Source organism: Palaemon carinicauda, chromosome 22, assembly GCF_036898095.1.
Source record: "Palaemon carinicauda isolate YSFRI2023 chromosome 22, ASM3689809v2, whole genome shotgun sequence".
Classification (NCBI taxonomy): Eukaryota; Metazoa; Arthropoda; class Malacostraca; order Decapoda; family Palaemonidae; genus Palaemon; species Palaemon carinicauda.
In genome coordinates, this window is record NC_090746.1 from 115254063 (window position 1) to 115531562 (window position 277500).

Here is a 277500-nt window from a genome sequence, read left to right on the forward strand (position 1 = left end):
TGCTTTTCCAACTAGGGTTGTAGCTTGGATAGTAATAATAATAATAATAATAATAATAATGTTGAGGTTTTGCTCAAATGCCAAGATACAATGTATTCTATTTCTTTGCATATGTTCTATATTTATAAGATAAAGTGTTGAAGTTAAATAAAAAAACGTTCCTTGCTTCTCCATCCATTTCTTGCAGCTAGTTTAAAAGCTAACGATCTTTCAAATAGGATGTTGAGGTTGGGGGTTTGTATATCTTTTAGGCTAAATTTCTCAGTGTTTCACCATTTGTTTTCTTAACATATTGCTAATGATGATATTGGTATGGAGGCAGTGGGTTCAAGAATATCAGTGAATGCTTTGTCTGTGCAAGAGCCAGTGTCTTGTCTTCGAGCTTCTATGATATACTCCTGATTATTCATTTCCAAAATATATATTATCCATGTTAGTGATCTTTATAATTATGACACCAGTTTACTAAAGTTTAATATAAAAATATCTGTACGTTTTTCTTTTCAGGATCCTCGGCTTGCTGGGGGTTATGAGAATGTACCAACAATAGATATCCACATGAATCAGTTGGAATTTGAACAAGAATGGTTGTGGATCTTACGTCATTATGTGAAACCATTAGCTGAAAAAGTCTATCTAGGATATGATAGTGCTGTAAGTGTTCATTTTATTTTTTCTTCATCTCGATTTCCTCTATTTCTGTCACACCAGTTCGATTGTCCCAGTAATCTATAGATAAGTTATAATTGTGTATGTTTCACATAGTATGAAAGCTAATCTGAAGTAACTTGAACTCCAGTTTTCCAAAGAAATATTTATTATTCATTTTACCACTTCTGTGTCTTTATAAACATACACATAATGCCCTCCTATTTATCACTGAATTTAAATTTTCTTTGATAAAATGTTCTGTGATTTTTAGTTTTCGTTAAAAATGTGTTGGAAGAGTGTAGATATTTCCATATGCATTGGAATATTTTTGCACCAATTAGATTCATTAGTTATTCACCGTACACACATTTTGAAAGGAAGTAGGCTTTTAGAATCAAAGAGTAATCTTAATGTCAAATGTGTGCACTAATTTTATACCGTATTATTGATTATAAGATTATATTTATCTTTGTTGTTCATACGCAAATACAAACCCTCATCATTTATATGGGCTTACTCCTAAGTCATTTAGCTATGACCAAAATTTAAGAAGTTGTGGGATCCTGGTAGCATTTTATGGTTACCAGTTGGGAAGGAGTTGCTGAGTCGCGGACAGCCCCACTTATCTCCTGGTCGTTCTAGTTGATGGACGTGTTTATGACAGCTTCTGCTATGTGCTTTATGCTTGGGCTTTGTGCTTTTCTTTTCACTTTGTGCTTTTCTTTTCACTTTGTGCTTTTCTTTTCACTTTGTGTTTGTGAATGATTATGAATGCTGCTTAACCCTTTCGCCCCCAAAGGACGTACCGGTACGTTCTTGCAAAACACTTGTTATTTACATGTTTTTGCATGTGTTTGATAACTTTATGAGAAACTTCAGGTATTTTCCAAAAGAATGAGACCAACCTGACCCCTCTATGCCAAAAATGAAGGCTGTAAAATGTGCTAGAAATTTAACCTTACCTTGGGGGTAAAAGGGTTAAAGTAATATGAGACTCTGTTATGGCCTTGATGGTCATCCATGTGGTACCTTCATGAGCTGGGTCGAGGTTAATTCCCATCCTGTATGCCAGGGTTATTATGATAAGTGATGTACCTTTTCCACTACTTGTGATTTTTGCAGTTAATGGCTGCCTCACTTTCAAAATAGTGTCCTTAATATAATCTCATTATTATTATTATTATTATTAAATTATTATTATTATTACTATCCAAGCTACAACCCTAGTTGGAAAAGCAAGATGCTATAAGCCCAGGGGCTCCAACAGGGAAAAATAGCCCAGTGAGGAAAGGAAATAAATAAATGAAGAGAACAAATTAACAATAAATTGTTCTAAAAAAAAGTAGCAACGTCAAAACAGACATGTCACATATAAACTATAAACAACATAAAAAACAAATATGTCATAGATAAACTATAAAAAGACTCATGTCCGCCTGGTCAACAAAAAAGCATTTGCTCCAACTTTGAACTTTTGAAGTTCTACTGATTCATCTACCCGATTAGGAAGATCATTCCACAACTTGGTAACAGTTGGAATAAAACTTATAGAGTACTCCTTTACAGGTGTTTTGCCTTGTTTTTCCATAAAACTCTTCAGATGTGTTCACCACACAGTCATGTCACAAAGAAAATCAAAATTTGAGTCTTAACATTTCAAAAATAGTTTGGGATCTGTTGAAGTTTTATGTTATTATTGATAGGCTTCTGCACTTCCTTCTTTTGTATACACTTTCCTATTACATTTTTCATGCACTTTGACACTTTTCAGTTCATCTTTCCATTTAATACTGTACTCTGTCAATGAAGCCATTTTCCAAATAACAGTGAGGTCTAATAGCAGCTTAGCAATCCTCTTTCATACTCTGTGGAAACAAAAGAAAACACTACAATTGATGCAGGAATTTGATTAATGCTTTAATAAGTTGTTTAAAATAACTTTATATCAGATAGTGCTTAACTAGAGGCAAAATGTAGAAATTGTAAAATTTTTCCACACCTCTAGCATAACATCTGAGCAACGTACAAAAAAAAAAATGTATAGAACATATTTTGTAAAAAGCTTTTGTAGAATATATGTTATATCAATTTTTTTCTCTCTTAAAGTAAGTACCGGTACTATAGTAAACAAGATATTTACAAAAAAACTTTTTGTCTGACATTTTTCCAAGATGACGGCCAAAACCGGGCAGATAGAAGGGTGCAAAATTCATATATCGTAAACTGCACTACAGTTCAGTACAGTATTATGGTGATGAAACAATTTGCAGCTTTCCATAAACCTTTTCCTTTATCAGCGTGTTTTTGTCTCATTTGACTTGCCTAGTACTGTATAGTAGTGATCCAAAATTAATAAAAACAATGAAATTAGAGTAAATTAGATATGAGTTAGTAAGAGCGAGAGAGGCAATGTCGTGGGGTTTTGGGAAAGTACTATGGACTACAATCAAACACACTTCTACTTATATTGTACTTGATTGTACTATCTACACACATACATACTGTACACTCGCATACATTCAGGGTGTTACTTAGATATTACTGTACTTTAATCCCTAACTTTATCACTAATTTTCACATAGCAGATAATGAGTCCAACCTCTCGATATGAAAGAATCTGCTTACAAAATTTTCACTCTGCGAAACGAGATGTGAAGAATTTTATGACTCACATCACGAAAAATGTTTCGGACAACGAAAGGAGGTACGGTACATGACCCCGACTGTGTCCGAGACTGATTTTAAATTTGCGCGCTGCTACCCATATCTATAGGTTACAATTTCACTACAGATCTATGATACTGTTCATGGAAAAATATAATCTTTACTGTATTTCACTTTCTAATTTTTTTTTCCATTGAGGCTGACTTATCAAGATTCAAAATATTCATGTATAGTGGTACCTCAGAGAACAAACTTAATTTGTTCCAAAACTGTGTTCAAACACTGAATTCCTTTTCCCTATATAAATGAATGGAAGTAGCATTAATTTGGCTCCCCACTCAAGTATGCTGCTATTATTGCCAATTTTTTACATAAAGTTTACATTATTGAAATATAGTACAAATCATAAAAGTATACCAAAAACCAGATATGCAGTTATAATCATTAGAGTAAATGAAAAAACGTGGAATGAATGAATGTTGAACTTCACTCGACCTGTAGTAAGGAGAAGGGATGGCTTGAGTGGTCAGTGTTGAAGAGAGGAAAAGGAGAAGAAGGTTTTAATGTTGCTTGGAGATTGATTCCCCCTCCATAAAAATATTATGTAACTGCCCACCTCATTTTCTTTCTTTTCTTTGACTATTTTTCTAGCACTAACTGTGATTCACTTGAGGACATTTTTACTTGAAAACTGATCAAGAGAGGATTGTATTTTTCCATTTTAAGATGTTTCTGATATGACTCAATGCATTACCTTTGAAAAAATGCCTACTCTGTATGATTCAGCCCAATTGGGCATCATTTCCTTTTTCATTGAATTAGGGACAGGATCTCTTTGCTCTTACTCCTCTGAAATAATGAAATTAATGAAGTAATGAAATTAATGAAAAAGTTGATAGAACAATATTCTGCAGAACTAAACTGGGTTAGTGTTAGTTATAAACTGAGTTAGTCGCCTTTGTCCTGGAAGCGTTGTCCGTCCTGAATAAGTTCCTCTACCTATACTTGTTCCTCAAGTTGTTTTATCACCCAATTGTTTGAGTTCTGGAGCGTTCAATCTCTGAGGTAGTATTGTATAGTGCTCACATTATTTATTCATGAAAAAGCTTGATGGGACTGGTCATGCTTTTAATTCTTGGAGTAGATACAGTACTACAAGCATTTGAAGCTATTTTAGGATATCCTATGAGGACATAGCAAGGTGAAAATTAGGTTATCTATTCTGGGATTCCCAATTTATACAATAAAGTTGTATAATCTGTATAAGGGTATTCCTTAAAATACATTGTATGAAAAGCTGTTGTAGTATAAATGTATGCTTATTTTTAATTGAATAAACTGTTTAAATAATTTGAATTTATAGGCTCGAGCATTAATGAACTTCATCGTGCGGTACAAGCCCACTGAGCAACCATTACTGAGACCACATCATGATTCTTCAACTTACACCATCAATGTGGGGTTGAATCGCCCTACCATTGACTATAAGGTAAGCTTTAGTGAAATATAGCTATAATAATTTTATTCATTACAATGTCAATAATTCATAATGTTTTGTAGGTACTGTATTAAAAAAGTTAGACATTGTCATTTACTCTTTTCTTCAGGGCGGTGGTGCTCACTTCATCAGGTACAACTGCTCCGTTGTAAATACTCGAGTAGGATGGGCATTGATGCATCCTGGTAGACTGACTCATTACCATGAAGGGCTTCCAACTACAGAAGGGACACGATACATAATGGTTTCATTTATTGATCCTTAATATATTCACATATTAATGTCCTCCTCTTTCTATATCAAGTTTTAGAAAATACATGAAAGAATATTTACAATTTGTTAATGGTGCTCACAAATTACAAACCTCTTATTTCTACTTTTCTGCACATACCTGTTTGTTTAAGTAAGGACAAAGTGCTGAATAGCTGCCTGTGAGTGTAATTTTTCATAGAGATATCTACCTCTTGTCTTCAATTCATATATTTTAATCCATTTTTAATATTTGTTGTGGACTGGATTATAATCTTTTAAGGTGTTTTCAATGTTTGTGTAGTATATTTTACTTGTTATTTTTATACATAGTGTTGAGGATTTTCGTTAGTGTACAGTATTCGTTTTGCCTTTCTTTTCGTGTGTTTTCTACTTTTTGAAAATATACAGTATCAAATGCAAGGCTGGCACCAGTTCTTTCAAAGTCATGATTTATAGATTTGCTGGTAAAATCAGTGCCAATGCTAATTTAAAGAGTTCTCAGTAATCTTACAAGCAAGGCTTTCTCCTAGTTTTTCATAAGGGGTATTTTTTTCTATGTATCTGCAATCCAAAACTTTTCACATCTCATGCCAGTGAGATTGTAACTTGAGTTTAATGAGTCATGTTACCCAAACACTTCATTTTCTTTTTATTTATTACTTAGGTTTTATCACGCCTATTCTTCATTTGCGCATCTTCTAATGTTCCTCATGAATCTCTTAAGCATCGTACAAAATTTTGTGTATTCAAGCATATTAGGTCTGCCAGGAGTGGTGTACAGTACTTCTTTAATTCGAAGGAAATTGTTCCCTATGCTGTAAGGAAATCTACTGTACTGATATTGTTTCATACTGAAAAAAATTGACACTTTCTTAGTAAACTTTACACTGTTTTGCATAGTAACATAAACTGGTTAAAACTCCAACCCAAATGAAGTTGAATGCACATGTCTTTTAAGTTTATATCCTATTGCTTTGACATTTAACTTTCAGAAAAGAATTTATAGCTTGACCTTACTCTTACATTCCTGAATGCATTGAATCCAGGTGTTTCCTTTGGAATCCCTTGTGTAGCATCCACCGTAATCTTTTCTTACTATAATAAAGTTTAATCATTTTCTGTGTGGAACTCCCGAGATTTTTCCTAGGCATTTATTTGTCTAATTAAGGTTCCGATAGCAAGCCTCTTACTTAAGCTTCACTCTTCTTTAAACTTTAACTATGACTCATTCATTTTTGCTTGTGTTACCTATGGCTCTTATCTCCTGCTTACACTTTTCGTCCACTTTATCAGCAGCCTTCTGTGGTAATTTTTTCCTAATTGGTTCACCATTCCATATACATTCTCCTAACTTCTAGCCAGTCTTTATCAATGGCACTCAATTTTGAATTCGTATATCCTCATTTACCCTTACTAGTTTGGGAGTATGTTTGATGGCTGATCCTATTAGTGAAGTTCAGTACCTGTAAGTTACAGTTTTTATTTTATTTTAGTCTTAGCATTCCATCCGGTTTTTAATTTTTTTTATTCTTGAAATATCCTGAAACCTTTCCCTTTTATCAACATTCAGGATATTCATGATACTTCAAACTCAATTTTAGAGAGATTGAGGAGTTCAAATAGCCCATTTCATTAGCCTTTATGTGTAAAATGTACAGTAGTTTAGTAGTTCATATGAACACACAAAATTGAGGATACTGTAGTTCAGATGTTTCGTGGATATAAGTCTCCCTGTTATACACTGCAATGTCTTTTTTTTAAAACCCAGTGGTGTTGTACACATTATGGGTCTACAGACTAAGCACTTTTAGCTATTCAGCACTGAAAAAGATTTTCTTGACTCAGCTTATGAGTATAAATAAGAATTAGAGGTTTGTGCTTATAGAAAAATACTCTAAAACTTGTCATCTTTCATGAAAGACTAGTCTGCATGTTAAGTGTTATGAATAACATTCATGTTAAAGAGCTTTGCTCTGGTTTTTATCATTGTTCCAGCAATAAGAACTTTATAATGTTACTTGTAATTTTAGAATATATTATGATAGTACATAAACCCGTTTTATTCCCACTGTACACTAATTTTAATAAACTGTAATGTAAACATTTATAAAATTTAGTATTTTGCTATAAACAGTAGTGCACAAATATTAATTATTTAGAAAGCATGTAAAATCTCCAGCTGAAGAAAACTGGTTAACTTTTGATGACGATAACAACAATTTTTAAGTCAGAAACATGACTAATATGCTGTGCAATACAGAACCACATAAAAAGCAGAATTTTAATAATAGAATTCGGTTTTTTTATACACACCTGATGTTCATGTTACTTCTCCAGAAGTCAGGTTTAATCGACACTTACCAGTAAAATTTAAAATTTTTACCATTTTCTTTTCTTCAATAATTACATAATCTTAACAAGGGAATGAAACCCTCGAGTAGTAAGGGGTGAAAATCCCTGTTAATCTAGTCTATAGTTTTGAAGTTGATGTTACCCCTCTTGATACTGTGAATGGGTCTTCATAAGCAAACCCTGCTTCTTTAAGGTAATGTTTGGTGAGCACTGACTTATTGCGCCATTGAGCTGTTGCTAAACATTTTCCAAAGAAAGATTTCCACAAAAGTTAAAGGAGGTGGTTGTACTCCAAATATCATGTAATGTCACTTTCAAGCATTTTATGAACTTTGGATCTAATTCCTTGTGTGCCTCTGTGACCAAACTTTTAACAAGGAATGGCAGTATTTTTGGTTAGCAGGCAATTAGGGACCCTCAGTCCAGAAAACAAATTAGGAACACTACCTCTACTCCTTCTGTTTTGTCCAAATAATATTGTACTGCTCTTATTAGTCAAAGAACACTATTCTCTACTAGGAAAAATTGAAACAGACTTAAATTTAAAATAATTTTTAGCTCTGAATGAAGGTAAAAGGTCATTTTATATTCCCCGAAGCCTACCTTGACTGTGAACACTTGCAATTCACTTGTGTATTTAGCTGACACTAAAGCCAACAGAAAAGGCGTTTTGGTTGAAATATCCGCGAGAGAGAACTTTTCAATTGGTTCGAATTTCGCTCTTTTAAATACTGTAAAACCACATCCAAATTCCAGAAATTGATCTTATTACTGGAGGATTTTCAATACTGAAGGATCTGAACACATCTGCTATAATACCTTTAATGGACAGATCTAATCCCAGATGCTTGAGGGCAGAATTAAGCATGGATATACGTCCCTTAATGTCTAAGATAGAAAGTTTCTTGTCGTAAAAAAGAAAACAAAGAAACATAAGATTATCCAAGCTAGTTTTAGTCATGGACAGATTTCTAACTGCATTAAACAAAATAAACTTTCCATTGCCTGTGATATAAGTTATTTGTAAAGTGTCTTTTCGTTTCCAAGAATATGGTGAATAGTCTCCATGCAGTAGATATAGTATGGATGGGTTTGGATGTACTACCTTTAATATTGGCTGTTTGAATAGATCAGCTATGTTCAACAACCTTCTGGGATGATCTGACAACAGGGGCCACAGATATGTGAAACATTCTCTCTGTGGGCAGTAAAGGGCTATGAATGCCATCCTGCTGTTCACAGAGCTTCTGAACTTGTGTAGCACCTGCTGAATCATGGCAAATATGGGAATACATAAAGATCCAGATTTGAGTAGTCTTGTAACAGAGCATCTACCTTCCAAGTTAAGGGATTCAACATGGATGAACAATAAACTTCTATCTTTGCTCACTGATGTGGCAAACGTGTCTACATTTGGGTGACCTTATCACTTCTGAATCTCTCAACAAATTAAGGGATTCAGAAACCATTCGTTTGGTAAAAACTGATTCTTCCTGCTCAACTGGTTTTCCAGTATATTTGGTTTTCCAGTATATTTGGTTTTTCCAAAATGAACTGCAGAAGTAAAGTGATTCCTCTCAGGCTCATCCACGATGACTGTCCGTCTGCTATCCGACACAGGGAATACAATCTTGGTTCCTAATATAGGCTAGTGCCATTGTATTGTTTGAAAACACCGTCACTGTCTACCTTACGACTAGTGGTTCCTGATCTTGAAGATTCTAGAAAATCAGCCCCTGGGTAGGTTTTTCCTTTATACAGTGAAGGGTGGCACTCTCTCCCTCAGTGTATCTGGATTCCTCTTCCCTTCGTCTCTCCTCCAGGTTGGGTAGCTAGAGGGCAGGGAATGCCTGTTAACTTCACAGCTGGGCTTCAAGCACTAAAGACTCCCTCTACCCTCCACCTTGTTGAAGGTTCCTAAATACACTCACGGCAGTTAAGGGGTGGGGGATCTGATCCTCTTAGGCTTCTTGTGATAAAAGATTGTTTTACATCTCAAGTCCTGAATAGGGGGTGAGGTGAGTAGCTGGTATAGGGCCAATGACCCTAGGAGAGTGGTGGAGGTAGATCGGGCCCCATGTAAAATAATAACCTGATGTGACAGTTTTATCAGTTTTGAGTTTTCACATTACAGGTGGATGACTCAAAAGATAAATGTAGACAGATGAGGTGCAAGGTACGTGAGGCAAAGAGGGCAGCTGACCTGAGGTGGGGTCAGGGACTGGGTCAGTCATATGAAGAGAATAAGAAGAATTTTTGGAAAGAAGTGAAGAGAGTAAGGAAGGCCGGCGCAAGAATTGAAGAGACAGTGAAAGATGGAAATGGAAGGTTGTTAAAAGGAGAGGAGGCAAGGAAAAGGTGGGCGGAATATTTTGAAAGTTTGCTGAATGTTGAGGATGATAGGGAGGCAGATATAATTGCTGTTCCAGGTGTGGAGGTGCCAGTGATGGGAGATGAGAATGAGAGAGAGATTACAATAGAGGAAGTTAGGAGAGCATTAGATGAAACGAGAGTAGGAAAAGCATCTGGTATGGATGGTGGGAAAGCTGAGATGTTGAAGGAAGGGGTTGTGACTGTACTTGAATGGTTGGTGAGATTGTTTAATGTGTGTTTTGTGTTGTCAATGGTACCAGTAGATTGGGTCTGTGCATGTATTGTACCACTATATAAGGGTAAGGGAGATGTTCATGAGTGTTGCAATTCAAGAGGTATTAGTTTGTTGAGTGTAGTTGGAAAAGTGTATGGTAGAGTACTGATTAATAGGATTAAGGATAAAACAGAGAATGCAATCTTGGAAGTACAGGGTGGTTTTAGAAGAGGTAGGGGTTGTATGAATCAGATTTTTACATTTAGGCAGATATGCGAGAAATATTTAGCAAAAGGTAAGGAGGTGTATGTTGCGTTTATGGATCTGGAGAAAGCATATGATAGAGTTGATAGGGAAGCAATGTGGAATGTGATGAGGTTATATGGAGTTGGTGGAAGGTTGTTGCAAGCAGTGAAAAGTTTCTACAAAGGTAGTAAAGCATGTGTTAGAATAGGAAATGAAGTGAGCGATTGGTTTCCGGTGAGAGTGGGGCTGAGACAGGGATGTGTGATGTTGCCGTGGTTGTTTAACTTGTATGTTGATGGAGTGGTGAGAGAGGTGAATGCTCGAGTGCTTGGACGAGGATTAAAACTGGTAGGCGAGAATGATCATGAATGGGAGGTAAATCAGTCGTTGTTTGCGGATGATACTGTACTGGTAGCAGACACAGAAGAGAAGCTTGACCGATTAGTGACATAATTTGGAAGGGTGTGTGAGAGAAGGAAGTTGAGAGTTAATGTGGGTAAGAGTAAGGTTATGAGATGTACGAGAAGGGAAGGTGGTGCAAGGTTGAATGTCATGTTGAATGGAGAGTTACTTGAGGAGGTGGATCAGTTTAAGTACTTGGGGTCTGTTGTTGCAGCAAATGGTGGAGTGGAAGCAGATGTACGTCAGAGAGTCAATGAAGGTTGCAAAGTGTTGGGGGCAGTTAAGGGAGTAGTAAAAAATAGAGGGTTGGGCATGAATGTAAAGAGAGTTCTATATGAGAAAGTGATTGTACCAACTGTGATGTATGGATCGGAGTTGTGGGGAATGAAAGTGATGGAGAGACAGAAATTGAATGTGTTTGAGATGAAGTGTCTGAGGAGTATGGCTGGTGTATCTCGAGTAGATAGGGTTAGGAACGAAGTGGTGAGGGTGAGAACGGGTGTAAGAAATGAGTTAGCGGCTAGAGTGGATATGAATGTGTTGAGGTGGTTTGGCCATGTTGAGAGAATGGAAAATGGCTGTCTGCTAAAGAAGGTGATGAATGCAAGAGTTGATGGGAGAAGTACAAGAGGAAGGCCAAGGTTTGGGTGGATGGATGGTGTGAAGAAAGCTCTGGGTGATAGGAGGATAGATGTGAGAGAGGCAAGAGAGCGTGCTAGAAATAGGAATGAATGGCGAGAGATTGTGATGCAGTTCCGGTAGGCCCTGCTGCTTCCTCCGGTGCCTTAGATGACCGCGGAGGTAGCAGCAGTAGGGGACTCAGCAGTATGAAGCTTCATCTGTGGTGGAAATGTGGGAGGTTGGGCTGTGGCACCCTAGCAGTATCAGCTGAACTCGGCTGAGTCCCTGGTTAGGCTGGAGGAACGTAGAGAGTAGAGGTCCCCTTTTTTGTTTTGTTTCTTGTTGATGTCGGCTACCCCCCAAAATTGGGGGAGGTGCCTTTGGTATATGTATGTATGTAAGCTACAGGCCTAGTTGGAAAAGCAGATTGCTATATGCCCAAGGACTCCAACAGGAAAAATAACCCAGTGAGGAAATGAAATAAAGAAACTACATGAGAAATAATGAATAATTAATGTAAAGTATTTTAAGGTCAGTAACAATATCAAAATGGATGTCATATACAAACTATGAATAGAAACATACAATATGTCAGCCTGTTCAACATAAAAACATTCGCTGCAAGTTTGAACTTCTGAAGTTCCACCAATTCAACTGCCTGATTACGAAGATCATTCCAACATCTGGTCAAAACTGGAATAAAACTCCTAAATACTGTGTCGCAATGAGCTTTATGATGGATGGAGAAGGTATGACTCCATTGGTGTCACATTCAATGTCGTTGTCATAGCAATTGTAGTGCCACTTGGCCAGGGCCTGGAACCCTGAAAATTGGCACGTTTACTAGCAGTGGGTTCAAGCTGCCAAAAACCAGGACTCACAGGCAGCAAGCTTGAGAAATCACGCCCCTTTTCACTTCTTTATGTGGAGGAAATGACTAGCCCAGATTTTTGGAGCACTAGCCTAGCAAGGAACTCGTAGACCTTATCCACCTCCCAAGTTCGAGACTTGGAAGTAAGGGGTGTTGGTGACAGGAATGTGATGGACCAGGTCCTCAAAAAACTGAAGATCATTGATCAGAATATGATCACGATCTGGAAGAGGAAGCTGGTTTGTGTAAGATTTTTATAAAACACCACTGAAATTTTTTTTTATAGGTAGTAGCTTGGTCAGGGCACCAGCCACCCATTGAGATACTACTGCGAGAGACTTATTGGGTCCTTTGACTGGCCAGAAAGTACTACATTGGTTCCCTCTCTCTGGTTATGGCTCATTTTCCTTTACCTACACATACACCAAATAGTCTGGCCTATTATTTCCACAATCTCCTTTGAACTCATACACCTGGCAACACTGAGATTACCAAATAATTCTTCACCAAAGGGGTTAACTACTGTACTGTAATTGTTCAGTGGCTACTTTACTCTGGGTAAGGGAAGAAAAGACTCTTTAGCTATGGTAAGCAGCTCTTCTAGGAGAAGGAAACTTCAAAATCAAACCATTGTTCTCTAGTCTTAGGTAGTGCCATAGCCTCTGCACCATGGTCTTCCACTGTCTTGAGGTAGCATTCTCTTGCTTGAGCACACTATTTTATTTCTCTTCCTCTTGTTATTTTTAAGTTTTTGTAGTTTACATATGAAAGATTCATTTTAATGGTGTTCCTGTTCTTGAAATATTTTATTTTAATTGTTCATTACTTCACTTGTAGTTTATTTATTTCCTTATTTACTTTCCTCACTGGGCTAATTTTCCCTGTTGGAGCCCTTGGGCTTATAGCATCCTGCTTTTCCAACTAGGGTTGTAGTTTAGCTAGAAATAATAATAGTATTAATAATAAAAATAATAATATCGGTTTAGCACACTTGCATTGGTCTCAGCTTGATATGGGCACCTACTAGGTGAAGTCTGGTTGGTGGTTGAGATCCTCTACCGGGTTCCTCAGCAGATAAGGTATGATGGACATCTTGTCACCTCTAAGGATTCCTGCTCTTGGGTAAGTGCGCTGACTTATTAGTTCTTTCCATTCACACGATGTAAGTATGGATTATTCTTTCACATTATGTTTATAGGGAACGACCCCTGTGGTTTTAGAGTTACCCATGTATGTTCTGACATTACTCCTTAGGGACTACATAGTTCCTAACTGTGAATAAAGGGTTTTGAGAAAGGAAAAATCTATCTTTAGGGAGATAAGGTGTGGTGTCCAAGACTCATGAAGGTAGGTGGACTTACTCTTATCAGAAAAAGATAACTTACTGGGGTGAACATAACCACTTTAATTGCTGTGATAGAATCCAGGGAGTCTGAAACCAATATTTTTCCTTTTGTGCATCGTTTTCATTTTTTGAAACCCAATACACTGACCCAAGAACAGGAAAAACAGTATTTCTTTGATATATCCTGTTGTACAATATTGGGCTCTGTTGTAGCCTATACAGGAAAGTCCTTGGTTACCACAAAGTACCTCTCCATTTTTGCATCTAAATAAATTTCATTTTGTGTTTTTCTCATCTTTACAGAGGTCAAAAAATTAAGTTTTATAACTTCCTTTGAAGTCTGTTTTAAGTTTTAGGATGCAGTTTCTAGTTTTTATTTTATTGTCAAAGTTCAGTTAGATGCTCGAGTTTTCTACTTCCTCATTGAAATTATTGTTTTTTTTAATTCATTCTGTACTCAAGGTTTGTTCAATATCCCCTGTGATTTTATCTGCTTTCTATTTTAAGTGGTTTTTTTTTCATAATTCTTCAGCTTTTGTATGTCATTTAAATGTATCATATACAGTAATCTGTGAATTGTTTGCACAACACTATTGACATTGAACTTTTAGTTGCCCTTCCAGTCTTACTTCAACTCTTTTCCATTATACACATGGTAAACAACCTAGGGGTTCTTGTAACCATCTTGACTCATGCTTGGTAAACATTTCCAGTACCCAGTTTCTTAACAAAAAGTAGTAGTATGCTAAAATTCTTAGATATGGTTGCAAACATATGTAGGATATTGTATTTCTGGGAAGGTATTCATACTATGGACACATTCATGCTTAAAGGAAACAGACATTCTCTTGATTTAGAACTTTTGTAACATCCATTATGATAAAGTTTTTGGGATGCTTTTATATTTCTCATGGATACTGTAGGGTATTCATTATTCATATCTCACTAGTTTATTTTTATTATTACAGGTTGTTTGATATTTATATGATATATTTATTTACTTTTCATATACTGTACATCTATTCCACTCCTCCCTCTCGCCATCATCCCATTATCATTATCATGGTAGCTTTTTGAAAATCCTGATTCAATTCAACTACAACACATGCTTATAATGGATAAATTTTGTTTACTAAACAGTTTTTTATTATAATGTTTATTTTATATATCTTACTATTTATATTTCTATGCATCCAATGCAGTAATCTATTTTCTTATCATAAGCTTACACACAAAGATAGTAGTAAGAATGTTGGTTGATTATTTCCAATAATAATTTTTATAGACAAATATAATGTATTTTTGCGGTTTTACTTTTGTCTTCATCCACACATGCAATACATCAGAATATCTTCATAATAAGGAGTGACAGCATGGATGCACTCTGTTCCCTTGTCATGCCCACAAAATGTGCAATAAATTGGAGGACAATGACAAAGTTAGGGTCAAAAGAAGGGGTTAGGTGACCTTGTCAATATGTAGGTATGATTCACAAAATCACTACAGACTAGAGAACTCATATGTCAGGTGAAATGTCATAGAAAAGAATGTGAGAATAGTAAATAGTACAAGCCGGATCTTATGTACTATCTAACACTTGTTTTAGAATTGATGTAATCCATAAATATATGTACTTAACACCACAAGAAGAATATGATTGCTGCATATGGATACATATTAAACAGTGAAATTGTTAATTTTTACTTTTTTCATTATTTTGTTTCAAGTTCTTTGTCATCTTTGGTATGTTAGTATTAAGATTTTTTGCCTCCTACTAACTTTCCAAGGGCCGGTTTACCTTCATGTTCACTGAGGTTTTTCATACTAACCCCAATTATTTCCCATTTTAAGGACCTTTATTGACATTTATATTAGAAAAGCACAACCATAAAAAAAGAATTAACTTGTTATTTTGCAAGGGGTAATTAATTTTCATTTATCAATTTCCCTTTTTCATACTTTTCTTTAATCAGGTCACAGTACATTAGTGTTTTGATTTTTCTGAATATTAGAGTACACACCTTAGCATTTCCTAAGACTACGCATTTTATTTCACTTATTGAAGCATACTTTGCCTCCTTTTCATACTTCATTTTTATTATTTAAGGTATTCTCCAAGTTTGCAGTTATAGTCTCTTAATTATCATTATTTATCATTACTTTTATCTGCTTGTGGATTTATTTGCAATAGTTATGTGCAGTACATCTTTATCAGATCATCTCTACTTTTATTTTCAAAAGCAGCATGCATTACTCCTAGCACTATTCTATTTCTTCCATTATTCAATTCAATTCTCATTGCATTATGGCTCTCATATTCTCACTTTAAATATGATCTGCTAACTTTACTCCAATGGAAATTCACCCTTCAATATTTTTGCTATTTATGGTTCTATTTATCACACTATACTAGCATTTACATTTTCTACAAGTTCTTTGCCTCATATAATGCAAATTTGGAATTTATTTTCCTTATAGTTATACAATGAATGTTGCATTGTTTATGTATTTCAATTATTTTTAATGCTCATTCTCCTCTTTTCCTCTTATTTTCTCTAATTTTTTAAACTAGTTCTGTGGGATTTATAAATGCATTTTTTTCCTTACTCTACATGCTTCTTTCTTGAGAAGACATTTTACTGCTCCTGAGCATAGCCTGTTAAATTATCTCATTTTTATTTTCCCTCCTCAATCCTCTTCCATTTTTTCATAACCTTATCCATTTCCCGCCCTAAAAATAAATAATTTCAAGATAGCATTTTCTAATAATTCATTATCTTTCCATATCACTGTTTTGTCTTGTTTTCAACAGCACTCGCGCCTACTTTCCTCATGCAGGCATGAGTAAAGTACCCATGCCAATCAAAAGAAAATTTTTTAAATCTCTTACCATGTTCTAAATATCATTACGAAGCTATTGATGTTTCAGTCCTCTGTAGCACACTTCTCTTTCAAACTCTACTCTGTTTTACTCCACCTGTTACAGTTTATCATTATCCCTGGCTTTACTCTGAATGTAGCTGCCTTTCACCCTTTCTTTGAAGCACTTACTTTCCATGATGTTTCTGTTTTGCATTGGCTCTTTTTCATTAGATAACCATTTTTTGCATCCTGAGATGTCTTACAGTTTTTATTTACTCTTCCAGATGATTAGATCTTAGGGTAGTTTCTCTTCTGGAATGCTCATGCTTTGTCATTATTTTCATATCAACAGAGCCATTGTGATTGGAGAAATCTATAGTACAGTAATTGAAGTGAGAATATAATTGAATTGCAGTGTATAAGTGGTGGTGTTAATAGGTAAGATAAAGGAAGATATCAAAAGAATTACAAAAAAGAAAATAAAATGCAAAAGAAGCATTTGGTAATTCCAGGACACTTCAGTGGATATTTAGAGTTAAAAATGGTACAAGAAAGAAAATTTAAATGAGATGTGTGGCTTTGCTTAGCAATGAGAAATGCTAAGAAGTATATATGTAGGAAAGTGAAAACAAAGCATTCCAAATTTGGTGGTTGCAAATAGCAAAAATAAGTTTTATACTAAAAATTATGATAGATGGTATCTTTGACTATAATCTAATGGCGTTCAAAATTAATTTTTATATAAGTAAGGTTAGATTTTAGAAGGAGAAATTTAGAAGAGATAAAATACCATGAAACACAATTAGTCACTTCATACAAATAGCATTGGAAAATTAAATATAAAAAATAACTAATAGAGATTTTAAATGAAAGAAAAGTATATTAGATGAATAACTGACAAGAAAATGTAAATAGCAGATAGGGATAAAAGAAAATAAAATGGCTGAAAAATTAAGGCAATATGAAATAGGAAGAAAAATAATAGATAATGTACAAATTCACAAGGAGATAAAAATGTGATCATTACAGTAGATAGTACCCAGAAGTAAGAAACACAAGCACAAAGCATAAAAGACTAAATATTGATATATTAGATTAAAAGAGGATAAATTTGGATAGAGAGACTTACAATGACAAAATTTGATGAGAAAGGAAAATGTTATTTAGGGGAGTTTGTGTCGTCACTGCTTCTCAAACTGTTTACTACAGGTATTACTTGAAGGTTATTGTAGCATTCTGTCATTCTGTTGACCACTACCTGCATTCACTTTTTTCCTTTGCCATACCACCATTCCTGCTTCCTTTCTTCCATCTTACTGTCCAACCTCTTAACTTGTAATTCATATTGCATCTGTAAAGTTTAAATCCACTTGCAGCAGGGTTGTGAATGGCCTCCAAGGCTCTGGTCCTGGGCCTTAAAACTTAAATCTAAATCAAAGGGAAATAGAGAAAAATATAGATTTTTTGAAAAATATAGGGATGGCCTAGCTGAAAAAAAAATGGAAAGTGTTTGAAAAGGTTTTAAGAAAAATGATTATATAAAATACATGAAAACAATATGAAGTAAGGAAGAAAGAGAAATAAGAGAGGATTGCTATAAGATCCCAACGCAAAGGATATACAATATATGGTAATAGATCTTATGGAAACTAATGGAATATTGATGCAGCAATTTGAACATAATGCCCGAACAGAATAAAATTCGGCTGGAAGCCCAAACTACAATAATAAGAAGGGTTTACAAAAACTTGAGAAGGAGAAAAACAGCTGAGCATGTTGGTATAAAACCAGAATAATTCAAAGCTTTTAGCAACAAAGTATGCAAGGATAATTTATTGGTAAATGAAGAAGATATAGATATACAAGCTTGGCTTTCAAAAATAAAAAAAAGGGGCAAAGATCATCTTTACTTGTGTAATACTAAAGAAGAAAGTTAAAAAGCAAAGTTAAAGAAGGCATTCAACTCTGTGAGGAGAGTGGAACTGAAGGAAATATTGTAGAAAATTAGTACTCTATACTGTGTAGTTTAAATTAATTGAGAACAAAACTAAGCATAATACAATCTTTCAAAGTAAGGATCTAGAAGTAGGCTATATGGAATAATAAGTGAAATCAAGCAACGATAGATAAATTCCACAGAATTATGCGAGGTAATAGATAACATTAAAGAAAAGATCTTGGAGAGGGATGAAATTGACTATTGCATTATTATTTTCCCCCAAATGACAAATTTGTATATGAAAAGGACACAGGAAACCCACCCAAAGAAATAAATAGATGCAATTTCAGATTTTGAGGTGATAGGTGACAGAAAAATATAAATTTAAGAGTTGCATTCTCATATAATGCATCAAGCAAGACAGGAAGAGATAAAATTAATAAAACAAAAATACCATGAAATGTACATTATCTATATATAATGAAAATAGAATGTTCACAAAACAAAAGATGAAAATGACAAGGAGTCAAGAAAAAAAAGTGGAAACAGTCTGTTGAGTAATAGCAGAATATTGCAACAAAGATGTAATTAAAAAGAAAAATCCAATGTGAAGAGGTAGCACTACAGGTCATACTTGAAGATACAGTAATGAGTCGCAAATTGAACATAAATTAATAGGCTTATAAAAACTGTAGCAAGTTATCAAGCAAAAACCTAAGATACTCTTGATATGGTACAGTCTTGATATGCTATGGCATATAGGCTGCTGCAATATGTGGAAAAAAATGACATGACTAATAAAAGCAATATCTATTGTTATTATTATTATTATTAGTATTAGTAGTAGTAGTAGTAGTAGTAGTAGTAGTAGTATTAGTAGTAGTAGTAGCAGTAGTAGTAGTAGTAGTATAAATACCCAGTTCATGGGAAGTATAGAAAAAAAGGAGTTAGATTGATTGAAAGAAAGCATTAATCTCACACCTTTTTTCTATACTTCACATGATTTAGATATTCATACCGTAATGTTAAATATTGCTCTTATTGGTCATCCCTCTCTCTCTCTCTCTCTCTCTCTCTCTCTCTCTCTCTCTCTCTCTCTCTCTCAACTTGGTTTAATCTCTAAAACCGTCTTCCATTTCCGGTCTTGATTTTTCTGTCCAAACCCTTTAATGCATATGAATCATCTTTCTCTCTTTGTACGGTGTTAATGAGAAAAAAAAATATGAAGACCTATAATGAGAGAAAGTAAATAATTTGCCTAAGGATTAACATAATGGAAAAACTGAAAGGTTTTGCTATTGAAGTATTTATTTGCCTAACATAGTAAGTAAATAACTTGCTATAATTAATAGGTAAATGCAGTAGTTTTACGGTAACAAGCAGTTGGACAGTTAACTGAGTTGAGTGACAGTAGGTGGCGTTCAGGCTCGGCTATTCGACAGTACGACAGGGTTGCCATTCGTACGATAATTATCGTACATGTACATTATTTTAGGTCCAGTACGATGTACGATACATACCTTAGGTATATACAAATGTGTGTGTGTTTGATTAAGCAATTATACTAAAATACCTTGAAATAAGTTATAAATGTTACTCCTTAATAATCATGTTGAAGTGTGTACGATAATTTTGGTTAAAAAACGATAATTTTAAGGTTCATGTACGATAGTCCAGATGAAATAATCTGGTAACCCTGCAGTACGACTTCGTCTTAAGGCAGACGCTTACTACGCACAATGAATGTTGTATTTCTTCCAAATGAATCGACCTGCATTTGATTTGTCCGTCAAACACTTCTTGAAAAGCCTCAGTAGATAAGTATGCTTTTCATTTTCGATGTGTGGATTAGGTTAGACCGTTTTATATCCATGATATCTCTCATTGGGTCTTTTCGGTTTGAGTGCCTATCGAATTTTAATGTGTTTTTTATTCCTATGTATGTATTTTGATGTGGAAAACCCAAAAATGATAACCATTTTGTGGAGAAATTATTTATTGATGGATGTGATAGGTAGTGGCTGTAAGGGGGGGGGGGGGGTCGCAGGTGCTAGGCCTAGGTAGGGGTACAGGGCCCTAGGTTAGGTGGTTGTATTAGGTTCGGTAGTGTCCCGAAAATCACTGTGGCCTTAAGGGGGGGGGGGGTTGAGGCCCCCCCCCCGGTAGGCCTAGGTAGGGATACAGGGCCCCTATGCTAGGTTAGGTGGGTTTTCTTCGGTTCAGTAGTGCCCTGAAAATCAAGAAAGCGCACAGAGAAATCGCAGCATTTCAGTAAGATATTCATTGATATAAGCCAATTTAAGTGTTAATAAATAATTTTTCCACAAAATGGTTATCATTTTAGGGTTTTCCACATCAAAATACATACTTTGGAATAAAAAAAACATTTAAATTCGATAGGCACTCAAACCGAAAAGATCCCTCTCATTGTTTAAGAAGCATACGAGAGAGAGGAGGAGTTTTATGATTAACGTAAAATACGCCGTGATCATGGTTAAAAAGTGTCATTGACAGCTAAAGCATAATTTTGTATCTGCGATATACTATTTTTTTCCTTGTATTGTAATGTAGACAATTACATTAATTCGCAAGTTTATCCGGTTTTATTTTAGATTATCCCTTTTGTTTCATAACGATTTTAAACATCGTAGTTCAATTGATCACTAGTAGTACACGAGTTTTCTAAAATAAAACCAAGTCTATTAGGCTTGCATCATTACATTAGGCTAGATTCTTGGATAACAGATTTTTGGTATTTTTGTTTTGTTTTGAGAATTGTGCATGGGTTCCAGGCCATTGTGCAGTACCCTCGTTTATGGAGAAGATAGACTTTGAGACAATTGTAAGTACCTAGTAAAAGCTTGAAAAATTCATTTGTAAAGGCCCAGGTGGTGTTAGGATTATTTATTATTTTTGTGGTGTTTCTGCCCAAGATTCATAGATCCAGACTAAACATTATGACTTGAACAAGTTTCCCAACTCTTACTTTCTTTGAATTATGAACTTATTAGTGTAAATATTAAACTAGACTGTGGACCTTATTTTACTTTTAGCCTAACCTATCCAGGAGAAAGTATAGTCTATGCAGCAAGTCAATCTTGATAGCCTACCCATTGGTTAGTTTACTTTGATTTTGCAATATTGGGCTAATGTTATACAATGGTTGAGGGTTTCTTTTTGTACCATAGGTGGGCACTCCCTCACCTTAATATTTTATAACATAGGCTATGCTTTAGCCCGTGTCTTACATAAGGTAAGGCGATCTACACACACACACGGCTATGCTTAGGTCTGCAAAGTAGACCTAGACTAGTAGTATATTTCATACAGTCAAAGATTTCACTTAGTTCTTAAGGGCTGAATTCTTGTTTAGAATGCAAAGTTAGCCTTGGATTTGTATTTAAAAAGTTCAGTCTACATGCCTACCTATATTTCCTAATTTTATATGGTGTAATAGCATAGAGTATATTACACATTAATTCACTTTTTTTTTTTTTTTTTTTTTTGTTATTCCTCTCCATATAGATGATCAACGCCATATACTTCAGCCCCTGTACAACAGTAAATTTAGTGTCTGACATCAGACTTCATGTGATTTCTTAGTCTAGGTATATATTTAGATTTTTAACACTACCTTGCTTTGAATTAGGTTGTGGCTAGTAAGAGATATTACTTTAATATTCATGCTTATCACCTTTTCAATTCATTCCGACCCCTAGATTCTCTGACCTTCAGTGACTCCGGCCCCCTACCCTACTTTGAAAAAACAGGTTTAGAAAGTAATACATATTTACCAACAAATTAATTTTCTTAAAAAAAATAAGATTGGTGACAGTAGCAATGATTATCATTGCTACTGTCACCAATCCTACTTTTTAATCCGTGTCATAATTGACATAAATTACAGTTTACAGATTACCGCCTTTGGTAGGCATGTGATAATTTTTCTTTCAATTCTCCCAGATCATAATCAGTTGAAGAGGTAAATGTAGTTCGTTGGGACAGGATAAGCTAAGTATAGTAGTCTTGTGGGGGGTTGCAGCCTGCAGGGGCGTGTAGCCCACCCGGTATCCAAGTTGAAAAGGACAAGGCTCCTAGATTAGGTTAGATGGTGTTCTATTTTCTGTCTCCATTGGAAACTGACTTTTTTGGTCTGTCCCAACTTACTACAAAGGCTCCAAACATTTAACTGGTGTCACATAGAGAAGAAAAGTTTAGTTGTACCAATATGTGTTGATACACCAGTAAGTTTTCCCCGGCCAAAACCCCCAAACACAGTGGGTGGCCCCCATAACCGTAGGATATACTGTATTAGGGTATATCATATTGACTATTTATCTGCAATGAAAACAAAGGTCATATTTTTAAGTAAATGTGAATTATTGTTTTTCCTGTTTTATAATACAGTACCAGTATTTCGTCTTGTATGGGAAGAAGTAGGAAGGGAGAGGGCCTATAGGAACATGAGTAATCCTATTGGTCAAAAGAAAGTGGGGGAAATAAATGCGCAAAAGGTTTAAAGTAGTTAATACGCAACAAAGTTATATTATTATTATTGTTATTATTACTTACTAAGCTACAACCCTAGTTGGAAAAGCAGTATGCTATAAGCCCAGGGGCTCCAACAGGGAAAATAGCTCAGTGCGGAAAGGAAAAAAGGAAAATAAAATATTCTAAGAAGATTAACAACAATAGATATCTCCTATATAAACTATATAAACTTTAACAAAACAAGAGGAAGAGAAATAAGATGGGAGTGTGTGCTCGAGTGTACCCTCAAGCAAGAGAACTCTAACCCAAGACAGTGAAAGGCCATGGTACAGAGGCTATGGCACTACCCAAGACTAGAGAACAGTGGTTTGATTTTGGAGTGTCCTTCTAGAAGAGCTGCTTACCATAGCTAAAGAGTCTCTTCTACCCTTACCAAGAGGAAAGTGGCACTGAACAATTACAGTGCAGTAACCCCTTGGGTGATGAAGAATTGTTTGGTAATCTGTGTTGTCAGGTGTATGAGGATAGAGGAGAATATGTAAAGAATATGCCAGACTATTCAGTGTGTATGTAGGCAAAGGGAAAATGAACCGTAACCAGAGAGGAGGATCCAATGTAGTACTGTCTGGCCAGTCAAAAGACCCCATAACTCTCTAGCGGTAGTATCTCAACGGGTGGCTGGTGCCCTGGCCAACCTACTACATACACATGTATGTACCGGAGTAAATGAGCAGAAAGATTAATATGGTTAGCACATGCCAAGGTATGTACACATGAACAAACAGGAGTGAATGACTAGGCCTATTTTGGTTTTAACATTTTTTTTTTTATAACTCCTTATTTTTATATTTTTACCACCCTAAATTCTGTTCCCAATTGGGTAGACCCCATTATCATTGCATATATTTTGGTATATCACACTATTTATCTGGAATGAAAGTAATTTTTTGAGGAAATGTTAGGTTTTCTTAAGGAAAATGGTTTTTATTAGAAAATGTTGTCATCATCCTTAACTATAATAAAACCAAAACATCTAACCTTACCTTACTTGACCTAACCTACCCTACCCTAACCAAGCTGTGGCAGAAGGTCACAAGAACAAACCCCACACCTCTAAATCACTCTCTGACAAATATCTCTGCAACACAAACTTTCCCCTTACATTATCACAAACCAGACTCTTGGACAGAAGGGGTGGTAAAACTAAACATAAGCTTAATACCGGTACTATTTTTCTTATACTGTAACTAGATAATCATTCAGAAGATAAAAGACAACCACTCATAATACTATTATACTTGAAAATGAAGAAATCGATAAAGGCAACATTCAATTAAACCAAATAAACACTATAAAAAAATTAAAATTAAACCACAACCAAAATATGCTTATGTGTATAGATATATCTATGAACAAACACCATCCACACAAAGCCCAACTGTCTTTAACCCACGAAGGACAACCCATCTATATAATGGATGCATTAATTGCCATCAACCTGCGAGCGTCTATATTGTGGATGCATTTTTTTCTTCCTTTCTCCCTCATACGTATGACTTTAACTCCGCCTTCTATTGACGTCACAGGCTACTTTAACTAATCGGTGATCGTTTACAAAGCAAAGTTCCCAGAAATCTTATACGTTGAGGGTTTAGGAGTGTGCTAAGCATGCGCCGTTGGCGAAGGGGGTAGGTGCCTAATGGCTTATCGATCGAGATCTTGTTATCTGTTGGTGGGATAAAAGATATTGATTATCTTTATGATTCAGAAACAAGTGCTGATGATTTGGACAGCCATAGTGAGAATGATAATGATGATTATATTACTAATAGTGATGTTTATGACGACGATCCTGACATTGAACCTGTTGCTTCATCCTCTAGCAGAAGCCCCACTAAAACAAAAGACATCACTTACAGGAACAATAAAGGTTAATTCTAGATTTAGTTCTAAATGCTTATATTATCTAACAGCAAAATACTGATAGGCCATCCAAGAGATAATTATGAACGCTGTAATATTTTTGTAAATCCACATTACCAAATGGTGAAAAAGTGTCACTTGATATGTTGATATATTTTTTTTTTTACCACGCTATTACCGGATAGAATATTCCGTTTTTTTTAGGACTTTTTCAAAATCACATTATTTACAAAATTAGCACTGTTATAACAAATAGGAATAATAAGTTTTGTAATAATCCAGCTTCAAAGTGACTTTGAATTTTTTGCAATTGTGATTTCTAAAGACATTTTTTTATATCCAAAGTAATTAACAATGTATTAAACAATAAATGCCCTATTAAAAAAGCTTATCTTTATGCAGTTTCAATGATGCCAGATACTTATATATTAGAGTGAAAAATAATATATTTACAGTTTTTTTTTTTTTTTCCTTTTTTCTATAAATATCAATAAACCGTCGTCGTCCTTTGGCAGCGCCGCCCGTAGTCCTTCGTGGGTTAAAGGAACTGCCACAGCTCTGTGGCAACACCACACTATGGCAATCTGCCACAAGAACCTCAATTGGTCGGTGTTGTGGTTATCATCGCCACCAGCAGCAGCATTAGTAAACTGAACACAATCACAGGCCAGGTTATTAAGTCGCAAGAATTCTCCAAGAGTAGTCTATTTCCAAATTATTAAACGTACAGGGTCACCATTGTTATACAGTATCTATGTAAATATGTGGGAGGCAATAAAGAGTCGAAGGCCAAAAAAAAAAAAAAGAAAAAAAACACTCCGAAGGAGTAATCACTGCTAGCAAGTAAAAAGGAAAAAACCTTAGGACCTCTCCTAGCTAACTAAACTGTCTCACTATAATCAAAGATATATAATAAACTGATTCTATCATTCACAACCATGCAAAGCAAAGATAAACAAAATTGTACTTGCTGTTTAAATAAATAATCACTTCTTAGCTGGTTATAAAGAAAGATAAATTCAGCATTCACAACCACAAGTGCCTTCTGAACAAAAGGCAAATTTTTAAAAGTAAACAAAATGTTGAGCCTCCTCATACCTAATAGAAATTATATGAATTACCCTGGATGCTACAAACTACCCTTGTATTCTAACCTGACGATAATTAATTGTTGAGGCCTGACCAGACTGGTCAACACCAACCTTAACATGACCCACAGGACCGTAAATTATAGAATATTTCTTTGCCATTTAAATGAGAACAATAATTCTCCTGTGAATCTTCAAATCAAAATATGAATGAGAGTGAATAAAAAAAAGATTAATGGGTGGTTTGTAGAATGGTGGACACTCTGGCTATTTAGTTATAGTACAGTACGGTATAGTATAGGTAACGGGCCGGGCTGTCACATGGCCCCCCTCTGAGAAGGACACACTAGACCAGTGGTTCTTAACCTGTGTTCGATCGAACCCCAGGGGTTCGGTGAGTCAGTCTCAGGGGTTCGGCGGAGGTAACACAACACAAATGTTATGAGTGGCACTTGCCAAGGTTAAGCCGCAAATTTCTGAAATTGTCTCTGAAAGGCATCAGCGAAAGTCAGATTGAATTGCAATAAGTATTCATTATCTTTTTGCTCTTGTGTGAAGTTCCTATAGTGATTCTGTGTGCATATTGTGCACTAGTACAATATATACCTGTCTTGAATTTGAAATATATGCTGATATATTTAGATGTAACTTTCTTTTTCTTTTCCTCTTTATTCTGTTTACCTATATTATATAAATACCTGTATTTCCAACTATGAAGGGTTCGATACTTTTTATTTTCCTCTTTATTCTGTTTACCTATTTTATATATATATTTCCAACTATGAAGGGTTTGATGAGTGTACATGTGACACTTGCGGGGTTCAGTACCTCCAACAAGGTTAAGAACCACTGCACTAGACGATGCTATTTTAGGAAAGCCCATATCTTTGCTCTAATAAACTATGGTTGAACTTCAATGTTCCTATGCTTTAATTGGCCTGTATCCACCAATCTACAAACACACTAAATTACAGTATACAGATTAATGTAAAGTAAAATATATGGGAGAATTTCAAATTGCTTCGTAGTGTGGTAGATGAGTTTGATTCTTTGGTGCATGGCAGAACATTTTCTCAGTACAGTATTGTTTGTTCTCGGTCAAGTACAATATTGAAGAGATTATCGCAGTGCTGAAATTCGGGTGTTATTGGTCCAGCTGGAGACCTGTATTCGGAACGCTCTTCGGTACCTCAGTCCTTAAAAACTGGTGTGGTTCCGCTTCTCCAGCTCCTTTGGTCGGGTGTCTGAGAGTTGCAACCGAGAGTTGGGGAGGGAGATCGATTATTGACCTTAGATCTCCCTTGCTAAACACCAGTCATGTCTCAAAGATCATACGAGACAGAGGGTGGGTCGCCCAGTAGCCCACCCCAGTCCCAGGCCGCGGAGACGCCTGGCAGCTTTACATCCCCGTCAAAAGGGATTAGGTTGGGGAATCTTGGGAAGGGCCGGGTGGAGACAATCGTCTCGCGACCTACCCGTAAGGGCCCCCAGGTGGGCTTAGGCGCTCCTGGCCAGATTCCGGAATCGCCCACCCCTATACGATTATTGGGGGTGGAGAAAAAGAGGACCACATGGCAGATGGCAGTCGCCCAGTGAGATCTGTAGGATTGTCCTGCAATGATCTCAAGATAGAGATGGTGTATAGGGGGGCGGGATCTCTTTCCGGCTTGGTGTGCACTTTGTGTGGCTCCTCTTTGCTCTCAGCGGCGCAATGCATGGGCCACATGCGTGTGCACTACCAGAATCCCGCCTTCTCCTTTATATGTGGCTTGTGCGGAAGGGATTTTAGGACAGCAGCAGCGGTCTCTGGGTATTATCCCTCCTGTCTGAGGGCGACCGAGGAGAGGGGAGGTGGTCCCCCGGGACCGGCAGTGGCTCCGGAGGATGGCGTTCCATCAGGCGCTGTGATGGCAGAGGACGACGACGACGAAGAGGATGGGAGGCACGACGCAACAACAACCTGTGCTGTCCAAGTAGAGGCCGCACCAGCGCGCACTCACATTTGTGATGTGTGCGGCCAGGGATTTAAGACCTTCGCAGGAATGAGACTGCACATGTGCCGCGCTCACCCTGTCGAGTACAACATCAGCAAGACGAACATGAAGCATGCCGGCTACAGCGACGAGGAGTTACGTGCTGTCGCCAGGGCCGAAAACATTCCGACGGCCAATGGAGCGATCGTAATGCCTGCAGTAAACAACATGATCCTGGAGTCCCCTGCCAGAAACTTTATAACTAAAGAACGGATGAGAAAGATGCGCCAGACCCCAAGATATCGTGGGATACTCCTGAAAAGTAGGGTGGAGCCTATGGAAGAAGAGGAACTGCAAAAAACAGTGCAGTCTCTGAGCAGAACAACGCTGGAAGCTGCATTATGCACTCTGATTGACCAGAGCATATCGTCTGATTCCTCGATGGTCGCTGCCACTGCCGCACCCCACGTGGGTGCGACGGTGGCGGCGACTGTCGAGGGTCAATTGACTCCTCGACGTCCGCTGGCCCTGTCGCACCTTTGTGGAGAGCGACAGGGTTGGCGGCCGCCGTGGGGTCAACAAGCAATAACAACCAGATAATGCAGGGGCTCCAAAGAGAAGAATTACCATGTTTGATGGATGAGGATATGTCCCCTCGGCGTCGCTTTGTTCCTGTCTTTGTCTCGACTCCGAAGGCCTCGACTGACGAGACTTTAACATCGGAGCCCGACTCTGCTACGTCCTCGCCGATGGTTTCCATGGACGGTGACGTGGCCGAGCCGAGCAACGATGACGATGGCCCAGGTGATCCTGGTGACCCCAGTAGCAGTGATTCCTCTGACACCAGATGAGGAGCTGGCTACTCCCCTACAGACCAAAATGTGTAAAGTTATAGAGCCAATCTCCAGAAGGGAGATAATTAATGCAATCAAGAGTGCTGCTAAAACAGCGCCTGGACCAATCTACCCGGATCTAAATATGGGAGCCCTCAAGAGACTTGGTAAAGACGTGCTCGTGCGACTCTACAACCTATGGCTATACCTAGGTTTGGTACCCGAGTGGACGAAGAGTAGCAGAACACCAATGCTGCCTAAGAAACAGCCATTGAATGACGTGAAGAACTGGCGTCCTCTCACCATCGGCTCCCACATCCTGAGACTGTACTGTAAGGTACTCGCTGATCGAGTAGCTAAGCTGGCCAACATCTGCAGCTCACAAAAGGCCTTCAGGCCGTTTGAGGGATGTGGTGAGAACTTGGCTCTTTTGGAAGGCATCATCAGAGATGCCAGAAGAAGGAGACAATGTCTATGCATCACGTTTGTGGATGTCGCTAAGGCCTTCGACACGGTATTCCATTGTTCCGTTGTCAGGGCCTTAAATCGAAAGAGCAGTTCTCGACACTTCATTAAGATTGTCGAGAATCTCTACAACAACACCTCCACCCAAATAGAGATTAAGGGAATCAGGTCGGATCCGATCATGAGGCGTCGAGGGGTTAAGCAGGGTTGTCCTCTATCCCCTGTCCTGTTCAACATCATTATGGACGAATTCGTTGCTGGTGTCGGGGCTGACTTCGGGTATGCACTTCCGTGCGGAACTAGGGTGTCGGTCCTGGCGTTTGCGGACGACATCGTGGTTGTCTCTGGCTCGAGACCTGGAATGAGGGCTCTCCTAGATGAGATGGGTACCTTCTTAAGGAGTAGAAGTTTGCAAGTCCAAACAACAAAGTGCTCTTCCTTCATCCTGGAGAGGCCGGGCGGCAGGCAAGGTGGCATGAGAGTGGAGACGAATTTGGAGAATGGGTTCACTTACACCAACCCAGTAACCCATGAAGATGAGCCGATTCAACTAAAAAGTCCAGGGAGCTTCATAAAATATCTTGGAGTTGAAATAGGCCCTTCTGGCCTTAAAGACCCTGGAAGGCAAATCCCCGAAGAACTGGGATTCATCAATCAACAGCTACAGAAAATCGGCCAGGCAAGGCTCAAGCCTATGCAGAGGCTCTACTTGGTAGCCAAGCACCTTATACCAAAGCTTCTGTATAGGTACGAGAAGGGACCCTGCTCCCTAAATGTAGTAAGAGCAATTGATAAGAGGATCGCAAAAGCTGTAAGGGAGTGGCTACATATGCCACACTCAATTCCATCGAGTCTCTTGCGGCTTCCAACTAGGGATGGAGGGCTTGACATTCCTAGTCTTGAGGAAAAGATCACCCTCGGTAAAATGCGACTCTTTAACTCTCTCTCCAACTCTGATGATCCAGCTGTCAGGGCTGTTATAGCCCATGACCTCTGGGGCAAGGAGGCGAGGAGCCTTGCACGAAAATGGGGGATAAAGTTTTTGACGGAAGAGCCCTCCGTAATCTTGCTCAAATTCTCTCAGAAACACCGAGAGACCTGGAGCGCGAGCTGGCATGGCAAAGGTGCTGAGGCCTTCTTTAGCGATCCAGGAGCTAATAATCTCCTAAGCCACAAGACAGAGGCCCGGGGACGTCTCCCTCTAGATCTGCTTCGACTCAGAGCACAAACAGCCACATGCAGAGTGAGTCGAGCTATAGGTAGGATCCCAAATGAACAGCTGGAGAGTCTAACATGTCGACATTGTACGGAAGGCGCCGAGGACATATGCCATCTGCTCCAGCGGTGTCCTGCGCTGCGTCACCATCGTGTTAGACGCCACAGTGAGATCCTCGAAAAGCTGGCCGCTTGGCTAACTGCTGGAGGATATACCATCGAGGTGGAGCCCGTTATTAGATCAGGGCACACCTTCATAAAACCGGACCTAGTGGTGCAGAGGGACGGAAGCACCTACAACATGGACATGTGCATACTATGGGAGAGTAGTGGGAGTTCCCTTGAAGGAGCAGAGGAGGCCAAGAAGACCAAGTACAGAGCCTACGATGCCGATATCCGAAGGTACCTGGAGTCTTCAACGAGATTCCAGAGTCCTGAAGTTCTGACGTATCGTGGGATCGCTGTCGGAGCGCGAGGAGCGGTCAGACCATCGACCAAGCGCTTCCTAAAAGGCTTCGTGATAGGCGGCCGAGCGATGCATGCTCTCCAAGACATTGCTATCAAACGCTCGGTCGCAATGTTGAATTATATCAATAGAGATGGGTAGGTGCCAAAGAAACTCTGTACCATTCTGCTGGGTGCGGCTGCCTGATGCCACTATGTCCACATAGTCTATATGGGCTATCCTCTTCATCATAGCGCAATCCATCAAGTGCGCCCAATTTGCCTTAATTTGTGTCCGGGGTTGGGGCGGTCATATGTGGGTTTTTATTTTTTCTTTTTGTTTTTAATTTTAAGGTTTGTCCTTTGTTTTTAACTACAGTATATGCGAAAATCAAATTTGTGTCAATAGACAACTTAACTATTAACATATAATGCTAGCATTATCGTAATTGTGAATTACTAACCTCTTTTTTTCTTTTCTATTTTTTTTTTAACAACGCTTATTTCTTTAGTAAATAAATTAAGGCAGGTGTCTAACAAGCCCATATCTTTGCTCTAATGAACTATGGTTGAACTTCAATGTTCCTATGCTTTAATTGGCCTGTATCCACCAATCTACAAACACACTAAATTACAGTACAGTATACAGATTAACGTAAAGTAAAATATATGGGAGAATTTCAAATTGCTTAGTAGTGTGGTAGATGAGTTTGATTCTTTGGTGCATGGCAGAACATTTTCTCAGTACAGTATAGTATTGTTTGTTCTCGGTCAAGTACAATATTTAGTAACCACAGTATACTATATATTGCTGTACCTCTTTTTAATGAGATGATTGGGCTTTAATTTCAGGACTTGGCTACTGAGCTAAAAGAAGGGATAATGTCACTGTTCTGCTAATAATTGGCAACCAATATCAATGATAAAAAATATTGCTGACATCCAGCATTTATAACAAATAGTTAGTTCTTCCATCAACATGACTATGGAGACCAAAGACAAGTAAGTTATTGATTGTTCAATTACATTGTAAATATAAAAAGAAAATAGTTTTAACTTCTATATAATCATATTAAGGTAAAAAGCTGTAGGAATTCTTGATACACATGTAAGCTAACTCAAAACGTAGTGAAAACAGTTGAAAGAAAAGAATTTTCAGTTGTTGGTCTCAACATTGCAAAGGATATTGGTAATATTTCAGTTTAAACCAGGGGACAAAATTGAATGTGTTCCTATACAGATGAAAACCCTCCTCCTTAAGAAGTGTATGTTTTTAGCGAAGCTGGAGACTCTGGTGTTAAAATTTATTACGAAATGTCAGTAATTACGTACTGGTAGGTAACGGGGGAGGCACTGGTCTTGTGCCACCTCACTGAGTAGCTACTTTAACTTCAGCTGCCGAGTAGTACTACTGTATTAAAGCCCTGTCCACGCGATTGAGCATGCCCGACGGGCAAACAGTAATACCAGGCCACAATAGTTAGTGAAAATGAGGGTTGATGACGTCAGAAGTGGGAAAACTAAAGGCAGGGATCAAGCATCACTGTATGATGCCAGATCCCTGTCTGTGGTTTTCCCGCTTCTGACGTCATTAACTATCATTCTTACTAACTATTGTGGTCTGGTATTACTGTTTGCCCGTCGGGCATATTCGATCGTGTGGACAGGGTTCAAGAGCTCCTCTAGGGATGAATGTTGACACAAATCTAGGCAAAGTATTCCCATCCTTATCAAGAATGGAGAGATTGAAATGAGTAGCAAGACCATTTCTAAAACAAGATGAACTGCCAGCATATCATTAGCGGAAACTCCTTGGACATCTCTTCTCCCTGGAGGCTCTGGTCCCCAACAATTGTCTCCGCACTTGAACTCTCCAGTGGCAGATGAAGACATTCTGGTCTCAGCACAAGACCCTCCGGGTCTTCTAGTGCTAATAGGGTTGGAGCAGAGAGACCTGCATTGGTGGGTATCAGATACCAACCTACTGATAGGAATAGACCTCTCTCCTTCCCTGGATTTGATGACCTTCATGGATACAGTACATCAGAAGAAGGGTGGGGACGGCTCGTCTGTTGCAACATACCATCTCTGGACTATGGTCTGAAGCAGAGCAACACTTCCACATAAACCTCTTACAGATGAGAGCAGACTTTCTAGCTCTTAACATTTCCAACAGCTCCTTTCAGGACACAGTAGTGTTGATGAGCGAAAACAGCACTGTGGTGTCTTATACTGTATAAACAAGCAAGGAGGTACTTTTTCTCAGCCTCTCTGCCATCTGGCTGTGGAGATAATCAGATGGACAGAAGACAACTCGGTGACCTTCTCTGCCCGTTTCATTCGGAGCAAGAGAAACAACTTGGCAGACAAACTAAACAGGAAGACTTGGATAGTTGGCACTGAGTCCTGATTTTGTGGGGTTTACCAACGCTAGATCTTTTTACGTGTCTCGACCACAAACTACCGGCGTAATGCTCCCCAGTAGCAGATCCCCAAGTGTTCCTACAAGCTGCTTTTTAACACCCTGGGTACAAACTAGACGTTGGTTCTCCTCTTTCTTCCTAGTAAGGAGGCTTTTGAACAAAGTTAGGTTATCTCAAAACCTATCGATGACCTTAATAGCTCCGATGTGGCAGCATGCAGAATGGTTTCCAGACCTTCACCACCTGCTCTTAAAGGCACCCAGGGAACTCCCTCCACTTTCTGAGCTACTCGAACAACCATATGTTCAGATTTTCCACAGCCGAGTAGCTTCGCTTGGAGTTTATCGAGCAGCTTGACAATGCAGGTGGTTTTTCGCAACCAGTTACGGGGAGAATAGCTAGATAACTGCAAGAGTCGTCTATTGCTGTCTACCAACCGAAGTGGACTCTCTTCTGTGGTTGGTGTCGTGGAAGAGGCATCCCTCCGCTCAGTGTCACTGCAGTATTCCAACAATAGTGGAATTCTTGTTATATCGCAGTGTCGGTGGTGAAAGGCTTTTGCTCAGCCTTAAGCCTCGTTTTTAAACGGGAGTTAACATTTCCTCCTCGACAGAATTATCTCTCCTCATACGTAGTTGTTCCGTAACCGAAATACAAACCACGCTATTTACATAGGGGGGATTTACTTTCGGCGTAGCTGAAAGGACGAGCCATTAGAATTTATCGAGGGTGTATTACCCCCGCGCTAGTTAGCAGGGGGGTAGGGGAGTGGTAACTAGCTACCCCTCCCCCCTCACACACCGGTGAACTGCTTCACTTCACTTTTGGCTCGGACAATGAACAGACGTCTCTGTCCCGTCCTCGCATGGCAGCCATTAATGCTTTGTCTTACTAATTACTTACTTTTTTTATACTTAATATATATGTAAACATTCTTATGTTTATGTATATATTTGAGTATAGAAATACAGTAAGTTTCCTTTTCAGTGTTTGTGCTGTGTGTGTGTGTAGAAAGTCCACTCATTGTACGACAACTTCTCCGTGTGGTCTCAGGCCACTACGGTGACTTTTCATGGGTCGCGATCTCTCCCTTGGTCCTTCGGTCTCCCTTTGGCGGGCGCCGTGGGGAATAGTCATCGCTGGACTTTACTTACTAATATGTTTCTCCACTGTTCCTCCTTCCCGACAGGGAACTTGGTCTATCAGCGCGGGGAACTTGGGAGTTTTGTTTGACTACGGTCTCTCTCTCTCTCCTTGAGTTCGTTCACCCTTTTATTACTACTACGTATTACTGTAGCTTCCTTCCCGTTGCGGGTTGAGTTGCTTCTCTGTTTATTTTGTCTCAATTTTTTTTTATTTAAATCTAATTGTATTTGTTAACTGTTCAGCCTCTGTGTAGAACGCTTCCCTTCGGGGTTCATTTGTTCTTACTATTAGTAACATTCTTAGTTGAATTACATATTTATAATTGTTATAATTCTGTTTTGTTACAGTTCTCCACCTTCCCCCCCCCTTCCCGTGAGTGTCAGTGGGGGAGGAGGGCACATTCCTGTGTGTAATTCTTATGTTCTTTTCCCGCAGGGGTTCCTCTTCGGATTTCCCCCCGGGGCAATTAATGTTAACTAATTGTTTTATTTTCACAGTTAACTATCTAGTTTTTCGTTTGCCTAATTTGCATACGAAGCAGAGCTGTCCTGTTGGGGCCTGGGGAGTCTGCCGTTGCCGCCTCCTCTACGACTTCGTCATGGGCGTGTCCCTTCTCCTAGAAGTTCTCCCGTGACAACTGTCAGCTCCTTAGTTCATATAGAACGCTCAGGAGGTTCGCCTCCTTGGGTGGGTACTTCCCTTCCGAGGGAGGTTCCCTTCCCAGGTATGAGTTTTTCCCCTTCAGGGGGGGTGTGTTCTTCTCTTACCTTAATTTTTTTCTGGTCCTCGGGTGGTTATGCTCTTGGTGCTGAGCTACCGCTTTTGTAACCATGCTTAAGGGGCTGAGCGGTTGCAAGGCCGGACCATGGAGTTCGTGCGATTATGCTCTTGGTGCTGAGCGGTCGCACTTGCAGCTATGCTCAAGGGGCTGAGCAACTGCAGGAGCTCCTCTTTATGGTCAGCTTGCTGATCCAACACCCCTAAGGGGCGCCTTCATCAGTTCTTCCTGTCTCTTCTACGAAGTGTTCATCTCTCACGTTCGCGAGAGAGGGTACTCATAGAGACTCCTCTTCGGAGGACTCCCCTGCTGTTGTTGCTGAAGGGTCAGTTCTCCCCTCCGAACATCTTCAAGGGGGCAGCTGAGTCCAACGGTCTCTCCTGCGAGTGTGTCTCCCCTCGGGGGAGTTCACTAACAGAGACTCCTCTTCGGGGAACTGATGATGGTGCTCCTGTCCGTGGTCGTCTTCAGCCGCAGAGGATCCTCCTCAACGAGAACAGACAGTTGCAGCTGCTTCTCTAGACCTGTCAGCAGTTCATTTGCGATCTTCGATACCTTCCAGATCTTCTTGTCTTCCTTCTCCGTTACTGGATGCAGTAGCGCTGTGGGCGCCTCCACCCCGTTTTCCAAACGGGCACCGGTCCCTTCGGGGCTAAGGGCTTATCTCACATGTGAGTAAGCCCTTTGGTGCCAGGTTTTTTTACCTGTGCAACCTCGTTCTACTGCGCGCTCGCGCGCTGTAGTTCACAAATGTTCCTGATGTGCGCAATGCGCGCCAACGTTCGCCCTCGCGCCCACGATCTCCGGATCTTGGCGCAAGTCTCCTGCTGTGGACCAGACTTCTGCTGAATCAACTCCTGATCGCCAACTCTTCTGAGACCTTCTGTGCGGCTACGCGCCATGCGCGCCTACGGTCTCCTGAACGCCCACGATCGCCAGCTCGCCGGCGCTCGTCTGATCACCCTTTCCTGATGTGCGCATTGCGCGCCAACGTTCGCCCACAATCTCAGGGAGGTTTTTCTTCACTGAACTCGACGTGCACCTGCTCGCCAGCGCGCATCTGCGCCCCCTCTTCCTGATATGCGCATACGCGCCATCGTTCGCCCATGCACCCATGAACTTCGGATCTGGGCGCAGGCAAGGAGTTATTCCTTCGCCTCCTCGCCAACGTTCTCTCATACGTCTGGCCGCGCATTTCTCCTGGCCACGCAACTACGCTCCTACGATCTCCTGGTTCCTGCCTCGTCGCGGAGTTCAAGAAGTTCCTACGCTAGCGCACAGGCGCTCACAGATTCTTCTGGACTCGCAGCGCCTCCACTTCACCGCGCCGCCCAGGAGATACATAAGTTAGCGCACAGGCGCTCACAGGCATCCCTGGGCTCTCCTTACGCGCCAGCGATCTCCTATGCGCCCGCGCGATTCGTCGCCTGCGCGCAAGCGTTTTCAACGCCAACGCTTCAATCGTCGTAGGTTTCCTACGCGCCCACACGTTAACTCTCCTGTACGCGAGGGGTTTGCTACGCGCCATCGCTTGCCCACGCGCCATCGCTTGCCAACGCGCCTTCACCCGCCTACGAGCCATCGTGCCTTCACCTGCCTACGAGCCATCGCGCGCCATCGGTCTCCCGGCTGCCTGCGCTCGCCTTTACGTCCGCGCAGCCACGCGAACCTGTGTTCGCCCGCGCGCGGACTAGCTACGCGCCATCCCTCGCCGAACGCGCCATCGGTCTCTCGACCTCCCGCGCTCGCCCTCACCTGCGCGCCCGCGCGCACTTTCACCCGCACGCCCACGTTTGCCCGCGCGCCCAAGTTTGCCATCGCGCGAGCGCCAGGGTGATTTCGACCACTATTCCCGTCGGATTATCGCAACCTGGCGAGTCTTCTGGGGTGCGTACTTCCAGTTCACGATCTTCTCCTCATAAACGCAGAGCATGGCACATACAAGAGCAGGAAGGATCTTCAGAGAGGTCTGGGCAACATTCTTCTCCTTCCTTTCAGGCAGGCCCCATCATCTCTACTCCTCAGGATCGTTCGATTCCCTTTCCCCTATCGGGAGTCGCTGACACTGCGTCTGTCAGCCGTCAGCAGAGGAGGTACTTCGAGATCATGGGGGAACCTGGTTTTAGCCCTTCCTCTCCACCATTCTGTGGAAGGCTCTCCCCAGGGAGTTCTTCTCTCGAGAAGTTCTCCGCCCGGCAGGTGACATTCTCGTCTTCGGAGATCTTGAGCCAGAAGAAAGCCGCAAAGTGTGGCTGGCTGTCTGGCTTGGATCACCAAGTTTCGAACTTGTGGGCAAACTCGATGTTGAAGCATTGAGATGCAGTGACCGAGAGGTTCCTCTCGGAGTCCCAACCATGGATGTCGGCAAGCTCAGACACTCTTCCACTCTTGGAAAGACCTTGTTTTGAGCCCAAGGACAGGGAACGGACAGCTGAGAGGTGGAGAAAGCGAATCACGGTTCGCTCCTCCATAGGCGCTTGCATCCAGACCCTACAAACCTCCAGCGTCTCAACAACAGCAGCCTCGTCAGCCTAGGACATCGGAACCATCCCCGGCAGCTAAGACAAGGTGTCTAAACAGCAGCCCCCTCCTGTCAGAAGCAAGAAGGGCGGGAAGTCCTTCTGGGGAGGTAATAATCCTGAGGGAGCGGCCGAGGCCGCAAACGCTAAGATTGGCAACCCCCCTGCAGGGTCCCTGTTGGGGGGATGCCCAAGGTTGCGCGCTCAGGTGGCAGCAGCTCGGGGCCGATTCCTGCACGATCTCAGTGATCAGCCAAGGATATCGCGTCCCATTCTTTACATCTCTACCTCCGCTGACAGCAAATCCAGTGTCGCCGAGCCCCTATGCCATGGGATCGGCAAAGGGGCTAGCCCTTCGGGCAGGAATCGAGACCATGCTCTAGAGGAGGCTCTCCAAAAGGGCATCGACGGCTCCCCCCACGGCTTCTTCAGTCAACTCTTTCTTGTAAGAAAGCGTCCGAAGTCTGGAGACCTGTCTCGATCTCTCAGCCCTGATCAAGTTTGTCGAACAAACTTCGTTCAGCGTGGAACAGCAGAGCCAATCAGGCTTGTAGTGTGACCACAACTCTTCATGTGCACACTGGAGCTGAAGGACGGGTACTTCCAGATCCCAATCCATCCGTTTTCCAGGAAGTACTTGAAATTCAGCCTAGACAACAGATATACCAGTTCAAGGTACGGTGTTTCGATCTCCCCGCAGCACCGCAGGTGTCCTCCAGAATGTTCACCCTGTTATCTTCATGGCCACACAGTAGCGGCATCCGTCTCCTTCGCTTTCTGGATGACTGGCTATTCCAGGCAGTCTCGGAATCGACCCTTCCTCAACACCAAGACAAGCTTCCGGGACTTTTCCAAGGTCTAGGGATCGTGGTAATTCTCGGGAAGTCTTCTCTGCTCCCATCTCAACAACTGGGATATCTAGGCATGATATTAGACTCCAATCTCCAAGCCTTCCCATCAGATGGCAGGATAGCAAGGCTGAGGAGAATCGCAGAACCTTTCCTCAGACGAGGAGAGCTTCCAGCCCAATCTTGGTTATGCCTCCTAGGTCACCTTTCCTCCTTGGCCAGGCTAGTTCCAACGGACGCCTCAGGATGAGATCCCTGCATTGGCGGCCCAAGTCCCGGTGGAATCAACACAAGAATTCCCCGGACATCTTGGTCCCTTTGGGACCTGCGGAACGAATGGACCTGCAGTGGTAGTTGACCTACGGAAACCTTTGCAAGGGAATGGATCTTCTCGTCCTTCCCCCGCATTTGATGCTGTTCTCGGACTCTTCAAAACAAGGGGGGTGTCCACGTTCTGAATCAGGCCTATGGTCAGAACCAGAAAGGTACCTCCACATCAATCTGCTAGGAATGAAGGCCGTAGTCTGGCCCCTCAAGACTTCCAACAGACCCTGATGAGTCACTCTGTGGACGACAACTCCACGGTAGTGCCTTTTGTTTCAGCAAGCAGGGAGGTACCTTTTCATATCAACTTTCTCATCTTACAGTGGAGATACTGAGATGAACCGAAGTCCACTCATACCCTATCGGCTCGTTTCATTCCGGACAAGGAATGTGCTCTCCGTCAGTCTGAGCAGGACTTCACAGATAGAGAGTACCGAGTGGTCTTCGGCCCCCCTTGGTAGCCAACAGGTCCTGACCTTGTGGACCTGTTTGCGACAGCCTTGAATTTCAAGCTGCTGCTGTACTACTCCCAGTCCCAGACCCCAAGGCACTCTGGAAAGATGCCTTTCTACACGGTGGGACAACATCGACGTCTACATCTTCCCACCGTTCTGTCTGTTGAGAAGGGGGCTCAACAAGACCAGACTATCGGTCAACCTGTCGATGACTCTGATAGCTCCGCTGCGGCATCATACAGAGTGGTTCCCGGAACTTCTGCATCTCCTGATGGAACTTCTGAGAGAGCTTCCCCCACGACACGAGCTACTCAAACAACCACACTGCGACATCTACCACAAGCCGTAGCATCGCTTCGGCTTCACGCCTGGAGACCATCCAGCATCCCCTCAGAGAGAGAGGCGTTCCGCAACAAGTTGCGGAGTGGATGTCTCGACACCTGCGAAAGTCATCCGCAGGGGTCTACCAGGCGAAGTGGAGAATCTTCTGTGGTTGGTGTTGTGGGAGAGGTACCTCTCCCCTTGATGCCACTATTCCAGCAATAGCGGAGTCATTGTCTATCAGCGGGAGGAGATGCTCCTTTCGCTCTTGGCAGTGGAAGCCTATCGCTCAGCCTTTAGCCTGGCCTTCAGGCTGAAAGGAATAGACATTTCCTCCTCGCTGGATCTTTCTTCGCTCATACGTAACTACGAACTTACCTGCCCCAGTCGGAAGTGAGACCTTCTCCTGGAACATAGTTCGGGCTCTTAGGGCTCTTAAGAGATCTCCTTACGAACTATTATGCCAGGCTTCTGATCGTCACCGGTCTTGGAAGACGGTGCTCTTGCTCGCTCTGGCCTCGGCCAAGCGTGTCAGCGAACGTCATGGTCTCTCGTACGGCGTCGCCCACTCAAGAGGATAGGTGGAGGTAACGTTCAGGTTCGTCCCTGAGTTGGTTACTAGACTCAAAATCTGGGAGTCCCGGACCTTCGGTCGACTCCTTCAGGATTTCGAGTCTCTGTTCTGTAACAGATGACCCAGACCTTCTCCCACTAGGCCCAGTAAGGAGTCGGAAGGGTTATCTTAAAGAACAGCTGCAGTTCGTCCTCGCGTGCAAGCCCTGTTTGGGAGCACAGGGAGGACGGAGAGGAGGGTCATCAAGAATGCCTTTTCAGCCTGGACTCAAAGGGTCATCCATCACGCCCTGAATCCAGATCCTCCTCCGTCACGTCGCCTTAGGGCACATGATGTCAGAGACATCGCAACGTCCCTGGCCTTCAAGAGAAACTACTGTGACGCAGGTGCTACAAGCTGGTGTCTGAAAGCTCCTAACGACCTTCACAGCCCACTACCTGCAGGACGTGACCTACTGGAGCCTCGATACGTCTATCGGCCCTGTGGTGGCTACACAACAGCTGGTCTAACCTCAGGCTCCTTATTGGACAGGTAGCAGAAGGTTTAGGGCATTGTTATCCGGTTTTAGACTGCATGAATGAAAGAAGTATGTCTGGCCCTTACTTCTTTCTTCATCCTCCCCTCTCTTGGGGAAAGCAGCATCCTGGGTTCTCTGCATAGATGACCTCAAACCTCTGCAGGTAAACTATGCTTCCTTGTGTTCCTAGTATTGAGTTAATACTGTCGCATCCCCCATACCCTGACGAGGTGATATTGGGAACGTCCTAGCCTAGAATTCAAGCTAAAGGACTTCAGGTCGACTTCCTAGGACAAGTCACACAAGCTTATGTAGGCCGTACGTTTCTTGTGTAGCAAGAACTTGTGAGGTGCAGGGACTCTTTTTCTCGAGTGCTGCTCACTCGGATTCTGAGTCCCCGGGTAAGCCAAAACCAGTAAGGCTGGGGACTTTCTACCCTTCCTAAGGGTAAGTTACCCTATGTAAATAGCTTGGTTTGTATTTCGGTTATGGAACAAATGACAAATTCGGAGATAATTTGTATTTTTCCTTACCATACAAACCTTAGCTATTTACACATATTTGCCCGCTAACCCTCTCCCCCAAGGCAAGTCCTACCTCTAAATGAAGTGAAGCAGTTCATCGGTGTGTGAGGGGGGAGGGGTAGCTAGCTACCACTCCCCTACCCCCCTGCTAACTAGCGTGGGGGTAATACACCCTCGATAAATTCTAATGGCTCGTCCTTTCAGCTACGCCGAAAGTAAACCCCCCTTATGTAAATAGCTAAGGTTTGTATGGTTAGGAAAAATACAAATTATCTCCGAATTTGTCATTTTAGAGTTATCTTGCCCTCAGTCGGAAATCAGATTGCCACTGTGAAATGTAAAAGTACTCCAAACCCTGAAAGGAGCACCTCATGAACCTCTTAGTCAAACTTCAGAATGCTACCCGACTCTAAAGACACTTTTCTTCTAAGCCCTGGCCTCTGCAAAGAGAATCAGCGAGCTACACGGTCTGTCTTTGGCATCGTCCATTAAAGGGGATAGTGTCAAGTGACACTTGACTTCATCCCTGAGTTTATTGCCAAGACACAGAATCTGGCTGTTGTGGGTCTTAAATTCCAGTCCTACTGGATTGAGAGTCAATGTACTGTAGCAAATGATGCAGATCAACTGTTATTATGCCCTGTAAGGGTGCTAAGGAAATACCTGAAATGACTACTTGAGCTTGACCATAGATCAAAAGACTTTTCCAGTACAAGTAACGTCAAGAGGAGGGTTACAAGGAATTCAATATCTAACTGCATCAGGAAAGTCATTGAACGAGCCCTTCGAGTGGAATCGCCGCCTCCTGCCCGGAGACCTGGCGCTCGTGATGTTAGGGGAGTTAGTATGTCCTTAGCGTTAAAAATAACTTCAATGATACGCAGGTCTTGCAGGCGGGTGTGTGAAATGTGAGTCTACTTTCACCACCCATTACCTGCGAGACGTATCCCTCAGGAGCCTCGACACATTCTCCGTAAGTCCTGTGGTGTATGCATAAAATGTGATAACACCTCAGCTCCCTAGTAGGACAAGTAGCAGTTGGTGGGGAAAAGATTTTACCTGGCTGTAAGTCTAGTATGATCGACAAAGGAATGGCCTTCCGCCTTTCATTCTCCTCTCTTTGGGCTTGAGTAAACCGAGGAACTCGACAAGATGACCTCTGACTGTAGGTGGGTATCATCGTTCCATGTGTATTCTAATATAAGCATATATAGTTTCATGTCCCTGTTTTCCCAGCAAGTTGGGAGTGGGGTAATGTCCAGGTAAGAAAGGCATTGCCAAGTGAAGTTGTACCTTGACGGGCCACATTGCTTAATTGTCATGCCTTCGCAAAATTGTTGACGGGCCACATTGCTTAATTGTCATGCCTTCGCAAAATTGCTCAGGCCGTTATCTCTCATTGGGAGTTGGTGAGGGGATAGGGTGCACTCTTCCACAGCTCGTACAAACCATAAGAGTCACACCCAGGGTCAGGGACCAGCCAGTTGGTCTTGGACTTCCACCCACCTACTATGAGATTCAGGGCCTCTGTAACACGGTTTTTTTGCAATAACTTTTTTTCTATGAATTTCATAAATATAACGCTTATTCAGAATGCACATTATATCTACACATAAATTTTGACTATATTTTGCATTACTTAGGTTGAATAAATTTGATACTTTATTGAGTAAAAGTGACGATTTTTGAAGACGGGCCAACTTACTCAGAGAAAAGGTTTCAAACGCACTCGTTACGTAACTTATGACGGCATTTCTTCTCTTTCTTGATCAATGATTGGTTATACGAAACGAAGGCTATACCTCTGCCAACAATAACACAAAAGTGTAAATAAAAGCAAAGCAGTACACCTTTATGAACTCTGAAACCTCTCCAGTGAGAATTGTCATAATGAACAAACGAACAAAATATGTTAATAAATACAAAAACACTTCGATTATTTGTCTAACTCCCAAAATATGTTTCCTAAGAAATTACAGTCTACTTTATAGCTCACAATCAGACTGACAAGGTGTAGGGAATAGTTGGTAATTTTCAAAAACGTAGTAGACAAGCTTGATTTGATAACTGCTATATCCAATGTCAAGCAATTTTTATTTATTGTCTATCTGCCGATCTATTTACTGTAAAAAAAAAAAAAAAAAAAAATAGCCGGTACTGTATTTTGCTTTAAACTTTCACCAATAATTATCATCAGAATGATGACTTCATGAGGCTCCACCCACTTTAGCCTCGTTATAATTCTGGATAACACTGAAGGCTATCATGGGCATTGTTGGATCAGAAAATCAAAATTCTGGCTATAAAAACTTATTTCTCGAGTAGTTGTAAGAAGTGCTAAATGATCCTCAACAATCCCAGCAGTTGGCCTAAACGTTTAATTCATGTATACTACTGTTGCGGCATTACTGCTACAGTAGTATTACTACGCTAGCACAGACACCCCACCCACATTTATGTATCGTTCCGCCATTCATAAAGTCTGTGTCATTTTTTTTTTCACTGTGCAATAAGCCATGGCCTCCTCAGAATTTAAGTTTTATATTAGATGATAGGCTATTTCATTAAGCTGACAAATTTATGGCAACTGGGTATGTTATTGCCGATGTTGAAGTAAAGATAAAGTTTGGTATCATTCCTTCATTGCATTATCATCTTTACTACTATTTGTTTTGCTACATGTAGTAATTATTTTAAAGGATAAATGAATTATGTTCACTTTACTCCTATAAATTCCTGTAAGATGTACAAATAAAACTCCTAAAACTATTCATGATTTATTTACAAAATGCAGTCATGCCCAAAACATAGCCAACACGGTCGTACGGCCTAAGAAGAAGAAAAAAAAATTATATCGGATGATCCGTTGGTCTGATGGAGAGTTTAGCACAAAATTCTCATTTTAACAAAAATAGTTATATCAAGACTGTTTACATACAATCTCTCTCTCTCTCTCTCTCTCTCTCTCTCTCTCTCTCTCTCTCTCTCTCTCTCTCTCTCTCTCTCTCTCTCTCTCTCGGTGGCATAGTGAATAGTTAATGGAAATGTTCAAAAGCATGAGTGACATTACAAGTATTATAATCATATTACGCTAAATACAAATCAGACCATAAACATTGGATTTAAACTAGAAACTGAATAATTACCTATTCAGGCTATTGTAAATATGGCCATGGGATTTCTCTTGACTGTATAAAGTTGCAAGTTGTAAGATAAATGCAGTTTTGCAACCACAGGGGCAATTCCAATTCCTGCTAGCCATTCTTGACTGTTATGGGTTCCAGAGCCGATGGAAGAAGGTGAATGGGTGTCCGGTGGATGGGCGGGGCAAAATTTTGTCAAAAGGTGTTTACATTGCTTACGTAATGAATGTTTTTGACTCTTGGCTTGTTATCACTGGCCATGGCATCGGCTAGATCATTTTTACTCTATAAAAATTAAAACTATCGGGTTTAGGTTATTGAAAATGCTGACAAAATTTGTATGTGGTTGTAAAATATACATATTTTGGGCCTAGGAAACAAGCTTGTTGCATATGCAGATGATGCTACTCTCTTTGCATCAATTCCATCCCCTGAATGTAGATCTAGGGTTGGTGAATCCCTTAATAGAGATTTAGCTAGAATTAGTGCATGGTGCAAATTATGGGGTATGAAGTTGAATCCTAACAAAACTCAAAGTATGATTGTAAGTAGGTCAAGGACGGTGGCTCCTCAACATCCGGATCTCAGTATTGATAATGTTTCTTTAAATATGTATGACTCTTTCAAAATTTTAGGTGTGATTCTCGACAGTAAATTTACTTTTGAGAAACATATAAGGTCTCTGTCTTCTTCAATTGCACAAAAAATAGGCTTATTGAGAAAGTCTTTCAAGATTTTCGGTGATCAATCTATTCTGAAGAAGTGTTTTAATTCTTTCATTCTACCTTGTTTTGAGTATTGTTCTCCTGTTTGGTCTTCAGCTGCTGATTCTCATCTTAATTTGTTGGACAGAAACTTACGGTCTATTAAATTTCTTATTCCTGATCTAGATATTAATCTCTGGCACCGTCGTTCAATTAGTTCATTATGTATGTTGCATAAGATTTTTCATAACTCTGACCATCCTTTACATTCAGATCTCCCTGGACAATTCTATCCTGTTCGTAATACTAGGCAGGCAGTTAATTCTAATAGCCAGGCCTTCTCCATCACGAGACTCAATACTACGCAGTACTCTAGAAGTTTTATTCCAGCTGTTACCAAGTTGTGGAATGATCTTCCTAATCGGGTGGTTGAATCAGTAGAACTTCAAAAGTTCAAAGTTGGAGCAAATGCTTTTTTGTTGACCAGGCGGACATGAGTCTTTTTATAGTTTATTTATGACATATTTGTTTTTGATGCTGTTGATAGTTTATATATGACATGTCTGTTTTGACGTTACTGTTTTTTAGAATGATTTATTGTTAAATTATTCTCTTCATTTATTTATTTCCTTATTTCCTTTCCTCACTGGGCTATTTTTCCCTGTTGGAGCCCCTGGGCTTATAGCATCTTGCTTTTCCAACTAGGGTTGTAGCTTGGATAGTAATAATAATAATAATAAATAATATGTCAACTTTCAGCTACATCCGATGCCTTGATAAGGAGCAAAGTCCAAAAAACCGTGTTACAGAGGCCCTGAATCTCATAGTAAGCGTCTCCTTAGTAAAGAGCTGAAAGGTTTGTATTTAGTACTGGAACAGATGACAAATTTGGGAATATTTTCCATTTTCCTAACCATACAAACCTGAAGTTCTTTACATTTACTGGCCTGTTGTCACCTATTCCCTGGAAATCCTGCCTGCAATTGCAAAGTGGCTTGTGTTGGCTACTGCTTGTGTGAGCGTAGTAGTAGGTCTACCCCCTCCCCCCCAACCAGCGGAGGGGAGTAACACCTTGCTAAAAGTTTTACAGCTAGTTTCAGCTGTCTCCAAAGTGCATCCCCATAGTAAAGGGTTTCAGTTTTGTATGGTTAGGAAAAATACAAATTATTTCTAAATATATCATTTTAGATGCAAACTATATTCTTCAGCAACTGTATCAGTTCTTTAGCAGGTGCAGATGTGAATTTTTATTTTATTTATGTAAATGACGTTTATTCCAATGAGACCATGTCATCCTTTGAGCTCAACTCTATGTGAGCACTGAGCAGTCTCATTGAGATCAGTGCCGCTCATTGAGATCAGTGCTTTTGTAATTAAAGCATCATTTTACTCTTTCCTGAATGTTGGAAATCACAACCGGCATCTTCAGAGTTTTCATGAACAATCCTCCCCCATTTAATGTTTCAGAAATTCTATTAGCATAGATATAGTGGCATGTCCATCAATGATCACCTATCATAATTCAATTCTAATGCCCCTTGTTACAGAAGGCATGTGTAACACAGAAAGCAGCAGCATAGCAAATGGGAAATTAAGGCAAAATAAGTATATTCAAGAGAGAGTGGGTGAGAGTGAATGTTTGGCTTATAAACTTGAGTAGAGGAGAGAGACAGAGTTGCAGCAAGAGCCAATTAAATTCACAGATTGCATATTGAGATTTGCTATGTACAAAATATACAAAATAAATGATACAGAATTTTCATGATATTGCAATCTTTTTTTTTTAATTTGCTAGATAGAAATAGCTATGTTATCCACTATGAAGTCCATGAGCCAATCCTATTTTCTTGATATGTTTTTAATACCCCAAAAGGTATTTATTCATGCACAGATACAAACTTCCGAGTGTTTATGGGTCGCTCTTAGTCTCATTTCTCTACGACCAGACAATCAAAGAAAAGGGGATTTGATTGCATCACATTACGGTTGATTTTGGTTAGGATTTCTACCCTCCTAATGGTGAGTCTCCATAATAAAGAGCACAGGGGTTCATATTAGGTGTTAGAACAAATGACAAATTTGAAAGTAATTTGTATTTTTTCCAACTGCAAAAAATTTAGCTCTTTACTCATACTTGACCCGCCATCACATATCCCCCAGAAATTTCTGCCTGCAATTAAAAAGAAAACTTCATATCACAGGTTGTGTGTGTGTGTGTGGGGGGGGGGGCTGTCTACTGCCCCACAACTATCGGCAGGTGGTTATACCTCAATAAAAGTTTTATGGCTAGTTGTAGCTTTCACTGAAATATTTATCCATAGTAAAGAGCTGAAGGTTTGTATAGTTAGGAAAGATACAAATTCCTTTTCAGATATGTCATTTCAATATTTAGCCGCCTTATGTATAATGCTAAATTTAACTACCAAATCACTACAGTACTGAACTTCTATAATTTATTCTGTGACTTACAAATTGGCTCATTCGGGTGAGAAAAAGAAGTGGGCCATCAGTGTCGTTTAATGGATCCTTTTTGGGCAGACCTCTGCAATTAATAGTGGATTTCTTCATACCCTTGTCAAAAGAATCTCCTCTTAGTCTTGGCAGGGAAAGGCTATTGCTTCGCTAATTATATTCTCAAGACCTTCCTTATAAAAAAACTGATCATCTTTTCATCTCTAAAGCCCTCGGTGATGGAAAAGTTGCTTACTTATCGACACTTTTTGCTAATATGAAATTTTAGGACATCCAGAGCTTTATGGGCTGGTCTGGTCATAGGGTGTTTATAAGGGACTACCTGAATTCATTTTAAGTGGTTCAACATGTGTGCATGGTACATGGCTTGTTCATGGCACATATTATTATTATTATTACTAGTCAACCTACAACCCTTGTTGGAAAAGCAAGATGCTACAAGCCCAAGGGCTCCAATAGGGAAAAATAGCCCAGTGAGGAAAGGAAATAAGGAAATAAATGATGAGAATAAATTAACAATAAATCATTCTAAAAAACAGTAACAACGTCAAAACATAATGTCCTATATGAACTATTAACAACGTCAAAAACAGATATGTCATATATAAACTATAAAAATACTTGTGTGAGCCTGGTCAACATGAAAACATTTGCTCCAACTATGAACTTTTGAAGTTCTACTGATTCAACTACCCGATTATTATTATCATTATTATTACTATCCAAGCTACAACCCTAGTTGGAAAAGCAAGATGCTACAAGCCCAGGGGCTCCAACAGGGAAAAATAGCTCAGTGAGGAAAGGAAATAAGGAAATAAATAAATGAAGAGAACAAATTAAATAATTATCATTCTAAAATAAGAAACTACGTCAAATAATAAACTATCAACAACATCAAAAACAAATATGTCATAAATAAACTATAAAAAGACTATGTCTGCCTGGTCAACAAAAAAGCATTTGCTTCAACTTTGAACTTTTGAAGTTCTACTGATTCAACCACCCGATTAGGAAGATCATTCCACAACTTGGTCACAGCTGGAATAAAACTTCTAGAGTACTGTGTAGTATTGAGCCTCGTGATGGAGAAGGCCTGGCTATTAGAATTAACTGCCTGCCTAGTATTACGAACAGGATAGAATTGTCCAGGGAGATCTGAATCTAAAGGATGGTTAGTTATGAAAAATCTTATGCAACATTCATAATGAACTAATTGAATGATGGTGCCAAAGATTAATATCTAGATCAGGAATAAGAAATTTGATAGACCGTAAGTTTCTGTCCAACAAATTAAGATGAGAATCAGCAGCTAAACACCAGACAGGAGAACAATACTCAAAACAAGGTAGAATGAAAGAATTAAAACACTTCTTCAGAATAGATTGATCACTGAAAATCTTGTAAGACTTTCTCAATAAGCCAATTTTTTTAGAGGAAATCAGACAGAAAAGGGGACCCATCAGCCAGGTCCCTCAGCAGAAGTACCAGGACAGGCTTCTTGCTCTTTTTCTGGGGATTTCTCTTAGGAAGTGAGGGTATGACTTTTTAGTTATTCCTACATGAATCCTAACTTATGCTCTTTAATAGGAGCATGTTTTCAACAAAGACACTGGTGATTAAAATTCATAACAAAGTGGTATTAGTTACAGCAAGGTGGTATATAATCCCCACTTACTCTACAGGCTACTGAGCATCCACTTTTTCAGATGACAGATAATACCGACATACTTCAGGGTCCTCATATGGCTGTTTTAATCTTTTGCTTTTTAATTTAGATGAATGTGTTGGAAGATTATCTGGTACAAGGGATGTGTTAAGTAGAAGAAAGGATTTGGAGTTATTTCCCGAGAACTGTAGCTATGTGACAGTTTTCTGTGAATACCTGCCAATAACCACATTCTTCTTCTTGTTAGACGTAATTTCTGTTTGCTCTTTATTCCTGAGGATGTTTCCATTCCTTAGAAATTGATGTTCTCCATGAGAGGGAGGAGGTTTTTCTACTGCTGATTGCAAAGGGTAAGGATGCATCCCATTCATGAAAAGGTACCAAGAACGTATTACCTGGTTGTGATGTCTCAAAGCGTACTGTGGTCTTTCCCTGTGGGAGTGTCATTGTCAGCCTGTACGACCCTGTAGAAGGTGAACTTAAATTTCCTCCTCCTCTTCAGCCTTAACTTTGTTGAATAGTCTTTTTTGCTACTTGTAGAAGAGAAAGTGCGTATAAGACATCACTGAAGAAGTCCAGGAAGACCGATTGATAGGAGTTGCCTTAGCATGACTTCTACCATTTCTCTCTCCATGGGAAAGACACTATGGTATCATGAACCTCCCTCTAGAGTGAGTGCCAAGAGTTGTCCCATAGTGGAAAGAAACAGTGACACACAACATTACGGAGGTATCTGGGTACTCGGTATGCGCGTACTTGCACCTTTTACCTGTGCTTGGTCTCTTATCGGGAGAAGTAAGTGCTGAGAGTAGTCCCATAGCAGGAAGAAACATTGAGAGAATGCCCTGATTCTAGAGCTCTGTTTGGCTCGTACCTTGGGGGGTTGCTTGGCAAAAAATCCTATAGAAGGAAAAGTCAACACAAACAACTTCTCAGTATTGTGCTGAAAGCAGTGACCTTGACCAAACCTGCAAACACTGTAACTTCTCTTTCAAAGAAAACTTCATCAAAGAAGGATCTATCAGCTGTAGTTGTGAGTCTCAAGTCAATCTCTACCTACCTTTGCAAGGGTGTACATACCAGGAGCAGCAGCACATACCAGTAAAGTACCCAGCACAGAGTTGTCTTTAGTACGTACCTCAGTTGTTCATCCACCTTCTACTGCTCAATCTTGTACAAGATTAAGCACGCTCACCTCATTTAGGATGAAGGGCTCTGCTCTCATTCTTTTCTTTCTTCAGAAAGTTACAGATCTCTCCTAGGTAAACATCAGCTGAGCAGCAGGATCGTTGGGCAGTTTATGATCTACGATCAGCACGAGCTAGATGACTTTGGTAGACCATCTCTTCACAGACATTGTTGTCTTCCTTCCCTAGCATACCAATTGCATTGAGAATGCTTGCCAGAAGACCATTATTCATATGCATTAGCTTCAGGCGTTCAGTGTCAATAATATCCATGCGCTCAGGTTTCACACGCCAGGTCTCTAGGAGAACCACCACCGAGTGATCGGTCACAGTGAGATCAGTCATGTTATTGCTCTTCACGTGCTTGGGTCGACTCGATTGGATGCTATGTGAAAGGACATCTCATGATCGAACACCTTGCAATCTGATACCGCGCTGTCGGACATCACACTTCAGATACCACATGATACAATCCCTCTCGCCTACTCGTCAAGTCTCGTAGCATTCCAATTACACCACTTACTACCTGCTGCTTCTCAACCTTCTACACCTTGGGATTAAGAATTTTCTACATTTAGACACTGAGACCGGTCTATGCAACTAGTTTTCCACATCCTGAGACCAGTCATGGACATGAGATCTTCTCACCAGTTCTTGCATTGAGATGAAGCAGGTGACTTCACAAGACCTCTGAATGCTCTTATGATCATTAAGAGACTATTTATCAGCAAGACTTCTCACCAGCAATAGGACTACAAGCTGCTTAGTGCCAATCTTACATTCTCCCATCAGAGCTAAAGTATTTAGTGCTTCTTCCTCAAACTTTCAAGCTGCCATCTTTTCATCTACAGGGTATCACTCCTGTTCTGTTTTCGGTCTAATTCATGAATACACTTAAACGGATTTTCCTGAGCTACGCATTGGCCTGTCTTGTGTGACAAGAGAAACCCTAGGACATTATTGATCCAATTTCCAATTCCTGATCAGTGAAAACAGAGAATCAAAGATAAGTCTCCCACTTTTGGGGCATCATGTTATACCCCCAAGGAAATATAACATCCGTTATTTCTGTCATCTTGTTTCCTTTTAAACTATCCCAATGCTGTTGTCTATTATTATTAAACAAATTCTTAATTCTCGGTAAAATTACAGTGGATGGGATACCCTCCTGGTAGGAGCTCGGCTGCAGCATTCTTTTTTAGTAAATCTGCCTTCTCATTCCCAGACACATTTACGTGTGCTGGAATCTAACAAAATCGAATTGTTATACCTCTTGGTCCAATAATAAAAAGCCTCTCTAAAATCTTTAAAACGGAAGGGTTACTGGAATTAAAAACTTCTAAAAGCTTTTAGTACACTTCGTGCATCACTGAAAATGCTAAAGTCCTGTTCACACGATCGTGCATGCCCGACGGGCAAACAGTGATACCAGACCACAATAGTTAGTGAGAATGTGGGTTAACTATGTCAGAAGCATTAAAACCACAGACAGGGATCTGGCACCATACAGTGTTTCCAGATCCCTGCCTTTACTTTTCCCACTTCTGATGTCATCAACCCTCATTTTCACTAACTATTGTGGCCTGGTAACACTGTTTGCCCGTCTGGTAGGCTCGATCATGTGGACAGGGCTTTAAATTGCTCTCTAATTTTAAAACTTTTTTTTTTTTTTTCTTTTCTTTTTTTCAATAGCCGTTAGTATGCCATATAATTTGGCAGTAAATATAGATGTTAGAGGAAGTACACCTCTACAATTGATAGCATTACTATATACTCAAATCCAATACCTGCATCAGATTTAGTCATCAGTATACATGAATGTTGATTCCCTATGTTCTGCAAGATGTTCCATAAAAAGAGATTTGGCTTTTAAGTAAGTCATATTCTTTATAATACCAATAAAATATTTACAGATAGATATCTCTGGTAATATTCATGGGCGAGTTGATGATATCTTAAATGGAAGCACCTTAATTCTAGCTATATGAAGAATGTGTACCAATTGTTTTACCAAAAAATCATAAGGTTGAGGAGATTTTGGGTGTAACTCAAAATATCTACACCTTACAAGGTTTGCAGTCTGATATGCTAAAGAATTAGGAAGTCTGTGTAACATAAACCAATGCCAAACGATAGAAAACTCAGCGTCAACAAGGATTCTTGGGATAGGTGAGGTTCTAAAGGCTCTTGTTGCCAATTTGATACCAGTATGGGTTGCTGAGGAGTATATTTCACACCCATGGCTAATTTTTTTTAAAAATTGAAGCCGTGTATAACTTTAAAAGTTATGGATGTATGGAACAAAACTTTTCAAAGATTCAGAGCCTCGACATTTTACTTTTAAGGCTTTCAAGTGAGGAATTCATGTCGGCCTACAATCAAATGTTAATCCTAAAAATCTAGCTTCACTTACACATGGGATCCATTGACCTTTGATGTACATATCTAGGTCTGGATGTACTCCTCGAATACGACAAATGGACGACAGTAGTTTTGCTTGTCGAAAACTTAAATCCATTCATATCAGCCCACTGAATAATTTTGTCAATTGAGAGTTGTAGTTTTCTCTCAACCAATGCCATTCTAGCTCCAGCAAATGATATGGAGAGAATATCTTTGGGAATGACAGAGGATATTCCATTAATGACTAATGCATGTAGGTTTGCACTTGCACACTGTCCTAGAGTACCCATCCACCTTAACATTTCCTCTCTGACAGTGTTTCACCTACTCTTAGAAAAATCTGTAATACAAATGCTTGAATGAACAATGTTAGCTCTCCTCTCAGTCCCAAATTATGAATGGCTCTCTAAGTATGCCATATCTCCATGATGTATCATGCTTTTTGAAGATAAAAAAAGAAAATTGTTACATGGTGCTGTTTGGAAGTAAAAAAAAAAAATTGTTACAAGGTGCTGTTTGGAAGTAAAAAAAAAAAAATTGTTACAAGGTGCTGTTTGGAAGCAAAAGGTTTCACAATTAGAGGACTGGAGTCATATCAATGCACCAGTCGTTGGGTGTATTTTTCTAAACCCATACCAGGAAGGTGATAAAATCCCTTTCTTCTCCAGATACCACACCAGTTTTGCATTTACCATCTCCATAATCTTGAATAAACAAAATGTCAATGCAATTAAGTAGCAAGTGTGGAATTAAATTCTCTTTCAGTATAAAGAGCATTGTAAGATTTCTTTTTTTGTTGTAAAATTTAGCATTTTCCGTTCTTCAATGCTTCTGTACTCGTGACCAGGAGCTGCTTCACACTTGTATGATACATTGGAGAAATGATCGGCAAAGGCATTGCCAACCTTAGTTGTTCCAGTCACATACTGACCATTCACCTTCAACTCTGGTCGTGGGTTGGGGGTAAATGTGCCTGATATCATTTTTAATTTCCTCCCTACAGAAGACGATGGTATTTTGCTGTTGACTGGGGAAACAAAAGATATCCAAAAGTGGCACCTAATTTCTTTCATGGCACAATGGAACCGTTCTACATTTTTTGTTTTACCAAATTCTTCTTTGTACAGTGTCAATGCAGTCGAGTCTGATTTTTTTGTGGCTCTGTGCAGGACAGTTAGTTCTGAAGACCATTTGTGGCTTCTGCTGAAGGTCGAACTTTAATCCTTTCATTTTCAATAATGATATGGAAAAGTTCACCAGCATCCTGGAAAGTAAGGATTATCATTGGTGTTCATGGGACTTTGTGTACTTTCCATACATTTATTTGACACATGGCCATTTATCTCCTCTGTGAATTCACACAGGTCTTTGTTAAAAACTAACACCCTTCCATGGTTGTAATTTATGTGGGGTTTGACATCTAATGTAATATCATCATTACTTGCATCTTTTTCAATCCAGTCAATAGTTCTAAAAATATCAAATCCTCTTGTACCTTATTGCAAAGAGTAGCCACTATATTAACCCTTTTACCCCCAAAGGACGTACTGGTACGTTTCACAAAAGCCATCCCTTTACCCCCATGGACGTACCAGTACATCCTTGCAAAAAAATGCTATCAAAATCTTTTCATATTTTTGACAATTTTTTGAGAAAATTCAGGCATTTTCCAAGAGAATGAGACCAACCTGACCTCTCTATGACAAAAATTAAGGCTGTTAGAGCCATTTAAAAAAAATATACTGCAAAATGTGCTGGGAAAAAAATAACCCTCTGGGGGTTAAGGGTTGGAAATTTCCAAATAGCCTGGGGGTAAAAGGGTTAAGTTACTAATTTTAATAATATTACATATTGCATTAAATGCTTAGTCATGATTATTGTAAGATATTCAGGAATCCCATTTTTCATCTTCAAGTTTATTTCTTATTTATTTTATACATCCATAAAGGTAGTAGGTTGGCCAGGACACCAGCCACATGTTGAAATACTACCGCTAGAGTTATTTGGGCCTTTGACTGGCCAGATAGTACTACATTGGATCTCTCTGGTTATGGGTCATTTTTCCTTTGCCTATACATTCACCGAATAGTCTGGCCTATTCTTTCCACATTCTCCTCTGTCCTCGTACACCTGAAAGCATTGCCAAACTGAAGGGAATCCCGCTAGTTCTGGCAGAATCAAAATTTGATTTGTGGGTTTTAAACCATGGCTGTGGCTATCGGGAAATCTGGCGGGATTTCAAAATAATTCGTTTATATTGCAGTAATTTTCTTACGACTGTTTAGGGACTTATTATAATTCATGCAATTTTAGAATTTAAATGGTTCCAAGATAATTTTTTATAAAACATATAGAGGAATACTAGAAGTGGACTCAGAACCTAGGAGGGTAAAATAAATGGGCTCTATTATTAGGTTGTAACCTTTTTACCTGCATGTTATACATGTCAGAAATATTCTCTCTCTCTCTCGTTAGTGTTAAACGTGAATACTGACTAGTGAGCGTCTCTCTCTCTCTCTCTTTCTCTCTCTCTCTCGCGTTAGTGTTAAACGTAAATACTGACTAGTGAGCGAAACCAATTAAACAATGACCCTTGACCGAGAAGTTATATTAAAAGAAGTAAACAACTTTGGTTACCCTTATGAAAGATACCTATGTTTACACTTTGGTAAGTATATTGACCTTAACAACTTGGGAGAATTGCTTAGTGCATTTCTTAACCCTCTTACCCCCAAAGGACGTACTGGTACGTTTCACAAAAGCCATCCCTTTACCCCCATGGACGTACTGGTACGTCCTTGCAAAAAAATGCTATAAAAATTTTTTTCTTTTATATTTTTTATATTTTTTTGAGAAAATTCAGGCATTTTCCAAGAGAATGAGACCAACATGACCTCTCTATGACAAAAATTAAGGCTATTAGAGCAATTTGAAAAAAAATATACTGCAAAATGTGCTGGGAATAAAATAACCCCCTGGGGGTTAAGGGTTGGAAATTTCCAAATAACCTGGGGGTAAAAGGGTTAAGGTGTGAGGTACCCCTTGATCAATTTAAAAAGTTTGTTTTTAGCATAGGTTGCTAATGGAACGGTCTCTATACTATCTAAATTCATGTGTGAATTGTTTTCCCCCCACAGAAATGGGTCCAAATTACCCTCATTCATGCAGGAAAAGCTGGGAAAGTTTTTTTTGTTGAAGGATTGGTTAAAGCCAGTGGAAAAAAGCAAGAGAAGTGCATATTGCATATAAGGATACGAAAGAATCTCTGGGTATATATGCCCAATTGTGAAATCAAAAAGGTAAGTAAAGCAAATTATTATTAAAATGAAAGTTCCATGCATTTTCATGACATTTGAAAAATCTATTGGTTTCTAGGCTGAAAATGCAGGTTTTGAAGGCTTGTCTGGGTGGGTTTTAATTCCATATTTGGCAACTCTTGCTTGACAACACTGAGAATACCAAACAATTCTACACTCAAGGGGTTAACTGCTGCTCTGTAATTTAGTCCAAAATCAAACCATCGTTCTCTTAGTGTTAGGTAGTGTCATAGCCTCTGTACCCTGGTATTCCACTGTCTTGGGGTAGAGTTCTCATGCTTGAGGGTATACTCGGGTATGCTATTCTCTTGTATTCATCTTCCTCTTGTTTTGTTCAAGTTTTTATAGTTTATATATGAAATACTTATTCTAATATTGTTACTGTTTTTAGAATACATGTATTTTATTTTAGGAATTATTTTCCTTTCCTCAAAGGGCTATTTCTGGGCTCGACCTGTGCCGCTCCGTGAAATGCTCCTTTAGCATCATTTCTAAGGTATATAACTGCTATATATTACCAGAGAAAAAAGTTGCATAGGAATGCCAGGGATGAACCCAGCTCGCTCACCTATATTAGGTGTCGGTATATAGTAACTGGGGAGTGAAAACCACTACCAGAGGTCTCGTGCCATTTATATATCTCCTCTTCAAATATCCCCGTTACTACGAGGTGCCGTTCTACATCCACTACTGATTGCTACTACCGCTACCTCCACCCACGCCAACATCTTCACTCCTTTCATAGCATCTCTGCTGTTTACCCGCACGTTATTTTGCTCTGCGTTTTCGGTTTTTTAAGTGCTTTTCTGTATTTTCTCCCCTGTTGGAGCCCTTTGGCTTATAACCTCCTGCTTTTCCAACTAGGGTTGTAGCTTAGCTTGTAATAATGATAATAGCAATAATAAAAATAATAATAATGATGATTATGATAGTACTCAAATAATTTATATTGATTATCGTAATTTGTCTGCATTGGAATTTGGGTAACAGGAAGAATTCCGTTTCCTTGTGTTACCCAAATTACTCAATTTTGGAACAGCAGTAGAATGGTCCTTTTTAGTTCCTGGGTCATCACCCTCTTAATGAGAGAAAGCCTTGATGAAGTCATTGCGCTTCAGCACGGCATTTCATTCCCGTGCTGAATCTTGGTGACGGGCAAGAGGGCTCTCGAACTTCGGGAAATTGCTCCCCCAGTTCGAATCTAAATTTCTCTCTTTCATCTATTTCTTCTGCTTAATATTACTTCGACCTTCTCTTAATTTTATCAACTTTCTTTCATCAACTTTCTTTCATCTTGCTGTCCTATCTCTATGATTATTATTTTTCTTAGTTATATATATATGTAGATGTATGCATAAATATATATATTTATTTATTGTATTTGTTCATGTATTTATTTATCTATTTTTTTTTCTATTTTATTTAAATGGCGTGGATATTTCCACATTCGTTATTACTGCCTGCTTAGATGAATGGGAGAAGGGATCACGGTTGGGAGGTACAGTATTCGCATTCAAAGCTATATATGAGAGTATTGGATGATCTCAGCCATCCCAAAGATGGTTTGGACCTTTTTGGCGGAACTACTCTCAAGGGTTGGGTCATCGGAATCCAGGGGGATCCAATCCTTGAGGTGGGACTCTTGGCTTTTGGCCGGAAGCCCATCATTACAGATATGGGGAGGATGATTCCATATTACTTTGGTCTCAGTCCTAACAGGCGGGTTTAGCTTACACCTGTGCCTCTATATCTGTTTTGATGCTATCCTTCGGGTAGGGTATGGAGTGGACCATCGGGGAAGTATACTCTCATTGTGCCGATAGTGGAGAATGCAAATTTCCTTTCCAACGTATGATACTTTCTTATAATTCTCAAGCAGGTACCCCAACAAAACAACAACAAAAAACCTGAAAATCCCACCCCTAAATATGGACCCTTCAAATACTGACTCCCCATCCCCTGGATTTGCTGACTCTCCCCCGGCACTGTTGACGACTTCTGCTACTGTAATTAAGGAAAACTCTGTTGACGACCTTCGAACTAAAAAGGACCACTCTACTGATGTTAAAAAATCTAGCAATTTGGGTAACACAGGGAAACTACGATTCCTTCATGTTTCCCAAATCCCATTAGAGACAAATTATGATGATATATATAGAGCATTTGAGTGCTATGGATTGATAAAGGAAATAAGGATGAGATTTGGAGATGAAAAATGGGACTCTTGGATATCTTTTGAAAGTCACGATGAGGCGTTTAATGCCATAAGTAATATTAGTAGTATCAAAATTGACGAATTGAACATCATGGGAGCTCTTTGTGATAAGGTCCCAAAGGAATTGGATGTGTACAAACCTGCTGATTGGTTTGAAAAAGATAGAAATGTACCCATGCCTTCACAGAGAAAACCCAAACCACCAATGTGGCTCTTAGCTGAATCTAAAGGGATAATAGGGAATTATTTTAAGATATGTAAGTTTATCCAAAAAAAAGTAGGAACCATAGCACCTGGAGATATATCTCGTTTTGGGAAGAACAGTTATCTCATCCATGCCAAATCTTCGACTCAGTCTGCAATACTGTCTAGCTTACAGACAGGCAGTGATGAAATTACATTGGAAATGAAACCTCATCTAAATTTTAGTTATGGAAGGGGAGTGGTCTTTAATAAGGACCTATACGAATTTACAGAGGAGGAGATACTTTCTATGTGTCCATTAGATGTATGGAAAGTGCATAAGGTTCCTGGAACTTCAATGATTATACTCACTTTCCAGGATGCTGATGTACCTTTCCATATTTTTATTGAAAATGAAAGGATTAAAGTTCGGCCTTTCAAACAAAAGCCCCTGCAATGTTTTACTTGTTTTAAATTTGGACACCCATCCAAAGTTTGCAAAAATGGAAAAATGTGTGGTATTTGCTCCAAAACTTATCATGGAGAATGTACACTTGAGGCCAGGTGTTCAAATTGCAATTTGAATCATAAATCAACTGATAGGAGATGCGAACTGTATAAGTTGGAGGAAGCTGCCCTAAACAAATCAAGTTTAGAACACACAAGTGTGGGACATGCAAAAAGACTCTTGAATAAATCAACCAGCTATGCAAAGGTCTTAAAATCAAAGGTAAATTTACCACAGGAGACAGCAACCCCACCTAGCACCGCCAGTAATCCTAAGAAAAGAAATACAACCTCTGATAATAAAGTACTGCATGACAAGGTAATCATATCGCCTTCTGAGGCTTTGCCACAGCGTATTAAAAATGGGTCTTTGCCCATTTCTGTACAGCCTTCGTCCCCCATTACCAACAATAGTACTAACCTCTCCCAGGCCATGTCCTTGCCTGATTTGATGGAGATGCCACCTGACACCAAGTTACCAGGTGCACCTGTATTGGGGAAGGTGCAAAAACCTGGTAGCTCAAAACCTACTAATCGGAAAAGAGAGAGACCTCCATCTCTCTCGCCCCCTTCCATAAGAAATATCAAAATTACGACGTCAAATAAGTATGATGATTTGTCTGTTGATATTTCTGATCTGGAAGTCAATTTAAATAAATCGGAAATTCAAGTGGAGGTCCACCAACCTCCTCAACAATCAGATCAAAAAGACAAAAAGAAAATCATAAATTCTAAACCCAATCTATCAAGACCCTCTTTAATAAAACCACCAAAAAATAGTGTTAGATCAAAAACTGCTAATGGGAAGACTCCATCCAAGGGGTCTACCAAATTATAAACCATAGTTTTTTCCTCCATTTTGCAATGGAATTGTCAGGGTTTAAGGGCCAAATATGAAGAACTTAAGCTCCTTATTCATGAGCATTCCTCCATAATTATTTTTCTACACGAGAGCAAACTTGATCATAATACCCCTTGCCCTCGCGAATACATTAGTTATAGGACACCATATGATCACCAAGTGGGGAGCCATGGCGGAAGTCTCATATACGTTCGTCGAGATGTTCCCCAAGTTTCTCTGTCTATTCGTACACCTCTGCAGGCAGTGGTTGTACAGATCGACATAGGGCGAAAATATACAATTTGTTCTCTGTACTTGCCTCCAAATGATAACATTTTGTATGACAACTTAGTGGAGGTGATTCAACAACTCCCTCAACCTTTCCTTTTACTTGGAGATTTAAATGGTAGACACCCTTTGTGGGGTGATGTTTTAGCAAACACGAGGGGAAATATCATATCATCAATTGTGGAAAATGAAGATGTGGGACTCCTTAATACAGGAGAGCCCACACACTTTCATGTCCAGACAGGTACCTTGTCATGTATTGACCTATCAATCGTAAGCTCTAATTGCCTTCTCGACTTCAATTGGAGAACATTAGATGATTGGCATACTAGTGATCACGCACCAATCATTATAAACACCAACAATGGTCCACCTTTACAGGGATCGCCACGATGGAATCTTGACAAGGCGGACTGGGATAAATTTCGTGAACTAAGCGAAATTGAGGGGGATGCAGGACAAGTTGAAAATATCGATGATGCCATAGACTTACTGAATGGAACTCTCCATACAGCACGAGTCAATTCAATTCCAAAAACAACAGGGTTATTCAAACGACGACCAGTCCCGTGGTGGTCTTCAGAACTAACTGCCCTGCACAGAGCCACAAGAAGATCTTTAACACGATTGCGTAGACGCAGAACTGATGAGAATTTAATTATGTACAAGAAATGTAGAGCACAGTTCCGTCGTGCCATGAAAGAAGCAAGGCGCCAGTCATGGATGTCTTTTGTTTCCTCCATTAACAGTAGAACACCACCATCTTCTGTGTGGAGGAAAGTAAAAAAGATAGCTGGCAAATTCACCCCCAACCCACCAACAGTGTTGAGGGTGAATGGCCAGTATGTAACTGAAGCAAATGATGTTAGCAATGCCCTGGCTAATCATTTTTCAAATGTATCCAGCAAGTGTGAAGGAGCTCCTGGTCACCAGTATAGGAGCACTGAAGAAAAGAAAATTTTAAATTTTGCAACAAGAAGGGAAGAGTTTTATAATTCTTTCACGGAAAGAGAATTTGATTCCGCACTTGCTCATTGCAATGATACAGCCCCTGGACCCGATGGAATTCCATATGCAATGATTAAACATGTACATTTTAATACAAAGCTATTTATTTTAAGTATTATTAATAGAATATGGCATGATCATAGTTACCCTAGTGTTTGGGAACTAGCCATTATTTTAGCCTTTTTAAAACCCGGTAAAGACAAGTTTTTAGCAGCAAACTATCACCCTATTGCATTGACATCTTGTTTATGTAAAGTCATGGAGAAGATGGTCAATGCAAGGCTGATGTGGTACCTTGAAAAGAAAGGTATTTTATCACCGATTCAATGTGGATTCCGAAAAATGCACTCAACGACTGATGTGTTGATACGACTAGAGTCTTCGATTTGTGAAGCCTTTGCTTCCAAACAGCACCATGTTACAGTATTTTTTGACCTTGAAAAGGCATATGATACCACATGGAGATATGGTATACTTAAAACCATTCATGAATTGGGATTGAGAGGAGAGCTGCCACTATTTATTCAGGCATTTCTTTCACGTAGAGTTTATCAAGTGAGAGTTGGGGAAACTCTATCCGAGAGTAAGTACCAGGAAGAAGGAGTTCCTCAGGGTAGTGTGCTGAGTGTAACCCTTTTTGCACTAGCAATTAATGGGATATCCTCAGGCATTCCCCAGGATGTTCTCTCAACATTATTTGTGGATGATCTCTCAATATCATTTGCTGGCACCAGAATGGCAATGGTTGAGAGAAAAATCCAACTCTCTATTGATAAAATTATCCAGTGGGCTGACATGAATGGATTTAAGTTCTCGACAAGTAAAACTACCGTTGTCCATTTTTGTCGTATCCAGGGAGTACATCCAGACCTGGATATATACATTAAAAGTCAACGGATACCATGTGCAAGAGAAGCTAAATTTTTAGGTTTGATATTTGATTGTAGGCTGACATGGGTTTCTCACTTAAAAGCATTAAAAGCTAAATGTGTTGAAGCTCTGAATATCCTAAAAGTATTGTCCCATACATCATGGGGGGCAGAACGCAAGACTATTTTAAAATTATACAAGGCCTTAATTTTTTCCAAAATTAGTTATGGTTGTGAGGTATATTCTTCAGCCACCCCAAGCCGGTTAAAAATATTAGACTCGATACATCATGCAGGTATTAGATTGTCTACTGGAGCTTTTAAAACCTCGCCTATCCCAAGTCTCCTTGTTGATGCTGGAGAGTTACCTCTAGACTTTTACCGAATGTCTTCCATTCTTCGGTATTGGTTTAGATTGCAAAGACTCCCTAACTCTCTAGCATTTCAGACTGCAAGCCTTGTAAGACACGCATCATACTTTGAGTTGCACCCAAAATCTCCTCAACCTTATGGCTTTCGGGTGAAACGATTATTAAATAGTCTGGATATAACTAGAAATAAGGTACTTCCATTCAAGGTATCATCAACGCCTCCATGGAAGTTACCGGAGATATCTTTTTGTAAATATTTTATTGGAGATAAGGAGAATATGTCAGACCTAGAAGCCAGGTCTCTTTTTAATGAACATGTTAAAGAACATAGAGGATCAACTTTTATCTATACTGATGGCTCCAAATCAGATGCTGGCGTTGGATTTGGAGTACATAGTAATGGTTTTAATTGTAGAAGTGCACTTCCTCGGACCGCTTCCATATTTACTGCCGAACTGTATGGCATATTAACCGCTATTGAGAAAATAGCGTTGGAGAAGGAGGGTAATTTTACAATTTTTAGTGATGCAAGGAGTGTCCTTCAAGCTATGGAAGTTTTTAATTCTAATAACCCTCTAGTTTTAAAGATTTTAGAATGGCTTATCATTATTGGACGGAGAGGTATAACAGTTCAATTTTGTTGGGTTCCAGCACATGTAGGTGTGTCCGGGAATGAGAAGGCAGATTCACTGGCTAAGGAGGCTGCATCCGAGTTGCTGCCAAGAAGGTATCCCATTCCCTGTGATGATTTCTTACCTGACATCAAGAAATTGGTTTGCAATAAATGGCAACAGGAATGGGATAGTCAAGATGGCAATAAAATGCGAGAGATAACAAATGACATATCTCCTTGGAGGTATGATATGATGCCCCGAAAATGGGAGACGTCTCTTTGTCGTCTCCGTATTGGTCACTCGGTTGACACACGAGTTTCTGCTGAAGGGCCAACACCAACCGTATTGTGACGACTGTTTAGTACCTCTAACAGTAAGGCATTTGTTGACCGAATGCCCCAATTATAACAACTTGCAGAATAGATATTTTTTTGAGGCTCGAGGTGAGGGTGGCAGGTTCATCCTCGCCAAGATTCTTGGAAATGATGTGTCCTACCATGCAAGTGGCATTTTTAGATTTATTTCAGAAGCAGGTCTTCTGAAAAATATTTAACTTTTATGACATTCAACTTTTATGATTTTAATTGAATACTCTTTTATTTTTTATTTAATTTATTTTTTATTTTTGTATACATAAGTTAAATGTTACCGGCATCAATGACCTCAGATGTCAGGATGCCTGAAAACTTTAAATCAATCAATCAATCCTGGGTCGTCAACTGAATTATCCCTGATTAAATTAGCAGAGGTCATTAATAGTAACCGGTGGGAGTCTGCATATCCAGGGGATGGGGCTGTCAGTTTTTGAAAGGTCTGTAGTCATTTTTATTTTTCGGTTTGTTGTTTAGATGGTTTACCTGCTTGAGAATATTAAGAAAGTATCATACGTTGGAAAGAAAATTTGCACAGTGAGAGTATAATTCCCAGATGGTCCACTCCATACCCTACCAATTGGATAGCACCAAAACATAATGTATAGAGGCACAGGTGTAAGCTAAAACCACCTATTAGAACAGAGACAAAGCAAATATTGAATCATCATCTCGATATCTGTAATGATGGGCTTCTAGGCAGAAGCTGAGAGTTCTACTTCAAGGATTGGATCCCCATGAATTCTAATGACCCAACCCCTTAGAATAGCTCCACCAAAAAAGGTCCAAACCATCTTCAGGATGGCTGAAATCATCCAATACTCTCACATATAGCTTTCATTGCAAATTAGGAGGTCAAAGTAATATCAAGAAGCAGAAATTGGTGAAAGGAAGAAATTTAGAATTGATCTGGAGGAACAATTAACTCAAGTTCAAGAGCCCTCTTGCCCATCTCATTGCTTCAACATGGAAACAATATTTCCTTTTGAAGGACGATGACTTAATCAAAGCATTCTCTCATTAAGAGGGATAGGGAACTGTAGAATGGTCATTGATCTCTTTACTTTGAAGAAGTCGTTCCTCGGATGTATAGTCGAATCCGATCCCATTCCTCTTTCCTACAGGAAGTTTTCTCCGCTACTTCTTCGAGTAAGTAGTGTACCAGTTCAAAGCTTTGTGCTTCGGTCTAACTACCTCTTCCCAAGTGTTCATGCTAATCTTTTCTCGAGCACTTTCTTCTGTGTTTTTCTAAATTATGATCGTGACAATTGCCATAATCTTACTTCAACATCAAGTCAGAATTTCTTTCTCTATTTGTCACGCTCTACAGATTGTGGTATTTCGGAGAGAGTTCTGTTGGACTTCCAAGCAGAGGAGGATTCTCCTCTGGAAAATTACTTCAAGATTGAGTCCGACTTCCTCCCTTTTTCCACCCTCTTAATGAGAGAATGCCTTGATGAAGTCACTGAGCTTCAGCACGGCATTTTATTCCCGTGCTGAAACTTTGTGACGGGCAAGAGGGCTCTCGAACTTGGGGAAATTGCTCCCCCAGTTCGAATCTAAATTTCTCTCTTTCTTATCTTTTTCTTCCTCTTTATATTGCTTCAACCTTCTCCTAATATTATAAACTTTCTTTCATGATGCTGTCCCAACCCTATGAGTAAAATTTTCCATATGTATATGTGTATATTTTTACATATATATATATATGTATGTTTATTATCTTTTTTTTTTTCTCTTTATGGCATGGATGTTTCTACATCTATTATTGCCACTTGGGCGGATGTTTCTGCATCCGGTATTGCTGCCTACTTTTGATGAATGTGAAAGGTATCGCGGTTGGGAGGTCTTTGTGCTCAAAGCTATATGTGAGTGTATAGGATGATCTCAGCCATCCCGAAGATGGTTTGGACCTTTTTGGCGGAACTATTCCAAGTGTTGGGTCTTCGGAATCCAGGGGGATCCAATGCTTGGGGTAGGACTCTCGGCTTCTGGCCGGAAGCCCGTCATTACAGATATGGGGAGGATGATTCCATAGTTTCTTGGTCTCAGTCCTAACAGGCGGGTTCAGCTTACACCTGTGCCTCTATATCTGTTTTGATGCTATCCTTCGGGTAGGGTATGGAGTGGACCATCTGGGAAGTATACTCTCACTGTGCCGGTAGTGGAGAGTGTAAATCTCCTTCCCAACATGTGATGCCTTAATGTTCTCAAGCAGGTAATTCAAACTTCAAAAAATCACTCTTCTCTTCTTTTTTATGATGGAATCTTGTGAAAATGACCCCACCTCCCCTGGATATGCTGACTCGCCCCCGGCACTGTTGACGACCTCTGGCAATTCATTTAAAGAAAACTCCGTTGACGACGTAGGAACTAAAAAGGACTATTCTTTAAACACTCGGAAAAAGGGTAATTTGGGCAACACAGGAAAACTGAAAGTCCTGCACGTTACCCAAATCCCTTTAGAAGCTAATTATGATGTGCTACATAAAATATTTGAGTGTTACGGATCAATAAAAGAAATTAGAATGAAACTTCAAGATGATAATTGGGAATCTTGGTTATCATTTAATTGTCACGAAGAAGCATTTAATGCAAGCTGTAACATTGTTGATATTAAAGTAGGTAATATGAATGTTAAGGGTGCTCTGTGTGATGGGGCACCTAAAGATCTGGATGTCTACAGACCAGCAGACTGGGCTGATAAAGATATAGAGGCAGATATACCATCCCAAAGAAAGCCAAAACCACCAATGTGGCTTCTTGCTCAATCTGTAGGAGGTACGGAAAATTATTTCAAGATATGCAAATTTCTTCAGAGGAAGGTAGGTACGATCGCACCTGGAGATATATCTCGATTTGGGAAGAAAAGTTTCTTGATAAAGGCCAAGTCATACACACAATCTGTTATACTGTCTAATTTGAAGACAGTAAATGATGATATAAAATTGGACATCAAACCCCATCTAAACTTTAGCTATGGAAGGGGAGTGGTTTTTAATAGGGATCTGTATGAATTTACTGAAGAGGAGATATTGGCCATGTGTCCCCTATCAGTGTGGAAAGTACATAAAGTACCTGGAACATCAATGATTGTTCTTACTTTCCAGGATGCTGATGTACCTTTCCACATAGACATAGAAAACGAAAGGATCAGAGTTCAACCTTTTAAGCAGAAGCCACTGCAATGTTATAATTGCTTTAAATTTGGACATCCTTCCAAAGTTTGCAATAATGAAAAAATTTGTAATACTTGCTCCAAAATTTACCATGGGGATTGTACACTTGAGGCAAGGTGCTTAAACTGCAACTCTAATCATAAATCTAATGATAGGAGCTGCCAGTTTTATAAGTTAGAAGAGGCTGCCCTCAATAAATCAATTATTGAACATGTAAGCGTGGGGCATGCCAAGAGATTATTAAATAAATCTAATACTTATGCAAAAACATTAAAAACAGGAGAAAAAGTTCCTCGGGAATCATCTCACCCACCTACTACTGTAGGTAGTTCTCGAAAAAGGAATTCACAATCTATTGATAAAGTGCTGCATAAGACAAGAACATCTCCTCCTAAAGATTTATCATTGAGTATCAACAAAAAGACATTGCCCTCCACTATAAAACCTTTGTCCCCCATTACAAAGGATAGTACTAACCTCTCCCAGGCCATATCCTTGCCTGATTTAATGGAGATTCCACCTGACACCAAGTTATCAGGTGTACCTGTAGTGGGGAAGGTACAAAAACCTGGTAACTTGCAACCTATTAATCGTAAAAGAGAGAGACCTCCATCTCTCTCACCCCCTTCCATAAGAAATACTAGAATTATGACATCAAATAAATATGATGTTTTGTCTGTTGATGTTGGCGATCAACCAGAAGACAATTTAAATAAATCAGAAATTCAAGTTGAGGTCCACCATCCCCCTCAACAAATATATAAAAAAGATACAAAGAAAAACTCCAATGTAAAACCCAACATAACAAGACCATCTCTGAAGAAACCTACAAGTAATAATGTTAGATTAAAAACTGCTAATGGGAAGACCTCACCCAAGACGTCTTCCAAAAATAATCCATAGTTTTCTCCTCCATTTTGCAATGGAACTGTCAGGGTTTGAGGGCGAAATATGAAGAACTTAAGCTCCTAATTAATGAGCATTCCCCCATAATAGTATGTCTACAGGAAAGTATGCTTGATTCTAACACTCCTAGTCCTCGAGAGTATGTTAGCTATAGAACACCATATAATCAACAAGCAGGGAGCCATGGCAGAAGTCTCGTGTACATTCGTCGAGATGTTCCCCAAATACCCATGTCTATACGTACAACCCTGCAGGCAGTTGTTGTACAAATTGATATAGGGAGAAAATATACAATATGCTCTCTGTACTTACCTCCAAATGATGATATTTTATATGATGATTTAGCAGAAGTTATTCAACAACTCCCTCAACCTTTTCTCTTACTGGGAGATATGAATGGTAGACATCCTTTATGGGGTGATGTTTTGGCCAACACAAGGGGCAATATTATCTCATCAATTGTGGAGAATGAGGATGTGGGGCTCCTTAATACAGGAGAGCCCACGCACTTCCATGTTCAGACAGGTACTTTGTCATGCATTGACCTTTCAATTGCAAGCTCTAACTGCCTTCTTGATTTTGATTGGAGGACATTAGATGATTGGCATACTAGTGATCATGCACCAATCATTATAAACACCAACAAGGGTCCACCTTTGCAAAGATCGCCACGTTGGAATCTAGACAAGGCAGACTGGGTTAAATTTTCTGAGCTAAGTGAAATCGAAGGGAGAGCAGAACAGTTTGAAAGTATTGATGATGCTATAGATCTGCTGAATGGAACTCTTCATACAGCAGGAGTCAATTCAATTCCCAAAACAACAGGGTTATTCAAACGACGACCAGTCCCGTGGTGGTCTTCAGAACTAACTGCACTCCACAGAGCCACAAGAAGATCTCTAACACGATTGCGTAGACTCCGAACTGATGAGAATTTAATCATGTACAAGAAATGTAGAGCACAGTTCCGTCGTGCCATGAAAGAAGCAAGGCGCCAGTCATGGATGTCTTTTGTTTCCTCCATTAACAGTAGAACACCACCATCTTCTGTGTGGAGGAAAGTAAAAAAGATAGCTGGCAAATTCACCCCCAACCCACCACCAGTGTTGAAGGTGAATGGCCAGTATGTAACTGAAGCAAATGAAGTTAGCAATGCCTTGGCTAATCATTTTTCAAATGTATCCAGCAAGTATGAAGGAGCCCCTGGTCACCAGTATAGGAGCACTGAAGAAAATAGAATTTTAAATTTTGCAACAAGAAGGGAAGAGTCGTATAATTCTCCTTTCACTGAAAGAGAATTTGATTCCGCACTTGCTCATTGCAACGATACAGCCCCTGGACCCGATGGAATTCCATATGCAATGATTAAACATGTACATTTTGATACAAAGCTATTTATTTTAAGCATTATTAATAGAATATGGCATGATCATAGTTACCCAATTGTTTGGGAACTAGCCATTATTTTAGCCTTTTTAAAACCCGGTAAAGACAAGTTTTCAGCAGCAAACTATCGTCCTATTGCATTGACATCTTGTTTATGTAAAATCATGGAGAAGATGGTCAATGTAAGGCTGATATGGTACCTTGAAAATAAAGGTATTTTATCACCGATTCAATGTGGATTCCGAAAAATGCACTCAACGACTGATGTGTTGATACGACTTGAGTCTTCTATTTGTGAAGCCTTTGCTTCCAAACAGCACCATGTTACAGTATTTTTTGACCTTGAAAAGGCATATGATACCACATGGAGATATGGTATTCTTAAAACCATTCATGAATTGGGATTGAGAGGAGAGCTGCCACTATTTATTCAGGCATTTCTTTCACGTAGAGTTTTTCAAGTGAGAGTGGGGGAAACTATCAGAGAGTAAGTGCCAGGAAGAAGGAGTTCCTCAGGGTAGTGTGCTGAGTGTAACCCTTTTTGCACTAGCAATTAATGGGATATCCTCAGCCATTCCCCAGGATGTTCTCTCAACATTATTTGTGGATGATCTCTCAATATCATTTGCTGGCACTAGAATGGCAATGGTTGAGAGAAAAATCCAACTCTCTATTGATAAAATTATCCAGTGGGCTGACATGAATGGATTCAAGTTCTCGACAAGTAAAACTACCATTGTCCATTTTTGTCGTATCCGGGGAGTACATCCAGACCCGGATATATACATTAAAGGTCAACGGATACCATGTGTATCGGAAACCAAATTTTTAGGTTTGATATTTGACTGTAGACTTACCTGGGTTTCTCACCTAAAAGCGCTAAAAGCTAAATGTGTTGAAGCTCTGAATATCTTAAAAGTATTGTCCCATACATCATGGGGGGCAGACCGCAATACTATTTTAAAATTATACAAGGCCTTAATTTTTTCCAAAATTAGTTATGGTTGTGAGGTATATTCTTCAGCCACCCCAAGCCGGTTAAAAATATTAGATTCGATACATCATGCAGGTATTAGATTGTCTACTGGAGCTTTTAAAACCTCGCCTATCCCAAGTCTCCTTGTTGATGCTGGAGAGTTACCTCTAGACCTTTACCGAATGTCTTCCATTCTTCGGTATTGGTTTAGATTGCAAAGACTCCCTAACTCTCTAGCCTTTCAGACTGCAAGCCTTGTAAGACAAGCATCATACTTTGAGTTGCACCCAAAATCTCCTCAACCTTATGGCTTTCGGGTGAAACGATTATTAAATAGTCTGGATATAATTAGAAATAAGATACTTCCATTCAAGGTATCAACAACGCCTCCATGGAAGTTACCAGAGATATCTTTTTGTAAATATTTTATTGGAGATAAGAAGAATATGTCAGACATAGAAGCCAGGTCTCTTTTTAATGAACATGTTAAAGAACATAGAGGATCAACTTTTATCTATACTGATGGCTCCAAATCTGATGCTGGCGTTGGATTTGGAGTACATAGTAATGGTTTTAATTGTAGAAGTGCACTTCCTCGGACCGCTTCCATATTTACTGCCGAACTGTATGGCATATTAACTGCTATTGAGAAAATAGCGTTGGAGAAGGAGGGTAATTTTACAATTTTTAGTGATGCAAGGAGTGTCCTTCAAGCTATGGAAGTTTTTAATTCTAATAACCCTCTAGTTTTAAAGATTTTAGAATGGCTTTTCCTTATTGGACGGAGAGGTATAACAGTTCAATTTTGTTGGGTTCCAGCACATGTAGGTGTGTCCGAGAATGAGAAGGCAGATTCACTGGCTAAGGAGGCTGCATCCGAGTTGCTGCCAAGAAGATATCCCATTCCCTGTAATGATTTCTTACCTGACATCAAGAAATTGGTTTGGAATAAATGGCAACAGCAATGGGATAGTCAAGATGGCAATAAAATGAGGGAAGTAACAAATGACATATCTCCTTGGAGGTATAATATGATGCCCCGAAAATGGGAGACGTCTCTTTGTCGTCTCCGTATTGGTCACACTCGGTTGACACATGAGTTTCTGCTGAAGGGCCAACAGCAACCGTATTGTGACAACTGTGTAGTACCTCTAACAGTAAGGCATTTGTTGACCGAATGCCCCAATTATAACATCTTGCGGAATAGATATTTGTTTGAGGCTCGAGGTGAGGGTGGCAGGTTCATCCTTGCCAAGATTCTTGGAAATGATGTGTCCTACCATGCAAGTGGCATTTTTAGATTTCTTTCAGAAGCAGGTCTTCTGAAAAATATTTAACTTTTATGACATTCAATTTTTATGATTTTAATTGAATACTCTTTAATTTTTTATTTTATTTCATTTTTTACTTTTGTATATATAAATTAAATGTTACCGGCGTCAATGACCTTAGATGTCAGGATGCCTGAAAACTTTAAATCATTCATTCATTCATTCCCTTTTTCCACGACCTACAGATAATGCTATGTCTGAGAAAGTTTCATCAGAATCCCATGCAGAAGGTGGAGCATCTGGGAATACTGATGGCATGACAGCAGCAAGACTCTTCCTTTTGTACAATTCGTATCTGTTCCTGTACAAACAGTCTTCTCGGCCAACAATGACAAAATCTTCAGACTACTTTCATTAACAGAGAATCTGGTTCCTTGGGGATGGCTTCTCAATGATCGTTCCAGTAGTTCCTGAAGCGTTATTAGCCAGCAACTAGCATTTTCTTTGTGTTTGTATGTAGCTGAGGAAAGATGGATAACCCACCTGAGAACTGTATCCTACCCGTCCTGAGTATATGATCCACAGAAGAAATGCACCTGCTTTTCAACTTACTGGAAATGAATGTAGTGTTACCCTTAAGTTTTTCAAATTAGTTTGGTACTAGTATTGATGAATGACAACACTTCTGTGCGTGAATTTATATCAATAAAGGGTGCCATGTTTCACAGATCCCTAAAAAGTCGGCAACATGGTAGAGCAGTTTGCAAGGTTCATCCAGGCAAGAGGACTGTACAAGTAGGTACACTCAGTCAACAGGGACACAGTGTAGGGGGTAAATGTGATCCCTGCATCATTGTGTGGTGGAAAGGCTTCATACTTTCACCATCTCTCAACCTGCTCACTATTGAGTTGAATAAGAAACTCTAAATATTCTGCTCTCCAGTTCCAAACCATTGGCAGGGCTCGAGGACACCGTCCAACATCCATGAAAATTCTAGAAACATGCACCTTTCTGCTCATTTTCCCATTTCACCTATTTCTGGGCAGTCGGTTAACTACATTGAGGATAAGCATGACTGGTTACTCCTAAGTGGTCACATGCTGTTCAGCCCTTGATCAAAATTTTAATCAGCAAATAGGCCTAGACTCTAAGCGAGAATTGACAAGTCCCATAAGAGTAGAGTACAGTCTTGCCGTTCTATGGAGCCTTAGAACTTCCCTCCTCCCTATCTCTGTAGGGGATGGATTATATATCAATCTTACTCTGGATATGAAATTGATGGCTGGGAATAAGTGGCCAAATAATGGTTTTTCCTGTGTTGTTATTGGTTCTCGGTAATGACATGTCATTAGTTACTAGATAAATTTCAGCATTGCATTTGTTGTGATAGGTTCAAGATAGTTTGAATCCATGGATCTCTTATTAACACTGAGACAGTGATTTGCACGTTGAAACCCTGGCCCAAGAGGATAGTAGACAATATTTCTTTGATATTTTGTCGTACTGGATTCCTTGTTCTAGACTTATACATGAAAGTCCTTGGAGATCACACAGTACCTCCCCAAAAATAGGATTTTCTTGTCAAAAACCTTGGGTTATTGTATATCTAGGTTTGGGGGATTAACTTGATCCCAAAGCCACATGAATGTGGAATTGTGCTATGTGACTACTGGTTAAGAATATTAAAGGATACAATTGTATTTTTTATACCTACCCAGTGGTCATATAGAACCCACCCACCTCTAAAGTGACACCGAAAACAGAAATTGAGGTACGTGTGGAATACTGTTATATACCATTTTATTGGTTGGTATGCAGGAGGCCAAAATCATCTTTAGGTGGTAGTTTTGAATTTCCACTAGCCAATTCTTAGATATAGTTATGCAACTACTAGGTAGATAAAATAAATGTATATTATTTTTAAAATGTTGCCTTACCTATATTATGAATTATATAACCTAGCCAAGGCATAGGTTGGAACAGTTAAGCTATATCATAGCCCAAGTATTTAAATAAGATTTGTTCCAACACGGAGTACTTACCTCAAACTACTTTCTTAGGAGTATCTGGGATCTCCTCCCAACCGACTAGTTTTGTGTAGTTTACCCTATACCTGTTTTCTATGAGGGGTAACCTCAGCCGGAGTGATACGCGCCGAGGCTAACCCCGGGTCAGAGAGCATGCTTGCTCAGGTCTCGACCTCCGGTAAGTTCTCTGGTCGCGTCGCGATATCATCTCGCCGCTCTCCTTAATCCCAGTGTGACTCTTTGTGTCTCACGTGGTTCCTTTGTGCTTTTCCCTTTACTTTCCCTGTGCATTCTTGTGTCTTGTAGTGCTTCCCACTGCGTCATGGAGCATCCCCGCCGTTGTCTTGGGCCTATGGCCGGTAAATTGTGTGGACTGTTCCTGTCGAAACCTGAAGTAGACCCGCACTCCTTGTGTTCGTCTTGTAGGGGCAGTGTGTGTTCCCCTACCGCCACGTGTCCGGAGTGCGTGTCCTGGAATGAGGTGCAGTGGGTGCGTTACGGCACCAAAAAGAAGGCGACGAAGAAGTTGCCTAAGAAGCCGAGCATCTCTTCTCCCCTTGCTTCGGCGGGCGTGTTGTCAGACCGAGCTTCCATGCCACCCTCCCCTACCCAGAGTAGGGGACGAGGCAAGTCCGTTGCGGGGAAGAGGACCATGGCCCTTCTCCAGGAGTCTGATCTACAAGATAGTGGGGTTGTGGCATCTTTCCAGGCAAGTGTGGGGCCTGAGGGAGGGTCGGGAGTGTGTGGGGGGGATGGAGTTCTGGTGTAAGCAGGGCACGTCTCCTCTGATGACCCTATGTAGGGGAAAAATGTCCCTAATTCTTCTCCAGCCTCTTGGGCTTGTTTTTCAGGAACTTCTGCAGCCGAAGGTACCACTGAGAAGGAACACTCGCCGACATCAGACCCCCTCGCGTGGGTACCCCCGAAGATGCCCTTCAGGTCCCCGCTGAGAATGGAAGAGGGTTTCGGTTCCTGGTCCCCCACTGAAGAGCGTCCGCGCTCCCCTCCAGCGTCATCTGCTACGTTTCCGGACGTCGTGTTACAGGCCCCGTCGTCTGTCGAGCGTCAAATAAACCCTCCTACGTCTTTGCGTGAGTCGGGCCCGCCTAAACGGGTCTACAAGTTGTTGGGTTCGTCAGTCGAGGCATTTTCCTGCTCCTCGGAGGATGAAGCCCGGAGGAAACACAAGACGTCGAGAGAAGTCCCACAGGAGGCACTCCCGTTTGCGCTCCAGCTCTCGCCACGGGAGGAGGCGTTCCGGATCCCCCAGAAGAAAATGGAGAAGTAGTGGCTCCCCAGATGAGGAGTGGGTTGTTATCCCTCGCAGCAGACTGCTGGAGTTGGCAGCACTTCCAGGCTCTTCAAGTTGGCGCCCTAGAGCCAATTCTTTGGAGAGATACTCGTCTGGTGGCAGATTCGACCGACGGAGGGAGTCATCATTCCAGGTCCCAGCAGACAAGCATAAGTCCGCGAAGGTTCCGGCTCCATCCGCCCAGCGGAGAGTCGCCCCTTCGGTCTGGCAGCTGCGTCCAGACCTCCAAGGCATCCCTGAGCCGTCAGGATCGTGAAGGACGCCTCCCCTCGCTGAGCAGACCCGCAGACACGTGGACCTCCGTGAGGAAGGATAGACCGAGGACGGAGGCCTCCGTCTTGACGGCTATGCCCGTTCTTCAGCCAGAACCCCAGGAGATGGAGAGGACTAAGGCCTTGACTTCTCCACGTACGAAGACCTCCGACGGAGGAGCCCCGTCTCAAGCAGCAGTTCGTCCTGCGGAGGAGCTGGACGATCAGGGGGAGGGTTCAGCAGCGAAGGTGTCAGTCTATCGAAGGGTGATAGGGTTCATTCGGAGACACCACAGGCTGGACAAGCCCGAGCCCCCCTCAGAAGAATTCTAGCGGTCCAGTCTCAACAGACTAGTGGATGCCCCCGTCCAGCAGAGACCCTCCCTGGCACTACCGTTAGCCAGGGATGTGAAGCTAGGTAGAGCCCACGTGGACAAGATTGTGGCCAACCACGCCGAGGCTCCCAAGAACCAGAGTTCCTCCAAACTACTACAGGGCCTGAAGTCCCAGAGCAAGTTTTACCTCCCGGAGGGCCACCGTGCAGGCGCCTGTACTCTGGAACCTGCACTCGCTGTTTTAAGACAGGGAGCTGCGGAAGAGAGGGCCTCGACAGCACCAATCTGTTTTCCTCCTTCGGAAGCCACCATGATGGAGGAGGTAGCGAAGGACCTCATGAACGTCTCCTCCTGGCTGGATTGGTGGGCTTCTACCCTAGTGGGCGTCCAGGCATCGTACGACCTCACGGTCCCAGAAAATCAGTCCTTACTCAAGGAGCTGATTAGCTTGGGAGGTAAGGCCCTGAAATTTCTGTCGTACCAGTCACTAGCGCAGGCCGCCAACTGGGTCCTACGGAGGAGGGACACGGTCCTCAACAAGATCACCAGACAGCTCCCTGAGAAGCCTAACCCTGTGGGACGACTCTTATTTTCCCCCTGAAGGCAGCTGAGGAGTTAATTGAAAGGGCCAGGAAACTCAAGGACCAGGGCGATCCCAGACCCCTTCCAGTGAGGCCCGCACACAGAATCACTACCTCCGATGTTCCTCTACCGCCTCGGGCTTCTCCTAGCCAGCCCAGGAGAGACACCCCTACTACGGCCTGGTCACAGTCCTCTCAGCCCTCCCATAGGGGAGCAGCCTCAGCTCAATCCTCCTATAGGCCTTTATATGCAGCGTCCAGAAGAGGGCTTTCTAGGTGGGGGGATGCCTCAAACACACTTGGCAAGCATGGAAAGACCATGGAGCAGACCCGTGGACCGTGGCAGTCCTGAAGGAAGGGTACAGGTTACCCTTCCTAGCGGAATCCCCACCTCTGATACCAGATCAGCAGGCAGGGTGGCTAGCCCCCAAGGACCCCTTGAAAAAGACAGCCCTGCAGGAAGAAGTCTCAGCGATGCTGGCAAAAGGAGCGATGGAACCAATCAAGGACCCTGGTGTCGGGTTCTACAGCAGGCTGTTCCTGGTGGAGAAAGCGACAGGGGGCTGGAGACCGGTCATAGACCTCTCAGCCCTCAACAAATTCGTGTGCAAGACCGACTTCAAGATGGACACTCCGAAGTCGGTCTTAGCGTCCTTGAGGGAAGGGGACTTCATGATGTCAGTAGATCTCAAGGACGCCTACTTCCAAATTCCAGTTCATCCCTCCAGCAGGAAGTACCTACGAGTGAAATGGGGTACCCAGACGTTACAGTTCAAGACCCTCTGCTTCGGGCTGTCCACAGCCCCTCAGGTCTTCACGACGGTCTCGGCCTGGGCACACGAACAGGGCATTCGCCTGATTCGGTACCTAGACGACTGGTTGTTACTTTCAGCCTCAGAGGAAGTACTGAGGGAGCAAGGCACAAAGCTTCTGCGGTTCTGCAACGTCCTGGGTATCATCATCAACGTGAAGAAGTCCCAGTTGATACCCTCCACCAGGATGAACTACCTCGGAATGGTTCTAGACTCCGCGGAGAGATTAGACAACTTGGACCAAATCCTCCGTCCCTTCCTGTCGGACCAGCCCAGGAGAGCGAAGGACTGGCAGAGGCTGATAGGACACCTTGTGTCTTTAGAGAAACTGGTCCCCCAAGGCAGGCTGAAGCTCAGGGAGGTCCAGTGGAATCTGAAGGAGAGCTGGAACCAGAGGGACTCCCTCCACAAGGTGATCCCGGTGTTCCCGGAGATGAAGGAGGTCCTAGAGTGGTGGTGCGGCAGGTCGAACACCCTCAAGGGAATGCCCTTCGCAGCCGACCCTCCGGAGATGCTCCTGTTCACGGACGCATCAAAGGTCAGCAAGAGGGAGTTGGACGGACGAGGAGAAAGCCCAGCACTTAAACGTGCTAGAGATGAGGGCAGTACGAAGGGCATGCCTGGAGTTCGTCCATCTACTCTGGGGGAACACCGTGGCGCTGATGTGCGACAACGCCACGGTGGTGGCCTACATAAAGAAACAAGGACGACTAATAAGGAGTAGTTGTGAGTCCTTACGTTGGAACTTCTGGAATGAGCCGAAGTAGAACGGATCAGAATCTCAGCAAAGTTCATTCCGGGAAAAAGGAACGTCCTGGCCGATAGCCTCAGCAGGATGGGATAAGTAGTGGGTTCCGAATGGTTCCTGCACTCAGAAGTAGCCAAAACCATCATTCTAAAATGGGGATCACTGGTGATGGACCTCTTCGCAACGAGGTTGAACGCACAGCTCCCCGTGTTTTGTTCTCCTGTGCCAGACCCAAGAGCGGCGTTCGTGGATGCCTTCCAACATCCCTGGGACAACCTCGACATTTACGCCTTCCCTCCCCTTAGGGATGCTCAGACAGGTCCTCAACAGAGTAAGGAGCCCGAACAACCTGTGGATGACTTTGGTAGCGCCCTGGTGGCCGGAGAGAGAATGGTTCGTGGATCTAAAAGAACTGGCACAACTTCCACCTTGGCCCCTTCTGGACAGGCCAGACCTTCTTCGGCAACCACATTTCCAAAGGCTTCACGAGAACCCTCGGTCCCTCCGCCTTCACGCGTGGAGGTTATTGAGCGTCTCTTGAGGAAAGAAGGCTATTCGTCGGGGACGGCAGCGAGGATGTCACGCTACCTGAGGCGATCATCGGCTGCAGTCTACCAAGCAAAATGGGCCACTTTTACTAAGTGGTGTGCCTCAAAGACCATCAAGCCCCTGAGGGCCTCCATCCCGGAGATAGCGGACTTCTTAGTTTATCTCAAGGATGTGGTCAACATGTCCATCCCGTCCATCAAGGGAGTACGAGCTGCTCTGGGTCAAGTCGTCCTCCTGAAGGGCATCGACCTGGGAACCTCCAGACATCTCTCGATGCTCATTAAGAGCTTCGAGCAATCGTGGCCCCCGCAAGCCGTTCGGGTGCCACGGTGGGATGTGGCCAGGGTCCTGAAGATGTTGTCAGAACCTCCCTTCGAACCCCTAAAAGAACATCGTGGACAAGGATCTCACCCTCAAGACGGTTTTCCTATTGGCATTTGCTTCGGCTAAACGAGTAGGGGGGAGATACATGGACTGTCCTACGAAGTCTCTCACTCGAAGGGTTGGCGGGAGCTCACCTTCAGGTTCGTGCCATCCTTCGTTGCGAAGACCCAGAATCCGGCTGTGTGAGATCCCAGGTTTGAGGGATTCTCAATTCCAGCAATTCCTCGCTCGGATAACTCGAGGGACTTGCGACTGTGACCTGTCAGGGCCGTAAGGAAATACTTAGAGGACAGCCAGACTTCAGCCCAAGATCAAAAGTCCGTTTGTGTCCACGGGCCTAGTGAAGAAGCCAGTCTCGAAGAACACTATCTCCTTCTGGCTGAGGCAGGTGATTATCAGGGCCTACAATAAGGCATATATCCCCCTGCTGGGAAAGCCCAGACCCCACGACATTAGGGGTCTGAGTACCACGTTAGCTTTCGAGAAGAATATGGCAGTGGGCCAGATCCTGAGAGCAGGCACCTGGGCTAACCAGTCTACCTTCACTGCTCATTACTTGAAGGACTATTCAAGAAAATCCCTGGACGGGTTCTCAATAGGTACCGTCATTTCTGCGCTCCAAACGGTTTAAAGGTGTAACCACGGGTAATAAGTACAAGAGAGACAGGTTCATTCCTTAAACCCCCTTGTTCTTCCTCCCCATATTTCCGCTTGAAATGGTCTCAGATAGGACTTTGAGACGGGATACAAGGACCCCTACTATGGAAGGACATGGCTCCTAGGATTTCTTGCAGAAGTGAGTTACTTAGTGTCCAAGAGGAGCTTTTTATGTAGTTTCCTCTATTCTCGTGTTTCCTAGGGGTCATCAAAACCTAGCCTCCTATCTAGGCCTTTGGATATATCTAATCACGGTCTCAGAAGGTTAAGGCCACTCCCACCTCCTGAGCAAGCATGCTCTAACCCGGAGTAAGCCTCAGGGCGTGTATCACTCCTCCTGAGGTTACCCCTCATAGAAAACGGGTATAGGGGTAAACAACACAAACCTGGTCAGTTGGGAGGAGGTCCCAGATACTCCTTAAGAAGTACTGATAAGTAAAATACAAATTACTTTAAATTTGTGATATTACTGATTTATTTAAATAAGATATTTACAAGTTATAAAGATCCCTATAGTTATTACATACACACCATGAGTTTCACCTGGTCATAGGCCATATTATTGATTTTATATTTACACATGTATAGACAATTATTGGGTTGTACTGAATAAATCTTGTATTTGAGATATGTTTTAATAATGTCATACAGTATACAGTTTGTTGGAAACAGAACCAAATATATTTCATATGAGTCTTAATGGCAATTAATAAATGCTTCATGAAGTTTTTATTCATTGTCATATCGTGTAAAGAAACCTATGTATAATTTTATTATGCGCCATGCTATACTGTATATTTCATATATTCTGTTAATTTATTTTACATATACTTGTCCCCTAGCAGCAGAAGTGAAGGTGAAAGTACATACATACATTTTCTAGATGGAGATGTCAGTCTGACAACAAGGAACATCTTTCCCCAGACACTATTCATAATGAAGAGAGCAAGCAGCGTATGCTTCGTCAAGGATACCACTTCATTCTCGTGGACAGGCAGAATATGCATCTTCGAATCCAATCCCCATTCTACAGGAGGTTCTTGCCACTGAAACTTGGATAGTAGTTAGCTAGTTGGTAGATGCTTCCACTTCGAAAGTGTTCACACTAGTGTCCTCATGAGCATTCTTGAACGATGTTCGTGTCTACTGAAGGATCTCGACAATTCCTGCATTTTACCCTTCCGGAGTACCATGACCTACGGATAATGGCAAGATTGAGAAAAACATCAACAAAACTACCAAGGATGGAGTGTCTGGGAATAGAGGGTACGAAAGCATCTTTGGATGATCATAGAAATAATTTCATATTTATCCTCTCAACATTTTTGAGGTACAATTCTCTCAACATTTTTGAGGTACAATTACTTAATTCAGTTTTCATAGGTAAATAATGAAATTTGATTTTGATTGATTTTTGCTTTGTGTTTGCTAATTAACAATTTAAATTATATTTATACAAAATTACTGTACCAAAAACATTTGTGTAACTATTTTCAAGAAAATTACTTGAATAATAAACCATAATTTTATGCTATCCTTGTTTTTTAAATTCTTACGACCTTCATTTCCATGGTGTTGCAATCTGTAAAAGTATTCATCAAATGATTTTAAGGGGCATCAGGCATAAATAAGTGATTTCAATGGATAAAACATTAAATATTCAAAGACAACAAGTACCATCATTGTGCATACCTTGAATAGACTTCAAGGTTATCGTAGATAACACCAGTTTTCTAAACTTAACCATATAAATGTGCGTGTGCTTCTCTTTTGTTTTTAAATAACTGTGACAAGCATTTTCATTGTTAGTGAATTTCATGGTTTTAATATAAAATAATTTGTAGTTCTATTAAATCAGAAGATTCTCCATTTCCAAGCCTACTTACATAGAATTTAATTTTATCAAGCATAAAACCTTCAAGTTTGATTAGGTTCTTTCTGATAGCCATCTTAATTTTTTTTACTCGAGTAATGATGTCATGAAATGATTTGCTCCACCACAGTATTTTCTAACCTTACTACAGGTAAAAAGGCCTACTGTTCATATGCAACTGCAGTGTGTAAATACTTACTCTTGCATTGCAGCCTTTCTTACAGGTCCACTTCGTCAGTTCCCAAAAGTTAGGTGCAATAGCAGTTAATATTGATAATCGTTTTTTCTCCATCCAGGCCCGTTCATGTCTGGATTGAGATGCCCAGTTGCACACTTTACTTGTTCTCCGAGGGTTGCTAGTTTTGAAAAAATAATTTTAGGACTTCTGCTTCATACACACTAGCAGCTGCTCTTCCTCTTGTTATACACAAGGACATAAAATCTTCCCAACCTCTGTAGGTAAAGATTACAAATCAATGTTGGAGTCTGCTAAGAATAGTGAAGGTCTCTAAAACATCAATACATTCCAAGTCTGCCATGTAAATTTCTTCTTCTCTTTCCCATAGAAGGCAGACATGTCCTGCAGTGGTAAAAGATTAGGCTTGAACTTCCGTGGATTATTATCTGAAACAAACAAATGGAATTAGTATTGATCCCATACATGTAAATACAAACTGCAGGACCCCAAAAGTAAATTTATTTCCAAATAGATGAAAAAGGAAAATACTGAAGAGTTCATATTTGACCACATAAAGACACCCCCATTTTAGCACGTCAAGATCCAGGAAAACAGTTTTCAGTCTAAGCATATTTTATATCTAAGCATACTGTATATTGTTAAGAATAGTTCAGCTATACATTGCACAAGCAGAAACATTGTATATTTTCCCGAATAAGACACCATTAATCGCTAGCTTTTCTAGTACTTAAAAATCCAAATTAAATTAAAGCCCATTTTATATCAAGCTTTTGATATAAACACGCAACTGATGTATGGATCGGAGTTGTGGGGAATGAAAGTAACGGAGACACAAATTGAAAGTGTTAAAGATAAAGTGTCTGAGGAGTATAGCTGGTTTATCTCGAGTAGATAAGGTTAGGAACGAAGTAGTGAGGGTGAGAATGGAAAAGGGCTGTCTGCTAAAGAAGGTGATGAATGCAAGAGTTGATGGGAGAAGTACAAGAGGAAGGCCAAGGTTTTGGTGGATGGATGGAGTGAAGATAGCTCTGGGTGATAGGATAGATGTGAGAGAGCGTGCTAGAAATAAGAATGAATGGAGAGCGACTGTGACAGTTCCGATAGGCCCTGCTGCTTCCTCCGGTTGCTTTGGATGACCGCAGAGGTAGCAGCAGAAGGGGATTCAGCGTTATGAAGCCTCATCTGTGGTGGATAATGGGAGAGGGTAGGCTGTGGCACCCTAGCAGTAACAGCCGAACTCGGTCGAGTCCCTTGTCAGGCTGGGAGGAACGTAGGGAGGAAAGGTCCCCCTTTTTTTTCATGGATTGATGTCAGCTACTCCCCAAAATTGGGGGAAGTGCTTATGTACATACCATAAAGTACTGTTTTTGTTTTTTCAACTTAAATATGTACTTATTGATATAAATCTAATTTTAAATAAATAATCATATCCCAAAATGAAAGGGAAATATTTCGAATATAAGATTTCCATGAGTATTCAGAAAATATGCTCTACAGAAAATCTCGCTGATCTGATTTCGTGAGTGTTGATTGTGAATAGCAGGGGGGATAACTGTAGTCCCTAGGGCAGGGGGACAGGTCACATAAGGAAACAGTTGCCTCTCGTCCGCTGGGATGTCTAATGTTAGCACATGTTTGGTTAGCAACTAATAGTTATACTTCATCCACCAAGGGTTCACTTCTGCTTGTTTTGCCAATCCTCAATAATACCATTAGAGTGGTGCAGAAATCCAAAAAAACCTTTATGGGGTGTGACAGTTGCAGTCAACTGAAGGGATCAAAGAGACTATCACATCAGTGATTACTAATTCTCAGTGCTGATCGGGAAGATTTCGGGACCTGAGTGCCAACTGAATTACCTTCTATACAGTATCATCGAGCCACTCCACTTACCCATACCGATTGGGTGAAAAGGGTTAGTTAGACTTGTTGCAACTTCCTTCGCTGCAAGATAGGTTTTGAGCTCCCTATGAGGTTACTAGATCTGGATGTATAGAGAGGTATTCCACCCAATCAAGTTCCATCCGCCATTCTTAGATCTTATTCTTAAATTTAGTGCGTTTCCTGTTATCAAACATGCAAGTAACAGAATGTTGGTGCGTAACAAGATCAAAGTGCTTTCTAAGGAAATGACTCCACCTTTGTACAGCTTCCATGATAACCATGGCCTCCTTTTCTACGATGTGATAATCCTAGACATTAAGGCCTCGGGCCTGCCACTGGTCAAGTACTGCCGAGTGATACTTCTAAGGCATCACAGACCTGCAAAGGCAAATTTTCATCCACACGATGTAGTGTTGCTCCTTCAAGTTCCTGTTCGAGTAGTTTGAAAGGCTATGAAGCTTCATCTTTAATTTCTTTACTCTTGCCAGTGGTTGAATTTTAGCAGAAAAATTATGTATCCATTTAGCATACGCAAACATACCCATAGCCAATTATGTCGATGATATGCACAGTTTTAATAGTTTCAGTAGCATCAAGAGTTTGGTTCCTCTTGTTGCCCTCAAAAAAGCACTGCACATTCTGATCATGTTCTTGAGTGTGTCCAGCAAAAGTGATTTTGTTCAACCATGGGAAAACACCTTGAAGTTTTCTTCTTTCGCCAACTTATACATAGTTCGTTGAAAGGCTGATGCTCTATTAGTAACTCTAAAATATTCTATAGAACTGGTACAGGTGTCCGTTGGCTTCAAAAGCTGTATACTTCTTTTCTGATTCCTTTAGTGGGACTTGTTGGCAAGTGCTTATAAGTAAAAAATGCACTGTTGAGAGTTCATTAACCATGGTACAATCCTTGTTAATACATCCAGTTCTGTATACAGATTTATAATTTGTGAATAATCCACACATACACCCTTTTCTTATGCTGATTAAAGAGTTCCTTAACCACCCCAACTTGAGCTCTCCATGGTGATATGCTATCCTCAGCAACACCCTTGGACAAGAGACAACCAGTTTCCATTTTAATGAACTCTGTCATCTTCACAGTAGTCTTGATTTGGTGACAATAGGCTTATAATTAGGTGACAAATGCTGGAAGATAGCTCATCCAGTAAAGCAGTTTCTAACGAATAGTAGGAGTTAGCTTCAGAAAGTTGAGCGCTGATTTCAGTCCACCATATTCAATAGTCACTTTCTGATGCTGTTCTAGTGCTACATCTTCGTCTATATAACTGTCATCACTGCACGAATCAACAAAGGATGTCAACTTTTGTCCACTGTTGTCGAGGTAGCTGCCTGATAGAGGCTTTGAGGAAAGGTGGTACCTGTGTTAACTGCAAGAACAGATGACAGGGATCAAATACTGTAGCTGTTGTAAATGTACCTCCATATGTCTATTGTTTAGACAGGCACCCTTTTGTTGAAGAGTGCTCTTCTTTCTACATTCATTGCAAATGGAATCCTGAGCTGGACAGTGCACACAAATATGATAGGTACCTCACAAAAAAGCACTCTCTCTGTAGATGAAGTAGACGCTAATACTTTATTTTGCCAGTTACCTCACAGCTTTCAGACTTTTGTCCACTTCACATAGTCACCTGCAATAAGAGCATGATCAGAGGTAATCACAGTGGCAGTATTATTACTTGCTAAGCTACAATCCTAGTTGGAAAAGGGGCATGCTTTAAGCCCAATGGCTCCAACAGGTGAAATAACTCGGTGAGGAAAGGAGATACAATACAAGAGAAGTTTAAAAATAACATTAAATCTTATATATATATAAACTATAAAACTTCAAAATAACAAGAGGAAGGCAAGATAGAATATTGTTGTTGAGCTTACCCTCGAGTAAGGGAACTCTACCACAGGACAGTGGAAGACCATGGCACTACCCAGGACTAGAAAACAATGGTTTGATTTTGGAATGCCCCTCTCCTAGAAGAGCCGCATACCACAGCTCAAGTTTCTCTTCTACCCTTATCAAGAGAAAAGTAGTTGCTGAACAATTACATTGTAGTTAACCCTTGAGCAAAGAATTTTTTTGTAATCCCAAACACTGATCCAAATTTTCCCCTACCTTTTATTGGCAAGTAACAAGTGCAAAAGGAATAAAAATGCGAATACAAATGAGAAAGGAATTACTTGGTATGTTGCTCTGACCGTCCCTCCATCAGGTAAGTAAAGTATGAAAAGATCACCAGACCAACAGTCCAGCGTGAGGTATGAAAGAGCAAAAGGACGAATTATAATAATGTGACATCCAATGAACATACAGTATTAAACATGGGATCAGGCTAGCTTTCAAGCCCTATTTCAGAAAATACTACATGGAGTGAAATCCATCAAATCTTGGATCCTTGGACAGACAGGCCAAATTTTTCAAGACCCTCTCTGATTCAAGACTTTTGTACATCAATGACTATGTCTACTTGCTCACACCTCGGGCCATATTACTGTATTCCTCTTGTACTCTTTGAAATGGTGTCTTTAGCATAAACATTAAATGTCTCAAATACATGCGAGGTAAGGCATTGATAAGTGCTGATCCATAAAAGATGATTGCATCTGCCTTTGATTCTTTGACAGGGATGTTAACTTGCAATTCAATAATTTCTACCAGCTGTGATTACTGACTATATGAGCCTTGCCACTGTCGCAGATGTATGATACGACAAACTCATGCTTGAAGAATTCTAGTCACACTGCCTATTCTGGCAGAGATGAACAGTCTGGAGGATAACTTTTGTAAAGAAAAGAAACAGTATTTTTCTTGATTAGATGATAGAAATGATATGAACTGATCTTTGCCTGGCCATTGATATGTAGCTACCATTTCAGCTAGTTGGGTCTGCAATGTCCTAACTGCTAACTACCTCCTTGCATTCACTGGAAGTGCACCCTGTCTGGTTTCCATGGGAAAATAGAAATCTGCATGGGAGACTTGAAACATGGTTGATAATATTTCTGAAACATTCACAAATCTCAGTCAGCATTCAACAATTTGTGATTTTGACCTAAAGAGGGTGGAACGGTTCATTGTCCTCAAGTACGACAGATTAAGCACAGCTGTTAGTGTGGATGAAGCAAGACTGATCTCTGCCTGCAATTCATTGCCACCAACATCTATTATGTATAGCTACTGACCTTTAATATCCCTGTTGCTAGAAAACAAGTACTGAACATTGCATGATTGGATAGAGATAAAGGAAATATTGTCATGTGAACATTAGCTGTTCTTTTAATTTTCTGTAAGGGAGAAGGGATGAAATAGTTACTAAATGGAATATAGAATTAAGATCTAAGGCCATAAGGTGAGAGCTTTAGAAAAAAAGAAAATTTAGAATGAAAACTAAGTTTTATAGAATTGTATTTTTCCTAGCTATACAAACCAGAGTCATTTATATAGGTTTACTACTAATCCTGTTTTCTATAACCAACCTATCAAAATTTGGCTGATTGTGTCATGCTAGTGCTGGGTAAACGCAGTGTATGTGCAATGAGCAAGCGGGATGTTGCTCACAGCATATCCTCAACATTCACTTGGTCAAAGACTTGTGATATGGTTGAGGCTGGATCTTTGGTAAATGACTTGGGTTTGCATAGCTAGGAAAAATGACAAATTCGTTAGGTAATTTGTATTTTTCCTAACCATACAAACCTTAGCTATTTACATTGGGTTTACCTTTTAGCGCAGCTGAAATGACGAGCCAATAGTTTTAAGGAGGGTTAATTACCCCCGCGCTAGTTAGCGGGGGGTAGGGGAAGGGTAGCTTGCTACCCCTCCCTTACCCCCGCGCTAGTTAGCGGGGGGTAGGGGAAGGGGAGCTTGCTACCCCTCCCCCCCACACACTGGTGACTTGCTTCACTTCACTTAGAGGTAGGACTTGACTTGGGGGTCAGGGATGGCGGGCACATATGTGTAAATAGTTAAGGTTTGTATGGTTAGGAAAAATACAAATTATCTTCGAATTTGTCATTTGTTCCGTAACCGAAATACAAACCACGCTATTTACATTGGGTGACTTACCCCTTAGGAAGGGTGGAAAGTCCCCAGCCTTACTGACTTCGGCTTGCCCGGGGGTTCAATCCCTCAGTGAGCAGCACTAGAGAAAAGGAGCCCCTGTACCTCACAAGTTCCTAGCATCGCTAGGAACGAGTGGCCTACATAAGCAGTGTGTGGAGGAGTGTGTGACACGTCCTATGAAGTTGACCTTGAGACCTTCAGATAGGAATTCTAGGATAGGACGTTCCCAATACCACCTCGTCAGGGTATGGGAGATGCAACAGTATTAAGCTTAATACTAGGAGCACAAAGAAGCATGGGTTACCTGCAGAGGTCGAGGTCAGCTATGCGAGGACCAGGATGCTGCTTCCCCAAGAGAGGGGAGAATGAAGAAAGAAGTAAGGGTCAGACATACTCTTTCATTCACGCAGACTAAGACCGGGTAACAACGCCCTCAACCTACTGCTACTTATCCAAAAAGGAGCCTGAGGTTAGACCAGCTGTTGTGCAGCCACCACAAGGCCGATAGAAAACGTATCGAGGCTCCTGTGGGTCACGTCTTGCAGGTAGTGGGCTGTGAAGGTCGTCTGACACTTCCAGACCCCCGCTTGAAGTACCTGCGTCACAGAGAAGTTTCTCTTGAAGGCCAGGGATGTAGCAATACCCCTGACATCGTGTGCCCGAGGGCGACGTGACGGAGGAGGGTCCGGATTCAAGGCATGGTGGATAACCCTTCGAATCCAAGCTGAGATGGTGTTCCTTAGTCCTGCCTGTGCTCACAAACAAAGCTCACACTTGAGGACGGACTGCAGCTGTTCTCTTCAAGTAGTGCCTCAGACACCTCACTGGACATAGTAGCAGCTGGTCTGGGTCGCTTGTTACAGAACGGAGACTCGCGATCCTGAAAGAGTCGAACCGAGGATCCGGCACTCCAGGATTCTGAGTCTTGGCAACAAACTCAGGGACGAACCTGAACGTTACCTCCCCCCATCCCCTTGAATGGGCGATGTCGTACGAGAGACCATGAAGTTCACTAACCCGCTTGGCAGAAGCCAAAGAGAGTAGGAAAGCCATCTTCCAAGACAGGTGGCGATCGGAGGCCTGGCGTAATGGTTCGAAGAGAGGTCTCTTAAGAGATCTGAGGACTCGAACCACGTTCCAAGGAGGAGGTCTCACTTCCGACTGGGGACAGGTAAGCTCATACCTACGTATGAGTAAAGAGAGTTCTAGCGATGAAGAAATATCCATGCCCTTCAGCCTGAAGGCCAAGCTTAAGGCTGAGCGATAGCCTTTCACTGCCGAGACAGAAAGGCGGCGCATTTCTTCCCGCAGATAAACGAGGAAGTCCGCTATTGCTGGAATAGTGGCATCGAGTGGAGAGATACCCCTCCCACGACACCAACCACAAAAGACTACCCACTTTGCTTGGTAGACTCCCTCAGAGGACCTTCGCAGGTGCCGAGACATTCACTCCGCAACTTGTTGCGAAAAGCCTCTTTCCGCGAGGAGACGCTGGATAGTCGAAGCTAGGCCACGGCCTTGTGAGGGACGCCGGAGGGGGGGTTGTCTGAGAAGCTCTTGTCGTGGAGGAAGTTCCCTCGGGAGCTCCGTAAGGAGCTGCAGAAGGTCCGGGAACCATTCCGTGTGATGCCATAGCGGAGCTACCAGAGTCATCGAACAGTTGACCGATAGTCTGGTCCTGTTGAGCACCCTTCTCATCAGACAGAACGGTGGGAAGGCGTACACGTCGATGTTGTCCCACCGTTGCTGGAAAGCATCTTGCCAGAGTGCCTTGGGGTCCGGGACTGGGGAGCAGTACAGGGGCAGCTTGAAGTTCAACGCTGTCGCGAACAAGTCCACAGTCGGGGAACCCCACAAAGTCAGGACTTTGTTGGCTATCTGAGGATCCAAAGACCATTCGGTACTCACTATCTGTGAGGCCCTGCTCAGACTGTCGGCGAGCACATTCTTCTTGCCAGGAATGAAGCGAGCTGATAGTATTATCGAGTGGATTTCGGTCCACCTCAGTCTCTGTACTGCAAGATGGGATAGCTGCTGTGAAAAAGTGCCTCCCTGCTTGTTGATATAAGCTACTACCATGGTGTTGTCGCTCATCACCACCACGGAGTGACCCGCCAGGGACCGTTGGAACTGCTGAAGAGCCAGAAAGACAGCCTTCAATTCTAGCAGGTTGATGTGTAGGCACTTTTCTGATTCTGACCAAAGGCCTGAGGCCCTCTGGTTAAGAACGTGTGCCCCCACCCTTCTTTTGACGCGTCCGAAAACAGAGTCAATTCCATGAGGAGGACGAGAAGACTCACTCCCTTCCGCAGGTTCTCGTCGACCAGCCACCACCGCAAGTCCGTCCGTTCCAAAGACCCCATCGGGATCAGAATGTCCGGAGAATCGGATCCTTGATTCCACCGGGACTTGAGCCGCCACTGTAGGGATCTCATCCTGAGGCGGCTGTTTGGAACCAAACGGGCCAGGGAGGATAGGTGACCTAAGAGACGCAACCACGATTGGGCGAGGAGCTCTTCTTGCCTGAGGAAGGCTTCCGCCACCCTCCTCAGCCTTGCTATCCGGTCGTCTGATGGAAAGGCTTTGTGGAGATTGGTGTCTATTAGCTTGCCTAGATAAACCAGTCGTTGGGACGGCTGCAGAGAGGACTTCTCGAGGTTTACCACGATCCCTAGATCCTGGCAAAGATCCAGAAGCCTGTCTCGGTGCCGAAGAAGGGTCGACTCCGAGTCTGCCAGGATCAGCCAATCGTCCAGATAACGAAGGAGACGAATGCCGTTCCTGTGCGCCCAAGATGAAATCAGGGTGAACACACTGGTGAACACCTGAGGAGCTGTGGAGAGACCGAAACACAGCACCTTGAACTGGTAGATCTTGTTGTCTAGGCAGAATCTCAGGTACTTCCTGGAAGACAGCTGGATTGGGATCTGGAAGTACGCGTCCTTTAGATCCAGTGTGCACATGAAGTCTTGTGGTCTCACCGCAAGTCTGACCGTGTCTGCTGTCTCCATGCTGAACCGGGTTTGCTTGACAAACCCGTTCAGAGCTGAGAGGTCGATGACAGGTCTCCAGCCTCCAGACGCCTTCTTTACAAGAAAGAGTCGACTGAAGAAGCCTGGGGAGCCGTCGACGACCTCCTGGAGAGCACCCTTCTCGAGCATGGTCTCAACTTCGGCCCGAAGGGCCAGCCCCTTTGCCGACCCCGTGGCATAGGAACTCAACGACACTGGATTCGCTGTTAGGGGAGGTTGAGATGTTGTGAACGGGACGTGATAGCCTTGGCCGATCACTGAGACCGTCCAAGCATTGGCCCCGTGTTGCTGCCACCTGCGGACGCAACGCTGAAGGCATCCCCCCACAGGTGGACACGCAGGGGAACCGCCACCCCTAGGAGTCTTGCCTCCCCTGGAGGACTTACCGCCCCTCTTGACCTTGGCTGGAAAGGGCTGGGGCTTAGACACCAGCTTCTTAACTGCCGGTGCCTGCTTCGGAGCCTTACGAGGCTGCTGCTGCTGTTGCGGCGGAGCTGGAGGCTTATAGGGCCGAGCTGTAAGGGCCCTATGGAGGAGGGAGTCCGTGCTGGATTTCCTCCACCTCTCAGCCATTCGCTCCTTGTCCTGAGGCTCAAACAGGTTCTCCCCCAGAAGGGAAGCATGTCTGAGCCTGCACACATCCATGGCGGGGACCTTCGGATGGAATCTCTCGGTCACAGCATCGCGCCGCTTCAACACCGAGTTGGCCCACAGGGTGGTAACCTGGTGCGCCAAAAACTCGATGGAGCGGGAGCCCGAGAGTAAGAAGGTCTCCAGTGCCTTCCTATTGGTCTCCTTGGACAAGTCCTCAGAGCGCAATAGGATGCCCAGAGTTCCTAGCCAAAAGTCCAGCCACGAAGTGACCTGCATGGCACACTTCGCGACTTTTTCATGGTTAAGGATCTCTGCCACCGAGAACGACACCTGCTGGGCAGAGAGCTTCTCAAGGGGAACTCCCTTCGCCAGCTCCTCCACGGAGTGATGGAGATGAAGAGCGAGGCTGGACTCGCCCAAGATCTCGAAATACCTCCTCTGCTTAAGACGAGGAGGAGGGATGAGCTTGTTCCCGGCAGAGGAATGACTGGAGGAGGCAAGAATCGCGAGCTGAGCGTTGGCCCTAGCTCTGGCACTCTTCAGACCCCGAGACCAGGGCAGAGCCGCACTGGACTCAGGGGCCTTCCGAACGTCAAACACTTCGTCCAAGATAGTGTTGCCTTCATGGGGGGCCATCACAGGGTCCATAAGCCCGTTAAGTTGCCTTATCAGGCTCAGGACCTGCCAGAAGGCATGTTCGGATTCCTGCGGATCTCCTCCTTGCGGGCAGGCAGCCAAGTCTCCTGTCCCCGGAATCTCTTCCTGGGGGGAAGTGTGGACGTTCCCCCGGGGCGCCGCGGGTTCCTGGCGAATCCTCGAAGATGATTTTGCGACGGTCTTTGAGTCCTTGGATTCCCTCCTGGGAGGGATACAGGATCCCAACAAAGAGGTTCGAGGAGCCCCTTCCTCACGAGACGACTCTCCTCCATGAAGCAAAGTCTCCCCCCTTGGTGCCGAGGGGAAGACTACCGCTTCACTGGACTCACCCGAGGATGGAAAAGCTTCGTCCACGGGAGAAGGAGAAAAGTTCGAGCAGAAGAAGGGGGCTTCGCGACAGACCTCTTGGGAACCAACTTCGCCCTGGGGGAAGTCACCACGAAGTCCACTCCTCTCTTTCTCTTCAGCGTAGGAGAGGCAGCCGTTGGTTTGTTGCCCTGATCGGTGAGTGCTGGTTTCATTACCCTCACTAACGCCCGCATCAGAGGACCAAACCAAGTCTGTTGCTCCACGGACACAGAGTCCGAAATCCTCGCTGGAGGGAAAGGGATCGGGCGATCCTTTGGAGTGGACACCACAGTACTTGCCTGAAAAGAAGGGGGGGAAGAATGATGCACTAACCTCTCCGCAGTGTCTTCCCTGTCGTGCACTATAGTCCTGCGTTTGGATGGTGGCGATCCCGAGCCTGTCTAGGAACACGCGTTCCTGCTGCTACCACTGGCTGCGAAATTCGCCGCGAACGATGGTCGCGAGGGTGTACAGGTGAACGAGCGCGTGACCAAGTCGGCGAACGAATGCGTTGGCGCGATGGCGAGGGAACGCGTTGCCGCGTGGGCGAGGAAGGTCGCAGGCGACGTAAATCAGCAGGCGATCGGTGGTGAGCTGGAGAACGCCGACGCGCAGGTGAGCGATGGCGCGTTGTCGCATGGTGACACGTTGGCGAGCGATAGCACGCAGGAAGCGCAGGTGAATGATCGCCGTAGGAGAGCGCTGACGAACAGGCGATACTAGGATCGCCTGTGAACGCTGGCGAGCAAGGGGGCGACGCGTGAGATCCTGTGAAGGAACAGGTGGCGTGGCATGTTCACGAACAGGAAGATCGTAGGCGCGTGGGCGAACATGTGCTTTAGAAACACGCGCTGGAGAACGCGGACGATGTTGAGTAGACAAGATGAGGATCGCGAGAGAGCTCAGGAGACTGATGGCGCGCAGGGTGTCCAACAGTAACTGCAGGATGGTCAGAGACCACAGGAGAGCGCTGGCGAGCAGGAGGGCGATGATCCTCAAAAGAGCGCTGACGAGCAGGAGAGCGCCTGTGCGCTAACACTGCAGAAGGGCGAGCAAAAGAATACTGGCGCGCTAAGCGCTCTTCAGGAACCATAGGATGTAGGATGTCCTCAGGAGAGCGCTGACGAGGAGGGCGAACATCAGGAGAGCGCCGGCGAACAGGTGAGCGCTGACGAGCAGGACAGCATTGACGAGCAGGACAGCATTGACGAGCAGGAGCGCGCTGACGAGTAGGAGAGCGCTGACGAGCAGGAGAGCGCCTGTGCGCTAACACTGCACGTGAAAGGGAAGAATCCCTTTGCCCCGAAGGGACCGTTGCCCGTCGGGTGACGAGTTCCCCAGAAGGTGAAGTTCTGGCAGGAGTTGGAGAATGGTCTGCAAAGAGGTCCAAAGGAGCAGGAGCTGTAGGCTGAGTACGACGGGAGAGTCCCCTTCGGAGGAAGAAGATCCAAAAAGGCGCCTCTTAACCCCCTTATAAGGGGAAGGGAGGCCCTTGCGACGCAGCGGACGGTGAGCCTTACGGCGAAGGCGGCCACGGGGAAGATCATCAGGACCATCAGTCCTCCGAAGGGGAGTCTCAGTCAAGGCACTTCCCTTAAGAGGGAAGCTGAACAGCAGAGGAGCCCGTAGGACTCGCTTCCCCCTTCGAAGGATGTACGGAAGGGGGAGGAGAGCCTTCAGCACCATCATCCTCAACTGCACCTGCAGAGGATTGCCCCACCCCGTCGGAGGCCTCTGCCACCACGATGTCGACGATAGACAGAGGGTCTACCTCTGCTACCGCCGGCGACTGCTTAGCGGCGGCCCCCAACGAGACAAGGTCAATCAAGGCGACCCTGGAGGGCAAGCCCTTAAGCCCCAGGGAAGCGCAAATCTGTAAGAGATCATCATTAGACAATGAATTATCAATAACCTCCCCCGGAGGAGGAGGGGGAACCGCCCCGCTTTGGGAGGCGACGCCCTCTCCCCCCACCCAAGGTCGGGAAACAGAACTAGGGCCTGCGCTACCACTCGGCCGACTCTCCTTAGGAGCCGGACGAGGGGGAGCTTCGGAGGAGGTTTGAGCGGCGAAAGAAGAGTCCCGAGAACCCTCCTCCTTCAAGACAACCCCCGAAGGAGAACGGTCTCTCTTGGACTTCTTCTTACGCCGGCGGCCAAACCTCTCCCACTGGGAGGCAGACCACTCCCTACACTCACTACACATGTTTTCCTGGTCACACCGTCGGCCCCGACACTGAGGGCAAAGGGTGTGAGGATCCGTATCCAAGGCCAACATAAAGGTCCCACAAGGGCGGCCGGCAACACCAGGGCACGTACGCATAGTAAAGATAATAATAATCGGTAGTCAACTTCAAATACACACACAAGCTGTAGTAAAGAAAAAGCAGAAAAAAGATTAAAGGCTGTCAAAGAGGACGATGGACAGACACGTCTGTTCATCGCCGAGCCAAAAGTGAAGTGAAGCAAGTCACCGGTGAGTGTGTGTGTGTGTGTGTGTGTGTGTGTGTGTGTGTGTGTGTGTGTGTGTGTGTGTGTGGGGAGGGGGGGGGGTAGCAAGCTACCCTTCCCCTACCCCCCGCTAACTAGCGCGGGGGGGTAATTAACCCTCGTTAAAACTATTGGCTCGTCATTTCAGCTGCGCTAAAAAGTAAACCCAATGTAAATAGCGTGGTTTGTATTTCGGTTACGGAACAAACAAATTTTTAGTTATTCATATGTGGATAGGAACCGAGACTTTTATAGTCTCTCTTCTTTAGGAGGTAAGAAGTCACTGAAGTTAAGAGGTAAACTTTTCCTCTCTGGATGATATAATTACTTTAAGCAATAGCAAGAAATTAACGTGAATCACAGAAAAGAGTTTAGCCGGCTCGAAAAGAGGCAAGGCCAAACTAACAATAGTAAGCAATAGAGGGTAAAGTAGCTGCAAGAGTGACCCAGACACGTTGTCATCCTCGGGCATGTCGCCAGACTTTTGGTACAAATCCTTGTCTACACACCTTATGACTTCACTGGCATCACTTTGATTCCAAAAGGTTGTCAATTTTCTCCTTTTGTGGTGGTAGTTTTGGCATCTTCAATACCTGAAAGGAAAAATAATTCTAGTTTTCACTTAATTACTGCAACATCTGGCCATACAGCCTGAAGATAAATGTGTCTGCATAGCAACACTATTCACCAGTTGCATCAAAATCTTATTAACATTTATAGATACCACTTTGATATACAGTATGTCAAAATATAAAAGTATATGATATTAACATTTGAACTTTGGCCGATAACATGGTACCCACCTGGTGACTGACAAAAGTTTAAAGGGCTGCAAGACGACAAATACCTCAAGCTTAACCAGACGCATCCTCTCTCGATCAATACTCGATCAATACACATCACCAACTGACACTGCACATGTCGATCTTGCAGAAAAAGCTGAAACAAATGGCGGTATCTTAAAAAAATATGGTTCTGTGAATGCGCCAGGTCAGATGTGTGAAAACCTTGAAAACTCATAGGGAAAAATAAAGCTTTTATATATTGTACTGTACAAAATAATGCTTTAATATAAAATCATTAACACTACCACTAAAATTATCAAAAGGTTAGAGAAAGATAAAAGTTGCCAAGAATGTAACCACGCTAATTTTCATTATTGATAAGGAATTTTTCCTAAAATAGGCCCTACCAATATACTGTACTTGAAAAGACAATAGATTTAATAAGTTTTGTGGTGCTTCACTCTCAGACTGAACAGCTTCGCAGATACAGAAAATTAATTTTTGAAAAACAACCATATAAATGAGGAATCGCACCATTTGAACAATTCGGGGCCGTACTGTAGGTCAATAAACACAGCAGCGTACGAATGCCCACCTGTGGCAAAACTCATATGAGCGTTGCTCTGTCTGTTGGGTAGGAAGGATTTACCCACTGCACAATGACCAATGTTTGATGTCAAAGTCTGCCATTTTAGCTTCACTTTAATTTGAATAATTGCTGTAAGAGCAGTCGAGAGGAAACATCCTAAATACCATATAGAAATTACCAAACACAAATTATTATTATTATTATTACTTGCTAAGCTACAAACCTAGTTGGAAAAGCAGGATGCTATAAGCCCAGGGGCTCCAACAGGGAAAATAGTTCAGTGAGGAAATTGAACAACGAAAAATCAAATATTTTAAGAAGAGCAACAACATTAAAATAAATATTACTTTGTAAACTATAAAAACTTTAACAAAACAAGAGGAAGAGAAATAAGATATAAGATAGAACAGTGTGCCTGAGTGTACCCTCAAGCAAGAGAACTAACCCAAGACAGTGGAAAACCATGGTACAGAGGCTATGGCACTACCCAAGATTAGAGAACAATGGTTTGATTTTGGAGTGTCCTTCTAGAAGAGCTGCTTACCACAGCTAAAGTCTCTCTTCTACCCTTACAAAGAGGAAATTGGCCACTGAACAATTACAGTGCTAAGAAGAATTGTTTGGTAATCTCAGTGTTGTCAGGTGTACGAGGACAGAGGAGAATACAGGTATGTAAAGAATACAGTAGTGTATAGGCAAAAGGAAAATGAACTGTAACCAGAGAGAAGGATCCAATGTAGTACTATCTGGCCAGTCAAAAGACCCCATAACTCTCTAGTGGTAGTATCTCACCGGGTGGCTGGTGCTTTGGAAAACATTTAGAAGGCTCTTCTAGCATGAGGTTACTGAGAGAGACCCTAAAAATTTAGTAAAAATTTGCACTAGGTGTCACTGCTGTGAAAAACAAAAACATTCTTTTTCTCAAGAAAACAAAGAAAACTACAGAAAGTGAAGCAGTGGCCTTGAAGGTTACATTTCAAAACTGTTTGCTTACTAGAATGTCCTCTTTTTAGAAAATTTGAGGTTATTTTTCTAGTACAGTATTATGGTAAAGTCTTTTTAGAAAATTTGGTTATTTTTCTAGTACAGTATTATGGTAAAGTCAAAATCAACAAAATTATCACCATCACACTATCATGCAAAATGGCATTTTTATTTTGAAAACTCTGGATTTGTAACAGTTATGCCATTTCTTTCGTCACTGCTCCTGAAACGCCAAAAGAAGGCATAAACTCCAACTATCAAGTAGTTCCACAGATATCACTAAAGCAAAGTGACATCAGTGAGAGGCATGCACTACAATCATTCGTCTTCCAAATTTCAATTTTCTCATTCAATTCTACTTCAGAATGCATGAGCTTGGTAAACTGAAAAAATGCATTGTTTGGATTTCCCTTAATACCCATGCTTGAAATTACAGTAAGGAACCCATGCTTGAAATTACAGTCAGGAACCCATGCTTGAAATTACAGTCAGGAACCCATACACCCTCTACAGTCAGCCCTCAACATTCACAGGGGGTTAGGTAACAGACAAGAGCAAAAAGCAAGAATCTTCAAATACTTGCAACCCTATGATATATAATTATTATTATTATTATTATTACTATCCAAGCTACAACCCTAATTGGAAAAGCAAGATGCTATAAGCCCAGGGGCTCCAACAGGGAAAAATAGCCCAGTGAGGAAAGGAAATAAGGAAATAAATAACTGAAGAGAACAAATTAACAATAAATCATTCTAAAAAAAGTAATGTCAAAAGAGATATATCATATATAAACTATTAACAACGTCAACAACAAATATGTCATATATAAACTATAAAAAGACTCATGTCCGCCTGGTCAACAAAAAAGCATTTGCTCCAACTTTGAACTTTTGAAGTTCTACTGATTCAACAACCCGATTAGGAAGATCATTCCAAAACTTGGTAACAGCTGGAATAAAACTTCTAGAGTACTGCGTAGTATTGAGTCTTATGATGGAGAAGGCCTGGCTATTAGAATTAACTGCCTGCCTAGTATTACGAACAGGATAGAATTGTCCAGGGAGATCTGAATGTAAAGGATGGTCAGAGTTATGAAAAATCTTATGCAACATGCATAATGAACTAATTGATCGACGGTGCCAGAGATTAATATCTAGATCAGGAATAAGAAATTTAATAGACCGTAAGTTTCTGTCCAACAAATTAAGATGAGAATCAGCAGCTGAAGACCAGACAGGAGAACAATACTCAAAACAAGGTAAAATAAAAGAATTAAAACATTTCTTCAGAATAGATTGATCACCGAATATCTTAAAAGACTTTCTCAATAAGCCAATTTTTTGTGCAATTGAAGAAGACACAGACCTTATATGTTTCTCAAAAGTAAATTTGCTGTCAAGAATCACGCCTAAAATTTTGAAAGAGTCATACAAATTTAAAGAAACATTATCAATACTGAGATCCGGATGTTGAGGAGCCACCGTCCTTGACCTACTTACAATCATACTTTGAGTTTTGTTAGGATTCAACTTCATACCCCATAATTTGCACCATGCACTAATTTTAGCTAAATCTCTATTAAGGGATTCACCAACCCCAGATCTACATTCAGGGGATGGAATTGATGCAAAGAGAGTAGCATCATCTGCATATGCAACAAGCTTATTTTCTAGGCCAAACCACATGTCATGTGTATATAGTATGAAAAGTAATGGGCCAAGAACACTACTCTGTGGAACACCAGATATCACATTCCTATACTCACTATGGTGCCCATCAACAACAACTCTTTGAGATCTACTACTTAAAAAATCAATAATAATGCTAAGAAACGACCCACCCACTCCCAACTGTTTCAGTTTGAAAACAAGGGCCTCATGATTAACGTCATAACATACCTACAGTGCTTGCCGCATATTGCCTACGCACGGTCGACAAACAATATGCAAGCCACTGTACTACCCAATACAAAAGTCCTAATTTGTAACATATTTCCTAAGTGTAAGAAGGCATAAAATCCCCCACTAGCAAGTAGTTCCATACACCACTAAAGCAAGGTAACAACAGTTAGAGCCATGCACTACATTAATCATTCGTCTTTCAAATTTCTCATTCAATTCTAATTCAGAAAGCATGAGCTTGGCAAATTGAAAAATGTTTACTGTATGTACAGTAATTTTCTTAGGCAAACTTCAATTTCATGTAGATGGCACAGACCCAAACATCAACTACAGTCAGCCCTCGACATTCATGAGGGTTACGTAACATGCACAAAAAGCGAGAATCCACTTATACCTGCTGCTCTAAGGTAGGTCTATTCTTAACTTAACTAGCTGCCCATACCTTACGGACAGTTGACTGAAACACTAAGGAAGCCAGTGTACTGCCTAATGTTTTACAGTATTGTACGTGTACTATGTACAGCGTAAGACTATGGTACACAACAGGAATCATTGCCACACTATGCATGTAATAAAACACTGTTGTTCCTATCTAACAACACTCGCACTATAGTGAACATTAATGTAATATGTACAGTACCACCACTACAGTACAGCTTAAATGAGGCATATAGGATCATAGGGACTAGCGCCACCACGCCGGAAACAGAGTTACAAGGTCCACTGGATAGAACAAAGCTGATATCTAGTTACGGCATTGGCAATGTTGATTTCCAGGTCCATAGCTCAGTGGGGAAGAAATCGCCCGGAACGACGTTTTTCGCCGTACACCTTCTCGGCCTGGGAGGCATCGCTGTTGGATCTTGGGGCTGTGCGGAGGCTTAGGAGGATCCATGGTAGTTGATGGATCCAGTGTTCGTCTGTACACCTGGCCATTAATACCGCCTTTAAGGAATGATGGCTTCTTTCGACCATGCCGCTTGCTGCTGGTTAGTAGGCGGTTATGCTGTGTAGATTAGTTCCGCTTAGGCAGGCGAGGGATGCCCATAGGTCAGAGATGAAGGTGGGTCTCCTGTCGGTCGTCTTGTCGTCAGGCACCAAAACGACTGACCCAGCTAGAGAGGAGAGCTTGGGCGCACGGGTCCGTAGATGATTCGGGCAGGTGTCGCCCCAAACTATATTGTTGAGCAATCGATGACTGTCAGTAGGTATCGGGCGCCTCCTGAAGGCAGTAGGGGACCTACCACGTCAACGTGACATGGCCGAATCGTCGTCTGGGTTGCGGGAAGGGGCCGACTTCAGACTGTGTTGACCAACTTTACTAATTTGGCACGCCGTGCATGTCCGTTCCCATTCGCGTGCGTCTTTCCTGATGCCTGGCCATACAAATTTTTCCGTCGTCAGTTTGGTGGTCATCCTTTTTGATGAGTGGGAGAGGCCGCAGATGACGTCTAATACCGCCAATTGCCCGTTGAAATACTACCACTAGAGTGTTATGGGATCCTTTGACTAGCCAGACAGTACTACATTGGATCCTTCTTTATGGTTACGGTTCACTTTCCCTTTGCCTACATATACTGTACACCGAATAGTCTGGCCTATTCTTTAGATTCTCCTCTGTCCTCATACACCTGACAACACTGGGATTATCAAACAATACTTCTTTGCCTAAGGGGTTAACTACTGCACTGTAATTGTTCAGTGGCTACTTTCTGTTGATAAGGGTAGAAGAGACTCTTTAGCTATGGTCAGCAGCTCTTCTAAAAGGAGGGCACTCCAGAATCAAACTATTGCGCTCTAGTCTTGGGTAGTGACATAACCTCTGTACCCTGGTCTTCCACTGTCTTGGGTTCGAGATCTCTTGCTGGAGGGTACACTCAGGCACACTATTCTATCTTTTTTCTCTTCCTCTGGTTTTGATAAAGTTTTTATAGTTTATTTAAGAAATATTTATTTCAATCTTTCTGTTCGTAAGATATTTTAGTTTTCCTTACTGTATTTCCTTTCTTCACTGGGCTATTTTCCCTGTTGAAGCCCCTGGGCTTATAGCATTCAGCTTTTCCAACTAGGGTTGTAGCCTAGCAAGTAATAATAATAATAAAAGGTTGCGGACGGCCTATGCTCGTGTCGCACTATAGTTTGGAGCCGTTAGGGCTCATTTCCCACATCTGAGAGGCTCTTGCATCTGGCGTTGCGGGGTCTGTTGACTGCTCGCAAGCGATGTCGTAGTTCACCCCGACATGGATGGAGTCGATGTTTATCCGTGACAGGGCATCAGCCACCGGGTCCTTGTTCCCTAGCACAAAGGTGCTGGTGCAGCCGAATTCAGATATGGCTGCCAGGTGACGTTGCTGATGGGCTGACCAAGCGCCCCAGGCTTGGTAAAGGCGTGGATCATTGGTTGGTGGCCCGTCTGGATGGTAAACTTAGGCCCTCCCCCCCCCCAGCAGCTACTTTAAATGCCTGACGGCATGAGTTTACTGTTGAACGTGCTGTACCGGGTCTTGGGTGTCTTCAATTTCTTGCTGAAGGCGGCTAGAGGTTGTGGTTCGTTGTTCACTATCTGCTCCAGGATGGCACCACAGGCTGTGTTGCTGGCGTCCATGGTCAACCAGAGAGGGGCCTTAGGGTTCTGGTAGGACAAGGTCGTGGCTCCGCAGACGGTGACCTTTGTTCACTTGAAGGCCTTTTGTTGAGGATGACCCCATTGCAGTTTCTTTGGCCTCCCATTCAGGACGCCAAGTGGGGAGTCATGATGCCCGCGATGTTGGGGAGGAACCTCCTAGAACAATTTGCCATGCCGATGAACTCCTGTTGACCTCTTACGGTGGTTGGCGTCGGAAACTTGCTGACCGCGTTTACCTTCGATGTCAAAAGGAGCACCCCCTCCTTTGACAATTTGTGTCCCAGGATTTCTACCTTTTTGGCCCCGAAAGTTCATTTGTCAAAATGCACTAAGAGGCTGTTTCCTTGTCTTTTCAACACTGTTCTTACGTGCTAAAATTGTTCGTCCTGGGACTTGGAGAACACCAGGATGTCGTCGACGTATACAGTGCAGAAAGGTAGGTCCCCCAGGATGTTGTCCATTAGGCGCTGGAAGGTTGCCCCGGAATTTGAAACCGAACGTTGAGTATGCGAAAACGTATGATCTGAACAGGGTTATTATGGCTGTCTTGGGAACGTCGTCGGTATGTACCGGAACCTGGAAGTTTGATTTCAGGAGGTCCATTTTGGTAAAAATAGTAGCCCCGTGGAGGGTCCCGGTGAGGTCCTGCATGTTGGGAAGGGGGCAGTGGTCAGGTGTTGTAACCAGATTCAGACGTCTAATCATCGCAAGGTCTCCAGCTGCCATCTGGTTTCTTGACCGTGTATAGTGGCGAGGCCCATGGGTTGGATGCCTTTTTCCATACTCCCATTCGCTCCATCTCGAGGAAAGCGCGTTTGGCATCCTATAGTTTTTGTGGTGGCACTTCTGAATTTGGAGAGAGTTGGTGGGTCAGTCGTAGTTATGTGGCGATATATCCCGTGCTTTGTGGGAATTCCTTCCAACTGTCGTAGTTCAGGCTTGAAGACTTCGTGGAACTCCTGCAATAGGCGATTGTACTTGCTGTATGTGACTGACCATACGCAGGGAATACTGGGCCTGTAGGAGTCTTTGGGACTGGTAGGTCTCTTGGTCGAAAAGTTGTTTGCGATGCATGTCTACTAGCACCCCGTGGTGGGCGAGAAAATCAGCGCCCAGGAGTGGTGTCTTGATGTCTGCAGTCACGAAAGGCCAGTTGAACTCTTGGCCCCTGAATGATAACTTCAGCGTTCTCGTCTCGTAATGGGATAGGGCTCCCAATCACGGCAACCAGTGTGGTCCCGTTGTCTGATGGGTGGCCGTTGTCGTGCTTCGTATGCGGGAACATAGAGACTGAAGCACCGGTATCCACTTGGAACCTTCTCCCCGGGTTTGCGTTGTGGATGTAGAAACCCACGTGGTCGGAGTTCAAAGCTTCCGTGGCTGCTTGTAGACGTCGTTGCCTAATTAGTTTTTTGGAAAAGAGCACGAACAGGTGAATCTTACTGCTTATTTCCCCCCACGTGCAGTGGTAGTAGCACCATCTTGATTGGTTAGGGGTTTGTCATTTTTTCTTCTTCTGTGCTGTTTATGCTGGTGTCGACACGATGGGGGGCGAGGTCGTTTTTGGGGAGGTCTCCTGTCATAAACCGCATGGATCCCTGCCTCCTCTGGTTCTGAGGGACACTTCCTCCTCTGTCGCGGCGTTGATCGAGGCGGTGGTGGCATATCTAAAGGCACGGGCTGCCAGGTGGACCTTGTCGGCCTTTTCTACCAAAAAGGCATGTCCAGGTCTTTGGCACCTTCAAACTGGGCGCAGACATTCTTAAGGAGTCTACGCAGAAATATTTCTTGGGTCAAGCTGACTTCTTTAGGCTGCCCGCTGCTGTCCAACTTGTCCAGCTGTAGCAGGCCAGGAGCTCGTCCCAGACCTCCGATGGGAGATTGGCGCCAAGGGGGCTTGACATCAGGTCAAGGGCACACTGGGCCCTCATGGTCGCGGGGAGGTCGTAGACTTTTGAAAGTTTCTTTTACAGCTCAGTATAACCTAGGGCTCCTGTTGTCTCCCTCAACCAGGACTATATTTTCTTGAACGTGTCTACCAAGAGCATTGCCATCACCATGTCAGCCATCCTTGCCTCGTCTGTCACGTTTTTTGTTAGCCAGAAGTGTCTCGGGCCTCTGGAACCATACTGTGGCCGTGTCGGGTGTGAAAGAAGGCAGTTGTAACTTGTGGCCCGTAACCACCTGCGTGATTTGAGTTGCAATTGCGCCGTGCCCCTCGGCTGTGAGGGGCGTAGAACTAACGACGTCTGAGTCTGCCATTCTCCTCACGCTCCAAAACTCACTCTTGAGCCATATTTAGTCCATTCTCCTCACGCTCCAAAACTCAATCTTGAGCAGTATTTAGTCCGTTAACGGAGCGAGGTTTTCCAAGCAGTCGAGTTATCGTTAATGCCGTGGCAAACTGCAAGAAAGAACGCTAGAACACAAGTTATTTTGCGCAGTAATAAGTCCGTTAGTGGCGGTTTTTGGTGGGTGGAGTCGCGAGCCCAAACAATCTTTCGAGGTTGCTGTGTCAAGTCCATTAAGGGGAACTATGGGTCACCAGTTATGAGGGACGAATGACAGATTGTAGCCGACTGATGCTTTATTCTCATAACAGGTGATTGACAAAGGTCTGCAAACGGATAAGTAGCAAGACCCCCTTAGGCAGATGACTGACAGCCACAGACAGGTAAAATATGCTGGCCATTTGTTTTTCTTTACATCAAAATTTACAAATAGCAAGGCCCAGCATCAAAATACAATCATGAATGATACAAAAGAGACAATTCTGCACACGATATAGATTATCAGGAAAATATGTATAGGTGAAAAAAGGGAATTCGTACAGTAAAAAATGCTGTAGGACATTGTCCTTACATAACGTAATAGTGTACTACTATAAATTGTTTATATTCAAATCAACTTTTTTAAACTGCTGTTTCCCAGTCATTATCATATACAGTAAAAAGTATTTGTAATGTAAGGACACCGATCCCTTCGTCGTCCAGAAAATCGACAAACTACTTATTTATTTAAATTCTCTCTTCGCCACACTGTGGTGTCCTATGTATATATATTCCGCTCTACCAGAGCTACATTTTGATATATGTATCGTTTCATAACATGTTTTTGTTAACCCATAATTCATATATTTGTAAGTGTAAGAAAACACATATTTTGGCGGGCACTTCAATCTGACTTGGCGCCAACGTCATCCTACGTTTCCGTCCGCACCTTGTAATGTATTTCCGTGCGCATTCAAATAAAGTATCAGTTGATCTTGGTGACGCTTGTCTCACTGTCCTTACAACTGGTGACCCCGGAGTCGAGAGTAGCATCAGCGGTTTTGGCTTTGACATTAACAGACTTATTACGGCCGTGCTACCTTCTACATACTCCGTTACCTTAGGCACGAACCTGCCTTTGTTTCTCCCACACTTCGGTGAACGTAAGGCAGTAGGATGAGCTTAACCGACATATCAACTTCTCACCTCTTCGCCGACTCGTCGTCTGGCCACGATGCAGGAAGCAACACGCCCATCGCACCCAACGGCCTCGCCTCCACGCCCAAAGTCAAACTGCCACCCTTTTCTCAACACAACACCGCTTCCTGGTTCCTGAGAGCGGACGTACTCTTCCGCGTCGCTAGACTCAGCGACTCCTGCGCCAAGGCTGACATCGTTCTCACCTCCATACCTGAAGAAGTATTCGACAAGATTTCCCCATGGCTCGACGCCCAGGCCGGCCAAGTTTCATACGACGACCTGAGAACGAAACTCATCGGTATCTACTTCCTCTCCGTCTCAGCAAGGGCACAGAAAGTACTGGACCTCGCCGGCAAGCCCATGGGTGACACCTCTCCTGTCGAGGCGTGGGACGAGCTAACCGGCCTGCTCATGCTCCCCGAAACAGACAGCAATGGCCGACGACGTGAGATTAGCTTATCTCGCGAGATCTTTCTTCGACGCCTACCACAGGACGTACGGGCCCAATTGACAGACGCCGACACGCTCCCGATGAACGAACTCCTGTCGAAGGCTCAGAAGCTCCACGAGGCCTCCAAAGCATCTCGCCTCGGAGCATCATCGTCAACACCGCCTCCGTTCTCCTCCTTCAGCAGCTGCTCTTCCGTAGACTCCTTGGCAATGGCCCTCGAGGACGACGAGATCAACATTCTATCAAGAAAGAAACCACCGCAACCGACGCGACCAAACCCTAGGCCTAACCCAGCATGGTGCTTATACCACCAATAGTTCGGCAGTGACGCCAAGAAATGTAGAGCACCATGCAGTTTCCCTAGAAGATGACGCCAGAAGCATCCACCTGCCACCATCGCGGCCGCAGATAACCATAACAAGATTGGTTTCTGTATCCTCGATACCATTTCCAACCGTAGACTCATGGTGGACACTGGCGCAATGCAGTCAACGTTCCCTCCTTTGAAGTCCGACCTAGACCGTGGTCCCGACAAAAACGCTCCCTCACTCATCGCCGCCAACGGTTCTCCCATACGGTGCTATGGAATCAAGACCCTCAAGATATCTATCATGGGCCGTTCGTATTCTTGGCCCTTCGCTATCGCCGACGTCAATCGCCCCCTCCTCGGTGCGGATTTCCTCGCCCACCATGGACTCCTCGTCGATGTCGCTAACAGACGTCTCATCGACACGGGAACCTGCCAGTCTCGCGCCCTAGAACACGGCCCTGCAACAATGTCCGTATCCGCCGTAACAACGCACCCCTACGCCGACCTCCTACGAGAGTTTCCCGAGGTTTTCAAGCCCGAGCTCCGACACTCGCCAGGTTCCCCGTCCAAGCATGGTATCTACCACCACATCACAACGACAGGACCTCCCACTCACGCCAAATTCCGCCGCCTCCCGCCTCAGAAACTGAAGGATGCCAAACGCGCCTTCGAGGACATGAACGCATGGGTATCTGTAAGAAAGCATCGAGCCCCTGGGCATCAACCCTGCACATGGTTAAAAAGACGGACGGGTCCTGGAGACCTTGCGGCGACTACAGGCGCCTCAGCCTCATCACAATGCCCGATCATTACCCACTGCCCAACATGCAGGACCTAACGAACGCGTTGCACGGCGCAAAGTTTTTTACCAAGATGGACCTTCTCAAGTCTTACTTCCAGGTCCCCGTATTCCTGGAAGATATCCCGAAAACTGCCATTGTAACGCCGTTCGGATCCTACACCTTCGCATACTCAACCTTCGGTCTACGCAACGCCGGGGCAACCTTCCAACGACTAATGGATACCTTTCTGCGTCTGCTACGTCGACGACATCCTGATATTCTCGAAAACCAAGGAGGAACACCGGGGACACGTCCGCACCGTCTTAAAGCGCCTACAGGAGAACGGCCTAGTCGTTCGCTTCGACAAATGTACGTTCGGTGCGGAGGGAGTGGATTTCCTTGGTCACCGTGTATCCTCGCGCGGGGTAAAACCCATGACAACCAAAGTCGACGCCATCAGGAAGTTCCCAATGCCTACGACCATCCGCCAACTTCAGGAGTTCTTGGGAATGGTCAATTACTACAGGCGCTTCATCCCCAACATCGCACAAACCCTGTCACCCCTCGACGACGTCCTGAAAGGAAAAGCAAAAAAACTCGAGTGGGGCTTGCCCCAGCAACAGGCATTCGCTCGGACGAACGATGCCCTTGCGAATGCCACCACCCTGGCTCATTTCAACGACAACGCGCCCCTGCGACTAACGACCGACGCCAGCAACGTCGCCTGCGGGGCTGTGCTTGAGCAACTCGTCGATGGTTCTCCTCGACCGCTGGCATTCTTCAGCAAGAAATTGAAACCCGCCGAAACAAGATACAGCACCTTCGATAGGGAACTCCTCGCCGTCTACCTCGCCGTCCGCCACTTCAGGCAGATCTTGGAGGGTACCCCCTTCACGATTGCAACGGATCATCAACCCCTCGTCCACGCCTTCACGAAATCAACGGACGCATGGTCATCCCGACAACAACGTCATCTCGCATCAATCGCCGAATTCGGGTGCACCATACGTTACGTCCCAGGAAAGAAAAACCCAGTCGCGGACGCCCTTTCAAGGATTGAAATTGACGCGATCCACCTGGGAATCGACTACGCCAATCTCGCAACCGAACAACGCACCGACCGAGAAGCACAGGTTCACCTGACGGAGCCATCCGCGCTCAAGGTAAGTGCGGTTCCCCTCGGACCAGCAGGAGTAACTATTCTTTGCGACACCAGCACGGGCCGCCCTCGTCCCTGGGTACCAGCCTCCTGCAGAAGGAAAATATTCGATATCATCCATGGACTTTCGCACCCCTCAGGATGCACCACCGCTCGCCTTCTGTCTGAAAAGTTTGTCTGGCCAGGGATAAAAATGGACGCCCGGGAATGGGCGAGGTCATGCATCAACTGCCAGTCAAGCAAGGTCAGCCGTCACACCGAATCGGGGGTGGGCGATTTTCCCCAGCCAAAAGACGTTTCGGACATATACACATCGACGTCGTGGGACCATTGCCCCCTTCTGGATCTGCTCGCTACCTACTTACGATCATTGATCGCTCCACGAGGTGGTTGGAGGCATCGCCGATGACCGAAGCTACGACTCAAGCATGTGCCGAAGCCCTCCTGTCAAGCTGGGTGAGCAGGTTTGGCGTTCCTGACGACATCACGACTGACAGAGGCCCCGCTTTCCTCTCAGAAATATGGCTTGCTTTGGCGAACCTGATGGGGACGATGCTCCACAGCACCACGGCATACAACCCCGCGGCAAAAGGCATGGTCGAAAGAACGCACCGCGCCCTCAAGGCGTCCCTGATGGCGAGCTGCACCGACGGGGAATGGAAATCACGACTTCCTTGGGTACTCCTCGGCCTTCGCACCGCCCCTCGCGCAGACGGCGAACCTTCGCCCGCCGAAAAAGTTTACGGGGAAGCGCTCGCAGTTCCTGGCTAATTCTTTCCCTCATCAACCAACGACACGCAGCTGGATCACCTAAGGGACATCGCCAGGAAGTTCAGGCCGTGTCTCAAAACTTACCAGGACAGAACCAAGCACTTAAAAGCCAAAAAGCCTGGATGACTGCAAGTACGTTTTCGTCCGTGTCGACGCTCATCGACAACCACTGACTAGACCTTATCGAGGTCCCTACCGGGTAATTAAAAAGACAACGAAAGCCTTCCTTCTCGACGTCCATGGCCAAGAGGACTGGGTCTCAATGGACCGCGTGAAACCAGCGTTTCTCGAAGGAAGCGACACCGCCTCCGCTGGACCTGGCAGACCCAGAGTTCCGCCACAAAACAAGCCGCCCAACGAAGGAAAAATCATCAAACGACGTCAAGAGGAAGAGATCCTTACACCGACCGCCAGCACGCCCCTCCGTTCAAAAACAAGAGGAACCCTCCAATGCCCGAAGAGATACGAAGATTGATCATCAGCCCTCTACGCCGCCCGATGTCTTAGGGGGGGGAGTACTTGTAAGGACACCGATCCCTTCGTCGTCCAGAAAATCGACAAACTACTTATTTATTTAAATTCTCTCTTCGCCACACTGTGGTGTCCTATGTATATATATTCCGCTCTACCAGAGCTACATTTTGATATATGTATCGTTTCATAACATGTTTTTGTTAACCCATAATTCATATATTTGTAAGTGTAAGAAAACACACATATTTTGGCGGGCACTTCAATCTGACTTGGCGCCAACGTCATCCTACGTTTCCATCCACACCTTGTAATGTATTTCCGTGCGCATTCAAATAAAGTATCAGTTGATCTTGGTGAAGCTTGTCTCACTGTCCTTACAGTAAGAAAAATAACATTTACCATAACCAACACCAAGTAATAGTTTGGAAACACCCTCAAAACACTAGCGCTTTTATTTGTCAGGACTTTGATGCATACAAAATGGAATTTTTTTTTTATCCAATTTTCTATAGTCATTTTGTAGCGTTGTTCATCTTCCAATGAATATTTCCTTAATTGAGCTAATGATTTATTGGATTTTGCTCCGACATGCTCACTTCTCTAACAATAAAACAATCTTGTTGCTTCTATGTTCTGCCAAGCGGAACATGCTTAGCCCCGTGTCTAGTATTTTGGAGGTAATTATCATTTATACAAACTTAAAGGAGTGAATACACTGAAAGGAACGAGTTGTAGCTTTGCGCTACAGCCTCTATTCAAACACATGACTTTTGCCTCCATTTTCCATTACTAGACTAAAATTAATCTACCATACCCTTTTATTTTAGGAAAGCCGCCAAAAAGTTAAAAAAAACGAAAAAAGTATTAGGCTCTATTCTGGTCATACATGTAACTCAAGATAAAAGAACCCAACCTACCCGTTTTAGTAAAATTATAAAACTAAATTTTGAAAGAAAAACTTTTTCCTACAGCAACTAATGTGCTTTCAACAAATTTTACCTTTATTTCCATGACAAAATACCGTTCTCCCGTTATTCTCCTCCTTTCCCAATGGATACAGGATGGAACCTGGGGCTTTGGGTGGCCAAAAACATCAAAGATTTCAAAACTTTCAGCATCTGTAAATGGCCACAGAACCTAACCTAATACTTCCCAGGTAACAGACCTAACCAGGGGGCAAGCCCCGGAACCCCGTTCCCAGGTAAACCTACCCTGGTCACAGACCAAGCTGGAGGACAAGCCCCAAAACCCCTTCCCAGGACAGACCTAACCAGGGGCCAATGCCCCAAGACCATCATTCTCAGGTCACACTAAAGTAAATAATTCCTTACCTAATAATGGCCGCTTAGGTAATTTTTGTCTGCAATCTTCGCAGTTGTGTTACAATGAAAGTGTATTTTTGGGCTCAGGCCATGTCGTCCTGAAGGAAGGTTCCTTTAGTAGCTTCCTATATGACTACTGATGACATGGCTCTCACCCAAAAATAGATTTTTCGCTTCGCTCAAAATCCGTTTTTCCTTGAAATATGGCTCAGAATCACACAGAGGACACACTGTGGGATGATGAAATTTTAAAAAGGTGTTCACTACATGTGAACAATAGGTCACCATGAAACAACTAACTATAATGGCAGCCATTACATTTCGTTACATTAGGTTCCGTAACACAACCAATACCTATTGGAAGTACGAAGGACCGAGGAGGAGGCCTAAGAAAACTGCACGTCACAAAACTGCCTACATCAGAAGCATATACACATGTCCAAATAAAGTAAACTATCATATGGTAGGGGAAGATAGGAGGAGGAGCTACACACAGAGGAACGAACATGATTAATTTCATTGATAGAAAGTGGGAAGAGGGCTAATGTGCTGGAAGTATGGGCCTATAACTTATTGCACAACAATGTATGTACAAACATAGGAAACAGGACCCATAGTGAGGTCATGTAACACTCCTCCAGGGTTTTTCTACCTAAGGCTACACGAGGTCAGGTGAGCCACTGCGGCTCAATCAGGTAGATCAGACACAAAGAAAACTGTTGTGGGAAAACTGTTGTGGATTAAAAGGCCAAGTCAAAATATTAATTCTGCTTCCACTTTGTTATTGTCTCTTCGGATATATTTTATCATCCTTAATCTATAACCTGAAAATTTAAGCATATAAATACTAACAGTCCACTACATTGCCTTATTTACTACTACGTAGTCTAGCAGTAAAGATCTCTAAAATCAAGTTTCGTCTCCAATAACAACTGTACAATAATGAAATAACCATGCCGAGCAATTACGCTATTCATGGCTGTTATAATACGAAAAAGTACAGCTTAAAAGGGCCTACTAGCTAATGCCACTTTAAGGACGGGACTGACATTCATACCACTTAATAAGGTGACTTAGGACATCTCTAAACTGCATAGGAATTTTGCCTCTGGCCTTCGGCATTATGACGCCAGGCCAATTTATCTTTAAAAAAAGTATTTCAAATTCTATATCCATCGCTTCTTAATATTAAGACCTGGGTTTAATACCCTATATAGACCTCAAATAAGTTTTTTTTTACAAGTAATTTTTTCATTATGGTATAAAAATTTACCCCATATTTCATGAAAAAAAAAACTAAAAAATTGTAAAAGAGGACTCTTTAGTATCACAATGTCTAAGTTATATACCAAATTTCAATGATATATTTTTAAAACTATGGGAGAAGAGAATTTGAAGGTCAAAAAGTAAAGTTTTGAGATACGGGCATTCAAAGTTTTTCTTTGTATTTTTACAAAGAAAATTATATATCATGATTATGAATTTCATGTTACTTTTAGGATATTAATAAACCATAACAAAATTATTCATAAATTAATCAAAAATGACAATTCCTTTGCTCTATATGTTGCTTTAGGCAAGACTGTCCTTCCATCTCGCCTTCACTAACTCCGCTCATTGTCGCCGATATTACCCACTTCTGTACTCTTATTAAAGTGAATTTTCTTATGTTAGCAATATGTTGAAATTATCTTTTCCTCTGAAATTATGAAATTCTTGCCGCAAAAGAAAAAAACTTGAAAATTAGTGAATGTAAGGTCAAACTCAAATTTACTCTGAGGGTTGTGGTAGGACTGAAGGGTGAAGGGTGTAATTTACCGTGTAATACATCGTATTGCAACTGAATCTATACAGATACCATTGCTCAATTCGTTTAACATTAAAATTTAATAATTATCAAAATTTACGATACGACATGCAGCATTTTCTTGTAGGGAACAATGTTTTTGGTTTACCGGGTTACTTTTACCAATTATCCTGTAACTATGAAAGTAAAATGTTATTTTCATTAGTAAAATAAATTTTTGAATATACTTACCCGATAATCATGTAATTGTCAACTCTGTTGCCCGACAGAATTCTACGGAAGGGATACGCCAGCGATCGCTATACAAGAGGGGGGTGTACTCACAAGCGCCACCTGTGGCCAGGTACTGCAGTACTTCTTGTTGACACCACTTCAATTTTTCCTCGGTCCACTGGTTCTATGGGGAGGAAGGGTGGGTCAATTAAATCATGATTATCGGGTAAGTATATTCAAAAATTTATTTTACTAATGAAAATAACATTTTTCAATATTAAACTTACCCGATAATCATGTAGCTGATTCACACCCAGGGAGGTGGGTGAAAACCAGTGTACATGTATATCAAGAAGCTAAGTATCCCGTATTTCATATTATCAGTTATTCAAAATAACAATGAAATTACAAGTACCTGGTAAGGAAGTCGACTTGAGCCATTACTCTGCCTTAAATAAGTTCGTCTTCCTTACTGAGCGCAGCGTTCCTCTTAGGAGGCTGAACAACTCTAAGGTGCTGAAGTATCAAGGGCTGCAACCCATACTAAAGGACCTCATCACAACCTTTAACCTCGGCGCTTCTCAAGAAAGAATTGACCACCCGCCAAATCAACAAGGATGTGGAAGGCTTCTTAGCCGACCGTACAACCCATAAAAAGTATTCAAGAGAAAGGTTAAAAGGTTATGGGATTATGGGAATGTAGTGGCTGAGCCCTCGCCTACTACTGCATTCGTTGCTACGAATGGTCCCAGGGTGTAGCAGTACTCGTAAAGAGACTGGACATCTTTGAGATAGAATGATGCGAACACTGACTTGCTTCTCCAATAGGTTGCATCCATAACACTCTGCAGAGAATGGCTCTGTTTGAAGGTCACTGAAGTAGCCACAGCTCCCACTTCATGTGTCCTTACCTTCAGCAAAGCAAGGTCTTCTTCCTTCAGATGAGAATGTGCTTCCCTAATCAGAAGCCTGAATAGTAAGAAACTGAGTTCTAAGAACTTGGAAAAGAAGGTTTCTTGATAGCACACCATAAGGCTTCTGATTGTCCTCGTAAAGGTTAAGACCTTTTTAGATAGTACCTAAGAGCTCTAACTGGGCAAAGAACTCTCTCCAGTTCATTCCCCACCAAGTTGGACAGGCTTGGGATCTCGAACGACTTAGGCCAAGGACGTGAAGGAAGCTCGTTTAGTAAAAACCGAGCTGCAAGGAACATGTAGCCGTTTCAGATGTGAAAACAATGATCCTGCTGAAGGCGTGGATCTCACTTACTCTTTTAGCTGTTGTCAAGCACACGAGGAAAAGAGTTTTTAATGTGAGGTCCTAAAAAGAGGCTGATTGGAGAGGTTCAAATCTTGATGACATAAGGAACCTTAGGACCACGTCTAGATTCCAGCCTGGAGTGGACAACCGACGTTCCTTTGAGGTCTCAAAAGACCTAGGGAGGTCCTGTAGATCTTTGTTGGTGGAAAGATCCAAGCCTCTGTGGCGGAAAACCGCTGCCAACATACTTCTGTAACCCTTGATCGTAGGAGCTGAAAGGGATCTTACTTTCCTAGATATAACAGGAAGTCAGCAATCTGGGTTACAGTGGTACTGGTTGAGGAAACTGCATTGGTCTTGTACCAGCTACGGAAGACTTCCCCTTGAGACTGATAGATTCTGAGAGTGGATGTTCTCCTTGCTTTGGCAATCGCTCTGGCTGCCTCCTTCGAAAAGCCCCTAGCTCTTGAGAGTCTTTCGAAAGTCTGAAGGCAGTCAGACGAAGAGCGTGGAGGTTTGGGTGTACCTTCTTTACGTGAGGTAGACGTAGAAGGTTCACTCCTAGAGGAAGAGTCCTGGGAATGTCGACCTCTAAGAACCATTCTCTCGCGGGCCAGAGCGGAGCCAACCAACGTCAGCCGTGTCCCTTTGCGAGAGGAGAACTTCTGAAGTACCCTGTTGACAATCTTGAACGGCGGGAATGCATACAGGTCGAGATGGAACCAATCCAGCAGAAAAGCATCCACGTGAACTGCTGCTGGGTCTGGAATCGGAGAACAATACAACAGGAGTCTCTAGGTTATCGAGGTAGCGAACAGATCTATGGTTGGCTGACCCCACAGGGCCCAAAGTCTGCTGCAAACATTCTTGTGAAGGGTCCACTCTGTGGGGATGACCTGACCCTTCCGGCTGAGGTGATCTGCCATGACATTCATACCGCCCTGAATGAACCTCGTTACCAGCGTGAGCTTTCGATCTTTAGACCAGATGAGGAGGTCCCTTGCGATCTAGAACAACTTCACGAAAGAGTCCCTCCCTGCTTGAAGATGTAAGCCAGGTCTGTGGTGTTGTCAGAGTCCACCTCCACCACTTTGTTAAGCTGGAGGGACTTGAAGTTTATCAAGGCCAGAAGAACCGCCAACAACTCCTTGCAATTGATGTGAAGTGTCCTTTGCTCCTGATTCCATGTTCCCGAGCATTCCTGTCCGTCCAAAGTTGCACCCCAGCCCGTGTCTGATGTGTCCGAGAGGAGACGGCGGTCGGGTTTCTGAACAGCCAAAGGTAGACTTCCTTGAGAAGAAAGCTGTTCTTACACCACGCGAGAGAAGACCTCCTCTCTTCGGAAACAGGAACTGAGACCGTCTCTAGCGTCATGTCCTTTATCCAGTGAGCAGCTAGATGATACTGAAGGGGGGGAGGTGGAGTCTCCCTAACACGATGAACAGGGCCAGCGATGAAAGTGTCCCTGTTAGACTCATCCACTACCTGACTGAGCATCGGTTCCTTCTCAGCATGCTCTGGATGCATTCTAGGGCTTGGAAGATCCTTGGGGCCGACGGAAAAGCCCGAAAAGCTCGACTCTGAAGATCCATACCCAGGGAGACAATGGTCTGGGATGGGATGAGCTGAGACTTTTCAAAATTGACCAGGAGGCCCAGTTCCTTGGTCAGATCCATAGTCCATCTGAGAATCTCCAGACAGCGACGACTTGTGGGAGCTCTTAAAGCCAGTCGTCTGACGGAGCCGGACACAAGATCATGGTACTGCTGCACAGTCTGTGAACTGTCAACCATGGGGAAGCGAGGAAGTACAGTGACAACCCGAAGCTGTCTAGACTGTCTGGGTCGTACAGACAACTCCTTATCGGGTTGCTGAGGTTGCCGCACTGCGTCACAACAAGTCACTTCTGCTGGTTGTTGAACGTCTTCCCAGTGACACACTGACTCCGTAAACAAAAAATCCTTTAACAAGGACTAAGCTTGGACTGCATGTCTTGCAACACAGCTCAAGGTCTATGGGAGCAGGTGTGGTAACAGACGGGGTTAGTGACTGAAGTGGAACCATTACCTTCCCTGGAAGCATGTTATGCTTAAATAAAAGTCCATAGGAGGCTACGCAGCTAAAGGCTCCTCTCCAAATGACAGAGTCCTCAAGGGAATATCAGAAGGAGGGAGAAAAGCACTTTCTCATCTACAGGGACCATATCCGAGAAAAGCTAAGTTCTCTCAGTGAGGGTTTCAATGGTGCAAAAGCAGCAGACTAGAAGGCAACGTTATGAAACTGCTTGACAGTCTAGTGAGTTGTCAACAACCAAAGATGTGTGACTGAGAAGCATGCGGTAAGGTATGAAGAGCATGTTGTATGCAGAGCATGCTGTATGTAGAGCATGTTGTATGCAGAGCATGCTGAATGCAGAGCATGCTGTATGCAGAGCATGCTGAATGCAGAGCATGCTGAATGCAGAGCATGTTGTATGCAGAGCATGTTGTATGCAGAGCATGTTGTATGCAGAGCATGCTGTATGCAGAGCATGTTGTATGCAGAGCATGCTGAATGCAGAGCATGCTGTATGCAGAGCATGTTGTATGCAGAGCATGTTGTATGCAGAGCATGCTGTATGTAGAGCATGCTGTAAGGTAAGCAGAGCGTGTTGCATGGCGTGTAACATTTCTCAGCTGTTTTGTTGATGAATTTGATAGCCGGCATGATAATCGTAGAATTAAGCTACACTAAATGTACTATAATCTACTTCACCTCAGGAAAGGGAAACTCGCCCTGTTGGCAACACTGCATTACTTCATGCATGCTTGCATGGGGTTTTAATATCAACATAATATTTACCTTACATTCATAACTCATGATTCAATTTTGTTTTGAAGATATTTTTGCCATATTTTGCGATATTGTTAAAAATATATTGCAAGGAATACATACATATTTTTATATAAGTAATACAAATAACCTCCATTATCATAATGTTTGTGTAGGCATACATGTATATGATTACAAATGCAAGTTATGAAAGTAATGAGGTGTTATTATTGTCATTTGTTATTTCCAAGTTGAATGGGAAGAGGCTCAAGTTGAGGAGAAAGTGGCAGATGCATGCGTTGAGGTGGCTGACTCATAGCATGAGGTTGCTGCCTCAAGAGTTGCGCTTGCTGTAAGGGTTGCGGATGCGCAGTAGCAGGTTCCTGAGGAACGAGTTAAGGTTCCTGAGGTGTGAGCTGCGAGAGTTGAGGTAGCGGCTGCGCAGAACGCAGTTCTTGTCTCGCGAGTTGAGGTTCCTGAGGTGCTAGCCTAAGAGATTGTTGCCTCGCTGGTGGAACCGCAAGCGGAAGCGGAGGAAGTAAGGCATAAGATTCCTGCTCCCATTGCTGAGGTTGCCTTAAGGAAGGCGGAGGTTGCTGCACACCGCTGGTAACTGGCAACTCGGTACGCGGTAAGGTATCCTGAGGAACCTCAACATCGTACGCCTGGCAGACTGGACTGCGGTGAGGCGGAGCGATCGCAGGAGTAGGTGTAACCTTCTCAGCCTGACACTCACGCATTAAGACCGCAAGCTGTGACTGCATGGACTGCAGCAAAGTCATCTTGGGGTCGGCAGACGCTAAGGTCTGCTGAGGCAAAGCCTTAACCCTCTTAGGAGGTGTGCAGTCACCTGATGACTGCAGAGAGTCAGAGCTAACCCAATGACTGCATCCGGGTTGTTGAACTCTAGAGGTCTGGACTTTACGTTTAAGAGGTCTTGAGACCTGAGTCCAGCGTTATCTCCCCGAAATTTCTTCTGCAGACGAGTAAAATAAGGGCTCAATCGTCTGCGGGTGGGAGTGACGGTCTCTGTAAGACACGCCCGCAACCACCGAGGATACTTCTGTGCGCCGATCAAGGCCTGCCGAACCCTTTTGCCCTTCGACATTGCTTCTCCCCTGGGCTTGGGAGCTTGCAAGAGGTCCCGGACTGGGAGGACGACTGGCACGCAAGAAGTACCCTCACGCACAACACTGACACACTTTGCGCTAATCACTTATCACTTTTGAATTTCTGTTTGCACTTATTTCACTGAACTCGAAACTTTAAGTGGTTTGTACCTGAAACACGCAATTCTATCCTTCTTTAAAAGTTAGTAATTGCGAAAACAGAATTACAATGTAACAGAAAAATCTAATGAAAGATAAATAATTCAGTGGCTGGAAAGAGACTAAACACTAGATCAAATAAACTACGTTTAAAATCTCTCACCGCATAAAGCTTGAGAACAAGAATAAACTCTAGAAACGTTTACCTTCTTCCCCTAAAGAGACTAGGGAGAAGAGCAAAAACGATAACAACGTTACTCGCTTGAACGAAACGTTTATCCAGCTCTCTCTCCCTCCGTCTCTATCTCTCTCTCTCTCTCTCTCTCTAGACTTAGAACCTGAGAGAAGAGCCCAATCATATATACTCGTTAAAACATATTACTGTATTGTTAAAGGAAAAAAACTGAAAGATTTCCCAAATAAAAAGTTCCTTTATTAGAATTAAAACCATTAAGCTAAGAAAGAATGAACAAAACGTTATAAACGGTTTACTCTTACTGCAACGTGACACCGTGAAAATTCTCTCTCTATCGTAACGATAGAGCGCAAGTTGAACGTTCTGAACGTCAACAACTGCAGAGACAAAACAAAACGTTAGTTCAACTTTGAAACAGTACGAGACTATCAAAGAAATTCTTTCAAAAACATTAAAATAGCATAATATGTTAACAGGTAAAACCGAAATGACGGGCTCAATGTTAATTAACTTCGGTACAAGAAAAGACCGCCTACTATTAGGAAAGGTCGAATATAAACAAATATAAAAATTAATTTTAATAATTTTATAATAAAAGGAAGTTAATCGAAGAGGCCTATAAAAGGCGGAGAGATATAAAATAAATCTATAACTTTTGTTAAGCAAAATTAAGAAAGAGAGTCTATACTCTCTTAGACACCAACACTTCCGTCTAAGGGAAGGGTCGGCCATTTAAAGGTGAAAGAGAGTTCATACTCTCTTCGTCACCATAATTAATCAAATTAATTCCAAAAGCTAGCTAAGCTAATAATAGAACTTCCTGAATAGCGAAAGCTGAAATCTTAGAGCAATACTTCACCAAAAACCGTGAACAAGACTCCAAAATTATAAGCGTATCCATGAACGTCTTGCCGGAAGCACGACAGAGGAAAAATTGAAGTGGTGTCAACAAGAAGTACTGCAGTACCTGGCCACAGGTGGCGCTTGTGAGTACACCCCCCTCTTGTATAGCGATCGCTGGCGTATCCCTTCCGTAGAATTCTGTCGGGCAACAGAGTTGACAGCTACATGATTATCGGGTAAGTTTAATATTGAAAAAGCGATTTTGTATACGCATTCTTCATTGCCATATGAAGCTCAAATTTTTTTATAGGATTGTTTTTCTTCCTATACTCCAACTGTATATATTGGCATTACAGACGGACCCTTTCATCATAGGATTCGTTTCTCTCGTTTTCAAAGGATGAAATTTTGCGAGATGCTTGGATACAAGCATGTCAACAATCAGACAAAACCAATTCTGAGCATGCAGTGTTTTGTTCAGTGCATTTCTGGAATGAAAATACAGCCAACGACAACAAATCACGTCTGTTTGGAACAGAGACCCAAAATACTGATTTTGAAGCAGGAAGCAGTTCCATCTCTGCCCAAACGTAATTATTTGCATTTACATATGATTGAAAACTAATTTGGGCAGGAAAAAAATATCTAGTTTCTATAAGGACAAACAACAAGCACAGCATACAACAATGAGCTAATAAAACCATAGCTAAATCAGTAGGAAGTATGCTAAAGAGCAGCATGATTAAAGACCACTTTAGTATATTTGGTATGAGAAACAAATTTATAGCAGAACACAGGACTATTTTAGGTAATAGTATAGAACACCACGCTCTCCATTTACTCCAATATAATGTAATCCTGCAGTTCTCACCCTCTTGCACAGTAATTAGGTGGTTATCTAAATTCTGGGAAAGCAATAATTTGCAAGATATGTTGAAGAGGGGAGAAGGGGTTATAAAAAGAAAATAGCTTGGTTTCCTCAATAAACGTCATGGAACTGACGTCAACAGTGTCAACCAAACAGATCGTGATGCCAGCGTACATTAACAGAAGTTCATGATGCCAGCGTACATTTGATATACTGTATATTCAAAATGTACTTAATCAAGAATTGTTATTACTCAAAAGTGTTACAATTTGTAAATTGCATATTTTAAGGACACTTTTGAGTAATTAATCCATTTTTAATTAAGTATATTTTGAATATACAGTAAATCAAATCTACGCTGGCATCACGAATTCTGTTTGGTTGACGATGTTGACATGTCAGTTCCAAGTCGATTAGTGAGGATACCGAGCTATTTTCTTTTTATAACCCCTTCCCCCCTCTTCAACATATCTTGCTAATTATTGCTTTCCCAGAATTTAAATAACCCCCTAATTACTGTGCAAGAAGGTGAGAACTGCAGGATTACATTATATTGGAGTAAATGGAGAGCGTGGTGTTCTATACTATTACACTATTTTAAAGAAAAAATTATAACTACAGTAAATTATGTGCTTTCGACGAATTTGACCTTTAGTTCCACTGCAAATAGGCCGTTCTACCGTTATGGCAGCCTCACTTCCTAACGTATAGGTGGGAACCTGGGATTTAAAAGTGCGAACAAGACAAAACACGATTATTCAACAATTTCGAGGTATGTCAAAGGGAACAGAACCTAACAAACTCACCTAACCTAGTAGCTCCCAGGTAACAAAAGCTAGTTGGGGGGGGGGGAAGCCCCTTACAGTAGGCTACCTACCTGATCGAAATAATTGTCAAAGAAAAAGTTTTATAAAACAGCAGTCGTTAATTAGCCAGGCATTTTCTCTGTTTTTCTATAGCAATTACCTTTTTATATATGAACTACTAAGAGGGAAGTGGCTTTCCTAGCAGATGACAAGAGGCACAACAGCCTAAAGGAATTTCAGTATCTATAACAACATACGGAGTTCAAAATAATTCACATGGAAAGATTTATTCAATTAAATTTCAATACCCTTTCTAATGCTGCAGTATTCTATAACGGGAGCCTTACTAGCTCGGTGGGACACAAAAATCGGTGGGACAAAAAAAAAAAAAAAAAAAAAAAAAAAAAAAAAAAAAAAAAAAAAAAAAAAAAAAAAATTGGGAAAGACGGGAACATCTAACCTTACCTACGAGGCACATCCTTAGCTATCACGGGGAATGAGCCTCCTGCAATACTGCCATAAGGTAAGGTATTCTCAACTTATATCCCAACAAACTACAATCACCGCTAATACACTATATTTCTTTGGCAATGCACTAGGTATGATTGCAATTTCAAACAAATTCGGTTAGATTTCTTGGTTCCTAGGTTACATTGCCCTGTTATACACTACAATAATACCGATTCTTTTTATCACTAAAGAGAAGAAAACCTACTTTGTATAATAAACCCTTTTTTTTGTAGAAAAGCATTTTCCGTCCGTAACTATAATAAAACCAAAAATGTATCTTTACATTTGATATTCGTTTAGTTGAATTTGCAATTTTACCACATGCCGATCTTAAATTAAGTAACCGGTCAATAAAAAGTTCTTTGGCAATAAAAGTACCAGGGTCCTTCCCAATACAGATAAAGGATTTTGATATTAAGTAACCAGTCAATACTAGAGCTATCAAAAATTTGATTTAACGTGTCACAACCTTTAGAAAAAAATATACCTATCACTCATTACCTAGACTGTATTTGCCTTTCACGTCGGTGTATTGCCCAATAACCATCACCTCATAAAGCATACTGTGTATTTTTTTAACAAGCTGAAGGAAAAAATATTCAAGGACCCATAACGATGACAGTAGTAATTACCATCAACGCCTTTCTTCTTCACAGTATTGCCAGAAGGGTTAGTCTAAAAATCCCCAAAACTCATGATAAAAAAATCTTCAACCCAAAAATCGCCATTTCCACAAACATATTTTCTTCTGATCATGTAGGCTTTAATAATATATAAATTACTCACTATACTTCATATGAGTGCAAGTAAACTAACTGCAACAATATAAATGTTTACTCATCTTTGTTTCTTCATCATAGAGATTTATACAGAATATCCCTATCCGACATCCAAAAATCCCCAAATCTAGGAATAAATTCCCTAATTTCCCTTATGTGGTAACACTGCTATCATGTTTGTACAACGTGGTGACATCTATGTACAAGTTTCATCATTTTTTCATGTCCCTGTTAAAAGAAACTAAGAAAAGTATTATGAAAAAGATAAGAGGAAACTATTGAAGAATAGAAGGGATGAAAAAAAAATAAGATTCATAGAAGTAAATGGCCCACAACCTTATACAAGAGAAACAGATATGGATAAAACAATCTTTTTATAGTTTATTTATGACATATTTGTTTTTGATGTTGTTGATAGTTTATTATATGACATGTCTGTTTTGACATTGTTTCTTATTTTAGAATGATTTCTTTTTAATTTGTTCTCTTCATTTATTTATTTCCTTATTTCCTTTCCTCACTGGGCTATTTTTCCCTGTTGGAGCCCCTGGGCTTATAGCATCTTGCTTTTCCAACTAGGGTTATCAAAACTAATGATAGCAAGGTATTATTTCAGGTAAAACAGGAAGATAAATATTTTCATTAATAATGTTGTTTGAGGTACAGATAAAAAAAAAAGCTTAATTACAGAAGGAAGTATGAGCTTGGAAGCTTTGCACCTATACATTGCAAACTTATTTCGCAGAGTGGGCAGATAGGAACCAGGATAAGCTATGGAAATATTGCCTACCTTTGTTATATATATATATATATATATATATATATATATCAGCTTATAGCAGACGATTTTCTTAGGCCTATGCTTGCTTAATTTGCTTTGCCAGTTAATATACGGTCCAGTGGGCATTGTTTTATGTAAATGTTACACACCTTAATAATTATAACAACAACAACGTCCACTTATAGTTAGAAATGCAAAGAGAAAACGCCCGAAAAAAAACCTAAAAAATAATCGTTTGTTTTATTGTAATGGCTAAGCAAATTCTGTATTAACTATGAGAGAGAGAGAGAGAGAGAGAGAGAGAGAGAGAGAGAGAGAGAGCCTGTAAGTCCAAGAGAACTCTAACTCAAAGATAAAAACTTGCATAAAACATTCCAAAGAGTAAATACATTGAAATAATTTGTAATTCAATGCTGAGCTGAAAAAATAATCTCACTCGAATTTGCGGAGTTTTAGGTCTTATTAAGGTCATGATGAAATTAAGTAGACAGAAGTGTTAGGGCAGTAGTCACATTTAGTGAGAGAGAGAGAGAGAGAGAGAGAGAGAGAGAGAGAGAGAGAGAGAGAGAGAGAGAGAGAGAGAGAGAGAGAGAGAGAGAGATTCACTCAAAGCTGCAGAGTTTTAGGTCATATTAAGGTCATGATGAAATTAAGTAGACAGGAGTGTTAGAACAATAGTCACATGGAGAGAGAGAGAGAGAGAGAGAGAGAGAGAGAGAGAGAGAGAGAGAGGAGAGAGGAGTAGAGAGAGAGAGAGAGAGAGAGAGAGAGAATTCACTCAAAGCTGCAGAGTTTTAGGTCATATTAAGGTCATGATGAAATTAAGTAGACAGGAGTGTTAGAACAATAGTCACATGTAGAGAGAGAGAGAGAGAGGAGAGAGAGAGAGAGAGAGAGGAGAGAGAGAGAGGAGAGAGAGAGAGAGAGGAGAGAGAGAGAGACCCACCCATCGCTCAACATTTCAACTGAACCTAGAACTTTCTTACGTTTTGCAACTTGACTTTGTTAATGCAAACTATACTTATAATACCGTACTGGACCTTTTATTTTTAATTACCAAAGCCTTCGTGATCGATACTGTTTCATTTGCTAGGCACGGGCTCTTGCGGAAGAGGGTTTGTCACTCTAGCTCTTCCTCATTCCAACAGATGTCACTTTTACGTGTTAAAAAAGTAATGTTAGCTCAAGATTCCTTGCTTATCTCTTAGCCAATCGGGAGGAGACCGTAGAGTCTAGGAGAGAGAGAAAACATTCTCCTATATGTTGTTGGGTATGTCTAGTGTTCTATGAAGTTGCTAATTTTTCACCAACCTGTTTCTTAGGATTGTTGAGTGTTTTTGTTTTATTTAAATGTATTAGAAGTGTGGTGAATTTAGTGAATGTTGAAATGGCCTAACTACTAAATCCTACAATTTAGTGAGATTCAAATCCTGACCCAGTGGGAAGGAATTGTAAGTATATCATTTATATATTCAAAGCAAAGCATCGTAGTTGTCAGTAGTGTTATTGAACGAAAGTGGCATCATATTTTAATTAGTTATCCTAAATTATACCCTAGATCTGCATATGAATTGTGAAAGCCGAGAATTATCTGCTTAATGCTAAACCCGTTTTTTTCAATTTATTATTTTCATATTGTACGTCGGTTCCTGCTTCAGCTAGGGAAGTATTGGCTATATTACTCCATTATTATACATAAGGTGTTGTTTCATCGCGATATATTTTATTATTATTATTGATACATCCAGTATCCTGGGTTTTTTCCATGTGGATAAAGATATGTCGCTTACACGTTGTAATGAAAAAAAAATCCTAATCTCGTGCCCCAATTTTTGTCCTGCACTGGAATTCCATAATTTCGAAACCATAGAACGTAAGAAAATAACGCGAAATTCATAATTCAATTAAACTTCTCTTTAGCTACACATTTTACGGTGTTATTATTAGAAAACTGTAACCATTGTAAACCACCCTTAGTTTATGGTGGCATAATAGCTTGTTCTTACAATAATCCCCTTACCAGTGTCTGTCGGCATTTAGAAGCTACCTGTAAGCCCTGGAAGCCCTAAGTACTTGACTTTGGAGCCTTATATATGTGTAATTCAAAATATAATCATAATTATCAGCAATTTTATCGACAGAAATCAAACAAAACTAGGTACCACATAACAGAGCTGATTTCAGCTGCTTCATTATCACTATTATTGCTAAGATACAACCCTAGTTGGAAAAGCAAGATGCTATAAGCCCAGGGGCTCCAATAAGGAAAATAGCCCAGTGAGGAAAGGAAGCAAGGAACAAAAATGAAATATTTCATGAATTATTCCTATATAAACTATAAAACTTTAACAAAACAAGAGGAAGAGAAATAAGATAGTGTACGCCCTTTTCTTTGATGCCCTAAGCACGTGCTTATTTTTCTTAATCAATCCATTGTAAACTAACCATAACTCTGTTTATGGTGGCAGAATAGGTAATTCTTACAATAATCCCCCTGCAAGTAACTGTCGAGTATTAGAAGCCAACTGTAACTATTGTAAACTAGCCCCAGTTTAAGGTGGCAGAATAGCTGGTTCTTAAAATAATCCATTTGCGTGTTTAATAAAGCGATCCGTGAAGTGCCAGTTTTATAACTCATTTACTTGAAATCTTAAAACTTGTCACTGTAGTGCCTTAAGATAATTACAGGTAGTCCTACATAATGGTAGCTAGATCTTGATGATAGCAATAACGGAGGTAGGCTTCTAATGACTTTTATCACCCAAACTTTTCGATTTTCAACAAACATTATCGAGATTTTACTAACTGTCGTAATGCTCTCTTAAATCATAGTCAGGAGAAAAATATCTTCGAGTTCACCGAACTGATCTAAAAGTAGAAATGTGCGGCATCTAATCACAGGATAAATACCTCTAAAAATTGATAATCCTATAAGTTCACCTGGGGTAATTTGCCAGCTCTTTCTACTTGGTTAATCTATCTGGATTAATATGCCAATTAGTTGTTTTTGATTCTACCATGTCATTTGTATGATTTATTTTTTATTCAAGAATATAATTCTTTGTTCCAAGGGTGATTTTGCTCATAGGTATGTGATCCGTGCAATCTGAATACAATACTTTATTTTAAATCTTTCATCTAATATCGCTGATATATCATTTTAAGGTGGTAGGCCATATTTCTCTTAAATAATTATCAGATAAAGGATAAGATGTCTGAATAAAGGATTAATACATCCTACAATTATGTGGTTCACGTATGGCTAGAAATATGTATATATATGCCATGAAATGGCAAATATTTCATGGTATGGATGGTGTGAGAGCTGAGATGTTGAAGGAAGGGGGTGTGACTGTACATGAATTGTTGATGAGATTGTTTAATGTGTTTTGTGTTGTCAATGGTAACAGAAGATTGGGTTTGTGCGTGTATTGTACCACTATATAAGGGTAAAGGGAGATTTGCATGAGTGTTGTAATTCAAGGGGTATTAGTTTGTTGAGTGTAGTTGGAGAGGTGTATGGTAGAGTACTGATTAATAGGATTAAGGATAAAACAAGAGAATGCAATCTTAGGAGTACAGGGTGGTTTTAGAAGAGGTAGGGGTTGTATGAATAGGATTTTTAGTTAGGCAGATATGCGAGAAATATTTAGCTAAAGGTAAGGTGGTGTACAGTATGTTGCATTTATGGATCTGGAGAAAGCGTATGAGTTGATAGGGAAGCAATGTGGAATGTGATGAGGTTATATGGAGTTGGTGGAAGGTTGTTGCAAGCAGTGAAAAGTTTCTACAACGGTAGTAAAGCATGTGTTAGGATAGGAAATGAAGTGAGCGATTGGTTTCTGGTGAGGGGCTGAGACAGGGATGTCTGATGTCGCTGTGGTTGTTTAACTTGTATGTAGGAGTGGTGAGAGAGGTGAATGCTAGAGTGCTGGGACAAGGATTGAAACTGGTAGACGAGAAGGATCATGAATGGGAGGCAAATCAGTTGTTTGAGGATGATACTGTACTGGTTGCGGACGTAGAAGAGAAGCTTGCCCGATTAGTGACAGAATTTGGAAGGGTATGTGAAAGAAGGAAGTTGAGAGTTAATGTGGGTAAGAGTAAGGTTATGAGCTGTACGAGAAGGGAAGGTGGTGTGAGGTTGAATGTCATGTTGAATGGAGTTACTCGAGGTGGTGGATCAGTTTTAAGTACTTGGGTTTGTTGTTGCAGAAAATGGTGGAGTGGAAGCAGATGTACGTCAGAGTGAATGAAGGATGCAAAGTGGGGGGGGGGGGGGCAGTTAAGGGAGTAGTAAACAATAGAGGGTTGGGCATGAATGTAAAGAGTTATGTATGAGAAAGTGATTGTACCAACTGTGATGTATGGATCGGAGTTGTGGGGAATGAAAGTGACGGAAAGACAGAAATTGAGTGTTTGAGATTAAGTGTCTGAGCATGGCGGGTGTATCTTGAGTAGATAGGGTAAAGAACAAAGTAGTGAGGGTGAGAAAAGGTGTAAGAAATGAGTTAGAAGCTAGAGTGGATATGAATGTGTTGTGGTGGTTTGGCCATGTTGAGAGAATGGAAAATGGCTGTCTACTAAAGAAGGTGATGAATGCAAGAGTTGATGGGAGAAGTAAAAGAGGAAGGCCAAGGTTTCCGTGGATGGATGGAGTGAAGGAAGCTCTGGGTGATAGGAGGATAGATGTGAGAGGGGCAAGAGAGCGTGCTAGAAATAGGAATGAATGGCTAGTGATTGTGACTCTGTTCCGGTAGGCCCTGCTGCTTCCTCCGGTTCCTTGGTTGACCGCGGAGGTGGTAGCAGTAGGGGATTTAGCATTATGAAGCTTCGTGTGGTGGATAACGGGGGAGGGTGGGCTGTGGCACCCTAACAGTACCAGCCGAACTCGGTTGAGTCCCTTGTTAGGCTGGGAGGAACATAGAGAGTAGAGGTCCCCTTTTTTGTTTCATTTGTTTGATGTCGGCTACCCCCCAAAATTGGGGGAAATGCCTTGGTATATGCATGTATGAAATGAATTACTTTTCTTGGACAGAGGTCATGTAATTTTGATACCACAACCAATCAAGAATATTACCTCTTATGCCAGTAGAATCATACTCATGTTAAATGGCTTACAGGCCAAGAAAAATTAACCCATGGATTGACGCCCACTTCATTTTTAAAGAAGGAATATTTTTAAAAACTATGGCAAAACTTTAGGTCAAGTTAATTTTTAGTTCTGATATAAGGTACAGTTGGCTCCAAGAATTCCGGTACACAATACCACAGACTACCTACGGTACTGTGTATCGAAATTCTTGGAGGCAACTGTACAATAAAATAATCTTTATTACCAAAGCATTCTTTAAAAATATTGCTTACAGTTCCCCATTAGAATTTTTCATGGCAAAGGAAACAATTAAATCTTACCTAGCAGTATTTTATGGCAAAGCAAACAGAAATGAATCTTACCTGGTGATATCTTGGGCTGGGCGCTAGGGTTGAGGTCGTGGGCTGGGCGCTAGGGTTGAGGTCGTGGGCTGGGCGCTAGGGTTGAGGTCGTGGGCTGGGCGCTAGGGTTGAGGTCGTGGGCTGGGCGCTAGGGTTGAGGTCGTGGGCTGGGCGCTAGGGTTGAGGTCGTGGGCTGGGCGCTAGGGTTGAGGTCGTGGGCTGGGCGCTAGGGTTGAGGTCGTGGGCTGGGCGCTAGGGTTGAGGTCGTGGGCTGGGCGCTAGGGTTGAGGTCGTGGGCTGGGCGCTAGGGTTGAGGTCGTGGGCTGGGCGCTAGGGTTGAGGTCGTGGGCTGGGCGCTAGGGTTGAGGTCGTGGGCTGGGCGCTAGGGTTGAGGTCGTGGGCTGGGCGCTAGGGTTGCACATGCTACATTAAAGTTTACTTGTGGCCTACAGGATCAGCACCATTTGAACTTCTCGGCGTGACCAGCCATTGGACTTGGAACACACACTCCAATTAGACCAATTTACACTCTGATAAGAGCTCTTGCATCTGCGAATGCAGTCATTAAATGTGCTCAATTCTCACGAGAACAAGCACTCGCATTAGCTCCTGCTACCTGTGCTCTTACCTTACAGGTTCTTCCAGTATGAACATAGTTTCCCCTCCCTGGAAGTTCGACTTTCTCCTTATGGAAGAGTGAGAGGCAGTGAGCATCTTCCCATTGTACAACCCAAACAGTAGTAGTCACCATATCTCCATTACATGACCAAAAGTATCCCTTCTAAGATTATGATACTGGTTAAAATGTAATTCTAGGTTGAGTGATGGTGCTTGCCCCTTTTTCCTCTCTACTCTCTCGAGGTATAGCTGTAGGAATCCTATATAGCTGGACATGGATACAGGCAAGCTTCTCCTTCAGCCAGCAGCTTATCTATTTTACTAAATAGTTTTTCTACTACTCTCTCGTGGTTTAGCTGTAGGAATCCTATATAGCTGGACAGATACAGGCAAGCATCACCTTCAGCCAGCAGCTTATTTATTTTACTAAATAGTTTTTCTATCTTCATTACGAGGGGGAGGAAGGATATGTACAATTAAACGCACAATTTGTTTATCACTTAGGTCACGAACTGATTAGTCCAAAGATAGGAAGTTTGTTCTGCAACAGCCTTGTTTTCCTGCGCGTAAACCTGACAGTACATTTGATCCTGTTCACAAGGGGTCGTGGATGTGATTATCCACATATCAGGTCCGAGATGAACAGTCCCAGGATGTTAAACCAGCTAGTTAGGCAAATAGACTTCTGCTCACAAGGCCGAATCTCGTAATTAAAGGACAAAGATTTTTATTACTGTAGTGTAGGAACAAATCACATTGTAAGATTTATTTTTACTTACTATATAAACAAACCTGAGTCCTTTGACTTAACTTCTTGCCGTCACCTCCTCCAAAAGTTCCTGAAAGTCACATGCAATCAAATGTCTGTTCAGTGCACCAGCAAAAAGGTGATAAGCCTACTTCCTCGGTGCCGGCTGGTAACTACCAATGTCAATTAACGCCTAGTTAAATGGTAGTTCTAGCTTCGCTAATAGTCTCCTAATTAAAGACCTCAGATTTGTATGATTATGAAAAACTCAAACTATTTTAAACATTTTATATTTTATTTGAAGTATTTTAACCATCCTCCAAGCAAGGTGGATGATTCACCTGTTGGATACACACAAATCACTTTGAAATGCCTATACACTGGACAGCATACTCCTGTTGCACCTCTATGCACAGGAAGTTACTAGGTAGACAGAAATACTGTCTCACACTTCTGTATAACTTAATTCAGCCGATCACATCTGTGTCTGCTCCAAACAGATATAACTAATTAGGTGACTAATTATCTTACCCTCATTGATTGTGACCAACCGACAATTGGACCAAAAAGTCTCATCAAGATTGAGTTAATAAAATTAAGGAAATCTCGATAAAGAATGAAACTAAAGCACAATACCTGCAGACTTTTTGGAACGAACGGTCTTCAAAATCTTTAGCCCTGACGGCTTTAACTGTTTAACAGGTAACTGCTTGTCAATTAGAAAATTGACAGTTGGTCACGTGGTCCTCTATCCCTCCCCCACTAATGGTGGGGAGGGGGGGGGGGCATCCCTCCACCAACCAGTTATTGAGCCATTCTTTATTCATCTGTTGTCACAGAAGCACGTTTGTGCTTTCGCTCCAACATTCTGATATAATTGATTTCTTTTTGGTTTTGTTAACGACTACACCTTGGATTTGTCGTCTTCAAGTGATTTTGGATCCTTTGATGGTGTTAGTGATTTATGATTATGCCATCTGACTCTGAGACTCGACGCTCCTGCACTAATTGTTCGACTAGGATAAGTAGAAAGTTTGCCTTTGATACTCATTCTCTTTGTCAGTCATGTAGGGGTATTAAGTGTGACATTAATGTAACTTGTAGTGTAAGGGTTGGTCTAAAGAAGACCGTAAGTTATATGTTAAGCATATGGATTCTTTAGCCAAGAAACGTAGTAGTTATAAGTCGAGTAAGACCACGAAGAGTGGCCTACCGGAGGACGAGGTTAGGTCTTCTCCTTCCCAGGAGATTAGTTCAGCCTTAGGAGAGGGGGTAGATCCTCCGAAGGACAATGTCCCTGTAGGAGGGGTTAGTAGTTTTAGCTCCTCGATAGATGTTGCCTGGTCCGTTTCTCCTGCTACAACGGTTACCGCCGAGTGTTCTAATGCTTTTATAAGTTGTCTTGAGAAAGTGCAAGCTATTTGGGAGGCAAAGTTCTCAAAGGTGAGGACATTTCCTCTTTAGTGAATTGCTTTAATTCTTTAAATGTCCCTGTATTGCCTTCCAGCTCTGCACCTGCCCTTGGTATGCCAGTCGCTGAGGCGAGCGGACACCGTGAGGTGATCCCCTCCCCAAAGCAGGGCAGGTCGCAGGTCCAGTTCGCCATCACCCCTGATGGGTGTATGAGCAACTTGGACGAAGAAACTCCATCGCTACTTCGTTCTCCCCATCGTCAGCGAGGGAGCACCCCGACACCGTTGCAAGCTCCTTTATCTTCAGACCCAGAGAGGTCAAGATTTCGTTCTCCTAATTGTTGACGAGGGAGCTCCCCTGCGCCTTCGCAGGACCATGAACCTTCAGACCCAGTGAAGTCTCCTCCGCGTTCCAGTCGCAGGAAAGATTCTCCTAGAAGCTCGTCTCGCAGTAGGAGGCATACCTCTCATCAGTCCAACTCAAGCATGTCTCCCGAGGGTAGATCCACATCGAGACCCTATCATAGTCTTATCTCATCACTCTTCAAGCCGCACACCCGGACTCTCATCCCTCAGATCCCTGAGGGACTCCTCTGACCGAAGGTCCAGAAGCCAGTCTTCAAGGAGAAGCAACCGGAGTTGGTCCCATCATTCCCCAGACCACCTTTCTCCTTATTCCAGGTCTCATTGGAAGGACCAGAGACCTAGCAGTTCATCTGTTAGATCCCACCATAGATCTCCTTCTAAACATTCTCGTCGTTCCTTATCCAGTAGTACTGGGAGACGTCTCTCCCCAAGCCATTCCCCTTCCAGGAGTAGACGTCTTTCGTCTACCAGAAGCCCCAGATCTTTGCAACGTTCTCAGCCAAGGACCCGGCATGATCACAGGTCTCCTTCTACAGGTTCCTCACCCAATGATGGAGATGCAGAATTCTCCAGGAGACTTTGGGCAGCAGCGGAGAAATTTAGAATTCTTCAGGATGACGAGATGGATGACACAGCTCTTGAAACTTTGATCCCTAATTCCTTCAGGGAATTGATTAGTCTTTCAGAGAATGCCTTCCCAGAGAGTGTTCGGCAAGTGAAGGAGGTTCCTGCTTCCTCTAAGCCCCCCCTGAATCGTTTTGTTCAGGGTCTGGAGAAGCAGAAGTTTGACAGAAATAACCAAATGGACCCCATCAGAACCCTTAGAATTAGCTCGCCAGGGAGTCTGGAAACGAGCAAAGGAAAGATGTCAGGCCGGACGCATTCCATACCCCACCATCGCTCTAGGCAAGACCAAGAGTTACCTGCAGCTGGAAGAAGATTCTTACGGTCCAGCTCCCACCACTCTCAACCCCTCCTTTGAGGACGTGTTACCCTCACGAGTGAAGGGTGAACGTGCCTTGGTTGGTATCACTGTAGAAGAGTGCAAGAGACTGGAAGCCTCCATTAGAAGAATACAGGAGGTTGGGAACATGCTGGCCTGGCTGTGGTATGTTTTGACAGCTTTTCTGAAGGAACCTTCTTTCCTCACAACGCATCGACCTCTCTACCTACAGATAGTCAGGTCTATTGGGCGCTGCCTTGAGGACCAGCTGAAAGAGGCTACTTTCCACGAGGCTTACCTGACTGGTAAAAGAAGGGCCCATTATCTCAGCAGAGCCCCTGCTTCTCTCTCCATACGTCATAAAGATCTACTAAGGGAATCGCAGATGTTTGGACATCACCTTTTTGAACCTGCTATTCTGGAGGATGTTCTCTCTCGAGCCCAACTGTCTTCCAAGATGTGGAAGGAAGATATGTTAAATGACTTATTAAAGAAATCACTTTCATTTAAGCCGCAACAGAAACAGCCCTACCCTCAGAGGGATTCGGGCAAACGCCCTATTCCTTAGCAAGGAGGTCGAGGAAATGATAATAGATATGGGAAGAAGCAGAAGTCCAAAGTTGCTGCTTCATCAAACTTCCAAGCCAGGAAGCAGGACAAGAAGAAGGACTTTAGGTCCTCACAGAACCCTGTCCCAAAGGGTTTTCAGAAATAGGGGCCAGTTCCTTCACACGAACACGTACAAGTGGTTTGCTGCTTACAACATCATTGGCAGGCTTGGGAGGCCCTGAATTCGGACCCTTGGGTGACCATCGTACTAAGGGAGGGGTACAGGATACCTCTCAAGTCTCAACCACCCTTGACCAGTCATTCGCCACCATCCATCAGTTACTCCGGCAGGTCCGTAAAGCAACAAGCGCTCAGGGAGGAGATGCTTCAGCTGAAGTACAAAGGGGCCATAGAGCTAGCCCCGCCCAACTCCTGGAGTTTTCACAGCCACATGTTTGTGGTGACGAAAGCTTCAGGAGGGTGGAGACCCATCATCGATCTCTCTATCCTCAACTCCTTCGTAGAGATTACGAAGTTCAAGATGGAGACTCCGAAGACGGTTCTTCTAGCTATAAGGGAAGAGGACTGGTTCTTTACCATCGACCTCCAGGATGCTTATCTCCAAGTCCCAATTCATCAGGACTCTCGCCATCTTCTGCGCTTCTGCTGGGGAGAGGAGACTTGGCAGTTCAAGTGTCTGCTTCGGACTGGCAACGGCTCCTCAGGTCTTCACCAGGATTATGGCCCCAGTTGCAGCCAAATTCCACCGGATGGGTATTCGGATGTGCCGCTATCTGGACGACTGGCTCTTCCTATCTCCTTCCCTTCAGGAAGCTCTTCGTGTGAAGGAATTGGTCCTGGATCTTTGCAGGACTCTTGGAATAAAGATATACTAAAAGAAGTCTGCTCTCACACCATCTCAACAGAAGACTTATTTGGGAATGAAGATTGTATCTCCTCTCTTAAGGGTCTTCCCGTCTCAAGAGAGGAAAGACAACCTCAGGAGAATTATAGAGGAGTTCTTGTTACTTCCAACCCCAAGAGTTTCTCTATGGATGAGCCTTCTAGGCCACCTTGCTTCTCTCACGTTACTAGTTCCCAACGGAAGACGCCGTATGAGGGATCTTCAATTTACATTGAGACAACATTGGGACTGGCAGGACAACACCAAACAAATTCAGTGGACAGCACGCAGTCAGGAGGATCTTCTTTGGTGGTCCCAGGAGATACACTTGAATGCAGGACTGTCTCTCAAAGTCCTCGAACCTACGCTTGTTCTGCATACAGACGCTTCAGACATGGGATGGGGAGCTTTTCTAGAGCAGGAGAGTATTGCTCGTTTATGGACTCCTTCCCAGATTTCCAGGTCCATAAACTGGAGAGAACTCAAGGCAATCAGGGAGGCTCTTCTCCACTTCACTCCTCTGTGTACATCCGAAGTAGTCGCAGTGTATGCAGACAACTCCACCGCGATCTCCTATTTGAAGAAGGAAGGAGGAACAAAGTCTCGACCTTCTCGCTCAGATCCTCCAGTGGGCAGAGGATCACAACGTTATTCTCAGACCTCAATTCATTCCGGGAAAGAAGAATGTCATTGCGGATGCTCTGAGCAGGGGGGGACCAGGTGCTAGGTTCCGAATGGACCCTTTGTCAGGAGGTAGTAGATCGCCTTGTTCACCTTTGGCCAGCAAACATAGACCTGTTTGCAAATGCGTTAAATTTCAGTCTTCCAGCATATTTCAGCCCTCAGACAGATCCTCAATCTGCAGGGGTCAACGCTATGCTTCAAGACTGGAGGGACCTACAGACTTATGCCTTTCCACCATTAGGGATGATAGACCAGGTCTTACACAAATTTCAGTCATCGCAGAGGTGCACAATAACCCTGGTAGCCCCGTTCTGGCCTCAGAAAGAATGGTTTGCAAGACTCCTAGAACTTTCCATAGACATTCCAAGGAGGTTGCCTGTCAGGTACGACCTCTTAGCCAACCTCACTTCCACAGGTTCCACCTTCGACTGTCCTCGTTACTTCTAACCGCCTGGAGACTGTCAAGCGTTTCGCTAGAGCGAGGGGAGTATCTTCAGCAGTGGCTGAACAGCTCACCAAGGCACGAAGACACTCTACCAATTTGAACTACCAGCGTAAGTGGGTAGTTTATAGAGGTTGGTGTAAGAGGAACCGCCACACTTCTTCTAGACCTACAGTTCCAAAGATTGCGGATTTCCTTCTTTATCTACGGAAGGAGAGAAAGCTTTCAGTGTCGGCCGTTAAAGCTTATAAGTCGGCACTAGCCTCTGTGTTTAGGCTGTCTTTTGGTGAGGTTTTTGAGGACCCTATTCTCTCTGACCTGATCAGATTTGAGATTGAGGTTCCCAAGATTTCCATTAGTCCTCCCATGTGGGACTTGAATGTGGTTCTCAAGCTTCTAGCTGGGGCTCCCTTTGAACCTCTCAGGTTAGCTTCTCTACAAGACTTGACTACCAAGACTCTTTTCTTGGTTACTTTAGCTACAGCCAAGAGACTGGGAGAGATACAAGCCATCTCTGCTTCTGTAGGAACAAGAGGAAAGGACATGGTCCTTACGTACCTTCCAGAATTCAGAGCCAAGACGGAATCAGAGTCCAACCCTCTTCCCAGAGTTTCTTCTTTCCTCTTTAAGTGAAACTGTTGGGCATCTGGAAGAGGAGAGACTGTACTGCCCAGTGAGAACCTTACGCTATTTTCTTGCCAGAACCAAGGCTATCCCTCAGACCCCGGGCTCTCTTCGTCTCCCCTAAACTAGTCGAAGGCCATGACGAAAAATTGTTTTTCTTTATCAGGAGACTCATAGCAAAGGCTTCTCCCCAATCTTTATCAGGCTGTGCATCCAAGAAGGGAAGAGGTACCCACAGTCTGAGGGGTTATTCCACGTCTCTTTCTTTTTGGAAGAACTCTTCATTGAAGTCAGTCCTGAACGCTGCTCTATGGAAAGGGAATACAGTTTTTGCTTCCCACTACCTCAAGGACGTGGAGTTGGTGTATGACAACATAAGATCTCTCGGTCCAATTGTCGCAGCTGGAGAAATTGGGTAAACATCTACTTGGCCTTCTACCCTAAATACTTAGTGTATGTAAGGAAGAATGAAAGGCATGAATGAGATGGGATATGAATAAGGGCTCACTCCGTGCGAATAAAACCTCGCGTAGGCAGGTTGTATAAATGCATGAGAGGAAGTAGGGTAGTGACGGCCCATCGGGGGCCTACACCTACCTTACTTCAGAGACATATGACTAAACTAACGGACTTAACAGACGTATGCAAATTGTTGATACAAGGTTAGGAACTTAGTTTAGATTAGGGTAGTTAGTCGACTAGGCGTTAAGACTGCCCCAGCCATGACTGAACTTGACTGTTGGGATCCAGTTCACTGCAACACATGGAGATGTCCTATATCAGTCAAGGTAACTACTGAGGTCCTCTCAGGTCTGTTTGTATTCTTTAAAGATTACTTAATCATATCAGCTGTTTATATTTCTACTTATGCCCTCCATCCAGGATAAATGCTGGTAATCGGCTGAATTAAGTTATACAGGTTAAGTGTGAGACAAATGAATTTTTAAATTTAAAATTAATTTTCGAACACTTACCTGTATAACTTAATGGAAGACCCTTCCCACCTCCCCACATTATCATAAGCAGCTTTACGACAATATATTCTTAAAGAATGGCTCAATAACCGGTTGGTGGAGGGATGCCCACCCCCTCCCCACCATTGGTGGGGGAGGGATAGGACCACGTGACCAACTGTCATTCTAATTGACAAGCAGTTACCTGTTAAACAGTAAAGCCGTCAGGGCTAAAGATTTTGACGACCGTTCGTTCCAAAAAGTCTGCAGGTATTGTGCTTTAGTTTCATTCTTTATCAAGATTTCCTTAATTTTATCAACTCAATCTTGATGAGACTTTTTGGTCCAATTGTCGGTTGGTCACAATCAATGAGGGTAAGATAATTAGTCACCTAATTAGTTATCTGTTTGGAGCCGACACAGATGTGATCGGCTGAATTAAGTTATACAGGTAAGTGTTCGAAAATTTATTTTAAATTTAAAAATTCATTTCCCTCCTCCAGAGGACCAAAGTTCATGGACAATTCCTGGGTCGGTTAACAAAGCCAATTTTGGTAATGGCGGCTTCCGCCCTTGTAATGTTAAGTCTCCCATGAAAGGTAATCTATTACATGTAGGAACAAATCCCAAAATTAAAAGGAATTTTATTTCAATTATACAAACTAGGCCTTTTTTAAGTTACACGGCTCTCTTCAACCAGCGCACAAGTACCTATTTAAGTGAAGGTCACTCTACCTGTCAGTTGGGCGTGACTTCTTTCTCCTAGCGATCAACTCTGTTTACTGTACCTATTTTGAAAGTCCCGTGGCAGTATCAGTTTTTCTGACGTCCTATTCCTATTAAAGCTTTCATGTTTGTGTAGCCTAGTTGGGAAAAATATAAATTGCTTTTAAACAAGTGATTTTTTTGGTATGACAACAGTTTAATTTTAGTACATAGTACCCTTAACCAAATCAATCTTGATACTACCACATTGTATCATAACCTGTTAAGTTTACCAATAACAATTGCAGATTAATTTGGTAAAATTGGTGATATTTACTGCAGATATTTTATAATAAATACTGTACTGAATGGAGTAAGTACATAAAATTTTTAATCTTACAGGTTTACAAACATTGTATGGTTTGGTATTTTTGTATTGATAATAGTGGATTGCATTTCAAAGCTGTACCTTGGCCATAAAAACGTTCGCTGAACATTGGTAAGTAAATTGATGTTAGTTGCATTTTTTAATTACCGGCATATGAAGTTGTATAATACATGAAAAATTTGTGATGTTTGGAAAGTCATTATGAAATTGTATTATACATGCTAAATTTGTGATAATGTTTGGAAAGCGTTTTTTTTTTTTTTTTTCTCAACAGAGTACAAAATGGCCTCCATGGTAGCTCACAGAATGATGGATGATGGGCTAAATTCTCAGTCTGGTCAACAGCCAGATGTTAATCAGCCCGTTAGTGATGCCCCAGATTATGGCCAATCAGAATACTACAAATCAGAAGAGGAAGAGTCTTCTGAAACTATGCATTCTCTAACAGCGGATGAATCGTCCGACCCTGTTGACTTTTCTTCTCGTGAAGAAACAGATTATGGCAAAAAAGATTTTAGGTTGTCCATTGGTAAGGAGGGGAAAATTAAGGGAAGACCTGGTTTTATCACCACTAACAGCGCTAGACCAGATCCCCCTGTCATTCCAGGTCGATCTGTTATGTTGGCCAAAGGGAATATCGTCAACACTACACCTGGGCGTAATTTTGGTAAGTTTTATTTAAATTACTAGCTAGTAAATCAAATATTGTGACAGCTCAACTTTTCACTAGATCAGTCTTTGTAGGAGCAGTAACAAAATTTGTACTGTATTCTAAACATATTGGGATATTCTACAGTTTGCTTTTTCTTTTTATTGCATTCTGAAGTTGATAGATACAGTAAGGACTTGTAGGAAAGATGTTCCCTTTATTACTCAGAACTTGTTCACAATGACGTTTTTAAATATTTTAAAACTATGACCTTGCTAAAGAATAATTGTTTTTTTGCATGTTTGCTGATGATTTTTTGTCAAACTTAATGAGAACCTGCTTGGCTCTTGCTGATTTTAGTTCCATAACCCCCATGAAAAGCTAAATACAATTACATTAATTCCTATTATCTGTAATTTAGGTTATAGTCTTTGGTACTTGCTATGATATGCATAACCTAAAGCACATTCTTCAAAAAATTTACATTCTAAATATCTAGAGATCCATATATAGATGGATGTCACTGCTTTTTAAGGGGTATATTTATACGTACAAATATAACTATTGTATGTACTTTGAAGTAAAATGAGCCAATAGGATATGGACCACTTGAATAACGGATAATTGTAATGTAGCCATTAGAGTACAAGCAAAAGAACAGTCGTACCACTTTTACATGTTAATCTCATAAAGGGGGAACTTATGTTAAAGTTAATAATGTATCGTTCAGATTTTTCTTTGGCACTTTGAATGTGGATTGTTAAAATTTTCCCCAAGTTTGATGGTTTTGTAATTACTTTTGACAATTCCAACATGTATTTAGAAAAATCTGTTCTTGTGAAGCCCAAGGTACTGTAATAGCTTTATTTAGGCAGTAGTTTGTACATATATAGATTATTTTATTCCTTTACATTCTGGAGGAGAGCTCTTATCAATACTAGTACAGTTCCAGTAGGAGTAATATCTTAAGTTTTTTTTTTTTTTTTTTGTATCGCTAACAATTTTTGGATCGCTTTATATTTTTATCTCCTAGATAAATTTCATTGTCCTCTAGTTATACTTATGCTAGTGTTGGCATTCTTGGTAACATACTGATTAATCTATTTCATCGAAGATGAACTAAAATAACTTCTCATTGTGTAGTGGACAATACAGGTGGAAATGTGTGTGCACGCACTTCAGAGCCAGGCGAGAAAGAAAAATCAACTACCCGGCCCTTTTCACGTACAAGAAGGAAAAGAAAAAGTATTTCGTGTTCTCAGTTACCTCGGGATAGTAGATGTCCTGAAAGTGATTCTGGATTACTATGGGGATACACTGGTAAACAGTGGTTGTTGTTGTTGGTTTTATTGTCTGGTACGTTAACATCGTCATTTGCTGTCTGCCTGTTTCCTCCATTTTTCCCAAAAATAGTAAGTAACTTGTCAATGATCAGTTTTAACAAGATTATACTGTATACTTAATTTTAGTTGAATTGTAGCAAGTGTAAAATCATTAAACACATAAAAATTTCTTTTTATCATCCACTGTAAACCTCTTGTGGGTATATATTTTGAGGGAATTTGAATGAAACTGCAAGAATATTTTCCATAAGTTTTCAATAAAATTAAAATCTTTCCATGCTCTAATTACTTTGGCTGTTATTGTTAAAGTTTAAGATGGCATGTTAAAATTCTTTGTTTATTATACTCTTATTAAACTACAGTAACCATTTACATTAAGTGGTTGGGTTTAGGAAAGTCTGAATATACTAATCACTGGCATATTTGGAACATACGGACCATTGCAAGTTTTCCCAGTGTAAGATTCTTTTTATATTTAAATAGTTCTTTTAAGTATTCAGACACTAACCAATCCTCCTAATTGACTGATCTTAAAAAGAAAGATAAGATTAGGTTGAAAGATCAGTGTTCAGCTGCTTAAATTTGTCATTAGCATACAATAATTGACTGTACAGTGTGGCTCATTTATTAGGATCTCTTATTTTTTCACAATACTGCAGTTTCGTTGTAATGTTTGATACGTTTTTTTATTTACTTAATATTATGAAACATTATCAAAATCCTTTTTTTTTCAGGCACAAGAGAAAGGTGCAACTGCTACTATATTTGGAATGATAATTGGGACAAATTGCCTCACAGCATTTCTGGTTACACCACTAGTTGGCAAAAAGGTAGACTGCTCCTTTTGAATGTACTGGGGTTTCTAATAAATTATTTATTATAAGATTTCTTTTCCTACTAGTCTTCTTTTTTCCCCCCCAGTTACAACATATTGGAGTCAAGTTTGCCTTTACTGCCGGGTTATTTTGCAGTGGCGGTTGTTGTGTGCTTTCTGGGTAAGTATATTTAATTATCAGTGTTGCTGTATGTACGTTATAGTACAGTGTTTGTGATATTCTAGACTGTCAAGGGCTAAAATTTTAGACTATCATAGTCTAAGGAAATGATTGAATCCTTCTGCATAAATCATTTATATCCACAATTTAAAGCTATTATTATAAGGGTTTTGCTGAAAAACATTACTCTTGCCATTTCAATATTAAAAGCTAGCAATTCAGAATGATAGGTCACGCTACTCTTTGGAACTTGAACTGGATGCATTGAATTTTGTCATTCTCGGGTAATGAATATTTTTTTCAGTTTTCTTGAATGGTTCCCTCCGGGTGCACTGTTTGTGGTAATGGCAATATTGATCCGTATGACTCATGCTATAGCCAATGCAGGCATTAGTACTTCTACATTTGCATATATTGCTGCAGAGTTTCCAGATTCTGTTGCAAAGATATTTGTGAGTATTTCATGGTGTTTTTCTCTCTCTCTCTCTCTCTCTCTCTCTCTCTCTCTCTCTCTCTCTCTCTCTCTCTCTCTCTCTCTCTCTCTCTCTCTCTCTCTCTCTCTCTGATTATTTTAGTTTTACTTATGAAATTCACTGATATATGGAGAGCCACAGGATGTTTGTTGGGTTGAGTAACTTTTCAATTTTTCTGGGAACATTGTACAGAACTAAAGAAATTTGTTTGGTTTTATTTAAATACTTTTTAGATCTTGCAATTCCTATGATACATTTAAATGGAAATTAAAATTTTCATCTAGCATGCTGTCCTGTTTATGCAAATTCCTTTGATTACTTAAGGGTTTTAGTAGTGTTTCTTTATATCTTACCTCATTTTTTTCACTCTTCTCCAATCTTGCTGTCTAACATAACACTTTTGACTCGGAACTCTACAGTGTTACTTAAGATGCACTCGGGCCCTGAATGACCTTGCGAATCCCAGTGGAGGGCTGTAGGATAATTCTTAAATTAAATCCAATCAAATCCACTGTCATCCATAGCCTGCATAATATAAAAGGGGAAGAACAATCAACATTGCTTTCAATCTAATTTAGATATACTGTAAAAGTGCAAGAGAATTTAGTTTAAAAGTTTGTATGGGAAATTTTGTTAATTGACTTTGCAGATGACACCAATGGCATAAAGTAGGTTTGAAAGCAATGGAAAGGCAAAACAAATTTGTAAAAAGTCCATAAAGCTTAATCAAAATCTTCTGCAATATTTACTTTTATTTCTTGGGTATTGGGGGGGAGGTGGCTGTAAAGAGTTATGAGAACTTGTCTCAAATTCAGAAATATCATAGATATGCATTTAAAGATTAATATATATTTGCAATTTATCAAAGTTTGTCAAAGAAGCATAGATGAGAAAATATAAATACATATCTATGAATTTTAGCCTTGGTATCCTTGCATAGTGTTTGAATCGTGAGGAGGACGTGTAATATAGGACTTAAAGAAAATATTTATCTGTAAATAAACAAAAATTAAATAATTCTCTCTGAAGCACTATTTAGAAAATTGATATCTAGTACAGTAGTACCTTGGTTTAAGAGTAATACTGAATACGAACAAGTTGGTTTACAATAGTTAGAGTAAAAAATTCCCCTCTGTATGCATATTTTCTTCTATGCAAAAGTAATAAGACCAGCACCTATACACTACCCCTGCAGTATTGAAGCAATTTGTACACATTTTTTCAACCGGGCTCTCTACCCTCCCTTACTAAGACAGTCAACTTTCACACGCTGAACAGCAATCTTATAAACATCTATTCTTAGTAGCATAAGTGTCTTTGGAACTCTTGTTTGTATGGTTGTGACAGTGTACTTTTTCAAATTGTTCTGGTTTTGTTCACAGAAAAGTTAACAGCAAGTAACAGTACATACTAGTTTATGTACAGCATCTAGACAATGGATCCCTATGATGATTTAGGCTGTAAGATGATGATACCATTGAGGTGAAAAGAGAAATAGAGGCATGAAAAAAGTTGTCGCACACCAGGCTAAATTATACTATCCAATCATATATTGACAATCGGTATTCTCAAAAAAAAAAAAGTGGGGGGTGTGTGTGGAGATTTCATCAGAGGAAGTTGGGGGGGGACAAACCTTAAGCTTAGTGATATAAGAGTCTGAAAATATGGGAAACCTTGCAAAATCTTTAGAACACCCGGATAAGGCTTTGGGAGGATAAGGAGCTAACCTATTTACTTATATTGCCATGTCTTAATTTCACAAGTTTTTAATGAAAAATTAAAGTATAATTCTCTAAATAGGTACTTTGTGTAAGTAGTTTATCATAAGTATGAAAATTCAATGCCCAAAAAGCATAAATTAGGAGATTCAATTTGTGATAGTGATAGTCATTCATGAGGGAACTTCCGATATTTTACCTGGAGTTCTCATGAAAAGATTTCCCTCAAAGCAATAACCCCCACCCCTCTTTCTAGTTTCCCTCACCAGCCATGATTCTCTTCTAAGGTAAAGTAAGAGTTGGGTTATCAATACTGAACTTCTATACTGTATATGGTTTTATATTAATTTCTGATGTTAGGACATTATTTGTTCACTTAATTACATTAGACCTTTGAAAATGAGTGTATGCAAGTCTGGAATGCATAGCGTATTTTAGTTGGCGAGCTAGCTCCCAGTACAATTTGAATGTAAATGGATGTACTGTACTACTGTAATTACTTAATTGGTTTGACCTTGATTAATACATAGGGAATTATTGATATTATTATTATTATTATTCCTTGCTAAGCTACAACCCTAGTTGGAAAAGCAGGATGCTATAAGCCCAGGGGCCCCAACAGGGAAAATAGCCCAGTGAGGAAAGGAAATAAGGAACAATAAAATATTTTAGGAATAGTAACAATATTAGAATAGATATTTCCTATTTAAACAATAACAACTTTAACAAGAGGAAGAAAAACTAGATAGAAAAGTGTGCCCGAGAACTCTAACCCAAGGCAGTGTAAGACCATGGTACAGAGGCTATGGCACTACCCAAGAATAGAGAACAAAGGTTTGATTCTGGAGTGTCCTTCTCCTAGAAGAGCTGCTTACCATAGCTAAAGAGTCTCTTCTACCCTTACCAAGAGGAAAGTAGCCACTGAACAACTACAGTGCAGTAGTTAACCCCTTGGGTGAAAAAGAATTGTTTAGTAATCAGTGTTGTCAGGTGTATGAGGACAAAGGAGAATCTGTAAAGGATAGGCCAGACTATTCAGTGTCTGTAGGCAAAAGGAAAGAACCGCAACCAGAGAGAAGGGTCCTATGTAGTACTGTCTGGCCAGTCAAAGGACCCCATAACTCTCTAGCGGTAGTATCTCACTGTAATTACTATTTGGTCTGACCTTAATTGTTTAACAAGTATGGAATTAATTAGGAATGCAAAAATTTGCTCAAAGGTACATCCCAAGCTATAGATAATTTTCCTTTAACTACTTTGTTTCTATTTGGAAGTTATCTTTATTTTACTTTGCTCTAGAAGAGGTTACTTAACAATATCAACTTTCAAACTTCTTGCATTACTTAAATTTAGTCCTTTGATATTTTGAATTTATTTCCAGGCTTTCACACGAACAACAATGAACGTGGCTCAGATGTTAGGGCCCGTAGTTGGAGGTGCACTTTACTCCTTGGGAGGCTTCAAGATGCCATTTCTGGTAATGGGAACTATACAGATGACCATGACGTTTGTAGCCATCGGTTATCTAGTAGATTTTAAAGGTAAAAGGTCAAGTACCTATAACTCCATTTAGTTACTGTACGTTAATCATGAATTAATCAGATTGATAAGGGTAAAAGCAAATTTAATTATATATTCACTATAAATTAAATACTGTATAACTAAAATGAATGTAGTACAGACCTAAAACAAAATAATTTCACATGTAAAGATTTGAAATTAAAAGTATTAGAAGGAAGATAGAAATACCTTCTTAATAAAATTCTAATAAATTGATTAGTTTGAATAAGATACTGAATATGGTGTAGGGCTTAGCCTGTACTCCATTTTCCTCTTTAATAGACAAATTAAAATTAGTCTCTGAAAAACTTAATAATGCAGAATAAAATTAATTGCATACATTGATATAGTACAGTAGTAGACTATTGTTTTTATCTTGGGGGGGGGGGGGGGGGGATCCTGAAAATTTTTTAACCTTGTTCTGTTAAACAAACTGTTGGTTATCACTTGTCTAGGACAGTACCTCACTGTAGTCCTTCATATACTGTGCAGCGTATTAATAATTGAACCATATGTCTCAAGTTCATTAAATTATAATGGGTAGAATTTTCCTTTTATGAGCTTTCTGGTTATGAAAGTAATTATATAATATTTTGTTTGACCTAGTGTTGATCCATCAAGATTCAATAACTATACAATTTCAGATCTCGGGGACAGAGGCACCAACTCAAAGAAACGTGAGATTCAGATTACCCACCTGTTTGCTATTCCTGGAATTTGGTTGTCATTTTTAACTTTCGTGTTTTCAACCATGAGTAATGGTTTCCTGTCTGTGACATTAGAACCACTTGTACTTCGTAAGGTAATTATATATTATTTCTTTACCACTCCCTTCACTGACCCCAACACTACATCCTTCATTCAGTCTTCTGACATACATCTCCTTTCACTCCACCATTTATAGCAAAAACAGAACCCAAGTACTCAAACTGATCTACTTCAAATACAGTAACACTCCATTCAATGTGACATTCAGTTTAACACCACCCTACCTTCTTATGTCCCTCATAACCTTACTCTTACCTACATTAACTCTGAACTTTCATCTCTCACACACCCTTCTAAGCTTGCTAATTGACACTGCTTTTCCTGCAAGACTGCAACCAATAGTGTCATCCCCAAAAAACAAATTAACCTCCCACTCATGATCACTCTCACGGGTTTAATTCCTCGACAAAGCACTCGAGCTTTCACCTATTATAGCTCCAATAACCAATTTGTGAACAACCATGGTGACATCTGACATCCCTGTCTCGCCCACTGACACGATGGAAACCTCTCCCACAAGTTATTCCCTATCCTAACACATTTTACTGCTTAAGAATATAAACTAAACTGCTTGCAACAGCCTTCCACCAATTCCATATAACCACCTCACATCCCACATCACTTCCCTATCAATTCTTATCATAAGCTTTCTCCAGATTCGTAAACGCAAAATATCTTGTCCTCTCGTTAAATATTTCTTGAAAATCTACCCAACTATAAAAATTTGATTTCTTACATCCCCTACCTTTTCTAAAGCCACCCTGCACTTCTAAGATTATATCCCGTTTTATCCTTAATCCTATCAACTAACTTTTTACCATATACTTTAACCACATTAAAAAACAAACACACTAGAAGGGATATTTCTCCAGACAAAGCATCTCTAGCACAGATTGCAGATTTCCTAGCCTTTGCCAGGAGAAGCATCTCTTGGTTGCGGCTATCAAAGGCTACTGCTTGGCCTTTGAGTACGGTCTTTCGACTAAGAGGCATAGACCTCTCGGCCACCTGGGAGCTGTCTATGTTCTTGAGGAGCTTAGAGCCGTATTTTCCATCCAAGGACCTAAGGGCCCGGTAAGAGATGTGATCTTAGTCCTCAAGGCTATTCGAGGTACCCTGTTTGAGCTTTGACAGGGATTCGACACTAGCTGTCTTCTTGCTAGCCTTAGCATTGGCAGAGAGAGTGAGCAAGTTGCATGGTCTCTTAATCACCTGCTTGCTTTGTGCCAGATACAGAATCCAACAGTGCTTGATCCCAGGTGCTAAATCCTTTCTGACTCTCTTTCCCTGTTTCTTGGATTCGTCAGATTAATGACTCAACGCTCTTGAGCAGCCACATGCCAAATTACCCAGATTAGCTTTTTGTTTCCCTTCATTGGTGAAGCTCCTAAATTTCCTGGTCAGTGTTAAACTTGGATTTAGGCCTGGACTCTTAATAAGAATTCACATGAATTCAGAAAACTCTTGATAGTATTTCCTGACAGGGCTTGGGCTGTTAAGTGTTTTCACAATTTCTCAAGTCTCTTGATCATACCACCTCGAACTTAGGTTAGCCAAAGCAGGTAGGAAAACCGCATATCTTTAACTGTCACTAGCCCTTCTGAAGAATAGATATCTCGCCTTGGCACAGTAGTTTATGGCAAAGACCGTTAATCTAGGTAGTGATAACTTCCATCCTTCTCTCTTTACAAAGATGACTAGTGGGGACTAGAATGACTTCCTCTTTCTGTCCTTGGGGGAGTATAGGATAGAGAGATCCTGAAATGGTTTGGTTCTAGCTTCATGGAACAATCTTGACACCCTCTCCCATGAGGGATCAGGCCTACCCTGGACGCTATCACACAAAGCTAGAATATGTGCATCTACCCTAGCCTTCTGGAAGAAACTGTGGTGTGAGTGCTAGAGGCTGGAGTCTCAATGTGCCAGGCAATCTTTACAGCCCACTATTCACGGGACTATACCCACAAGTCTTTAGATTAAGTTTTTCATTGGGATCTGTGGTGACTACTAATCAGGTTGTGTAGGTTAGTATCTCCCTACGGGACAAGAAGCATCTTCTGTATAAGTTGTGCTGTTAGTCTAGGATAAGAGGTAGTGTCTGGCCCTTTTCTTCTTCCTTTCACTCCCCTGTGGTGCAGTGGTCTTTCAGTTATTTGCTGGATTGCATGTTGATCTGGGCAAGCTTCCATACCGAGCAACTTTTCTGTATAAAAGGCAATTTGTGATCTTCCGCATCCTCCTTATGAGGAGGGAGATGGATAGGGTGTTGGATACATTATGCCTAATTGGTTATACATAGTGATATCATACCCTTCTGAGGTAATAGGGTCTTCCTCGACAGACTTTTAGCAGACTGAATCCTTGCCCAACCCATGGAAATCTATTCTAAAGTGTTGGAAGGTGGTAAGAATCAGCACACTCACCTCTATCTGGTCAGCGTACTGAGATTCATGGGTTTTTTAAACCTGTCTGTACAGTAGTTATAGGGCCTCCTTCCTCCTTATGAATGTCTTTTATTAAAGTGTAAGGGCTTGTATCGGTGTAGGCACAAATCTCTAATTTTAAAATTTTAATTTTTCATACCAGATGAAAATCTAAGTGGCTGCTGAGTGTGCTGGCTGTGGGCAGGACGGGACTTCCCAGCCGCCCCCAGTACCTATAGACACAGTTTTTAATATTTACAGTTCCAGTCAAGTTAAAAACATATTTCTATTATTGGACAAAGGTTTATAAAAATTACATTAAAAATCTTTTAGACTACTGCATATACTTCATAATTGTCACATAAAAAATATATCTATATTAAATATAATAATTTGAAAATGTAGACTAAGAATAATTTAAACTCAAGGTTTTGATTAAATTCAATTTTTTGTTAAAACGTGAACACAAAATTTGGAACATTCTTTTAGAGCAAAAACATTTTTATCAAGCTTCACTGGATACTGGGTGTTTAGACAATTTATCCTTAGCCAGTGTGTGACCCTAGTGTCATGAAAATTATGCAAACTATAAAAACCTTGAACAATATGGTATAGTAGAATTTGTAGAAGTGGAATATGAATGTTAAACTTAGTGAATCTTGTCAGCTGGTAAAAGTAAATCTTATGTTAACCGATTTCCTACAATATCAAAAATAAAATTTTGTTAGATTGAATCTTGAATGAAAAATTACAACATTGAAAGTTTTTTTTTTTTTTTTTTTTCTCTCCACTTAACATCCTGATATTTCAAGTTCAAGACCTGACAATAGTGTATTGAAAAAAATCTTACCATGTTTATCTAATAATGATTATTAAATATAAACTTACTTTCAGTTTAACTTGGGGCCATTGTATATTGGACTGCTATTTGGTCTAAAAGATGGCGCAAATAGTCTGGCCTCCCCATTATGGGGATGGCTGTGTGATCGATATCGTCGAGTTAAGATATTCATCTTGGTTGCCTCCTGCTTAGCTTTTCTGTCATTTGTACTTCTTGGACCTCTACCAGGGTTACCTATAAAAAGGTATAGTATATAGAAATTTTAATTTCATAAATTTTACCTTTTAGATTGTTTTAGTTTAAATTTGCCTTTCCAATTGTGCCTTTTGGAATGTGGATCTTAATATATTCTATGGAAAAGGCATGGTCCTAACTACTGTATTTGCTGGCACAAACAGGAACAGGAAATTTTTTTTTTGGAAGACTCCATGCACTAACTTCCACCCCAAAGGAGCTTCATTCTGACCATGTATTCCTACTGGCCAGACATTTTTTTTTTCCCCGAACGGAAAACTTGAATAATGCTGCTGTCAACAAATAATGTATCTTGCCCCTCTGGACTTGACCACTTTGCTATTCACTGTTATCAAATATATGCTAAAGGGCTTTTGGCAATCTATTTCCTGGATTGTGAGCGAGTTAGTTAACCCTTTTACCACCAGGCTATTTGGAAATTTCCAACCCTTAACCCCCAGGGGGTTATTTTTTTCCCAGCACGTTTTGCAGTGCATTTTTTTTTAAATTGCTCTAACAGCCTTAATTTTTGTCATAGAGAGGTCAAGTTGGTCTCATTCTTTTGGAAAATGCATGAATTTTCTCAATTATCAAATATGAAAAAATTTTATAGCATTTTCTTACCCATGGGGGTAAAGGGATGGCTTTTGTGAAACGTACCAGTACGTCCTTTGGGGGTAAAAGGGTTAATGAATGCTCCAGAAAGATTTATTTGCTTCATTGTTCCAGATTGCTACCCCCACATCAGTACAGGAGAGCCATCATCTGTACTCTGCATGTCTTATCCTTTCAAGAATTAAATTTTATAAATATGAACAATTTGCCACAGAAGGAATACCCAAAAAGACAAATATGATGAAACTGAAATCTTTAATTATTTTAATAATCAGATCCAACCATAAACTTTTGCAGGAGTACTTATAGAACATTTCTTTTCCTTAGTACTTTAGGTATTGTGATAGCAGCACTGATTTTAAATGGATTTGGTATTGGTGGACAACAAGTAGCTGGTGTGGTAGATGCAATGAGGGAAGCTGTGTAAGTAACATTATAGCTTTTTGTTTGGTCATCCTATACTTGATTTACTTTTAAAGCAATATATTCTTAATTCAAAGTTCACAATATGGTTTAGGAAAAGGATCATTGAATTTATGGCTATTTTGGAGTAAAAGTGACCAATAATGGTATGATAAGAGGAAACTTGGCAGAATAAGTGAAGCGAGTATAATAGTAGGACTTGAATTTATTGATTAGAAGCCTCAATTTCTCAATGATCTAGGGATGGTTTTCTTTTGTCCTTAAAAAACACTAAGTGAATTAAGATTTCTTACTGTATTACATTGTAACATAGTTATGCATACAGTATTTGCTATCAATCCTTAATGTGTTTTCAGTGTGGATGGAAGCCAAGGTATTTCCTTCGGCATATAATCAGTGCTTTTGTCAATGTCAAAATGATTAATGCTCTTTTCTCCCTTAATGTAGTTGTGCTGGATTCCCAGACGAAGCTGGCACACATGGCTGTGTTGCTGGACTTTGGGCCTCTCTCTCTGGAGCTGGACGCTTCACATCCCGAGCTGGTACTGGTATACTTGTTGATCACATTGGTTTTCGCAAGTCATCGGTCGTGGTTGTGGCTTTGCATGGTGCTATCGTAAGTAATAACCTAAAAAAAATTTATGGACTTTTAAATACTTTTAACTAGCTTATGTACTACCATGCCATTTTATCCTTGCTTCAAATATTTTTAAAAATTGTAATGCACAGTATTTGAAGACACTCCTTTCCCCCTCCCAAAGTGTCCTATAAAAATTAGTTCCAATATTCCCTGGTCTTGCATGGAGAAATGTCCAGGGGGTAATGTAGGGGAATGGTGGATCAAAAAATTTCATTCAACTACAGTAGAACCTCTGTTTACGAACGACTCCGCTTACGAATTTTTCGGTTTACGAAGTGATTTTCTCTGAAAAATTCGTCTAGGTTAACGAATATCGTATCGGTTAACGAATTTAAATTTCCCTCCCACCTGCCGTTTTTTGTGGAAAAGTGTTAACGCCACGCTTCCCGATCGCATTTTTCATGGAAATAACTTAACGACAGCATCTCACAATGGAGTCACGTGACTCCTCCCACGCATACCTACCACCCCCTAAACCCCTTTATTACCCCCTTCACTCGTTCATTATCTCAGTATCCGCCGTCTCGATAGCATACATACTTAGTGAATTCGTGGATGATTTCTTTGTGATTTTTACACGTGGTTTGTGATTTGTTTTATTTTCACTCATTTGTGATTACAGTACTGTACTGTGTATTATTGTGATAGACAATGGCTCCTAAGATGTCGAAGAAGGAAAGCAGTAAGAAGGTGATGATAACGATAGAGATGGAGATCATCGAGAAGCATGACCAAGGCATGCGTGTGAAAGACATTGCTAGTTTTTTCAATCGCTCGCAGTCGACGATATGCACAATATTAAAGAAAAAAGAAGAAATAAAGGCCGCTAAAGTAGCTAAAGGTGTATCGTCGTTGTCAAAACAACGGCCACCTATTCTTGATGACGTAGAAAATTTATTAATGGTGTGGTTAAATGAGAAGCAGCTCGCAGGAAATTCAGTAAATGAGAACATGATTTGCGAGAAGGCAAGAACCATTTACGAGGAAGGAGGCACTGCACAATCACTGTCTTCGAGTGAGATAAAAGATTTTTTAAAGAAGTGGGAAGACGTGAAAAGTTTTCTCGGAAAATGTCCCGAATAAGGCTGAAACAGACCGTGCAATAAATTTATTAGTCGATAATGGGGTGGGTCACTTCTATAAAATTTTAAAGAACAGACAAAAGCAGGTGTCTATTGAAAAATATCTTGTGAAGGGGGAGAAAAGAACTGTGAAAGACAGCGACCAAGTCTCGCAAACGCAAAACCAGTGATAGTGAACGCCATTCTCGCGAGAGAACTCCAGTCAACGTTCCTGAAGTTCTCATGGAGGGAGACTCTCCCTCCATGCAGTAACCCCCTCCTCCTCCTCCCCCTCATCTCGTCTCCATCAAGCCAGCAGCGACACTCCTCTAAGGTAAAGTTCAGGTTTACTGTGCATGCATATCCATATTTTCATCATTAAATGACTGCAATATTTTAATAATTTTGTGTAGAGTACAGTAGAGTACTGTATGTGTAAGGAAAAATTTGTGAAAATTGGTTTTTGTAGATGGGTTGAACTAATTATTTCGATTTTATAACATTCTTATGGGGAAATTCGTTTCGCGATACGAATTTTTCAGTTTAAGAGTTCGCATTAGGAACGAATTAAATTCGTAAACCGAGGTTCTACTGTATTAGTTTTAGCACAACTATTAAGATGAACAGTTTTGAGGACTTGATAAATGTAGTCTGAACTGGGAATACAGGACACGGTAATATTTTTTTTCCATGTAATGGCAGTAGTAGCTATTTTGCAGGACCACAGTATATGCATTTTCTTCAACTTGGTGCTTTTCCCTTAATTGTTTGAAGCTCTCTACTCTTGTATTATTGACATTGCTTATAAAACATTACAATGTTACATTATATCTTTCATAATTATGGTTAATTGTGACATTATTATGCCTTAAGATGCATTCAACCAAAGATATCTTTTAAACCATTTGTGAACCTCGAACTATTTATGAAATGCTTTAATTTTTTAAAGTATATTTTCGTTTAGTGTAACACCTTTAAATTGATTTACTGTTTTTGGTTTGGTTATTGAAGTTTTTTAATCCTAACATATAAAAAAAATAACACTGCTATGAAAAACACGTCCGAACGTTCACGGGTGCTAGCAAGGAATGATGGGAGAATGATAGGTGGTGTGTGTGTGTGTGTGTGTGTGTGTGTGTGTGTGTGTGTGGGTGTGTGTGTGTGGGGGGGGGGGTAGTAGCTGTAGTGAACGACACCTTGTAGTAACGGGATTTTGAGGAGGGAGAAGTCTAAATGGATAGGGACCTCGGGTAGTGGTATCACTCTCCCCAGTTTTAATACAGACACCCTTTAGGGGTGAACGAGCTGGGTATATTCCTGGCATTCCATGCAACTTTTTCCGCTGGTATATTTAGCAGAATTTATACTTTTGAAATGGTGATTTAAGGAGCATTTCACAGAGCGACACAGGTTGAGCCCAGAAGTAGACTTTTCCTTCGTCAAAATCACTTTCCTGTTTCGCAGTGGGTTTACTTTATTAACTTTTTCATTTCAGATAGCACTCACTACAGTGTATCTGCTTTTCTATAAAGAGAAACCATACAAAAGGTTCCAAGATATGGATAATAGTTCTAATGGCAAGTATCCTGATACAGTAGGAGAGAACCCTAACAGAGTTGGTACAATATTCACGACAACGCCATCGGAGCCCGTCACTGCGAAAGCTGTAAGTTTACTGTGTAAATGGTTAGGTTTTGTTTAACCCTTTTACCCCCAAAGAACGTACTGGTATGTTTCACAAAAGCCATCCCTTTACCCCTATGAACGTACCGGTACGTCCTCACAAAAAAATGCTATAAAATTTTTTTTTTCATATTTTTGATAATTTTTTGAGAAAATTCAGGCATTTTCCAAGAGAATGAGACCAACTTGACTTCTCGATGACAAAAATGAAGGCTGTTAGAGCAATTTAAAAAAAATATACTGCAAAATGTGCTGGGGAAAAAATAACCCCCTGGGGGTTAAGGGTTGGAAATTTCCAAATAGCCTGGGGGTAAAAGGGTTAATAATGCGCATGTTTAGTAAAGACAGAAAAATATCCACTTGCCATGGGGGGAGTGGAAGGTAAATCTTGCAGATTTTAGTTGCAACATATTAAAAAATTGCCAGGCAGAATACGTACCCATAGCTTAAGTGTTTTTTTTTTTTTGTTGCTGTGTATTTGCTTTTATTGCTGTATTTTCTTCCTATTGAATATCCTTTTCGACCTGAGAAATTTTAATTATTACTTATCAGCCTCCATTGTTATATTTCTTTCAAAGTATTAATTCCTTGTATTTCAGTTAATTGGTAAAAATGTTTTAGATGAAAGTATGTAATTTGTGATAGATATTGGTTACTAGATACTAAGCCACAGATAAAGGCTAACCTAATTTATAAAGTTTTGAGTATTTATACATGTGGGATTCTTTCCCTATTCTATTTACAATGTTCATTTTAGTTGAATTTAAAAAAAATAGTATTTTTGAAATTTGTCTCTAACAATGCATACTAATTAATAAAATCTTTCAGATAACCATTGATGTTCCAAATTATCGTGAAGACATAGAAGACAGCTTGTTTCTTGGGTCATCCCCCATTCCAACACCTACAAGGTAAGTTGTAAACTCTTGAATTATTGGTTTTTAATTCCTACATTACCAAAACTTAACTTTTATTGAGGATTCTACTAGATGTATGATTTTGACATACCGTATATGGAGGAAAGAACTAAACAAGCGAGTGTATAAGTAAACATTTAAAACCATATAGTGTATAAAAAAGGGGGAAAGCAAGAGTAGTCATTCCCTACTAGGTTATGTACAACCTTTTAAAATTATTTCCATTTGTAATTCAAGCAAATTTGCATTTAGATCAATCTTACCGAAAAACTGTGCCTATACACGGCGCAGCAAGATATGAATGATACTGTATTGTAGGGCACCTGGATTTACTGTTATTCCCCTACTGTTGCCACCTCTACAGATCTCCTTCCCTATGTGTCAGCCCTCTACATTATCAGGGGTTAGGTAACAAATATTGAAAATTGCTTGCTGTACTAGTTTCCCAGAGTGGGTTAACTTGTAACCTACCCACTCACTGGCTACTGCCTACCTACAGTTCCCACTGTACTGCACTGCCATTATTTTAATGTTCCTCTCGCAGGAATGTATTGTAGTTCATTCTACTTTAAAGAGGTAATTTGACAGTATTAACATGGCTACAGTACAAGGCAAGTAGACTTGACAAAATCATTGCCACACCACCCAATGTAAAAGTAACAAAACACTTGTTTTTATCAGATACTGTACAGTAAAAAGTCTAATTATTGTTGGTTGAAATGTACCCAAAATTGAAAATAAATTTTTTTTAATGAAGCATAATAATCTTTTTAATAACTCTGATTTTGCAGAAATAATCTTTTTAATAACTGATTTTTCAGAATGCCATGTGCTTAAACTAGTCGGTTGGCTTTTGAAATAGAATGCAATGTTTTAATTCTTAGTCTAGATTGTGTACAGTACAATACTGTAAATATACTATTTAAGTTTATTTACTTATGAAAATTTATCTTACCACAAGTGAAAAAGACTTCTATTTCTATACACCGAGTTCTACGCACTAAAATCTGTGAAGCATGATTCAATGTTAAAGAAAAGTTTATGCAACCTTGTGTACTCTACATGCGGAAGCGTACCTGAACTCAAGTCTGATACCCTGTTTCAAAAGTTGATAATGGGCTGGGGACTTCTTGATATGCCAACCATTGATAGTACAGAGTACAGTTATTCTATATATAGTGAGAAGCAGCTTGTTAATATTCAGAAATGCCTTTTACTTCTAGCTGTGTAACTTTTGTTAGTGGTTAAAGTTCCCAAAAGTGTTCTGGAAAACATTGTAGTCAGTTTTTAATGTACTTTTTCTTAAACAGGTATGCAAGAGAGAGTTGCAACTTTTCATCCCCTCACCAGTCCAGCTCAAGCTCCTCTTGACTTTAGAATATATTTTTTATTCCTGTTTATAGTGTTTTTGCATCACACTTAACTCCAGGTAAAGGTATTCATTACTATCGCTTGGAATTGATGTTTGATTCTGAGATCAAAATCAAACTTTAGGTCCCATTTACTCTTTATAAGTGATATTATGATTGTATGTATTGCTGGTAAGTGTTACTTTTATATATATATACTTGGCCAGTTTTTAAATATTGTATTTTCTGGGGGTAGACATGTTATATAATTTTTAAGTTTAAAGTTTATTGAAATTTTTAAAGTAGAAACAGGTCATTTTATTCTGGAAACTGTCATTTATAACAAGTTTTTGGTATTCCAATGGTAGCTTTAATTTATATTTTGTTATGGATACACTAAGTGTTATTTATTGTTCAGTATGACCATTAACATGGTATATCAGCATTATTTTACCAAGACTATATTTTGAGGGTCTATACAATTATACAGAAATATTCTTAACCTCATCCCTGTTTTATATAGTAATATATTTATTAGCTCATTCAAGTTTTTTCAAGTAGGTAATTATAATAACTACCCAAGAGCATTAGAAAAGTTTTTATAGAGGAATGTATACAGTACAGTAAAATAGCAAATAATGTTACTAGTAAAAAATTAATGATAAATCTAATTTAATATTTCTTGATTAAGAAATACATTAAATCTGTTAATTTAAATTAGTCAAAATAAAAGTTAGAACTATACTTTTGACAGTGCTACACATTTAATGTGTTTATCCTCTTAGCACTGAAGCGTATATTGCAAAGCAAAAATAAGAATATGGACTATAATGTATAAAGAACTACAGTAAATGTGAAGACCTAATTGCCTATTAAATAGAAAAGGCACAATGAATGGATGTGGCAAGGATGGTTTGGTTCTATTCACGCTTTGATAATCATTTTCTAGTCTGTTTTTTTTTTTTTTTCCACTTAAACTCGGCTGCTTGCTGTGAACTAAAACCCACTACTTGAAAATGTGAAAAATTATATATTGGTAGTAAATGGCCAGAAATGAGAGGGGAACAAATTTGAAACGGTCCCTATTTCCAGATTAACATCTTTGATATTCGAAGGCATTTCAGATCTAGGATATTGTAATCTCGATAAAATTATTTCCGTTGAGGTTGAAATTTTTTTTGGAAAACTGTAGCAGGTGATGAAGCTTTATAATTGTAGTTATTTGAAAATTTATATTCCCATCTAGTATTGAAACTAACTCTATAACTAGGTCCAGTACACAAGTTGAAGGACAAGAATGATGCAAAATAAAACATGAATTGAATTTTTGGGTGGTACAAAACCATATGTAAAGATTGAAATAATAACTACTACTTGACATTGGAGAGAATTATGCGGAGATATGTGGGAAGTATTTGCTTTAATCACATCCTGTCATTATTTTGATGTACATATTTAAATTCATACCTTCAGATTAACTGATTAATTAAATGTACTTGGATTAGTACTTACAAAACCTCAAATTAAGGCTATTTTTTAGTTGCAGGCTGGTTTAATTAGAGTATCGATTGCGAAAACTTTTGAGAAACCTAATACTACCATTGATATAAAAGCTATCAAGAATAGGCCACAGGCAGCTTTTCTATATACTGTACAGTACTATGCAATTGTTTGATTAGCGTTGTTCTATTTAGATTATATTAAACCTACTATTAGTTAATAAACTGTTGTAGGCTACAGGATTTAATAGTATATGCTACTTTGCATATGGTTAACATTATAATTTAGTACTATCATAACCATTCAAGAGCATAAATCAATAATAGTCGGATTATATTAGGCCTACTATTAGTTAAACTGTTGTAGGCTACTGGATTTAATAGTATATGCTACTTTGCATATGGTTATTATAATTTAGTAGTAATATAACTATTCAAGAGCATAAATCAATAATAATGTAGTGGGAGTAAAGAAATTAGTTTAGCAATTATGTACAGTATATAGAGTACCGGGTAATTAATAAAATGTAAGATGAAGAATGAGGAACTTTTGATTAATTATACTATACATCTAATTTTAATGAATTGAAGATAAGGTGGTAATAAGTTATTAAACTTGCACAGTTCTTGGCAACTTTAGTGTAAAACGTTGATGCAAGTAAACTTCTGGTATAAAATGTCAGTTGCATGTACATATAGTTGTGAATTATATCATTGAATACTGTATTGAAATATTTTTTATCCTATTTTACTTTTGTCTGAAACTTATCTAAGAAACTTCTTATATCACTTATGGAACATGCTAAAATTGGAATAAAAGCAATAACCGATTTATAAAAGTTATATTTTTTGAACTAACATAAATGAAATCCAAATTTTTCGCTCAAACCACCTCCTCATGTTCTTATTCAGTTTTTATAAGCTGTTTTATCATTACACTGAGTATTAAACTTTCTTTCCTTCCACTATACTAATGCCTCTAGTAAGAGACTTCAGGCGTCTACTGATAACGTGGTCTGTCATACTTCTTATTCAGTCTTGTAGTCTTTGAACAAAGACATGCGCTCCAAATTATCATGATTTATTTTCTAATAATATCTCCCCTCCTCCCATGCCTATTAATGCAGAGGCCCTCTGTAAGATTTCACTAGTTTTCTCAATCTTGAGCTTCTAATTCAATACTACTACACTCATCATTTCCCGCTAAACTCGTCACCTATGTAGGCCAGGGTCTTCCAGCTCTTCGAATACCTTGAGGAGTTAACTAATCTCTCGCAGTGCAAAGAGCATGCCCAAACCATCTCCATCTACCCCTCGCCACGATCTCTAACACATTTGGCACTCGAGTAGTTTCCTTTCTCGTCCTGTCCTGCCATTTAACACACTATTCTTCTGAGGGCTTTCTCAAATCCACAAATTCTGTAGGACAGTTTCATTATCATATCAAGGCTTGTCTTTGTCCATACAGTAACATCAATCTCGCTAAACTGATATATAGCCTGATTTTTATACGTAATTTCAGGAGATTTGATTTCCATAATTGACTTGCCCTAGCCATTCATTGTCAGAGTTGCTTTTTTCTATCTTAAACTTTTTCATTTTTAGTGGCTTGAAATTAGATTCTAAAATACATCACACACCTAATTTAGAATCCTGATACACTTAAATTATCTATTCTATAATTTCATACAAACTTTATTAGTTACCAATAAGGAAAACCAAATACCATGACCAAGAATGATTTGTAAGCATATGCTTGAGCAAACAAGATTTGGTTTTAATGAAACTTATTATAGTACAACAGTTAAAGTATTTTGTCTTGCCAGACTTAGCCTAGATTAGATATTGGTGTGCACGGTTCCATGAATTTTTAAGATGGTTTCCGCTTTCACTAAATACTGTTTTCAAGTGGTAAAGTTGAAAGGTGAGGCAAGCAGGCAGCTAGCAATACATGAACCATGACTTGTAGAATCTAGCACTAAGACTATTGGGGGAAGGCCTATAAACTATCACTGTACAGTATACAGTATTAAAAATATCCATACCGTGTAAAAGCCAAATATAACTGAATGCCTAACATGTAGTGTAATCTCAGAATGAGCATCTGGAAATAACTTGCTTTGGTTTTTCACCCTAGTATGATGCACAAAATGTAAATGAAATTAAACTTTTAAATAATAGTAAAACTTGGAAATACAGCAAGGCAGCCCCATCAGACAGAAATCTAACCACCCTTTACCTTTAAAGGAACTGAAGAAAGGAGTCATATTGCTCAAGTTGAACAAAGCTGCAGGAATAGATGGAATTTTAAACAAGTTCCTGAAATGCCTGGGGCCAAAAGCACAACACTGCATTTTCTTCAGTTCATGTATAAAGCCCTGTCTACACGATGGTGCGTACCCACGGGCAAACAGTGGTACCAGACCACAATAGTTAATAAGAATGAAGGTTAATGACGTCAGAAGCGTGAAAACCACAGACAGGGATCTGGCATCAGTGTTGCCAGATCTCTGCCTTTAGTTTTCTCACTTCTGACGTCATCAACCCTCATTATCACTAACTATAGTAGCCTGGTATCAATGTTTGCCCGTTGGGTATGCACGATCCTGTGGACAGGGCTTAAGATGGTGTAAACTCAATGAAAATTGACAAAAAAACTATAGCTACCTTCCTGACAAAGACCCAATAAATCAGATTTATAGGCTCATATCCTTATTATGTACAGTACTCTATAGACTCTTGAGAGTAACATTTAAAAAGAATTCAAACTCTGTAAACTACCTCTTAACCCCATACCAATTTGGGTTCAGACCAACTCTCACTTCCTGTGCCCAGTTCTTCAATCTAATCAAGTACATAAAATACTGACTTAAACAACTACAAATTGCTAGAGCATTTCCATAGACTTAAAAGCTGCATACAGTACAACTCCATGAATCGCAGAGGCATCGAAATGAAGCAATCAAAAACATTTTTTTAAAGATAATGGTGGACATACACCGTAGCCACAAACTAAATTTTATGTAGTGTATAGTACTAAAAGCAGATGGTGAGCATGAAAAAATTGCCTACCTCAGGGCTCAGTCCTTGCACCAATGCTTTTCAATATATATACTGTTCAACTCTCCCCATCCAACTGCAGATTTCATCTATGCAGATCCATGTCTGGCTACGCAGGCTACCACCTTCATGAACTTGAAACCAGACTATAAGCTGCCCTAGAATAAGTGGTCACTGAATCCAAATCTACTCAAGTTTGTGTCCATTTCACCTGAGAAAAAGAGAAGCCAATTGCAAACTCGTAGATCCTCTGCCGTGGCGAAAAGCTAGAGCATCGCCAGTTTCCAGTGTAGTTAAGCGTAACGCTGGATAGAACTCTCAATTGCTACCCATTGTATACCAATGTGAAGCAGATCACCACATCCCAAGAAAATAGATCCTAGGATTAACGAGGCATGCAGTGTCATCACAGGGACAATACGTCTCGCTATTGATAATGTCATTGCCTGATTATTACATGACTGGAGTCAGAGTCCTGGTCGCTTGTTAGTTCCTTAGTGTCTGCAGCCGCTCCATCCTTGTCAGCTAAGGATGGGGGCAGTTTGAGGGAGCCTATAGGTTTAACTGCCAATCATCAGTAGCCATTACCTGGCCCTCCCTGGTCCTACCTTGAGTGGAGAGGGGGCTTAGGTGCTGATCATATAAGGGCAGTTTGAGGGAGCCTATAGATTTACCTGCTAATCCTCAGCAGCCATTACCTGGCCCTCCTTGGTCCTAGTTTGGGTGGAGAAGGGGCTTGGGCACTGATCATATGTATACTGTATATGGTCAGTCTCCAGGGCAATGTCACAGTCCCTTGCCTCTGCCAGTCATGAGCGGCCTTTAAACACATTCTACAAACTTTGTAGTATCGCCCCTCAGAAATCAGGAGCCATAAGCAAATTCTGAAAAGTGCAAACAAATCTTGGACATAAGACATCCGATACATCCTCATGCCAGTTCAATGCAAGCTTAGTCCCGGAAGAGCTTTACAACTGTGGAGGAACTGCCAAGCCAAATATCTGTACTAAATGATATAATGGACCAATGGAGGGACTCTGACAGGCTACCAACCACCAACAATGCAGTGCAGGACTCCACTTGAGAAATTGCTGATGGAACACTACTTCCCAGACATGATTGGTGTGCTCTCAACAGAGCTAGAGCAGGAGTGGCCTGAACAGGTGTCAACTTGGTTAAATTGGGACCTTAAAACTGACCAGTACTGCAAATGTGGACAAAATATCCAGACTTTTATTAGTCTCCAATCATGCCCATTATCTCATAATTTGGATAACACTAACTTAGTGTCAATGAAAGAATGCTTAAATTGTTGGCTGTTTGGCATGATGAGCTATAATGATGATGACTGCAAGTATGGACCGAATCAAAACAAACTGAATATGGCACTGGAAAACACTAGTAGGCAATCTGGGAATTACTATTACTTTTCCAACTACAGTATGAAACAATCTTGAATGGTGCACAAAACTAAATTTGTAAACGAACAAGCAAGTAAATGGAAATGCGATAGACTGTATATCCGCGTTTAAAACTACCATCGGATAAGAGGAGGTAAAATTAAGTTGAATTTATCTTGTATCTGCAGTATGACTGCTAAATTACAAAACCGTTTGTATAGGCTAGGTTTTCATTGGGTAGAGAGATGGTATTACAAATTTTTACTTAATGTACCCTTAAAAATACTAAAAGCCTAAAGCCGATTATCTCTCTTTTCCCGCATATGACGCCCTCGAGGGAAAACATCGTTTTAAGTTTCAAAGTTAATGACAATGAACAAATATATGCATTTACACATCCAAGTGATAAATAACAACATTAGCTCTTAGTAAACTGTAAGGCTCTGTCCACATGGACGAGCTTTACTCGACAAACTTTGTTTAAGGTGACGTCAGAAGCCTTGAAGCAGCAAGCAATGATCGGTATAGGTTTTTTCATATGATTACCAAAATAATGAAAGCTTGGCTCATTGGTGGTTAAGATTGGGGAGATGTCATTGTCTGACGTACGAAGTTACATTTTACACCTAATGATATACTATTTCTGTATCCTCTACTTGAAAATTTGAAAATTTCCGAGTTTATTTGGTCCTGTGAGGAGAATTTAAAAAATTTGATAGTTGTATAAACAACATCCCCTCAGCCTTTGGATGTGAGGGCCGATGTTTAGAGGGATCGTGATTCACGATAGTGTATATACTATAGGGAATCACACATTTGCAGTAGCCAATAATATGTACATACTGTGCAGGAATACTATGTACATAAACGTGGAAAAATCAATACATTCATTAGTGAAATTGTTTGGATAAATACAACAGTAGAGTACAGTACTGTATATGCTGATCATGTACTTATGTTTGGTATGTACCTTACTCCTGTAAATACCAATATACTGATCATGTACTGTATGTACAGTACTTACTATAGTTACAAATATATTTTTTATAACATTCAGTTCTGTATTTATATAAAAGGGATTTTGACGAAGGAAAAATCTATTTCTGGGCGAGAGACCTGTACCGCCCAGTGAAATGCTCCTTTTAGCATCATTTCTAAGGTATATAACGGCTAGAAATGATGCTAAAAGGAGCATTTCACAGAGCAGCACAGGTTGAGCCCAGAAATAAAAATATATAACTACTTACCAGAAAGTATTCCTCCAAAAAAGGCTCAGTTGGAGACGTGGATGGAGAATAAGCTGAGCAGTTACAAATTCAACAAAATGAACGATGAAGGGTCATAGCTGCACTGCATAATACAACTATACAGACGAGTCATCACTGATGTAAAGAAAAATATTTGAAATGGATTAGGTCAGGATATTACATACAATACATGTCCATGTACAGTACACTACATTAATAAAAAATAATTAAAAAAAAACTAACACTTTTAAGTTACAATAGATACTGATACTGTACTGTAAATTGATAGAAAATTATATTCAAAGTTACTTTTTATACAGTATTTTTCTTTACAACTATGACTGTAGCTGAATAATACAAATGGAAAATTTTGAAAAATATCTTACCATTTTGCAAGGGGAGGATTATCTACGCCATCATCATCACAGACTTCCATTGTGGTTTCTATAGGAGAGGTTGCTGGAGTTAATTCAGGGTCAAGAGAATCTTTGGTTGAAGGAGGAGGTGGTGATGGCTGAAGCTCAGGCTCGGCAGGTAGTGGTTGCCGTTTCGCCCAACGGGAGAAGAACATAGTTATGGGCAGCTGCTTTGTCGCCTTCTTCATTAGTCCAAGATGCTCTTCTATCCAGTAGAAGTCTTATCCATGGAACGCATAAACTTTAGTGCACAGACCAAGGAATGATCCATGCTGTACACCTTCTACTTCAACTCTTCCAAAAATTGTGACACTTCTGCCAACTACTTGGGCATAATGCCTTCCTCATCCTTGTCAGGGTCATCAGCCTCCTCCTCTTTCTCACTTGCTGAATCGATTTATTCAGCCAAGTTTTCCTTGGTCAGCTCCTCGTCATGGCCATCTAGCAACTCCAAGGTGTGCTCAACCACTTCTTCAAAGCTTTGGACTTTGACTGTCCTAACCAAAATTATAATTTTCTAGTCTCTTGGAAGGCTTCATTAGAACTGAACCCGCTAAAGTCCTTGACGCACCCTGGCCACATACATTTTCAGCTGGCATTCACAGTTTCAGGCTTGATGTCATAGAAGGAATCCTTGACTACAGACAGATAGTTTACAATCATGAACTGCTTCCAATAATCAATCATGCTGAAGTCAGGGTTGTTGTCGGTGGCTTTATGGAATGGCTTCATCACTTGTTGGCTGCAGTGAGCCTTGAAGTTCTTGATTACCCCCTGGTCCATAGACTGGTTGAGGGCAGTGGTGTTCGAAGGAGAGAACACCACTTGAACATTAGGGACCTTCACCCTGATGGAGGATAGATGTTTGGGAGCTTTGTCAAGGCTGAGGAGGACTTTAACTCCATTCCCTTGTTCTTGAAGTAGTCCTTCTCCTCCAACAAGCAGCAGTACTGGAACCACCTCAAGAAAGGCTCCTTCATCATCCATGCCTTCTTTTTGTGCATCCAGTAGACAGGCAGCAAATTCAAGTTGCGACACTGAAGTGCACGGGGCCTTGCTGACTTATAAATAAAGCTGGGTTTAATAAGACGGCCAGCAAAGTTACTGCACAAAATCGATATACACCTGGGGAAGACAGAAAAAGGCACATTTATTAAAATGACATGATAAATAATAAAAAAGAAATACAGAATTACATCAAACCATAAATTAAAAAATAATAAAGTGAATTCTACAGTATTACACATTTTTATTAGAGAAACAGGAAAAAAAATCTACTGTTAGCCTACCTATCCTTTGCTGCCTTAAAACTGGGAGCATGGCATTCTTCCTTGGCAATGAACATCTGAGGCATCTTCTTCCTAAACAAACCTGTCAAGAAACAAAATTATTATTTTAATCAAAATACTAAATTATGTTAAGAATACACTACGTAAAATAAATTGCAACAAGTAAATTTAAAAACAGAATGTACGCTAATTAACATTTATGTTAAGGATATGTATACTCAAATGCAAAATCTTCAATAAATTAAGTACAAAACAGTATGTACAGGTACTGAAGGTACTAAAAACTAATTCAAATTAGCAAAACTACATAGTAGTTTCGTACAATACTGTACTGTATTTACTGTAGACACCTGTCTCTATGTTAATAACAATTTTAAACTAAAATTAAACAAGATTCACACAAAAATTAATTTTGTATACTATACAGTAACTAACATAAGAATTTTAAATATAAATGTCCATAAACTTACCAGTTTTATCCATATTCTAAACTTGTACTGGCTTGTACCACTTCACGATGAGCTTTTGAAGCTCAATTGGGAAACTTGCCACTGCCTCATGGTCTGCAGAGGCTGTCTCGTCAGTAATTTTCACATTCTTCAGGCCAAACTATTGCTAAAACTTATCAAACCAGCCTTTGCTGGCTTGGAAAGGTGTCTGTGGAGTTGTGGCGTCTTCGCTGGTGGATGGCTGAAGATCATCCTCCGTGAAGTGGAGGCACTAGCAACCATGGTAGCATGAATCTTAGCTGCATTCTTCTCTATGTACCTTAGGGTACACTTTGTGAATGCCGAAGTCTGTCTTCAGCTGCTTATAAAATCCCTTCCTTGCAATTATCAAGGACCTTTATCTTCTCCTCAAGCATCGTGACCTTACTCTGCTGTTTAGAAGAATCTTTAGAAATCAAAGCAGTTTTCTTGGGAGGGGCATAATGATGAAACAAAGGCAAAATTCTGGCAAAATACCTTGAGATGAAGAGGGAAATGTATATAAGAGGATAAATGAAGCAAGAGTGGGGCTGAATCAATGAGAGAAGGGATGTTATGCTGGGCGGAGAGGGAATCAGCGTGGTCGATTTGAAATCGTCGAGCCGCAAGAGTACTTACTGCGAAATTGCGAGTGTGTGATTTGTTCTTTAATAGGTTTACGGTTCTCTGTAACTCGAACATTCCAAATCGAGAAGAAAGAACCTGCGAATAGGGAGGTCTGACTGTAGAAAAAAATACTTATAGGGAAGATATATACTGTACATATACTTGGAGACGGACACCATCGCCTACACACTAGACTAGAATGTCTAAACAGCGCATTGCCACATTCCCATTGGCTGACGGTAACACTCCAGTCAATTCAACAGAGTAGTAAATTCCACAGTCCTCATCATCCAAATCAACAATTCCATTTGTAATCAGTTCAAATTTCTGGGTCATGAACAGTTAAATCAATATTATCCAAGAACCGTCTGTCCAAATCCTTCATATGGTCCAAATTCAAATATCTTATAATAACTGCATTCAAAACAGAAAATGGAAAAGGAGGAAGTGCAGCCTACAAATAAAAATAGAAATAAAGGAACTTAGAAACACTCTTAGTTAACTAAACTACCACACTAAAACAAAATTAATATACAGTAAATAAACTAATTCTATTATTCACAACTACACTAAGCAAAATAAAATAACACTGATAAATAAAAAAATTACACTTCCAATATTACCAGATAAATCCAGTATTCAAAATACTCTTTCTGTAGTCAAGATTTAAAAAAGTCACTCCAGACATTAGCTTCTGTCCTGGCTAAGCCATCTAACCAAAAAAAATACAAAACATTGTTATTCTAAGTCTTAGTTGCTACGATCAACCATTGCAATAACTACTTCCTTTTCTTCGCTCTCCCTCTCTCGCAGTCTAAAGGATTTGGCAAAGCAAATCAGAATATAAATGTTCAAAAAAAAGAACAGGGTGGCCTTAGCACTCCTCACATCTCTAATTCACAAAATTATCTCCGGTACAAGACACAGGAGGATAGATGTGAGCGAGGCAAGAGAGCGTGCTAGAAATAGGAATGAATGGCGAGCGATTGTGACGCAGTTCCGGTAGGCCCTGCTGCTGCCTCCGATGCCTTAGATGACCGCAGAGGTAGCAGCAGTAGGGGATTCAGCATTCAGGATTCATCTGTGGTGGATAATGTGGGAGGGTGGGCTGTGACACCCTAGCAGTACCAGCTAAACTCGGTTGAGTCCCTTGTTAGGCTGGGAGGAACGTAGAGAGTAGAGGTCCCCTTTTTGTTTTTGTTTCTTTGTTGATGTTGGCTACCCCCAAAAATTGGGGGAAGTGCCATGGTATATGTATGTATGTACAAGACACAGTGTGGATCAACAATGACCAATTACAATTCTCTTGCACACACTATGGGGTAATTTCGAATAAATCTGGGAGAAGACAAGACATCTTTAAATAGATAAAAACAAACAAAAGCCCTGACAATCTGAAGTAGATGTCTGCATACAAACAAGTCGACTCTAAGATTGAAGACGACAATACAGCATGAATAGAATTTTATTGTGGGTAGATGCCGTTGGTCTACTTGCTTTGAGGTATTAGTTCATTGGAAGGAAATGAAAAGGGGTAATTTTCATGAGATAATGTCAACATATTAAGCTTCTGGAGATAAAAGAAATATGAACATCAGGAGAGGTTCATGGTAATAAAAGGTTTTGGTCAAGGAATAAAATATTTGGAAGGTAGATAGTGTGACACTTGAAAGTAAATTGCTCTATCAATTCTATGAGCAATGTAAAATTTATGAAATGTTAGATTAATTTTGTCTGTAAATACTAATGAACTTGTTAATCTGCCCTTGAAAGTAAAACAACCATTAAATTCAAATTTATTTGAAATGGTCAGACTTCCAACAACGAATACAGTACATGCTATTAATATAGTCACTTAATACGTCTTCAAATGTCTATCAATTTATTGTATAGTTCTATTATACAGATAAATGCACGAGAATTCATAAATCTAAATAAAGATTTTGTATATCCTTTTATCAGCTAAATGGTATGGCAAGGTAATTCTAGTAGGTCACTAAAACTACATGGATGACACCTATCACAAAGTCTTGTGCTAATAATCCATAAAACTTACTTTATGTTGGTGATTAACATCAAAAGTGAAATTACGTTTACACAACCATTACCAATAACATGTGGACACATCTCACTGGGTATATACGTATTTACAAAATTGTGAACTAGGAATAACAGCAAATACAACATTGTAACTATGTCGGGCAGTAAGATCTTTCACAAATGAGTGTTATAATGTTAACACTACATTTATGAAAATTATAAAAAAAATTTGGTTGACAATTCACATATTGAATTAATTTTTCATTCAGTAACCTAATTTGTAGAAACTTTAAAAAATCTTTCATGATTATATAAATAAATCTGCTTTATTAAAATCACAAGGCTTGTTTACAAGCAATCGTAATCTCCCTCTACATTGTAATACCTTACCTTAAAAGTCCCATGAATTTATAATAAATATTTTCAAGCATACATAATAATGCACCATAGTAAAACCCATATTCTATAAATTAAATTGTTTATTTCATTACTTGCTTGAAGTTCATATGCTATTCGCCCTTTGAGTGAACGGCTCGGGCAGATTAAAGCAAAAAAAAGTAAAAATAAAACTTTGTGAAGGTGTATACCCTTGTTTCTGCCAATAGATGCGGTGGGAAATGGTTTCTCATTGTAAACTATGAGTTTCCCTATCCGCCATCATTTTGGCTCCTCATTCACCTGTATAGTTCTTACAGTACTGTTATTTGAAGTTAGAAGTACTGTGAGTGGAAACTCGAATGTCTTCTTGTCTTTTAAAAGGGTTTGTCATCTGGTGTTGAGAACTAACTAATTATCAAGATAAAGTACTCTTATCTAAAACAGATACAATCACTTCTTTACTGGGGCCATAACTTTTGTGAATACTCAAGGTGAAACACAGGCAAGGGAACTGGTAATCTCTTCCTTGATAGACTAACCAGAAGTACATCTGTGAATAGCATGAAAATAAGCGTCTTACAGATCAATTGAAAACTTCCAATCGTTATTTTGAACTGCTGTTAGAACTGATGAAGGGGTCTCTAAGGAGAACCTGGTTAGAGCTGCGAACTTTTTGTGGCAAGAAATGACAAGGATTGGTCTCTAAAACACATAGATTTCTGTACCAGGAGCATGAAACCTTCGGGAAGTTTCTAATACTTCTTCTATTGATTCCTTCAATAACACAAGTATTTCCCTTTTGCATACAGTAGTCTGTCATTTCTATACTGTGTTGGAATGTAGAAAAGAATTTTGGTACAGTGCATAACAAGGGAAGTAATTTGAAAGGTCGTTGGTAGCCTTTCCATAACACTACTACTGCCCACAGATCTAGGAGTAGTTTGCTCCACTCTGCATAAAACACAGCGACAGTCTACCCCTTCTTTTACTTAATTGTCATCAGTTTTCTTTGTTCATTCCTCCTCCCCAGTTAGATGCTAAAGATTGTCTCTGAACTTTTTGCACCTTCCACAAAAATCTATTATTCTTAGGCTTTTCGCAACAATTTTTGGCTCAGATTTTGAAAAAATTTTTGGCCCGAAAATCGGCCGAAATTTTCGAAAAAATTTTCGGCCTGAAAATCTGCCTATCCTGATTTTGTGTCAAAAGTGATAAACAGTAGATGGACCACTAAACTGATTGGAAGAAGGCCATGACTGATAACTTATTTCTTGTGTGTGTAATTAACTGCTCTGCTAAATTTTGGTAGCTTATCCAAATAAAAAAGTTGACCCATTATGGGAGATGACATTAACCTGTTCTTTTGAGCTTTAGAAAATTGTCGTCTAAGAAAAAATCGGTTTTCTTAGTAGAACACAACTGCAGTAAGCTTGAACTAATTTTGTGGAAGTTAGTTACCACCCAATCTAAACATTTAAAGTCTAAATAATTTGTATTTGATCATTATAAAAATTGACTTTAAGGCTACTGAGGAATTATATATAACCCTTATTATGTAAATAGAATTCACAAACTAAATCATATGTAAACAGAATTCACAAACTAAATCATATGTAAATAGAATTCACAAACTAAATCATTTCAAGGGCTCTACTCGAACCTTCTGGTATACCTCTCAACTCTTTTTTGTGTATAAGAAAACTTCCATGCTCTATCAGTGATTGTTTTGCATGTTTGATAAATAATTTTTTTATGATTGAATATCTGAATCTACTTTTTATGATGGAAAATCCTGGCCATTTTCACCATTAAAGGAGGGAACAAAACAAAGAGGAACCTTTTTTATCAGCCTCTTGTAAAATGGCTTCAATTCCTGTTTTCATTTCAGGTGGAAATTTAGATTAGAGAACAGTAAATGGCGAAGACATTAATGTGGAAACTTTAGATTGATTTAGTTTCCCTTTTAACAGAATTGTTAGGGTACAAATCCATGATCCTATTCACTAGCTTTTGAAAAGGTGTTTCCTAAACACCCTCACCATCATCCGACTAACCTGACTGTTATCTTGGATCTTTATCTTGATCCTCATCCAATTCTTCATCGCTGGAATTGACCAACTTTCTTTCCGTTTTGGTATTTTCCCAAGATAGATAAAGGCATAGCTGAACTACTTGATGCGTAATCAGGTATGTGAGGAGTTTGAACCATCCTAACTTCCCTATCAAACAGTATCCAATATACCACCCCATCTTTTGAGGTACAGCTAATAAAGGGATTTTGACGAAGGAAAAATCTATTTCTGGGCGAGAGACCTGTGCCGCCCAGTGAAATGCTCCTTTAGCATCCTTTCTAGGGTATATAACTGCTATGTATTACCAGAGAAAAAAGTTGCATAGGAATGCCAGGGATTAACCCAGCTCGCTCACCTATATTAGGTGTCGGTATATAGTAACGGGGGCGTGAAAACCACAACCAGAGGTCTCGTGCCATTTAGATATCTCCTCTTCAAATATCCCCGTTACTACGAGGTGCCGTTCTACATCCACTACTGGATGCTATCTTTAGAGACAGTTGTACTAGTACTGAATTGCCCCTTTGGTACTTCATTATTATCCCAAAGCTTATTATCATTGGGAAAATATGTTTTTGTAGAATTAGGCTCAACAGTTTCCCTAACTAAATCTAGTGACTTGTTTTTCTAAGCTCTTTGGTAAGACTTTATTCAAACTTTTCAACTAAATAGGAGTATAAAACTTACATTCTTTTATAGGAATTAATATTAACTGGCTTTTCTGAAATGGGAACCTGCTCTGCACTGACCCATTTCGAAGAAAGAACGTAGCAGAACTATGGACATGTACTGTATAGGAATTTATCATAACCTGATTGATTATGCTCATGAGCAGAGCTTGAAATCTCATTACCTATGGTGCTTGTAAATAATGTTGAGACTGCAAAATTCTTTCAATCTTTAATTCAATACTGTCTAACAGGCACCTAAACTTAGCCCAAATTTCCTTATAAATCTACATTCTTTATGCCTAAACCACTAACCTGGCCTATGTTAACAGAAGTAGCCTGAAGGGCAGGGGAAAGGATCGACCTAAAATCTTATCTCAAACTAAACACTTTTATTTTTTTTAAATTTGCTTTCACTATCTTTTGCTATAAGATCAATTACTTTTCAATAAAGTAGTATCATTCATTTTAATAAAGAGCAACACTTGTTATTCCAAATTAATAAAGAACGTGAATCCTTGGCATTCAACAAACATCGAATGCAAACCTTATTTCGTTTAAATTAGATTATTTACTCTAACATCACAAACCATTGTTAACGAAACCATAATTCCTATACAACTGTGATGAGCTTATTCTAAAGTATGAGTGAACAGAAAGAGAACCTAGCTTACAACCACTGCAGCTCAGTCACAATTTGTTTACAACAACATACCATCTCCACCGCAGCTACCAGGGAGAACAAGGGTAGTACACAAGAGCTTCAAAAAGTTTATTATTATTATTCTTTTTTTCTTTAATGTGGCCCATCTATTCCCATGAAGGGGGGTGAATAGCAAATGAACTTCATAGAAATTCCATTGAAATAAAATGTGTTTAAGAATTATGAAATATTGTTTTATATCATATGGGGATTTTTATCAAAAGCTATATTACTTAATAGCTTCCACTAAATCTTGACCTTGGCACTTTTAAAAATTTGTTTTCCTGAAAATTTTCTTTCTTTGGCACAGATTTATACTTAGCATTCATGGTCCAGTATAGGTTATTCTCTCAATAACTTGAAAGCTTCAGAAACCTATCAAATAAGCAATTTCAAAATTAACACTTCAAACAAATTGATAATTTCAATGAAAAAAATTAATTCGAACAAAAGAAGACCAAACTTTTGCATTTCTAGTAGTCTTAAAATTTGGATACAGTTAGAAATGTGGCTATATACATACAGTACCTATTTACAAAGACTTATTAAATAATAAAAACAATTAGCTTAATCTGGTGAAGAAATTCAAGTCACAAATTTTCTAAAATTCAAGTGCACACAAAGCACATGTTTTTACTCAATGTTTGGTACTATAGTTCAAAATGCACCAATTTACAGCACAATTTCAAGCACAGGTGTTGCTTGGTCCCAACAATATTTACTACATTTATGCAAAATCATTGAAAGCCAAAATGTATGTAATCTTTAAAACAGTATAGTTCATGTCCAAGATTTCTTTTCACAAACTTATCAATACCTAATTGATGTTTAAACAAAGGCTAATGGAAAATCATTAATACACACAAACAACTGCTTTACAAATAATTTTTCCTTTGTGCTTATCAGCCAATATTCAGAATTCCAAACTTATAAGTCAGTAATGGCTGTCTTTAGTGAGGCAGCACTGAAGAATCTTTTTTTCCTTAATTACGCTTTACTCAACACCACATCATCAAAAGAAAAGGGTTCCAGCAACTTTGCTTAAAAACCAGCTGTTTGTCAAAACAAAATCTATCCCACAAACATTCCCCCCCCCTCGATGTTCTAGTTTTATGAATACTATTGTACACACATCATCAAAATTGAAAAAAAGTATATGGCAGCCCTCATCAGGTACATAACGCACTATCTGGATGATTTAATTAAGGTACTTCATACTTATATAGGGGGTCAGTGATTTAAAATCCAAAAAATAGGTTGCAAATGGCAAATTTTATCACTAGACCTGTAATCAATTGAAAACATTGTCATTTGGTACTAATATTCCAAGACAACTAGAGGAAACTGAGTTCTTGGTAAAATATCTTAAACATGATAATGCTGGAAGAATCAAGGTACACGCACCAAAAAAATACTTGATGATCGACAGGAACTTGTGAGGGAACCTTTGATGCAGATGCTGTACATACAAATTATCTTTAAGTTTAAGGCAATGAAACTAATCACCTTAAACTCTTACATAGCTCAAACACAACTGAAACAGTACATGAAAAGATTTAAAATATAATCATGGCAAATTTCGACAGACTAGGTAACCACATGCCCTGAAGTCGTCTAAACCAACAGCAAAAGATGACAATTAATCTCAAGGGAACAACAGACCTACCTCTTATATAGATCATAAATCAGGGAAAATGGTAACAAGATTTAGATTCTAAATGGAGAACTGGAAATAAACATTCCAAACTGTTCAATACGGGAGAGGTAACCTCCATGCAGCCACCAGATTATTATTATCATTACTAGGTACGCTACAACCCTAGTTGGAAAAGCAGGATGCTATAATCAACATTAAAATAATCTTCATATATAAACTATAAAAAGAGACTTATGACAGCCAGCTATTCAACATAAGAACATTTGCTGCAAGATAAGAGTAAACATACATTGAACAGTAGCTGGAATAATTGTTAAGTTTTTTCTTTACTTAGTTCTTCTCATAGAATAATTGTAACAATATGGTATTTACAAAGAACCAACTCCAATAGTGGATATAACAGCAAACAAAATGTTAAGACTAAAATAAAAATATCAAACCAAAAGCAAAATTAACAGTTTAAAAATATAAAACATATGGACATTATTAACAAAAAGAGAAAATAAAAAAGTCTTGTGATGAATTACTAAAGATATCAAGACAAAAACCAGACAGGAAAAAGATTTTTCTTACACGGTGACCAAGCAACTATAGATGCACAAGTGAGAAATGTCCAGGATGCTTTCACTTCACTCACTAGATAAGCACTACTAACAAAAATTTTGAAATTCTGAACCCTATATGGTCTGCCATTATCAGCAAAAATTCCATTTATGAATAAAAATAAATAACTTTCCTTTGCACTGAACACCATATTCAAATACCATCAAAGTTTAATTTTGTAATGTTTCATAATCTAAGGTGGTATAGCTTGGCTACACAAATTATATAAATAAATAAATGATTAGCCATAATTCCAAAAATCTCAATTTCGTTGATGTATTCTTCCAATAACTTGCTGATTTTAAAAAGTTCAAATAAAGAACATGTAACCAATCTCATGAACTAGGTTTAGGCAATGTGCCAAAGATATATAATGTATGAGAATGGCAGTGGCAGCACTATAAAAATAAACTATCGCTTCAAAATGCGTACCTTTAGTATTTCAGCAACCCTAACTACTGTGTTTCTGTTAGTCTCAAACTTTAACAATACAAATCATTCAAATTACAACTGATTTGTATCATAATCTCTATAAGAAAACTTTTGGTAGTAATATTTCCCACGAGATAGCAATGCAGGACCTGTATACTGTATATACAAATTTCAGCAATTAAAAAAGACATACAATACAATATTTACAGATTTCATCCTTATTTGCTTTGTCAGGATAATTCATGAAATTGCAAAAGAAATTTATCTCTAAATGATCAGTAACTTGAAGAACACTTTAAAACTGAAGCAGTGTTAATTTTTTCCATGAATACAAACCTATTTTTACTCTTGTTTTAATAACTAGGAAAGGGTATAACAAGTATGTTATAATGACTACTTAAAACTACAAGGTATTAGAATTCTGGTTAATACTGTATGAGACAAGTAGCCTCTTGGAAGGCCAGTCATCTTTTCTGTTGAAAGCTCTCACTCTTAGCCTCTGCTTCCAAGACCTCAAGTGTACCAACCAAAAGGACAGAGAAGAGAACACTCAGTAAAAATTAATTTGTATAAAAGTAAAATTATTTAGAATTTTTGGCAGAATCCACACTTGTGGGGAAGCATTTGTTTCTCCGCTCTTTAACTGTTATCTTAACCAAACAAAGATATTGCCAACCTGGATTACTCTTTGTAAACTAATCATTTCATCAAAATAGGTTCATAGAAATAAAAAAATAAAATGATTCTGTTTTTGTGAGTATTGTATTTTTTTGTAAAAGGGGTCCTGTCTATATGAGAACAAAAAAGAGAGAACATTTCCCTTGGCCCTGGTATTGTAAAGCATATGATATATGGCCTTTCATTTTTTTTGACATTTAGTGCTTTTTTGAGATATAGTCCCCAGAAGGCCTTTTTCATTTTTGTCATGTAATTGCCCCATGAAATTGGATGATGTGCTAAAACACATATTTAAATCTGCTTTTGTTTTAGAATATAACTTATCCATACATTACACAGTATTTAAGTATCTTGCATCTATTTACCCATAACATTTACAAAGTGTAGCTTTTGAGCAATATAAATCGAGACAGCTTGACTCTTGAGTATAACTAGTTTTAAAAATTATCATTAAAAAAGAAGAGTATTGTACTATTACATTTGACTCTTTCATTCTTACAACACTAATTGATACTGATACTAAAAATCCCTGTACTGACTAGAATGTATCTAAATGTACAGTGAAACTTACATAAATGTATGAGGAGACTTATCGGAATAGTAATAAAAACCACCAACTATAACATACACTTCTAGTAAACAAAAATATTAAGAAAATTTAACACTGCTGAATATTTCTCATACAACACTGAAATATCTATCTACCTCATAAAGAGTTCGGATTAAAATGTGAAGAATAAGGAAACCTGCTTATGCAAATAGGGCTGTGAGTGAGAGCTTTAGACAGATAAGACAAACAACTCCCTCAGATCACGGGAGTGTTTTTATTTTATCAAGCATTTGGACATCACTTTACACGGTATAAAAACATATGAATGACTATTTCAAAATTACACTTTATCAAATTTCAATACAAATGAAGTGCTTATGGAGAGAAGCATTATAAAAGCTTTTTGCCTGGATTTTCTTACCACTAAAGCTTTCAATATCTACTTCTTTAATTTAACCCTTTTACCCCCGGGGTATTTGTAAATTTCCAACCCTTAACCCCCAGGGGGTTATTTTTTTCCCAGCACATTTTGCATTATATTCTTTTTAAATTGCTCTAACAGCCTTAATTTTTGTCATAGAGAGGTCAGGTTGGTCTCATTCTCTTGGAAAATGCCTGAATTTTCTCAAAAAATTATCAAAAATATGAAAAAAAAAATTTTTATAGCATTTTTTTGCGAGGACGTACCGGTACGTCCATGGGGGTAAAGGGATGGCTTTTGTGAAACGTACCAGTACGTCCTTTGGGGGTAAAAGGGTTAATAGCCCTACAAAGGTACAAAATAGAACAGACTAAGTATATCTATATAGGATAAAAATCAACAGGAGTTACATGGCTTAGATTGAGAATGTTCTCAAAATTGAAATAACAGAATTACAAGAGAATCATTCTATTACATATTAATGTCGAAAATTAAGGTTAAAATATACAACAATTTCCGAATACATCATTAAACCAAAACAATAACAGTTGAGGATATAAAATAAATACAATTTTAATAGACAGCTTAATCAGGCAATGCAATTAAAAACAACTCTCACATGCTTGAAAAAGACGTAATTAAAATCTATTAAGGAATAGACCAATAGATAGCATAACAAAAGGGATATTGGTTATTGTAATTTTGCATTTTATTTGCTTTAAGATAACTCAGGCATACTTGCAATGCATATGTATCAAGTTTTCATGTTCTATTTGAGAGATTTTATGATTCTGAAGGCTTATGATACAAATTGCAATTGTCTCAACTACTCGAAGTCTACAGGAAAGAGGAAACATATCGGGGTAACAAAGAAAAGTTGACAAACTTGACATTCCAAGTGCAGTATCTCCACTTATGCTTTAAAATCTGTTTATACTGTATAGGAAAGTATTAGCACTAGCTGAAGATATTTACATCAAGCTAATGGATGTCAAAATCAATTTCCATGGTTAACATAGAGCATCTGTTTTATCACTTTATTATATTTTCAAAGTTACTATTTAATACTTTTAAATGAAAAATTTGCATTTCTCCCTCTAGTGAAATCAGATATCCAACTAGTAAAGCCTTTGCCTCAAATGGCAACATTGCCTATAATAGTAAAGCCTTTGCCTCAAATGGCAACGTTGCCTATAATAGTAAAGCCTTTGCCTCAAATGGCAACATTGCCTATAATAGTAAAGCCTTTGCCTCAAATGGCAACGTTGCCTATAATAGTAAAGCCTTTGCCTCAAATGGCAACATTGCCTATAAGCAATCTTACAACATATGATAATACACACATTTGTATTGCTATCTTTATGTAAGTATAAAATACTTCAATACTGTACTATGATTCACATAACATTTACAAACAGGTTACAATCAACAGATTACATACTTCAAAGCTGTAATAAACTATTCAGTCATACATTAGGTCACTAAACATATTATTCAGTGCAGAATATATACAAATTTCGTTGATAAAAGTCATTTCTCTAAGGTATCCTTCTCTTGAATGTAAGTAGATAACTCAAAGGGGAACTATTAAAAACACTATAATACATGGAAACATTAGATTGACCAGAAGTACAGTAAGAGCCGTTTTTATCATTAGAACAAAATTACTGTACTGTATTAGATTTTGATTTATTATAAATGTGAGAATCGTTCTGCATTATTTGCACTCTTGGACTGGGTCTTACATGTTATTCATCAAATACCCAGGGGTCAGACTAGAAGGGCCATTATAAAGATGGGATGATACTGTTTCAATGTGGAATTCTTTTTAAATGAAAAATATCATGGTCACACTGTTAAAATCTGATAATTTTTTTCACACTTGGTCATTATTCCACAGACCCTGCCACTTTCCTATTATGATGGATTTTAGAAATTACGATAAATAATTCAAAGGAAAAGGAGCACTTGATATTAGCATCCTCACTTCCTTTAATAACTACACATGTAATATTTTAAATAAATTTCAAGATTCATCCATATATTTTTTTAATGAAAACTTAATTATTAATATTATGATTATTATCCTTTCTAACCAAACAACAACCCTGTTTAGAAAAAAGAATGCTATAAGCCCAAGGGTTCCAACAAAGAAGGTAGTCTAGCAAGGAAAGGGAATAAGGGAATAGCAAATAAATTATATATACAAGTAATCAATAAAAACATTAAATATTTTAAAATCAGTAACAACTTTAAGATAGATCAGTCATAGATAAATTATCAAATGAGATCTATGTCAACCTGCTCAACAGAAATGCATTTACAAAAAGTTTGAACTTCTGAAGTTCCAGTGATTTAACTACCTGATTAGGAAAATCATTCTACAATCTGTCACAGATGGAATAAAATTTCTAGAATCCTGTTAGTTAGAATTAATTGCATACTTAGTACTACATACAGGATGGTACAGTCTGGGAAGATCTGAATGCAATGGATGGTCTGATTTATGGAAAATCTTATGTAAAATGCATATAGAAGTAACTGAATAATGATGCCAGAGATCAATATCCAGATCACAAATAGGACATTTCATGGACCAAGTTTGTATTCAACAAATGAAGATGAGAGTCTGAATGGCTTCTAAAATACTTTTAAGATCTTGAAAATTATATATTTTTGTGGTGGAACACCTTTAAAACAAGCCTAGAAAACAATCTCGATGTATATGCAGATGATGCTTCTGTACTCTCTTTAAATTGAATTCACCTCCCGAGAAAAGATGTGAGAGTGCTGAATCCCTTAAAGAGATCTAGCTAAAATTAGTGAATGGTGCAAACAATGGGGCATGAAGTTGAATCCTAACAAAACTCAAAGTATGATTGTAAGTACAGTAGGTCTTGGACAGTGACACCTCAACATCCACATCTCTGCATTTATAATATTTCTTTAACTATATACAACTCCTTTAAAATTAGTTGTAAATTTTTTTAAGGCAAATTTACTTCTGAGAAATAAATTGTCTGTTTCTTCTTCAATTGCACAAAAGATTGGCTTATAGAGAGTCTTTAAGATTTTTGGTGATCTATTCTGAAGAAATGCTATAATTTTTTCATTCTACCTTGTTTTGAGTACTGTTCTGCTTTTTGGTGCTGACTCTCACCTTCATTTGTTGGACAAAAATGTGCAGTCTACTATATTTCTTATTTCTGATCTTGATATTAATCTCTGACACCATCATTTAGTTAGTTCTTTGTGCCTACATCAAAAGATTTTTCATAATTCTTACCATCCTTTGCAATTGGATCTTCCCCGACTGTATCATCCTGTACATACTATTAAGTACACAGTTAATTCTAACAGTCTTGCCTTCTTCATCATATGGCTCAGCAGTATTCTAGAAGCTTTATTCCACATGTGACCAGATTGTGGAATGATCTTCCTAATCTGGTGGTTGAATCACTAGAACTTCTGAGGTTCTAACTAGCAGTGACTGTTTTTATGTTTAACAGGTTGACATTAGGTTCCTCTTCATAATTCATATATGATATATTTACTTCAACGTTGCTACTGTTATATAGTTTATTTCCATATTTTCTTTCCTCACTGGGCTATTATCTCTGTTGGAGCCCTTGAGCTTGTAGCATCCTGCTTTTCCAACTAAGGATGTAGCTCATCTAATAATGATAATAATAATAATAATAATAATAATAATAATAATAATAATAACAACAACAGTTGGTCGAACATATTGCTGTGACAAAAGTACTTGAAGCAATTTATGTTATATACTTGTTATTTGCTATCTATCAAAATTAAGACATTCAAATATGCAAAATACGTTTTGTTATTAATGTTGTATTACATTTTCTACAAATAAAAACTAGGTCTTCATGGATTTCCAATTAAATAAATTTACTAAATGAGTGTGTTCAATTATTTGCAGGAATCTATCTCAAGCTTTGGAAAACAGTTCACCATTCGGTAAAGGTTCCGATGGTGCACAGCGCTGACTAAGTCGATCGTGTTTACATGAGCCTCACACTCTCGAGTTACTTCAGGTCCTTCCATTGTGAAGGTTGATATTTGCTATTACTAGTAATTAGCTTATTGAGACCGATGAGCCACATATTAAGCCTCTCTTAGGGATCTTCTTAAATGAGAGATGAAAGTTGACAAAGGCCAGTTTTCCACGAGATATAATGCTCTTAAATATGACTGACAACAACAAACGCAGTAAAAAATTTCAATCTTCAATTTTCAAGCATTGTATAAATTTGCGTTAAAATGGCTATCGCATATCTTCAAGGTGTGCTTTGATGCACACTCAAAATATGAAAAAAGAGCATCCATTTAATAAATATACTACAGAATCTATTCTTGGCACATAAGAGGTTACTCCAATTCAGTCTGGCTTTGCGAAACTGACTTGTCTGAGTACTGGGCGATTATCATTCCGTTAAACTAATCATTCATTGAAAGCACATCAAGAATATCTATTTTACCAAGATTGAAAAACTCTGTATGAAACAACTATCATTGAAAAACAAATAAAAATATTGTTATTTGCCATACATTTGCTATAACTTTACAATTTACAAAAAGGTCTTCTCGATTTCTAGTGGCCTACAGTGTACAATAAAGTGCAAGTAAACTAAAAAGAATAAATGTATTTTTCTACAAAAGAGTAACTATTCAGGTCCATTTTCACCCCATAATTATGGATCTATATTTCAGTAATATTTTAATATTACACTTAAAAGTATTTTGATATTCAAATGCCACAATACATATTCAAAAAATATCTTCCACAAAATACTGTAGAACCATAGATTTGAAGTGGTAGAGTTACCTTTATGTGGCAGTTAAAATCTTGTATTAAGAGTCTGCTAGCTATCATTTCAATAGCAATGATATCAATCATTTTAACGCGGAAAGTTTTTCATGTACATTTGCTTTTCTGTCTTTAAAAGTATCAGTAAAATGGTGTAAGTAGCTAATACAGTGCAGAAGATGATAAACCTACTGTCAAACATAGAAATTTAAGAAACTGATTTTCTGTTATTGACTGTAATCCACAGATCTCCTCTGCTTTTCAACTTCCAATGCAAAGACTTGGTTCTAGACATTCGCCATAAGAATATGGTTAGTTCGTGTCAGGTCAAATGGCTTGCCTACTGGTCATGTTGTCTATATGGAAAGTCTGTCAATCACCACTAAAGGAGTCTTGGCTGATAGCTAATATATCACAAATTTTTAAGTAATTTGTATTTTTCCTAACATACTTACCTAGAACTACCTTCTTAGGAGTTACTGGTAACTCTACCTAACCGACCAGCTTTTTGTATAGTTTACCCTCTTTCCGTTTTCTACGGGGTCAACCTCAGGCAGTGTGATATGTGCCCTGAGGCGACCCAGGGTCGGGAAGCGTGCTAGCTCAGGTCGTCGAATCGTCAGTAAGTTTCTGGTCGCGACTTGGAACAAATTCAATTTTAGATCTATAACGATACCTTTTGAGGAATCTATCTTTCAGATATGTTTTAGATAACACTGCTTTCCTCAAAAGATTTAACATTTTGCATAGCAAATGTTAATTCTTTTACAATTTACAGTTTTGCAATATATTAGCTATATGACTCACAGGTCGGTCTTCAAGACGATTCATCCTTTCACAGCTCTCAGGTTTGTAATGCTACACTACTGTAACAAAACATTCTATAATGTTTCTAATAATTTACAGTAAAAAATAAAACATTTTAAACTAAAATCTGTAATTCTAAAACATACCAGGCATTAATATGCTATTCATTCTTTAAATGGAAAGCCTTGGTTCAAAAATACAAAATAAAATTTTCACTTTATGCAAAATCATTTATTCCAGCTATAGCACAGTTTCCCATATACCATGGAAAAATTATCTAAATTTTCTATTCCAACCAAGGATTGTCTTTTAAAGAATAAATAGAACACAAATTCCAGGAAGTTTCATTAAAATAATCTTATATATCACTTTTTTATGAATAAAGTCTTAGAACTCATTACTGTACCATCACCAACAGCAAACTATAAATGTGGGGGCAAGTTCCATTTGAAATGACTACGAAGGTACAATTATTTTCCCCAGTTCAATATACTTCTCCCATCAATACTTGGCTAATTCATTACTCTACATATCATAAAAAAGCAACAAGACCAGTCAATTTCCATTTACAAAATTGTGAAAGTATATTTAAAAGTATTATAAAAAAAATTTTCATATCAAAATACATCTTAATAATTCATATTCAGTAAAGTTTATATTTAAAAATTGGGCTGTTCATGATCTTAACTATATAGGTCTTATGTCAAAAGTAGAATTTTAATAATACAATATGTTATTTCTTTACTCACCTGACGTTCATATTGCATTTCTATGGAAGCTTGATTTCATTAACATTTAGCCATAAACCTTAAGATTTCCTGTCTTTTCCTTTCAATAAACTTATGCCTCAAGTAAAGTAGGGAAACAATCTAGCAGTAAATGGCAACCACTTAAAGCTTGTTTAAGCCCTAGATTCTTTGTCTTTTCAGTCTCTAAGTAATGCAGACAGCCTCCTCACGATGGCCTTATGGGACTTGACCACCCTTTTTGCTGTCACGTTAAAAGTGATATTTGCCGTCATCTTCATACAGCATCCTTTTCGTCATTCTTGATATAGCAAATGGTAGATTCATTTATTCAGATTTTAGTGAGATTTGTCTTGTCACTGTTTGTGTATAAATCCAATTTCTTGGTATTCCTCACTACAAACACTATCAATAATTTTGATTATAAACAAATCTTAACCGCCTTCTACTGATGCTGTAATGGTGGCCTCAGTTCGCATAGCTTTTCCCTTTCTTGAGCATGTCAAGGAGTCACATCTCTGCTATAGTAAGCACCATCCTATGATGCTTGGGTTCACTGCCAAAAGCCTTAGAAGGTGCAAAATGTTTGACTAGCATTGTAGAGGTTGAAAGAAATTCACAATTTTAGCCAAACAAAAGGTTTTGTCAAAGAATATTTTTTTTGGGGGGATAATGTGAGGTCCCAAAGGACTTTCCTTTGTAAGGCTAGAACAGGGAATCAAAATTGTCATTAATACCAAATAAATATTCTCCCCTGCTCTATGGCCAGTGTATCAATGTGCAAAACATGGACTCAATTTGTATAAGGGACACCCACAAATTCAGGATCATTAGAACTCAACACAGCACCTCAGTAGCTGAAATTCGTCTGCTATGAGTTATATGTATGTATTGAAAGTTACCAACCTCTCGGTTAAATACCAGCCTATCGATGCCGCAACTACCCCTTAACCTCCATTCACTTGACTGTGGCTGGACCTTTGGGTTACCAGCTTCCAAGTAAGACACCGGTGGGATCTCTTCCTTTAGGTTCTAGGGATTATGCTGTGGCTGGGTCTTAGGGTTCCAAGCTTCCTAGGAAGAGTCTATTGGGAGCTTTTCCTTCTGTTTCAAGTATTGACGGGTCAGTAGTGAGCGCGGGGGTGGGGGGGGGGATGCCAGGAGGGTTTTGCTATGGATGTAGAGAGGGGAGTTTTACTAGGGCAATCTTGTGATGGTTGTACCTTTTGGCCCGAGTAGAATGTTTTTCGGCAAAAGTATACAGACTTTCCATTCGATGACATCGAATTTGAGAACCTTTTGGCATTTCCAGACCCAAGATGGAGATTCAGAGATCCATCTCTTAGGGCATGTTCCTAAACAACCATGAAGGAGGTTGTTCTGTTACCATAAAAGTCTGCTCTAAATACTTTAGCAGCAGCAGTATCAGATGCTGGGGGTTTTCTTGTAGACCAAAGTGTGTTGGATGCTTTTGAGGATGGAATGACAGTGCCTGGCCAGAAAACTGCCTTTTTGGCTAAAATAGTGAAATTGGCATCTGAGTCAATAAGGGAGGTGGCGGTAAAAGGTGATTTTACCTGTCCCATGGAGTGTAATCTCTTTTCAGGAGTATACCCTAAGGAGTTTGAAGGTTTAGCAGAACTAAAAGGGTTTTATGAAGTCTTCCTTCCTAAAAAATGGGATACGGAGGTTGGCAACAATCAATAGGGTAACCATTTCCCTTCAGTCCCAGATTACCTTAGGACTGCAGAATTCAGTGCCTGGCAACCTTTTTCAATTTAGTGTCTGCTGAGGCTTCCTTTTCCTTAAAAGTGAGGGCTATAAGAGCATCCCAGATGGCCACTTCAACTGTAGTAAAGTTGCTGTGTAAACCTGTCTATGAGGCCTTGTAGAACTTTGTTAGAGCAAAGTTCTAGGTGAGGCATGGCGCATTTGACCTAGAGAAAATGTAGATGAAAGAATTTTTGTCTAGTGATCTGCAATGCAAATCCTTCTGTTCCCATGCCTTAGAGGATAAAGCCAAACCTAATGCGGAGGCAATGGCCACTTCACTTCCTGAGAAATGAAGGAAAGGTTTACTGTCCCTCTTAAAAAAGAAGAAAGCTTCGTTTCATAAATCTAAAGCCTATAAGATCTAGCAGCAGGGTCAACAGCAACCCACAAAGAGATCAACCTTTTTTTCCCATTCTAAGCCTTAATGTACAACGAAGTTTCATCGAGAGGAACAAAGACAGTAAAGCTACTCTGCTCAATGTGAGGACCTATCCCAGGGCTAGTCAAACTTTCTCTTTAGTGCAAGGGATGGCTAGTGGAGGCTATTGGAGACAGATAAGCTGGTAAATCATATAGATGCAAAGGATCTCATCAATTATGGGCTTTGGGTTGGGGGTTGTCTCCATCGTTTTCAGGGACGTTGTACCTTTTCTCAGTGGGCAGAGTATAGACTCCGAGGGTCTCAGTTGGTTGTGGATATCAAAACCTCCTCTACACTACAAGTTTCATCAGGCCAGCACCCAGGAATTTGACTCCTTTGTAAAATGGAGTCATAGAAAGGGGCGGGTTTCTAAAATTCCAGGGCAGACTATTCAGAGTACGGAGGAAAGACTCTCCAGAGAGAGAAGGGTGATTATCGACCTATGTCGTCTCAACAAATACAACAGCTGCAATCCATTCAAAATGATGACCATCCTGGATGTCAGCAAATTACTACTCTGAGGGCTTGGACCTGTACTACAGATATAAAAGATACTTATTGGCACATCCCTAATGCTTACCACTTCTTACCATAGCTAGGGTTTCACCTCAGGAGGGGGTGTACAGGTTCAAAGAAATACCATTTGGCTTCAACATTGCCCCAAGACTGTTTTCAAAGCTAGTAAAGATAATAAACATAAACATTCTGGAGATAGGGACTGTCGACAACCTGAAATCAGTACAGAGGCTGAAGAGACAAAGGGTTTGTGGCTAGAACAAGCCATTAAGGGTTGCCATTAATGACTAAATTGTCTTATTACTTTATTAGAAGCATAAGTCTAATGAAAGGAAAGAAAACAGGATTTTTATTAGTTTTAAGGGTAATTGTCAATAAAACCGAGCAAATGAACATCAGGGGAAGTTCATAGAAATAATATGGTAATTTACTATGCAATAAATTTAAATTAAATCCAAACCTATTTCAATGACAAAAATTGACATCACAAAATTGTTACTTTTTACTGATTGCAATTATTACATTAACATAAAATGTAAAGCTTTTTGAAATACTGCATCTTTTTTTTATGCAAAATGAAAACTGAACTGGTTATAATCATCACATTGATTCTTATGCACAACCCAAGGACATTTACACTGGCCCACAGGAAGGAAGTAGCCTTAGGAATGGCAAATAATATTTTTAAATACTAGCGCAAAAAAAATTGTCCTTGATACAGTCACACCTTTATGTAATCTATGTTAGGCACAGTATATCACGTGCCTGGATCTTCCCTATATTCATAAGATCAAAGTGGGCTTACATAAAACGATAGCTTGCTGCTCTCTTGGAGACAAATTTAAAATATTGCAATACTGAAAGTCGTTCGTTACATTAGTAATTTAAAAGCCTTCAAGACCCAATGTGATGATAATGATTACCATATTTGACTGTCATATTTACAACATTAGAAGTGAAACCTTGGAACATTAGGACCCACAAAATAAATTATGATTAACTCAAAAGGAAAAAACTATGTACAAAAAGAACATATACTCAACTTGCACCCTACGAAAAACGATTAGTTACATTCAACTCCCAAAAGGATAAACATACTGTAATTATAAAAAGGGACTATGTCATTGGAGAAATGCTTCCAGTAGAGCCGACTCTTTAAAAATATTCGTATTGTGTTACGTTACAAATCAAAACATCTTAACAAACCAGAATACTGCATTATAATTAATATAAACAATTCCTGAAATATGAGAGTATCCTTGTTCTATTGTCAGCTACTATAATTCAATATAATACTTTGGAAATATATTGGCACATTCAGTATCTAAAAAAAAATGGAATCACCAAGAAAGAATAATTAGGGTACCACTAACTACTTCTAGTATCATGGGATTTTAGACACCATTTTCTTAAATGCTGGTGTAACATGTCTTTGAAAGGAATATCTAACTCGGTAAGAGATGAACAAGATAACTACTAATCACTGTTTCCTTAAGTATTTCTACTTTTTCTACTTCTAGTGATACATGAATTCTTTTCTTGAATTATAAAATACCTCGGCTATTTGTTCTATTTTTTTTAATCTATAAATCATGTATCACCAGAAAATCATAAACCTTAAAGCTATTGTGAACGTACCTCTTTTCTTTGGTAACATCATCCCAGAGAGCAAGATGAACTAAGCCATGTAATTAAACTGCATTACACCATGAAGACACCCACAACGGTATTCTCTAAGAGAAAAGGGATTTTGACGAAGGAAAAATCTATTTCTGGGAAGAGGCCTGTGACGGCCGGTGAAAAGTCCTTCTTTGTACCTTTTCTAATATAAATCTTCCAAATATACTAGAGAAAGATAAAAGCATGGAATGCAGAGGTTACAACCCTCGCGCGAACACCTTGTAGGTGTCGTGTATTTAACAAAGGCGTGGGAAAACCACTATTCACAGGCTGTCTTCCAATTAGATAACTCCTTCATCAAAGGGAAGGGCCGTAACAAAGACCCCAGAAACCACACTTGCACCACGCCACCGCTACCCACACGAACACCCTCCAGGTCATCCTTCTGTTTTGGACTTGCCCTTTCACCGAGCGTCACAGGTCTCTCCCCAGAAACAGATTTTTCCTTCGTCAAAATCCCTTTTTAGCAGGAAATTATCTAAACTACATATCCAAACAATCTGGAGCAGAAATGTCACAATGCCCTTTCAATAAATCATCATTCTCACCTGCTTCATCTGGAGTTAAAGGTAATGGTTCATGATGAGTTGGCAAAATCAAATATGTAAGGACAGCATAGTAGTGAATGAAGGCTCCTAAAACAACAAATAAATGCCAAATAGCATGGGCAAGGGGTACTCGTCCATCAAGCTTGAAGAAAATTACCCCAATCACATATATAGCTCCTCCCAACTTCAATTCATCCAATCCAGCGTGGTCATCCTGTAATAAATTATAAAAAGTTATGTACTCGTTTGCCACAATAATGAAGTTATGTATAGTTTATTAAGTGTTAATATAAAGAAATAAAATCTTCATAAAATGCTGCAGGGTATCAAATTTGGATTTACTGTAGACCCCTTATTCTTTTTCTACAAGAATCAAACCAAGTGGCCTTGATAATCAAAACCAAAGAGAAAAAACTGAAAGAAAAATTACTTGAGCAACAAAGAGAAGGATTTATTATAAATTTTGTAAAGCATTAGATACAGAAACAATACAGAAGGGAAAAATGCTATGAGGACAAAGGAATAGAACACCCAATGACATGACCTGTTCGAAGAATACCAAATCTAACATAGTAAATAGGGGGTGAACGTTTCCTCCTGGGTATCACATACTCATAAGAAAAGGGGAGTCTTTCATTTTACACTTGGTAAAATGAATAACCGTGAACAATTATGGCCCAAAGGTACTGAATAACTGGATATATCACCAGTTTAGCCCAAAAACGATGCAGTGTCCAACTTACACTTACATCCTGCTTTGTTTAAAGGCCTGTCCACACTATCGGGCATGCCTGACAGCCAAACAGTGATACCAGATCTGGTAACGCCAACACACAAACTAGGAGGGCGAGTGGCAAGCATGAAGGTGATGTCAGAAGCCAGGAAATGACAGGAATATGCACAGGCAGCTGCCGGTAAATGAGCTTGAACGAAACACCAGGAACTCACCACTAGTAAACTCAAGCAATTCAGGGTTTGGGGCAGAAATGTTTACAGCCCCAAATTATGGAGCTTTGGTGACCTTTCTTTCCTCGGTGATGATGGCTTATTAACCCTTTTACCACCAGGCTATTTGGAAATTTCCAACCCTTAACCGCCAGGGGGTTATTTTTTTCCATGAACATTTTGGTGTATATATTTTTTAAATTGCTCTAACAGCCTTAGTTTTTGTCATAGAGAGGTCAGGTTGGTCTCATTCTCTTGGAAAATGCCTGAATTTTCTCAAAAAAATTATCAAAAATATGAAAAAAATAATTTTTATAGCATTTTTTTGCAAGGACGTACCGGTACGTCCATGGGGGTAAAGGGATGGCTTTTGTGAAACGTACCAGTACGTCCTTTGGGGGTAAAAGGGTTCAGATAGCATAGGAGATAATGGTACAAGGAAGGTTTCTGAATTTTCCAAACTATTTTGAATGATTACTTCCCATTAGAAATAATTCAATTCTAGGTAGATTCACAGAGTTTTGCTTGTTAACTTTCTTACCAAAATTCTCTCTCCCAAAACATACTCACAATTAAAGATTCTTAAAAAATTACAGTCCTCCTATTTACAACTTTAGTAGTTTAAAGAATGTTTAGTTTCTTATTATTGGTAGAGATATTTCGTTTGTGTGTCATCACCAGTATTGGTTTAATTTGTTATACAAATTATGACCAATCAATTTTTGTAAATTTATATCAAAATGAATATGAAGGTACCCTTGTGATACGATATGAGTTGGAAAATCTATAAATATCAAAATATTTTTTTGATAACAAGACAGAAAGTTAATAGAAGTAAGGTTGGCAGATATAATCAAATGTTTTGAATTGTAGCTTTAGACTTTTTAAAAAAATATGGTAGCTGTCTATAAGGTGGCACATGGCCCGAATGCACTTTTCTTTGTGATTTAAGTACATTCTTGTGATTTTTATCCTTGATAAATCATGGTATAGTATTATCTTATGAAATTGGTGTCCGCTGTGTTCTCTTTGTCCACCAGTATTTGCCCGCTGAACGAGTCGAGTTTGTGGGCTAGTAGCACCGTTTGTTGACAGATTCTTGCCTGCGGTTTTATCCCTTCTGATATCATCAATCCTCATTCTCATTACCCATTGGGATCTGATATTACCGTTTGCACGTCGGGCATGCCCGATGTTGTTTGTGGACAGATCTTAATTATTAACATGAGGCCATAATCAACCATTCAAACTGAAACGAATGAGAAACATTAATCAGCTTTGGATAGGACTAAAAAATACGATTGGACTCATTGCTGCTGACAGTGAAGTCTTTGACTGGAGAGCGGGCAAGGCTACTTGTCTGCGCTCACCACCTATCGTTAACAACCTCATTTATTTCAATGGCCATTACAGTACCACTGAAGGCAATCCTTATTTAAAAGGATGAAAGAATTGTATAAGAGTAGGAACTAATATTGTTCTATGATTTTACTTTGAGATGAGATTGGTTGCAGTAGGAATTTTGACGAAGGAAAAATCTATTTCTGGGCGAGGAACCTGTGTCGCCCAGTAAAATGCTCCTTAAAGCAAAGCACCATTTCTAAGGTATAAATACTGCTAAATATACCAGAGAAAAAAGTTGCATGGAACGCCAGGAATATACCCAGCTCACTCACCCTTATAGGGTGTCGGTATAAAAACTGGGGCGAGTGAAACCACTACCAGAGGTCCCTTTCCAATTAGACTTCTCCCTCCTCAACATTCCCCGTTACTACGAGGTGTCGTATCCTGTTTGGTCTCTTTCAATAACTCTATTTCAACAGGTAAATTCTATTAGCCACATAAATAATTGAATCCATAAAACTAATTGAATACTGCTAACTTTGCAAGTGCATATATGTCTAGCATTAGTTGTCTATATTTCATACTAACTGGGAGAGAGTCATAGTTTCAATAAGAGCTCGATTGAATACACATTCTTAACCCAACAATTTATTCTAGAAGCAGTGCATCAGTATGAGTATTTTACTATAATTACTATAATAGTGTGACGGGGTAGGTTATTAGCATTACCACCGACACTGATGTCAACAGGTGGCATTAGATAGAGCTTAGCTGCTGCCCCCTAGCAATTGACAGAACAATCAGCTGAGGGTCCTTGTTTGGGAATAGGCCGAAGGAGCTACCACCTAGTGGATGTTGTAGTAAAGAATAATCTCTCCAGAATATAAATTATTTCTAAAAACAATATTTTGTTAAGAGTTATACATCAACCAGTATGTGTTAAGAGGTAGAGGGCCATGGAGTATAAAAAGATTATTGTTACAATTGTCCAATTGTGTATCTTAATGAAGTCACGCTAAGGATATTTAGAGAAATGATGTGACATGAAAGGGGGGGGACTCAAGGAAAATAATCATGAGGCTTCCCCACACTGTTTATTGGCATAGGCCCCGTCCACACGAGCGATCTTTGCTCGGTAAACTTTGCCTCTTTGCGAGCTAAGCCTGTCGAACGCATTTAAGCTCTTGTCCAAACGACGGTGGTTGGGTAGTGAAAGACTGGCAGTGAGTGACTGACACAGGATCAAGTTGTATGAAGACGTTTGAGAAAGTCAACAAGTAGATAAAGCACGTAGCAACAAATAACCCTGAAACATTCATCGTCAACAAAATTATAACAATATCATGAAAAAACGTAAACAAAATAGTAAGCAGCACAGATATTTTAAGGAAATGAGTTGAATAAATAATATAAAACTGAGAAAGATAATTTATTATTAAGATAAATGTAATAATACAGTACACTGCATAAGTTGCAATTTAGAGCTTTTATTTAATTTCTTTGTTAATAAGATTTACCTTAATTAGGAGTATTGATAATTTATAAGCAGTGCATATATATATATATATATATATATATATATATATATATATATATATATATATATATATATATATATATATATATATATATATGCAAAAGCAGATGTATATATTCGAAAGTGACTGCATGTCATTAGTGTGACAACTTTATCCCTTTATTGGAAGACGAATTTCCGTCAGGGAAAACCCTTGCCAGGCAAAGCCTTGATACTTCGCTAAACATCAGGGAAGCCCTGTGCGAAGCTTTGCTCGCGGTTTCTCCATTTCTGACGTCACACCGAGCAAAGCTTACCAAGCAGTGCTCGCTCGTGTGGACGGGGCCATATGCATCAACACAACAACTCTACAGACAAAACCTCTCTACAGCACAAGCACTTTAAAGGACGGTGTCCTAAACTACACTCATTTGATCAGACACAAGGGTTGAAATGTACTGACACCAAATTCCTCATGAGGATCTATTCAGAACCTGGACATCACCAGTAACACCCAAACTGATCAGAGGCTAGCTCCATAGAATGCCTGATGACCTAAACAACTAGAAGAAACTTCCCCTCCTTCCTGAATGGCCCTCTATCTCTAACAGAGACTACAATAGTTGGTCTACAACTAATAGACATCTTTAGAAATAACTTTTCTTCTGGGGGAGATTATTGATGACTACAACACACTGTGTGGCAGCAGCTTCCAGCCTATTCCTCAACAAGAACCCTCAGCTGAGTGTCCTATCAATCTCTAGGGGGTAGTAGTTATGCTTGAACTTCTGACAGCTGCCGACAACAGTTTCAGTGGCAAAGCTGATATTGTAACCTGTCATGTCACAATAGACTAAAAACAGTAGAATACTGACTTACTGTCTAGCAAACTGGCCTATACATTTCAATCACTTGCTGAGAAACCCAGGGTAAATCCAGGTGTTATATCATCTTTTTACCCATCTGATGTACATATTGCTTTTGCTTGAAGCCGTGTTGATGATTAGCCTAAAATAAAGAAAAAATTAACTTTCCCTGCAAAATGCTTCCTTCTCTGGGAACCACCACACACCATCTGGTGGTTCATGACCCCTAACTTGTCAATAATTTGACATGTCAACTTCCTACTCTCTAGTCCCTCATTGGTTAGTGTCTAAATAAGAATTACTTTTTTTTTATTTTCTATTTAAGTCAAATAAAATTTCTGTGGTTCAATTTGAAATCACAATGTCATTCAAATGTCTCCTACCTTCGTGAAATGTAAACATATCCATCTGGCAGATACAGAGTTGTGTTTTTGTGTATGGAGGAATATAGTTCACCTCCATTTTATCTTGTTTTGAATTTATGTCAGTTGTTGGTTGACTGCTTTGATTAAAACCAAGTAATTAATGTTTAGTTCAGGTAAATCCAGAGATGACTGAGAACAGTAGGCTAACTGCTTAAATTTTGTCTGGTGGTTGGTTTATTTTTGCATTATCTTTACTAAACTTGCAAAATTTATGCTTTTTGGACCACTGAGTTCCAAGGTGATTGTGTCCACCTTCTTAAACCTTTATTATGGCATGAATATCTAATAAATATTATTCTTAATATAAATTCTGGAAGATTAAGGCTCATGTTTCAATTGGCAGTGAGCCCAGCCCTATTTAGAATTTTAACTTATGTACTTTTTTTGGCCAACAGGTGTTAATGAAAGGATAGTACTTTTCTTTCAAAGGAGCCCCTTGCCTAGAGAGGCGTACAGTATACAGAAACTCACTTTGATAGCGTTTCTTGAGGTAAGTCTAGATATGTACAAATAAGCCTTACTTTCACAGTTTCCATAATCTTCAAGACATATTGCTAAATGTTTGTCTGAGTGTAAGAGAAGTTTCTCATTCATTTCGTTTTTATTGTGGAGATCTTTTCCCTTTTAAAACAATCAACGGTCTAATATTGTTCATGACTGTACTTAGATATCTTTAACATTAGTGGGTATAAACCAAAGAAAATTTTTGAATAATGTACAAGAGAATTAAAGAATGTACGTGAAATAATCACCTTTGAAAAGTTTTTATTGGAAGAAAATTAATATTGATTTTAATTTGGATTGGTTTAGATATGAATAATCCAACAAGATGATTACAAATTATTTTGAAAAATGTCTAAAGTTTTAACCTATCAAAGATATTGATCTAGTTACTACGATGAAATATTAAGATATTTCGTCTTGATGAGTATTTTTTTAAATAGAAGTAATTTAGCATTAAAACTAAATCAAATTCACATTTTATTAAATATCCAGTCATTTAATAATCAAACAGTCCCAGCACCAAGTCCTATGTCCCAAATCTTATATCACTAATAAGGTATTAGTCATGGTTAATTATTTACACGATAGGCAATTTAATTAACATACTCTGTTGCCTATTTATAATTGGTCAGAATTTCATGGGTCTAATATACTCATTAGGTTTACTCTAGACAAGAATTTTTACTTAAAGTGGGCCATGTAGATATATGAAGTTATGAGATACAATTAATAATGGTAACATCTTTAAAGATCAAAAGTAGAAGAAACTTGCTTTCAGTTTAATGGAAAATTCAAGAGAATTAGACTGGTTTATTATAGACGGTACGCTAGCCATTAACGTACTGTACTCTCAGTTGATAGCAATACTACAGCCTTTTATGAGCTTTAGGATATGTAATAGTTATGAACCTCTTAACTCTCTAAGGAACCGATGGTGCGTTACCCGTTCATGTAACTGCAGTAGTACAGTAAACCAAAAATTTATTCAGCTTTCTAATGCAACTTTCAGTATCTTGACATGACGTCACTAGTTAGTAACAAAGTTTGTAAGTCGTACCCGACAGTGATATCGTCACAGCCAGAATCACCAAAAGGTTAAGCTCTTGAATGCTTTAGAATTTTTTACAATCCAAGAGGTCCGTAATATATTTTGTATATTGTATATCTTATATATCTAATATTGAAACATCAATATTAAATTACTGTACTGTATTAAGTGAATGTTTGGTTCTTAAGAGTGATTATAATCTAACCTTCCCCGTATAAAACTGTAGCCTAACTCCTTTTTTAATATTCCAAACAATGTGGAATTTTGCTTTGTCATCTTTTCAAGCTTTTGGATTCTGGAGGTTTCCAGATTTTGGAATGTCAGATGAAGGATTCTCTACCTATATTTATAAGTTTTAAAAATAAGTGATTTAATGTAGAAAGTAATTATGATCCCCTATGGTGGGGTTAGTATTGATTAGTTTTTAAACTAGTTGAGTGGTTGATAAATTCATTAATCTAGATTTTTCCTGTCCCATCTCTTTCCTTCACTATCCTACCTCTATCGAGGAGTGTGAATAAATAATAAAAATAAACAAAATAATAAAAGTTATCAATTTTCTACATTTGCCAGATGTTCATTTACATATCACCCCTCCCTCCTCTTCCTTGATTCGTGATATCAAGAGACTTATGATAAGGTTTTTTACTTCGAGACTGAAGAGGAGGATATTAACGTCGTATTATCGAGTCAACGGTCATCATCAACCACAATATGGTGTGGTGGTTTCCAGAGGCGGGGAGGCATTGTGCATGAGAGAAAGAGCATAAAATTTTTATTTTGGGGTAGACGTCAACACAGCTTCGAGCAAATGCAATATGAACATCAGGTGAGTATAAGAATAAAAAACTTAGTTATAATTTCCAGAATGAGGATGATACAGTGATATGGAGAGACATACCTCATTTTTAAAAGGATCTAGAATTTTCTTAAAAAATTTTGATATTTTATTGGAATTTAAAAAAAAAAAAATTATTTTCTCCTCAACATTTTACTAAAATAGCTAAGATTTGAATGATCAAACTTTACAATACTTCTTTCTTACACTTATTTACTGAATTATCCTTAACAAGCTCACAAGCTTCCTTGGCACCAATGCTCGAGCTTTAGTCCTACTTACTACTCATTTATTCAAATTACTGAGAGTAAAATAAAATGTAAACAATTGCAAAATATAATACCTACATGAAGCACATAAAAAAAACATTAACATGACTTCAAAATAAGTTATTATAAATAACATTTCAGATTCATCATCATTAGGGAGTTGCCTTGAGAGGAAGACGTTTACCATGCTTGTCGTAACACTTCACATATTTGTACAATACACAACTCATCAAGACTGGGGCATTTGAACAGCAAATGCCTCACAGTTAAAGAACTAAAGCAATTACATCTATACTGTATTTCGATGGTCATCCACACCAAGTGACAATGCGATACTGCACTGAGCAGTATGTTTTCCCACTTTCTTCTCACGTACCAGTATTACACATACCTCCTCTTTCGGAGTGATGAATTGGTAACTTTCACCATTTACTAGCTCCCAGTAACAAGAATCTCCCATGATCTGCTGCAAAGTCTCTTATTTTGAGTTTAATAATATGGGAAAAATCCTTAAGAAGTAAATATATTCATCTTGCAGTACTGTTTCAGATCATTCTCTTTCTGAATTTAGCAAGAAGTCCTAATTCAGCAAAAATCTAATTTACCTAATTTCATTAATGCTTGGATTTTAAATTTTCAAAATGACTAATACACCAAACTCATAATCCCTAAAATTAAAAAAAAAAAAAAATTAAAAAATTGCAGGTAAAATCCATCAGAGAAGTATTATATTACACAATTACAGTACTGTACTGTAGTAAAAATATGATAAGCCTCTACTTTAGGGAAATATCTCCAAAGTAAACACCACCCAATTTTTACTCATTTGAAATTTACTGTAATGCTTTTATGTACTTAAAAATTATATAAAATTACCAACAATATAGAAAAAAGAACAAACATAAATTTCATGTTTTTTTTACATACAAACTACTACCCTAGATAGCTCAATACTTTGATTTAAAATGCGTAACAACATGCACAAAATTTTGATTTAAGTGCAAAGAGAACCTCTCTCAATACGGAAAGACTCTTGACCCCTTGCTGTAAGATATAAGAGAGCAAGTAACCTGATTTTATATAATTTCTTTGAAACCCCTAATGTTTACAATGCTTCCCTCAACAAGCTTGGTTTAATTCTGATGTTTACTGTCAAACTATAAATTTTTAATTTTCTTTCATTTCAATAGGCTTAGACCTCTAGCAAGGTACTTTATTAATACAATCTGGTAGTTAACCCTTTTACCCCCCGGGGTATTTGGAAATTTCCAACCCTTAACCCCCAAGGGGTTATTTTTTTCCCAGCACATTTTGCAGTATATTTTCTTTAAATTGCTCTAACAGCCTTAGTTTTTGTCATAGAGAGGTCAGGTTGGTCTCATTCTCTTGGAAAATGCCTGAATTTTCTCAAAAATTCATCAAAAAATATGGAAAACCAATTTTTATAGCATTTTTTTGCAAGGACGTACCGGTACGTCCATGGGGGTAAAGGGATGGCTTTTGTGAAACGTACCAGTACGTCCTTTGGGGGTAAAAGGGTTAATGACAATAACGTCAGTTTGTGTGATTTAAGTTTATGGCGATAATGAGAGATGTCTTCCGCATTTGATATTCTTATATTTCACTAGTTTCTTTAGCTAATTTATTTATTGCTTTTCTTTTTTGCCTAATTTTTATAGTTGTAACCTTCTGGCTGATCTTTAGTTGAATAAGCCCACATGGCCTTGAATAAAGCTTCAATTCTTCTTATGAATGAAAATGTTGATTTTGTAATGCATGTCTCTTCAACCATTAAACTTTGAAAAACAGAGATAATGAAAGTGTCAAACTTCAGCATGGAATTTAGTCTGTGTTGCACAAGGACAGGCAACTAGTAAGGACAGCCAATTTCACCTGGACAGTATGAGATACATGTGAATTTTGGGTTGCAGAAAATACACCATACAAAATCATACTTTACAGTTTGCTAGAGGTGCATACTGTAGATGTATGAATAGGATATTTTACCCTCCTTTCGATACCAACTGCAATGTCTTCAACCTTTTAATTTTCATGCATTCCCTTTAGTCTTTCCATACTTTGTTGTACAATTTTTATACCTTGTTCAAGTTTTCAAAAACAAATCCTTCAGGCAAGCTGTAAAGTCTAAAAATTTGACTTGGTGCTCTTTTTAAACTAATTCATAATAATAATGATAATTCTTGGGAGAGAAAACGTTATTACCTAACTTCTTGACTTAAAAACAAGAAGAAAAATGGATCTTGCTTACATAATGGAAAACCTACCATATATGAGGAATTGGGATGTAAACAAGAAGAGGGGTTTTAACAGGAAGAAATCAGCATGCAACATAAGACCCAAATTTAAGCACCACACACACATGCATTGGGTATAACAATGGCTGTAAGAAAATCCCAAGTAACACTAATCTATTGATTGTCATTCTGCTTGTTTTATGGAAGCTTATTAAATCTGGCTTAGTGTAAATAGAGTTCTAATAAATCCAAATAATCTATTTGGCACAACTACTCATTAATAATCTTTTTAACAACTACAGTAATTGGGTAAACTGAAAATGATGGAGATTTTGAACAAATTTTCTCAACTGAACTATTTTCAAAATGTGACATTCACTCTTGATTAGTTTGGACATTTACAAGTATGTCTTGCTGTTAGTGTTCACTTGAAATATTCTTACAGCATTACTTCTGGTTATGAGTTTAATTTGTTCTGAGTGAGTTCACATCCTAAAATAATCTTTCCCGCGTGAAATAACGGAAATTCATTTGACGAGTTCCACACATCCATAAATACAGACTAAATTCTAAAAGTTTTGTAATTGTAATAATTGCAAAAATTTTAATGAAAACATTATAAATTAATAAGAAATTATATTCACAATAAACAATATGAATAACTGACTTATTAACTCATACTTCACCTATAAGGAGGAGGAGGAAGAGGAGGAGGAGGAGGAGGAGAAGGAGGAGGAGGAGGAGGAGGAGGAGGAGGAGGATCTCCCTCAATAACTTCTGGTAAAATATCATGAGAGCTTTCTCTTAAATGATGTTCACTATCACTAACTGAATCTTTATATAAACAAAATACTTTCAAAATTGATCATAAATAACTCTGCATTCAAAATACTATAGGCTCCTGCTGCAGCCAGTAGAAAAAAGAAGTCATCACTCAAGACATTTGTTACCATCCTAAAAACTGTATCTACGTACAAATAAAAAATTTTTGGTTATACCAACAGTCAAACTTTCTATAAACAATCATTAAAATGTCTACCTTTTTTGCTCACTGGCTCTCCCTCTCTTTTATTCTGAAGAATTTGGCAAACTAAAACAAATGTATAAAAATAAACATAAAAATTCATCTTCCACACTTCTCACCGCTTACTTTGCCAAATCTTTCCACGCAATCATTCACCTGACCTTCTTAAGTACCCAGTTCATAATTGGGAACAAGACCTCTGCTTCTACTAACTGGGCCTTCATATACTCTCATTTACTTCTTCCATAACACTATTATCCAGTCACAAAGTTTCACTTATTTCCACAAGCAATTCATCCACTTCATCCAAACTACTTACTGTTTACCATTCTCCTATCTTTCTGTCTTGTGTTTTTCCTAATTCCATATAAATCCTCTTAACCTAAAATCATACCCATTTTCCCGCAAATAAATCCTCATGAAGATGCCTCACATTTACTCCACACACAGGAAGATTCACCCAGCTGAACCCGCATTATTATGACGTTTGGTTGTTGGATATGTAGGACCCAAATGGGGTAGTCGAGTTATTGAGGTAGAGGCTACCTGGTAATTAACCTGAGCTGACTTAGGCTTATAATGTATTCAAGACAAAAGTCAACACGATTACATGGTTGGGTAGGGTTAGCACGCTCAGGGTGTGAATCTCTATAATGTGGAATGGCGTCATAGCCATTGAGCAGAGGAATACGCTCACTCGCTTGAATGGTGGTGTGTTCCATGAAGTTAGTGCGTACAGACATGTCAGCCTGAGTACATGGTAGAACTGTGATATATGTCAGCAAAACAGAGAGGAAGTAATGGTACATAACATAGTCCAACTGAAATTAGAGTTGTGGATGCTACAATAGAGATCTGAACAACGTCAACTAAAGAGGAAGAATTCTGGGATGAGCCCGGAAAATTCTTGTGAGGAAAGTGATGCTGAGGACCCCTTGGTGCATTAGGCAACCATGACTCATATAAACAAGTGGGAGAAAGATGAGGATCTCCAACAGGGCTGCCTCAGTACATGGGGGAATAGGTCTCATCTTGTGGGCGAGTTTTTCTGGCAAGGGAACGAGGAGGGACTTTCGATGCTTTCATGGGTGAAGTCTCATGAAGCCTAAAGTTACCCCGTAGAAACTCTGCCATAAAGGGCTCACCATTAAGTACACTAGAGGGAGACGAAGGAGATCTGTGTACGTCAGAATAATCAGGCACCACAGACACTGGCACTGGATCAAGCACAGGAAGTGCAGGGGCCGTAGCCAGGGGATCAGTCTCCAGGAGTGACTTGTGATCACTCGGTCCATACGGTGGTAATACAATGCATTAAAACAATCATCATCATCAATAAGTAAAGGTAAATCACGGGTATCATCCTCAGTTACCCAAGGTCCCTGTGGGCTCATGAAAAGAAAGAATGGAGTGGGGAATATCGGTCATCGCAGAAAAGAGCTTGCATTTCTTACTGCTATCAGAAGTTGATGAGGGAGGGGAAAGATCCCTTTTAGCTCCCTTCTTGAGACGGGAACAATATTTCTCCCACTGGGAAGATGGAAACATCATTTACCACGGCCTGAAGGGCAGTGGGGATAGGATCTACCTTGACCTGACTCTTAAAGGAACCACAAGGGCGACCATTATGGCTAGGGCAAAATTAAGCACAAATTCCTCATTACAAAAGTATTCCCCCATCTTTGAAAAATCCCTTTGAAATGATGAGATAACAATATCACAGGTCAAAACTTTTGACATGGTTTTGGTTTCAGGGACCCTGCCAAAGAATGACCAACTAATTGCATCCTTCCCCTAGGATATCTTAGCCTTATTTCCTAAAACAAAATTATGATGCTAAGTGATACCTAAATAGGAGATTTTATTAGACACTAAAGCTTATATTACCTGCAACAAAATCAGAACAAAATTCTAATAAATCAGTTATTCTTTTTGGATTACTAAATCAATGTTTAGCATCTAGGCATCCATCTTGACTGAATCTTTTAATTGGGCATAGGAATACAGTAGTTTTAAGTATGAAACAAAGGCAATCTTAAATAACAAATACAGTTTTGTATGGTAAGTATTGCCTTCTTAACCCTTTTACCCCAAGGCTTTTTGGAAATCTCCAACCCTTAACCCCCAAGGGATTACTTTTTTCCCAGCACATTTTGGTGTATATTTCTTTTAAATTGCTCTAATAGCCTTAATTTTTGTCATAGAGAGGTCAGGTTGGTCTCATTCTCTTGGAAAATGTCTGAATTTTCTCAAAAAAATTATCAAAAATATGAAAAAAATAATTTTTATAGCATTTTTTTGCAAGGACGTACCGGTACGTCCATGGGGGTAAAGGGATGGCTTTTGTGAAACGTACCAGTACGTCGTTTGGGGGTAAAAGGGTTAAAAGGGTGATTGACTGGACTACCATCAGGGCACTGATATCCAAGATCCATACAATGCCAATTAGTGTTGTTTTTTAGGAGTGTATCTAAAAGAGCAGCTGACTCCAGGATAGGCAATTGTAAATTGATGGGTTTGTGTTATGACAAAATGCCCAATTTAGAAATTCCTATTTTGGAAATGTTACAAAATTACAAAAACCATGTTATCTGTGTTGCACTTTTACTTACCAAGATAAAAATAGTGCTGGCAAATTTAATTTTAAAAATCACAACATACAGTACAATATTAAGGTAATGCAATACTATCTATTTAATAAGGTTCATAATGCAAACTAAATACTGTACCATTTTTGCAAGAAAGCTGCAAGAATTGCTGATTTGCTTTGCAGTGCTAATATAATTTTCAGGTAATCTATACAGACTTGCCGGCTGATTTTTGTAAACTATTATATCCAACAACCTTTATTTCTAGAAACTGGAATTCCAAGAACATTCAAGTCTGGACGTCATGAGAAAAATATAAACATTAAAACATTTGTGAAGTACTAATACTCTATTCACATTACAAGAAATAAAGTATAGAATTCTATCAAGCATGAAAGCACAAAGTTGCAATTGTTTTCAGTGACTTCAGCATTTTTTCATGAAGCCCTTAAGCAAAAAAGAATCATTGCATGTAGAGAAAAAGAGCCATAGGCAAATTAAAATAAACAAATAAATCCACCTACTGTCTCAGTGTGGTGGGTGTGATGTAGCTGTCAGTTACATGACACTTAGGGCACTAATCAACACTATGGAATGTTGGGACAAAACCAACAATTAAAAAGACTTGAAATAAGGGAGGCATAATCAAGATGTTAAAAAATCACAACCATCAGTAATAAAAATACTTTAACTCTTTTACCCCCAGGGTATTTGGAAATTTCCAACCCTTAACCACCTGGGGTTATTTTTTTTCAAGCACATTTTGCAGTATATTTTTTTTAAATTGCTCTAACAGCCTTAATTTTTGTCATAGAGAGGTCAGGTTGGTCTCATTCTCTTGGAAAATGCCTGAATTTTCTCAAAAAATTATCAAAAATATGCAAAAAAATTCTTAAATAGCATTTTTTTGCAAGGACGTACCGGTACGTCCATGGGGGTAAAGGGATGACTTTCGTGAAACGTACCAGTACGTCCTTTGGGGGTAAAAGGGTTAAAATTTAACAATGATCAATAAAAACATTCTTTTTGTATGCATTCTAAATTGTGTATATCTAAGTTTCTTGGTTAATGTAATCCTAAATCTGTAGCTGTGATTAAAAAACTTCTGAAATATTCCAGCCTCCCATAAATTAAGCTTTCCTAACAGCAGATTAAGTCCTCACTGGCATCTTGAAGATTAGGCCTTGGTATTGCTATAAGAAGCACCTGAGAAAAGCTCAGTGCTGAGATGAGATAAAGTTAATCCTACCTTACATACCTCATATTTGACCTGTGGCAGGATATAAAAGGAAAGATAAGACGTCTAGATTGTTTAAAGAGATCACTTCCAGTGCTAAACACAAGGACAAGAATATTCTTATAACATAGAAGAGTAACATGTGATGAAAACTTGGCTTAAAACTAATCTACTTTGGGAACAGAGTTTTACATTGCAAAGTACACTAAGTAATACACAGTACTACACTCTTCAGGCTAATACAGTGACACTATAAAAATATCTCTATATATACATATATATATAAAAAAAAGTATTTCATTATTGGCATGCAAGGTCTGTATAATTTTGAAACCTACTCATAATCAATCAAAAAATCTAATGTATAATCAAGAAATGGTTAATTACCAATGCAAAAATGCAAAGGAAGAATCAAAAGACTAAAAATAACTTTAAATAACTTATTTTAATTTCTAGCCAAGTCATATCTAATCTTCCTCTTGATTAACGTTAAAGCTAAAACAAACTAAGATAAAAAAGGGTTCAAATTTTCAAAAATGAACTGAACTGAATTTAATTTGTGGGTTTGATTAATATCTCAAACATAACTACACATTTTAATAACTTCAAAATATTTACTGTTTTCATTATAACCTTTATCTATACATAAAAATACTTACATGCAATAAATGTATATTGTTACAGCATAATAGTAATTCTTGTTATTTGGGCCTTCAGAATTCCTAAATTTGTTTATTCGGGTGATTTTACTGGCACTAAACACTAATATATTTCAAAATAACCAATTTTTTCAACACCTTAAAATGTAAAATAAAGAATGTTTAATTTGAAAATTATATGACTGAGCTATGGCAACCCTGCCTTCCATTTTTTACTATCATTGCTTCCTGCTTATGTTTCAAATGCACAGTCTTTTACGTTCCTTTCTTTACCTTTTTCAGTTAAGTACATGACAAGAAAGAGCTCCAGTATTCCACAATAAATGTAAGCATGCATGTCGAACGCATTACAATTTCGATCAATAAATTTGCAGCACCACAGCCAACTTTGTGTCATTTTATAAAGAAAGTATAATTGAAATATGAAGTTAGCCATATTGAATTTTGTTATAAATCTTTATTAATTCAGAGCACTGCTGGTCAGAATGAATGGGATGTGAAATATAACATAAAAAAAAATCGATGCTTTGGCACAATATATTCATAAAAAATGTTATTTTTATTAATAAAATAAATTTTTGAATATACTTACCCGATAATCATGTAGCTGTCAACTCCGTTGCCCGACAGAATTCTATGGAGGGATACGCCAGCTATCACAATACTAGAAGGGGGTGTAATTACCAGCGCCACCTGTGGCCAGGTACTCAAGTACTTCTTGTTGACACCTCCTCAATTATTCCTCGGTCCACTGGTTCTCTATGGGGAGGAAGGGAGGGTCGATTAAATCATGATTATCGGGTAAGTATATTCAAAAATTTATTTTATTAATAAAAATAACATTTTTCAATATTAAACTTACCCGATAATCATGTAGCTGATTCACACCCAGGGGGGTGGGTGAAAAACCAGTGTACAAGACTAAAGGATAGCTAAGTATCCCGTATTTCATATAATCAGTTATCTCAAATAACAATGAAATAATAAGTACCTGGTAAGGAAGTCGACTTGAACCGTTACTCTGCCTTTAATAAGATCGTCTTCCTTACTGAGCGCAGCGTTCCTCTTGGGAGGCTGAATCAACTCAAAGGTGCTAAAGTATACAGGGCTGCAACCCATACTAAAGGACCTCATCACAACCTTTAACCTTGGCGCTTCTCAAGAAAGAATTGACCACCCGCCAAATCAACAAGGATGTGGAAGGCTTCTTAGCCGACCGTACAACCCATAAAAAGTATTCAAGAGAAAGGTTAAAAAGTTATGGGATTATGGGAATGTAGTGGCTGAGCCCTCGCCTACTACTGCATTCGTTGCTACGAATGGACCCAGGGTGTAGCAGTACTCGTAAAGAGACTGGACCTCTTTGAGATAGAATGATGCGAACACTGACTTGCTTCTCCAATAGGTTGCATCCATAACACTCTGCAGAGAACGGTTCTGTTTGAAGGCCACTGAAGTAGCCACAGCTCTCACTTCATGTGTCCTTACCTTCAGCAAAGCAAGGTCTTCTTCCTTCAGATGAGAATTTGCTTCTCTAATCAGAAGCCTGATGTAGTAAGAAACTGAGTTCTTAGACATTGGTAGAGAAGGCTTCTTGATAGCACACCATAAGGCTTCTGATTGTCCTCGTAATGGTTTTGACCTTCTTAGATAGTACTTAAGAGCTCTAACTGGGCAAAGTACTCTCTCCAGTTCGTTCCCCACCATGTTGGACAGGCTTGGGATCTCGAACGACTTAGGCCAAGGACGGGAAGGAAGCTCGTTTTTAGCCAAAAAACCGAGCTGCAAGGAACATGTAGCCGTTTCAGATGTGAAACCTATGTTCCTGCTGAAGGCGTGGATCTCACTTACTCTTTTACCTGTTGCTAAGCACTCGAGGAAAAGAGTTTTTAATGTGAGGTCCTTAAAAGAGGCTGATTGGAGCGGTTCAAATCCTGATGACATTAGGAACCTTAGGACCACGTCTAGATTCCAGCCTGGAGTGGACAACCGACGTTCCTTTGAGGTCTCAAAAGACCTAAGGAGGTCCTGTAGATCTTTGTTGGAGGAAAGATCCAAGCCTCTGTGGCGGAAAACCGCTGCCAACATACTTCTGTAACCCTTGATCGTAGGAGCTGATAGGGATCTTACGTTCCTTAGATGTAACAGGAAGTCAGCAATCTGGGTTACAGTGGTACTGGTTGAGGAAACTGCATTGGCCTAGCACCAGCTTCGGAAGACTTCCCATTAAGACTGATAGACTCTGAGAGTGGATGTCGTCCTTGCTCTGGCAATCGCTCTGGCTGCCTCCTTCGAAAAGCCTCTAGCTCTTGAGAGTCTTTCGATAGTCTGAAGGCAGTCAGACGAAGAGCGTGGAGGTTTGGGTGTACCTTCTTTACGTGAGGTTGACGCAGAAGGTCCACTCTAGGAGGAAGAGTCCTGGGAACGTCGACCAGCCATTGCAGTACCTCGGTGAACCATTCTCTCGCGGGCCAGAGGGGAGCAACCAACGTCAGCCGTGTCCCTTTGTGAGAGGCGAACTTCTGAAGTACCCTGTTGACAATCTTGAACGGCGGGAATGCATACAGGTCGAGATGGGACCAATCCAGCAGAAAGGCATCCACGCGAACTGCTGCTGGGTCTGGAATCGGAGAACAATACAAGAGGAGCCTCTTGGTCATCGAGGTAGCGAATAGATCTATGGTTGGCTGACCCCACAGGGCCCAAAGTCTGCTGCAAACATTCTTGTGAAGGGTCCACTCTGTGGGGAAGACCTGACCCTTCCGGCTGAGGCGATCTGCCATGACATTCATATCGCCCTGAATGAGCCTCGTTACCAGCGTGAGCTTTCGATCTTTTGACCAAATGAGGAGGTCCCTTGCGATCTCGAACAACTTCCTCGAATGAGTCCCTCCCTGCTTGGAGATGTAAGCCAAGGCTGTGGTGTAGTCGGAGTTCACCTCCACCACCTTGTAAAGCTGGAGGGACTTGAAGTTTATCAAGGCCAGATGAACTGCCAACAACTCCTTGCAATAGATGTGAAGTGTCCTTTGCTCCTGATTCCATGTTCCCGAGCCTTCCTGTCCGTCCAGTGTCGCACCCCAGCCCGTGTCCGATGCGTCCGAGAAGAGACGGTGGTCGGGGGTCTGAACAGCCAATGGTAGACCTTCCTTGAGAAGAATGCTGTTCTTCCACCACGTTAGAGTAGACCTCATCTCTTCGGAAACAGGAACTGAGCCCGTCTCTAGCGTCATGTCCTTTATCCAGTGAGCAGCTAGATGATACTGAAGGGGGCGGAGGTGGAGTCTCCCTAACTCGATGAACAGGGCCAGCGATGAAAGTGTCCCTGTTAGACTCATCCACTGCCTGACTAAGCATCGGTTCCTTCTCAGCATGCTCTGGATGCATTCTAGGGCTTGGAAGATCCTTGGGGCCGACGGACAAGTCCGAAAAGCTCGACTCTGAAGATCCATACCCAAGGAGACAATGGTCTGGGATGGAACGAGCTGAGACTCCTCAAAATTGACCAGGAGGCCCAGTTCCTTGGTCAGATCCATAGTCCATTTGAAAATCTCCAGACAGCGACGACTTGTGGGAGCTCTTAAAAGCCAGTCGTCTGACGGAGCCGGACACAAGATCATGATACTGCTGCACAGTCTGTAAACTGTCAATCATGGGCAAGCGAGGAAGTACAGTGACAACCCGAAGCTGTCTAGACTGTCTGGGTCGTACAGACAACTCCTTAACGGGTTGCTGAGGTTGCCGCACTGCGTCACAACAAGTCCCTTCTGTTGGTTGTTGAACGTCTTCCCCGTGACACATTGACTCCGTAAACAAAAAAATCCTCTAACAAGGACTAAGCTTGGACTGCATGTCATGCAACACAGCTCAAGGTCTATGGGAGCAGGTGTGGTAACAGACGGGATTAGAGGCTGAAGTGGAACCATTACCTTCCCTGTAAGCATGTTATGTTTAAATAAAAGTCCATAAGAGGTTATGCAGCTAAAGGCTCCCTCCAAATGACAGAGTCCTCAAGGGAATATCAGAAGGAGGGAGAAAAGAACTTTCTCATCTACAGGGACCTTATCCTAGAAAAGCTAAGTTCTCTGAGTGAGGGTTCACTGGTGCAAAAGCAGCAGACTAGAAGGCAACGTTATGAAACTGCTTGACAGTCTAGTGAGTTGGCAACAACCCAAGATGTGTTGAGAAGCATGCGGTAAGGTATGCAGAGCATGATGTATGCAGAGTATGCTGTATGCAGAGCATGCTGTATGTAGAGCATGTTGTATGCAGAGCATGCTGAATGCAGAGCATGCTGTATGCAGAGCATGTTGTATGCAGAGCATGCTGAATGCAGAGCATGCTGAATGCTGAGCATGTAGTAAGCAGAGCCTGCTGTAAGCAGAGCCTGCTGTAAGGAAAGCAGAGCGTGTGCATGGCGTTTAACATTTCTCAGAAATTCCATGACCAGTGCTAGAGTGCTTTATGCATGCTTGCATGGGGTTTAAACCATGGTATGAAAATGGAGGTAAGGTATGCTGAACAGCAGAGTCAGAACGAGCTGGAACAACAATAGTTGTGGTTTCCTCTTCAAGACTCCGATGAGGGAACACCTGAGGCTCAGTCTGCAAAGGCTGAATAAAAGACAAGCAGAAGGAAGGCGCAAGGGTGGAGGAGGCTGACTCCTAGCATGAGTGGTTGAACCCAAGGGTTGCGCTTGCTGAGCGGTTGGCGGAAGCGGAGTAGCAAGTTCCAGTTCCTGTGGTGTGAGCGGAGCGCGATGAGGAAGAGGCTGCGCAGAACAAGGTAAATGTCTCGCAAGCTGAGGCTCCTGAGGCGCAAGGCTAAGGTGTTGTGGTGCTTGCCTTGTGGAGGGTTGAGCTCGCTGCAGCAAGAGCTGAGGAGACTGACTCATGGACGGGAGAGGTTGTTGTACCTCAACCGAGTGTTGCATCACTGGTGGAGCAGCAAGTGGAGGCGGAGGAAGAGAGGTATAATCCTCCTGATCCCAATGTAAAGGTTGCCTTAAGGAAGGCGGAGGCTGAACACCACAGGGAACAGCAAACTCAGCACGTGGCTCAACATCGTACGCCTGGCAGGTGGAACTGCTGGCAGGTGGTACTGCGATCAGGCGGAGCGAGTGTAGGTGGAGGGAGTGTAGGCGGAGGCGGAGGAGCAACACTCTCAGCCCGACACTCACGCATCAAGTCCGAAAGCTGTGCTTGCATGGACTGTAGTAGAGTCCACAACATCGTACGCCTGGCAGATGGTACTGTGATCAGGCGGAGCGAGTGTAGGTGGAGGGAGTGTAGGCGGAGGCGGAGAAGCAACACTCTCAGCCCGACACTCACGCATCAAGTCCGAAAGCTGTGCTTGCATGGACTGTAGTAGAGTTCACAACATCGTACGCCTGGCAGGAGGTACTGTGATCAGGCGGAGCGATCATAGGCGGGGGGGGAGTGTAGGCGGAGGCGGAGGCGCAACACTCTCAGCCCGACACTCACGCATCAAGACCGAAAGTTGTGACTGTATGGACTGCAGTAGAGTTAACTTGGGGTCGGCAGACACTAAGTTCTGCTGAGGTAAAGCCTTAACAGCAGAGATCTGTTGTGGCAGAACCTTACTCCTCTTAGGCGGAGTGTAATCAACTAATGACTGAGGAGAGTCAGAGCTAACCCAATGACTGCATTCGGGTTGTGAACTTTAACTTCGTACGTCTGGCATAGGTCTGGACTTAACGTTTAAGAGGTCTTGAGACCTGAGACCAGCGTTACTCTGCCTTTATTTTCTCCCCTAATCTCTTCTGCAGACGAGCAAAATAAGGGCTCAATCGTCTGCGGGTGGGAGTGACGGTCTCGGTAAGACACGCCCACAACCACCGAGAATACTTCTGTGCGCCGATCAAGGCCTGCTGAACCCTTATGCCCTTCGACATTGCTTCTCCCCTGGGCTTGGGAGCTTGCAAGAGGTCCCGGACTGGGAGGACGACTGGCGCGCACAAAAGTACCCTCACGCACTAATCACTTATCACTTTGATTTCTGTTTGCACTTATTTCACTGAACTCGAAACTTTAAGTGGTTTGTACCTGAAATACGCAATTCTATCCTTTCTCAAAGTTAGTAATTGCGAAAACAGAATTACAATGTAACAGAAAAATCTAATGAAAGATAATTCAGTGGTTGGAAAGAGACTAAACACTAGATCACTCTAGAAACGTTTAGTTTCTTCCCCTAAAGAGACTAGGGAGAAGAGCAAAAACGATAACGACGTTACTCGTACGCCTGGCAGGCTTGAATGAAACGTTTATCCTCTTTCTCCCTCCGTCTCTATCTCTCTCTCTCTCTCTCTCTCTTGACTTAGAACCTGAGAGAAGAGCCCAATCATATATATCGTTAAAACATATTATTGTTAAAGGAAAAAACTGAAAAGTTCCTTTATTAGGATCAAAACCATTAAGTTAAGAAAGAATGAACAAAACGCTAGACACGGTTACTCTTACTGCAACGTGAAACCGTGAACATTCTTTCTCTATCGTAACGATAGAGTGCAAGTTGAACGTTCTGAACGTCAACAACTGCAGAGACAAAACAAAACGTTAGTTCAACTTTGAAAACAGTACGAGACTGTCAAAGAAAATCTTTCAAACTCTGTGGTGGAAATAGCATAATATGTTAACAGGTAAAACCGAAATGACGGGCTCAAAGTTTATTAACTTCGGTAAAAGACCGCCTACTATTAGGAAGGTCGAATATAAACAAATATAAAAATTAATTTTAATGAGTTTATAATAAAAGGAAGTTAATCGAAGAGGCCTATAAGAGGCGGAGAGATATAAAATAAATCTATAACTTTTGTTAAGCAAAATTAAGAAAGAGAGTCTATACTCTCTTAGACACCAACACTTCCGTCTAAGGGAAGGGTCGGCCATTGAAAGGTGAACGAGAGTTCATACTCTCTCGTCACCATAATTAATCAAATTAATTCCAAAAGCTAACTAAGCTAATATAGAAGTTTCCAGTAAAGCGACAGCCGAAATCAAAGAGAAATACTTCACCAAAGTCGTGAAAATACTCCAAGAACATAAGCGTATCCCAGAACGTCTTGCCGGAAGCACGACAGAGGAATAATTGAGGAGGTGTCAACAAGAAGTACTTGAGTACCTGGCCACAGGTGGCGCTGGTAATTACACCCCCTTCTAGTATTGTGATAGCTGGCGTATCCCTCCATAGAATTCTGTCGGGCAACGGAGTTGACAGCTACATGATTATCGGGTAAGTTTAATATTGAAAAATATCATTACAGTATTAAACCTAGAACGCAAGAAATAATGTGGAAAAAGTTACGTTATATATCAGACAACATTTAAGCAGAGTGCTGTCGCGCTAAGAACGTAGATCAGCAGATATTTGGTACGTAGTGTCACTCAACTTGGCCACCAGGGTGGAAACAAATTAAATACAAGAAGAAACTAAGACCAAATTTCCTGACAAATGGTATAGCAAATATGAAATAGTGTTAATTGTCTTTCAGGGACATCAAAGACCCACCCCAAAGAACCATAAACATACTGAAATGCCTTAGATTGCCTGCTGTAGATACTGTATTGAAATACAATAAGAGGACTTTATTGAAGATAAGAAAGGGATAGTTGGCTTCGGCTTCCTTGGGAGCTGACTGGTGTCCCATTTTTAGTATCCAACATGTTAACCTTCTTAACAGTAACAAATATAAAAGCAACAATGAAAATAAATGATAAGTTAAAAAAATTTTATCCACATTATACAGGAGAATAATTGCATGAACAGTAGAAATGCAGATAAACTACAGTAGTGAAAAAACCTTGGAATAAATGGAATGGGTAGACAAACTTAGAGAGAGATGAAGAAGAAAAGTATTAATGTATTGTATATATTTTCCTTGAATCATACACAAAGATATGAGACATCTCTAGTTGGACAAATGAAAAAAAAAAAAATATTCTGCAAATAAAATGTCTGCAATTTGCATGTGAGGCCTACACAGGCTATTTTAAAGTAATGGGTTTGTATTAAAGAATTTTTAAAAGTAATTTTTGACTTACAATGATGTCAGAACAGAGGCAATATTTCTTTTTTCTATGACTTTTTATGTCCAAGCACAGGTCATTTGGAAGGGATAACCTAACTGATTCTGTCATGGCATACATTGTATTAAATATGCCACTGTGAAGAGCCTATTTCTTTGAAGATAATACTGTAAATTCATTTGGAGTATTTCAAAGCAACAACAGCTCTTAGGAAGTTCTTGTAAGATTAACTCAGAATTTTTTAGGTGTAAAACTTCAATTTAGTCTGGAAGTCAATGTGAAGATTTCTTACACTGAGAAATAAGCTTATTCATTACCAGACAATATTTATCCCAACTTAATCTTTTCTGCTCCCCAACAGTAGCAGTAATCTGGAAGTACTAATTAAGACTCTTTTGATATTTGTGTTTTGGATTCATTTCAAATATCAAATTCATTCCAGGGAATTGAATCTCCTATGCAAGAGAGGTTACACGTGTCCAGTTTCCAATCTTACCAAAGTAACTAAGGTTAGGTTAGGAAGGTTCGGGAGGAATGAGAAGGCAGAAACAGAAAATGTCAGCTGGACGGGGATTGAATGACTGATTAACCCTTTTACCCCCAAGGTATCTGGAAATTTCCAACCCTTAACCCCCAGGGGATTATTTTTTTCCCAGCACATTTTGCAGTATATATTTTTTAAATTGCTCTAAAAACCTTAATTTTTGTCATAGAGAGGTCAGGTTGGTCTCATTCTCTTGGAAAATGCCTGAATTTTCTCAAAAAATTATCAAAAAATATGAAAAACAAATTTTTATAGCATTTTTTTGCATGGACGTACCGGTATGTCCATGGGGGTAAAGGGATGGCTTTTGTGAAACGTACCAGTACGTCCTTTGGGGGTAAAAGGGTTAAAAGATCTCGGGTATTGTGAGGTCATGGAATAAGAAACTTTTGTATCAATCTGCCATTGGCAAAATGTTATGCACTACAAAAAACAAAATGTTAAACTTAGCAAAAGGAAAACATTTCCTACATGAAAAGTTACTTCATTTAATTGGAAACAACTACATGAAAGAGAAAATACTGATAATGAAAAATTTCAAACATGCACTTTGACATACCTTAAATACCTGTAGTGAATATAACAAATAGTGGTAAATTCTCATGCTCTTACCAAATATCATAAGTCAAAACTTACATATAGAAAACAATCTTCCAATAGGGTTTGTTAGTAAACACAACACACTATTGTAACATTCTAGAGCCTAAAGATTAACTTTTGCATGGGTATACAGTATACAAATTATAAAAACAACTTTACTCTAATATAATTAGTATTTAAGTTTTAATATATTTCCTATATATCTTGAATACAAGGGATATTCTCATTCCTAAGATTAAACACACAAACACCCAGACCCAAGAGTGACCCCCTCAAACATTTTGTCTGTAATTAATCTTTATTATTTAGTTAATGCAGATGACCCATGAGCCTAAAAGGGGCTTTTAAAACTTGTGTTAAACAGGCTAGCAATGAATAAGACTTCTACACGCAAGAGGAACACTAGTTTCCCTTCTCAAACACTAATTATGCGACTTTCTCAAGTTTACTAATAGAAAGAATAAAAGGGAGGTGCTGATAGGAAAATAAAGAAATATGTTTTGATAATAAAATAAATTTTTGAATATACTTACCCGGTGATTATATAAGCTGCAGCTCTGCTGCTCGACAGAAAACTCTACGTAAAAAATCCGCCAGCGATCGCTATGCAGGTAGGGGGTGTACTTCAACAGCGCCATCTGTCGTGCAGGTACTCAGTACTCATTGTAAACAAAGAACTCAATTTTCTCCTCGGTCCACTGCGTCTCTATTGGGGAGGAAGGGAGGGTCCTTTAATATATAATCACCGGGTAAGTATATTCAAAAATTTATTTTATTATCAAAATAACATTTTTCAATATTTAACTTAGCCGGTGATTATATAAGCTGATTCACACCCAGGGGGGTGGGTAGAGACCAGCAATAAATGTTTACATTATTATGAGCTAAGGATTTTTTATTTCATTTTAGAAGTTATCAAAATAACAAAAATAAAATAAATAAGTGCCTGGTAAGGAAGTCGACTTGAACAATTACTCTGCCTTTTTAAGTACGTCTTCCTTACGGAGCCTCGCGATCCTCTTAGGATGCTGAGCGACCCCTAGGATCTGAAGTATGAAGGGTTGCAACCCATACCACAGGACCTCATCAAAACCTCTAATCTAGGCGCTTCTCAAGAAAAGAATTTGACCACCCGCCAAATCAACCAGGATGCGAAAGGCTTCTTAGCCTTCCGGACAACCCAAAAACAACAATAAAAACATTTCAAGAGAAAGATTAAAAAGGTTATGGAATTAGGGGATTGTAGTGGTTGAGCCCTCACCCACTACTGCACTCGCTGCTACGAATGGTCCCAGGGTGTAGCAGTTCTCGTAAAGAGACTGGACATCTTTAAGATAAAAAGACGCGAACACTGACTTGCTTCTCCAATAGGTTGCGTCCATTATACTTCGCAGAGATCTATTTTGTTTAAAGGCCACTGAAGTTGCGACAGCTCTAACTTCATGTGTCCTTACCTTCAGCAAAGCTTGGTCTTCCTCACTCAGATGGGAATGAGCTTCTCGTATTAACAGTCTGATAAAATAGGATAAAGCATTCTTTGACATAGGCAAAGATGGTTTCTTAACTGAACACCATAAAGCTTCTGACTGTCCTCGTAAAGGTTTAGTTCGTCTTAAATAGAACTTAAGAGCTCTCACAGGGCATAAGACTCTTTCTAGTTCATTTCCAACCATATTCGATAGGCTTGGAATATCGAACGATTTCGGCCAAGGACGAGAGGGTAGCTCGTTTTTGGCTAGAAAACCAAGTTGTAAAGAACATGTAGCCGTTTCAGATGAAAATCCGATGTTCCTGCTGAAGGCGTGAATCTCACTGACTTTTTTAGCTGTGGCTAAGCAAACCAGGAAAAGAGTCTTTAAAGTGAGATCTTTAAAGGAGGCTGATTGTAGCGGCTCGAACCTTTCTGACATGAGGAATCTTAGTACCACGTCTAAATTCCAACCAGGTGTAGCCAAACGACGCTCCTTCGTGGTCTCAAAAGACTTAAGGAGGTCCTGTAGATCTTTGTTGTTGGAAAGATCTAAGCCTCTGTGACGGAAGACTGATGCCAACATGCTTCTGTAACCCTTGATAGTGGGAGCTGAAAGAGATCGTTCTTTCCTCAGGTATAAAAGGAAGTCAGCTATTTGAGTTACAGAGGTACTGGTCGAGGATACAGATACTGACTTGCACCAGTTTCGGAAGACTTCCCACTTCGATTGGTAGACTCTAAGGGTGGATGTCCTCCTTGCTCTAGCAATCGCCCTGGCTGCCTCCTTCGAAAAGCCTCTAGCTCTCGAGAGTCTTTCGATAGTCTGAAGGCAGTCAGACGAAGAGCGTGGAGGCCTTGGTGTACCTTCTTTACGTGTGGCTGACGTAGAAGGTCCACCCTTAGAGGAAGAGTTCTGGGAACGTCCACTAGCCATCGAAGTACCTCGGTGAACCATTCTCTCGCGGGCCAGAGGGGAGCAACTAACGTCAACCTTGTCCCTTCGTGAGAGGCGAACTTCTGCAGTACCTTGTTGACAATCTTGAACGGGGGGAATGCATATAGGTCTAGATGTGACCAATCTAGGAGAAAGGCATCTATATGAACTGCCGCTGGGTCCGGGATTGGTGAGCAATATATTGGGAGCCTCTTGGTCATCGAGGTTGCGAAGAGATCTATGGTAGGCTGGCCCCATGTGGCCCAAAGTCTCTTGCACACATCCTTGTGTAGGGTCCATTCTGTTGGAATGATTTTTCCCTTCCGACTGAGGCAATCTGCCATGACATTCAAGTTGCCTTGGATGAACCTCGTTACTAGTGAATTGTTTAGATCTTTTGACCAGGTGAGGAGGTCCCTTGCGATCTCGTACAACGTCATAGAGTGGGTCCCTCCTTGCTTGGAGATGTACGCCAAAGCCGTGGTGTTGTCCGAGTTCACCTCCACCACTTTGCCTTGAAGGAGAGACTTGAAGCTTTTCAAGGCCAGATGAACTGCCAGTAGCTCCTTGCAGTTGATATGCATTGTCCTTTGACTCGAGTTCCAAGTTCCCGAGCATTCCCGACCGTCTAATGTCGCGCCCCAGCCCGTGTCCGATGCGTCCGAGAAGAGAACGTGGTTGGGAGTCTGAACAGCCAGGGGCAGACCCTCTCTGAGGCTGATACTGTCCTTCCACCAAGTCAGGCAAGACTTCATCTTCTCGGAAATGGGGATCGAGACCGCTTCTAGCGTCTTGTCCTTTTTCCAGTAAACAGCTAGGTGATATTGAAGAGGACGGAGGTGTAGTCTTCCTAACGATACGAACTGTTCCAGGGATGATAGTGTCCCTATCAGACTCATCCACTGCCTGACTGAACATCGTTCCTTCTTCAGCATGTTCTGGATGCATAACTGGGCTTGACTTGTTCTGGGGGCCGACGGAAAAGCCCGAAAAGCTAGACTGAATCTCCATCCCTAAATACACAATAGTTTGGGATGGGACCACTTGAGACTTTTCCATATTGACCAGGAGACCCAATTCCTTGGTCAGATCTAGAGTCCACTTTAGATCCTTCAGACAGCGACGACTGGAAGAAGCTCTTAGAAGCCAGTCGTCCAAATAGAGGGAGGCTCTGATGTCCGCTAAATGAAGGAATTTGGCTACATTCCTCATCAGCCTCGTAAACACAAGAGGAGCTGTGCTTAGGCCAAAGCACAGGGCTTGAAACTGGTAGACAACCTTTTCGTAAACGAATCTCAGAAAAGGTTGGGAGTCTGGGTGGATGGGGACGTGAAAGTATGCGTCCCTTAGGTCTAAAGAGACCATCCAGTCTTCCCTTCTGACCGCTGCTAGAACGGACTTTGTGGTCTCCATGGCGAACGTCTGCTTTGTGACAAAGACATTCAGCGCACTGACGTCTAGCACCGGCCTCCACCCTCCTGTCTTCTTTGCCACTAAGAAGAGACGGTTGTAGAAGCCCGGGGTTTGATGGTCCAGGACTTTGACTACCGCTCCCTTTTCTAGTAAGAGAGACACCTCCTGTTTCAATGCTCGTCTCTTGTCTTCCTCTCTGTACCTGGGAGAGAGATCGATGGGAGACGTTGCTAGAGGGGGTCTTCGTACAAACGGAATCTTGTACCCCTCTCTGAGCAACTTCACAGATTGTGCATCTGCGCCTCTCTTCTCCCAGGTCTGCCAGAAGTTCTTGAGTCTGGCTCCCACTGCTGTCTGAAGAAGCTGGCAGTCAGACTCTGCCTTTAAAGGACTTGGTTCCTTTCTTCTTCCCACGTCTCCCTTTGGCACGAGCACCTCCTCTGCTGGAGGCTCTGCCACGAAAGGGCGGAATAAATCAGGACGCTGGAGTGTCCATCCTTGGTCTAGTTGACAAGGTAGGCAAAGGGGTGGCTTTGCGGGCAGAGGACGCAACCAGGTCATGGGTGTCCTTCTGTATCAAAGAAGCAGCAATCTCCTTAATCAAGTCCTCTGGAAAAAGGCACTTAGAGAGAGGAGCAAACAGCAGTTCGGATCTTTGACAAGGTGTCACTCCAGCTGACAGGAAAGAGCAAAGGTTCTCACGCTTCTTGAGGACTCCGGATACGAACGATGCAGCAAGCTCACTAGATCCGTCACGTATGGCCTTGTCCATGCAGGACATGATGAGCAAGGAAGATTCCTTCTCAGTCGGGGAGATCTTCCTGCTCAAAGCTCCCAGACACCAGTCTAAAAAGTTGAAGACCTCGAAGGCTCTAAATATCCCTTTCAACAGATGGTCTAGGTCCGAAGGTGACCAGCATATCTTAGAGCGTCTCATGGCTAGCCTGCGGGGAGAGTCTACAAGACTTGAGAAGTCGCCCTGGGCAGAGGCAGGAACTCCCAAGCCGAGAACTTCTCCCGTGGCATACCAGACGCTCGATCTGCAAGAGAGTTTAGCAGGGGGAAACGTAAAGGCTGTCTTCCCTAGACTCTTTTTGGACTGCATCCACTCTCCTATAATTCGTAAAGCTCTCTTGGACGAGCGTGCAAGGACGAGTCTAGTAAAGGCAGGCGAGGATGACTGCGTACCTAAAGCAAACTCTGACGGAGGAGAGCGCGGAGCCACAGACACAAACTGGTCCGGAAACATCTCTTTGAACAGAGCAAGAACTTTTCTAAAGTCCAAAGAGGGTTGCGTGGACTTGGGCTCGTCAAGGTCCGAATGTGGTTCATCAACGTGTGCCGCATCGTCATCATCAGAGAGTCCATCATTCGAGTATTGAGAAGGAAGCGGCAATGGAGTAGGTATCAGCTGGTTAGCTGAGTCCGGTCGCACGGGTGCACGCGTGACTGAGCCGGACGCAACGTAATGGAACTGTTGCCCAGTCTGTGAGCTGGCAACAACCATAGCAGCGCGGGGACGCACAGCGTCTACTCCAGACTGTCTAGTCTGATGTGGGCGAGCAGAGGCAACCACACTGGGTTGCGGAGGTTGACGCTCCGCGTCAAAACAAAACAACTCTGACGGTTGTTGTACCTCGCGAACGTCAACGGAAGGTTCCGTGCGTCGCTGAACGTCAACATGCGGCTGGCAGGGTACACTGGAACGCATGGGTGGCGGGACTCTCTCAGCTGGAGTGCGCAAGAAGGTCGCCTCAGCGTCCACAGGACGCACAACCGAGAGTGTGGTTGGTTGTAGGCAAGAGGTTGGTGCAGCAGCAACCTTCTCCGCACGAAAGTCCTGTATCAGAGACGTTAATTGGTACTGCATGGTTTGCAGCAAAGACCACTTAGGGTCTGCAGTAGCAGGTGCGGCGACAGACGGTGTAACTGCCTGAGGCGGTACCGCTTTGCCTCTCTTAGGAGGTGAGCAGTCATCGGAAGACTGCAGCGAGTCCGAACTGACCCAGTGGCTACAACTGGGCCGTTGGACTTGCGCGGAAGGGACCGACTTGCACTTAAGAGGTCATGAGACCTTGGTCCATGGTTTCTTACGAGAAACCTCTTCCGCAGACGAGGAATAAATGGGCTCTCTCGTCTTTGTGTGGGTGGGGCGATCTTGGGTAGATACGCCCGAAACCACGGAGGGAACGTCTGTTCGCTGATTAAAGCCTCTCGAACCCATTGGTCGTACGACATTGCTTCTCCCCTGGACTTTGGAGCTTGCAAGAGGTCCCGGACTAGGAGGACGACAGGCACGAACAGACGAACCCTCAAGCGCAACACTATCCACAACACTATCACTCACTTTACCACTTCCCACTGCACTTTTACACTTCAGCTCCTTGACGTCCGCCATGAGCTGGTTACGGTCACTAGCCAGGGACTCCACTCTCTCACCCAGAGCTTGGATGGCACGCATCATGTCAGCCATCGAAGGTTCCTGAGTGCCAGAAGGGGGATCAGGAGCAACCACTACAGGGGAAGGAATAGGTTGTGGGGCATGAGGAGAGGAAAAATCAACAGAACGAGATGAACTTCTCCTGACTCTATCTCTCTCTAGCCTACGTGTATATTTTTGGAATTCGATAAAAGCGAATTCCGAAAGCCCAACGCATTCCTCACATCGATCTTCCAATTGACAGGTTTTATCCCGACAATTGGAACAAAAGGTGTGAGGATCGATAGAGGCCTTCGGAAGACGCCTTGAACAGTCCCTAGCATTACACTTCCTGAATTTTGGGACTTGAGAAGGGTCAGCCATTTTGAATTGGTCAAAGGGGAATTCAAAAACTATCCAAAGTCATCAACAAATAATCCAATATCAAAAAAAGAATGCAAGGATTTATTGAAGAGAAAGCCTGCACAGCGAAAGCTCAAAACTAGAATAGTGTACTTCACCAAATAGTTGTGAAAACAAATCCAGATAGCAACAGCGAATTAGTAGGTCTTGCCGGTAGCACGACAGAGAGAAAATTGAGTTTTTTGTTTACAATGAGTACTGAGTACCTGCACGACAGATGGCGCTGTTGAAGTACACCCCCTACCTGCATAGCGATCGCTGGCGGATTTTTTACGTAGAGTTTTCTGTCGAGCAGCAGAGCTGCAGCTTATATAATCACCGGCTAAGTTAAATATTGAAAATTAGTGTTACATGAATAAAAAAAATATTCTGAATTTCTATGGTGCCCAGATGCACTATAAACATAAAGACACTGTCCATCAAGTCAGATGAAAAAAAAGAAAAAAAAAGTGATGAAGTTCGAAAGTTCAACTAGGTTAATACTGTATTATAAGTAACTGATTCGCTTCTAATTAAGAATAATTGGATGATTTCTTATCTACCTAAAGTAGATGTGTGATTTGGCAAGTTCAAAATATATACTCTAAGTGCTGCTATAAAGATCAGTGTATTCCCTTTTATACATAATTTTGGAAGACTTCCTGTAGTGCTGCCTTTGACCATGTTAATCATAAGGTCCTTGTTTTCAAACTCAAACAGTTGGGAGTGTGTGTGGTTCTTTTCTTAGCATCATTATTGAATTTTTAAGTATTAGAGTAATTATTGATGGGCACCATAGTAAGTACAGGAATGTGATATCTGATGTTCCTCATGGTAGTGTTCTTGGCCCATTACTTTTCATGCTATATCCACGATATGTTTAGCCAACCAAACAAGCTTGTTGCGATATGTTTAGCCAACCAAACAAGCTTGTTGTATACAGATGATGCTACTCTCTTTGTATCAATTCAATCTCCTCAATGTAGATCTGGGGTTGCTGAATCCCTTAATAGAGATCTAGATAAAATTAGCGCACGGTGTAAATTATAGGGCATGGAGTTGAACCCTAACAAAACTCAAAGTATGATAGTAAGTAGGTGGAGGATAATAGTTCCTTAACTTCCAATCTCTGCACTGATAATGTTTCTTCAACTGTAAACAACTTTAAAATTTCTGTTGTGATTTTTTTATTGCAAATTTACTTTTGAAAAACATGTTCGGTATGTTTCTTCTTCTATTGTCCCCAAAAAACTGGCTTATTGAGAGTCATTTAAGATTTTCTGTAATCAATCTATTCTGAAAACAAAAAAAAAGTTTCAATTCTTTCATTCTACCTTGTTTCGAGTATTGCTCTCCTGTCTCGTCTTCATCTGGTGACTCTCCTATGAATTTGTTGCACAAAAAATTACTGTACATTGAATTTCTCATTCCTGATCTGGCACTGTCATAATTCTGACCATCCATTGCATTCCAATCTTCCCAGACCCTACTATCCTCTACGTAATATGCAGTTAGTTCTAACAGTCTTGCCTTCTCCATTATTAGGCTCAATACTTCACAGTATTCTAGAAGTTTTATTCCAGCTGTGACCAGATTGTGGAATGATCTTAATCAGGCAGTTGAATCGGTGGAACTTCAGGAGTTGAAATTTGCATGGAATGTTTTATATTGAACAGGCTGACATGAGTCGCTCTTCAAAGTTTATATATGGCATACTCATATAAACATTGTTACTGATCTCAAGATAGTTTATATTTATCATTCATTACTTTTCATATAGTTTATATATTTCCTTATTTCATATCCTCACTGAGCTATTTTCCCTATTGGAGCTATTAGGCTTATAGCACCTTGCTTTTCCAACAAGGGTTGTGGTTTAGATGATAATGATGATGACGATGATGATGATAACTCACTGAAGAGTTCAAAGTATTTCCCTCAAATAGTAAGAAATACTAAGAATACCTTTACTGATAATTTAGGAATTCTTTGCCAGTTACAGTATAATTATCTATCGGTCACAGAGCTAGTATTTACTGAGAAGTATATTGCTTTTCATATTAACAATTTTGAATAGGAAGCAATCTTTATGCTTATATTATTAAATTTTTCTCTCATTTATTTCATATCTTTTTATCTCGGCTCTAGTTCAATTACAATACAGAATTGTGTTTAAATATTCATGCTGTGCTCAACTTTAGAAATAGAAAATACTATGAATATGGTATTCTAGTGCAGCAAACAGAAACAAATGTTTCATAAATTACGGAATTATGATTAGTTTTACACTTAAAATCATGTTCCAGCGATTGTTTGGACATACTCAAATACAGACCAAGGAGTTTTAAATTATTGACTGACGCATAAGTCCCTTGACACACCACACATACACAAAATACCAACCAATGCTAGCAAAGTTATAGACCATTAATTCTTGGCTTATGATAATCGTATGCATGAGATTTTACCACATAGAACAAAATTAATTAATAGATATACAATATGAAAAAGAAAATAATTACAATACTAATTAGCAATAAAGACCTGACATTTAAAGCATATTACAAAACAATATCAACAAAATACTATAGACTGTACTGTACATTAATTTCACTACCTTGACCAACTAAGAACTTTTTTATCAGTGTTTGCCATTATGATTGAATAAAAGAAATGTTACTCTCTTAAGTTTTTCTTCTTTTTAATTTTGGACAATAAGGGAACACTGAAAACTGGCTATTGTAAAACTATTCAAAATTATTTCAGACAGAATTTTATAGACTTCAAGCATGATCATCGGTAGGAAGTTGTTATAAATTTTGACATACAATTGGCCATCATCTCCCACAGATAGACACTTTATGAATCTGTGTATTCATGTTTCTTGGACAGAACAAGGAAAATATAATATAAAAGTTATAAGAAGAATATGAGACATAATGGTGCATCTCATGTTTCAAATAGAATGCCAGATACATCAGTCTTTTGTAGAAGAAAGAACGCCAGATACATCAGTCTTTTGTAGAAGAAAGAACGCCAGATGCATCAGTCTTTTGTAGAAGAATGTACTCATTAAATAATTACCTAAGAAATTCTAAGCTTATTATGATGCATGAGAATAAGAGGGGACTAAGAAGATGAGGATGGACATTCCTTAGTGTCTAAAATGCCAACTACAAAAAAACAATGTATCCAAGTGAAAGGCTTCAAATTGCTGTAGTTGGGCACATTTTAGTGCAAGTGATTGATCAGATCAATAGCACTTTGTGCTGTATTATATCAATTATACAGTTGGATGCTACCTTCTTGGGTGAGCCATAATACATTTCTATACAAGTTGAGACTACATCTGGAATTCCTTGGACCCGGGGGTTATTACAGATGTTAACAAGGAAAACCAGTCTCCTTGTCCTCCAGTTTCCTCTGCACATAAAATACCTCTCGTTGTTCTTCTGTCCATTGTGAGCCTTCTAGGCTTTTAGGGCTTGCCTCGTATGTTGCAAGACAACCTCCTCATGCTTTGGGGAGGATCATCGTTTATGCTCCAAGCATTTTCATCCTCAGGGGCCTAGTTCTCCTACGAGTTGACATAAATCCCACCTGATGGCAAAAATCTTCGGCCCCCAACCCATCACAGAGTCACTAGATGTAACACCCGTTCATCGCATACGTCAGGATCCCTCTCCTTTTCACGTCACAGCTCATCACAAGCTCAAGGTAAGCATTCCTCTCCATTTTCATCAGTGTCACTATTAAGTCCTGAGAAGGCTCGTAAGTCCTCGCATTTGAGCTCTTCTTCTAGATACTGCTTGTGCAAGACTCACAAATCCTTACAAGACACTCATACTTCACCATCATCATCGTGACATCGTTGCTTGTCGCCAACACTGCATTGTTGCTCTCTAGCTTCACAATATTGTCCCTCGTCACCCTCATGGCGGAATCGCGTCTCTCACTTATGTGCTAGCTGCTCCTCACCATCACGATAGCGTCGCTCACCGTCTTTCACGATAGCGCTGCTCCCCACCTTCACCCTTGCGATATCGTCACTCATCGGCCTCGTTGAACAATTGCGTTTCGCCTTGTCTCTCGCGATATTGTTGCTCAGCGCCCTAATGGCAGAATCTTGTCTTGCCTTCAACCTTGAGATATCATTGATCACTGACAACGCGGCACAATCACATCTCAAGCTCTTGCCGTCACCCTTGTGATATTGTCATTCCTTAACCTTGCTCCTCACCACCAAGCTCTAATCGCACCTCCCTTGTGATGCTCATCACTGACTCGGTCAGATAAAACTTCGCCATGTTATAGGCTTTCAAGGCATACTTCTTGCCAACATTCACCATCTTGTGAGGGATACCCTACAATTTCTAAATATTCCCATACTCAATTGGATCTTTCTCTGAAGGAGGAAAACATGAAGCATCTTAAGAGGTCAATGAGTTCCTCTCCAGTAAGGGCTACTCAGCGGAAGGCTCCTTCAAAACCTGCTTCTCCAGTCATGCCAGGAAGAGACTCAGATCTTGTGTCGGAACCATCCACCATCCCGGTAAATCCACATACAGTGATACCTCGGTAGTCGAACGACTCTATACTCGAACAATTCGGAGTTCGACCAAAATTTTCGAGAAATTTTTGCTGCGGTGCTCGACCAAAAATTCGGTACTCGACCAGCCGAACACGTGACGACCGCATGGGCTTTGTGATGATCGCGCCATCTCGGCCACTCTCGCTTGTTCGGGAAGCATCAGTTCTCTCGAGAGCGTCACTCAGACAACGCGCGATCAGCATTCGTTGTGATTTAGTGATTTTCAGTGCTTTTAATTGCTTTTTTAGCTTTCATAATGAGTCCCAAGAAAGTAATGAGTGTTAAGGGGAAGGAGAAGAGGAAAACAGTGCGAACAACGATCGAGTTGAAGAAGGAAATTATAGCGAAATATGAGAATGGTGTACGAGTGTCCGATTTAGCGGTAGAATACGGAATGGCGAAGTCGACCATTTCTACGTTTTTAAAGCATAAAGAAATGATTAAGAAGGCGAATGTTGCAACGGGAGTTACGGCGGTAACTAAGCAAAGGCCACAAGTGATTGAGGAGATGGAAAAGTTGCTTTTAATATTTATTAAAGAAAAACAGTTGGCCGGGGAAAGTGTTAGTGAAGCGTTCATTTGTGAAAAAGCGTTGCATATCTATGAAGAATTAGTGAAGAAAAGTCCGAGTACCAGTGAAAGTGATTCATTTACATTTAAAGCGAGCAGGGGTTGGTTTGAAAAGTTTCGTAATAGAACAGGTATTCATCGTGTTACTAGGCATGGGGAGGCAGCTAGTTCGGATCAAATTGCAGCCGATAAATACGTGGGGGAATTCGATCGGTACATAAATGAACAAAATTTGATCGCACAACAAGTCTTTAATTGTGATGAGACTGGGTTATTTTGGAAGAAAATGCCAGCCAATACGTACATTACCAAGGACGAGACGAAGATGCCAGGTCACAAGCCAATGAAAGATAGGCTAACATTGTTGCTGTGTGCAAATGCAAGTGGCGATTGCAAGATCAAACCCTTGTTAGTGTACCACTCGGACAACCCCCGGGTGTTCAAACGAAATAATATTTGTAAAAGTGCACTACCAGTTATGTGGCGCTCGAACACTAAATCTTGGGTCACAAGACAATTCTTTACTGAGTGGATAAACGAAGTGTTTGCCCCCCAGGTTAAGGCTTACCTCATTGAAAAGAGCTTGCCAATGAAATGTCTTCTGGTTATGGACAATGCTCCTGCACATCCTCCAGGTCTCGAGGATGACTTGAAAGAAGAATACAGCTTTATCAAAATCAAATTCTTGCCCCCCAATACTACTCCCATACTCCAGCCCATGGACCAACAGGTCATTTCAAACTTCAAAAAACTCTATACCAAGGCCCTTTTCAGAAAGTGTTTTGAAGTGACCAGTGACACGAAGTTGACCCTAAAGGAATTCTGGAAGGAACACTTCAGCATCCTCAACTCTGTTAACATGATTGACCAAGCTTGGCGAGGTGTGACCTATAGGACATTGAACTCTGCCTGGCGTAAGCTGTGGCCATCATGTGTCACAGAGAGGGAGTTTGAAGGTTTCCAACCAGAGGCGGGTCCAAGCACTGCTACCCCTGTAATTTCTGATGACACTGATGTCGTTGAGGAAATTGTTGTCATGGGCAGGAGTTTGGGGCTTGAGGTCGACAAGGATGATATTGATGAGCTTGTAGAAAGCCATTCTACCGAGTTGACTGTGGAGGAATTGTTGCACCTGCAACAACAACAGCAGCAGGATCTGATTGTGGAGCAGGAATCTTCAGAAGAGGATGAGGTAAGGGAGGATGTTCCAAGTTCTCTCATCAATGAAATTTGTTCCAAGTGGGCAGATGTGCAGGCTTTTGCTGAAAAATACCACCCAGAAATTGCAGTAGCAAACCGGGCAGTGCATATGTTTAATGATAGTGTCATGTATCATTTTCGAAGAATACTGCAGAGGAGGAAGAAACAATTAACAATAGACCAGTTTTTCACAAAAGAAAAGAAAGCTGCTACATCAAAGCCTGTTTCTCCTCCAAAGAAGAGACAAAGAAGAGAAGAAACCCCTGAAATAGATCTGCCCACCCTTTCATTGGAGAGAGAAACAACTCCTGAAGGAGAACTACCCCGCCACATCATGGAAGGGGACTCTCCTTCCAAGCAGTAACCTCCCCCTTCCATCCTCTCCACATCCATCCCTGTATGCCATCGAACCGCTGCTCAAAGGTATGTTCACTACAGTACAGAAAATGGTTTAAAATTGTTTTATTTTAGTACAGTAAATGGTTTAAAATTGTTTTATAGGATTTTCTGACCAATTTCATACACATTTAGATAATTATTGTTGTTTAGGTACACGTTTTATTAATATTTTGGGCCTGTTCGAGTGCTTGGGAACGGAATAGAATATATACCATTATTTCTTATGGGGAAAAAAAATTCGGTACTCGAACAAATCGGAGGTCGAACACGGATCTCGAACGGATTATGGTCGAGTACCGAGGTATCACTGTACAGTAGTTTGCTTTGTCCTCAGAGTCCTCAGTAACCATTAACCATAAAATCTAAATGTGAAGTCCCTCTGTCTCCCTTTTCTTCTCCTAGCCTATCTACTATCAATGTAGTCTCTAGTTGAAGGAATAGGAAGTAGGTTCCTGTTACTCTCCCTAGGGGTGACATGAGGCACAGAACACACAGAGGTTCTCTTTTACTACAGTACAGCTTAATTAGGTAACACTCGTAAGTGTTCTCTATTTTCGGCAAGTTGACTCACGATGTTTAAAATCATAAAAAGAAAAGCCAGTTAAACTGGGAGAATATTCAAGAGGTGTGTCTTCAGTTAGGAACAATCCAAAAAAACCTGAATTTTTTTTATTGGTTTTTGCCTGGAAACTTCTTGCTTTCATTCACCTCTCGATAAATGGCTAGTGCGTGGCAATGCAGCGGTCCCTTGAAAAGGATGGGTAATTACGGCAAGATCTCTCTCTCTTTTTTTTTTAAATTATTATTATTATTATTATTACTATTCTGATGTCATGAAGTTAGCATTGCAATTAATAGCATTTTCTTTCCAAAGGTAAGATTCATGAAAATAGAAAAGAATTCGAAAATACATTATATTCTACTTTCTCCAACTATTATCAAATAAGCTAACCTTCAACAATCATCTAAGTAGCAGAAAATAATTGGAAAAGAAAGACATTACTCCAATAAACTACACAATTCTACTCAAAGTACATTGGAACTAGAATGAAAAAAATATTTACTCAAAACTAAGTGACACTTACCATATCCATAACTGCAAGAGATGGAAGAATGCCAATAATGAGGTAGAAAATAGTTTCTAACATCTTGAACCTTTCATGGAAGAGTTGTTGATACATAATGCCAAGAACTGCCAACACCCAGATACCCCACCTACGGTCGTGATAGAGAAACCATACTGAATAAAGGTCTTAGGTCATCAATAATTTATCCTAAAACTATTTGCCAAAAAAAAAAAAAAAAAAATACTCAAAATACTATATTTGTGACGCAGTTCCGGTAGGTCCTGCTGCTTCCTCCGGTGCCTTAGATGACCGCGGAGGTAGCAGCAGTAGGGGATTCAGCATTATGAAGCTTCATCTGTGGTGGATAATGTGAGAGGTTGGGCTGTGGCACCCTAGCAGTACCAGCTGAACTCGGCTGAGTCCCTGGTTAGGCTGGAGGAACGTAGAGAGTAGGGGTCCCCTTTTTTGTTCTGTTTCATTGTTGATGTCGGCTAACCCCCAAAATTGGGGGAAGTGCCTTTGGTATATGTATGTATGTACTATATTGTACATACCTTCTCTAGATATGATGAGATAGGATCCAGTTTTTTAAAGTTCCAAGCTTTGAAAATTACTCCCTACAGTAACACTGTACTTTTTAAACCATCCTTTGTTCAAGTGGAGATTTTATGTCTTCCATATCGTCACCCTCATAAACTAACTGCCTAAGTAATTTTCTCCACTTGTTGGGAAATAAAAAAAACCTTCTCATTTCCTAATTCTTTATATCATTGTATTGGGCTTCAATTAACAAATTCTAATTCACAAATTCCTCTGCTAAGAATTTGTGAATTGAAATTCAAGACAATGATATAAAGAATTAAGAAATGAGAAGGTTTTTTTTTGAGTTCCCAACAAGTGGAGAAAATGACTTAGGCAATGAGTTTATGAGGGTGACGATATGATAGATGGATGGATGAATACAACTTATTCAAGCAATTATCTTTGCTTCCACAAATGACAACAATACTCCACTTCAATAGATGATGAAACTTGAATAAGCTTTTATCACTATTCAAGTGGACAGGAATACCCACTACAGCTGCCTTTTGACCATAATCTATCCCAAACATCTTAAATCTACAATAATGATGCTAATTTGCATAGAAAAATTAAATTTTTTAAAAGAAATTTGTATCTTTCCCAGCTATACAAACCTAATTCCTATAATAGAAGAAATGTTTTTAGCGGATTTGAAACAGCTGTTGAAATTGTTAACCAAGTAATCAACGATAGTTGATGAGAACAAGTAAGTAGACCCACCCCTCCACCTGTCAAAGATTCTTTACTTTTGACCTTCGGCGAAACTGGGAGGGATAGCCGGGATGAGAAATTTAACCTTGAAGGAATCAGCTTTGTATAGTTACGAAAAATGATATTTTAAATATAAAATAAATTTTTGAATATACTTACCCGGTGAATATATATATAGCTGCAACTCTGTTGCTCGACAGACAAAAAACTGTAAAAAACTCGCCAGCGATCGCTATACAGGTTGCGGGTGTGCCCATCAGCGCCAACTTTCGGCCAGATACCATACTCAATGTAAACAAAGACTCAATTTCTTCTCATCCCACTGCGTCTCTATTGGGGAGGAAGGGAGGGTCGTTTAGTTTATATATTCACCGGGTAAGTATATTCAAAAATTTATTTTATAATTAAAATATCATTTTTAAATATTTAACTTAGCCGGTGAATATATATAGCTGATTCACACCCAGGGTGGTGGGTAGAGACCAGTTAAATATGTTTACATCTGATAAGCTAAGAGTTTTTATTTCATTTTAGAAGTTATCAATATAACAAAAACAAAATAAATAGGTACCTGGTAAGGAAGTCGACTTAGACGATTACTCTGCCTTATAAGTACGTCTTCCTTACGGAGCCTCGCGATCCTCTTAGGATGCTGACAGACCCCTAGGAGCTGAAGTATCAAGGGCTGCAACCCATACAACAGGACCTCATCAAACCCCTAATCTGGGCGCTCTCAAGAAATGACTTTGACCACCCGCCAAATTAACCAGGATGCGAAAGGCTTCTTAGCCTTCCGGACAACCCATAAAAAACAATATTAAAAACATTTCAAGAGACAGATTAAAAGGATATGGAATTAGGGAATTGTAGTGGTTGAGCCCTCACCCACTACTGCACTCGCTGCTACGAATGGTCCCAGTGTGTAGCAGTTCTCGTAAAGAGACTGGACATCTTTCAAGTAAAATGACGCGAACACTGACTTGCTTCTCCAATAGGTTGCGTCCATTATACTTTGCAGAGATCTATTTTGCTTAAAGGCCACGGAAGTTGCTACAGCTCTAACTTCGTGCGTCTTCACTTTAAGCAAAGCTCGGTCTTCCTCACTCAAGTGTGAATGAGCTTCTCGTATTAACAATCTGATAAAGTATGACAAAGCATTCTTTGACATAGGCAAGGATGGTTTCTTAACTGAACACCATAAAGCTTCAGACTGGCCTCGTAAAGGTTTAGTACGATTTAAATAGAACTTAAGAGCTCTAACAGGGCATAAGACTCTTTCTAGTTCATTGCCTACGATCTCCGATAAGCTGGGAATATCGAAAGATTTAGGCCAAGGCCGAGAAGGTAGTTCATTTTTGGCTAGAAAACCAAGTTGCAGCGAACAAGTAGCTTTTTCCGACGAAAATCCGATGTTCTTGCTGAAGGCATGAATCTCACTGACTCTTTTAGCCGAGGCTAAGCATACCAGGAAAAGAGTTTTAAGAGTGAGATCTTTCAGGGAGGCTGACTGTAACGGCTCAAACCTGTCTGACATGAGGAATCTTAGTACCACGTCTAAATTCCACTCAGGTGTAGCCAAACGACGCTCCTTAGTGGTCTCAAAAGACTTAAGGAGGTCTTGCAGATCTTTATTGTTGGAAAGATCTAAGCCTCTATGCCGGAAGACAGATGCCAACATGCTTCTGTAGCCCTTGATAGTGGGAGCTGAAAGGGATCGTCCTTTTCTCAGGTATAAGAGAAAATCAGCTATTTGGGCTACAGAGGTACTGGTCGAGGATACAGAAACTGACTTGCACCAGTCTCGGAAGACTTCCCACTTCGATTGGTAGACTCTAATGGTAGACGCTCTCCTTGCTCTAGCAATCGCACTGGCTGCCTCCTTCGAAAAGCCTCTAGCTCTCGAGAGTCTTTCGATAGTCTGAAGGCAGTCAGACGAAGAGCGTGGAGGCTTTGGTGTACCTTCTTTACGTGTGGCTGACGTAGAAGGTCTACTCTTAGAGGAAGACTTCTGGGAACGTCTACTAACCATCGAAGTACCTCTGTGAACCATTCTCTTGCGGGCCAGAGGGGAGCAACTAACGTCAACCTTGTCCCTTCGTGAGAGGCGAACTTCTGCAGTACCTTGTTGACAATCTTGAACGGTGGAAATGCGTTGAGATCCAGATGTGACCAATCTAGGAGGAAGGCATCTATATGTATTGCTGCTGGGTCCGGGACTGGGGAGCAATATATTGGAAGCCTCTTGGTCAGCGAGGTTGCAAAGAGATCTATGGTTGGTTGACCCCAAGTGGCCCAAAGTCTCTTGCACACATCCTTGTGGAGGGTCCATTCGGTTGGAATTACTTGCCCTTTCCGACTGAGACAATCTGCTATGACGTTCAAGTCGCCTTGGATGAACCTCGTTACTAGGGAGATGTCTTGACCTTTTGACCAGATGAGCAGGTCCCTTGCGATCTCGTACAACGTCAGTGAGTGGGTACCTCCTTGTTTGGAGATGTACGCCAAGGCCGTGGTGTTGTCCGAGTTTACTTCCACCACTTTGCCTCGAAGGAGATACTCGAAGCTTTTCAAGGCCAGATGAACTGCCAACAGCTCCTCGCAGTTGATATGCATGCTCCTCTGACTCGAGTTCCACAGACCTGAGCATTCCCGACCGTCCAGCGTCGCGCCCCAGCCCAAGTCCGATGCGTCCGAGAAGAGAACGTGGTTGGGAGTCTGAACAGCCAGGGGAAGACCCTCTCTTAGGTTGATATTGTCCTTCCACCAAGTCAGACAAGACTTTATCTTTCCGGAAATCGGGATCGAGACCGCCTCTAGCGTCTTGTCCTTTTTCCAGTGAAAAGCCAGATGGAATTGAAGAGGACGGAGGTGTAGTCTTCCTAGTGATACAAATTGTTCCAGGGATGATAGCGTCCCTATCAGACTCATCCACAGCCTGACTGAGCAGCGTTCCTTCTTCAGCATCTTCTGGATGGATAGCAGGGCTTGATCTATTCTGGGGGCCGACGGAAAAGCCCGAAAAGCTAGACTGTGAATCTCCATCCCTAAATACAGAATAGTTTGGGATGGGACCAGCTGCGACTTTTCCAAATTGACTAGGAGTCCCAATTCCTTGGTCAGATCTAGAGTCCACTTGAGATCCTTCAGACAGCGACGACTGGAAGAGGCTCTGAGAAGCCAGTCGTCCAAATAAAGGGAGGCTCGGATGTCCGATAAGTGGAGGAATTTGGCCACATTCCTCATCAGCCTCGTAAATACGAGTGGAGCTGTGCTTAGGCCAAAGCACAGGGCCCGAAACTGGTAAACCACATCTTCGAAGACGAATCTCAGAAAAGGTTGGGAGACTGAGTGAATGGGGATGTGGGAGTAGGCGTCCCTTAGGTCTAGCGAGACCATCCAGTCTTCCTTTCTGACCGCTGCTAAGACTGACTTTGTGGTCTCCATGGAGAACTTCGTCTTTGTGACAAAGACATTCAGAGCACTGACGTCTAGCACCGGTCTCCAACCTCCTGTCTTCTTTGAAACTAGGAAGAGACGGTTGTAAAATCCCGGTGATCAAAGGTCCGAGACTTTGACCACCGCTCCCTTCTCTAGTAAAAGAGACACTTCCAGTTTCAGGGCTTGTCTCTTTTCTTCCTCTCTGTACCTGGGAGAGAGATCGATGGGGGACGTCGCTAGAGGGGGTTTGCGTACAAAAGGGATTTTGTACCCCTCTCTGAGTAACTTCACAGATTGTTGATCTGCGCCTCTCTTCTCCCAGGCTTGCCAGAAGTTCTTGAGTCTGGCTCCTACTGCTGTCTGAAGTTGCGGGCAGTCAGACTCTGCCCTTAGAGGACTTGGGTCCTTTCCTCTTCCCTCGCTTCCCTTCGGCACGAGCACCTCCTCTGCTGGAGGCTCTGCCACGAAAGGGCGGAATAAAGCGAGACGCTGGAGTGTCTATCCTCGGTCTAGTAGACAATGTAGGCAAAGGGGGAGCTTTGCGAGCCGAGGACGCAACTAGATCGTGAGTGTCCTTCTGAACTAAAGATAAGGCAATTTCCTTAACCAAGACTTCAGGAAACAGGCACTTGGAAAGGGGAGCAAAGAGTAGCTCAGATCTCTGGCATGGCGTTACTCCAGCAGACAGGAAAGAACAGAGAGACTCCCGCTTCTTGAGGACTCCGGACGTGAATGAGGCGGCTAGCTCGTTGGACCCATCACGGACGGCCTTGTCCATGCAGGACATAATGAGCAAGGAAACATCCTTATCTGCAGAAGAGATTTTCCTGCTCAGGGCTCCTAAGCACCAGTCTAAGAAGTTAAAGACTTCGAAAGCCCTAAATATCCCTTTAAGAAGGTGGTCCAGGTCCGATGGTGACCAACAAATCTTCGAGCGTCTCATGGCAAGGCGGCGGGGAGAGTCTACAAGACTTGAGAAGTCGCCCTGGGCAGAGGCAGGAACTCCCAAGCCGAGAACTTCTCCCGTGGCATACCAGACGCTCGATCTAGAAGAGAGTTTAGATGGGGGAAAGGCAAATGCTGTCTTCCCTAAACTCTTCTTAGACTCTAACCAGTCTCCCAACAGCCGCAAAGCTCTCTTGGATGAGCGCGACAGAACGAGTTTAGTAAAGGCAGGTGCGGTAGCAGGCACGCCTAATACAAACTCTGACGGCGGCGAACGAGGAGCCACAGAAACAAAGTGGTCAGGAAACAACTCCTTGAATACAGCCATGACTTTTCTAAAGTCCAATGATGGTTGAGTTGCCTTAGGTTCGTCCAGTTCTGAAGGTTGATCGTCTTGTGGTTCAGCAACGTCCTCATCTGATAGTTCCTCATCCGAAAACTGATGAGGAAACGGCAACGGAGTGGGCAACGGAGTGGGCAACGTCTGGCTCGCTGAGTCCGGTCGCACTGGTGCATGCGTGACGGAGCCGGACGCAACGTCATGGAACTGTCAACAACCATGGGTGCGCGAGGACGCACAGCGTCCACCCGAGACTGTCTAGACCGTCTGGGTTGTGCAGTCAACACCATACCGGGTTGCGGAGGTTGATGCACCGCGTCAAAACAAGTCACCTCTGATGGTTGCTGAACGTCCTGAACGTCAACAACCACCTCCGTGCGTCGCCTAACGTCAACGTGCGGCTGGCAACCCACACTGGGTCGCATCGGTAGAGGAACCACCTCAACTGGTAAACGCGAGAGAAGTAACCTCAGCGTCAACAGGACGCACAACAGACCGCTTGGATGGTTGTTGGCCAGAAGGTTCAGCAGCAACCTTCTCCGCATTAAAGTCCTCCAACAAGGACGCAAGCTTGGACTGCATGTCTTGCAGCAAAGCCCATTTAGGGTCTACGGGAGCAGGTGCAGCAACAGACGGGGTTAGCGACTGAGGCGGGTACCGCTTTGCCTCTCTTAGGCGGTGAGCAGTCATCAGATGACGGCAACGAGTCCGAACTGACCCAGTGGCTACAACCGGGACGTTGGACTTGTCCTGAAGGGACCGACTTACGTTTTAAAGGTCGTGAGACCTTGGTCCAAAGTTTCTTACGAGAAACACCTTCGGACGACGAGGTAAAAACGGGCTCTCTCGTCTTACGTAGGTAGGGGCGATCTTGGGGAGATACGCCTGATACCATGGAGGGAACGTCTGTTCGCTGATCAAGGCCTCTCGAACCCATGCGTCGTACGACATTGCTTCTCCCCTGGGCTTGGGAGCTTGCAAGAGGTCCCGGACTAGGAGGACGACAGGCACGAACAGACGAACCCTCAAGCGCAACACTGTTCACAACACTTTGAGAAACACTAGGCACTTTATCACTTCCCGCGGCACTTTGGCACTTTAGTTCCTTAACATCCGCCATGAGTTGATTGCGGTCACTTGCAAGGGACTCAACTCTCTCCCCCAAGGCATGGATAGCACGCATCATGTCAGCCATCGATGGTTCCTGAGTGCTAGGAGGGGGGTTAGGAACAACCACTACAGGGGAAGGAATAGGTTGAGGGGCATGAGGAGAGGAAAAATCTACCGACCTAGAAGAACTTCTCCTTACCCTATCTCTCTCTAGTCTGCGTGTGTACTTCTCAAATTCGATAAAATTGAATTCCGAAAGGCCCACGCATTCCTCACACCGATCTTCCAATTGACAGGTTTTACCCCGACAATTGGAACAAACAGTGTGAGGGTCGAGAGAAGCCTTTGGAAGACGCCTAGAACAGTCCCTAGCATTGCATTTTCTAAACTTGGGAACTTGTGAAAGGTCAGCCATTTTGAATTGGTCAAGGGAAAATTCCAAAAAACGATCTAAGTCATCAACAATGAATCCGATACAAAAAAGAGTTCAAGGATTTATTTGAAGAAAAACCCTGCACAGCGAAAGCTCAAAACCAAATTAAAGTACTTCACCAAATATGATGAGAAAAACTCCAGGTTTCAACAGCGAGTAAAGTACGTCTTGTCGACACGCCGACAGAGAAGAAATTGAGTCTTTGTTTACATTGAGTATGGTATCTGGCCGACAGTTGGCGCTGATGGGCACACCCGCAACCTGTATAGCGATCGCTGGCGAGTTTTTTACAGTTTTTTGTCTGTCGAGCAACAGAGTTGCAGCTATATATATATTCACCGGCTAAGTTAAATATTTAAAACTGCATATTACTTTTAGAATTTGTTATCTATTCCTAGTCGTATACAAACTTTTCATCTTTTAACCCTTTTACCCCCCAAGCTATTTGGAACTTTCCAACCAATAACCCCCAGGGGTTATTTTTTTTCAAGCACATTTTGCAATATATCTTTTTTAAATTGCTCTAACAGCCTTAATTTTCATCACAGAGAGGTCAGGTTGGTCTCATTCTCATGGATAATGCCTGAATTTTCTCAAAAAAATTATCAAAATTATGCAAAAAAAAAAAATGTAAATAGCAGTTTTTGCAAGGACGTACCAGTACGTCCATGGGGGTAAAGGGATGACTTTTGTGAAACGTACCAGTACGTCCTTTGGGGGTAAAAGGGTTAAAATAAGGAGACACACATATTGGTGGGTATGAAGTCCCTATAGAACCAAACTCATTGATTATTTTACTTCCCTGGAAAATATCAATTAACCTGGTCAAGTACAGGATCAAAGAAAATTACTCTAGCAAGCTCCCATTAGCCCATTATGAGGATGAGTAGTCCACGCTCACCACCTGTCATTAACTACTTCAATAATCATTTTAATAGCCATTAAAGCTCTGCTAAAGACATTATTCTAAAGGACAATAGGTTTATATACGCATTAAAACAAATTAAGAAATAAAAAAAGCATGCTATAATTTTTTTTTTTATAAATTCATCAAAAGATATATAACATTTATACATATATTTACAATACTGTATTATTTTAAACTAAAGATATCACAGCAAAAATTATTTGAAAGTCAAGAGTAAAATGTTATTTTTATTAGTAAAATAAATTTTTGAATATACTTACCCGATAATCATGTAGCTGTCAACTCCGTTGCCCGACAGAATTCTATGGAGGGATACGCCAGCTATCACAATACTAGAAGGGGGTGTACTTACCAGCGCCACCTGTGGCCAGGTACTCAAGTACTTCTTGTTGACACCTCCTCAATTATTCCTCGGTCCACTGGTTCTCTATGGGGAGGAAGGGAGGGTCGATTAAATCATGATTATCGGGTAAGTATATTCAAAAATTTATTTTACTAATAAAAATAACATTTTTCAATATTAAACTTACCCGATAATCATGTAGCTGATTCACACCCAGGGGGGTGGGTGAAAACCAGTGTACAAGATTAAAGGATAGCTAAGTATCCCGTATTTCATATAATCAGTTATCCACAATAACAATGAAATAATAAGTACCTGGTAAGGAAGTCGACTTGAACCGTTACTCTGCCTTTAATAAGATCGTCTTCCTTACTGAGCGCAGCGTTCCTCTTGGGAGGCTGAATCAACTCAAAGGTGCTAAAGTATACAGGGCTGCAACCCATACTAAAGGACCTCATCACAACCTTTAACCTGGGCGCTTCTCAAGAAAGAATTGACCACCCGCCAAATCAACAAGGATGTGGAAGGCTTCTTAGCCGACCGTACAACCCATAAAAAGTATTCAAGAGAAAGGTTAAAAGGTTATGGGATTATGGGAATGTAGTGGCTGAGCCCTCGCCTACTACTGCATTCGTTGCTACGAATGGTCCCAGGGTGTAGCAGTACTCGTAAAGAGACTGGACATCTTTGAGATAGAATGATGCGAACACTGACTTGCTTCTCCAATAGGTTGCATCCATAACACTCTGCAGAGAATGGCTCTGTTTGAAGGCCACTGAAGTAGCCACAGCTCCCACTTCATGTGTCCTTACCTTCAGCAAAGCAAGGTCTTCTTCCTTCAGATGAGAATGTGTTTCTCTAATCAGAAGCCTGAATAGTAAGAAACTGAGTTCTTAGAACTTGGAAAAGAAGGTTTCTTGATAGCACACTATAAGGCTTCTGATTGTCCTTGTAAAGGTTAAGACCTTTTTAGATAGTACCTAAGAGCTCTAACTGGGCAAAGTACTCTCTTCAGATCATTCCCCACCAAGTTGGACAGGCTTGGGATCTCGAACGACTTAGGCCAAGGACGTGAAGGAAGCTCGTTTAGCAAAAACCGAGCTGCAAGGAACATGTAGCCGTTTCAGATGTGAAAACAATGATCCTGCTGAAGGCGTGGATCTCACTTACTCTTTTAGCTGTTGTCAAGCACACGAGGAAAAGAGTTTTTAATGTGAGGTCCTAAAAAGAGGCTGATTGGAGAGGTTCAAATCTTGATGACATAAGGAACCTTAGGACCACGTCTAGATTCCAGCCTGGAGTGGACAACCGACGTTCCTTTGAGGTCTCAAAAGACCTAGGGAGGTCCTGTAGATCTTTGTTGGTGGAAAGATCCAAGCCTCTGTGGCGGAAAACCGCTGCCAACATACTTCTGTAACCCTTGATCCTAGGAGCTGAAAGGGATCTTACTTTCCTTAGATATAACAGGAAGTCAGCAATCTGGGTTACAGTGGTACTGGTTGAGGAAACTGCATTGGTCTTGTACCAGCTACGGAAGACTTCCCCTATAGACTGATAGATTCTGAGAGTGGATGTTCTCCTTGCTTTGGCAATCGCTCTGGCTGCCTCCTTCGAAAAGCCCCTAGCTCTTGAGAGTCTTTCGAAAGTCTGAAGGCAGTCAGACGAAGAGCGTGGAGGATTGGGTGTACCTTCTTTACGTGAGGTAGACTTAGAAGGTTCACTCCTAGAGGAAGAGTCCTGGGAATGTCGACCAGCCATTGCAGTACCTCTAAGAACCATTCTCTCGCGGGCCAGAGCGGAGCCAACCAACGTCAGCCGTGTCCCTTTGTGAGAGGAGAACTTCTGAAGTACCCTGTTGACAATCTTGAACGGCGGGAATGCATACAGGTCGAGATGGAACCAATCCAGCAAAAAAGCATCCACGTGAACTGCTGCTGGGTCTGGAATCGGAGAACAATACAACAGGAGTCTCTAGGTTATCGAGGTAGTGAACAGATCTATGGTTGGCTGACCCCACAGGGCCCAAAGTCTGCTGCAAACATTCTTGAGAAGGGTCCACTCTGTGGGGATAACCTGACCCTTCCGTCTGAGGTGATCTGCCATGACATTCATACCGCCCTGAATGAACCTCGCTACCAGTTAGCTTTCGATCTTTAGACCAGATGAGTAGGTCCCTTGCGATCTAGAACAACTTCCACGAAAGAGTCCCTCCCTGCTTGAAGATGTAAGCCAGGGCTGTGGTGTTGTCAGAGTCCACCTCCACCACTTTGTTAAGCTGGAGGGACTTGAAGTTTATCAAGGCCAGAATAACCGCCAACAACTCCTTGCAATTGATGTGAAGTGTCCTTTGCTCCTGATTCCATGTTCCCGAGCATTCTTGTCCGTCCAAAGTTGCACCCCAGCCCGTGTCTGATGCGTCCGAGAGGAGACGGCGGTCGTGTTTCTGAACAGCCAAAGGTAGACTTCCTTGAGAAGAAAGCTGTTCTTACACCACGCGAGAGAAGACCTCCTCTCTTCGGAAACAGGAACTGAGACCGTCTCTAGCGTCATGTCCTTTATTCAGTGAGCAGCTAGATGAAACTGAAGGGGGGGGAGGTGGAGTCTCCCTAACACGATGAACAGGGCCAGCGATGAAAGCGTCCCTGTTAGACTCATCCACTACCTGACTGAGCATCGGTTCCTTCTCAGCATGCTCTGGATGCATTCTAGGGCTTGGAAGATCCTTGGGGCCGACGGAAAAGTCCGAAAAGCTCGACTCTGAAGATCCATACCCAAGGAGACAATGGTCTGGGATGGGACGAGCTGAGACTCCTCAAAATTGACCAGGAGGCCCAGTTCCTTGGTCAGATCCATAGTCCATTTGAAAATCTCCAGACAGCGACGACTTGTGGGAGCTCTTAAAAGCCAGTCGTCTGACGGAGCCGGACACAAGATCATGGTACTGCTGCACAGTCTGTGAACTGTCAATCATGGGCAAGCGAGGAAGTACAGTGACAACCCGAATCTGTCTAGACTGTCTGGGTCGTACAGACAAACTCCTTATCGGGTTGCTGAGGTTGCCGCACTGCGTCACAACAAGTCACTTCTGTTGGTTGTTGAACGTCTTCCCCGTGACACATTGACTCCGTAAACAAAAAATCCTCTAACAAGGACTAAGCTTGGACTGCATGTCTTGTAACACAGCTCAAGGTCTATGGGAGCAGGTGTGGTAACAGACGGGATTAGCGACTGAAGTGGAACCATTACCTTCCCTGGAAGCATGTTATGCTTAAATAAAAGTCCATAGGAGGCTATGCAGCTAAAGGCTCCCTCCAAATGACAGAGTCCTCAAGGGAATATCAGAAGGAGGGAGAAAAGAACTTTCTCATCTACAGGGACCATATCCTAGAAAAGCTAAGTTCTCTCAGTGAGGGTTCACTGGTGCAAAAGCAGCAGACTAGAAGGCAACGTTATGAAACTGCTTGACAGTCTAGTGAGTTGGCAACAACCAAAGATGTGTGACTGAGAAGCATGCGGTAAGGTATGCAGAGCATGTTGTATGCAGAGTATGCTGTATGCAGAGCATGCTGTATGTAGAGCATGTTGTATGCAGAGCATGCTGAATGCAGAGCATGCTGTATGCAGAGCATGTTGTATGCAGAGCATGCTGAATGCAGAGCATGCTGTATGCAGAGCATGTTGTATGCAGAGCATGCTGTATGCAGAGCATGCTGTATGTAGAGCATGTTGTATGCAGAGCATGCTGAATGCAGAGCATGCTGTATGCAGAGCATGTAGTATGCAGAGCATGCTGTAAGCAGAGCATGTAAGGTAAGCAGAGCGTGTGCATGGCGTTTAACATTTCTCAGAAATTCCATGACCAGTGCTAGAGTGCTTTATGCATGCTTGCATGGGGTTTAATATCAACATAATATATACCTTACATTCATAAATCATGATTCATAATTTTTGCCATATTTTGCGATATTGTTAAAAATATATTGCCAGGAATACAAATATATTTTTATAAGTAATACAAATAACCTCCATTATCATAAGGTTTGAAAAAGGAGGTAAGGTATGCTGAACAGCAGAGTCAGAACGAGCTGGAACAACAATAGTTGTGGTTTCCTCTTCAAGACTCTGTTGAGGGAACACCTGAGGCTCAGTCTGCAAAGGCTGATCAAAGGAAGTAGCAGAAGGTAGGCGCATGGGTGGAGGAGGCTGACTCCTGGCATGAGTGGCTGAACTCAAGGGTTGCGCTTGCTGAGTGGTTGGCGGATGCGCAGTAGCAAGTTCCTGAGGAACGAGTTGAGGTTCCTGCGGTGTGAGCTGAGAGCGAAAAGGTAGTGGCTGCGCAGAACGCAGTAAAAATCTCGCAAGTTGAGGCTCCTGAGGCGCAAGGCTAAGGTGTTGAGGTGCTTGCCTTGAGGAGGGTTGAGCTCGCTGCAGCGAGAGCTGAGGAGACTGACTCATGGACGGGAGAGGTTGTAGTACCTCAACCGAGTGTTGCATCACTGGTGGAGCAGCAAGTGGAGGCGGAGGAAGAGAGGTATAATCCTCCTGATCCCATTGTAAAGGTTGCCTTAAGGAAGGCAGAGGCTGAACACCACTGGGAACAGCAAACTCAGAACGTGGCTCAACATCGTACGCCTGGCAGGTGGTACTGCGATCAGGCGGAGCGAGCGCAGGCGGTGGGAGTGTAGGCGGAGGCGGAGGCGCAACACTCTCAGCCCGACACTCACGCATCAAGTCCGAAAGCTGTGCTTGCATGGACTGTAGTAGAGTCCACTTGGGGTCGGCAGAAACTACAGTAGGCTGAGGTAAAGCCTTAACAGTCGAGCTCTGTTGTGGCAGAACCTTACTCCTCTTAGGCGGAGTGCATTCAACTGATGACTGAGGAGAGTCAGAGCTAACCCAATGACTGCATCCGGGTTGTTGAACTCTAACTTCGTACGTCTGGCATAGGTCTGGACTTTACGTTTAAGAGGTCTTGAGACCTGAGACCAGCGTTTTCTCCCCTAAATTTCTTCTGCAGACGAGTAAAATAAGGGCTCAATCGTCTGCGGGTGGGAGTGACGGTCTCGGTAAGACACGCCCACAACCACCGAGGATACTTCTGTGCGCCGATCAAGGCCTGCTGAACCCTTCTGCCCTTCGACATTGCTTCTCCCCTGGGCTTGGGAGCTTGCAAGAGGTCCCGGACTGGGAGGACGACTGGCGCGCACAGAAGTACCCTCACGCACAACACTGACACACTTTGCGCTAATCACTTATCACTTAGATTTTCTGTTTGCACTTATTTCACTGAACTCGAAACTTTAAGTGGTTTGTACCTGAAACACGCAATTCTATCCTTTCTCAAAAGTTAGTAATTGCGAAAACAGAATTACAATGTAACAGAAAAATCTAATGAAAGATAAATAATTCAGTGGCTGGAAAGAGACTAAACACTAGATCACTCTAGAAACGTTTACCTTCTTCCCCTAAAGAGACTAGGGAGAAGAGCAAAAACGATAACAACGTTACTCGCTTGAATGAAACGTTTATCCTCCTCTTTCTCCCTCCGTCTCTATCTCTCTCCAAGAACATAAGCGTATCCCAGAACGTCTTGCCGGAAGCACGACAGAGGAATAATTGAGGAGGTGTCAACAAGAAGTACTTGAGTACCTGGCCACAGGTGGCGCTGGTAAGTACACCCCCTTCTAGTATTGTGATAGCTGGCGTATCCCTCCATAGAATTCTGTCGGGCAACGGAGTTGACAGCTACATGATTATCGGGTAAGTTTAATATTGAAAAATCTATTTTATAATTGTAACTTCGCACATAGGAAATTTAATCATACTAAAGGTTAAACTACTTGCTTACACATTCTTGAACATCAAAATGGAAAACATGAGCAGGAGATATGGTTGATTGGAGTAATAAAAATGAGGCGATGAAGTTGTATCAAATTATTATAAAGTTGCGACTGATAAAGTCCCAAAAGCTCATCTTTGAGATAACTGATGGAAGACCTACATGGACCAAAAATTTCTCAGCTAATACTGCCCCTTTACTGATGGAAGACCTACATGGACCATAAAGTTCTCAGCTAATACTGCCCCTTTACTGATGGAAGACCTACATGGACCAAAAAGTTCTCAGCTAATACTGCCCCTTTACTGATGGAAGACCTACATGGACCATAAAGTTCTCAGCTAATACTGGCCCTTTACTGATGGAAGACCTACATGGACCATAAAGTTCTCAGCTAATACTGCCCCTTTACTGATGGAAGACCTACATGGACCAAAAAGTTCTCAGCTAATACTGCCCCTTTACTGATGGAAGACCTACATGGACCATAAAGTTCTCAGCTAATACTGCCCCTTTTAGCTATGCCTAAGTTAAAATACAATTCTCCAAACCAAAATTTATTGCTAAGATGCTTATCCTTACATATTGATAGGTATTATACTAAACCCTAGAAATTCCATTATATATAAACCCTTTAACCCCCAAAAGACGTACTAGTACGTTTCACAAAACTCATCCTTTTACCCCCATGGACGTACTGGTACGTCCTTGCAAAAAAATGCTATAATTTTTTTTTTTCATATTTTTGATAATTTTTTGAAAACATTCGGGCATTTTCCAAGAGAATGAGACCAGCCTGACCTCTCTATGAAAAAAATTAAGGCTGTTAGAGCAATTAAAAAAAATATACTGCAAAATGTGCTGGGAAAAAAATAACCCCCTGGGGGTTAAGGGTTGGAAATTTCCAAAGAGCCTGGGGGTAAAAGGGTTAACATACCATGCTATTAGCACACTATATTTTCATCACTCACATACAATATTTCTTATTCACATAATAAACTACATAATAATACAACTAACCTGAGATGGAGAGTCCAAGAATCAAGTGGAAGAGGCCTAAGAAGAAGCCAAGGGGTATATGAACTGGCAATAAAAACATATATCATTGCACGATCACTTCGATGTAATACTTCTTTCAAGTTCCTGCAAAAAGGAGTTTATATTAGCAGAATGTTATCATGAACTTTATGGAAAATTAATATATTGTACTGTATTAGAAATATTGATAGAGGCAACTTTAATATACTGTAGTAATCAAAATAAAATTCTGCATCCAAGAAAACACTAAATATGGTCCTTCTCCAAGAGTAAAGCCATGAAATAAACATTCACTAAAATTTTCATAAGTGGGGTTATTGTGATTGAGCGGGGTGGAGGACCTTTCTCGCTTTCCACTGGTAACACCCCATTAAAAGTTTTTATAGCAATGTTTCAGCTTGCGCTGTTATCTTCTATGTATAGTACAAGGGTTTGTTATTGTGTCGGAACAAATCGTCTTTATATTGCTTTTAATTTTCAGATAGCAAAAGAATTTCTCGTCAGTATTTTATACCTTTAGTAAAGACTATGTACAGCAAATTCTCATACATGTTCACTATGAAATCAAAGCATAATGATCATTTAACACTTGAATCCATAAATAACCAACTGAACTTACTTATAATACCCAACATAAAAGACAATATGGAAGATAGTTGAAACACTAAAGAGTCCTGCTAATCCTACTCCATAAATTGTTGCCGCTAACTGGTGCAGATCTGAACGGCTAGCCATTACCATCATTACAGCTCCATACACAGCAGGCAATACAAACACCTGTAAATTAAACAGAAACATAAGTTCAAAATATGAATAATATAAATTTCAAAATCTTACATCCCTGGCTTTAATACTGTACTGTATTTTAAATTCTTGAAAAAAATAGTTCTTCGGTAATTTCTCAACATTTTATCTAATTGCATTACCTATTTCTGCTTTGATTAAAGGAAATGAACCTGATCATCCACTTATTCCTTGTAGTGTTCACAAGATTTTATAATTTTTCTTTAATTTAATTTAGAAATTGCTACATGAAAAGTCAGCTGTAGTAAAACTAAATACCATAAAATCTTTTTCTTTCTCATCTTCTCAATCAGATTCTATTTCTCTTAAAATTTTGACGATAAAACTTCAGGTTTTTTATCACTTATATCAACAGTAGACCTACTCCTTAGACTGTCTTGCAACATAGAGCATTACACTACACACTAAAGAAAAGACCTGGCATCTGGTATGTAAAACAATCACCAGTTAACCCTTTTACCCCGAGGCTATTTGGAAATTTCCAACGCTTAACCCCCAGGGGGTTATTTTTTTCCCAGCACATTTTGCAGTATATATTTTTTAAATTGCTCCAAAAGCCTTAACTTTTGTCATAGAGAGGTCAGGTTGGTCTCATTCTCTTGGAAAATGCCTGAATTTTCTCAAAAAATTATCAAAAATATGAAAAAAAAAAAATTTTATAGCATTTTTTTGCAAGGACGTACCGGTACGTCCATGGGGGTAAAGGGATGGCTTTTGTGAAACGTACCAGTACGTCCTTTGGGGGTAAAAGGGTTAACCTATGAATAAACAAGTAGATAATTATTTTACTGCCATGAACACTGACCTCAATGAGGAAATGGTCCTCCTGCAAAACAGTTGCTAGCATTACAACTTAAATATTGAATGAAGCCAAGTATACACTGTGCATACTAAACTCAAGAGATGGATCAATGAGGAAATTTTGTCCAGAATAATTAGGTATAAAACACTTTTTTTGCCAGAAAGCCAAGTTCAAATTTAAAATTCTCAAAGTGCTGACCTCAAACATTTGTTCTGAAGACATATTAACCCTTTTACCCCCAAAGGACGTACTGGTACGTTTCACAAAAGCCATCCCTTTACCCCCCATGGACGTACCGGTACGTCCTTGCAAAAAAATGCAATAAAAATTATTTTTTTCATATTTTTGATAATTTTTTGAGAAAATTCAGATATTTTCCAAGAGAATGAGACCAACTTGACCTCTCTATGACAAAAATTAAGGCTGTTAGAGCAATTTAAAAGAAATATACACCAAAATGTGCTGGGAAAAAAGTAACCCCTTGGGGGTTAAGGGTTGGAAATTTCCAAAAAGCCTGGGGGTAAAAGGGTTAAAAAGAAATGGCCTATTGGGTTATGCAAATCTATGTTTCACTTGAATGGGTATGGTAGTTGATGCCTACAATTTTGAAAATTCACTGCCTACAAATATCTTGTTATGCTTTCTAACTATCCATATGATAAAAGTGATCCATCAGGGATTAACTGAGTCTTGATATTCAACTCCCTAAGTTGCCAAGGTCTCCCTTGGATTTATTGGACTCTCGCAAGAAATATAGGATTCTCATCTTCTCACCCTCCAATATAAATTGCATCTCAGGCACAGTATGATATACAGTATGGATTTGTGATAAAATAAATTACGGTTTTAATAACATTAAATAATTTTGACCTTTGAGATGAGCACTTACCATCCACATGGATTCATGATCGCTGGAGTGAATCATTGCTCATGTCTGCTTTGATTGGTGTAAAAAAAAAACCCTTAGGATATAAAAATCATATTTCTGGGCTCAACCTGTGTCGCTCCGTGAAATCATATTTCTGGGCTCAACCTGTGTCGCTCCGTGAAATCATATTTCTGGGCTCAACCTGTGTCGCTCCGTGAAATGTTTCTCTGGTATATTTAGCAGTATTTATACCTTTGAAATAGTGCTTTAAGGAGCATTTCACTGAGTGACACAGGTTCCTTGCCCAGAAATAGATTTCTCCTTCGTCAAAATCCCTTTTTTCTTAGCTAATAACTCTTACCAATATATCTGAAACCACCAATGTACATAGTAATACATATTTGTGATCTATTTTATCACAAACGTTCCACTGTAAAGTGCTTATAATGCTTTGGTAATCAATGCGCATTTTTCAAAAATATATTAAAACAAAAGAAATCACTTTCTCAATGTTTACTCAATTCCTCCCTCTTGAAACAGCAATGCACTAATACCCTTTACCAAAAAGGCCAATTAATCCACAACAACTAAGCTAAAAAGAACATAATTAAGGACTTTACCCCATGAGTCACCATGTTGGCCCAATGTTCCACATTGGTTGGCTGGTAAGCCGCGCGACCTAAAGCAATTGAATTCATCCATGCCGACCTGTTGAGAGAAAAAAGAAAATAAATCATGTATGCTAAAAATAATGGAAAACACAGAAACAAATGAGATATGTAAATCTTCAAAACCTTTTCCCCCCTCTCTTTCAAACCTATCCTAAAGCACCGTATGCTACCTAACCCAACTTAGGATGTGTTTGACCTAGCAATAACTTTACTGCTAGTACTTGCCTCTTTTAGCCCTTTATTTTCAGTTTTGTCAACTAGTAATTTTTAATTGCTAGAGCTATAAATACTAGTAACAATGTGCTATACTACAGAACTAGAATTAATAACATCACTTTACCTTACCCCACATATTAATCAAATCATAAATAATTACATAATTGTGCCTTACCCTCTAATTACTTAGAAGACAGCTTCCTATATAAGGACTCCGGTCCCTCGTCAATATGCATACATACAGTAGTATTATTGTCTTCATTATATTATGAATAATGGTTTTACGTATGATATATATTCATGATTGACTATTAATATAAATCAATTACTGTACATTATTTCAGAGTCTGAAGAGTAATTATATCAATCATTAGAGTTTTTGTATTTACAGTACATTATATACATGTGCATTTCATAACTAAACTATTTCAATGTTTGCCACATAAAATTTTGCTAGCCTTTAATTACATAGGTGACGTTAAAACAAATAGAGCCTATGCTTTCAATAGTGCTGTAATGATTTTCCCCAAAGTTGATAGTAAAGTTGATTAAGGACTATTGCTTTTTATCAGAATATTATTTGTGAAAGGCTTATTTCATATGTGATACATCATCATCCTCATCACGTCCTAGCCTACTGATGCAACGGGCCTCGATAAGATTTTGCCAGTCGTCTCTATCATGACCTTTTTAAACAATACTTCTCCATTCATTACCTACTTAACGCTTCATAGTCCTACTTTCCTCTAACTGAACTTTAGACAAGATGGTGGGCATTACCATGACTGAGGGGCTTAACAGGTAAAGTAACATCTCTTCTAGCATGTTAAAAAAAAAAGCGTAACTTTACACGTGCACCGTTCAAAGATACCTGGGTATTCTATGAGGTGGAATATGGTGCATGTACAGTAGATCTATACTCAATTTTTCTTAATGAGGCGCATATGCACTGACTCACAGCAGTGCCCTTTTAGCTCGGAAACATTTCCCATTATCTGATTGGTTAGAATTATCTTCTCCAACCAATCAGCGATCAGGAAACTTTTCCGAGCTAAAAGGGCACCGCTGCGAATCGGTGCAAATCTGCCTCGCTAAAAAAAAATGACTATAGTTAGGCAAGGATCATTAGGGTTCAATAGCTACAGTGAGTAAAGAATCGGCATCTTAGGCTGGTTTAGGGGGAATGGGATGGATCAGCTTACCTGTGGTGGTAAACAGGTGACGATTTACCAAAAGAATTGAATTATTCAATTCTACATTATTAGATTGATGGTACGGATCTTAAAAGCACTTCAGTCTGATTAGGACCAAGTCCCTTAATTTTAGTTAAATCATGTCATCTGCTACGATGGCTATTAATTGGGAAATTTTAGATGGTTAAATTAGGATACAATACATATAACAGGAACATTTTTTTTTTCTCTTTCACGGCTTTTCCAACCGCTATTGTTATAAATTTCCTCACACTCTTCCTAAGCATTACTCTCAAGATGATTTATACCGTAGGTCCTTATACCGCTCGTTTGCGATGTCGTCATAACTCAAAAATAGCTATTTTTCAGGAGAGCCATTTTAATTAATTGAAACACTCTCATATTAATGTATGTCGTTAGGACATTTAGCGCCTCAAGCGATCAATTTTTTAGCTACAATTATGACACTTTTGACAAAAGAATCAGCATTTGAAGATGAACATGTCTATACGGATAACTCAAAAATACATTTTATCGAGTTATGACGTTGTTGTCGCAAGCGAGCGATACATCAAACTTATAAGCTATATAAACCTAATCAATCTAGAATAAGCTACAGCCTACGTTAACCTAACCCCAAAATAATTTACTTTTGTGCATACAGTACTTTATCGGTAGCTAATAGCCTAAGACAGGACAATCATCATTATCATTGCTTGCTAAGCTACAACCCTAGTTGGAAAAGCAGGATACTATAAGCCAAGGGGCTCCAACAGGGAAAATAGCCCAGTGAGGAGAGGAAAAAGGGACAGTACAACGGTAATGCGTTCGCCTAGCATTCGCATGGCAGCAGATCGATCCCCGTCCAGGACCGTGAGTTTAAGCTGTTTACTGGAGAGGCCACTGCTATGGTTGGCACCACAGTGGGGGGGGGGGGGTCTGGGGCTCCAACAGGGAAAATAGCCCAGTGAGGAGAGGAAAAAGGGACAGTACAACGGTAATGCGTTGGCCTAGCATTCGCATGGCAGCAGATCGATCCCCGTCCAGGACCGTGAGTTTAAGCTGTTTACTGGAGAGGCCACTGCTATGGTTGGCACCACAGTGGGGGGGGGGGGGGGTTTGGGCTTGCCAGTCTGACGTTCTGGTGAGTATCTATTTTGATGAAACTGGAACTGAAACCGGACAACTTAACTTTAACTTTACGTCTACAGTTTTAAGAAGCAAACATTCACATCCAATTCTTACATTTTTTCCGCCGGTTGAGCCTTCACTACAGGATCTGCCATTTTCACACCCTCAAGATATACGTTTCGTCAGGCATACATAATGAAAAGAACTGAATTAGTACCCTAATCAGAGACAAGGAATAGAGTAAACAAAGTCGGGACTCGAGTGTCAGCCAGTGTTGCCAGTTGGGCTACAAGTAGCGGATTTGGGCTACTTTTTATGGCTGCCTGCTACAAAAAATTACAATGTTTTGGGCCATTGCAAATACAGTGAAAGATGCTGGAGGAGAATTTGTGCTTAGGGATCTAGCAGAATTTGCTTTAAAAGCCTATAGTCTCCCAATAAGTAATGTCCTTGTAGAACGTAACGCGTGTTACATCAGTGAAAACCAACTAGAGTTATTAACATCAATTCTAAGAATAAAAACAAGCCTTGACTTACATGGAAAATGTTGTGTATCTTTTGAGCCCAGTAGGGCTATGCTTAATTTTGACTCCTCAATATACAATTATAAACAGGAAGAGAGTGATGAACATGAGGAAGAGTTGGTAAATGAATTACTATGTGAGCCCTAAACTCAGAAATAAAATCTGTTCCTTACCAAGAAGTAATTAAGTTTTGTTAAGCTTTTCCCATCAAAAGAAAATTATTTTATTTTAATAGTACAAGAACTTTTGAGTTGTTTAATTTGTTTTGAACATTACCAAGTGGAAAGAAAGTTTTTATTTTTCTAAAAAAAAAAAAAAAAAAAAAGAAAGAAACAGTTTGGACATTTTAGTTCAACAGAAATAGTTGGAATTTTCCCTCACAGCATTTCAATTACAGCACCCTTGAGCAAAATATCATATGGAAGGTAAGTTTCACAGAAAGTTCTCTGAGGTTTATCTCTCTCTCTCTCTCTCTCTCTCTCTCTCTCTCTCTCTCTCTCTCTCTCTCTCTCTCTCTCTCTCTCTCTATATATATATATATATATATATATATATATATATATATATATATATATATATATATGTGTGTGTGTGTGTGTGTGTGTGTGTGTGTGTGTGCTCTCTCTCTCTCTCTCTCTCTCTCTCTCTCTCTCTCTCTCTCTCTCTCTCTCTCTCTCTCTCTCTCTCTCTCTCTCTCTCTCTCTCTCTCTCTCTCTCTCTCTCTCTCTCTATATATATATATATATATATATATATATATATATATATATATATATATATATATATGTGTGTGTGTGTGTGTGTGTGTGTGTGTGTGTGTGTGTGTGTGTGTGTGTGTGTGTGTGTGTGTGTGTATCAATACGGTATATATCAATAAATAGGTCTGGTTTAATATTACAGTTATCATAAACGTTGGCATTGGGCTACTTTTATTTGAAATCCGCTACTTTTGAAGCTAGTATGGGCTACTTTTCCAAGAATAATCTGGCAACCCTGGACTGTCAGCAGCAACAGCTGATTGGAGCCGGAGGCTGAAGAGACAGTTACGAATGGTCATGTAACGCCTGTTATATTACATTATTTGCGGTCTGATATAGTACTGTACTATACAATACTGTAAATCTTAATTAGAAGAAAGAAAATCTTTATTTTTTCCATCAATAAGATGAACTGCTTATGAATATAAAGCGGCATTTTCTAGTCCACTGTACTGTCCTTTTAACATCCTTGTCCTAATGGTAAAGATAAACAATCTACAAATACAATACAACTCTCGGGGCAATTGTTAATTGCCGGTTTAATAAATAAAAAACATTTATCAATTTTACTGAGACACATAATTTGCAAGTTTCTGCCTCAGTGGATCTTAATAATACGGTAGATGAATGTCTATTTTAAGAAGAAAATCTCTCTCTCTCTCTCTCTCTCTCTCTCTCTCTCTCTCTCTCTCTCTCTCTCTCCTCTCTCTCTCTCTCTCTCTCTCTCTCTCTCTCTCTCTCTCCAAATAAGTTTACTTCATTCTCTTTAGTCAAGTAATAATTATACCAACCGAAAGATTAACATTCATGACTGGAATAGTCGTCTATATCTTATTCAGTTCTACACGTAAGTAATAAATCAAGATAAGAGCCACAGCATATTATCTGATAAAGATAAACAAAACAACCAAGTTGGACACCCTGTTGCACAGCTTTTCTATCGTATAGTAATAAACTAAATTATATATGAAGGGGCATTGCACCCATAGATATCTATGCATTGCACCATGCTCCTCCTTGAGGTCATCGACCCGAGTCTTACTCCCCCTTGAGGTCATCGACCCCGAGTCTTACTCCCCCTTGAGGTCATCGACCCCGAGTCTTACTCCCCCTTGAGGTCATCGACCCCGAGTCTTACTCCCCCTTGAGGTCATCGACCCCGAGTCTTACTCCCCCTTGAGGTCATCGACCCCGAGTCTTGCTCCCCCTTGAGGTCATCGACCCCCGAGTCTTACTCAAAGTAGTGGAAACCTAACTAGAATAATTCATTGGAGTTAATCGTTCTTTTCTTCCAAGAGTTGTGGCGTCCATTATACGCATAATTATTTTGTCACATTAGTCAGGCATAATTATTCGTTTGATTTACGTCCGGGTTAGGGGATAGCCTACAACTGCGACCGACAGACAGACTACCTGTTATTATTATTATCATTATTACTATCCAAGCTACAACCCTAGTTGGAAAAGCAAGATGCTATAAGCCCAGGGGCTCCAACAGGGAAAAATAGCCCAGTGAGGAAAGGAAATAAGGAAATAAATAAATGAAGAGAACAAATTGACAATAAATCATTCTAAAAACAGTAACAACGTCAAAACAGACATGTCATATATAAACTATTAACAACATCAAAAACAAATATGTCATAAATAAACTATAAAAAGACTCATGTCCGCCTGGTCAACAAAAAAGCATTTGCTCCAACTTTGAACTTTTGAAGTTCTACTGATTAAAAGGATCGATGCTGTAGTTATTTGTCTTGTCCCATATTCGCATAAGCCACGCTACAGGACACTCCTTTATTTTTCCACGCTTATATTTGTAATATATATCTACTGAATCACACTAAGTATCTCCAATATATCATCATATTTAATGACGAGAACGATACTTAAAGTTGAAAGTTTGTAACCGCAAGAAAATTAACCCCCCACCAGTAAATAATTTTAAGTACAATCGACCAAGAAAACTACCAATATAAAAATATTTCTCATTTACTCGAATCAATCTAATAGTTTTCTGTTTCTAGTTGCCATTTAAAACATGAATGTTTGTGCCGGTGATTAGTATTTGTTATAGGTGATAACTGGTATAATAAAGTTAACTATGAATATAGCAGTGGATTTTAAGAGTACTGTATTCTTGTTAAATGCTAACGGGTCCGGCGACCTTATTATTATTATTATTATTACTATCCAAGCTACAACCCTAATTGGAAAACCAAGACGCTATAAGCCCAGGGGCTCCAATAGGGAAAAATAGCCCAGTGAGGAAAGGAAATAAGGAAATAAATAACTGAAGAGAACAAATTAACAATAAATCATTCTAAAAAAAAGTAATGTCAAAAGAGATATATCATATATAAACTATTAACAACGTCAACAACAAAAATGTCATATATAAACTATAAAAAGACTCATGTCCGTCTGGTCAACAAAAAAGCATTTGCTCCAACTTTGAACTTTTGAAGTTCTACTGATTCAACAACCCGATTAGGAAGATCATTCCACAACTTGGTAACAGCTGGAATAAAACTTCTAGAGTACTGCGTGGTATTGAGTCTTATGATGGAGAAGGCCTGGCTATTAGAATTAACTGCCTGCCTAGTATTACGAACAGGATAGAATTGTCCAGGGAGATCTGAATGTAAAGGCCTATACTATTTATTTGCTATTTATGACAGTAAGTAGCATAATTTAAATATTGCTGCTCAAAGAAGTGACACTATAAGTGATTCGGATATTGCACTCCAATGCAAGGGTGGCTGCATGGTAAAAGATTGTGGAGCATATGCACATTTTGCTGAGGCCGAAGGAAAACGGTTTTCATTTCCATGGGATTCCAGGAAAAGAAAATATTAAAGAAATGCGTTAAGAGATGGAAAGGACAAAGTTACTTCACCTATGGTATATGTAGAACTATGGAAAAAGGTGCTGTTATTATTATTATTATTATTATTATTATTATTATTATTATTATTATTATTATTATTATTATTATTATCTAAGCTATAACCCTAATTGGAAAAGCAGGATGCTACAGTATAAGCTCAAGGGCTCTAATAGGGAAAAATAGCCCAGTGAGGAAATGAAATTAAATAAATCAACTACAAGAGAAGTAATGAACAATTAATATAAAATATTTAAGGAACAGTAACAACATAGATCTCTCATATATAAAATATAAAGACAGACTTAAGTCAGCCTGTTCAACATAAAAACCTTCGCTGTAAGTTTGAACTTTTGAAGTTCCACCGATTCAACTACCTAATTGGGAAGATCACTCCACAATCTGGTCATAGCTGGAATAAAACTTCCAGAGTACTGTATAGTTTTGAGCCTTATGATGGAGAAGGCAAGAATGATAGAATGTGATAGAATTAACTGCATACCTAGTACTACGTACAGGATGGCACATTCTGGGAAGATCTGCATGCAAAGGATGGTCAGTAATATGAAAAACCTTATGCAACATGTTTAAAACACTAACTGAACGGCGATGGCAGAGACTATCTAAATCGGGAATAAGAAATTTCAAAGACAAATTTTTTGTCCAACCAATTAAGATGAGAGTCAGCAGCTAAAGACCAGACAGGAGAACACCAAAGTTTAATGAAAGAATTAAAAAAAAATCTTCAGAATAAAGTGATCACCAAAAAAACATCTTAAAAGACACTATCAATAAACCAATTTTTTGTGCAGTTGAAGAAGAGAGACAGAATATGTTTCTCAAAAGTAAATTTACAATGAAAAATCACACCTAGACTTTTAAAGTATACAGTTAAAGATACAAAATCAATGCAGAGATCTGGATATTGAGGACCCACTGTTAAGGTTTAACTTCATGCCCCATAATTTGCACCATGCACTAATATTATCTAGATCTCTACTAAGGGATTCAGCAACCCCAGATCTAAATTCAGGTAATGGAATTGAGGCAAAGAGAGTAGCATCATCTGTATATGCAACAAACTTGTTTTCTAGGCCATATCACATATGTGTAAATAGTATGAAAAGTAGGCTAATAGGTCAAGAACACTTCCCTGAGGAATACCAGATATCACATTCTTATACTCACTATTGTGCCCACCAACAACAATTCTAGCAATAACAGGAAGGCTTTGGGGCAGGTGAAAGAGTACAAAATAAAAGGTGCAAGCTACAACCCTAATTAAATAAACAGAATACCACAAGTAAAAGAACAACAGTGGGTAAGAAAGAAACAACTGAGAAGTGAAGAAAGCAACACAAGGAAATAACTGAATTTAATAATGAAATATAAAAGAGGTGGATAACAAATACTGTATGAAACAACTCTTGATATTAACCTGCTCAACACAGACTGGGTGTAGCAAGAGGCATCATTTTAAAAGTGAATCTACAGTCATTCAGCGTAAATTAGCTTTAAGTACTCATCAGTAGCAACACCTGATTATCATGCTTCAAATAGTACTCAGATCCATTTTAATTTCGCCTTATCATTTTTACACCAATAGCATTTTTACCATATAACTTTTCGCACCACTTAATTATTATTATTATTATTATTATTATTATTATTATTATTATTACTATCATTACTAGCCAAGCTACAACCCTAGTTGTTAAAGTAAGATGCTATAAGCCCAAGGGCCCAACAGGGAAAAATAGCCCAGTGAGGAGAGGAAATAATGAAATAAATAAACGATATGAGAAAAAATTTACAATAAAATATTTTAAAAACAGTAACAACATAAAAACAGATATGTCATATATGAACTATAAAAAGACTTAGGTCAGCCTGTTCAGCATAAAAACATTTATTAAGGCCAATAAAGAAAATAAGAACAAGGCCATGTTTTAGTCAAAGAAAACAAAGTTGACGTGAATTAAAGACAGAAATTCTTGTCTTTGTAATTGACCAAGAGCTGAAATAGAAGATATCAATGTTATTATCATCATTAATAATTATGTAATAAGAGAAGAAACCAATTATAGGATTTTTACATTTATTATCCAATATCACAAGCCTATCCGAGATCAAATTCTCTATTATCAACGTAGAAAGCAAAGGATAATTAGCATATTTAAATAATTATACATTCGTAATTAAGAACGGGAAGGTTTCGACGAAGAAAGCCTAACCGAACCTCCATGAAACCATTCATTATATATTTATCAAGTCATCCATATTCATAAGATTAACTAATAATCTGTCTACTTCCCTCACACCGAAACTCCTTATCTGAAATATTCCAGACGTCCAAACATCAGGTTCTCAATCTTTACTTTTATTCCCTTCTACCTTGAAATTAGATAGGATAACACCTTGCTATCATCAGTTTTGGCAACCTATTGTGGTAATCAGTTTGGGCTTCTTAAACTCTTCTTTTATATGCATTGCCCTACCTATAAATGCAGCCCAGATCCCTGCTAGGATTTTTCAGCGTAACTAAACTTATTTCTACATTCTTTAGCTGTTCTAACTTTGGGCATAAAAATAAATGTTCGGTAGTGTCTTCTTCCTCTTTGCACAAGTCACACAAATTGTCATCATATTTTCCCCTGAAATTTGCTTTTAAGTTGAGCATATTTAACCTTGCTTTCATCACAAGGGATGCCTTATCCAGGCGGACATGAGTCTTTTTATAGTTTATTTATGACATATTTGTTTTTGATGCTGTTAATAGTTTATTTATGACATGTCTGTTTTGATGTTGTTACTGTTTTTAGAATGATTTATTGTTAATTTGTTCTCTTCATTTATTTATTTCCTTATTTCCTTTCCTCACTGGGCTATTTTTCCCTGTTGGAGCCCCTCGGCTTATAGCATCTTGCTTTTCCAACTAGGGCTGTAGCTTGGATAGTAATAATAATAATAATAATAATAATAATAATAATAATACATTTCTTTGATATAAGACGGTAGAGACAGCCAGCCATCTAGCAACCCGAGATCCAATATAGAGCCGCCGACACTCGCTGAAAAGTGACTGAAGAGGAGCTCCTTAATGATAAACAAATAAAGAGACTATGCAAATGAAAAGCCAGACCCAGGCACGAAACCAATCTGCCACGTATCGCCTCCAAAGGCAAACACCGGATATTCAAATGTGCTCAAGAAGGCTGCAGGTTCTTTAACAAATTAAAAGCATCCAGCCAAAGCCATAAATCATAAACCTCTTGACAGGCCCTTGGCGAAAAGGACCCTTCGCTCAGCATCAGGCGCCAAGAGAGAGAATAATCAAGTAGATGTTAATTAGTGAGACGGAACAAATAATCATCAAATATTATTACTCTTGGAACTAATGCCATACAGCTTAATCAAGGGATTCTAAAGGAGCACTATAAAGTAATTAAAGGATGCTAATGGAGCATTAGAAAATAATTAAAGGATGCTAATGGAGCACTAGAAAATAATTAAAGGATGCTAATGGAGTACTAGAAAATAAATAAAGGATGCTAATGGAGCATTAGAAAATAATTAAAGGATGCTAATGGAGTACTAGAAAATAATTAAAGGATGCTAATGGAGCATTAGAAAGTAATCAAAGGATGCTAATGGAGCATTAGAAAATAATTAAAGGATGCTAATGGAGCACTAGAAAATAATCAAAGGATGCTAATGGAGCACTAGAAAGTAATCAAAGGATGCCAATGGAGCACTAGAAAATAATCAAAGGATGCTAATGGAGCACTAGAAAATAATCAAAGGATGCTAATGGAGCACTAGAAAATAATCAAAGGATGCTAATGGAGCACTAGAAAATAATTAAAGGATGCTAATGGAGCACTAGAAAATAATCAAAGGATGCTAATGGAGCACTAGAAAGTAATCAAAGGATACTAATGGAGCACTAGAAAGTAATTAAAGGATGCTAATGGAGCACTAGAAAGTAATCAAAGGATGCTAATGGAGCACTAGAAAGTAATTAAAGGATACTAATGGAGCACTAGAAAATAATTAAAGGATGCTAATGGAGCATTAGAAAATAATTAAAGGATGCTAATGGAGCACTAGAAAATAATTAAAGGATGCTAATGAAGCACTAGAAAATAATTAAAGGATGCTAATGGAGCACTAGAAAATAATTAAAGGATGCTAATGGAGCATTAGAAAATAATTAAAGGATGCTAATGGAGCACTAGAAAATAATTAAAGGATGCTAATGGAGCATTAGAAAATAATTAAAGGATGCTAATGGAGCACTAGAAAATAATCAAGGGATTCTAAAGGAGCACTATAAAGTAATTAAAGGATGCTAATGGAGCACTAGAAAATAATTAAAGGATGCTAATGAAGCACTAGAAAATAATTAAAGGATGCTAATGGAGCACTAGAAAATAATTAAAGGATGCTAATGGAGCATTAGAAAATAATTAAAGGATGCTAATGGAGCACTAGAAAATAATCAAGGGATTCTAAAGGAGCACTATAAAGTAATTAAAGGATGCTAATGGAGCACTAGAAAATAATCAAGGGATTCTAAAGGAGCACTATAAAGTAATTAAAGGATGCTAATGGAGCACTAGAAAAATAATTAAAGGATGCTAATGAAGCACTAGAAAATAATTAAAGGATGCTAATGGAGCACTAGAAAATAATCAAGGGATTCTAAAGGAGCACTATAAAGTAATTAAAGGATGCTAATGGAGCACTAGAAAATAATTAAAGGATGCTAATGGAGCATTAGAAAATAATTAAAGGATGCTAATGGAGCACTAGAAAATAATTAAAGGATGCTAATGGAGCTCTAGAAAATAATCAAAGGATGCTAATGGAGCATTAGAAAATAATTAAAGGATGCTAATGGAGCATTAGAAAATAATTAAAGGATGCTAATGGAGCATTAGAAAATAATCAAAGGATGCTAATGGAGCATTAGAAAATAATCAAAGGATGCTAATGGAGCACTAGAAAATAATTAAAGGATAACAACGGAGCACTAGAAAATAATTAAAGGATGCTAATGGAGCACTAGAAAATAATCAAAGGATGCTAATGGAGCACTAGAAAATAATTAAAGGATGCCAATGGAGCTCTAGAAAATAATCAAAGGATAACAACGGAGCACTAGAAAATAATTAAAGGATGCTAATGGAGCACTAGAAAATAATCAAAGGATGCTAATGGAGCACTAGAAAATAATCAAAGGATGCTAATGGAGCACTAGAAAATAATTAAAGGATGCTAATGGAGCATTAGAAAATAATCAAAGGATGCTAATGGAGCATTAGAAAATAATCAAAGGATGCTAATGGAGCACTAGAAAATAATTAAAGGATAACAACGGAGCACTAGAAAATAATTAAAGGATGCTAATGGAGCACTAGAAAATAATTAAAGGATGCTAATGAAGCACTAGAAAATAATTAAAAGATGCTAATGGAGCACTAGAAAATAATTAAAGGATGCTAATGGAGCACTAGAAAATAATTAAAGGATGCCAATGGAGCTCTAGAAAATAATCAAAGGATAACAACGGAGCACTAGAAAATAATTAAAGGATGCCAATGGAGCTCTAGAAAATAATTAAAGGATGCTAATGGAGCACTAGAAAATAATTAAAGGATGCTAATGAAGCACTAGAAAATAATTAAAGGATGCTAATGGAGTACTAGAAAATAATTAAAGGATGCTAATGGAGCACTAGAAAATAATTAAAGGATGCTAATGGAGTACTAGAAAATAATCAAAGGATAACAACGGAGCACTAGAAAATAATTAAAGGATGCCAATGGAGCTCTAGAAAATAATCAAAGGATAACAACGGAGCACTAGAAAATAATTAAAGGATGCTAATGGAGCACTAGAAAATAATTAAAGGATGCCAATGGAGCACTAGAAAATAATTAAAAGATGCCAATGGAGCACTAGAAAATAATTAAAGGATGCTAATGGAGCACTAGAAAATAATCAAAGGCTCCAAGGGAAAAATAAAGTAGAAAACTGATTAGAAAATCAGTTGTAAGTTGAAATCTAACGAGAATTTCGCGTCGGATGTACGATGTTGTTGCCAAGACGTCTGTCTCCCACACCAGCCTAGTGGGACCCAAGGTCCCATTAAAGGACCTTGGTGGGACCTAATCGATCGGTGGTCTGTAGACGACGTTGAAGATGGTAAGTAATAATTCCCTTTTCCTTCTTCCGACTACTTCCAAGAAATTAGAGTTCGAAAACATTTGCATCTTTAATTCTCTTTATCAGCTCTCATTAACTACTAAATTGTACTAAAGCAAATGCTAACATCGATGTATCTGCTTAATAGCGAGTTTCTTCTCTTCTTTCTTTTCCCGATCTTCCACTGTCTTAGATTAGAGATCTCTTGCTTGAGGGTACACTCGGGCACACTGTTCTATCTTGTTTCTCTTCCTATTGTTATTTTGAAGTTTTTATTCTCTTGTTATTTTCAAGTTTTTATAGTTTATAAAGGAAAGATTTATCTTAATGTTATCATTGTTCTTAAACTTCTTGTAGTTTTTCCTTATTTCCTTTCCTCACTGGGCTATTTTTCCCTGTTGGAGCCCCTGGGCTTATAGCATCTTGCTTTTCCAACTAGGGTTGTAGCTTGGATAATAATAATAATAATACGATGCAGCTGTATTAACCGGATGAAGTGTGGGACAGAGGTAGATGGAGAAAACTGGCCAGAAACATCGACCCCACATAGAAGTGGGAAAAGATGCAGACGAAGAAGAAGAAGAAGAAGAAGAAGAAGAAGAAGAAGAAGAAGAAGAAGAAGAAGAAGAAGAAGAAGCTGTATAATGTAATTGAATGGTTTTGTTCAAGTATCCCGTCTCTTGCTTGATTTTGAGTTTTCTGGCATTCTGACATCGAAGGTCATTGACGCCGATATCGTTAATTATAAATACACTGTTAAAAAACGGTAATTTTCATCGGAAATTCTCCGGAAAAATATACTGTTCTCATCCGTATTTCAGTAAAATACAGGTGACCGTTATTTTACCTCCTTTACGTAAATATATCAGTTTTTAAAACGGTAAAAATTCATAGAATAAATGTTGCCAGGCATTTACCGATTTTATAAAGCAATTTTTCAACAAAGGATATAACAGAAAATGCAATTTAAAACTATAAAAGCAAAGATGTCATATTATCCCATTTCAACGTAAAAAGGAAAACACGTATCTAAATAATCCCATTTCAACGTGAAAAGGAAAACACGTATCTAAATAATCCCATTTCAACGTAAAAAGGAAAAACACGTATCTAAATAATCCCATTTCAACGTAAAAAGGAAAAACACGTATCTAAATAATCCCATTTCAACGTAAAAAGGAAAAACACGTATCTAAATAATCCCATTTCAACGTAAAAAGGAAGACACGTATCTAAATAATCCCATTTCAACGTAAAAAGGAAAAACACGTATCTAAATAATCCCATTTCAACGTAAAAAGGAAAACACATATCTAAATAATCCCATTTCAACGTATTTCAACGTAAAAAGGAAAAACACGTATCTAAATAATCCCATTTCAACGTAAAAAGGAAAACACGTATCTAAATAATCCCATTTCAACGTAAAAAGGAAAAACACGTATCTAAATAATCCCATTTCAACTTAAAAAGGAAAACACGTATCTAAATAATCCCATTTCAACGTAAAAATGAAAAACACGTATCTAAATAATCCCATTTCAACGTAAAAAGGAAAAACACGTATCTAAATAATCCCATTTCAACTTAAAAAGGAAGACACGTATCTAAATAATCCCATTTCAACGTAAAAAGGAAAACACGTATCTAAATAATCCCATTTCAACTTAAAAAGGAAGACACGTATCTAAATAATCCCATTTCAACGTAAAAAGGAAAACACGTATCTAAATACACGTATCTAAATAATCCCATTTCAACGTAAAAAGGAAAACACGTATCTAAATAATCCCATTTCAACGTAAAAATGAAAAACACGTATCTAAATAATCCCATTTCAACGTAAAAAGGAAGACACGTATCTAAATAATCCCATTTCAACGTAAAAAGGAAGACACGTATCTAAATAATCCCATTTCAACGTAAAAAGGAAAACACGTATCTAAATACACGTATCTAAATAATCCCATTTCAACGTAAAAAGGAAAACACGTATCTAAATAATCCCATTTCAACGTAAAAAGGAAAAACACGTATCTAAATAATCCCATTTCAACGTAAAAAGGAAAACACGTATCTAAATAATCCCATTTCAACGTATTTCAACGTAAAAAGGAAAAACACGTATCTAAATAATCCCATTTCAACGTAAAAAGGAAAACACGTATCTAAATGCCTCTCTTCGCAAATCCTCCAAAAAAAAAAAAAAAAAAAAAAAAAAAAAACACTACCGAAAGAATGCCCAACAAGTGCCAAGTGCCATGCGATATTTCTCACGATACGTCAGCCGCCAAGGCACTGGCTCTACTGACACTCGGTGGGAATCAGGGTTGCCAGGTTTTCCAAATGAAAAAAAGGCCAACGTATGATCAACTGCGGCTTTAAAAGGCTAACGTAATAGTAGAAAAGGGCCGAAAATATAGCATTTAAGGCTAAGCAATTTCGAAAAGGTCAAATTTAGGTATCTAGCACAAAAAAGGGGCCAAATTTGGAGGTTTGGGGTTTTTTTTTTTGGCCCGAAAAAGGCCAACCTGGCAACCCTGGTGGGAATGGGTCACGTCAAAAAATACGTGACTCGACACACGGATGGCACTGCCCCCCCCCCCTCCCTTACTCTCTCTCTCTCTCTCTCTCCCCCCCCCCCACCTCTCCCGTTAACACTCGCCATCTCCTCATCAAACACGGCACCGTCTGATGCTTATTCCGACTGTCACCGATGATTGATGGATTGGAGGTGCCCTGTCTCTGAGCGGTTGCTGGGACTCTCACTCCAAGGGGTGGAATATTTTGTTTGGGAAACCAGAGAGAGAGAGAGAGAGAGAGAGAGAGAGAGAGAGATACGAGAAGGGGCCCTTGACGAAGAGGCGATACAGTGCTACGGGTGATAGTTATGATGATTTAGACTGTTTTATACATACATACACATATATGTATGTATGTATATGTATACATATATATATATATATATATATATATATATATATATATATATATATATGTGTGTGTAATAGATATATATATATATATATATATATATATTTATATATATGTATACATATACATACATACATGTATACATGTATGTATGTATATGTATACATATATATATATATATATATATATATGTGTGTGTGTGTGTGTGTGTGTGTTGTGTGTATATGTATGCGTATATATACTGTATATTTACACGCACACGTATATCAATACTTCTGGGTTGAAGAGGGACTAGTCAAACAAAACCTTCTCGGAGGGACGACTGCAGAAGCACCAACGTATCTGCGCCTCTGCGAATTGTAAACACAATTATCGCGAGAGAAGGGCTTTAATTAAATATCTACTACGAAATACTTAATATCTCAGTACTTATTTACATGGGAGAGTGCCCTGGCCTTCCTCCAACCCCCCACCCCCCACTCCGCCTCGCTGTTATATGAAGTACTGAAATATGTAATGAACAGGAGAGCTGGGATCGAGGGAAGGTTGCTCCGGAAGCAGGGCTTATCAATTGCATGAATGCTTTCAAGCGAACTTTCATACTCCGCATTGAAGGCAAGTGGTTGATGGGGGTCTTTAAACACGTTGAAAATTTAAGACTTTTTTTTCCTAAGTTTGGAAATTTAATTTTGTGAATGATGCTCATTTCGTTGGTCTTTTCAATTCATGGTGGATGAATACATTTCATTCAAACTTAATAACCTCTGGAATAGATTAAAATGTCTCTGCTTAGAACAGTTTAACCGAAGTCTTACTTAGGTTGAGAGAGAGAGAGAGAGAGAGAGAGAGAGAGAGAGAGAGAGAGAGATTGGTTTCATGTAATTCTAGGAGGGTAGGACCAAAGGATACGGTATTTGTGTTTATAAAATTGTCAAATATTTCCTCATTATTATAAGAGAGAGAGAGAGAGAGAGAGAGAGAGAGAGAGAGAGAGAGAGATAGAGAGAGAGATTGGTTTCATGTAATTCTAGGAGGGTAGGACCAAAGGATACAGTAATTGTGTTTACAAAATTTAGAGAGAGAGAGAGAGAGAGAGAGAGAGAGAGAGAGAGAGATTGGTTTCATGTAATTCTAGGAGGGTAGGACCAAAGGATACGGTAATTGTGTTTATAAAATTGTCAAATATTTCCTCATTATTATAAGAGAGAGAGAGAGAGAGAGAGAGAGAGAGAGAGAGAGAGATTGGTTTCATGTAATTCTAGGAGGGTAGGACCAAAGGATACGGTAATTGTGTTTATAAAATTGTCAAATATTTCCTCATTATTATAAGAGAGAGAGAGAGAGAGAGAGAGAGAGAGAGAGAGAGAGATTGGTTTCATGTAATTCTAGGAGGGTAGGACCAAAGGATACGGTAATTGTGTTTATAAAATTGTCAAATATTTCCTCATTATTATAAGAGAGAGAGAGAGAGAGAGAGAGAGAGAGAGAGAGAGAGATTGGTTTCATGTAATTCTAGGAGGGTAGGACCAAAGGATACGGTAATTGTGTTAATAAAATTGCCAAATATTTCCTCAATATTACAAGAGAGAGAGAGAGAGAGAGAGAGAGAGAGAGAGAGTTACTGGTTCCATGTAATTCTAGGAAGGTAGAACCAAAGGATGCAGTAATCGTGGTGACATTATCAAAGTGGCTCTTTTTAGATCGAAATATTTGCTACATAATACTATTGCAATAAACTATTTCGCGTATAGGGTACTTATTGAAGACTTTGTAAGTATTAGTACACGTTGAAAGCTTTATATGCATAGATCTAACATAATTTTTATATCAAACCATATTGCATATATTATTTCTATCGTCTGAGACGCCCTACGTTTTAGCAACGGACTCAAAAGTCCTGTTACTCCTGTGATGGTGGCCGAATTGGTAACGTCCCTGACTGGTGAACGCCAGACTGCGTTTCAAGTCCCTCTCAAGCTCGTTAGTTCCTTTGGTCACTGCAACCTCATCATCCTTGTGAGCTAAGGATGTAGGTTTTGTGGAAGCCTTTAGGTCTATCTGCTGAGTCATCAGCAGCCATTGCCTGGCCATCCTTAGTCCTAGCTTGGGTAGAGAGGGGACTTGGGCGCAGATCATATACGTATTTGGTCAGTATCTAGGGCACTGTTCTGCTCGATAGGGCAATGTCAGTGTCCCTTACCTCTGCCATTCATGAGTGGCCTTTAAACACGATACCACCAATATTCAGTGTCTAGGGAATTGTCCTGCTTGATAGGGGAATGTCACAGTCCCTTACCTCTGCCATTCACATGTGGCCTTTAAACCTTTAAACACGATAACCCCCCAATAGTCAGTGTTAGGGCATTGTACTGCTTGATAGGGCAATGTTACTGTCCCTTACCTCTGCCATTCATGAGTGGCCTTTAAACACGATACCACCAATAGTCAGTGTCTAGGGAATTGTCCTGCTTGATAGGGGAATGTCACAGTCCCTTACCTCTGCCATTCACATGTGGCCTTTAAACCTTTAAACACGATACCTCCAATAGTCAGTGTCTAGGGCATTGTCCTGCTTGATAGGGCAATGTCACTGTCCCTTGTCTCTGCCATTCATGAGTGGCATTTAAACCTTTAAACAAGATACCCCCAATAGTCAGTGTCTAGGGCATTGTCCTGCTTGATAGGGCAATGTCACTGTCCCTTACCTCTGCCATTCATGAGTGGCCTTTAAACACGATACCACCAATAGTCAGTGTCTAGGGAATTGTCCTGCTTGATAGGGGAATGTCACAGTCCCCTACCTCTGCCATTCACATGTGGCCTTTAAACCTTTAAACATGATAACCCCCAATAGTCAGTGTTAGGGCATTGTACTGCTTGATAGGGCAATGTTACTGTCCCTTACCTCTGCCATTAGTGTGTGGCCTTTAAACCTTTAAACACGATAATCCCCAATAGTCAGTGTCTAGGGCATTGTACTGCTTGATAGGGCAATGTCACTGTCCCTTGCCTCTACCATTCATGAGTAGCTTTTAAACCTTTAAACACGATACCCCTAATAGTCAGTCTCTAGGGCATTGTCCTGCTTAATAGGGCAATGTCACTGTCCCTTACCTCTGCCATTCATGAGTAGCTTTTAAACCTTTAAACACGATACCCCTAATAGTCAGTGTCTAGGGCATTGTCCTGCTTGATAGGGCAATGTCACTGTCCCTTGCATCTACCATTCATGAGTAGCTTTTAAACCTTTAAACACGATACCCCTAATAGTCAGTGTCTAGGGCATTGTCCTGCTTAATAGGGCAATGTCACTGTCCCTTGCATCTACCATTCATGAGTAGCTTTTAAACCTTTAAACACGATACCCCTAATAGTCAGTGTCTAGGGCATTGTCCTGCTTGATAGGGCAATGTCACTGTCCCTTGCCTCTACCATTCATGAGCAGCTTTTAAACCTTTAAACACGATACCCCTAATAGTCAGTCTCTAGGGCATTGTCCTGCTTGATAGGGCAATGTCACTGTCCCTTTCCTCTGCCATTCATGAGTGGCTTTTAAACCTTTAGACACGATACCCCCAGTTGTCAGTGTCTAGGGCATTGTTTTGCTTGACAGGGCAATGTCACTGTCCCTTTCCTCTGCCATTCATGAGTGGCCTTTAAACCTTTAGACACGATACCCCCAATTGTCAGTGTCTAGGGCATTGTTCTGCTTGACAGGGCAATGTCACTGTCCCTTTCCTCTGCCATTCATGAGTGGCCTTTAAACCTTTAAACACGATACCCCTAGTAGTCAGTGTCTAGGGCATTGTTCCTGCTTGATAGGCTTCTGTCACTGTCCCTTGCCTCTGCCATTCATGAGTGGCCTTTAAACCTTTAAACACGATACCCCTAATAGTCAGTCTCTAGGGCATTGTTCCTGCTTGATAGGCTTCTGTCACTATCCCTTGCCTCTGCCATTCATGAGTGGCCTTTAAACCTTTAAACACGATACCCCAATGGTCAGTGTCTGGGGCATTGTCTTGCTTGATAAGGCAATGTCACTGTCCCTTGCCTCTGCCATTCATGAGTGGCCTTTAAACCTTTAAACACGATACTCCCAATACTCAGTCTCTAGGGCATTGTCCTGCTTGATAGGGCCCCCAATTGTCAGTGTCTAGGGCATTGTTCTGCTTGACAGGGCAATGTCACTGTCCCTTTCCTCTGCCATTCATGAGTGGCCTTTAAACCTTTAAACACGATACCCCTAGTAGTCAGTGTCTAGGGCATTGTTCCTGCTTGATAGGCTTCTGTCACTGTCCCTTGCCTCTGCCATTCATGAGTGGCCTTTAAACCTTTAAACACGATACCCCTAATAGTCAGTCTCTAGGGCATTGTTCCTGCTTGATAGGCTTCTGCCACTGTCCCTTGCCTCTGCCATTCATGAGTGGCCTTTAAACCTTTAAACACGATACCCCAATGGTCAGTGTCTGGGGCATTGTCTTGCTTGATAAGGCAATGTCACTGTCCCTTGCCTCTGCCATTCATGAGTGGCCTTTAAACCTTTAAACACGATACTCCCAATACTCAGTCTCTAGGGCATTGTCCTGCTTGATAGGGCAATGTCACTGTCCCTTGCCTCTGCCATTCATGAGTGACCTTTAAAACTTTAAACACGATACCCCTAATAGTCAGTGTCTAGGGCATTGTCCTCCTTGATAGGGCAATGTCACTGTCCCTTGCCTCTGCCAATCATGAGTGGCCTTTAAACCTTTACACACGATACCCCCAATAGTCAGTGTTTAGGGCATTATCCTCCTTGATAGGGCAATGTCACTGTCCCTTGCCTCTGCCATTCATGAGTGGCCTTTAAACATTTAAACACGACACCCCCAATAGTCAGTGTCTATGGCATTGTCCTGCTTGATATGGCAATGTCACTGTCCCTTACCTCTGCCATTCATGAGTGGCCTTTAAACCTTTAAACACGACACCCCCAATAGTCAGTGTCTATGGCATTGTCCTGCTTGATATGGCAATGTCACTGTCCCTTACCTCTGCCATTCATGAGTGGCCTTTAAACCTTTAAACACGACTACCCCAATAGTCAGTGTCTTCCTTGATAGGGCAATGTCCCTGTCCCTTGTCTCTGCCATTCATGAGTGGCCTTTAAACCTTTAAACACGACACCCCCAATAGTCAGTGTCTAGGGCATTGTACTGCTTGATAGGGCAATGTCACTGTCCCTTGCCTCTGCCATTCATGAGTGGCCTTTAATCCTTTAAACACGATACCCCCAATAGTCAGGGTCTTCCTTGATAGGGCAATGTCCCTGTCCCTTGCCTCTGCCATTCATGAGTGGCCTTTAAACCTTTAAACACGATGCCCCCAATAGTCAGTGTCTAGGGCATTGTACTATTTGATAGGGCAATGTCACTGTCCCTTGCCTCTGCCATTCATGAGTGGCCTTTAATCCTTTAAACACGATACCCCCAATAGTCAGTGTCTTCCTTAATAGGGCAATGTCTCTGTCCCTTGCCTCTGCCATTCATGAGTGGCCTTTAAACCTTTAAACACGACACCCCCAATAGTCAGTGTCTAGGGCATTGTACTGTTTGATAGGGCAATGTCACTGTCCCTTGCCTCTGCCATTCATGAGTGGCCTTTAAACCTTTAAACACGACACCCCCAATAGTCAGTGTCTAGGGCATTGTACTGCTTGATAGGGCAATGTCACTGTCCCTTGCCTCTGCCATTCATGAGTGGCCTTTAATCCTTTAAACACGATACCCCCAATAGTCAGTGTCTTCCTTGATAGGGCAATGTCCCTGTCCCTTGCCTCTGCCATTCATGAGTGGCCTTTAAACCTTTAAACACGATGCCCCCAATAGTCAGTGTCTAGGGCATTGTTCTCCTTGATAGGGCAATGTCACTGTCCCTTGCCTCTGCCATTCATGAGTGGCCTTTAAACCTTTAAACACGACTACCCCAATAGTCAGTGTCTAGGGCATTGTACTGCTTGATAGGGCTATGTCACTGTCCCTTGCCTCTGCCATTCATGACTGGCCTTTAATCCTTTAGACACGATACCCCCAATAGTCAGTGTCTTGCATGATAGGGCAATGTCCCTGTCCCTTGCCTCTGCCATTCATGAGTGGCCTTTAAACCTTTAAACACGATGCCCCCAATAGTCAGTGTCTAGGGCATTGTCCTCCTTGATAGGGCAATGTCACTGTCCCTTGCCTCTGCCATTTATGAGTGGCCTTTAAATCTTTAAACACGATACCCCCAATAGTCAATGTCTAGGGCATTGTCTTGCTTGACAGGGCAATGTCACTGTGCCTTAACTCTGACATTCGTGAGTGGCCTTTAAACCTTTAAACACGACACCCCCAATACAAACAATTGCACAAATCACGTAAATTGAGATCAGAGATTAATTAGCCAGAAACAAACGGAAGCAAGATTAGAAATACGAGCTTTCATTAAGAGCAGTCTTCAGCTTTCGGCAAGGACAAATATCGAGTAAAAATGAAAGGATGAGGCATTTTATGAGTTATTACTTTTGTTCGTATATGGGTGATTCTCTTTGAAGTCAAGTTGATTTTATTATCTATTGGCATACCATACTAAGCAGTCATTAGTTTGAATAGTTCTTCTTCTTCTATTATTATTATTTATTATTATTATTATTATTATTATTATTATTATTATTATTATTATTATTATTATTAGTTAAGCTACAATCCTAGTTGGAAAAGCAAGATACTTTAAGCCCATGGACTCCAACAGGGAAAAATAGCCCAGTGAGGAAAATTAAACAAGGAAATAAATAAATTACAAGAGAAGTAAGGAACAATCAACATTTACGAGGATGAACAATTTTTTTTTCGATCCTTAATAAACAGCTCAATGATATATCAATCTTGAACAAACAGATCTCATTACCAAAGATCAATTTATTCATACGCAAGTAGGCATACTGTATATACGCAAATGTTTTGAGAGTATCAAAAAACCATCAAGGGATTTCAACACAATATTGAAAATTGTAGGAGCATCATATCCCCCGCGGCTCTTAAAGGTTTAAAGACCGCTCATGAATGGCAGAGGCAAGGAACAGTGACATTATCCTAGCATGCAGGACAATGCCCTAGAGACTTTTAACTTACAAAAGATAAAAGTGCAAACTAGGGAACAGATGATTACTTTCAGCATATCCGTTCATATGTTTTGCCAAAAAGTATGTGAAACTTTAGATAATATGGAAATTATGGAAATTGAGCGGTAATTGGAAGAGATGGGAGCTACAGCCACATTTACTTAATGGAATAACATTGCCAATTCCTTAAAAAAAAAAAAAAAAAAAAAAAAAAAAAAAAATCTTTGAATCATACGACAAATTGCAAATAACTTATGTACGAAGAAATTACCTGGTTTTGTAAAAGACACAGAAAGACAATGACATTTGGCTCTACAACTCTGTAAGCATCACTGTCAGCTTTTCACAGGACTCAAAAACCTAATCTAGTCAATTCAACATCCGGAAAACAGGAATGAGGTAGAATGAGATCCTCGCAGCTCTGCTAACATTGTGTTATTGTTTTTCTCCCGAAGATTGTTAAGTAAGCTCATAGCATCTCTTCCAATTTGCTAGGAATGCGTTTTCTAGGAATATCTGTAACAGCACGCTCTGGTAGGATCCCCGGCCAAGGTTTGGTATCGCCGGGGCTCCCGCCGCATACAATTAGTGTCACATAATACGAAGAGGAATAAAATTCATGTATGCACAATCACCACTTGTATAATTTGCCTAAATAACTAACATTATAGCTTAATACCAGGAAATGTTGCCCTACTGACTAACTAAAATGCAATAGTAACGGGCAACTGCAGTCGCAAAACGGCTACTTTGAAAAACCGTGGAGGCCTATTGGAAACGCCCCTGCCTGGTAATTTGCCGGACTAGGGTTCAAGTTCCGGTCAATTTCGATCGTTTCTTGTTGTGTCTGCAACCTTACCATCCTTGTGAGGAAAGGATGACGGGGGGGGGGGGGGGAAGGGGGGGAATGTTGGGGGAGCTTCTAGGTCTACCCGCAGTAATCAGTAGCAATTGCCTGGTCCTCCCTAGTCCTAGCTTGGATGGAGAGGGGGCTTGGGCGCTGATCATATGCATGTCCAATGTCAACGGATAATGAGACATCGGAACATGGGGTTTTTTCACTTTATTACACAAAGGTCCATGAATACACTGTGTACAGCCTATACTGTCAGGTGAGTACCTTGTCTACTTATCGCTCAAATGGTACTGACTAACTCTCACAAGTAAGATGCAATCTTGCTCTCTCAACATGCTGAATTGTTAGGTTCTGTGGAATTTTCCACTATGATGTACAGCCGATACTCTCGGGTGAGTACCTTGTCTACTGATCGCTCAAATGGGACTGACTAACTCTCACAAGCAAGATGCAATCTTGCTCTCTTAACATGCTGAATTGTTAGGTTTTGTGGAATTTTCCACTATGATGTACAGCCGATACTCTCGGGTGAGTACCTTGTCTACTGATCGCTCAAATGGGACTGACTAACTCTCACAAGCAAGATGCAATCTTGCTCTCTTAACATGCTGAATTGTTAGGTTTTGTGGAATTCTCCACTATGATGTACAGCCGATACTCTCGGGTGAGTACCTTGTCTACTGATCGCTCAAATGGGACTGACTAACTCTCACAAGCAAGATGCAATCTTGCTCTCTTAACATGCTGAATTGTTAGGTTTTGTGGAATTCTCCACTATGATGTACAGCCGATACTCTCGGGTGAGTACCTTGTCTACTGATCGCTCAAATGGGACTGACTAACTCTCACAAGCAAGATGCAATCTTGCTCTCTTAACATGCTGAATTGTTAGGTTTTGTGGAATTTTCCACTATGATGTACAGCCGATACTCTCGGGTGAGTACCTTGTCTACTGATCGCTCAAATGGGACTGACTAACTCTCACAAGCAAGATGCAATCTTGCTCTCTCAACATGCTGAATTGTTAGGTTTTGTGGAATTTTCCACTATCATGTACAGCCGATACTCTCGGGTGAGTACCTTGTTTACTGATCGCTCAAATGGGACTGACTAACTCTCACAAGTAAGATGCAATCTTGCTCTCTTAACATGCTGAATTGTTAGGTTTTGTGGAATTCTCCACTATGAAGGAAATATACTGTCACATTATAATCCTAGGGACACGTCAGGTGTAACAGAGTTCAGTGATCGCGCCCTCTAATTTATGACGCTCATAGTAGTCTTAAACAGTTCGTTCAACTCACTATATAAAGCACATATTTTGCATACAAGGATTACAGTTCGTTCAACTCACTATATAAAGCACATATTTTGCATACAATGATTAGGGCATGCATATATGGTCAGTCACAGAGCACTCCTTCTAACCAGGGCAATGTCACTGTCGCTTCCCTCTGCCATTCAGGAGCGACCTTTAAACCTTTAAATAAAGAATTCACTGTGTTTTTTTTTCTATTATTATTCGAGTTACGATTGTGAGGTCACGGGGAGGTCAACGGTTCCACTTAGGTTCCATTACGATCCAACTGACCTAACCAGAGACACAATGAGTTACGTACTTGGTAGTTGATCGACTATGGTGGGTCGCAACTAGATGAGGATGGGCATGAGGCTGGTAGCCACATCTAAATAAACATGCTGAGAACTGAGAAGAGAAAATGCATTTTATATATATAAAAAACTAAGAGACAGAAAGAGAGCGACATGGATACGAGAGCAAACTAAAGTAGAGGATATTCTAACAACACGAAAAAGAAATGGACATGGGCAGGCCATATAATATGAATGACAGATAATAGATGGACATTGAAAATAACAAAATGGGTCCCTAGAGATAGCAAAAGAAGCAAGAGAAGGAAGAGAAGACGATGAATTGACGAACTAAGAAAGTTTGCCGGCGTGGACTAGCACAGAAAGACCATAAACAAACGCAAGTGGAAGGACATGTCTGAGGCCTTTGTTCTGCAGTGGCCTCGTAACGACGGATGATGATGATGATGATGATGGTGATGATAATAATATAATACAGGTGTACCAAAAATCTACGGGAATTACACTCCACATTTAAACGTGCAGACTGTCCGTCAGGAGCTGAGCCTCTCTCCCTTCTGGTCTTTATAAAACTAATACACGGAAGATTCTCTATTCTAAGGATCGCAGTCCTTCGTAACGCCGCTATAATCGGTTCTCACAATACCATCCCTTTTGAGCGTTTGCTTAAGCACCATTACTTGGCAACGTAGCTCTGTGGTGCAGCACTAGGTTCGGGGTTGCTGGGTTAATGGTTAACTTCCACACTAAGCCACTCAGTTCATCCAATTGTAAATGACCGTCGGGCTACCATTTTCATCCCTAAATACTTCCTCTGGGAGAGAGAGAGAGAGAGAGAGAGAGAGAGAGAGAGAGAGAGAGAGAGAGAGAGAGAGAGAGAGAGAGAGAGGTGTATACAGTATTTGGGAGGTAAATGAAACCCCGATGATTACTTCCGTAGATTTATTAAAATAAAAAGCTGATATAAATTCAATTGAATAAATCATCCTCTGGAATAAAATAGTTTCAAATCCAAGGGAAGATTGAAGTCATCATTATTAAAATAAAGCAGAAAAAAACGGCCGGAAATTATTATAAAATAAATTATACCTCGTATTCGCATAACAAATGTAAAAGAGAATCTAATTTGAATTGCATTTGTCAATGGGGTTATTAAAACGACACATTAATTTGCTATGCAACACAAACCTAATGGAAGAAAGAAATTCATATACGATAGTCAAAAAAAAAAAAAAAAAAAAAAAAAAAAAAAAAAAAAAGCCCCTGACGGTACAGATATCCAAAAAAAATTATTTGAAAATCATGACTGCAATAATATGGAAGTGATTCATTGTAATCTGCAATCCGGAGAAAAGATGAAATACATGAGCTGTAATAAACACAAGATGACATTATATTGCAAATCATTTTAGAAAAAAAAAATATGCTGTTTAGATGTTTCATTTAAGAAACTTTTTTTATGAATTTGAAATTTGCTCGTTTTCAGTTAAGAAACTTTTCTTATTAATTTGAAGTTGACTCGTTTTCAATTAAGAAATTTTTTTTTTATGAATTTAAAGTTTACTCGTTTTCGATTAAGAAACTTTTTTTTATGAATTTGAAGTTGACTCGTTTTCAATTAAGAAACTTTTTTTTATGAATTTGAAGTTGACTCGTTTTCAGTTAAGAAACTTTTTTTATGAATTTGAAGTTGACTCGTTTTCAATTATGAAACTTTTTTTTATGGATTTGAAGTTGACTCGTTTTCAATTAAGAAACTTTTTTTTATGAATTTGAAGTTGACTCGTTTTCAATTATGAAACTTTTTTCATGAATTTGAAGTTGACTCGTTTTCAATTAAGAAACTTTTTTTATGAATTTGAAGTTGATTCGTTTTCAATTATGAAACTTTTTCTTATGAATTTGAAGTTAGCTCGTTTTCAATTAAGAAACTTTTTTATGAATTTGAAGTTGACTCGTCTTCAATTAAGAAACTTTTTTTTTCTTATGAATTTGAAGTTAGCTCGTTTTCAATTAAGAAACTTTTTTATGAATTTGAAGTTGACTCGTCTTCAATTAAGAAACTTTTTTATGAATTTAAAGTTGGATCGTTTTAAATTAGGAAACTTTTTTTTATGAATTTGAAGTTGACTCGTTTTCTAAACTTTTTGTATCGTATCAATTAGTGCAAAGTCTATTGTATTTTCATGGAGAAATATCCCCCCCCCCCCTCCAATCAAACCAAAACAATTCATCTTCACCTAATGGGTTAAATTCTGCACTGCAATTGTTCAGTGGCCACTTTCCTTTATTATTATTATTATTATTATTATTATTATTATTATTATTATTATTATTATTATTATTATTATTATTATTATTATTATTATTATTATCAAGCTACAACCCTTGTTGGAAAAGCCGTTTGCTATAAGCCCAGGGGCTCTAACAGGGAAAATAGCCCAGTGAGGAAAGGAAACAAGAAAAAATAAAATAATTCAAGATCGGTAACATTGAAATAAATAATTCCTATATAAACTATAATAACTTTAACAAAACAAGAGGAGGAGAAATTACATAGAATAGTGTGCCCGAGTGTACCCTCAAGCAAGATACCTCTAAGCCATGACATTGGAAGATAATGGTACAGAAGCTATAGCACTACTAAGGGTAAAAGAGACTCTTTAGCTATGGTAAGTAGCTCTTCTAGGAGAAGGACACTCCAAAATCAAACCATTGTTCTCTAGTCTTGGGTAGTGCCATAGCCTCTGTACCATGGTCTTCCACTATCTTGGGTTGGATTACTCTTGCTTGAGGGTACACTCGGGCACACTGTTCTATCTTATTCCTCTTCCTCTTGTTATTTTTAAGATTTTATAGTTCATATATGAAAGATTTATTTTAATGTTATTGTTCTTAAACTTCTCTTGTAGCTTATTTTCTTTCCTTACTGGGCTATCTTCCCTGGTGGAGCGCCCTTGGGCTTATAGCATCCCGCTTTTCCAACTAGAGTTGTAGCTTAGCAAGTAATAATAATGATAATAATAATAATAATAATAATAATAATAATAATAATAATAATAATAATAATAATAATAATACTTCCCCTTTTATATTCTCCGATCAAATCCTAATAACGAATTAAAACAATTATTTGTGTTCTAAATAATTAGTATCTTTAATACAGAGATATATGCAGAGGAAAAATACTGATAGAGAAGAAAAACATCGAAAAATTATCAAATGAAAAATAAATCGTTATAATTACAATAAATTACATTTTTCCATTTCATCGAATTGATCATTTACATATTATTAATATTATTATTATTATTATAATTATTATTATTATTATTATTATTATTATTACTTGCTAAGCTACAACCCTAGTTGGAAAAGCAGGATGCTAGAAGTCCAGGGGCCCCAACAGGGAAAACAGCCCAGTGAGAAAAGGAAACAAGGAAAAAATAAGTTTTTAAGAAGAGAAGAGTAACAACATTAAAATAAATATCCTATATAAACTATGATAAATTCAATAAAAAATGGGAAAAGAAACAAGACATAACAACGTGCCCGAGTGTACCCTCAAGCAAGAGAACTCTAATCCAAGACAGTGGAAGACCATGGTACACAGGCTAGACTAGAGAACAATGGTTTGATTTTGGAGTGTCCTCCTAGAAGAGCTGCTGACCATAGCTAAAGAGTCTCTTCTACCCTTAAGAGGAAAGTAGGCACTGAACAATTACAGTGGCTGTTATTGAAATGAAAAAAAAGAACTAGATGAATTTTAATTACTTCATATCTCTCAGAAAGTCAAAATATTCAAAAGTCCCTTTTAACTGAATTAAATATGGAGACCACAAGCGAATAAATGTGTATTTGCAACAGCCTTAGAGCATTTCTTTATTTTTTTTTTTTTTTTTTTTTTTTGTTGCAAATAATTATTTGATATCATTTTTTGTAACTATACTAAACCAGAGTATTACTCTGAATATGCACAACAATACATTTGCATATATTAACCTAATGAATACTTATCTTTGAAGTCAGCCTTGGCCCAGCTCCCGAGCACGGCAAGGAATACTCATCTCTAAATTTAGAGAGAGTACGTGAGGTACGTATTAGATTCGTGCAATCTTTTATTGGTATACAAAATCAAACCATTGTTCTCTAGTCCTTGGTAGTACCATAGCCTCTGTACCATAACCTTCTACAGTACTGTCTTGGGTTAGAGTTTTCTTGCTTGAGGGTACACTCGGGCACGCTGTTTTATCTTTTCTTCCTTCTTGTTTTTTATAAAGTTTTTATAGTTTATATATGAAAGATCTAATTTAATGTTGGTACTCGTCTTAAAATATTTTATTTAAATTGTTTATTCTTCTCTTGTAGTTTATTTATTTACTTGTTTCCTTTCTTCACTGGGCTACTTTTCCCTGTTGGAGCCCTTGGGCTTATAGCCTCCTGCTTTTCCAACTAGGGTTATAGCTTAGCTTGTAATAATAATAATAATAATAATAATAATAATAATAATAATAATAATAATAATAATAATAATAAATAATTTTATACACTTCTTTTCAACAAACTTTTATGAAAGGTTACCTAATCAGTAATTTGTATTATATTTTTTGAAAAATGGTTGCTGTGTTGAAACATTAATTATGCTTTAAATGGTTTTCCATAGTACTGCCATACCGTAAGTTATTTACTCAAGCACAAGTATCAAGCAAGTTTAACATAAATGAACAGCTAGGGAAAATTCATGAAATAGCCTCTATTTCAAAGTACCCATCACATTTCATAAACAAAGCCTGTCAAAAGGCAAAGAAAACTTTTCATGGTTTTGTTAACAACAATGATTTTAATGTGAATAACTTCCTTGTTTTACCTTTTTTCAAACAGTTTGTACCTCTACCTGGAATTTTAAAGCCTTTTGGAATCAATGTAACTTTTAGAAACAGCACACTCAAGAATATTTTGATAAAAATAATTCCCCAAAACAGATTAACGGATGTATATACGAAATTCCCTGCAATCAGTGTAATAAACGATATATTGGTCGAAGTGGCAAAGCAATAGGAACTCGATTAAAACAGCATAAATATAATGTAAGAACGGAAAACATTGCCAGCAGTCTATTTCTGCACATGAATGATTGCAACCACACTATTAATTGGAAAGCTTCTAAAGAACTTATATTTTGCAAAGATTTTGTTAAAAGAAATATTATTGAAACAGTTTTAATTAAGAAAAATTTCGAAGATCAGCTTAACTCCAGTTCAGATATGTACAAAACTGGATGAATTACTTGTAAACAATATTTTTAAACAACTAACTTTTAAGTAATTTGTAATTTGATAATTTTTTCTGTTTTACGTCATCACAGAGGTTTCTTTGTATTCTAATTGTATTTTTAAATCATAAGACCGTGAAGAGGTGTAATAATAACACGAAAGCGCTAGTCCAATCTTCGTTTCCTTTTCCTCCCGGCCTGCTGTCATCATATATATATATATATATATATATATATATATATATATATATATATATATATATATATATATATATATATATATATATACGTTTGTATATCTATCTATCTATCTATATATTTATATATATATATATATATATATATATATATATATATATATATATATGTGTGTGTGTGTGTGTGTGTGTGTGTGTATTGTTTATCAGTCACAAAACTGCACGTGACAGATATTAAAGTGTAAAAGCCACAGGAAACGGGAAAGGAAAAGATCAGGTACCAAGCGCTTTCATGTATTACGTACACTTCTTCAGGGTACCCTGAAAAAGTGTACGTAATACACGAAAGCGCTTGGTACCTGGTCTTTTCCTTTCCCGTTTCCTGTGGATTTTACACTTATATATATATATATATATATATATATATATATATATATATATATATATATATATATATATATATATATATACACCAACACACGCGCATATATATATATATATATATATATATATATATATATATATATATATATATATATATATATACATATATATATATATATATATATATATATATATATATATATATATATATATATATATATATATAAATATATATATATATATATATATATATATATATATATATATATATATATATATATACATATAACACGCGGAACAATTTAAATACTATAAGTAAGAATGGAGGATGTGAGGCTGAAATTGAGAATATGATAAAAGTAGCATGGGGGGGGGGGGAAGTGGAGGGAGGTAGCAGGAGTAGTATGTGACAGGAAAATGACAATCACGCTAAAACTCCGAGCCGAGTAATAAGACGAAAATATGAAGCAAAGCGGTGAGGGAAAAAGAGATGAGGAGTATTATGGGAAAATTACTGCCTAAAAGATGGGAAAATGATGAAATGAGAAGAATGGCAGGCGTGTAAAGGTTATTATTATTATTATTATCATTATCATTATTATTATTATTAAATACTAAGCTACAACCCTAGTTGGAAAAGCAGGATGCTATAAGCCCAGGGGCCCCAACAGGGAAAATAGCCCAGTGAGGAAAGGAAATAAGGTAAAATAAAATATTATAAGAAGAGTAACAATATCAAAATAAATATTTCCTATTTAAACTATAAAAACTTTAACAAAACAAGAGGAAGAGAAACCAATTAGGAAAATGTGCCCGAGTGTACCCTCAAGCAAGAGAACTCTAACCCAAGGCAGTGTAAGACCATGGTACAGAGGCTAAGGCACTACCCAAGAATAGAGAACAATGGTTTGATTTTGGAGTGTCCTTTTCCTAGAGGAGCTGCTTACCATAGCTAAAGAGGCTCTTCTACCCTTACCAAGAGGAAAGTAACCACTGAACAATTACAGTGCAGTAGTTAACCCCTTGAGTGAAGAAGAATTATTTAGTAATCTCAGTTTTGCCAGGTGTATGAATGAGGGGAATCTGTAAAGAATAGGCCAGACTATTCGGTGTCTGTGTAGGCAAAGGGAAAGAACCGTAACCAGAGAGAAGGGTCCTATGTAGCACTGTCTGGTCAGTCAAAGGACCCCATAACTCTCTAGCGGTAGTATCTCAACGGGCGGCTGGAGCCCAGGCCAACCTACTACCTACAAGGTTACAGAGGTAATAAGAGCGTTATGACCTAGAGGGTGTGGGCACGTCTTCAGGATGGATGGTGGGGAGGCCCTTGGGATGAACCATTAGGGGGAGAGAGATGGAAAGGGAGGCAGAGAAATAGATGGCGTGATAAGGTGAAGGATGATACGGAGAAAAGAGGTTTGGTGGAAAAGGCGCTTTGATAGAAGGCACTGGAGAGGGCGCACCAGGCAACCGACCCCTTAACGGTGGGATATCGGTGGGGAAGATAATAAATACACAACAACAACAACAAAAGAAGTCGTTTCAAGTCCACTGCAGGTCAAAGGCCTCGGCCATGTTAACCATTTTACCCCCACCATAAGGTTAAATTTCGAGCACATTTTGCTATATAATTTTTTTTAAATTGCTCTAAAAAGCTTAATTTTTGTCCTAGAGAGGTCAGGTTGGTCTCATTCTTTTGGAAAATGCCTGAAGTTTCTCATAAAATTATCAAAAATATGTAAAAATATGTAATTAACAGTGTTTTGCAAGAACGTACGCGTACGTCCTTTGGGGGTGAAAGGGTTAATTCGTGTATGGGGCTTGGCCACTTTTCTTCACCACGCTGGCTAGTGCGGATTGGTAATGGTGGGAGATTTTCGTCTGATCGCTCACAGCCCACCAACGTATTATGGGTTGCCCTGACTAGTACAACTTTGCTGATCGTGTCGATACACAAACCTTTTCACCAAGTTAAGGTATTTCCTCTTAGAAAGGGGTGTGTGTGTGAGTGTATGTATATATGTATGTATGTGTATATATATACATATATATATATATATATATATATATATATATATATATATATATATATATATATATATATAGTATATATAAATGTATATATATATATATATAAATGTATACATATATATATATATATATATATATATATATATATATATATATATATATATATATTATATATATATATATATATATATATATATATATATATAGAGAGAGAGAGAGAGAGAGAGAGAGAGAGAGAGAGAGAGAGAGAGAGAGAGAGAGAGATACTTATAATTGTCTACATATATTTATAGAATCTTATCCATTTTTTACACAATTTACACGATAGTGTCCTTGGTAGGCGTAGGCCTAACCTCAGAAAGTTTACAATACCCTATTTACGATGTAAACAACATTAGTCTGTCAATGTTACCAACCCATGTTAATAAACATCCTTGTAGGCTCATGCAACGCATTAAACGTTGCCATCAATTTTGAATCTTTATCTAAAAAAGATCTATTGGCAATACATTTATACTCTCATGCAAGCAG

At 40.0% G+C, this 277500-nt stretch overlaps 4 protein-coding genes and 2 long non-coding RNA genes across 10 annotated transcripts in view; 3 read left to right on the forward strand and 3 right to left on the reverse strand.

Moving 5' to 3' along the window:
* The window catches only part of Plod (procollagen lysyl hydroxylase), a 432367-nt gene extending 425234 nt beyond the window's left edge, over positions 1 to 7133 (forward strand). For both annotated transcript variants that reach the window (XM_068346696.1, XM_068346697.1), the window contains 3 exons: positions 508 to 654; positions 4679 to 4804; positions 4923 to 7133. In XM_068346696.1, coding sequence (XP_068202797.1) covers positions 508 to 654; positions 4679 to 4804; positions 4923 to 5078 — 429 coding nt within the window. In that variant the 3' untranslated portion in view covers positions 5079 to 7133. The remainder of the gene's footprint in view (positions 1 to 507; positions 655 to 4678; positions 4805 to 4922) is intronic.
* A 12865-nt stretch (positions 7134 to 19998) lies between these two features.
* LOC137616706 (uncharacterized) lies at positions 19999 to 79663 on the forward strand. Of its 2 annotated transcripts, none has more exons than XR_011039491.1 (4): positions 19999 to 20111; positions 31575 to 31724; positions 55864 to 56025; positions 79528 to 79663. It is a non-coding gene; the product is annotated as an uncharacterized lncRNA (long non-coding RNA). The 2 variants fall into 2 exon arrangements; XR_011039492.1 differs by having other exon boundaries at positions 79531 to 79643.
* LOC137616249 (uncharacterized) lies at positions 79291 to 120682 on the reverse strand. 2 transcript variants are annotated; one of them, XR_011039367.1, is made up of 5 exons: positions 120551 to 120682; positions 94644 to 94779; positions 94350 to 94433; positions 80758 to 81182; positions 79291 to 79881 (listed from the first exon to the last, which is right to left on the reverse strand). It is a non-coding gene; the product is annotated as an uncharacterized lncRNA (long non-coding RNA). The 2 variants fall into 2 exon arrangements; XR_011039366.1 differs by lacking the exon at positions 79291 to 79881 and adding an exon at positions 80135 to 80267.
* A 2178-nt stretch (positions 120683 to 122860) lies between these two features.
* Positions 122861 to 156296, forward strand: LOC137616707 (MFS-type transporter SLC18B1-like). 2 transcript variants are annotated; one of them, XM_068346701.1, is made up of 15 exons: positions 122861 to 122879; positions 136396 to 136492; positions 136656 to 137048; positions 138174 to 138442; positions 139108 to 139203; positions 139295 to 139368; positions 139673 to 139820; positions 142941 to 143100; positions 143764 to 143921; positions 147205 to 147395; positions 148328 to 148423; positions 148871 to 149039; positions 151620 to 151790; positions 152636 to 152718; positions 154035 to 156296. In XM_068346701.1, exons 3-15 carry the CDS (start codon positions 136664 to 136666, stop codon positions 154093 to 154095), a joined length of 2061 nt encoding a protein of 686 aa, XP_068202802.1. In that variant the 5' UTR covers positions 122861 to 122879; positions 136396 to 136492; positions 136656 to 136663; the 3' UTR covers positions 154096 to 156296. The 2 variants fall into 2 exon arrangements, with proteins under 2 accessions (XP_068202802.1, XP_068202801.1); XM_068346700.1 differs by lacking the exon at positions 122861 to 122879 and adding an exon at positions 122886 to 123060.
* Positions 156297 to 161281: 4985 nt separating this feature from the next.
* LOC137616250 (tigger transposable element-derived protein 1-like) lies at positions 161282 to 164520 on the reverse strand. The gene is made up of 4 exons (XM_068345868.1): positions 163455 to 164520; positions 162985 to 163066; positions 161666 to 162820; positions 161282 to 161414 (listed from the first exon to the last, which is right to left on the reverse strand). Exons 1-3 carry the CDS (start codon positions 163465 to 163467, stop codon positions 162538 to 162540), a joined length of 378 nt encoding a protein of 125 aa, XP_068201969.1. The 5' UTR covers positions 163468 to 164520; the 3' UTR covers positions 161282 to 161414; positions 161666 to 162537.
* Positions 164521 to 181337: 16817 nt separating this feature from the next.
* Positions 181338 to 246430, reverse strand: LOC137616708 (monocyte to macrophage differentiation factor 2). Its single transcript, XM_068346703.1, has 6 exons — positions 246282 to 246430; positions 243577 to 243664; positions 241102 to 241259; positions 240465 to 240587; positions 224794 to 224923; positions 181338 to 185816 (listed from the first exon to the last, which is right to left on the reverse strand). The coding sequence occupies exons 1-6, from the start codon at positions 246320 to 246322 to the stop codon at positions 185538 to 185540; spliced, it is 819 nt and encodes a 272-aa protein (XP_068202804.1). The 5' UTR covers positions 246323 to 246430; the 3' UTR covers positions 181338 to 185537.
* Positions 246431 to 277500: the final 31070 nt, after the last annotated feature.

What these genes read in the sequence shown, in the direction of transcription:
- LOC137616707 (XM_068346701.1), top strand. Translation starts at nt 136,664, where the DNA reads ATGGCCTCCATGGTAGCTCACAGAATGATGGATGATGGGCTAAATTCT. An exon ending in AACCACTTGTACTTCGTAAG is followed by an intron (nt 143,922 to 147,204) that starts GTAATTATATAT and finishes ACTTACTTTCAG; the next exon opens with TTTAACTTGGGGCCATTGTA. An exon ending in TGGCTTTGCATGGTGCTATC is followed by an intron (nt 149,040 to 151,619) that starts GTAAGTAATAAC and finishes TTTTCATTTCAG; the next exon opens with ATAGCACTCACTACAGTGTA.
- LOC137616250 (XM_068345868.1), bottom strand. An exon ending in TTTAAGGCAGCAAAGGATAG is followed by an intron (nt 162,821 to 162,984) that starts GTAGGCTAACAG and finishes TGTCTTCCCCAG; the next exon opens with GTGTATATCGATTTTGTGCA.
- LOC137616708 (XM_068346703.1), bottom strand. Translation starts at nt 246,322, where the DNA reads ATGGCAGATCCTGTAGTGAAGGCTCAACCGGCGGAAAAAAT. An exon ending in GCTCAACCGGCGGAAAAAAT is followed by an intron (nt 243,665 to 246,281) that starts GTAAGAATTGGA and finishes TTCTCTCAACAG; the next exon opens with GTCGGCATGGATGAATTCAA. An exon ending in TTTTATGTTGGGTATTATAA is followed by an intron (nt 240,588 to 241,101) that starts GTAAGTTCAGTT and finishes TCCTTTTTGCAG; the next exon opens with GAACTTGAAAGAAGTATTAC.